At 45.9% G+C, this 264,646-nt stretch overlaps 1 protein-coding gene across 1 annotated transcript; it reads left to right on the top strand.

Annotated features, from left to right (window-relative positions):
* Positions 1-70,198: 70,198 nt before the first annotated feature.
* Positions 70,199-231,481, top strand: NECAP1 (NECAP endocytosis associated 1). The gene is made up of 8 exons (XM_086932943.1): positions 70,199-70,365; positions 135,844-135,944; positions 170,337-170,441; positions 171,001-171,082; positions 172,130-172,238; positions 190,986-191,166; positions 210,183-210,285; positions 228,839-231,481. Exons 1-8 carry the CDS (start codon positions 70,199-70,201, stop codon positions 228,885-228,887), a joined length of 897 nt encoding a protein of 298 aa, XP_086789069.1. The 3' UTR covers positions 228,888-231,481.
* Positions 231,482-264,646: the final 33,165 nt, after the last annotated feature.

Genomic DNA, 264,646 nt, shown 5'->3' on the forward strand with positions numbered 1-264,646 from the left:
TGTATTGTTAATGTTATTGCTGTTGTGTGTGTGTGTGTATATATATATATATATACACACACAAATATATATATATATATATATATATATATATATATATATATATATATATATATTATACACGGACCACTAGGATAATTACAGGTTTTCTTTATTGCATTTCTCAGCTGGGTTTGAAGGGCAAGACACGTTTCGGGCTGGAACAGCCCTTGTTCACATGCAATAGACCCGATGTAATTTTTACTTTTTATAATGCTAGTGATCCTCGTGTGACCCGCCTACTAAACTGGTCATGTGACAATAAAGATAGAAAACATACTACCTAATGTGCAAAATTCGCCAATACTCACACTGCATGAAAACTTCACAAGTGTTGACATTTTAGTAAGAGACATAATTTAAATAAATCATGACAATTAAAATAACAGGATAAATCCTTACTTTTCTAATAAAGTTGACAGGGCGTTATATTATTGTATAATACACCAGAGATGTTCCTAAATTGTATCCACAGTACCAGATAATACTTGGGCAGGACGAGGAAACTTATAGTGCTACTACCAGTGACACGTGGTCAAATGCCTAAAGTGCAAGAAGCTATATTACATGTGCAAAACAAAGCGGGATAAAGTGCTAAAGTGCATGATAGGATCAACCTGTAATTGTAATGCATAAATGCCTTCTCACAATTGTTTTTTTTTTAACAGAACCTCATTTTGTTAATTAAAATTGGGTTTAAAACATTACAAAAAATTGTTAAATAATTAATCATGATAAAAGTGAATAAAAGTCTGATGTGCAAAACAGTTATAGTCAAAAGTTAATAAAAGGCAGAATAATGGATATATATACACACATAACTATGTACACTAGAGGAAACTGTAAAAACTGTTGGAAACGATCTAATGACTGACAGAGAACCTGACTAATTAATAAAAATAAATACAAAAATATCAGCAAAAAACATCATGGGAACAGTTTTGGCCAACAGTTCCCCTCAGGCAACAGGGAACCTGACTACCTGAAGGTTAAGGGTACAGGCTAGGAAATTTGAGACACAAGTAAGTTCGTGAATAGAGTCCGGACAATGTAGATTACAAGAAATTATGGAGGTCCTCAGTATTATTAAGACCATTCGGCCATTTACTGTCATATTCGAGAATCATGCTGGACTCTAGTTGTCTCAATTTCAATTCTCTGTTACCGCCCCTTAGAGTTTTCGGTACTGCAGCCACTACATAATAGGTGAGGCAGTTTACATCCTTATTATGTTTACTTTGAAAGTGGCGGGCCACGGGATAGGCAGGATCGCTATGTAGGATCGCTCGGAGATGCTGGAGGATCCTGACGTGCACCTGTTGTTTGGTACTGCCTATATAATTTAGGGCAAAGGTGCACGTCATGTCGTAAACCGCAAACTCCGTTTTGCAGGTGTAATTGCCTTCAATGGGGATTTCAGTACTGTTAAAGGCGGGTACGGTAATGGGTTTTATTTACGCCAAACTTGCAGGCTCGATAGCTGGAGCATTTGTGAAATCCGGCTGCGGGTTGCAGCCAGTTCGCCTTATGTTTTAATTCCGGACTGCTCGTGTTTAAAACAGCTCCCATGCTGCGAGCTCTGCGGAAGGTTACCACTGGTTTGTTGGGAAGCATGTGCCCTAATATGTTGTCTGTTAGAATGATAGACCAGTTATTATTTATGATCTGTCTGATCTTGGATTCTTGGTCACTGAAGGCCGTTATAAACCTGGGACAATCGTTTTGTGAATTAACCACATCAATGCTGAGGGAATTTGCCCCCGGTGCTCATTTTTTTGAAATCCCATTGTTCATGACGAGCTCAGCTTGTCATGAGCACACGACCAGTGTACTGCATGACGAGCAGCGAAGGGGTTAACAGTAACAGGGGTAGATGTAATTACCTCTCTGTTAGGAGTGTCAGATGGAAAAAGACTGGCCCTCGTTCTAAGATTAGCATTATTCAAAGCTTGCTCAAACATTATGTCCGAGTAGCCTCGGTTTTTTAACCTGGCACGCAATTCTTTAACACATCTGTCAAAATCATCAATAGAGCTGCAAATTCTTTTGAGTCGTAAGATCTCACCTAGAGGGATACTATGGATGGTGTGTTTTGGGTGCAGACTCGAGGCGTGCAAAGTGGTGTTACCTGCAGTGGGCTCTCTATGTAGGGTGGTCTGTACTCTATTGGACTCGTCAATGTAAATTTTGACGTCAAGAAACTCAATCTGTTTGGCACTAATGTGGGATGTAAATTTCAAATTGAGTGAGTTGTTATTAAGATCCTCAATGAAAGCAGATGCTTCTTGTGCATCGCCCTGCCACACTATAAAGATATCGTCTATATAGCGGAGGTATTTGATGATCTTCTCCTTCACCCACACTTGGTGTGTTACGTTGAGAACCAGCTCCTCCCACCAGCCCACGCGTAGCTGGGGGAGAAGCAGGCTCCCATCGCAACACCCCTCAATTGTCTCCACAACTGTTTATCAAATACAAAATAGTTGTTGCACAAACACCATTTCATCAGACTCAATAATGCCTTGTTGTGTTTGTAAAATTCTGCTGGTCTAAGAACAAGAAAATGTCCTGCTGCTGAGCGACCTTGATTATGTTCTATACAAGTGTAAAGGGACTCAACGTCCAAAGTTATGATCAGCATATCATCCTGCCACTCGAGATCTTCTATTTTTTTCAAAAAGTCACTTGTATCACGTACAAAGCTGGGCAGGTTGCTTACCAGATCTTGAAGAAAGAAGTCGATGTATTGCCCAATGTTTTCACCCATGCTATTTATCGCTGATATAATCGGTCTTCCCGGTATGGGCGAAACTCCTTTATGGACCTTAGGTATTAGATAAAAGGCTGGCAGGACTGGGAATTCGTTATACATATATTTGCATTCGTCTGATGAAATGAGGCCCTCTTTGCGCAATCTTGATAAAAGTTTTTTCAAATCGTCGTTAGCCTTTAGATATTCTTTATTGCTTGATTTGATGTAACAAGCATTATCATGCAATTGTCTGTGAGCTTCGGTAATGTAGTCTTTTTTGGGCCATATAATGATGTTGCCGCCTTTGTCTGCCATTTTGACCACAATATCCGGATTGTTACTGAGCTTCTTCATTAGTGCATGGTAGTTGGCCTGCTTTTGATTATATTGCTGTCTCTTACGATTGTTGGTCTTTTTGTATAGCTCTTTGATTTCCATCGTGATGCAATCATGGAAGGTGTCCACAGTGTCCTTAACCAAGAGTGGGACAAATTTGGATGTGCCTTTGAAGGGAGTTATGCCCGCTCCTGTTTGTGTCATATTTATTTTTAGCAATCTTCTCTGGGTACTTAGGTCGGAATCAGGTCCCATGGGTTGTGAATTGGTTGCCTGATTAAGGTCATGCATCTCCAAGAGAATAGGAATGTCCGCCGCCAACGGTTGTGGATCTTCATTAGCCGTGTCAGGACTGGAAGCAGCACTTTTGTCGTCGCTAGTTTTCAGTTTTTGTAAAGCGAAGAATTTTTTCAATTTAAGTTTACGAATAAAACAATATACATCCACTCGTGTGGAGGCATATTTGAAGGATTGCCCAGGGCAAAAATTCAGACCGAGAGTTAGGAGTTGCTGTTCAGCTTTTGGATAATACGACATCAGAGAGATTTATAATAGATTTTTCGTTTTTTACTTCCTCTTCTGCCATTGTTGGTTCGTCTTCTTTTTTTCTGTATATTTTTGTTTTTGTTTTCTCCTTCTTTCTCGTCTTTTTTTGTTCCTTCGTTTGTTGCCGCATTCCTTTGTCGTGGTCTTAGAGTTGACAGTCTTTCCGTGACTAAAAAATCAAGTTCCTCCCCAAGATTTAGAATAGTTGTAGGTTGTTCATGGCTTATCGATTCATAACTTGATTCGCTGGTAAGTGACACAGAGCTTAAGCTCAATGTTTCATCATCTTTATTGCCAATATGTCTCACTGCCGCTTGGGGGGGCTTTTGTTTATTTCCTTTATCACTATATTGTTGGCGTTTGGTGTCATTGTATTTTCTAGCAAAAGTAAAAATCTGGCCGTTTGTGTAATCGGCTTGGTGCGTGAGAATTTACTCACTTTTCTGGTTTTAATTTTTTCCTCATGTTTTTTAAGCCTTTCCAGCATAGATTCCTTTAGTTTTTTACTGATATCCGTTTCTTTTATTTTGTCAATTTCCTCCTGTATTTTATCAACTATTTTCAATATATATATATCTATACTACTATTATAAAGAGAGAACACAAACCTTTGAGCCAGGTAAACTACAAAAGTAATGCACCAATCACTACACCCAATACACCATTTCAAAGGGGAGATGTAGCAGAAGGACATAGGCTATAGATGTCTACACCATATACATTACAAAAACAAAAACGCCAAAAGTAGTAAAGTAGTCCCTTGGGGGCGTGGTCGACTGTAAGAACGTGGCCGTGGCCGTAGGCGTCACAAAGAACAAATGTGGCCGTGGTCGAATGAAACAACGTGGCAGAGGGCGTCTCAAAGAACAAATGTGGGCCGTCCAAGCAACTTCCCAACACACTAACATATGCACACAAAGATCGGAAATGCACTTGCACGTAATTTAGATGCATTTCCAAAACCCACCACATACAGCCTAAATAATCTTTCAATTCCAAAACCCACCACATACAGCCTAAATGACCTTTCAATAAAATTATAATACAGCGCGTAAAACACCAGAGGTGTGCGAGCGCGGGATGAAAAATAAATATGGTAAAACACCAGAGGTGCTACAGTTACCCTGACAACATTGACGCCTGCGTTAAAAAGCGTCCGTGCCTTCATTCGACGATGAATCGCAAATGACGTCACACAGGGGCAGGGTAAAACAGACAGTACACCAATCAAAACGCAAATTTTAAAAAAAGGGCGTGGTCCAGTGAAACAACGTGGCAGAGGGCGTCTCAAAGAACAAATGTGGGCCGTCCAAGCAACTTCCCAACACACTAACATATGCACACAAAGATCGGAAATGTACTTGCACGTAATTTATATGCACACAAATATCGGAAATGCACTTGCACGTAATTTACAAAGCACAATATAATAAGCACCCAAAGATGGGAAATGAACTTGCACGTAATTTACAAACCACATTATGCACACATAGAGCCTAAATGCGCCAGAGGTGCGCAAACACGGTAGGAAAAATAAATATGGTAGGGGGGCGGAGCTTGCCGGCATCGATGGCGGCCGCTTGAAAGCGCAGCTCCGCCAAGTCGCCTCAATAATCCTTCATTTATACTTTCCCCCACAGCGCTGGACGTCTGGCGGGATCGCCGCTTCACCCCCGCCTGCCGCTGACACCCCCGGCGCCAACGTGGGAGTCCGGGCGAGGCCGCAGAGCACTGGAGATTACAAGTGGAGAAGCCGAGGCGGAGGGCCGCGGAGCCGCGGCCTCGAGTAGTCCTGCCCCCCGAGCTGCGTGACAGGACGTGCGGCGCGGGCACTGTCAGCGGCCCAGGTGACGTCACAAGCCCGCTTCCAGGCCCTGGGGTAATCGGCTGGTGAAGCCGGGTAAGGCTGTACACTGCATAAAGGAGCGCCGGGGGGCCGCGGAAGGCCTCCATTGACCCCCCCCCTGCACTGCGGATTGCTTTGGCCTCGGAGGGGGCAGTGAACTGAATCTCTGCACACGTGGCTGGGCCCAGAGCTGGGCAGGCCCCAGGCCACTTCCCATCGTACCTGCCTGCTCGCATCAGCCGGGGTGCGCTATCTGCCCCCCCCCCCCACGGGCCAACGGCAGGATACTTTCCTACGCCCGGTGGTGATATACGCCTGGCCTGAGGAGGTGCCCACGACGGCGGCAACACTGCAGAGGCTGCGCCCCGGGACAAGAGGGGGCCGCAGGGGGGGACGCACTGTTGCCCTGGACCATTTTTGCCCCAGCCGGGGTAGTGGGAAGCTTCGAGACAGGCGCCCCGCGGCGCGGACCTGGTCAACAGCCCGGTTTACACTTCAGACCCCCCCCTTGTCGGTGGATAGGCAGGGGGCGCGGGGACGGTGACGGTCCCGAAGAGCCAAGAAGGGTTCGACTAGCGGCTTCCCCCCCTTCCCGGCGGGGGTTGCGAACACGTGGAGAGTCAAGCTGGGGAGTCCTGGAGATCCCCCCACAAAGAGGGAGTTGCGGCCACCGCGAAAGACACCTCCCCCCGGGGCCGGCAGGGCAAGAGGAGGCCCGAAGGAGCAGCTGAGAGGCAAGATGGGGAAAGGGGACGCAAAGCAGTGTCGCACCAGGCCTGTGGACTCGGGAGAAGCAGACAGTGGGCAGGCCTCTGCGGCGCAGGAGGGCTCTATCTACGCCGGCATAAAGGACCTGCTGGTCACCATGGAAAAGGGCCTACAGGAGAGTATGGCATCGATAGGGACCAAGATTGACGCCCTCACCTTCCGCATGGACAGGATGTCGGAAAGTGTCGACAAACACGCAGAACGCCTCGACATGTCCGAAAGACGGCTCACGGAAGTGGAAGAAGGGCAAATGGAACTTGATAAGGACCGCAAACACATGGCGAAGTTGCTGCAGGTCATACAGGACAAGTCCGAGGATTTGGAAGCGCGCTCCAGGAGGTCCAACATACGAATCACGGGGGTGCCGGAGACGACCCAAACGGGGAAAATGGAGCTATTTGTGGAGAAGTTGCTGACCAGCCTGCTGGGGGAAGGTGTATTCTCCAACATGTTCATAGTGGAGAGGGCACACCGCTCTTTGGGACCGCGTCCACCACCGGGAGCCTCCCCCAGGCCCATAATAGCTAAACTCCTAAATTACCTCGACAGGGACTCAGCTCTGAGAGTCGCATTGGAGAAAGGCCAGCTACAATTTGAGGGATCCAACATATCCCTATACCCTGACTTCACTGCTCGAGTACAGGAGGATCGGAGACGTTTTGCCCCTTACAAACAACAGATGAGAGACCTTGGGCTGGACTATGCAATGCTGTATCCGGCGAAGCTGCGGATAAATCAGGGTGGTCACTCCCATTTCTTCACTGACCCGAAGGAGCTTCAAAAGGCGCTGAAATCCTGGGCAAAAGAGCGGCGCAACAGCCCGAGGGATAGACCAGACGACCCGGCCCCCTCCAGTGGACTGGAGGATCAAGAATAACGGCTCGGCCTCTTGGGACTCGTCCAGTTGGTATCAGGCCGGCGCTCCGCCACTGAGAGGTAACGAGCATCCAGTTTTGCTCGGGGGTCCTCACAACGAGACGAACTGTGCAGACGGGTTGAGCTGTCGAAACATTGGGAGTGAGCATGGACTTCGTCACATGGTGAGATTGTTCCTATATATGGGGGCCTGTTTGAACTTGGTGCCACTTGAGTACACTACTCGCTCACTCTGACTTACTAGCTTACAGGAGCTGGCAGTTTTTTCCCCCTGGTCTGCATTGATTTTTCAATGAGTGGGGTGTTGGGGCGGCGGGGGCGGTACATTTTGACTGACGGGGACACTGGTTGTGATTACTGATTCTGTTATAGAATGCTGTGGTAGGATTACTGATAGAGGTGATGTGGCGGGGAGCCTGATGGCGCACGTTGGTTTCGGTTAAATGCTTTCTACAGTTCTCTTGGTGACCTCTGCCCTAGAGCTGATCGAACACAGGGTTCCGGCTGGGCCCTATGGTTTTGGTTTGGGGGAAACAGGGAGGGGGAGGTCTATCGTATCATGCTAGGCCAAGTTGGGGTTGGTCGGCTGTGGGTGGAGGGGGGGGAAGACATGGTTGCCATTACGAGACAATGGGAGAGTTACAATTGTTATGTTCTGTTTCAATGTGCCTTGCCTCAAAGAAATCAATGCATCTGCTGCGACTGTCTGATTGCCTGCTTGTTAGTCTGCTCGAGACACTTGCCTACGATGATACTCCCCGGGTGGCTCCCTGATGGCTGAGGGGGAGATTGGAAGGGTGGATGAGCGCCCTGGGTTGGTACACGCTTTGACATGGAATGTGAGGGGGCTGAACGATCACAGGAAACTTAGAAGGTGCTCTGCTATCTTAGACGCCACAATATTGATATCGCACTACTACAAGAAACGCATCTACCGCTCACCAGTAGCGGTTGCGGGGTTCACCACTCACACGCGGGGCGTCCTCACCTGGATAAACCCGAAATCTGGATTTCAACTGCAGACCATTCGGGTCGACCCAGAGGGGAGGTATGTCCTGGCGTCCTGCACAGGGAGGGGGATGGAATTGCTAGTGGTCAACACCTATGGCCCCAACTTTGACTCTCCTGTATTTTTTGACTCCCTGGCTACTGAGATCTCCAGCCATAAAAACTCACACGTATTATGGGGTGGGGACTTTAACTTGACGTTAAATCCTGACTTAGATAGGTCCTCGGGTCCCCCCCGGCGGCCCTCCGCAGCCGCGCAGTCACTCTCCGCGAAGCTGGTGATGTTGGACATGATAGATGTGTGGCGGAGCAGGAACGACGGGAAGAGTGGTTTTACCCATTACTCAGCGTTTCACGACATACATACAAGGATAGATTACTGGTTTGCTACCGCGAGTACCGACCGCTTGATTAAGCGCTGCAAGGTTCTCCCCCGCACCCTCTCGGACCACTCCCCCATTCTGTTAACCCTGGAGACCCCAGTGAAGGGTTACGCTCCGTTTACCTGGCGCTTCCCGCCGTATTCCTTGCTGGATCCGATGTTCCGCGGAGAATTGGCGGAGGCGATCGAGGTGTTCTTTGAGACAAACGTGGGCTCGGTTGAAGACTTCCAAACGGTGTGGGAGGCATTCAAAGTCTATATTAGAGGGATAGCAATGTCCAAGCACTCTAGTGTCTTGAAGACTACCAGAGCCACTCTGGCTGACCTTGAGCGGCAATTGCACGCTCTCGAAAAAAGACTTCACTCCCACCCGGACGACTCCGTGGAGAATGAAACTAAGCGGCTACTGAGGGAATACCACGAGGCGGCCGACAGAGAGGTACTACACCTGGGCAAATATGCCACGGCACGCACTTACGGAGAGGGAGAGAGACCGGGCGCAGTCCTAGCTAACATTGTCAAAGGCCAGAGGAGAAAGGCACATATTCCTGATTTAAAGAACGCAAGCGGGATAGGGTGTCGGATGAGGCGGAGATGGCGGCGGTCTTTCGGGACTACTATGCGGAGCTCTATTCCTCCAAAAGCGGAGATCTGACGGATGAAATATGTGATTATTTAGAACATATACAGCTCCCATTTCTCCCTCACTCAGACAGGGAATTCCTGATGTGCCCCATCCAGCTGGACGAAATTAGAGAAGCACTAGCCTCCATGAGATCGGGTAGTGCGCCGGGCATGGATGGCCTCTCTGTCGATTTCTACAAAGCGTTCCAGGAACAGCTACTGCCGCACATCCACGCCCTTCTAGACGACATAGGGGTTCAGGGTACCATGCCTAGCTCTATGAGGGAGGCAATGCTAGTTACCATTCTTAAGCCGGGTAAGCCACATGTCGACTGTAGCTCATATCGCCCGATCTCGCTGCTAAACGTTGACACCAAACTATACGCGAAAGTACTTGCGAACAGACTGGCACTCCTAGCCCCGGATTTAGTAGCCCCAGAACAGGCGGGATTCATCCCATTCAGAAATTTGACTTATAATATCAGAACTGTCTTGGGTGCCATCCAACACGTGAAGCAGGACACGCCAGCGGTAGCGCTTTTTTTTAGACATGGAGAAGGCGTTCGACTCCGTAGAGTGGCCATTCCTTCTACAGGTATTACGGAGAATGGGCCTGGGCGAACCCTTTATCCAAATGATTGGTGCGCTCTATGATGGCTCGGCGGCTAGGGTCCGGGTAGGCAATGCGGTATCCCCCCCCTTGTTCATAGGGAGAGGCTCCCGCCAGGGATGCCCTCTGTCCCCTTTGCTATACGCGCTAGCTGCTGAACCCCTCGCCTGTGCCCAAAGAGAGTATCATAGTCACAAGGGAGTTAGGTTCCCCACATACAAGCTGGTCGTATCTATGTACGCGGACGACACCTTGCTATACGCCCACGATCCGGCTGTCTCACTTCCCCCACTCTTGAGAGAGGTGGTCTGATTCGGCGCGCTATCGGGGCTCAAGGTTAATTGGGCGAAATCTGTGGTGCTACCCCTGACTCCTGTGACGACTCGGGTGGAGACGGAGTTCCCCGTACAATGGACGGAGGAACCGATTAGATATCTGGGGATCCAGATAGATACGGACCCGGACCTGCTCCTGGGGCAGAAATACGGACGAGCGGTCAGTAGGCTCGAGGACGAGATAGAAATATGGTGTAAACTGCCTCTAACGCTGATGGGCCGCATAGCCCTGATGAAGATGGTAGTGCTACCACGGTTTCTATTCCTGTTTAACGCTCTACCGATTGTGCTCTCTAAATCCTTCTTCCATCGTCTAACTAGTCTGCTGATCAAATTGGCGTGAGCAGGCAAACAGCCGCGAGTCAAATGGACTACGCTCACCCTCCCATATAAATTGGGGGGGCTGGCGGCGCCGGATCTGGAATTGTACTACAGGGCTGCCCAGGCATCTCATCTACATACCTGGACACATGGCGATCCGCTAATACCGCATGTCCGACTCGAACGATTATTCGCGCACCCTATACCGCTCCCGGCCATGATCTGCCAACCGCAGGATCGCCGGACGGGGATATTGGATTCCATATCTTCCACCAATCACGCGTGGCACTCACTCCTATTTCACCAGGGAGAAGCATTGCTGTATTCACCGGAGATGCCGATTGAGTGGATGCGCTGGCTCCCTCCCATGGCGGACAAAGCGACCACATGGGAACTTGCTAAATTGGGATTGAGCAAGGCGGGAGACCTCTTCCTCGACGGCACGGCCAAAACCTGGGACCAGGCGCGGGGGAACGGAGTTGACCCTCCGCTACTCCAGAGGTTCCACTTCCACAGAACTCGGAGCGCCCTCGCCGAACTCCTGGGTCCGGATATGTCGGAGCCTCCGGACATGCCGGAACTAACTTATGTGATCACACATAAAGACCCCAAGAAACTTTTGACGAACCTTTACGAGATAGCGAGATCCCAGGGGGAACACCAACCTATGAAAGCTCGCTTGGAGTGGCAGAGGGACCTAGGCACCTCGCTAGATGACTTGACGTGGAGCTACTGCTGCGAAAGCACGAAGCGTATTTCCCTAAATGGAAAACACCGACTCATACACTTTAAATTCCTTCAAAGAGTGTACTACACCCCAGCACGGCTTCATAGATACGGGCTGCGCCCGGAGGCGCACTGTGAGCGTTGCAGAGTGGCAGACGCTTACTTCTTGTATTTGGCGTGGGGTTGCCCGGGGATAGATAGATTTTGGCGGGACATTTTTTCCGAGATGAGCAGGATTCTGGAAGTCGACTTGGACATGGACCCGGGGTTAGCACTAATAGGCAACTCAAAAAGACTTCCGGGGGCGATACGCAGACTCACGGACATGGGGATGCTGATGGCGAGAAGAGTGGTAGCTCAGTGCTGGATGCGGGGCCCTCTTCCTACCAAGGCTAGATGGGCGCGAGACATGCTATACTGCTCCACACAGACGGAGCAATACAGTGAGCTGCTACCCCCGAAATCCCGCCCGAAGAACTTCTGGGCCCTTTATAGGACTTACTTGCAGGGTCAGCAGACAGAGAGCGAGGACACCGCAGACAGCACCCACTCGGGGGAAGCCGTAGATCCCACACACGATCTAGACTAGGATACTGACACCAGGAGGGGAGGATACCGGGGGAGTATGAGGCTCAAGGGGGGAGGACAGGGGGAGTAGGGGTTCCATGAGGGGGGTGAAATTTACAGGGTAGACCACACACTGCCCGATTTCTTCACTAGCAGGGGTATAACGCGCGTGGTTCAAGATCAAACCCCCCCATTCAAGGCCCCTTTGCTATCAATGGGTTGGTCACGTTTGGAGGGAGGAACGGGGAACGAACACAGTCATTGCAGAGCTGGCTACGCTAGAAGGAGCGAGGTACTTGGGTAAAGGCTATAGGCAAGATTAGAGGGGGGGGTTGTTCTGAGGAGGTTCAGGGGTTGGTGTGAAGGGCGAAAATTGAAGAACGCAGAGAAAGACGGGCAGCCGCCCACTTGTAAGATCTGTACTACATTATGGAATTCAGATGCACCTATGCGCCGCCGGACCCCCGGGTTGTCGGCCCTGAGGCTGTGTACTACCTGTAAAGCGCTTAAGGCCACTGACTGTGCCGCGGCCGGCCCCGGAGGGGTTGTGGGCCAGAAGCTGTGTAAAATGTATTTCCTTACTCTGTGCAAAAAAAAAATATATGGTAAAACACCAGAGGTGCGAAAAACAACAAATATACAGTTACCCTGACAACAGTGACACCTTCCATCAAAAGCGGCCAAGCCTTCATTCAATGATGACTCGAAAATGATGTCACACAGGGGGCAGGGTTAAACAGACAGTTCACCAATCAAAACGCCCCAAAAAAAACCACACAAATTCAGGAACAAAAAAAAAAACAACTCTTTTACCATTGGCCAACAACGTCACAGGGAGATAAACAGGAAGAAACAAAGCCATTTGTTCCCGGAAAAACGCGATTGAGTACACAATCTCCAGACTTTCCTCCAGGCTGGAAAAAAAACTACGAATAATACAAAAAAAAAACTACCCCTAATCACACGAACAGGGACACGACTTGCACACAGAATAGAGAAAAGTTAACGGAAAAATCATTAAAGGAAAACAAGGAAAGAGCCTTACAATCATTAAACAAGTCACACAACACTTTCCTCGCATCTTGCAGACAAAATAAAACGAGCAAAAAAATACATAAGAATTGCACAAATAACTCAACTGACCATAATCAATTCAACAGTGCCAGGGCTTGCACACACAATTGTGAAAAGGAAACGGACACTTTATTGAAGGCATAAAACATAAAAACAAGAAACAGCCTTCCCGAGCCTTAAAAAAAAAACGGTTTTCATTACACAGGTCACATTTTGAGATTTTTCGCCTCAGTCACTACTTCCAGCCATCCTAAAATCAATAACAAACATTATTAAAGGGATAAAAAAACAACAAAAAATATATACACTTTCAGCAATATAGCAATTCAAGTCTGCCTTACCACTACAACACAGACAGTAGTTACAAGCACAATAACAACAAAAAGGCAAACAAAAATTATTTAAAGGGAAACAAAAATTAAGAACAGGAACTACCCTTACACAAAGGAACACTCAAGAACTACACCTTAAATTAATTATGTGTGGCACAATCTATATCTATATACTACTATTATAAAGAGAGAACACAAACCTTTGAGCCAGGTAAACTCGGAAACCACAACGCCAATCCACACACCCGATACATCGTTGAAAATGTCAGGGTGTGCAGATGGACATAGGCTATATAAAATAAAAATTAAACGTAAATTTAAAAATTTAACCTAAAAAAAAAGTAGTCCCCTGGAAGTAGCGCCGGCCGCGACGTAGCGCTGGCTGCGACGTAGCGCTGGCCGCGAGGGGAAGCGGCGGACATGAGCGGCGGACAGGCGGGGAGGAGCGGTGATGAGCGGCGAGGAGTGGCGGTGAAGTCAGGAGCACCGGCTCAGGTAAGGCAAAGGGACACGTAAAATATCAGGCCGGGAGGGGGCCGGGGGACTGGGAGGTGGCTCCGGGACACGGACAATGTCGAGGCGGGCGGGGGCCGGGGAGGGCGGGGCCCTGGGTGGGCGGTTGGCCCTGAAGCCTCATTGCCCCCGGACAACGTCGGGGCGGGCTGCTAGTATATATATATATATATATATATATATATATATATATACATACACACAAAACAACATTAACAATATATATGTCTTGCACGTCCGTTCTGGGTGTATTCTGAATACTAAATCGCCTCTTGGATGCCCATCCTTTCTGAGTCTTAGCCATCTTGTTCACTTGTGCGGGCCTCCCCTTTTCTCCTCTGACTTGCTGTGTTATCCTGGGCAGCGCAGTACTCTGTTTTCTGCTTACGTTTTCTACCAAGTCGCCTGTCCTTGCCCAAGTCCCTGACTGAGTTCCAGACATATCCCGGGCAGTCCATGACATTGTCATACTATTCTCCATTCTCTGCCTTTCTCGCTTTCTCTCACTGGGTCAAAGTCCTCTAAACAGAATGCTGGTTGAGCAACATACTACTCAATCGGTCTATTCCTTGTCTTAAGTATAGAAAGGAGGCTTGAATGAACAAGAAGAGGGTTCAGTCAGGTAGGACAGCATAAAATGTGTGGAAGAAAATGCTTGACAATTTACTGACCATTACAATGGGCGAGTTACAGCCATTTCTCTTAACTTATCTGTATTATTTTGTAAAAGGAACAAACCACTACTAATCAGTGTTGCTCAAACCTCTAAAGCAGCAGTCCACAAACAACTGCAAAGCTGAGGCCCTCTCTCCAGGAACATTAGTAACCATGAACAAATGTTGACCTTGTTTAGCCTCAGCATTGAGGTGCTGCATCCTGTTACTCTTCAGGTGGAGACTGTTTGGAGAAAAAGACTGCTCCAGTTCTGGCCCAATGGAAACAGTGGAGCTTAACAATACATTTGGCAATACAACTTTAAAGGTATCCTGCCGACAACATCATAAACTTTCCAGAAGGGGCACTCGTGATATATTCTAATATATTATTGGTGTGCTGATTCAGTGTGACCCACTTGAGCAGTGGTTCTTAACCTCTGGTCTTCTGTGGACCCTCGTTGAATCACTTCTGGAAACTGTAGACCCCCACCCAAGCAAGTTCTAAGATTTTACCCTCAAAACAATACAGAAAACTACATGTATATATCAAACAAAGACACAAATTCTGAAATATTGTATCTAATTCACAAACAAAAAATATTTTAAAAAACAAAATGTTTATGAGAAAATGTGTTTTCGTTTCTCAAGAATAAGTTATTTACCTTTGGTAACAATGCATCTGTAAGAGACATATGTTAGTTGTAGATTCCTTACCTTTGAATCTCCCCCAGGTGTCAGTCTGTATCTGGAGATTTTTCTTTAGCAGTACCCCTGTGCATCGGTAGGCAGCGCTGGTCGACTCCCCATCTGTCAGCGGCACCATGGTCACCGGGGCGCCTAATTAGACACCGCCCCTGCGCACTGACGTCAGTTCTGGCACGACTTTCCATGCCAGAAGTGCAGAGCCACGCAACACACTGACCACTGGTGCGCCACAACCAGGGCCCTATATGGGAGTCCTTATCTCTAGAAATCAATTTAAAGAGTCGGGAGGATGAGTGGAGCGGTAAGGTATCTACAACTAACATATGTCTCTTATAGACACATCATTACCAAAGGTAAGTAACATGTTCATCTGAAATAGACAGTTGTAGATTCCTTACCTTAGAATAGATACCCCAGCAATACTATCCCCGGAGGAGGGTCTGTGAACCAAGTTCAGACGAGAAAGTCCTGAAGGACCGAACGAGCAAAATAGCCGTCCCTCTGGACTTGTGTGTTCAGTAGTAATGTCTGGTAAACGAGTGCAGCGATGCCCACATTGCCGCCAGGCAGATATCAAGAAGTGGAACTCCATGTGCAAATGCAGTGGTTGCTGCTGTAGCCTTAGGGGAATGAACACGCAACCCCACTGGAGGATCCTTCTTACCCAAAGCATAGCAGATCTTTATACAAAGGACAACCCAACGAGAGATGGTGAATTTTTGAACAGGCCGGCCTTTCTTGGTACCTACATATCCAATAAAGAGTTGATCATCCAGCCAGAAATCCTTGGTGCGGTCAAGGTAGAATGACATCACACGTTTAGTATCCAGACGGTGGAGCCTCTCCTCCTCCTTGGAAGGGTGAGGAGGTGGGAAAAAGGAGGGCAACGTAATGGATTGACCTACATGAAATGGAGTAACTACTTTAGGAAGAAACAGAGGCCTCGTTCTTAGCACCACTTTGCCTGGATGCACAGAGAAGAAAGAAAGCTTGAAAGACAGAGCTTGAAGCTCACTTTTCCTGCGAGCTGAGGTGATGGCCACAAGGAAAGCAGTTTTAAGAGTGAGGAGCCTGAGAGGACAGTTATGAAGAGGCTCGAAGGTAACACACATAAGGTATGCAAGAACAAGATTCAAGTCCCACTGTGGCATTATGAAAGGAGATGGAGGAAACAGATGAGCAATGCCCTTAAAGAACCTAGTAACAATAGGAGACTTGAATAAGGATGGCTGATCTGACAGCCGGAGAAAAGCAGACATAGCTGCAAGAAAACCTTTGAGAGTGCCCAGAGCAGAGCCCTGCTGGGCCAAAGAAAGTATATACAAAGGACCTCTGAAAGAGGGGCAGAAAGGGGATCCACAGCCTTTACTGGGCACCATGCCACAACTTGTTCCATCTACATCCATATACCGATTTAGTGGAGGGATGCCCGGCTACCAAGATGACATTACGGACTTCGGGCAGAAGTTCAAAAGCTGTCAACTGTTGCTGCTCAATCTCCACGCAAGGTGGAAACAATGTTTACATGGCATGCCATTACAACGCTGTCCCATCCTGGCCTTCCAGGATTTTGCCACCCGTCTCTTGGCCAAGGCCATGGTTAAGTCCTCAAATGTATTTCCCCCTTTCTGTTTTGGTGGGCGGGGAATAAGCCCAACAGGTACACCTCCACAGATCCCTTCATCTCTCTCCCCAGGGTCTCCCCGGTCAGTCTCACTATCTCATCCCAGAAATGGGTCAGCTTCAAGCAGTTCCAGACCATGTGGATAAAGTCTACACCTAGCTTGCCACATCTCGGGCACTCGTGCATCTCCCCTCCATGTATTACCTGGAGTCTGTTTGGGGTCAGGTAAGTCATGTATATGTAATTTAATTGTATGTATTTCAGCCTTGTGTTTCGAGAGTCTGTCCTAGGGGAGGCCAGGACTCTTCCCCAGTCCCGATCCATGAGCTGCCTACCCAAAGCGCACTCCCAGCGGTCTCTAATCTTGGGTAGCTATACCAATTATGTCTCCACCAGGGCCATGTAAAACTATTTCACCTGGTGTTGAGCATCTCCCAGGGAAGTAATGCATGTAGCAGGGGGCTTGTATCTGGTTCTTCCCTACCCTCTCCCCACAGGTCTCCAAGTGTATGGATCAGGGCTTTATATTTCAACTGACCCGCTGGTAAGCCATATTGTTTCACTAGTTCCTCAAAGGGGATCAGTGTCTTATCATGGTAGCAGTCCCCCATAGTCTTTAAACCCGTCTCTGACCATTCCGTCAGCTGCTCCGAGGTGAATATCTAGTGTGCGATTCCATGCAGAAGGCCTACTAGGGGTAGGCGTGGTGTATAATTGGAGCTTTCTGGTATCCTGGACACACTCCTCTTCCAGCACTGCAGTGCTGTAGTTTCCAATATCGATCTATATGAGGGGTCCAGGATCTTAGCCAACAGTAGTGCGGAATGACCACCCAGCTCTCCCATAAATGTTTCCTCTACATTAGCCCTCTCCAGCCACTGCACCGGCCATTGTCTCTAGGAGGCCAGATAGCAGAATTCAAAATGTGGTACTCCCAATTCTCCACTCATCATCGGGTGCCGCAATATCGCCTGTGAAACTCTCCTACGACCCTCCCCCCAAATCAACTCCTGCACTAGCGAGTTCAGGGGGGCAAACTAGCCACCGGGTAAAATTAACGGGAGGTTCACAAAATGATACAGTAATCTAGGCAACATAACCATTTTTGTCAATGATACCCATGCCATTAGGGGTAGCTTCAGTGAGCTCCAGAATGCCACACAGGATTTAAGCAATCGGAGTGTAATATCCAGGTTGCCCTCATCCATATTAACTACGGAATGATAGATATGTATACCCAGGTACTTAAATGTGGCTTAAGCCCAGTTAATATTGTCAGGGAGTGTCTGCAGTCTCATCAATGGTCCCGGGATAGGAAAGAGGTAGGTCTTGGCCTTATTAACCCGCAGTCCTGTCAATGTGGCAAATCTGTCTAAAAAGTTCCAGTCCACCGCAGATCCGGCTACTGCCTCCTGCAGATAAACTAAAAGATCATCAGCATATAGGGAGATAATATGATGCCTCCCATCGAGTGTCAACCCCATCCTGACCCCCCTGCCGCAAAACAGCACCACAAGTGGGTCTATCGCCAAGGCAACCAGCAAAGGCAACAATGGGCACCCCTGCTGCGTACCGTGGAGAATCCCATATTGGGATGAGACTGTCCCGCTCACTTTAACTCTCGCAGTTGGATGTGTGTCTAATAATTTTACCCATTTAATCCAGCCCTCTCCTAAGCCCATCCTCTCCATGCATTCAAATAATGCCAGCTAACCGTATTGAAGGCCTTTTAGAGGTCTATTGATAGTATTGTGGCTTGCTTGTGTGTTTTAGCCTTAGGATGGTACAATACCAAGTAAAGCCTCCTCAGGGTATATGAGGTGTTTCTTGCAGGAATGAACCCATTTTGGTCTGTGTGAATTAGAGTTGACATATGCAGGAGCAGTCTCAAACCCAGCACCTTACTTAAGATTTTAAAATCCATGTTTAACATTGATAAAAGTCTATAATACTCCACAAGGGTCCCTGAGGTTGTAGACTTAGGGAGCGGGATCACTATGGCACATTGTGTGGAGTTTGGGAGTCGTCCCAGTCGTAACGATGTGGCATACAGTGTCTCTAGGTGGGAGCCAATCTGGAGGCAACATTGGAATAGAATTCAGCAGGGAGCCCATTTGGTTCCGGTGTTTTCCCTGTGGCAATTAGAGCTAAGGCTTGCCGTATCTCCAGCATAGTCACTGGTCCTCTAAATGATTCCCGGTACTGTCTGTTTAGGGTTACTTGTTGTAGGGGAGCCAAAAATTCCCTAACTTAGACCGGAGGGGCTGGTGTAAAGTTTTTCATAATATTTTTGGAATCGGACGTTAACCTCTTCTGGCTCATGCATGATCGCGCCACTAGTATTGCTAATCTGCGTGATTTGGAACCCCGTATTTCCGGTTTAATTAAGTGTGCTAATAGTCAACCTGATTTACCTTCTCCATCATGCACTCTTGCGAGGTAGCCTTAGCAGTCAAACCTACGTAGGCGTTCCAGCGCCTCATTGTGTAAGGTTCTAACATCTAAAATAGCCACTGATGCGGACGCGTCTGTTCCCCGAGTATTGTCAAGGTTGTGTATGCGGTTTTCGAGCATGTCCAGTTCCCTGCACAGGGTTCTCCGCAACCCCACAGACTGACTCAGGCAGTGCCCTCGTATTACTACTTTAAACGCTTCCTATTCCACCAATTCCGTGAAGGCAGAGCCTGCATTCGTGGTGGAATAGGTTTCGATACAGGAGTCTCTAGCAACTCTGGCCTAAATTTCTACAAAGGTATCAGGGATTTAGCTCCCAAGGGTCTGTAGGACAGTAGCAGCAGACTATGATCCGAGCAGGTGCGTCCCAAATACTCAGGGTGCGTGACAGTCTCATTTATATCTGCGGAACAGAGGAATGTGTCTACCCTAGTATGCAACTGATGGATGGGGGAAAGAACGAATACTCCCTATCCATGACATGCTGTACCCTCCAAGTATCCACCAATCCCCAGTGTCTGCTCCACTCCTGAAACCCATTGACATACGGTGTGGCTGCGTTCTAGGGAGGGTGCGAGCGATCCAACGCTACGTCCGTCACACAGCTGAAATCTCCCCCTATTATTGTGGCTCCCAGCATCTGGCTGCCCGCTAGTTGGGATGATAATACTCGCAGGAAAGCCACCTGATCGAAATTCGGGGCATATATGTTGCCAATGGTAATGTCCCGACGACACAGCTTCCCTGTAAGCAGCACATACTTTCCTTCTTTGTCAATCTTAGTGCTAGTAACTTCTAAGGGTACCCCTGGCCGTACCCACATAAGTACACCCCAAGCAAAGGCCGAATAACTTGTTGCGAACAACTGCCCTCTCCCCGCCAATGTAATTCCGTACCTTTGCTCTGTATGAGGTGAAAGGAATTTACTTCTTGATACACATAGTTCCTGATCCTTGGAATAATGAAGAGGACGTGGAAGAAAGTTGTGTAAAAGAGCATTGTAAAGCAATATAGAATAACCTTGAATGGTATGTAGTATCCACAGATCTGTTGTGCTGAGTTCTGCCAAGCTGGAAGGAAAGACTCAAGTGACCCCTTCTGGAAGATGGGCAGAATTGAAAAGGCTTACCTGTAATATGATTTCTTTTTTGGCACCTGACACAATTTCTGACACTTCTGCCTCTTTAAGAGAAGAACTGGGGATTGAGGCCTTGATGGTAGAAATGAAACCTCTGTACTGGGCAACTTCTCTTGACAGAAAAGTACCATCAAACTACCATAAGATCTTCTACACTGCAAGGCTCATGGAATGCCTCCCAAGTGCAGAGAAAGGTGGTGCAGCGATTTGGATGCGTTTGGCGAACTCAAAGTTTATGAGGCCACTCACATGCCACATAGGATGGCTTTGCGGGCTTCATAAATCTGATTCAGAAACCTACATCATGTATGTACCACTGTACGTGGTGAAAAAGTGAAGCATGTCTCTAATAAATAACCCACTAGTGTGTGTATAGTGGCATGTAAACCGCACTAGTGTGTGTGAGTGTATGCATACTGTATAAGTGTGTGCTTGTGAGCAATGAGGTATGCTGTCCAAATGTGTTTGTGTGCCAAGGCACGACTGCTCTCTGGTTTGCATATGTCTGTGGGCATCCGTGCTGCACTAGCCTTCAGTGTAGCTTGTGTATAGAGCTTACACTCCCCTGATTTTCTTATTTAACGGCAACTTAATGTGTTATCGTATTCAAATCCCTGAGTGCATGACAGATTCAGATGGCCTTTTAGAATGTCTCTGAACTGTGGCGTTTGCTTTGATCTCGATTTGTTCAGCTGACACCAGGATTTTTTATATATATATATAACGATGAATTGAACTTTATGTTTATGTTCTGTTAGTTTGCCTGACTTGATTATGGCGCCCATCAATCCTGCTAGTCACCTGATACTATACGTGTATAACAGGAAGACCGTTTGCGGCGGCCACCTAACACTGACGAAGGCGTACCGCTGAAACGCGTTTGTTCTTTACTTTTGTGCCAAATAAATCCAGAGCAAGGATTTACCCCTCGCGAGTGCTGACTGTATTTGAAGTAGCTTGGAGGTTTTACGCGACTCTGCTGTCGCGTTCTCAGCGCTCGCTACAGAGTGCGCAAGCATTTCGGAAGAGACTGGGAGCGTCTATATATCATAACCAAGGATAGTTCAACAGCCCTGCTAACCAGCGATATCTTGGCGGTGCGGTTTCCGACGGCAGGACCACGCCGTGATTTATGCACCAAACTCCCGGAGACCAGGAAAAGAAGGGTCGCACTCACCAAAGGATTACGTTTCATCAAGGTTGCTTTTAATTCTTAATTTTGCATTTCGGTTCACTCGGCAAGACAAACAAAAAGCCGACGCGTTTCGCAGCAGCCGCTGCTTGATCACAGTAACTTACAAACAAACAGTTTCTACTGGTTTTCATACGTTTGAAAAGGTCATTACATCATTTCCTGTAGCATGTTGGTCAGTACACGCCCATAAGCTTTATGGGACATGTAGTTTATACATTTTAACCGATCTCAATGACGTGCAAATTTACAAAACCATCTCGGGTAATCTTTCAGTTAAAGTTTTTCATTTTGATAAAATGTAGTGCTATTAACCCCGTTTGTTATTCGTCTGATATCAGATATAAGAACATTAATGCTCTTTTATGTGCACACATTATTTGAACATTTTGAACATTTCTATTTGCCGTTGCATAATAGTCCTAATCATAATTTACTAGAGGTGCACACAAAGTTCCTCTGACTGGTTTAAACTACAAGGGGTCATTGTCCTGAATTTTATAATATGTCGAGATTCCTTCTGACGAAGCAATTTTTCCAAATTTCCTCCACGTTTATTGTCTATGACTTTATCAATGCCATAAAATTTCAAAGTTTTCCAATCCTCATTGTGGACCAATTCCATGTGTCTGGCTATGGCATTGTTTTTGTCCTTATGTGTGGTGGCATGAGTGTGTTCCAAAATTCTCTTTTTTAACTCACATGTCGTGCTGCCTATGTATTTTAATCTGCATGGGCACTCTACAATATACACCACATATCTGCTTTTGCAACTGATTAGATTTGGAATTTTCCACATCTTTTTGTTAGCCATTTGGATTTCCACAGTTGGTTTGGCTATTGTACAGACCTTGCAATTGTAGCATTTAATAAAACCTTTGGTTTGTAGCCAGTCCTTGCTTTTGTTTTGAGTGTCAAGATGACTATGCACTAGGTATATATATATATATCTATCAGATTTAAGATTGAAGCGTTACTCATCGAACTTTGTGGTCCTCAGCAGCTCATCTGCTCTTAATCTTGACTACACCTAAAACAATAAAGGAAAGTCAGGGGTTATATTGACAATTTGCTGAGTCATGTTAACAATGTAAAATGAAGGGAACTCGTCTATATCGTTTGTTTTTCTTTTTAGGGGCCAGACTGTTTTAGACAGGAGTCGGAGACGATAATGCCGCCTTTGCTCAATGTCATGGCTTCGATGAGACTTATTTCGGTAGACACTTGCAGGCTGTAGGCTGATTTCCATGTTTTACAGCACAGGGGTTACCTGAAATGGCCGAGCAAAAAACTGTCCCAGTTTATTTATAGCTAAACAATTTGTGTAGTTCTTAGCGTATTTACGTGACCCCAAGGTCTGGGACATGCTTTTTTGGCTCACGATCGGAGAGTTTTACTCACTTTTGTTTCAGTATGTTCATGTTATCCTATATTTTGGGTGTTTTGAGTAAGTAAAATTGCTCATCAGGTGGATGTATTCACCGAAAAGATCAAAAGAGGATGCAATCTTGCATCAATCTTTTTAATCGTCTTGTTATCAAGCTCCGCCCCCACCATCCTCCCATCCAATTACCTTTTCTTAGCACAAATAAGAATCATATTTCCCTGATATAGATAAAAACTATCAAATGTTTCAATAGCTGCCCTAAAAACACGACTGCCAGGAAGTACCCACACTGCTGTATTTAAATTAAATGCAATTACTATTTTTTCTTTTTTTTTTAAATGTTGAATTGTGTATGATCGCCATGTTTAGGTAGAGGCATGTTTTCCTTCTTTTTATTTTTGTGGCAGATGATCCCATAAAAAAACCAAGAAGGAAACCATAACAGCACAGCGGGGCACGGATAAAGTACCAGAGTATGTGTATCGGCACCACAGGTTGTACGACTTGTCATGAAAAAGATGACTACAATGGTTGACCACACTCGACAGATCCAACCATTCCTGGGGCCCATGCATATCCTATCTCTCACAAGAGTTCAAGGACCTTCCCTGCCAAGCATACATATGGGTGCTGAGACTCATTGCCCCCAGAGGCCCCAGGGTGGCCAGTCTGCCCCCCCCAACCAAATGTGGAGTAGTGCCGGCTTGTCTGGGGAGAGGAAGCGGACTTTAACCGAAAACCAGAGACATCGGAAACGTAAAACCTACTCCTGAGTTTATTCATCCCCCATTCCTCTCCTTCCTTCCTTCCTGTTCCTCAACCCCCCCCCCCCATAGGAGTCCTCTCACCCACTAGGTCACTTTACACACAAGCCTGCGGTTGTAGGTGGGTGTATCATGTACAGGACAGTCCAGGACTGTCCCCATTGTATTATTTTTCCCTTTTTAGTTCTAGAAAAGAAATCCACTGGTATGTTCAACAGCCATTTAGATTTTACTTCTGCCCGTCACAGCTCATAGCTCGGAGCAGAGGGTCTGCCCAGTTCAGCCATTGGCTCATTTGAGTAAGCAAAGGAAGTGCCATCTCCCTGAAGCGAGAAGGTGATGCGTTCCATCCCAATTATGTGCCAAATCCTGTGTAGCCACCCCTGAAACTTGGTAATTCTCTCTGTGGTCCAGTGAGACAAAATATTATGCAAGGCTGCGCCTAACGCAATACCCATCTGCCTGCCTCTGCGAGACCGGAGGGTAAAAGTAAGTGCTTTAGGCAGGCCCAGGAGAACAAACGCAGGGAAGAGCGGTATTTGTGTATTAAAGTGTTTATCTCGTCAAGGATCTGTTCCCAGTATAGCATGAGTTTTGCTTCTGTGCATGTGTTCAACCATCTAAAATAAAAAGTAGTCCACTTCAGTGCCAAAGCTGGTTGACTGCTCTGTACTTTCATTTGCTGGTTGGGTACCTTTTATTTAGTTGTTTTTTTTGCATAAATATACATGCCACCTTCAGAAGCCACCATTTTCATCTTTATATTACGCTGAACTTTTAACGTCTAGGACACGTTTGCCAAAACTAAATTAAATAAATGAAATATCTTGTTTAGGCTAGGTTTACTGTTTTTGTCAATGCTTGTTCGCCTTTCATCTTGCAAACCTAATACAAAGGACTATATACTGCTGACTCATATTGCAAAATATTGTTACACAGTATGTTTCATATTTCTGCAGGGCACACAGTACCTACAGAGCTCTCAAGTTACCCAGTTCCACGTGTAAGTAGTTCAGCCAGTTCAAGGGTTTTTCATTGTAGGATGGGATTTGTAATCCTGTTTAAAAGATTATAAAACCAGGACTGCAAGTTCTGGACTACAGTACTAAAACCAGGACTATAACTCAAAGACATTTTCTGGACTGGCTGAGTTACTCTTCATGGAACTGGCGGCCAGATTTAAGACACACTTAAACGGTCTGGGCTGTTTGTGACTGGTAAAATGCTTTTTTAAATGTACCAATCCTATTTTGCGAGTCAGTAACCTTTTACCGACTCGCAAAATAGGGTTTGTGAGTCGGTATTAGGAAGGGGCATACCAAGGGCTTCCCTTCCTAATAATGAGTCGCACTGGTATGTATGAATGTTTTGCTACTGTGAATGCTGTAGCAAAACATTTGCAGTTTACCACCAATTTCAAAGTGGTGGTAAGTCAATTGCAAACGGGAAGAGGTCTCCAAGGGACCCCCTCCCCTTTGTGAATACTCCATCAAACTTCATGACTGTATGGTCATCCTGAGCAACTGGATGGGTAGGGACTGCTTGAAGTTGAACTCAGGAAAACTGAGGTGGTGCTATTTGGAAACCTTTCTCCTCAGGGGTCGCCAGTCTGGTGGCCAGGCACACTGGGCCCTACTCCTCTACCAGTAGCCAAGGCAAAGAATTTGGGGGTCAACATAGATGAAAAACTCAATATGAAGTCCCAAGTTTCTAAGGTGGTGTCCTCCTCCTTCCTTACTAACATCAGAATTGTAAGTACAATTCTGCCTTTTATCCCTATAAACATCAGAAAAACAGTACTGACCTCCCTTGTCTTATCCATATTGGATTACTGTAACGGAGTGTATCTTAACTTACAATCCAATTTACTTAGAAGGTTGCAGGCAGTACAAAAGGCTGCGGCTATACTGGTTTTGGATGTTCCTAAATACTAGTCTATCAGAGTAGGAATTCAGGAATTGCATTGGCTACCAGTTGGTGAGCGGATCAAATTTAAGGCTCTCTGCATTGCGCATAAGGCATTGCATAGAGAAGGACCACAATTTCTTTGTGACCGCTTTAGCTGGTATTCTCCCAACAGATCGCTTCGTTCAGCTAATGCCTACTGATGTCCACCCCTAGAATCAAAAGGACTAATTGAGGGGGAAGGAGTTTCAGCTACAACACTCTAAAAGAATGGAACGCCCATCCACTCTCCCTTAGGAGGACTCCATCCCAGCTTGAATTCATGAAACTGCTCAAGACATGGCTCTTTAGAAATTAGCTTTTCCTGACACATCATGGCAGACCGTGAGCACCTAGACACCTCCGGGTAGTAGTACGCACAATAAATTGTTATAACAGAACATAATAATAGGGAGCCCACATTTTTTCAGAGCAGGCAGTGATCTCACAGACCACTGCACACTGAAAAAATAAAATGAAAACTTTTCATTTTTGAAAAGTATCCCATTTTCCTTTCCTTTAACAGGCTGCAAATATACTGCTTTATTTAAAAAGCAGTCACAGACAAGGTGGTCTGCTGTCCCCAGCAGGCCACCATCACTGTGAGTGCAGGCCATTCCCACTGGGTCGCAAATTGCAGCTAGCCTCATGAATATTAATGAGGCAGGTCCCTTGCGACCCATTTGAGAATTGTAAACAGTGTTTCAGACACTGATGTACATCAGGTTTAGTGACTCGCAAATTGCAAGTCACTAAAAATCGCAATTTGCGAGTTACAAACCCTGATGGTCATACATCTGGTCCCGAGAAACTTGTGAGCTCTGTACTCACAATATGACTCCCTCTCTGTCTCATAAGCAGTCCCTTCTACTTTCCTGCCCCATCCTTCTACAAATCTCCCTCACCCTCGCCACACACCCTCAACCCCCATTATCCCCACCGCCGCATTCTTCTTCATCCCCTCTGTTTCCCCGCCTACCTCCCTTTCTCCACAGCAAGTCTTGCACCTTTCACCCCTACAACCACGTGAACTAGTGGTGCAGCATCCCCAGATAAACTGCAAAGGTTTTATCAGGAAAACGGGCTGTATCCGGGCCCTTGGAGCTTTCTTTTTCTGAAGCATTTGAAAGACAGTCAAACGTTGAAAGCAATTCAGCAGAGAACAGCTAGTCACAAGTTAATGTGAATGCATTGACCATGCAGGGGGTCTATGTTTACAATTGTTTGCCATTAAGTTGAGGGCTTTTTGATATAACTGAGTCATTAGCCTCATAGATGCGGCACAAATATCCCTCCCCAGTGCTGCGCTGTCCATTGGAACTAGTGCTGAATGGACGTCCAATGGTCGTGCGCAGCACTGGGGAGGTAGTCCTGCCGTCGGCCAACGCCCCGACGCAGCACTTAAGAGGTTACAGTGCTTCGAGGAATGACTATATTTTTATTGGTATTTGGCTTTCTTATACTGCACAATGTCCATTGAGAAGTGCATTGTAGCGCTTTATGATCATGCAATACAATAAGTGAAAATGACTTACACTTTAGTGAACCCCATGTTGAGGCCAGGAGGAGGTAGAAAAATTGGCCAGTGTCGAACAATAGTAAACCTCCAATTGAAAAACATAAAGAGCAAGTTTCCTTTGTAATGATTACTAAGGAAACACCACCGACAGAAGCACAAATCAGACTTACTGTTTTTTAATGCTTAAGTGTGAGAAGGGCTTATATTTTTATTAGGGTCTAAAAACAAATAGGGGGCAAAAAGGAGCTGGAGACACTAATACATTCTGATGCCCTCAAGGATAAGGACTTCGTGAAGTATTATTGTTAAAGTAGCAGAACACCATGTAAAGAAGATTTTCACTGCAAGAGCATCTCCAGCACAATGTGATGTTCATGTGTGTTTTCTGGTTGAAACGAGATTATTTAAACCTGTAAGTCAAATTGAGGGGCCATGTCAATACGTTATTGTGACAGGGTCACAATACAGCACTTTTATCTTTGTATTGCACATATTTAAACATGTATCCCACATATATTTACAATTATGAGCAGATAGAGATTATTTAAACACCAAAACTGAGATTAGAAGCGCTTTCTAAGATGAAAGGTAATCGACTCAGCCACTATCTCCTTAGTTATGTTTTCCATTTAGGCCATGCTGTTAAGCCAGTGGCATGGCTTAGTAATACTCCAATCACTATACTAGCATGGAGGAGTCAAGCTTCCATCTTCGATCTATTATTTACGGTGCTTAGAAAAAGCAGGCATGTTTTATTCAGCACTATATAAAAACAGGTTATTATGATTTTCCAGTTTAATTTATTCTGTTCATATAGTCTTTCGCTCTGAGCTTTTGGTATGTCGATTTAGCAGGCACACAAATTCACTGAACTACTAAAATATAGTATAACCTAAGCTGTTGGTTAAGAGTTTACTAACAGTCCTGCCCCTGCTTGCATCATCTCATACCTCTTTTACTATTCACATCTCCCAAACAAGCCTTTCTAAACCCTTCCTTCTGACTCTACCACCTCCACCTTCCCTTTACTCAACACAAAACCCCTCCTACTGATATGAACACCCCTCTCCAAAAAAACTTCCTAGACCCTTCCGTCTTCCATCCCCCCCACTATTCCTTTTCAATCCAAATAACAGATTAACATGTCCACAGCTCTAATTAATTACATATTTCCCTATACTACATCCCCGCGAATCCTGTTTGGGTTCCGGAGTAGCATGCTACTCGCCGAAAAGTGCTTCAACACCTCAATCAGGGGTAGCAAGCGCTATATAAATCCACGCCCTTCCCTATTCCATCCCTCCACTATACTTTCAAGCCAAATAACAGACTAACATGTCCATCGGTCAAATGTATTTCATATTTCCCAGGACTAATTCAACACTAATCCTGTTTGGGTTCCGGAGTAGCGTGCTGCCTGCCAAAAAGCGCTTCAACACCTCATCAGGGATAGCAAGCGCTATATAAATGCAAACCTTTCCCTCTTCTATCCTACCACGATCCGTCTCAATCCAAATAACAGACTAACATATCCACTGCTCAAATTATTTCATATTTCACTGTACTAATTCACCACTAATCCTTTTGGGTCCTGGAGTAGCGCGCTACTCGCCAAAAAAGTGCTTCAACGCCTTGTCAGGGGTAGAAAGTGCTATATAAATACAATTACAATACAATAGTCCTCCCAGAATCACTGACAGCATATGGAATACGGAACTAACTGCCAATATAATATCTCTTTGATGTCCAGAGTTCATAAAAGGAAGAAGCTACATAACTGCATGTACCACACTAAACTCACTTTTAGGAACTACAAATCTGAAACCAAATATTGCGTACCAACAAGTTATATATTGCATATAAATTACAAATAACATAAGCTTTACTTCCAAGTTTTTAATGTATATGGTTAGCAGACACACAAACCTACTGAACAACTAAGCCATTAGAATAGACTAAGCCAGGGTTTCTTACTCAGAGTGTCCACAGCGGTTTAGAATCTTAACTAATATTAGCAGATCATATATATGTGTATATATATATATATATATATATATATATATATATATATATATATATACACACATATATATGATCTGCTAATATTAGTTAAGATTCTAAACCGCTGTGGACACTCTGAGTAATATATAGCTAGGTTTACTGTTTTTGTCAATGCTTGTTCGCCTTTCATCTTGCAAACCTAATACAAAGGACTATATACTGCTGACTATATATATATATATATATATATATATATATATATATATATATATATATATATATATATATATATATATATATATATATATATATATATATATATATATATATATTTTATTGGCCAAATACATTCTAAGATGTGGCTAAAATGAAGAGACTAGCCCACTTGGGAAAAATTGTGGCTATGAGCAGTACTGTAATATTATATGATTATGGTTGGTTCAAAAAACGAATTGTGAGTGATCATGACAAAATTGTGAGAAAATTATATTGGACTTGATGAATTTAGCCAAACCCATTATAGTCATTTAACTATTGTCTCCTTTGCAAAAGGACTCTGTTATATACCAAGTTAAAAAGAACAATGAGTATGTTTTCTATGTGTATTATTTGCATGTAACATATGTGGGTGTTTCTTTAAAAGAAATGGAAGGAAGCTTACAGACCTAACCAGTGAGCAAGGAGCTGCCCCCGCGGCAATGTTAAAAATGCAGGTGTTGCATTTGTATGCAGAAAGAGGCAGGCACCGTGCGGTGCCTACCGCTTTCCGCATACAAATGCAGGAGGGTACCATAGGTACCCCCCATGTTCACCCCCCCTTCACCTAGGGGGCCCGCAACGGGCCCCCGCAGTGAAGTTACACATGCTTTTCCACAGCGGATAACCCGCCGCGGAAAAGCATCTGAAACAGGCCATCCTAATATGGGAGACGGTGTCTGACAGACACCGTCACCATATTAGAGCTTTTCCACCGCGGTTGTAAGCCAGCCGCGGCGGAAAAGCTGCGGACGGAAACCAGGACCCACCAGCCATTTTAATGTGGCGGTGGGTCTTTGGTGGGTCCGCTGCGGTTTTTCCGCATCCTCCGGGCCGGCGGTGACTTCCGCCGGCCCAGAGGATGCGGAAAATCCGCAATCCTAATAATCCCCAAAATGTCCATGTTGTTCCGCAGAGAAGGAAGGAATAGCTGCCAACACTTATACTTTTAATGCTTCACAGCCAGTGAACATTAAGCTTCGTAAGGTCCCACTTGGAACACGTTACCCGATGAAATGTCCCTAATACTCCGCGAAGAGGGAAGGAATCGCTAACAACACTTTCACTTTCAACAGTTTACAGCCAATCAACATTAAGCTTGGGAAAGTTCTCCTTGGAACAAGTCATCAAATCAGATGTTCCTCCTACTCTGCAGAGTGGAAATGAATGGCTGACAACACTTCTACTTTCAATAGTTCACAACTAACGAACATTAAGCTCAGGAAAGTCCTCCTTACAACATGTAAAGCCAATTAGATGTCCTTGCTACCCTCTGGAGCAGAAGTGAATTACAGAAAATACTTCTTTTTTTTAAGTTCAAAGAGTATTTTATTAGTCAAAAGCAAAGTATCAATACATAGCGCATGAACAATGCAGGAGTAACAGAGGGAGAAAGGGAAAAGAAAAAGAAAGTAAAAACAATCAAGACATACATTGCAATAAAGTCATTAACAATATTCACAATATTCATCATGGGTAAGAAAATCAAATGTGGAAAGTACAGTAACTACAAGACATGGTCGAAAAATAAAGTATACATAGCAGATAGTAATGTAGGAAAAGGGAAATGTAAAGGGCATTCAGGGTGGTTTAGAAACCTCCTGTTGAGCAGGGTGGGGGTGCGTTAATCTAGAGGCACATTTATCCAAATACAACGCAATGGGAAGCCATAAGTCAGCGCGCTTCGCTGCCATCTGAATGGGGAAAACAAAAGCAGTATCTAACCTATGGTTATGACAAACATTATACCACCTTGCCTTAAGGGAGATATTAGATGAGGCTTTCCAGTTGGTAGTAATTTGCTGGAACGCAATAGCAAGCAGTAAATCAACAATACGAACGTCAGTCTCCACTTCCTTCCAACACGGAGAAAGGCTGCCAAGGAAAATGTGAGTAAGGGAGAAAGGAATGCAGGTAAGGAAGATGACATTAACTTGTGCCCACACCTGTATCCAGAAATCATGTACATATTGACAAAGGAACAACATATGAAACAAATTGGGATGTGGAGAAGAGCAGGACCAGCAAACATCTGAGACAGTGGTAAATCGCTTGTTTAGGGTAAGGGGCGTGTGAAGCAACCTATTATAAATGAAAAACATAGTTTGCGTAAGAGACGCCGCTCTAGATGACTTGCAAACTTTGGTCCATATCTTATCCCATACTGATATGGGCCATGATGTAGCAAAGTCGTGTTCCCATTGCTCTTCCACCTTGGACTTAGGACTAATGGAATCGTTGGCGTGGAGAAATTGGTAGATCTTAGAGGCTTTGGTCGTGGTGTGCAGGAAGGACTTAAGTCGTGAAGCTGGGGTAGGGGAGGGGGTTAAGTCGTGAAGCTGGGGTAGGGGAGGGGGTTAACTCGTGAAGCTGGGGTAGGCGAGGGGAACAGAAATACCTCTACTTTCAATAGTTCGCACCCAAATGAACATTAAGCTTGTTGTTGGAACACCGTAGCCAATTAAATGTGAAATTTGTTCCACGCACACATACAGAACACACCGTCCTACATATTAATAAATTTCCTGTAACAAAGTGACTGTATCCTTAACAAAAGTGAACAATGCCTAAGCCCCGGGACTGTGGGGACCCCAGCGAACCCCTGCTATTATTTTTATTATATTTTCCACTGACTTCTTCTATGACTAACAGTTCCTATGGAAAAAAATGTAAACTCCAGCACAGTAACTGTTTCGATTAGCAACATAGTGTGGTGAATTTCTAACCTCTGTGCTCACTTAAGTGTTCCATGAACTGTTACTATGGTAACAGACAGTAAGCTGTTTGGGGGTAGGTTGAAAGGTACTGGCTGAACAGAAACGGTTATATTTACCCAGGATCCTCTACATGACAGAAAGGAAAGCAAAGTATAACAGAACACTGTATCCCAGATTTACAACCCCCTTGCGCCACTTTTGCACCCAAGCACACCCCCCCTTGCAAAATTAGAAGTGTGGGGCCTCAACTACCCTCCTCAAGCCCCGGGAACGACCACCCTGGGGATTTCTGTATTGTGTGAGGCAGACTGCGTGGCCCTCCGCCTGGAGCCCTCGAGGGCCCTGGGGACCTCCACCCCCAAGGCCTGGCTCCTGCAGTGTCCCGGGGTGCCTACCCCCGGGACACTGCTGTTTGCTATGAAAAGGCAAGAGTCTTGCGGCTCCCGCCCTCCCATAGCAAACTTAGTTTGGATTTTGAAAGACACAGCAGTGAAATCTATTCACACTTTCAAAATCCAAACCAGATTGCTTTTCCACATACAAGTTAGCATCTCCCCATGCGGAAAAGCTATGCCAGCTCCCGAATAATATGGGAAGCCGGCGGGACCGTGGGACATTGTGGATCCTCCCACGTTCCTCAACATTTTTTATAAGACCCGGGGGATAGAGTCCCCGGGAATGTTAGAAATTACTGATGAGGGCTATTTCTTTACGATAAAATTAAAAGTCATGCACCCAGCGCAGCACTCAGTGCAGCCCACTGATGTACATGCGCTGGATACACGACTCATAATCTGTAGGGTGCACTACTCCAGCGCCTTTGGTGCACAACTTCTACGCGTTTGGGAGCCGGCATTGCTTTTCCACATAGGGAGCTACTAACATGCAGCTCCTCATGTGAGAAAGCAATCTGATTTAGATTTTGAAAGAGAGAACAGATTTTTTTGCTATGAGAGAGCGGGATGGGCACCCTGGGACACTGCAAAAGCCGGCCCATCCACAATACATAAAGCCGCGGGGAGTGGTGGTCCCTGGGGCTTTGGAGACCTTACAGCCGCCCCCTCCCCAGCCATGATTTTTTTGTAGCCCCGGGGGTAAGGGGCCCTCAAGTGCTCCAGGAGGGGGGCCACATAGTCCCCCTCCCACAATACATAAACCCCTGAGGGGTGATGGTCCCCGTGGCTTTGAGTACCTCCCACCCCTCCCCCCACCATTTTTTTCCTTTTTAGCCCCGGGGGCGATGATCCCCAAGGCTGGGGGGGCCCCTCTGGGACATAAAATTTAATAATTTTGCCCCTGGTATTTAACCCCCCGGAGACAAATTATTTAAATAACTCAGTTTTATTTTATTTATTTTACGGCACAGTCCACGCACCCGCCGTTTTTTTTTAATGTGGGACCCCCTTAGTAGGTCTAGAGGGTAAAATTATTCCTACCCTGCCCCCTTTCTCCGTTTTGCACACATATTCCCCTGACTACCTCATCCTCACTTCTACTGAGGCACAAAAAGGCTGCCAACAGTTCCTGGTTTCAAATATTGACAACCACTTGACAGCCAATTAGCATTCAGCGCGTGATTGGAAGGATGAGCTTATGGTACGATGACACTCCTCGCACACTCCGCGAATCCACCGCGCCAATAGATATATAAATGACTTTAACCTTAATTTTCTCAGGAACTACTGAACAGATTAACACCATTTAAGCACAAGGCACACGTCTGAACTGAGGACTACCTCTTTGCCAAATTTGGTGTAATTCCGTTCAGCAGTTCGGGCTGTATCGTTGGCTAAGGGTCCTATGGGAAATTACATGGGGAAAACACGTTTTGGGACCCCCTTTTTTCTCGGCCCCCGCTTGACGAATGTGTGTTTTTGTGTATGCATGTGTATGTATATATATATGTTTGCATATATATATATATATCCATACGCATATATGTGTTTATGTATGTGAGGAAGTCCATGTGAAGGCAAAACGCATTATGGTGGATATGAGAAAAGGAAATAAATTTGCACAAATGAAACTGGAGTCTCTATGCCCAGATCTAATTTTAGCGGTTTCCACAGGATTTTGTGTTTTATATATATTGAAAATTAGGAAAATCATCTGTAAAATGTGAAGGAATTTGAAAATTTCAGGTACAAATTAAGTTGCTGTCCTTATCGTGATTCGTGAGAGCTGTGGACACTCAGCAAACAAGAATTTTATTTGTTTTTATGGGGAGTGAATCAAGGCACCTCACTTGAGGAATACAAAACATGACCACAAATATCAGAAGGCTGAGTTGATAGCCACGCCCACTGGGGCGGATATAAGAACTTTAACTGTGGTTTACAACCATCCTGCCTCACTTCGTAAAATGGCCATGAAGAAGGGGGAGAAACCCGAAACGCGTTGGATGTGAAAGAGATGTCAGGTTCCCGCCAACGACGATGCAGCTTTCATTAAAATGACACAAAATAATCTACTTGTGTGGGCTCTTCTAAATATATATATATAGTACAAAGCTAAATTAAAAATTATAAAATCAACTGTAAAATGGGAAGGAATTTGAAAATTTCAGGTACAAATTAAGTTGCTGTCCTTATCGTGATTCGTGGGAGCTGTGCAAACACGGCAAACAGAATCTAGTATAGATGGTTGGTGGCCTAAATTGAAACAGAGGTATGCACTGTCAAAACAAGTACATGCACAGAGTAATATGTTAGAGTCTAACATATTGCTTTGTCTTTCAAGAAAAAAAAACAAATTATCAAAATCTCCAACCTTCTGATTAAAATTAAATTTTCATTTCTTGCGTATTTTTTGTTTGTCAATAAAATAAAATATTTCACAGTGTGTGTGTTTGTTTGGGTTTAACTTTTTTGTGTATTGTTTTGAAGTGCAAATAGAAAAAGTGCTTTGGGTGGGGAGTCTACATTAGTCAACAGGTTAAGACCCACGGGACTAAGCTGCTGGTCAAGAGTCTACTTCTGGTCCTGTCATCCTCACTGATAGACTATGTGAAACGGTACTCACTGCCAATATATCTCTTTCATATGAGGAAGATGCAAGGCGTAGTGGAATCAGTATAGTACTGGTAACGAAAGCAAGCATTGTGTGCCAACAAGTTACACATTTCATTATAAAGAACAACTGAACGAGTAGGCATCTCAGGCACAATTGCATAAGGTAACTGTTGCAAATGTATCACAACACACATAGGTTTGATGGAGCAGAGAAAGTGAGAACAGAAATACGCGCTGCCACCATTGACTAAAGGGCCCCTTTCAAGACAGCTGCTTGATGGGGGCCGCAATGGCTTTGTCTACAACTGAATCAATTTGGAAGCAAATTTGGCAAAGGGATAAAAACTTTTTGCCGTTGAGCCTGAACTCAGTGTGCCAACAGAGGGTAACAGCGACACAGCCTCAGGCCCTGCTTGTTGAGAGATAGTGGGACTGATTCAAAAACATTTTCTAGTGTGTGGCTTACTCCTGTGGAGCTCATGGTTTACTCCTGGAACACAGGAGTAATTTGGGACCACCACAAGAGCAACTTTTGGCAAAATCCTTGGGGATCTGATCTAGAGTCTTATGATGAAACGTTATGCTAGTGCGCTATTGGATATTGTCCTACCATTCTCCAGTTTCTGCCTTTCTCGCTTTCTCTCTCTGGGTCAAAGTCCCTCAAAAGGAATGCTTGTTGAGCGCCACATGCAACACACTATTCAATCGGTCTATGCCTTGTCTTAAGTATAGAAAGGAGGCTTGAATGAACAAGGAGCGAGTTCAGTCAGGTGGGACAGCACAAAATGTATGGAAGAAAACGCTTGATAATTCAAAGTACTGATCTTCACACTGGGCGAATTGCGACCCTTTTTCTTAACTTATCTGTATTCGTTTGTAAAAGGAATAAACCATTGTTGATCAGTGTTGCCACACCCCTAAAGCAGCAGTCCACAAACTACTGCAAAGCTGAGGCCCTCTCTTCAGGAACACTAGTACCCATGAACAAATGTTGACCTTGTTCAGCTTCAGCATTGAGGTGCTGCATACTGTTACCCTTCAGCTGAAGACTGGAGAAAAAGACTGCTCCAGATCTATGGAAGTAGGCCCTGGGAATTGCCGCCAAGTAGTTCAAAGTCACAATCGACTCGTTCAGACACGCCAGCTTAGGATCCAAAAGGACTGTGCATGCTGATACCTGCAAGGATAAAACCTAAAATGCAACGTGCTGAGGTATCCCACATGCCATGGGGTCGCTTGTCGGATATGCCTGGGTTGTGAGATTTCATGTGCTCAAAGAATGCGGTATAAAGTCTGTAGGCATCGTTGATGCTTTTAGCCCTCAGCTATCACAGAAACAGACAACGACTTGCCATCACCAGGCAAGCAGCTAGTGGTGCCTTTGAGTGTGGCAGTACAGGGAACAGGATGGACCCTAAGCTGACGCCCATGATTTATGCAGCAGCTGGCGCTGCTGCAGAGCTCCAGCAGACGCTGATGCAGTCGTACAGTCCCCCAGGTGATGGCAAAGGGGCATCCAGATGAGTAGCCCAGCACCGCAATGCAGGAAGTCACAAACCAGACAGAGATTTCCGCTCCTTCACTAAACAGCTGATTGCTGACTTGCCCAAAGGCCACACAAAGAGCATAAAAAACCAACAAGACTAGCATCATCTTGGCCACACGGCGATGCACAGCCGTACGTGCTCCACCCCCCATGCGGCGGGAGTGTTGGCAGAGAGAAACGATCAGCAGAATGCTGCAGATGGTCAGCACAGCCAGAGGCACCAGGTAGGCAAGGATGGTAAAGGTCAAGCAATAGACTCTGAAGGCCTCAGACAACTCATAGTAATCCCCGCAGTGCAAGTCTGTGCCGTTGGCTACTTTCAGTTTGATAAACATGATGGTTGGCATGCTGATGATACTGCAGGCCAATACCAGGAACAGCAGGATCCACGGTATGGAAATGGATGCCTTCAGCCTGAGACTGGTGAGCCAGGGTGGGCGGAAGCTGGAGATCTTGAAGGTGTAGAAGGCAGAGAGGCAGGCTGTGAAATAAAAGCTGCTGCTGGTCGCAATCATGCACCCAGGGTCCAGAACTTTGTACACCCACCCTCCAGTGCGCTGGCAAAGACCCAGGAGGTACACCACCAGCCACAGGAAGGTAAAGATGCCATTGAGAACGTTGCTCATGGCCAAACTGCCGATGATCAGCTCATTGGTCGGAAGCGCCCGGATGGAGGCTGGACTCCGGCGTGGGACTATGGCCTCTAGAATGAAGAGGTTACCAATGAGACAGGTGCAGAGCAGCACGCTGGAGGCCGTTAGGAGGCCGACTGCAGTACCTTGTGATGTCATGGCTGACTGGATGTGTCCATCAGAAGATACACTGAGGCTCAGGGGGCAGACTGAGGATCTGTCCTTGGTGCTGGCAGAGGACGGTTCCTGTTTCGAGGCAGATTGCTGGCGGTGAGCTGCAGTCCCTGTGAGCTCGACAATTAACTGTAAACTTGGTATGATTAGGGAAATGCTGTTGCAAAGCAGATCACGGTGTTGGGAACAAAGGATCCATGTCATAGAGAAAGCATAGAGAGGTATTTCCTCATACCATCGTCACTATAGCCATCCACTAGCATGGTGTACCAGAACAACCAAACAGTAGAATAACACCAGTTCTAGACTGGGGTCCTCCACGCCCTTTGTGGAAGAAATTTAAAGTCCACTTGGATAATACATGTTCTTGGATCTCCAGTTAAGCATGAGGTTTGTTCAAATGAGCAGTGGTCACTGGGAGAAAGCGGCAATAAGCGAGCCGAGATCTGCATCTGACAGATAAATCATGTCTTTACACATTATCAGCGTACTTCATGTGATCATTACACAGCCAATCAGAGGGGATAAGCATTAGTACAGTGGTCAGTAAAATAAGGCAAACTTTGTTATCGGCATTGGCAACCGTGCATTTTACTATGTTTGCTGCGACGTCCCAAGGCAACTTTACATTATGGACGAGCTATCATCATGTTTGCTAAATTCCAGGAAGCCTATCTGAACTTTTGTCATAGCTCATAGAATTTGTTTTTCTGAAGAAGTGTTACTCTATTAAAATCACAACCACGGCTACCTCTTGAGTTCCTTCAATTTTAGATGAGAGTGTGTTTTTTGCTCCACTCTCGTCTCTTATCTTATCTGCACAGCTGTAATTTGCGTAGAATCCAAACCTCTTTTTGCATATCATCTTTCCCTTAGTTTCCTTTTCTCTCTGCGCTGCACGTACACCTAACCCTCTGTTCTGTTCAAAATGTAACCATGCATTCTATCTCTCGCCGGCTTTAACCACAGAGACACAAATCAGGAATGCAAATCGATTCAGAACTAAAATACATAACGAAAGCAGCTGCAACCATAACAAAACAAGCATTTGCAATGCAACAGGTCTTGCATTTGCGAGAGTTAAAGCTATTGGCAATGTAAATGACAATGACTTATTTATCTGTTTTGCTAATTAACTCATAAATAAAAGGCACTGTCATTTACATTGCCAATAGCTTTAACTCTCGCAAATGCAAGACCTGTTGCATTGCAAATGCTCGTTTCAATGTGTAGTTTGTAAACAATTGGACGCATCTCTTCTTTTTTCAACATCCAAGGAATGCGATCCACAAATAGACCCAATACGTCCAGACCACAAATCTTTTTCTGGTTTTACAGCTCTCACATCAACGAGGCTGCACTTTGGAATAGTAAAATGTGAGAAAAAGAGGGCATTCCCATCAAAAGTGGTTTTTTTTCTATTTGGGATCCTTTTAACAGGGAGGCAAATAAATGAAAGAAGGAAAGAGAGGTTGTGAACCGTTTCTTCAAGTCACGGTTTTCAGTAAGTAAAGAGGGGCTGCTAGACAGAAAGAAGTGGATATTGTCAGTGTCTTCTCTGGGCAGGAATGAGACAGAGTCCGTTTCCTGAGACTGACAGTCTCACCCGTCCCCGAACGGCCAGGAAAGCAGAGCCTTATCTGAAGGCCTTGTCTATTTCTGCTGTCCTGGGACACAGTTTTGAAAAGAAAAAGTAGGGGAACGGAATCTTTTCAATAAAAGAAGTAGGTGTACGCCATGCCCTTCTGATCCTGCCCCCTTCGACAACTAGTTGAGTATAATGTAAATGTAATATAATGTATTACTTGTAAAGCGCACTGTTGCCAGCCGGCGTCCTGGCACTGTATACCGCTGGGGAAGCCGTCCTGGCTTTCCCTGTGGGATGGTCCCTGCTGGGAATCCCCAAGATGAAGCCAGGCATCCCCGGCGTTGATGGGGCCATTGTGGAGATTAGGCAAGCTAATGCCCAGAGTTGCCGAGTGGGACCCCTGGTTAGAGTAGGCACAGAGGCGAGAATTATCGAGTCCGCTGACCCTGGTCTACGACCCTACCGCGTCGGGAATTGAACCCTGGTCCCGGGCCAACTTCTGCTCCCGGGTCTGCCGCTGCTCCCGGGTCTGCCGCCTCTAACCAGTGAGCCACACCAACATAGCACCAACCCGAAATTATCTTAAGTGTTTTTAAAGATGCTATCCACATATACCTGCATGAAGAGGTGCGATTACGTACCACTACTACGAACCTTACTGAAATTCACTATTTGGCTTTTTCTGAACAGCTTGATACAGATTCAAAGCGCACTCCATGGTTGATTGTTAATGTGAACTATATTACCTGTAACGTGTATGCTATAGGGCCAATATTGTAAATAATGCTTGCTTTCAACACCTAAGCGAGTTGTTTTCTGTCTTGGTAGTAATGATGTCTGATCTTCTCCTGACCTATTTTGTACTTACTGTCAGACCTATAATGACATGGTAATTTATACAGCAATATGTGGGAAAATGAAGCTTGAATGATTTTATCAGTGATGTCTTTAGCGGCGTAATCAATGATGTAATTTGAGATATAACGAACATGTCATAAGTGATGTCATACGAGGTCATAAGCACTGAATGGAGGGGGCGCAAGTTATGGTTAGCTGGGGAATTTCTGTGCTTTTTTTAGTCCAAACATTAATGTTGTCACTGACAAATTCACTTTACTATAATATTACTTTAACCTTTGTTTTTTAATATACATATACACATTTACAAGGCAACACAGAAAAAAAGGTACAGGCCAGATATAGAAGACTAAAGGCTTTAGTTCTACTTTTATGTCTGACCTATCCCAGTTTTTGCTTAAAAAAATAGGGTCACCCTAATGATGATGCCACCGCTGCCTTGTGTATGCTTAACTGTGATGTATGCTTTGTAATTAATAAGCATGGGCGGAAAATCCGTTTCGCTCGCGGATTTTGCGGATTTTCGGTAAATTCGCAATCCGCGAGATTCGCGAATCTCCCGCAAAATCCGCAAATCCGCGAGCAGCGGATTTCATGGCTTGCTCGCACTGTTCGCGTGAGTTCGCGGCTTCCCAGTACAACTTCGTGCCCCGCGAATAAGCGCAAAATTGCAGAAATACGATCTTAGCAAAACTGAAACTACTTACCAGGTTCAAAAGTTCAGGCTCATCATTAGTAGCCATTTCCTGTAGTGCTTCCTGAGGGGCCCCTCCAGAGTTCAGTTGCCAGTTGCAACTATAATGTGACCCTGCTCTGAACCTCAGAATAGTTACACATATGCCACAAAGGTCCTGAATTACAGCTAAGGGAGACAAGCAGGAGCCAGGCTGGAGGTTCAAATCCATTAATCAGCCCCTAATTCATTATTGTCAGTTGGGGCAGGGCAGGTGTTGTAACTAATTTTGCAACAATGAAAGCACTTAGCAAGTGCAAAAGATCACTAATCAGGAAGCACTAAGGAAGCAGGTGCCAGCTAAAAAAATATTCTGTGACACATTAATCAGCCCCAAATTAATTCAGGTCACTTGAGGCAGGGAAGGTGTGCTTGCGTTGCCACAATAATGTACACTGACTGGACAACCAGAGGGTGCTGTGATGAAACAGAGGGTGGCATGGGTGGGCCAGAGGGTGGCATGAGTAGTCAGAGAGTGGCAGTGGTGACAGAGAGTGGCAGTGATGAAGAAGAGTGTCCCAAACAGGCTGGACACGTAGAAACAACAAGTTCGCGAAACTTGCGACCCGACAGGTAAGTTCGCGTTATGCGAAATTGTACAAAACCCTCGCGAACTGGCAGAAACCCGCGCGAACACAAAAAAAAAAAATCCGCGAGAATTCGCGGATTTTGCGGATTGCGAGTTCGCAAATCCGCAAAATTCGCGAACGCGAGATTCGCAAAATTCGCCCATGCTTAGTAATTAAGAGTCAGTGCAATATACATGTTTGTGTCAATGTATTTGCTTTTTCCCGCTCAAATTGTTGAAATCAATGCCTCTACATGCTGGAGAGGGGGAGGGGAGATGGAGGGGATCGCATTGCCTCTAGTAGTCGGAAGATGTGGGCTCATTTGCCCGCTCCCACATCTTTGCGAGTGATAACAGAATTCCGGTGCACGGCAGATGTAGGATAGAATATCCTGTTGATATATTGTATTACAATGAGCAGTCTCCAGAATTTCACGTTGGGAAAAAGAACCTAAGATATGGCTACAGCAGGATATTAAACGAAGAGGTGTGATTTAAGATGTCATTAAAGCAAGTTGCTGCCAAACTGTGACAAATGGCCAGCATTCTTGCCGTTCAATAAGTGAAGTTGTTTACTCCCTATAATTAAAATCAGAAATTAAAAATAGAAGAGTTTTTCCCCAAAAACTTTGAATTAGAAACTAAAAAAAAGTGACGTTCCAATGCAACCGACAATGAATACAGATACGTCTAATGTAAAAAATGAAAAAAAAGGGTCATGTTTACTGTTCAGAGTGTCATAATTTGAGCACGGGCGAGTTCCTGTCTGTTCAAAGAGCAGCGCACCAACAAATCTCGCGGTACATGTTTGAACAGGTAAGCCAGGCACCTGAGCCGGGTACATCACGCACACCTCGTTTAAATAGCCCCTCGCTGCAAGGAAGTGATCCGCAGCCCGCGCTCCTCCAGGCACGATTTTGCCTGCTCCAGAAACGTGACAACAGAGGCTTGTGGGACCCCTGCCTGTGGCTTTGGCACGCAGGGACTCGTCCCCTGACCCCCCAGACCCGCCCCAGCCATGCCAGGAATGCAGCGCGCGGGGGTCAGGTGACCAGCTGGCTGCACCGGTGTCACGGCCCTACATGCTGGTCCGCGAACTAAAGGTTAGTGAGTAGCTCGCCTGCCCCACAGCCACCTGTGTGAAACAAAGCTGCGTGCGTGCTCTTTCAAACCCTTTCAGCAGGGAGTGAATTAAGGAGACGAAGGCATGAAGGACAGGGGGGTGCGGTGAACGGACTGCAGCCGGAGCCGTGGAGCTGGCTGTGCTTGAGGAGGGTTGACTTACTTATCCACCTGGGAAGAGCTGGACAGGTACCCCGCTGCCCTCACACACGCATGGTTGTAGACGAGCAGCCTCTGCTTGGTCATTAAATAAAGGCAGCTGTGTGTACAGCGCTGCGAATTGCACCTTTTGTTCATGAGAATTGTTCTGTGGAGTTGCACAGTTTGATCGACTTTAGGAGGTGAACAGCTGCATTTGGAATGAGTTTTCTCTAGAGTGCAGGTCGGTACTGCAGGTGTAAATGAGGACTGAGGACTGCGCACTGCGTTTGAACAGCAGAGAGAGTGGGGTGGGGGTAGATTAGCGAGGGGAGGGAGGAAACAGAAGACGCGTGTGAGGGTCCATCAGATAAGAGAAAAGGGAAGTGCTCAGGACAGGCGCCCTTGGAATCCCTGTGTGCCACGGCTCGTCTGCTTCGTGAACACTTTTCTTATCTGCTTGCAGAGAGGAGATGCCATGCGCGTGCACATCGGATGTCCGTGTGCGCACATGGTTTGTCTCCCTTCGCTAGCAGAAGCCACAACACTAGACTCGCCAAGGCGAGGCAGCGCATGCACTGCATTCGCTTGGCAAGACCTAAAAGAAAAGAAGTAACTTTTCCCTAGACTACAAACCGCATGCAACTAATCAGTATAACAGATCCTAATAATGTTGCAAAATATATAATTAACTGTAACTTGTCCAACTAAATCTGGGCTCAAAGAGGTGCCATGCACCCGGCCTGCCAGGCACTTTAAACACTTCAGCACGGATAGCAAGTGCTACATAAATCCAAAACTAAACATAATACTAGGCAGTTTCTAGCACTCCCCAAAGAGATTGCCACACAGAATCGAGAGGCTGCCATTATCACTGACTAGAAGGGACCCCCTTGAAACCGAACTGAGAGATTGCAGTTGTCACCAGCTGCCCAAGCATACACATTTTGTCAATGAATGTGGCGAGATTCTGAACTGAGGAAAGGGTGAAAAGTGGGAGGAAACTCTGTGCAACTCAAAAGGGATAATGTTGGCACACACAGAGGGGTCAAACACAATGAGCCTGATTACAAATTTGATGGTGCAGCACCGCCAAACCCTTGTGCCCACGGCTGCCAAGCAACTTGGTAGTTGCATATTTAATAATGAAACCTTTAGCTTTTGTTGCAAACCTTAATGAAGTTGCTCATAAATAATGTAATGCATAGATTTAAACGTGCACTATGTTGCAGTTGCACATGAATGTGACTAACTGAGATCTAATGCGTAAAATATTATAGGTTGCTCATTATGATTTAGTACTAATGAGCCTATACAACGTGATAGTGGAAATGCATATATAAATGTTTGCTCATGTGTAATTCGTAAGCTCTGCGTGCCTTATTCTTATGTTGGACGATTTTGGTAGGCCTGAAATGCATTTTTCTCTGATGGCTCTAGCAGAAGGGGTAGATTGAAATTCATGTGCATGTTGGATTTGTTCTTTATCACGTTTCTGTTGCAGGTGGAGAAAGTCATCTTTGTTAATTAGAATAACACCTTTTGTTTTAGGAGTTAGGGCTGGGGAAGAGAGGATACTTTTATTCAAGAATGCTGATAATTGGGAGACGGTGTTCTTTCACACTGGAGGAGGCCTGGGAATCAAGGTCACCGAGCCAGGAGCTGGGAGTATTGAAACTCAATGGAAAATCACCTATGAGAAATGTCCAGGAGGATGAGGTGATCCTGATGTAACAGTGGGTGTGTTCTGTGTTTTTGCATTTTGAATCAGGGACAGTGCACCGAGGGTGGAGACAAGAGTTGAGGTGAGGAGATCAAAGGAGAGGGAAGGAGCATCTTAGCTCTGTGGCGTTGGCTACTTGATCCATACAATGTAAGTGTGCTTCTTAGGAAGTCTTCACGCGCCAACACCTTTTCCTGATCTTGCCTGAGGATTGCTAAGTAGAGATGTCATGATAGTGTTAGTGTAGGGATATACTAATGCGTTTCTCTTATCAACCGCAGATGAAGACGGATCTCGATGTAGGGGCAATCATTGCCTGTGTTCTGGAATTTGTTGTTCTTTTCCTGCTTCAAAGATTTAACCTTACACGTATATTTGTATTTGTATTAGTTCCCCTGTACTTCTACAACCTAGTCCTGAGGTGTTTGTAAGTCCAGTTATTTTCGGCTTTGTAATAAACCCACTAACTTGAACATCAGAGTCAGTGATTCTTCAGAGTTGTGTCTCAACCTGAAGTTAATTAGATTGTATAAATGAGTGGTTTCTCCCTTCTACACTTCTCAAATGGAAACAAAGCTTCATCGACCTAGGGTTCTAGAGTAAGTTGGTAGTGTGGAACCCGGCCTTATCACCTGCTACAATTAACTAGGAGCTGGGAGAAGTGACAGAGGCACAAAGAGCAGCCCTGGGCTTTCAAACCCGGCATCCACTGGCTCCAGCCCACTGGGAGAAATGTCCTCTAGAATAAAAGGCCTATATGGACCTGGCCCAATTGAAACAGCAGGGCTCAATGGTACATTTGGCAATACAACTTTAAAGTTATCCCGCCTAAAACATCAGAAACCTTTCCAGAAGGGGCACTCATGATATATTCAAATGTTTTATTGGTGTGCTAATTCAGTGTGATCCACTGAAGCAGAGTTAACCTTTTGACTTCTGTGGACCCAAATGAATCACTTCTGAAAGCCAGGGACCCCCCACCCAAGCAATTTCTAAGATTTGAACATCAAAACAATACACAAGACTACAGAAACACATGTATATCAAACAAATACACAAATTCTGAAATATTTTATCTAATTCACAAACAAAAAATATACAAAAAACAAAATTTTAATGGGAAGGTTTAAGTTTTTCGAAATGTGTTTTTATTCCTAAAAGGTGAAGCGATATGCTAGAGTCTAACAAATCACTGTCTTTTTTTTAGCGCTTAATGCATTCTTTCTTTTTGACCACGCATACCAGTGCTCCAGTTGAGGCCACCAATTGACCATACTAAATTCTGTTTACTGTACTTGTACTGCGACAAAAAATCATGCTAAGGATAGTTACCTAATTATTACCTCAATTTTCAAAATCCTTCACATTTATAGAATGGTTTAAAATTTCTGACTTTACATTTTTTTTATATATGTACTTTATTAATCTTCTAGTATTACCTTTTGGAAGCACTTCCTTAGTAGGCTTAGCGGATCCCCAGGGGTCCATGAACAGAGGTTAAGATATACTGCTCTTAAAAAAAATTGCATTTACATTCTCGAAGGCGAAGGGGTCCTTTGGGACTCTTGCCCCTTTGAAAATGGGTTACCATCAGTTTGGAAGTGGTGATAAAGTATTACTGTTTTGAGAATGGAATTAAGTCGCAAAACAGTAATATATACCATAACAATTTGGTATTTGGAAGAGAATCCCTAAACACTCCCCTTCCAAATACCGAATCAAAATTGTAAAATGCTATTTGGTATACATTTTGTATATTTTAAAAAGCATTTTTCCAGTTGTAAATGGCTTTATGCTGCAAATCCGGCCATTTACGGCTAGGAAAATGCTTTGTACACATGGCCCCAATTTCCTTGGAAATGTCTATAAGAATAGCTCACTGAGGTGAAAAACTTCAAAGAAAATTGTGGCCACCAGAAGTAGGAAGATGATTGGATGACTACAATCGATCCTGGTCGGTAAGCCCTTAAAAGCCATAGCTCCTCTAACAGAATGAACAACTGAGATGAGCAAAAAGGCTTAGGGATATAATGGAGAGCTTCACAAATTGTAGAATCTCCCCTTTTATTAAATCCACCTTGCACTGAGGTAGATGTAAAATGGATTTGTATTAGGTAATAAGGAAACCTAAAAAGTCAATCTACTGTGAAGGGATCAGAGAAGAGTTTTCTTGACTTATTAAATATCCTAGATTCAGAATCAGTTGAGTGCTGGTCAACAACTGTTGAAGTATAATGTTCCTGTTTTGTTCTAAAAGGAGGAAGTTGTCTAAAGAGATGGTCCATCAGATTCCCTGAGCTCGTAAGTGATCACTGGTTTCATGACTTTGGTAAATCATCATGGTGCTGAAGAAAGTCCTAATGGAATTGATGTGAAGCTGTAAAACCTGTCCTTCCATTGATATCTTCAAGTGATAGCAGACCACAAAGCTTTTGAATGACTTGAGATTTATCACAGTACAGAACTTCAGTTTTTTATTTAGTATCAAACGGATTATGCAAGGGAAACCTGAAGTGTCGAAAGGAACACCTATATATATAGCTTTTTGTGTAGAAACAAATTTACTTCTTGATACACATGTACCTGATCTTTGGAAAAATGAAGAGGAATTGGAAGGAAGTTGTGAAAAAGAGCATTGTAAAACAATATAGAATAATCTGTAATGGTATATAGTACCCACGGATCTGTTGTGCTGTGATCTGCTAGGATGGAAGGGAAAAATCAAAGTGACTCCCTACTGGAAGATGGACAGAATTGAAAAGGCTTACCTGTGATTTGATTTCTTCTATGGCACCTGACACAATTTCTGACACCTCTGCCTCTTTGAAGGAAGAACTGTGACTTGAGGTCTTGATGGTAGAAATAAAACCTCTGTACTGGGCAACTCCTCTTGACAGAAAACTACTATGAAAACGTGTCCTTTCTTTGCCAGCCCTGTCAGAAACCTGTGAACCGAATATCTTCTGTAAGGAGAACTGGACCTTATCAAGAGATGCAAAGGTAGAAACAAAGATACTTAACTCCTTGAAAAAGGAGTCGCAAACAGAAGGCTTTTGGCGTTCAGTTCAAATTCTTTTGATGTCAGATTCCCAAAACTTTCATCTATTTTTAGTAAAACACTCTTACTCTTCTCATGCACCTGTAGGAGGGACGAACACTTACCAAACACCCTTGAGCTTACTTGCTTCTGTAAGATGACCAGGACGCCATGGCACCTGGAAAAGAACAAAGCAAAAGTGAGAAAAGGGAAAAAGAAAAACAGAAAAGGGACAAAGACAAACGGAGACAGAGAAGAGGATAAAATAGATGACAGACTATCTTACGCCATCTTTCAGGAATCTGAAACAGTGCTTGAGTGAGAAGACCATGTCAGAGCGAAAAAGGAGAAAGAAGCGAGGAGGTAAAAGAGAGACCCAGCTCTGAAGAGGACGAGGTGGCCTAAAAGCAGAGAGATGTGACACAGGGAGTGGCCCGAGAAGGTGCCCTAGCACCACAACAGTCAGTATTACCACAAATAAGTTGTGAGAAGTGAACACCTGCCACGAAGTGCCTCACAGGTCACAAAGGGAATTGACCTACACTTAGCACCCACCGCATTGCTTGAGAAACACTGCTTACCCAGTTGGGTTCAAGAATGCAATGCTAGTCGTGCAGCATAGCACTGGGTCACACAAAAGAAGGAGAGGAAGACTGTAGAAGAAACGCACACTAAACAGGAAAAAGCTGAAGCCATTCAATCCACTACCTTTCTCATGTTTGTATTTCAACATTTGGAACTCGTACGAGATCCACACGCCAGAAAAAATACAAGCATCACCTATAAAAATGAAATCGCAGCAATAACACCAATATAAGAGATATATGAATGAAAAATTAGAGAGCGCATTCGCTTCATTTCATTAGATAGTGCATAAAATCAGAACATTAACAGATACATTTACCATTTTATTCAGTACAAATATAGAAAGCATTTTTAAAAAAGTAAAACTTGTATATCTTTTCTTTTCTTTCTGTGGGAAAAACAATACGTTAAAGGCTTCCGCTGCAGTTCAAACATGAAATTTTAAAAACAAGTGTCTCAAAAATTTACAACAATAAAAAAAACAGTGCAGGGCAAAAAATAATAAATGTTTTAAATTCTGAACACCTTCATTACAAAAATTACATACACTTTCCTTGTTTGCCAAATGAGACCAAATGGCATCTAGCATCTAAGGCTTTTAAGGGCAGAATATTAAAGTGTAAGAGAGACCAGCAACGTCTAGCACCATGATCAATGTTCCATGTTAAATATTGATGCAGCTTTCTCGGAATAGAAGAATTCCTTATCACCTTCAATTTACCTTTTTTCCCGCAGTATTCAGAGTCTAAGCGAAAGTGTAGCTTGCATGAGGCATGCTTGATAAAAAGTTTTAAGCTGTTCTGACCACGAGCATAAGCATTCCTGGCTTAACTCAAACTTGCTTAATGCATAAATAAATTCTCTATACGTATGAAATTTCGTAATAAATTCACATTTCTTCTCAGAAGTCAATAACAACATTGCTGCGAGGTCTTACACAAATGCACTCTTTAACCCAAATTTCAATCTAATTGCAGAAATAGCAGCATGAGTATTAAAATCACAAACTTTCCTCAAAATTAGCATTTCTATCTTATCTAAACAATTCCCATTTAATCACATCAATTAGTTCAATTGCGTACAGTAGAGTGGGAGATATTTTCACCCTATAAACAGAAAGTAGATGAGTGAAGTGCCTTCTACTCAAAACATTATAAAAAGGCCCTAAACCATAAGCCTGTGATTTAGCCCTACAATTGTTGTGAGAAATATGATTATAGTCATTCAAGCTGTCTGACATAATTTTCCCCAGAATGCGGTATGACTTAACTACCTCTAATTCTCTTTCACTGAGGTACGAACTATAATTAGGATGTTTCCAAAATGTTGTACCCTTAAATATCAAGATTTTACTTTTGGATACATTAATTCTCAGAGCATGTGCATCCGCAAATTTCTGAAGTAACATCAGGTGACTGTTCAAGCCCTTAGGTGTAAAGTCCAAGATAACAATGCTGTCTGTGTATAGCAAGCAGGGTACTGGGCGGCTCCCAATTTTCGGCAGAATGCCAGAACTATTGTCTAGATGGAAAGGCAGATTAGAAATTTAAAGAGAAAAAACAATGGGGATAGGAAACAGCCTTTTCAGGCCGTTTTTTGTGGGGATGACAGACGAAAACCTCTTGCCACGCCCCATCAACACTTGCTACTAGGTGTCTGAGTGTCAAGTAATGATTAAACGTAGCAGCATGCCAGGCATACTGAGACCAGGCAGTTTTCCCCAAAGCGTGGGGTGGTCAACTTTGTTAATCTTTGTGGAGAAATCAATTAAAGATGCATATGTCAGACAGCCTCTGGTTTTCACATATTTAGCTGTAAAAAGTTGAAGAGCAGAAATATTATCTGTTGTGCAATGATTTTTCCTCTATCGCTATAATGGAATAATCATTTCCACATCCACCCAGGAGTGTAAATGTTACAAAATACTTTTCGCAAAACTTTTGCCTGCCACATCTAGTAGGGCAATTTGCTTATCGTTGTTTGGCAAATTACGGGATACCTTTTTGTGAATGGAACTGTAACACTCCCTAACCAGAATGGAGGGACAATTGTTGGATAATAACAATGTTCAAAAAATTGTAGCCAAAAAATTATCACAGAGTTGGGTTTCTCTTTTTATAACAGTGATTGGGTCCTCATCCATACCCATTGCACCTGAATTTCTCATTGACTAAATGAAGTCCTCAATCTGTTCCACTGAGATGGGAGGCCATAATCCTTGATCTGTTCCACTGAGATAAGTTACTAACTCTAGATTCAAACTGGGATCAAGATATTCTATATGCGGATCCTTCTCATTAGCCGCATTTAATTCAGAAATATAACTTCTCCAGTGCTCTTCCTTAATCAGGATGGGGCGTGACCTCGCGTAATCACACAGCATTCGGAAATAATCCCCCAATATTTCCTCATGTCCTCACGGACGGTGCCACTCTAAGTTCAATCCATTTGTAGTCACACTCATCTTTTTTCAGCCTCTCCTTTAGTTATCTTCTCCTCTTTATAAGAGTTATTGTTTTCTGTCTTTCATCCAAGAAAGAGATACATTGGGTTCTAATTAACCTATTATTTCTTATTCAGGTCTGAGAGTGGTTGTTTCGAGAATTTATAGATTGAGTTTCTCTATTTGTTTGTTTTTTTTTCCCAGTTATAGTCTTTATTGCGTGATTTAAAAAACCATTGCAAATACAAAACATTTAGAAAGGTTTCAAAATTACATTTAAAATATCATGTTCGTAAAAAAATCAATATGGGTAGCAATAGCAGGTAAAGCTTTCATATAAAATGTCATATTCATTAAAAGCCAAAAGGGCTGGAAATAACAAGTGAAACTTAACAACGTTATTCCAATGGGGAGTCACAAACTGTGGGCACCTCACTAAGTTTTTTTGCAGCGCGCTCCATAAATCTTACTAGGACACAATTTAATTTAGTGTTCCTAGGATCAAAACAGGCCAAAACTGCTGCTCTACAGCTTCTAATCATGTTCCTATTCCAATGGTGCTTAAGTAGGCCCCGTCTCTCTGTCAGTAGTTTTGGACACAGACAGGTGATATGTATGATGTCTTCTTTGTGGGTCCCGCAGAGTCGGCATAGGTCTCTTCCATGTTCTCTTTTCCATTTTGGCCAATGAATCAACAGGTTAATAACTCCCAGTCTCAATTTTAAAAAACTTAGTTTCGTTCGAGCACTAAAAGGTATAGTAAGATACGGCTGTGGAGTTAACAAGGCATAGGATTGAAGGGTCATCCACCCATGGCTTCTTTTTGCAAGGGTGGCTTTATCCTCCACTATTGACAGTTTTTTGGTACTGATTTTCGCTAGCCTTTTGAATTCCTTTTGACTAGCGTGTAAGTTCCAGAGGTCATTTAGGCATAGGGTTGTTAAACCTTTTGACCAATAGTCATGTCCTGCTCGCCATGAGTTGTTGTCAATACTGGCCCACAAATGGTGCCCTAGGCTTCCCTCCTTTGATAACCTCAGTTTGTGACAGCACACAAGAAAATACATGGCTCTGGCCAATGGTTGTTTGCAGATGCCCAGTTCCAATCTAATTTGTGCCGGTGATGTATGGTTTGGTAACTTGAACACTGACCTGTAGATCTTGGTGAGTTTCTCTATTTGACAATCCCTACTCACAAACTATTTCATAGACTGAGTGTATTGAAGAAGTATATGTGAATTCCCAAATTCTGTATAGCTAATAATCTTTTTTAACAACCCTTTTAACTGGCCTCCAGTAGGTTTCACCTGATGAAATCTAAAAACTTGTTCTGTTCCCATTAAGCATCCATGGACTCACCATCGAGGAGGAAAACTCTATCAAAAACGATAGAGCTTTATGATCACTAAGGGAGTTGTCAATAACATTAATTTCCAGACTAGTATTACAAATTGAATAAAAGGCTATGAGATAGTCAATTATAGAGTACCTGGTAGTAGTCATAAGTAAAATGAGCCATCAATTCTGCTATTCACTATTGTGCACTCATTCATTTTGTCTAAGTAAACCCAGGAGTAATAGTCCTCTTTTAGCTGTTTTTATTTTGCTAGAAAACAGGCCAGAGCAATGTTTAAAGCATCTTCCCTCTCTAAATCAACGTATAAACTAATTGTGTGGTTAGATATATTCACCAACTAATAAAACCTGGCTTTCATCCGCTTGATCTACCAATTAATTTATGAAAGAAAACAGAGTAGGTAGAAGAGCATTGTAAGAGGGATCATGACGAATGTATGCATTTACCAAAAAAACAGTTTCAACCATGACGTTATGGAGAGATTTTTACTGCTTGAAATAGATTTGAGGATCAGAGAAGATATTACAGATCCACCTGAAATTATTACTTTAAAGAATGGCTTTTTCACCCCGTGTGTGAACCCTCCTAGAAGGGCTAGCTCTGCAACTGAGTACAAATTACCCATCTAGTTCAAAGTCTTTCGAACTTCAGGTTTCCAGGATGTAAATCATGTTAGCTCCTAACCTGTGTTAAAAAAAAATCGATTTTATCAGGGTAGTTCAACAAACTAGCAGCATTACAGGAAACCACTTTTAAGCTATTATTAACTATACTTATTAATCATTGGCCCCGGTGCACAATTACTTTTGAGAGTGCCTGGCATCCAGTTCTATTTTCTAAGTTCATCTTCTATTATAGGATGGTACTCTTCCTGCTCTGCCTCTAACAGAGAGACCTGTCTCATTACTTTCCAGAGGTTACTAATAGATGTTCAAAGTTTTTCTCGCACAACGCTTTCCCCACCAAAGAGCAGCCGCCTGCTAAGGAGAAATGCCCAACCTCACAGGAAAACCTACTCCCACTGCTCTCCAAAAATACTGAAATGACATCAGTCCCCCTACAGTGAAATTAATCACTATTTTGAACAATCAAATTTGACACCACTCTAGACTGGAATGACACTCTTGATTTATTAACCATGATATTCACTTGGAAAATGGCACTGCTTTGCACCACCCTAAATTCTTCTTTATACACAAAGCAAGATAATAACAAGCAATGGCATAGCCAATAGGTCTCGCTTTTGGGACCTTATAAGTATTTAGTCATGCAGCACAATATCCTTGGTGAAACAACATTAACTGTTGCATGGTTAAACACTTATAAGGCCCCAAAGGCGAGACCTATTGGCTATGCCAATGCTTTTTTTTTTAAAGGACAAGCAGTGCTATCAGGCCCCGGCTGCCACTTAGAGGTAGAGACAGAGAAGTGTGTAGAGAGAGAGAGTGAGGCGTGTAGAGAGAGCGAGAGAGGTGTGTAGAGAGAGAGGGGTGTGTAGAGAGAGAGAAAGAAGTGGGTAGAGAGAGGTGGGTAGAGATAGGTGGGTAGAGGGAGGGGTAGAGAGAGGTGTAGAGAGAGTGGTAGGGAGCGGGGTGTAGAGAGAGGGGTGTGGAGAGAGAGGTAGAGAGATAGGTGTAGAGAGGAAGGTGTGGAAAGAGGTGGGCAGAGAGAGAGAGGTGTGTAGAGAGATTGAGAGGTGGGTAGAGAGAGAGAGCGAGAGGTGTGTGTAGAGAGAAAGAGAGAGGTGTGTAGAGAGAGGTGGGTAGAGAGAGGGGTAGAGAGAGAGGGGTAAAGAGAAAGAGGGGTGTAGAGAGAGAGGGGTGTAGAGAGATAGAGAGGTGGGTAGAGAGAGAGAGCGAGAGGTGTGTGTAGAGAGAGATAGGTGTGTAGAGAGAGAGACAGAGAGGTGTGTAGAGAGAGGTGAGTAGAGAGAGGGGTAGAGAGAGAAGGGTAGAGAGAAAGAGGGGTGTAGAGAGAGAGGGGTGTAGAGAGAGAGGTGTAGGGAGAGAGGTAGAGAGAGAGGGGGTAGAGAGAGAGGGGTAGAGAAAGGGGAAGAGAGAGGGGTGTAGAGAGAGATATGTAGAGAGGTGGGTAGGGAGAGAGGTAGAGAGAGAGAGGTAGAGAGAGAGGTAAAACAAACACATAAAACCTGGAGCCCAAATTGTAAACCACAAAGTCAGTTTCCATAGGGACTTACGTAAACATGTTTTGAATTTGTTAACAGTAATTTAGAAACTTCAAATGTTTGAGATTCTTTTTACACTAAACGTTTTAAATGTATTCTATATAGAACCTATTTCAGCAGGAGAAACAAAAGGCTAGAGAGCTTGCAAGGTTTTGGGTGAAGAGTGTTCATGTGACCATTGTAGTAAGGAATAAGTCTCTATGAGCTTCCTGGTTTTATCTGATTTATGAGATTTGTAAAGCGCTCAAATACCCGTGGGTGACTCGGCGCTAAGGACAGCGGGCTTAGACCAGATGGCAAAGGGATTTATTGATTAAACAACTAGGTTTTCCTCATTTTTCTAAAAGCTAGTAAGGACTGGCTGGATCTGATCTTAATATTAATTAGACAATCTGAGGCCATTAAAAGCACTTTACAAAATCCCAAAATAAAATAAAACATTAAATAAAATTTAGAAACTGGAACTTAATCTTCCTCCCTCTACCAGGTTATGAAACTCCTTTGTTATTTAGGAAGTACTTATTATTATTGCACCTGATACTGTTTTTGCTGATTTGTTTTTAATGATACAGTCAGAACATCACCTGTTTCTCTGTATGTATTTATTTTTAAATAGTGGAAAGAAATTGAAAATCAGCCTTCTTTTGGGGGGTTTTTCAATGCGGTAAGTCATCACTGCGAGACCAAAGGCTGTGTCCACTGTCAGAGAAGGGACTTAAAAAGTGTTTCTAGTGAAGCTTTACACAGCTGCAGACATACATATGTTTACACTACAATGCTAATTTTTGTATACCAGTGATGCACCGTGTACGGCTTCTTATAACACTAAAGCCCAAAGGATACCCTCGGGCAAAGGTGCCATCGTGAGTTAATAGAAGTGGAAATATACTAACTGCAGCTTCACCTTTTTAGAAAACATAAAATAACTATGGATAAATGCACATAAAACATTTGACAATAGATAAATGCAGACGGAAAAGTTTAAAGAGTAAATTCCTTAAAACCGCGAATCCTATTAATAATGTACGATGGGGTGTTTTGTTTTATTTTATAGCTGTAAACAACTTCTTATAATGGTGAAAAGAAATGAATACGCAGAGCCCTTCGTGTAGTGTTCATTGCTTTAAAGATACTCAGTAGACAACCAGAAATTGTTAATCAGAGATGAAATCGCTCAAGATTTAAGAAGATATTAGGAGGGGCTCTGGCGGGAAAAAAACGAAGGAGGCCAGCAGCAGGACTGCTTCCTCCCTGGATCGCGAGAGAAGCTGCAATCACTTTCAATATGTTTGACAAATCCTGCGCCGTTCTCGTTCTTTGCCATGTACCTGCCAGTTGCTGATTTTTGTTTGTTCTCGGGACAGTGGCAAACAGGAATAACTTCTGTTTAAGTCGTATCTTGCTTCTGCAAAGCTATCCAGAATCAAACAATGGCAGATGCTGGTTCTGACATGAGGGGAGAAAGCCGGGTGCTGCCTTTTGTTCAGTGCAGCCTGCATGAATTTCTTTTATGCACGCGGACACTGCTGCCACTGTCCTGCGAGTCTGAACAAATGTCAAGAGATAAAGAGATAAGAAAGGCAGAAAGCAGATGGCGACTGCGCATGTGCACACGAGCGTTCACGCAAGCTTCAGTCCAGGAAAAGCTTGTGGGTAGCACTTTGAAAACCATCTTAGTAAAAGTCGAGCAAGTAGCGCATGCGCTGCTCTAAGCTTGACCTAAAAAGGACCTGTACAAAATCATATCAAGATGAAACATGGCAACAAAATCAAGGTGCCCATTAGGATGGCGGGCGGATTGCCCCCACCAGGCTGGCGGTAGCCCCCGCTGGCCTGGCGGGGGCAATCCCCCCGCCATCCGCACCTACATTCCCCCCCACCATATTAGGATGGTGGGGGGACCGTGGCGGACAGAAAGCCCGTCCACCGCTTTTCCGCCCCGGCCGCAAGGCGACCGGGGCGGAAAAGGATTAATATGGTGGCGGTGTCTATTAGTCACCACAAGCCATATTACAATGGGCTCAGTTGGATGCCGCCACGGAAAGGCATGCGGTCTTCCCTCTGGGGGCCCCCTGCGGGCCCCCAGAGTGAAGGACAGGTGGGGGGTGCACACAGGGTACCTGTGGTACCCCCCAGCATTTGCATACACAAAGCAGCAGGCACCGCGCGGTGCTTGCCGCTTTGTGTATGCAAATGCATGCATTGTTAGCATTGTGGCAGGCGGTGCAGAGAGCACCGCCCGCCACAATGTTAAAAATGAGGGATGAGCCCCCCACTATGGCGGGCACATCCTAATACTCACCACGGGACCCCCGCCCTTATGGTGGGCGGTCCCATTCCCCGTGAGGATGGCGGGCGGGCAATGTCCGCCCACCATCCTAATGACCTCCCAAGTGTGGTAGTTGCTTTTCACACATACAAGGGTGTCACCTTTCCCTCTGGCAACTTCCCAGAACACTGCCTATCCCTGCTGACGAGGGTTGAAAACCCGAAACATGTGTCCAGGGATGGGGAAGATAGCGAAGATAGCAAGATCGAAAGATGATGCATCGCGAACACTCTACTACAATGACCAGAGTTCTTAGGGGCAACTTCCGCCGGTGTGTGAGTAGTGTGCGACCCCACCCCTTTTTGTAACTTCCCATTAAAGACAGGCTAGGAGAAAGCTTTAGCACAGGGATTGAGGCCAATCAAGGGACCATTGTGGGGGATATACTCAAAAAAGAGGAAAACCAAGTTTTTCACTCCAGTCCGGTGCACAGCCTACTTCACCATTTACCATATATTAGTTTATAATCCGAATTTGAAGAAATGATGATTCCAAAATACTCCAAATAAATTTCATGAATTGATTTTATTCTCCATGTATAATCACACGCCAGATGCAGTGGCATTTAAAAAGCTTCTCACGCTTCAGATATGCCTATCCGCTTTTCTGAGCACGCAGAAAATACAAAGTACATCCCAAACTCAAAGCTTCTGTTACCCAATGCATTTCGGGCCGTAATAGGCCCTTCCTCAGGAGTTCACTGCGAGTAAAAGAACATTAGTATTAAAATCGTGATTTTTTTGTGCCAGTAACATGACCAAAAGAAACAGGAAACCTAGAAAAAACCACTGAAACGAGTGAAAACTTTAAAAAACGAAACCAAGAAAAGGAAGGAAGTCAGTACCTCATATGCCAACGTGAGTCTATTGCTGGCCTTCGAGTCAATCGTGAGTCTATTACTGGTCTTTGCGTGTCCTTTCATGCATGCGCCACATTGAGAAACAAGAGACCGGATAGACAGGAGCACGTCGTAAAAACAAAACGAAGAAAGTATTTAAGAAAATCCATTGGAGGCACTCCTGACGTTACTCTTCAAAACCGTGAGTCAGTTACCGAGTGCTCGTGCCATATTTTAATACTCAAACTATTGCTAAGTAACAGTGTCACGTGCTTCCTTTTGCACGCGATAGCTCTGTTTGTTTAAAATGTTGCCAAGCATTAGCGTAATACGCTTCCTTGCGCCACTGCCGCATGCTCCGAACGCTGCCAAGAAGCGGCATTACTATGGAGCAGCGTCTCGACGCAGTGTAAGGCCGCCATCTTAAGTGTAATGTTTTTTCACTTCATCGCTATCATTCCTTGCGGCTGGATTTTGTTGGCAGTTACGGAGTCACACACTTGGCGTGCAAAATATGGTGTCTTGTACACTGGGGACACATATTCTCTAAACCAAAGGTAAATGCAGAAAATTGCAGACACGTTTTTAAAGTGTTTTATCTGTGGAAAGGTACGGACAGTTAAAGTTGCAGTTCCCGTTCCAAGCACCGGGGCTGAGGTAAAGATATAGTAGGTTGATTGCAAGCAAGTGAAAAGAAATAACACCAATGTTGGTAGCCAGCAGTTTAGGACAAGACACAGGAACAGTCACCCAAGGTGAACCTTATTAAACGGGGGAGTAAATAAATAACTTGCCACAGACATCTTCATATATCTGCGCGTCATTTGCAACAGATAAGAATGACTCCCAGATTTGGGTCAAGGAGCCGAAAACCAGGGACAGAGACAGAGAGCCCAGGACTGGCACAGGGTATCAGGGACAGAGAGTCTCGTACCTGGTTTAAGAGCCCAAGACTTGCACAGTGAATCACAACAGAGGACATATAATTGGGACAAAGGTCCCACAACTAGAACCGGGTTGGAGAGCCACAGAACTTAGACGGATCACTGACAGAATATAGAATGCCAAAATATCGACCTACCAAAATATAGTGGACAAAATATAGAATGCAAAAATATCGAATTCCTATCTGCAAACAGGTAAGTACAAAAATAACAAATCAAAAATATAGTTGTAAAAAATATAGTTAGTCAAAATATCGAAATGTATTAAATGTCTTAAAAGTAATTTAAAATTAATGAAATAATAAATCTAATTAACTAAAACATACTTAAAAATACTTACATAACCTTAAAATTAATAATTAATTAATGTAAGTTAAAAAAATAAACATACATTTTTATTTTTTAATACATATATATATTAATGTAATATTAATAAAAAATATACAATATTTTTACCGTAGGATAGCGGGAGGATAACATTTACTATTACCACTCCAGTGAGTGCAACAGTAGGGAAAGCGTTGGATAGCGTAGGGGTAAAAATTACTACTCCAACTCCAGCGAGTGCAACAGTAGGGAAAGCGTTGGATAGCGTAGAGTAAAAAATACTATTCCCACTCCAGAGAGTGCAACAGTAGAGAAAGCGTTGGATAGCTTAGAGGTAAAAATTACTATTCCCACTCCAGAGAGTTCAACAGCAGGGAAAGTGTTGGATACCGCAGGGGTAAAAATTACTATTCCCACTCCAGAGAGTGACACAGTAGGGAAAGCGTTGGATAGCGAAGTGGTAAAAATTACTATTCCTACTCCAGAGAGTGCAATAGTAGGGAAAGCGTTGGATAGCACAGGGGTAAAAATTACTATTCCGACTCCAGTGAGTGCAACAGTAGGGAAAGCGTTGGATAGCGGGAGGGTAAAAATGACTATTCCCACTCCAGAGAGGGCAACAATAGGGAAAGCGTTGGATAGCGTAGGGGTAAAAATTACTATTCCCACTCAGTGAGTTTAAGAGTAGGAAAAGTAATGATGTAATATTTAATATGTTAATAAAAACAAATTAAATATCAATACCAATAAAAAATTTATTACAATTAATTACCACTGTAATATCATGTAATAATTAATCAATTAGAAATACAATTAAATATTAGTTATTAAACAACTAATTAATTTTCAATAACAAAAACGAATTAATAATAAAAATGAATGCCAATTAATCATTAATTAACAGTAAATGAATTATCAATACACAAAAAGTATTTTAAATATGTAATTCATTACAATTAAATTACTTCCCACCCTATTCCGCTATAAACCCACAATCAGCTACGGAAAATAAATTAATACAATTATCATAATTATCAATTAATCAATTAATATAAATTAATTACCAATTAATGAAAAATAATTCCCAGTTAAAAATTAACAATAAATTAAAAATCAATACCAATAAATATTTTATTTTTTTACTTAATTACAATTAAATTACCTATCACCCTATTCTCCCATAAACCCACAACCCGCTATGGAAAAAATATTAATACAATTAACATAATTATCAATTAATCAATTAATCAAAATGTATTACCAATTAAAATGTTATTAACAATAAATTCAAAATGAATACCAATAAATAAATAAAAATATTTAAATAGTTACAATTAAATTACTTCCCACCCTATTCCCCTATAAACCCAGTACCCGCTACAGAACTAAAAAGCAAAATTAAATTAAAAATAATTAATAATTTCTAAAAATGAATATTTAATTTAATATAATTAATTACTTCCCACCCTATTCCCCTAGAAACCCATAACCCGCTACAAATTAAATTACGCAAAAATTAAATAACATAAAATTCATTACTTAAAATAAATTAAACATACATTACAAAAATAATATACACTTTTCACACATATACTGACATACAAAACACTTTTAAAAACTTCGATGTTATAAAAAATTCGATACATTTTAATGCCTATATTATATACTTCTATATTTTGACTTCTGTATTTTGGCAATCGATATTACTTACCTTCAATTCTATATTTTTAACTACTATATTGTGTTCATTCGATATTTTGTCTATTCTATATTTTTAGGTCGATATTATGTCCATTCTATATTTTTTTTCGATATTATAACTAGTTACCAACTTAGACAAAGAGCCCAAATCTCGGGTCATAGATTCCAAGGTACCTGATCAGGGACACAGATCTTGGTCACTACGGGGACAAAGGTCCCAGAAAGTGAACCAAAGGAGCCAGAAACTCGACTGGGAGCTCGTAAGCGGGACAAAGGCCCCAGACTAGGAATGAGAGTTACAACGGGGACAAAGGTCCGAAAGGAACCAGAACCGGTCCTGAGAACCTAAAACTAGGACAAATGTCCCAGTACCAGAAAAAAAGGAGGGGACAAAGGTCCCAGAACCAGTACCAAGAGGGTGCAAAAGTCCTAGAACCCCGATGGAGAGCTGGTACAGAGAGTCTACAATGGGGACAAAGGTCCCACATTGAGAAAAAAGGAGGGGACAAAGGTCCCAGAACCACTACCAAGACGGGACAAAAGTGCACACAGAGAGTCCATAACAGGGAAAAAGGTCCCAGAACCACAAAAAGGAGGGGATAAAAGTCCCAGAACCTTTACCAAGACGGGACAAAGGTCTCACAATCAGTACCAGGAGGGGGCAAAGGTCTCAGATTCTCGATGGAGAAACACGACAGAGAGCCCACAACGTCAACAAAGATCCTAGGACCAGAACTGGGACAGATAGTTCAAAACTAGAACAGAGAGTCTGAAACTCTGAGATAGAAAACCAAAGCCTGGACAGAGAACCCAGAATGGGGACAAAGGTCCCGCAACTAGAACTGTGTCATTGAGACAACGCAACTAAGATATAGAGTCCAAAAGAAAAACAAGGAGAAAATGGGCCACAGAGTTCACAGCCAACGGAAAAAAAAGGCCCAGAACCAGAGAAAGAGGTGTGTAACCGGAGAAAGAAGTCCAGAACCGGAGAAAGAGGATCAGAACCGTAACTGCTAGTCCAAAACAAAGACCGAGAAAGAACTGGCTTCAATAATTTTATCCAGGAACATTAAATCCACATATTGGTAATCTGAAGCATGGAGGTATCTGATGAAATGTTCATCTTCAACTTGGAGCGTAAAGCGATGGTGGGCGGAAACAGATTGAAGAAAGTGAATTATCTCTTCCTGTTTTTGCTGAATAAGGACAGATTGGAGAAAGTAGGCTGTCTTTTCCTGTTTGTGTAAGTCTAAGGGGAGTAGGTTGTGGTGTCAATTTGTGGTGTCAATTTAGTGTGTGGTGAACGTTTTTCCTTGCAGGAGGATGTTTGGATGAAAGAAATGAGTAAAGATTTGGAATTGTGCAATGTCAAGAAGTATCTTGTACATGGTTGGCCGGAACAGAGGAAATTATCTGGAGATATGATGGTTTTTTTTAAGGTTCAGGAAGAACTTGCTGTGGAGAGTGATTTGATCCTTCGGGGAGACAAGATTGTCCCACCTTTTTCTATTAGGAATACTCTTCTTGAGATTGCCCATGAGGGACATTTGGGGATATCCTTCACCAGAAGACGGTTGAAGGAGTCTTTCTGGTGGCCAGGAATTGACTCTTGTGTGGACCATTTTGTGCGTTCATGTTCTTATTGTTCTAACAGTGACAAAACAGCTGTTGCTTTACGTCCAGAACCCTGTCCTATTGACTTACCTTCTGGTCCTTGGCGGAAACTGGGGTTAGACATTATTGGCCCGTTTGGTTGTTTACCCAAACAGGAAGCTTTTGGCATTGTTCTTATTGATTACTATTCCAAATGGCCGGAGGTCAAGATGGTTAAAGAGGTTACATCTCATCAGGTAATAGAGTTTTTGGATGAGATTTTTTGCAGAGAGGGTATTCCTCAGGAAGTCGTAACTGACAATGGCCCACAGTTTGTGAGCAAGGAAATGGAACAGTTTTTTGGTAAATGTGGTATCATTCATAGAAGAATTGCGGTTTTCCATCCTGAAGCAAATGGCCAGGTTGAACGGTTCAACCGTGTGATCAAAGAAGCTATTCAACTTTCTATCAAGGGTGATTTGAATTGGAGAGTTGCGTTACAATCTATGCTGTTAGCTTACAGGACTTCTCCTAACTCTGTAACATTGGTCACTCCCTTTGAGCTCTTAAGAGGACGGAAGCCTAGTACAAAGTTAGTTCCCTGGTGGTTAAAAAAAAAAAATCGCTGGTTTTGAGAATTGTCTGAAAGTGGATTTTGAAGCTGTTCGACACAGGGTTCAGTTATACAAGGATAAGATGAAACATGATATGGTTAAGAGGATTGGTTCTACATCCAGTCGTTCTATTAATGTGGGTGATTTTGTTCGCATCAAAAAGAAAGAGGATGTGAGTAAAGGTTTTCCTGTGTGGTCAAGTCCTAGGAAAGTGATTGAAGTTTTTAGGAATGCGGTCAGGGTTGATGGTGGTTCTGTGTGGAATTTGAGCAGAGTTTCTGTGTTTAATGGGTTTAGTCAGTCGGTGGATGACTATGACAGCAATGTTTTTTTGGATGTTGGGGAACAGAGTGATAAAGGGGAATGTGTTCATGCTGAATGTAACTCGGGGAACACTAGAGTTACACGTTCTCACCGTATACCAGTTAGGTTTAATGATTTTGTGATGAACTAGTGTTTTTTAGTTTTTTTTTTTTTGTTGTTGTTTTGTTTTCATTTTAAGGGGGGAAGGAGTGTTGGGTATGTACATATGTTTTATGTGAGCTGTCACGAGCGCTCAGGTGTTTGATAGCTCGTGACAAGCTTGTGCATCTGGGGGAATGTTGGGATACTATGTTGTGAATTGAATACCTGGAATGTGATGAGTAAGGGGCTGAGAACCGTTGTAATCATTATAAGCCTGTTACTCAAGACGAAAGCTTCTTAATAAACTTCGTCCATCCTTAACTCTTCTCCTGCGTGATTACTCTGCTACCAGACTTCCCTACAGATACCTGTTACATTCTTCTACTATATTGTACACTACTGCTCCTTTAATACTAGTGGAATGTTGGCTTCTGCCTCTGTAGATGCATTAGAATGTAGAAAACAGTTGGAGCTGGGTTATTCACCTAGTGATATCAAGGGTCTGTTACTCTACAAATAAACTACAAATTTACTCCAGTTTCCTGAGTTTCATCTTTACAAAAGTGGCGACGAGGGAGGAAACAACCCATCTCGACCCTTGGATATCTTCACGCAAATTTAAAAAAAAAAAGAAACCATAAAGAAGATTCTGCGTTCATCACAACAAATTCAATCTTCATGCTATAAATCCCGTTTACCAGTGAAATAATCCAGAAGAAATCGTTTTTTTTTGGTTAAGATATTTCAAGCAAGTATGATACAACAAAGAAAGAACTGAATTCATCAACCAACAACACTGTTTTTTTTTTAAACCACGGTGAGTTCAAGAGATCCTTATTAATTACTGACATCTTAATTCCATTTGTTTTGCTTAAAAATAGAGAAAACAACGTTATTTAAGGAACTCTGACATTTTAATTCCAATCGTTTTGCTTAAAAATAGAGAAAACAACGATATTTAAGGAACTCTTCCCTTGTTTTTAAATAATTCAGCGGACCATTGTTATGTTGCTGATTTATCTACACTTTGTTGAAAATCGCGTTGCAATCTGAATCAAAGGAAAGAAATGTAAACAAAACATCGAGCATTTTTCTGCGTCTTTTAAAAGAAGCGTCTTTTGAATTTTGCACGAGAGAAATAACACGAGCCTACCTCCTTTAGAACTCTTCATGTGTCCGATCGAAACTTCAACGTCACACACGAAGAGAAGGTAATTGAAACAGCGTCAAGTGGAAGTGATGTAGTGACGCTACGCAACGTGGCGGCCATTTTATATTTACTTTCTTGTTACTTAGCAACCAGTCCAACAACGCGTGTATATTGCGCATTGAGTAAACGATATAAAAGGAAGCAATGTCGAACAAAATGCATTCACAGAAACAACAAACTATGCTTTAAGATAAACGCATATTAAAACGGATTGACATTTTCTCAAGCCAGCGCTTATGTATCTGCATGATTAACACAGCGGACTCACCAGCCTTTGTTCGTCGTTTATTTTCTATCCCCATTCGCGCAATGCATTCTGGGTAACTTGCAAAGCATTCTGGTGTGTGTTTCTAAAAAAAAAAGAAGAGCTTTATTAAGTTCCTCACAACAGACAAACAGTACTGTGCTTTTACAACTGTATTTCTTCTTGTGTTCAACGCAGACGACGGTGACTACCTTTTATTTGTTAGTTTATTTTTTTTAGGTTATTTCACATTATATTACTGCACTAATTATTTTTTTTCTTCTTCTTCTGTGTGTTTCTTGTACATTAGTCATTATAAACTATTAAGCATGGAAACCAATAATATTTTAGCCCCACCAAAATTCTTACAAGATCTTGGTGTGCCTCCTATGAATTGGGAGGATTGGCGCGAATCTTTTGAAACTTACCTTGAAGCCATTGGTGGAGAAGTGTTTCTTGCTTCACGAAAATTAGCGTTGCTTAAACATAGTCTTGGTGTTGAAGGTAGAAAAGTATTAAAAACACTTCCAAGTGTACCTAGTGTTACTTCCAAAGTATGTGTGGGTGGAGATGAAGATCTCAGTGAGGAAGAGGTTGTATTTGATTGTTCAAAGCTTGATTCGTGTTCATCTGATGAATATTTTGATGCACTGAATGCTTTGGAGGAGAATTTTGGTAAGAAAACCAGTATTGTGGTGGAAAGACATAAATTATTTTCAAGAACACAATTGGCCGGTGAGACGGTAGAACAGTATGTTACTGCTTTAAGAAGATTAGCGGTTACCTGTAAATTTAAAGATGTACACGAAGAAATCATAAGAGATCAATTCATTAACAGAACTAACAATGTAAAAATTCAAGAGAAGTTATTAGATTTAAAAGACCCATCTTTACATAAAACTATTTCTGTTGCTAGGAGAGTTGAGAACAATTCTCGTTATGTTAAGGAATTAAACAGTATACATAATTCTGATCGCAAATCTTTTGATAGTAAAGACTCCAGTGATGTATGTACTGTATCTAATAAGCCAAGAACTTTTGATAGTAAATATTATGTCAAACGTGATATTAAGGTTAAACCTCGTTTTTCTTCCAGTAATAACAAAAGCACCTTGTCATACAACAAACCATCTTCTAGCAAAACATTTACTTCTAACAAACAGTTTTGTTTTAGATGCGGTAATACTAAGCATACTACTGAAAATTCGTGGTGTCCTGCTTCAAATGTTACTTGCTTCAAATGTAATAAGTCTGGTCATTTTGCAAAAATGTGTAGATCGGGCAATCCTAATGCTTGGAAAAGTTCTGTCAATTTTATTGATGAACCTAATTGTTCCAATGGTGACAGTGATATTGAAGTTATGGCAATTTGGAATGACGAAGTTAACCATATTTCTGAGGAAATTCATCCTCCTAAATGTGAAGTCACTATCAATAACCACAAGTTATTTCTCTGGGCTGATTCTTGTTCATTATACACTATCATTGATAAGATCATGTGGGAAACTTGTGGTAAACCAGTTCTGGTTTGTTCACAAAGAACTCCTGTGGGTTATTTAGGCTTTAAGTTACCTGTAATCGGATGTTTCACATCTGAAATCATCTTTAAAGATAGGAACACCCTTGGAACTATCTACGTTGTAGAAAAAGGCAGAGCCTTGCTAGGATGGAAAGAACTATGGAATTTAGGGATGACCCTTGATCCTAATCATCCAGATCAAGTTTTATTATCTCCCAATTGGCATAAAAAACACTCTGATGAAGTCTTAGTAACCCAAGATGATGAAGCAGCGTTAGAATGGCATAAAACATTTCCAGACCTATTTAATTCTAAATTAGGATGTCTCAAAAAATTTGAACATCGGATAATCCTTAAACCCGATTGTGTACCTATTGTCCATAAGGTACGCAACGTTCCTTTGGTGTTGAGATCTCAACTCAAGGTAGAACTTGATCGTCTTTGTCAGCAAAATATTATTGAACCAATCGAAGCATCTGATTGGCTTAGTCCAGTAGTTTTGGCACGAAAACCTAATGGAAAATTGCGCATGTGTGTCGATTTGAGAGATTTGAACAAAAATATTTGGGTAGATCGCTACCCTTTACCCAAAATCAATGAAATGGTTGCTTCTGTTAAAGATGCCAAATACTTCTCGTCAATTGATTTATCTAATGCCTACCATCAGATAAAATTACATCCTGAGTCTCGGCATCTGACATCCTTCATCACTCCTGAGGGGGCATTTCAGTTTTTAAGAATGCCTTTTGGTTTATCTTCTGCTTCAGCTGTTTTTCAGAGAGTCATGTGCAAAGTTCTTGATGGTAAACCCAACATGTTAGTGTTTCAAGATGATGTACTTGTTTGGGGAGGGGATAAAATTGAACATGACATGATTTTGCATAATGTGTTACGCAAACTTCAAAAGGCTGGTTTAACTGTTGCTGCTGAGAAATGTAAATTTGCTACTAATGAAATTGAATATCTTGGACACACCTTATCTGCCGAAGGTGTAAAACCAAAAAAAAATCTACTAGATGCCATCAAGAATGCCCCGTCACCATGTGATAAAGATCAGCTTCGTTCATTTTTAGGACTCGCTGAGTACTATTCCAAATTTGTGCCAAACTTTGCATCTAAGGTTTTTTGTTTAAGATTGTTAAAGAAAAAGGGTGCAAAATTCTTGTGGAGTACTGAATGTCAATCAGTTTTTGATGATGTAAAAAAAGAGATTGCAAATGCAGTTGCACTTAAACCTTTTGATCCCAACAAAAAGTCGATCATTGTGGTAGATGCTAGTGCATATGGGCTAGGAGCTGTTTTAATGCAAGTCAAAGGCAAGTTCGAATGGGTTGTAGCTTTTGCTTCGCGTACATTGAAGGGTGCAGAACCTTCGTACTCTGTAATAGAGAAAGAAGCTCTAGCTTGTTTTTGGGGTGTGAATTATTTCAGGAATTACGTCTGGGGCACCAATTTTGAGTTGAGAACCGACCATAAACCCCTTGTTGATATTTTTTCTACTAAGGGTGCAGGGAAGGCTACTCCTAGAATTGCTAAATGGATTTATAAGTTACAAGAATACGATTTTTCAATGGAGTATGTACCTGGTATCAAAAATGTTAATGCGGATTGTCTATCTCGTCTTCCAGTTGGCAATGATGACAATGTGGTGGATCATGATGAAGACTGGTCAATTGCTACTGTTGATGAAGCTTGTAAGGGTGCTATTAGTTTAGAAGTGTGGAAACAAGCTGTTCAGGATGATGTTGTGCTGAAGGAAGTAATTGCACGTTTAACATCACTGTGCAACAATTTTTCTTGGAGTGATTCTGATTTGTCTGAGTATAAAACAGTTTGGGCTGAACTCTCTTACGATCTTGTTGTTGGTGTAGTTAGAAGAGCCGATAAACTTGTAGTACCGTCTTCTTTGCGCAATAAATTACTGGACCTTATGCATGAGGGACATTCAGGCATGTCCGGCATGAAAAGAAGATGTAGGTGTGATTTCTGGTGGCCAGGCATGGATAAGGATGTTGAAAGGTGTGTGAGGAATTGTGCTGCATGCACATGTAGCAACAAATCTCATGTTTCCCAATAAACTACTATTAGTTCTGTTCTGTTTCCAGACAAACCGTGGCAGAAATTGGCTATGGATATCTGTGGTCCGTTTAGCATTGGCAGCATTGCTGGGAAGTTTGCCGTTGTCCTAATGGATTATTACAGTAAATGGCCAGAAGTTGCATTTGTCAAAGAGGTTAAGGCTTCTAATGTTGTAAGTTTTTGTGAAGAGGTTTTCCATAGAGAAGGTTTCCCTGAAAGCATTACTACTGATAATGGCCCACAGTTTATTGCTTCAGAGTTTCAAAGTTACTTGCGTTTATGTGGAATAAAACACATTACCACTGCTGTTTATTGCCCTAGGGAGAACGGTATGGTAGAGAGATTCAATTGTGTTTTGAAAGAATGTATTCAATTAGCTGTGATAGATGGAGATGATTGCAAGGTCGCTGTCAAAAATATGGTTTGGAGCTATAGGAATACTCCACATTCAGCTACCTTGGTGTCTCCATTCCATCTTCTAAAGGGGCGTTCGGCTGGTAATAAAGTAACTCCTGCATGGATGCTTAAGATTTCTGCTAGTCACAACTACAAAGAAAATCTTAGCAGTAGGATGAATACATACCAACAAAAATATGTTGATAGACACAATGATAAGATTAAGAAATGTGTGAGTAAGGTCCAGGTCGGTGATTGGGTAAGATCTTCACGTTTTGGGTTATCAAAAGACGGTTCTTCCAAATGGTCTCATCCCAAGAAAGTGTTAGAAGTGATGGGTAACTGTGTACTATTAGATGATGGGCGTAAATGGAATTTGAGCAATATTGTCCTTTGCAATGATTTGGAACGTGATCTATGGTTAAATAGGTTGCGTGACATTCCTGTGTTGAAACCAGGTCCAAATACTGTTTTTCTTGTTTCAGTCAAACCCATGTCAACGGAACTTCCTAAAGAAGATGTTCCTATGCCAAGGAGATTGTCAGGACGCATTATTGTGAAACCTGTTAAGCTTAAGGATTATATGTTGTAACAATGTTGTAAACAGTTGATGGTTATATATTCAATTTTGTTGTATATAGTTTTTTTTTTTTTTATTTAGGAAAGAAGATGTGTTACATTATTCTACTATATTGTACACTACTGCTCCTTTAATACTAGTGGAATGTTGGCTTCTGCCTCTGTAGATGCATTAGAATGTAGAAAACAGTTGGAGCTGGGTTATTCACCTAGTGATATCAAGGGTCTGTTACTCTACAAATAAACTACAAATTTACTCCAGTTTCCTGAGTTTCATCTTTACAAAAATACCTATTAGTTGTTTTGGGTGATGTGCCTCAGCTCACACTTCACTCTAAACACTCTTTGCCCTAAACGCCTGTTTGACTTCATGAACTAAAAATAGTTCAAGAAGTCTTAGACTTTCTATCTGTCTTAATCATTATTGTTGTTGTCTACCATACATTAAGCTTAATTTTTATGATTTGTTTATATATTTCATTTTTCAGTAAAGGAGGAAGATGTGTTGTAAATTAGTTCTTCATGTAAAATGGCTGATACTGGTCGTTAGCCCTTCCTTTGTGTTCATACCTCCTTAGCCTCACAGAATACCTATGTGTGTTCTAACTTGACTGGAGTGTTCCACTCTTGTCTGTTGATGGTCTGGTCAGCTGGCGAGGTGTGCCCTCAGCTGTGTCCTACAATAAATCTACATGTAACCAACTTCAAGTGTCCTGAGATTTATCTACAACACCTTAATTACAGACATTTCTCAATGCTGAGCCACTTTGCATTTAATCAACCATATACATATCCTCATGGTTAAAGTCTTATTTCTTTCTTGAATTTGTTTATGGGGGTCATTGTTGCTATACCCTCACGTAAATGTTTATATTATCTGTAACTATACAACAAGCCTGATTCAGGTGAGAGGCTCCCAATTTTTTAAGCACAAGACTGCACTATTATTTTAACTGTCTCCTACCTAAAATTCCCTCTGCTTCGTCAACGGGCAGAATACATTTCGCCGCTGTTCTTTTCCAAAGGTCTTTCCTGTTCTAATATGATGGCATGCATGGGTTACATCCTAAAACTGTTATTTTGTAAACTGCTTAAATGCAGCATTAAATGCTCTGTATAAAGCGCCCAGACACCCGTTTGGGCATTGGTGTTTCTATATATAATTGCAAAATACCAACGCGAGTAAATTACCAATAGGGTTACTTGGGCACAGCGCATTCTTTAACAGTCCACTCTATTGACTCCCAACGTGACAACTGTACTTCAGTTTCGAACATCGTTTAATAAGTAAAACCAAGCCAAAACGCACTTACTTCTATGAAATGCCTCGCCGTAACCATTTTAGATGGTAATAATAAAATGGTCTCTATTATTCAATAACACGTATTTAGCCTCACGCATTTACAAACATCATATCAAATGATTAATGATACTACACGGGATTTTTCACAAAACAAAAATGAAAAAAAAAATCGCCGCAAATAACGGTCAACTAAACTGTCCTGACGCCAGCCCGTTCGCACGTCTACTTCTACTTGTTACGTATACGTGACGTCCGCCTCCGAAACGGTAGCTATGACGTCACATCGTCCGTTTTCGAATTGGTGACGCGCCGATCCATCATTGCCTCACGTCAAATCAGCCCCATACTAAGATGGCTACCTCTGCCTACCTTGCTCAGCCAATAGGCTGTGGTGGTGGGATTCCCCATGACAACAGCGTATGTCCCGCCCTCCCTGACTGCAGCTGGTAAGGAGAGGATGGGAGAAGCCAAGATGGCAGCGGCTGTGGAGGCGGAGTATGAGTCCGTACTATGTGTAAAGCCCGAGGTGAACGTTTACCGCATCCCTCCGCGGGCTTCCAATCGGGGCTACAGGTGAGTGCGAGGTCCCTGGGTTCACAGCACAGATAGGTCCAATGCTCAGAGGTCGGTCCAGGAGTTGTATACTCGTACCGTTATGTAGTAGAATCCATTATAAGCTCTCAGCTTGTAATCGTGACCACGAGGCTTGCAGGTGTTGGTAAATTTAATAATTCTTGCTAAACATATATGGTTAGAGATTTAAGACTTATTGTACATAATGTCACTTCCAAGCCAGTTTATTTGAAAACAAATCTTTACATAAAGATGAGTGTGTGGTGCATGTGGTGTGAGAACTAACACAACGATTTGACTGGTTGTTATATATTCATTTAATATTTCATCCCCGATGATTCTAGAGTACAACCAGTGCCAAAGATGTGAGTTATGTATTGGAATATTTATCTGCATGACCTACTGTTAAGAGGTGCTGATGCTGGAGTACAGCTTAAGCCAGACACCTGCAACCAAGCAGAGGTGGCTTCTCTGTTCCATGTTCTTCTCTTTAGATACATCAATGCGCTCACTCATGTTGCCCTCTACAAGCCAGGTGGTGTCTGCTCTTAAGGGAAGGGAAGAGCTCAGGTTGAAGTGCAGCCTACATTGCCAGTTTCTGAGGTGTTCTTCCTTCTCTTAAGCCACAAAGCTCTTACCCAGCTCCACTTCAGCATATCATTTGTTTTCCACCGACTTCTGTTTACCACTAGTGTCCCCAGAAGAGATGGGTATTCTCAACCCACATTTTCTTCAACTGGTATGCTGACTGCATAAGTTTGTCACTTCTTCCAGAGCGCAGACTATCAAGTAAGACCAAACACTAAATGACTATTACAAGGCAAAAACAAATCGGACTGTGCTTCACCCGACATGAAGTACACGCACCACTGAGGTGTTTCAGATTTTCTGCTGCCCCAGCCCAAAACGTGGGTATATACATTTAGCCCCCCTCCCTTTTTAGTTAAATAATGATCTCAAACTGTCGGTTTTACTGTGCTCATGAAGTTATGTAAAGATCAAAGCCTCTATTAGACCTGGCATCTTTTGGCATGGTTTCCTCTGTGTTTTTTTGTTGTTGTTGCGTCTGACCTCCTGTTTTCGATGTGTGCTGGACTCCGTTTTTGCTGGTTTTTGGAGTCTAGGCACTTTACCACTGCTGATAAGTGCAAGTGCTCTATGTCTAAAGTATGGTGGTAATTGGTTTCATCATGATTGATATTTGATGTACTAGTAAGTCCTTATTATAGTGTGCCATGTTTGCCTAGTAGTGGGCCCACAGTGCTGATTGTGCCTCCCACATAAGCAGCCCTTCAAACAGGTCTCGGGCTTGCCACTGCTGAGCCTCTTTGTGCAGTTTTAAACTGCCTTGTCATCCTGGCCAGTGCACCCTCTTGCCTGGCTAACCTTGCCTTTGTTATATGTTCGTGGACCAGGGTCAGCGGACTCAATAATTCTCGCCTCGGTGCCTACTCTAACCAGGGATCACACTCGGCAACTCTGGGCATTAGCTTGTCTCATCTCCACAACGGCCCACCACATACGCCGGGGATGCCTGGTTTCACCTTGGAGATACCCAGTAGGGACCATCTCACAGGGAAAGCCAGGACGAGTTCCCCAGCGGTCTACAGCGCGGATACACCCCATGTGGGGTGATTCAGGCGCTTTACAAGACATCATTACATTACATTACTTTACATTACATTATATGTAAGACCCTCCTAAGGTAGGCCCTGGGCAGCCCCAAGGGCAGGGTGCAGTGTATTTAAAAGGTGAAACATGTATTTTGATGTTTCACATATCCGGATAGTGAAAAACTGCTAAAGATTTTTTTCACTATACCAAGGCCCATCTCTCTCATAAGTTAGCATTGGAGCTGCCTTGTAACATTTTACAAGTGTCTTCCAATTGGGAGCTAATAGAAAATTGGAGTTTCGTGTCTCTGGACTCCCAGTTTAAAAAACACATCTTCTAGTAAAGTTGGTTTTAAATTGCAAGTCTGAAAATGCCACTTTTAGAAAGTTGTGCCTCTTCCTGTCCCTCGAATACTCCTCTGGGTTGGATGACTGTGAAAGTTGGGTTTTGTGACTTTACTCTAGACAGTCGCACACAAAGGGAGCTGAGGTGTGCCCTGCATATCCTGATGGGTCTTCCTGAGTTAGAGTGGTTAGAGGAGTTCCCACTGACACCTAAATAGTGCTGTTCCTGTCACCACCCAAAGCAGTCTCCACCTCCATGTAGTGCCTGGGGCCAGGGCCAGGAAGGACATGGTCTTGTGCACTACAAAGAACTTTCTTTGAAGTCTCCCTACTTCAAAGGCCACATAGGCTATAAGCACTGGACATCTGGCACCGTATACTGGGAACAATTCTGGATTGAGGACATTCTTCCAGGAATAAGAACTGTCTTGCAGCCATGAGTGACTGCCACTTTGCTGCTTGCTTTGTTGTGTTAGCCTGCTGCTTTATTGTGCTGGACTCGAAGTGAGAGCACTGGACTTTGCTCTCTACATTCTGCATTCTAAGTTTCTCTCAGGGCTTTTGTTGAGTTTTCGTCCTGTTGGAATTCTCAGGGCCATCATAGACTTCACCGGCAGCACCAGGACTTCTCTGCTAAATGGTGGCAAATCCAGTCCTGGGCCCTTGAAAGTGAGTTTCTGTGCTAAAAGAAGAATTCAGCCCATCAACACCAAGCATCACCGGCACATCTCTGCAAAACTCTATTTGTCGCTGCTGCCTGCATCAAAGCTGTCGTACCTCCTTGATGCAATGACTGCGACTTACACCTGAAGACCTGACTTTTCCATAGTACCTACAGAGAACTGCTACTGCATGCATCCCCAGGACTGCTTCACTGAAGTCTGTGATGCATCATTCCAACTATGACCCAGCTCTTGTATCCTCTCATCGTGGCTTGAGTTTTGACACTTCATCAACGCAGCACCGCCATCGAAACAGCCACTTTACAGAAAGCGACGCATCCCTTCCTGTGCACAACACATCACCACCTGTGCGCAATGCATCATCCCTGGGCTCAGACTTCTTCATCAACACCGCGTTAAGGAATCGAGGTATATCGCCTGCAATCAACACACCACCTCTCTTGCGCCTCGCATCAACCGTGGGCGTTAGAAACCCTGCACCGCCTCCAGGAACCGAGCATCACTTACTACAAGCGATGCATCACCTCCCTTGTGCAATGCACTGACACTGAGCAGCAAGGACCTGCAAAGCAGTAAGGAACCGATCCATCACCTGCTTTAACAAAGTCTCCCCTCCCCTTTGCCACGCATAGTCTTTGATTTTTGACTCATCCAAGGTGGTGTTGTACCGGAATCTGCATGATTCCTGTAGCCGGCCCCACTCAATTGTGGTCTGACTGAACTAGTGGATTTTGTCCCGATCAAGTACGACCTGATAGCCCCAGTAGGAGCTATTGTTTTCTTAGCGCTATAACTTTATTTAATCATTGAAAGGATATGGATATATATATGGGTACCGAGGGATCGGCTAACTCCGATGATCGCCAGAGGACATTGTTTCACGTTGGGGAAAAAGTTGTATTTACTTCAAAGGGCGACCAGTCCGCATTGACTGCCCGGTCCCAGCTGCTGATTCGTGTCATACTGGCTGTGGCGGATATAAGGGGACCCAGGACGACGGCCGTCGACTTTCCTCCTTCAGGAGCATGGAACCTGTTACCACCTACCTGTTTCCAGCGGGACCTAGTGTCTGCTACACTCCCTCACGCCATCTACCCAGTCATGCCGATACAGTGCATGCTGGTAGTTGAAGTCTGACATTAAAACGGACTTTCACCGGATGGGCCAATTGCATGAGGGGGAGGAGCGTTATGTGCTGGGATGGACATTTAAGCAGGAAGGAACATTGGGTAACATGACATGCTGCAGTGTCAGGCGCTGAGGAAGGCCGTTGTCGCCGAAATGCATTCGCCGCCATTGCTGTGATGAGGAAATAAACGAGCTGCTTGTCCTGTACTCCCCTTGACCTCTGCGTTCTTCCTTTGGATGGATGGTTGTCTTCATATTTTCTGTGCCTGCCAGAGACACAGTACGGAAGGTCCCGCCACATCAAGAATCTCGGAGTTCAAACTGGCAATTAGCTGCGTGCAGCTTCGTGGGTACCGAGGGATCGGCTAACTCCGATGATCGCCAGAGGACATTGTTTCACGTTGGGGAAAAAGTTGTATTTACTTCAAAGGGCGACCAGTCCGCATTGACTGCCCGGTCCCAGCTGCTGATTCGTGTCATACTGGCTGTGGCGGATATAAGGGGACCCAGGACGACGGCCGTCGACTTTCCTCCTTCAGGAGCATGGAACCTGTTACCACCTACCTGTTTCCAGCGGGACCTACAGTCTGCTACACTCCCTCACGCCATCTACCCAGTCATGCCGATACAGTGCATGCTGGTAGTTGAAGTCTGACATTAAAACGGACTTTCACCGGATGGGCCAATTGCATGAGGGGGAGGAGCGTTATGTGCTGGGATGGACATTTAAGCAGGAAGGAACATTGGGTAACATGACATGCTGCAGTGTCAGGCGCTGAGGAAGGCCGTTGTCGCCGAAATGCATTCGCCGCCATTGCTGTGATGAGGAAATAAACGAGCTGCTTGTCCTGTACTCCCCTTGACCTCTGCGTTCTTCCTTTGGATGGATGGTTGTCTTCATATTTTCTGTGCCTGCCAGAGACACAGTACGGAAGGTCCCGCCACATCAAGAATCTCGGAGTTCAAACTGGCAATTAGCTGCGTGCAGCTTCGTGGGTACCGAGGGATCGGCTAACTCCGATGATCGCCAGAGGACATTGTTTCACGTTGGGGAAAAAGTTGTATTTACTTCAAAGGGCGACCAGTCCGCATTGACTGCCCGGTCCCAGCTGCTGATTCGTGTCATACTGGCTGTGGCGGATATAAGGGGACCCAGGACGACGGCCGTCGACTTTCCTCCTTCAGGAGCATGGAACCTGTTACCACCTACCTGTTTCCAGCGGGACCTACAGTCTGCTACACTCCCTCACGCCATCTACCCAGTCATGCCGATACAGTGCATGCTGGTAGTTGAAGTCTGACATTAAAACGGACTTTCACCGGATGGGCCAATTGCATGAGGGGGAGGAGCGTTATGTGCTGGGATGGACATTTAAGCAGGAAGGAACATTGGGTAACATGACATGCTGCAGTGTCAGGCGCTGAGGAAGGCCGTTGTCGCCGAAATGCATTCGCCGCCATTGCTGTGATGAGGAAATAAACGAGCTGCTTGTCCTGTACTCCCCTTGACCTCTGCGTTCTTCCTTTGGATGGATGGTTGTCTTCATATTTTCTGTGCCTGCCAGAGACACAGTACGGAAGGTCCCGCCACATCAAGAATCTCGGAGTTCAAACTGGCAATTAGCTGCGTGCAGCTTCGTGGGTACCGAGGGATCGGCTAACTCCGATGATCGCCAGAGGACATTGTTTCACGTTGGGGAAAAAGTTGTATTTACTTCAAAGGGCGACCAGTCCGCATTGACTGCCCGGTCCCAGCTGCTGATTCGTGTCATACTGGCTGTGGCGGATATAAGGGGACCCAGGACGACGGCCGTCGACTTTCCTCCTTCAGGAGCATGGAACCTGTTACCACCTACCTGTTTCCAGCGGGACCTACAGTCTGCTACACTCCCTCACGCCATCTACCCAGTCATGCCGATACAGTGCATGCTGGTAGTTGAAGTCTGACATTAAAACGGACTTTCACCGGATGGGCCAATTGCATGAGGGGGAGGAGCGTTATGTGCTGGGATGGACATTTAAGCAGGAAGGAACATTGGGTAACATGACATGCTGCAGTGTCAGGCGCTGAGGAAGGCCGTTGTCGCCGAAATGCATTCGCCGCCATTGCTGTGATGAGGAAATAAACGAGCTGCTTGTCCTGTACTCCCCTTGACCTCTGCGTTCTTCCTTTGGATGGATGGTTGTCTTCATATTTTCTGTGCCTGCCAGAGACACAGTACGGAAGGTCCCGCCACATCAAGAATCTCGGAGTTCAAACTGGCAATTAGCTGCGTGCAGCTTCGTGGGTACCGAGGGATCGGCTAACTCCGATGATCGCCAGAGGACATTGTTTCACGTTGGGGAAAAAGTTGTATTTACTTCAAAGGGCGACCAGTCCGCATTGACTGCCCGGTCCCAGCTGCTGATTCGTGTCATACTGGCTGTGGCGGATATAAGGGGACCCAGGACGACGGCCGTCGACTTTCCTCCTTCAGGAGCATGGAACCTGTTACCACCTACCTGTTTCCAGCGGGACCTACAGTCTGCTACACTCCCTCACGCCATCTACCCAGTCATGCCGATACAGTGCATGCTGGTAGTTGAAGTCTGACATTAAAACGGACTTTCACCGGATGGGCCAATTGCATGAGGGGGAGGAGCGTTATGTGCTGGGATGGACATTTAAGCAGGAAGGAACATTGGGTAACATGACATGCTGCAGTGTCAGGCGCTGAGGAAGGCCGTTGTCGCCGAAATGCATTCGCCGCCATTGCTGTGATGAGGAAATAAACGAGCTGCTTGTCCTGTACTCCCCTTGACCTCTGCGTTCTTCCTTTGGATGGATGGTTGTCTTCACATATATATATATATATATATATATATATATATATATATATATATATATATATATATATATATATATATATATATTCTATCCAAGACAATCCACTCCAAAAGGAACAGAGAGAGGCCACACAGGGGATTCGTTGGAAAACCTTTACTGAATGCCAGCGTGTGCATAATGCATTTCGGCCCGACGGCCTTCCTCAGATGCTGCTGGTTGGGCTGCGTGTGACTCCACCCGCACATTTCAACTGTCCAGAAGCCCTGCCCTCTGCAGCTCTCTCACAACTGCAGCACCCAGAATATATATATATATATATATATATATATATATATATATATATATATATATATATATATATATACTACTATTATAAAGAGAGAACACAAACCTTTTGGCAAGGTAAACTCTGGAACCACAGCGCCACTCCACACACCCAATACATTGTTGTAATCCTCAGGGTGTGCAGATGGACATAGGCTATAGAAAATTTTTAAAAAACGTAAATTTAAAAATCTAACTTAAAAAAAAAAAGTAGTGCCCTGAAAGTAGTGCCGGCCGCGACGTAGCGACGTAGCGCTGGCCGCAACGTACATGACGAGAAGGAGCGGCGGTGAAGTGAAGAGCGCGGGGACGAGCGGTAGCTCAAATGCATCATGACGAGGAGAAGCGGCGGTGAAGTGAGGAGCGGCGGCTCAGGTAAGGCTCTGGGACACGGGAAATGTCAGGGAGGGAGGGAGCCGGTGCGGGAGGTTGGCCCTCAACAAATGTGGCTGAGGTAAGGCTCAGGCTCTGGGGGCAGCATTTCAAGCTTGCGTGCACTCCCACCACGACATTGTCCGGGACACAGACAATGTCGTGGCGGGCGGTGGCCGGGGCGGGAGTGCACGCAAGCCTGAAATGCTGCCCCCAGCCCCTTTCTACCCCGGGCAACGCTGGGGCGGGCTGCTAGTATATGTGTGTGTGTGTGTGTATATATATATATATATATATATATATATATATATATATATATATATATATATTCTCTCCTCCAGTGCCGGTTTGCGCACCTTGGGCTGTCGCGGAACGGTCCCGGATAGGCCACCGACAGGCCTTAAATTTTTTACCCCAATTACCTCCTTTTCAGAAGTAAGCCAGGACGCCCGGAGTTTGTTTGCAGAATTTATTCAGCAGAGTGAAAAAGTGCGACGCGTTTCGCCGATAAGGCTTGCTCACGCTCGTCTTGATTACATTGACAGCCATTTTTAAAGTGCTCAAAACACCCCCCCAAGTGTATACATAGCACCACCATGGTAATGCGGGCTGCCATATTGTAAGGATACTTATACAATACATTTCACTACTTCATTATATGTACATTGTGCTGATATCATAATTAATCACTGTGCCATATGTTATATCGTTAATATAACGTAATCATGTTGAATCAAAATATAAACAAAATTTAGTAATTGTAGGACATGTTCGTAAATGTCACTAATATTTAAACCAAGCAACATTAAAGCCTGTAAATTGGTTAAATAGTCCCATATTGTGCCATATGCAACCAGAGTTCTCACGACACTCGACAAATACTGTATTTCGTAAGTCGCAATCACGTGTTATGCATCTACACGTAACCCAGGTTCTCATTGGGTATTCAGCAGCAGGCCTGTGTTAAGCCTGATGCGATTGGTTCAAGCTGCTATATACGAGATGTAAATAACATTCGATAGCAACAACAGGCAAAGTATTAACAAATAGCTCAAAGGTACAGCCCAAGTGGGCGAGTGCAGCATGTTTCGAACCAAATGAATTGTTATCGCGTGTGATGCAAGCTTTCAAAGTCCTTGCCCCAGTGGGCTAATATTGTACGTTTGTATTGCCAGGTTTAGTAGGCACATAGTTCAATAAGAGAGCCATTATTGGTTGCTGATATTTCCAAAATCATGGAACAAGTCCTCGCCCCAGTGGGCAAATCATGCACATTACGCTACTACGAGAAGGATCTTCTACCTGCTCTGCCTCTGTGGATGCGCCGGGTTTCAGCCAGTGCGAGGTTGGAAGATCTGAGGTTCCTTTTGGGTTTGTGGAAGTTGATTCTGTTAAGATATTCGGGTCCGCTGTTGTGCAGGCATTTGTAGGTATGGGTGAGGATTGTAAAGGTGATTCTTTTCTCCACGGGGAGCCAGTGGAGTCTTCATAGGTGATGGCGGATGTGTTCGTGCCGGGGGATGCCGAGGACGAGTCTAGCGGCGGTGTTCTGTATCGTCTGGAGTTTGCGGAGTAGGGGCTTGTCTGGAGTTTGCGGAGTAGGGGCTTGCATAGAGCGCGTTTCCATAGTCCAGTCTGCTGGTAATGAGTGTGTGGGTGACGGTCTTTCTTGACTCAGGAGGGATCCACTTGAAAGTCTTTCGGAGGATGTTGAAGTAGCTGGAGGTGACGGCGTTGACCTGTCTGTTCATGGTGAGGGATGAGTTGAATACGATGCCAAGGTTTTTCGCGTGGTCTGAGGGGGTCGGTGGGCTTCCAAGGGCGGTCGGCCACAGGGTGTTGTCCCATTCTGTGGGGGTGGTTCCTGGTACGAGGACTTCTTTTTTCTCAGCGTTGAGTTTTAGGCAGCTGTTGGTCATCCAGAGTGCAACGTCCTGCATCCCTTTCTGGAATTTGAGCCTGGCGGTGGTGGGGTCTTTGGTGAGGGAAAGGATGAGTTGGGTGTCGTCAGCGTATGATAAGATATTGAGGCCGTGTTGTCGGACGATGGCAGTGAGGGGGGGCCATATAGACGTTGAAGAGGGTCAGGCTCAGTGAAGACCCCTGTGGGACCCCGCAGGTGATATCTTTGGGATCGGAGAGGAAGGGTGGCAGTCTGATTCTTTGGCTTCGTCTGGTGAGGGTTGATCAGATCCAGTCTAGGGCTGTTCCTTGTATGCCAGTGTTGAGTAGTTTGGCAGCGGGTGGGAGACTGTGTCGAAGGCTGCTGATAGGTCGAGTAGGATGAGGGCTGGGGAGTGGCCTATTTCTCTTTTTACAGAGTTTTATATAGCGCAAACTTTACCCAAATCTGGTATCAGAGCGCTTTACATAGCACCAGTTGCATTGCATGAGGACATATTCATTTTTATTAGGCACAGGGAGTTTAAGTGATTTTCCCAGAATCACAGGATGTTCAGCTGTTATTGCCGAGACTCGAACCCAGTTCCCCAGATTCGAGGGCGACAGCCCTAGCCGATAGGTCAACTCTTCTTCCCAGGAGGGTGCGGATGTCGTCTGTGGCGGCGAGCGGGGCGGTCTCAGTTCTGTGGTTGCTTTAAAATTCAGATTGGGACGGGTTGAGGACTGCGGCGTCTTAGATGAATCATGTAAGTTCCCTGTTGACTCTTTTCTCTGCGACTTTGGCCGCGAAGGGGAGGAGCTAGATGGGCCAGTAGTTTTTGAGGTCGTTCGGGCAGCTGTGGGCTTCTTGAGCAGGGGCTGACTTCTGCACGTTTCCAGTCTGAGGAGGTACCTGTTTCGAATGTGGTGTTGGTGTGTTGTAGTTCGAGTGCGATGGTGGTGGAGGCTCTGTGGTAAATGTGTGAGGGGCAGTGGTCTGTGGGGGCCCCTGAGTGGATGCCTTTCATGGTCGAGGTGGTGTCTTCGGCCATGATTGGTATCCAGGTGGAGATGGTGGGCTGGCTGGTGTATCTGGGGGTGGGCCGGGATGTGGCATCTGGTGCATAGTCGACTAAGTTGTTGTAGAGGTTTTTGATCTTGAGGTGATCTTGTGGAAGTAGGTTCCAAGCTTGTTGCAGAGGTCTTGGGATGGGGCAATGTCTGCGGCTTTACTGATGGGGTTGGTGAATTCTTGAATGACAGTGAAGAGTTCCTTGGAGTTGGCGCGGATTTTGTTGTGGATGAAGGTCCTTTTGGTGGTTCTGATTTGGTTGTGGTGTCTGTCATGGCATCTTTGTAGGTGGTGTAGTTTTCAGGTGTCTTGGTGTTTTTCCAGTTTTTCTCCTGTCGTCTGCAGGTGCGTTAGGCTTCTTGGAGATCGGTGGTGGACCAGGCGGATTTCCTTGGGTGTTGTTTGTCGGTGTTGCGTAGCGAGGTGGGCTAGTCTGCGCAGTTGGAGATCCAAGTGTGGAGTTCTCTGGCTGCGACATTGGTGTCGGATGCCGAGGTGTGGATGCCTTGAGTGAGGGGGGAGTTGAGTTGCTAGTCAGTGACCTTGCTCCAGTCCCTTCGTGGTGGGCATGGGGCTGGTTTGGGTTTGTCGACGGTAAAGTGTAAGCAGTGGTGGTCGGCTCATAGGGGTCCCGTTGTTTGGCTTAAGTGGATGCTGTTGTCTGCTGCGAAGATGGGGTTGAGGGTGTGACCTGCTCTGTTGGTCGGTGTGGTGACGAGTTGTTTGAGTCCGATGTTGGCGAGGCGAATCAGTGGCCTTATCTTTCCAGGGGGCACACTGCATCTTAACAATACTGCCAGTTCACATAACATTATGTAACCCTGTTTTTTAGCTAGAGTTTCATTCAGTTGACATTTTTAACCTGAACATGGCATCAAACTTATTTTGAAGTGGTGAAGAAATGATTCATGAAATTTACCAATTTTAGGGTGTACTGTGCCTTAAATACGCTATCATATATTTGAAATGTTGCTTTGCACAAAATAAATCAAAACTTTCATCGTCTATAACGACAATACACGTGTCAAAGTAAAATACACAGTTTGACTACTCAAATTTAAGTATAACATCAAAATTGAAGACCAGTGCCCATTTGATCGATGAATCGTATTTCACATCCAACAACGAATTTTCTTTTTTTGCCCGGCTAGTGTCTTATGGTGTCATTTGCAGTTCTAAACTCCTGGAGGCAAGCCATCTTAACAATGATTCAGTTTAGGTTTCATCATCTATTCAGCAACACTTTAAATACTTACGGATTACAATAATTATCTCACCATAGATATTAAAGACAGGAATGGAAATCTTCATCATAGTTAAGCCCACTCTACTGTCGAGTGTGAGACTGTATCTTGTTTCAAGCTCACGTAATGTTCTTACACGATCACCACCCCTGTTATTTGTCGGAACTGCGTCTATCACAAAGTATTTAACTTGTGTAGAATCTTTCTGACCCTCTGTAGCAGGGTGCGCAGTAAAGGGCAACAAACGGGTTTTTGTACGTGCAGGCTTTATTTGATGAAACAGGATAGCTGTACAGGTTTTCCTCGTATGTGGTTGCCTCGGGGACCGGCTTCTCTCCGGGCGCTGCTTCCGGCGGGTAGCCTCTGCCTTCTTCCTGATCGGGCTCCGTCGCGTTTCCACTGGATCCGTCTCCGTGGTTATGCCTTAATCCGCCTCGGAGGAAGGGACAAGAGAGTGCGTCTCAGTACTTGGTTATCACACACTCGTGAGGGGAAAAGGAGTGAGGAATCCCCAGGTGCTTATATACAACCGGTCCGTGAAGGGCGGGGCGGGGGGAATGCTGGAAGGGTTCCGGGGGAAATGGAAGGGATAGGGATTAAATTACACTCGGTTCCCTCTCCTCTTCACCCAACTCGAGATACGATCACGTACCTCTGTAAGCCAGAACGCCTCCAGGTCGCGTGCGGCTGGGCGGCTTGTGATGCCGTTGGCCTCCTGGCTCCCGCACCGTCAACGGGTCTCGCAACTCCTCCTCTGCCTCGATAGATGGTATTCCGGGTCTTTCCTCTTCCATCACGTCTTCTTTCCGTTCTCTCCACCACTCTCCTCTCCGCGTCCTCCACTCCAACTCCCACGCCGGTGAACAAGCACACCCGGCTCTCCTCCACTGCCGTATTTACTTCCTGTCTAGTCTCCTCCTCCGTCTTGGGTCTTTGCCAGTTAAAGGGCCAGTCCATGCTGTCCTCCTCATCGCAGCTATACCATTCGGCCGGTCCGGCCGTGACCTGTGGCTGGGATGGCTGAAAAGATAGGAGGGGGGGGTCACAAGATGAAAACCCACTGGGGAGGCACCAGCCTTCGAGTCGCCTGCTGGAACACTGACCCTGTCACACCCTCATATGTTGCAGGATTCTTTTATGAACCTGCAATGTTGTGCTCCCCACATACTGCAAATTGCACATGCAGGTTAGAACGTAGACCGCAAATTCAGACTTGCAATTGTAGGCCCCCGATTATCTTCACCTTCCTACCACCAAAGAAAGTTGAGTAAACTGTGGTGTTCTGACCTATACTGCTTGCTCTGCACCTGATACACTTCTTAAAGCCAGGTGAGGTTCCTACATTCCATTTCTAGGCTTATTTTAACAATAGCATCTTTCAATGATGGAACTCTATGATACGTTAGAGGGGGATGTCCAGGCAGTATCTTCCCAATCACTGGATCTGTTTTAAGAATATGAAACTATTTATTGACCAGATCCCTACATTCTTTGTTTTGGGTATTGTAGGTAGTGAGAAATTGCATCTGAGCTTTTATTTTCTCCTTTCTAGGGACTTTCTTGGAAAATAGAATCACCTCACGTTTCTTCCTATTTGCTGCGTGTCTTGCTTCCTCATCCATTGCTTCCCTATAACCCCTCTCATGAAATCTGTCTTATCTCATTCTGACACTTGATTAATTCACTAGGTGTGCTACAATTTCCATTTGCTCGCAGCATTTCACCATATGGAATGCTATGTTTTATGCGGGCTGGATGAAAGCTTGATGCATGCAGGGTTGTATTTACTGCTGTTTTCTTCCTGTAAATTGTCTCCAGTTTCCCCACCTCAACATAACCTCTTCATCTAGAAATGTTACATTGCTCTTACTGGTGATATGTGTAAATTTTAAATTTAAATAATTATTTAGACAATTAACAAACTGTTCTGCCGAGTTAGTGGTTCCTCTCCAGATCACAAATAAATCTAGCCCACAATACTATGTTGTTCTCACACACCTATGCATGTTCTCTGCCGAGCACCTGTTCCTCCCATCAGCCTACATGCAAGCATGCATAACTGGGGGCGAAACAGGTGCTTATGGCAGTGCCCTGCTTTTACTGATAAAGAACACTCTCAAAAAGAAGTTTTCTTCCAGGCACTTCTTTGCCATTGCCAGCAACATTTGGGTGTGTTTCCATAAGCTTACTGGTCTGTCACTTAGGAAATATTGCCTGGCTCTTAAACCATTGTTGTGGGCTATTGCCATTGACACAAAATCATGTTCCATAGGTATGTTGTATATCATTTTCAAAAAGTCACTTCTCTCCCTTACGTACGATGGTAACTTTGCTATGTATGATGTCAAAAAGAAATCAATGTACTTGCATGTGTTTTCCATCATACTTCCATTGGCCAATGATACTGGTCGTCCTGGGGGAGTAACTGGTGTTTTTATGCACCATTGGAATTAAGTACAGCACTGGAATCCTGGGAGTGTCATTCCTCAGATATCTTAATTCATCGTGTGAGAGTAAACCCTCCTTCATCCATTGCTCTAGTTCCAGAATATATTCAGTTTGAGCTTTGAGCATTGTTTCCTGTTTACACTTTTTATAGCAGTTCCTCTGACTAAGTTGTGTGCGGGCTTCCTTTAAGTACGTATTCATCGGCCATAGGACAACATTGCCCCCTTTTTATCAGAGTTCCGTATAACCACTTGCTTGTTCTTATAAATTTTTGTGCCACCAAGTCATGTATATATTATTTCGTAGTTTTACATAGCACAAACTTGACCCGAAGGTATCGTAGCACTTTACATGAGCACCCGTTGCGTTGCATAAGTATACATTCCTTTTAGTTAGGCACAGGGAGATTAACTGATTTGCTGAGATCGCAGGATGTTGAGCGTTGTTGCTGAGATTTGCAACCGGTTCCCCAGATTTGAGGTCAACCGACCTAGCCGTTAGGCCACATCATTTCCCCAAATCTTGACTTATGTATGCTGGATTGATTGTCATTTTGGTCTTGTTTTATTCAAATAAATATTGGCTATGTTTCTAAACTGGTGTGGAGTACTTTTATGGTGTTTTCAGTGTGTGTATACAAATACTTAACACATTACTTCTAGGGATAAGCCTGACTGCTATGTGCAAAGCTACCAAGGGGGTGAGCAGGGGTTATTCTTTGTGTGCAACTTACTTACCCTGACTAGCATGAGGGTCACTACTTGGACCAGGTGCTTACCACTGCCCACTATAGACCCCATTTCTAACATTTGTGATCAGCGGTCAGGATAGGACTTGTATTTCTGCATTACATACAGTGATTGGTGTACACTACTTCCATATCACAGACCACTATGTACCAGCATACTATTTTTCTTTTTTTAATGTTTTTGTTTACAATTCTTTGAGTTTCTACAATCCTGTTTCAGCTCGGAGAGCCATCAGCAGCACTTGCAGACTTGGTGTTTGAGCAGGAGAGGTTGGAGACCTATACATTGCCTCAGTTAAAAAAGTTCTACAGGGAGCTCAGATGTTCTGTTAAGGGCCTCACAACTAATGAAGAGCCGTAAAAGGTGCTGAGGGCCTAGTTGCAGCCAGGTAGGCTGGTGAGCTCACAGGGGATGGGAATGATATTGTCGATGATATGGAGTAACAAAGTCTGCATGGTGATTTGGATAACCAGGATCTGCTTGGGGGAAGGTGCCCTCCAGGGCAGGGAGAAGTGTTTCCTTTAAAGAACTGTCTACAACTGAGTTGAAGGACAGGCTGGAAGGAAAATAAGCTCCAGCTTGAGCTAGCAAAACTCAATCTGGTTGTATTTTTAAAAAAAATGGAGAGGGAGAAAGTAAGGCTAGCCATGGAAAAGGGTAGGCTGGCCATAGAGGAGAGAGAGATTCTTCTAGTTCAGGAGCCAAGCTTGAAGAAGCTGGCTTTGAAGGACAAGTCCAGCACAGATGGTGGCAGCAATTCTGTAGTGAACTCTGAAGGAATGGTATGCACACCCTAGGATGCAGTGTCTGATTTTAATTTTAACCCGTTTGGTGCATTGGATGGCCCCCTGCCGTCCGACGTCAGTGGCCGGGGGCCATCCGAAAGAGGCCCACTCATTAAATCACCTGCACCGTTGTGGAATTCGCGCCATGGTCAACGGGTTACAAATTATTATATTTTAAACAAAACCATTTCAAAATCAGGTACAGTCATGCGGTGTCGTACATTAGTTAACCATACATCAGACAGAACATCTTTATTGCCATGTTCGGCGTTTGTTTGAGAAGTCGTCTTTAGAAAGCCTATATAATTGTATTGTATTTCCTAGGGTTCCCCTCCCTCTGGTGCTAGGGGCCTTTTGTGAGAGATTGAGCCTGAGAGAAACATCCCTCTGGGATCCAGCTAGTCATCCCCACTGTGACATCTGAACGGATGCGAATAGTGTCGAGGTGCTACTCACCGCTATTAGTGCCCGGCTGCTGTCACTCCCTTTGGGCGCCGAATCGGTTGCTCATTACTCCTTCTGGGCGCCGAACCTGCTGTTGGCCATTCGATTATCAGTCCGGGGGACTGCAACGTTACTACTTGCATTTCGGGACTACAATTCCCAGAGTTCCCAGGCGTGGGCTTACCGCGTCACTACCTGTGACTGGAGGTGCTTAAGAACACCTGGGCCCTCCTGCAGCGCCAGATGCGCGCGGGCGGCCAGCCCCCTTTCTTTATTATTAGTTTGTTGCTGATAGTCCATCAACTCACTGGAGTCAGGAGGAAATCGTGTGGAGGCCTGGTACCAGTGTGGGTCGCAGGGACACAGACTCAATTTTAGAATTGTTCAGGAGGCAGTAATTTGGAGGGCGTGAAGAACTGTGTTGCAACGCACTACATCCCAAGGTACTGATTCTTGTTCCCATTTAACAAAGAATTATTTGTGATTAACTGCGATACCTACCGGAGATAGTCGTAACCCTACGGGACATGAGTACCCGGAAACAGACAAGTAGAGTGGTGGGGGCGGTGTAAGGGGGACCCTGGACGCTTTTATAGTGAGGGCGGAGTCTCTTTTAAATCTTGAAATTCAGCTAACTAAAAAAGGCTCTCACTGGATAAGCTTATCGAACAAAAGAGATCGTCCATGGGCCCCATCGCCAGTTGTCAATCACCCCTCACAAGGCTAGCTCCGGGGCAAAGCACAAGGGGAAACAGCGTCACTACTTAGGTTACAATACACCCCGCCCCACCAATAGTAGGGGTGGCCCAATCATCACAAACCATTGAGCTAGATGACAACAACCACGACCATTCACATACTTCCTCACGAGGGGGGGACATATTAGATCGCATCTTCTTGACATCTGACCTCTTAGGGCGAAGGGATGTGGAGGAGGAAACACCTACCCAGGAGATGGTGGAAAAAAGTATCCCTGAGCCCAGAGGGGAGGTGGTCACGCGCTCAAAAGTATTTGCAGGCAAAGGGCATCCCTACCAATATTAACAACCTAAGAGAAGCCAAAGCCCCAGCTAGGAGCACAAGGATAGGGGGACTATATGCCCCGAAAAAGTTGGGACAGGAAGGAGGAGCGAGAGGGAAGGGGGCCATGGAAGAAGGGGCACCGACAACTCCCACACGGTGTCCGAATTGTATTGAGGCAGCAGTGCTGGAGGGTTGTAATAAAGACTTGATCACTAAGCTGGAATCCCTATTAACAGCTTATTTGGGACCCCTGCATGAGAGGCTAAATGTGATAGAAGGGCAACTCTCGCAGCTAATTACAAAAGCTAGGACGGAGGCCGTATTAGAGGAGGGGCCACGGCCGACGGGGAGGGGAGATCCTGAGACTAACACACACCCCAAGCCAGGACTACTCAATGACTGCACTAGTGGTGCGAATAACAATGTAATGGACCCGGCCAAACAGAGACAAGAGGCGTTAAGGAAGAACCAACGAGTGGGAGGTACTAGCAGCGAGGCCCTAGGCCACTTAAGTATAAGGGAAGAGAATGGGCAGTTAAGGGGGGAGAGGCCAGCAGTTCGATTAATTAGCGACACTACATCTCGTTCACAGGGGGGTGGAATTGTCAAACCCACTGAACTGGTACCACGACCACCAGTGGATATTGCAACTAACACCCAGGAACTGCCAGTACTAGATTTAACCCCAGATGCAAGTCCTTACACAGCGGTTTTGACAGGGATCCATGCATGTACAGTGGGCCGGGAAGAAACCACACGTTCCTTGATTAACAAAGCAGCTCACTGGTTGGCCACTAATGCAGGCTTTAGTATTAGCAACCATAGACACATTTTAATGGCCAGAAGAGTATAATGGATTGGAAAAGGCAGGAAGGGATTCTCGGGAGACTGTGTAATATTACATTTTAGATATCCAGAGTTGGTAAGAGTCCTATTGCATTACCAAAAGAAGGGGACCTACCAGGAAGACAGTGATTCCAGGGTTAGATTGCTCCCACTAGGCTTCTTCTATAGAGATTTATTTCAAGCCCAGAATAGGGAAGACTCGAGGCAAATAAGGGAAAGGTTAACTGGGGGGGAAGCATTTAGTACAGTTTTTTTAACCAATACGCCCCCTACAAAGCTTTTCTTCCCTAAGCGACTTAGATTGACTACCCGAGGGGCCAATTACAGATCAAGGGGGTGCCCCGGAGGAAGTGCATTATGCTAAGGTTACTGGAGGATCAGGTGGGGAACCGATCGCTACGTCAACACAGCCCCCAGTACAGATAGTTCATAGCAAGACTGATACTGAGTCTAGTCCCCCTAGAGGGCTGGCACCTTATAAGGGGCATATTGTCCTAGGGTCCAATTCTTCACCAGTAGGAGGACAGGGAACCTTTAACATAATCACCTGGAACATAGCGATCCTGTCTAGCTAATAAAAAAAATCAGGATTGGCTAGAACACATAGGGAGATTTAACATTATCTGCCTGCAGGAAAGATGGGAGGTAGATTCCTCCAACTTAGCTATGGAAGGGTATAAAATGTACTTTGTTCCTGCACGTAGATCTTCGGCAGGGCGAGCCAAGGGAGGGCTGATCACTTATGTAGATTTGAGGCTAAGGGGAAAATGGGAGAACTTAGCTTGGGACTCTGTTTGCACCCAGGGTATACAGCTCACAACTAGGGGATTGAAATTGATTTTTATTAATTTTTACAATGCCATTAAGGGTGGACAGACACTGGCCAGTTTGGCAGAGCTGGACCACAGGTTGGCAGGAATATAATCAAATGGGGCGAGTGGAGCGCAGCTGGTGGTGATGGGTGACTTTAATTGCCACCTGTGCAATCATTTATTTAATAGTAGGGGGATTGGGCTTCATGCCCAAGGGAAGCGGGATTACATATGGAACACACTAGGGAGGGATTGGAGCTAAGTAAGGTGCTGGGCACCCACGCTCTAACACACACATTGGACTTGATAAGAGTAGTCGGGGACGCTGGCATCCCCCCAACCTTCAAAGACCAAGGAAGGGGCTCTATTATTGATTTTATTTTTGTACCTACCTCTTTCATTTGTTGGATTCTGAGTTTTAATGTTGAAGCAAGCACCTTTAGTTATCTCAATCCGCTGGTCCTGATTCTACAGGATCCTGACCCAGCCAAGCATCCCCCCTGCAAACATATTGGAGGCTCTTTTAAAGCCACGGACCAGGGAAGGAGATTAAGATGGGCAAACATTAATTGTGACAAATTCTATAAGGCACTACTGACCGAGGAAAATAACCAGATATGGAAGTGCCTAGACCCCGCTATTGTGGGGACGTGCTTAATCACTGCATTTGAGGGGGTTGCCTATTGTATAGATGGGCTGCTCAGAAGTAGAATCAGAAAAGAAGTAGAAGACACCCCCAGGTGGTTCAACCAGCAATGCTCCAGTGCCCTGAGAGACCTGAAAGGAGCATTAAAGTCTGTACCCAAAGACAACACTTGTGTGTCTATGTGCAGGGGGAGGTACAAACAGGCCCTGAAACAACGTAAAACCTCACTGCAAAATGAGGCATGGGAAAATCTGAGGGAAGCAGCCGAAGCTAGGGACATGACCGCTTTTTCGAACATTGTGAACGAACCACTGTTTCAAGATAGGAATAAACCTAAACCCGTCTGCCATATCCTACCAGAGGCCTGGGTGGAGCACTTTAAAAGGCTTTATAACCACGATTGCTCAAGCATTGTACTCTCACCCGTAGGAGCAGGAAATCGAACAGCTCTCGAACTCCCTTTTGCCTTAGGTGAGATAAAAGCGGGAATCGAAGGATTAACCCATAATAAGGCCCCAAGACCGGACGGGATTCCCCCGGATCTCCTGCTTTCTCAGGTAGACTTGTGGGCTCCTATCTTAGTAAGGGTGATTAACACAGCAGTGGAGGCAGGTATGCCTCTTTCATGGTCCACTGCGACAATTGTTCGAATCTTCAAAAAGGGTAATAAAGATAACCCACAATGCTATAGGCCCATCTCACTTATTGATGGCTCAGTGAAAGTCATGGGGAGAGCAATCCTCAACCGCCTTATGGAATGGGCGGACGAGCATGACATCATTTCGGACATTCAGTATGGTTTCAGGCCGGGCCGCTCAACAACTGACCCAATGTCTTAATCTCTATCTCCTTGTTGCCAAGTACACTGTCGCTAGTAAAGAGACAGTGTACCTGGCTTTCATGGATCTGACAGCGGCTTTTGATTGGGTCAATCGCATGAAACTGTGGGAGCTATTGGGGGCCATGGGCGTGGATCCAGGACTGGTTAACATCTTATGTTACACCAGTTCACCTCACTCCGGGCCCGATACAATGATGAGGGTGACACTTCGGACTCCTTTTCCTGTACAGGGTTGTGTTCTGGCACCTTTTCTATTCACATTATATATTAATGGTTTAGACAAGGCTCTGGGGGTATTCGGGGCGGATAACCCGAGGATAGGAAATAGAGAAATACCGGTCCTGCTGAACGCGGATGACGCAGTGCTTCTGTCACGCACCGCACGGGGCCTCCAGCACCTGATTGATGGTTTTTTCAGTTTTATGGAGAACCTGGAGTTGTTAGCTAATCTCTCCAACTCTTACATCATGGAGGTGGGAAAAAGACCAGGCAGGAAATTCACCTTTAGGATTGGCCCCCACCCTTTAGAAAAAGTGCAGGCATTTTCATATTTTGGAATTGCTTGATACCCGTACTAGGTTTAATAAATTGATAGATGAGAAATGTAGATCTCTCTCTAGCTCTTCTGGGGCAATTATGAAATTTGCACACAGGCTGGGATGCTGGGCCCCAGAACAAATCGTGAATTTGTATAGGGTCATTTGTAAGGCAAAAATGCTATATGGTAGTGAGGTATGGGGATTCGCTGACCCTTCAAGGATACAGGTTGAAGAAAAGAAATTCCTCTGAAGGTTACTTGGAGTCCCACAGAGTACCCCATCCTATTCTATCCACGAAGAGCTAGGTCTCTCCTATATAAGAGACGAGATTCAACTAAAACCTCTTTCTTGCTGGTTAAAAACATGGATCAACCCTGAACCGATCTTAGGCTGGCAGATTATAACTGACTGCATTAATAGGGAGTATGGGCATAACATTCCCTGGTTGAAATATGTTAAGGAAACTCTGTCTGGATTGGGTCTTGCCGACTTATTACAACAACCCGAAATCGCTGGCAGCACAGGATAAGGAGATTGTTAAGTTGGCATTCTTAAAGCAGAAGGCCACCGCCATGGAAGATACTGAGATGATCAATTCAACTGTGAGAGCCCACCTACTTGCCAATTCTAGTCCTGGACTGGAACCATACCTGGCGTATCTTTATAATACCCAGGATAGATTCCTGATGACGAGATTCAGTCCACGGAGCGGCACAAGAGTAGGAACGAGACATTGTACTCATGCTGTAAATTTTACCGAGTGGAACACCCTTCGCCTGCCAGCTCATGGGGCATGCAACATTTGTCGAACTAAGACCGCAATAGGTCAATATTTTTGACTACCAATTGAAAATCAATCACGTTTTCAATAGGGCCAGCTCATGCCCTGTAGCCCAAACTAGCAGCCGATTTTTGCTGCCAGTTTGTAGGACTGTAGGCTTACCACTTTACAAACCGAGCACTCCGTAGTAGGGACCATTAGAAGGTCCTGATGAGTAAGCAGTAGGGGACTGCTTACGAAACATGTTGACCAGGTAGCAAGCTAATTGCTCTACCACCAAACCCCCTTCTTAATGTTCGCAGCCAGAGAAGTGAATAAAATGTATTTTTTCTACTAGCCAGGGAATTTTTAATTTTTCTTTTTATTACTCACTAGTTAGGTCCCTACACTTCACTGATATCACTTACACTGCACCATCACATAGCCTTTGTCACAACAACCAGTGCTCCCACGTAGCTCGTAGGTCGTAGCACGCCCCGCCCCGTAGAGGGACGGGAAGACCCCTATGATGAAGCATGACACTAAAGGATTTTTTTAGTGTGTGAGGGGTATTTTAAAAAGCACACAGTGCTCTCATCTTTTCATTCTTAAGAGAGAGTTTAGTATTACACTGCATACATCAAAAATAAAAAATATCACCATCACACATTGATAGAATCTTTTAGTTTGTATGAGATTCAGGATGAACCATCTTCATCACACACTGGGGAGCCCATTGGGGTTTTTATCATCGATTGATTTAAGGGGCCCCTGCGGCTGTGACTATAAGTCTCCGCAGGACACGCTCCACTTCGTTTTATTGTGCCCTTTTTATGCCCACCCCAGGACGTTGTATTTTAAAGTTTGCTAGGTTCAAACATGCAAGGGTGGCGCTGTTATTTTTGAAATTGTCTGAGGAGGCCCTCACACTTTATTGCACTGAATTTTTTAAGGATGGCTGCAAGATTAAGAAAAACAATAGACTCCGGTTGTTGACTTAGGTTGTGAAATCTTTCTCCCGCCCCCTGGGCCGTCTTGCATGACATGTTATACTGATTTCTTAATCTACCTTCTCGTTTTCTAATGCGCCACGGTGCACTACTTATTACAATTGTCGGCCTATTCTACTAGTATTTGTATGATGTCTTGTACTCACATATGTTATACACTCTCATCAATTATTTAAGCAACTTGTAGAATGTTTTATTTTCTGTGTCCCTAATTACCTATTTTGTCCAGGTTTTACCTTCTCTCTGATATGAACTGCGTTTGAAGATATATTTCTGTATCTGTAATAACAAAACTATACTTAACTCTACTTATATACAACTATTATTGTATATTGTCAATTTCCTTAACCACTAAAGTACCTCTTCAATACACAGCTCCGTAGTTGTCTAACGTCCTAGTCCTAATTTTGAAACTAATAGCGTCTTAGTTTCTAACTGAAAATAATATTGCTGACAAGTTGAGTCTCTGGTATCAATTACTTAAACAAGAAGCTTGTCGATAGCTGTCTAATTTGGTGTGTACACCTCTCACCACAGCTGCGCAGGAACTAAATACAATGTTGCCTTAACAGGACTGCAGTCTTGATTCTTTACTTGATCCGGAGATGCGGCGTTGAAATCCCACGTTGCGCATGCGTTCTCTGAAAAAGCTTACTACGGGAACTGTAGCAGTATGGGAAATAACGCGACAAGAGTCAGCGCTTCGGTTCCTATACCAAATCTAAACACTAACTTCAGAATAATTCAACCAAAAGCCAAAAACAGAGACACCTTACTCCGGTGCGCTGACAGTTGAAGTGCGCAGTCTTTTTTCAAATCGAGCATAATAAGCACCTGGATGTGCGTGAGCTAAAAAGACTAGAACGGTAATTTCTGCCTGTGAGGATGCCAGTCTCTGCCATGTTGGATTTCTGTAGAATTAAAATGCACTGTTTTAAAAAGAGTCTAGTCACTTTTAATTTGTTTCTCTTGTGCAAAGCTTTCCTATTAGATTTCAAACTTATTTTTCTATATTGTGCTTGCTTCTGGACTGGGACTGTTAGACAGATTGTGACAGTACCTCCCTCCAAAGGAAGTTCCCCAATCTTTGGTTTTGATGGGAAGATCTTATGGAAGTCCTTTACTAACCTTGGAGCATGCACATTAACTGCTGGCTCCCAAATCGTTCCTCAGAACCAAAACCCTTCCAATCAACCAAATAATACAACCTTCCTCTGGTTAATCTCGAATCTAGTATCTTGCTGACCTCAAATTCCTCTCTGAATCAACTTGTAATGGTCTAGGGTTTTGTTTTAGCCTCGCTTGGGGTGGTTTCTTTTTAAAAAGAGATGTGGAAGGCAGGAGGAATTTTTAACTGTTTCTGGAGCTGTAGTTTCACTACCGTTGGATTCATTTTCTTGACTACTTTAAAAGGACCTATAAACTTTGGTTGAAACTTTCTGTTCCCTATAAGCCTCAAATGTTTAGTAGACCGCAAGACTCGATCTCCTATTTCATAAGTTGGACCCACTCTTTTTTTTTTTTTGTCAGCTAGTTTTTTTGTACCTAGTCTTAGACTTCAGTCAATTCTCCTGAGCCTGTTTATGACCGCATTCTGATTGTATTAACATGTCTTGAACAACTGGAACTGTGTCATCTTTTTTCCCTGTCATTAAACTTGGATGTCTGCCGGAATTCAAATAAAATGGTGTATACCCTGTTAAATCGAGCACCGCATTATTATATGCAAACTTAGCTGTCCAAAGTAATTCTGACCAGTTTCCCCCCGTTCCAACATATAGAGTCTCAAATACTGTTCCAGCTCTTGGTTGACTCTTTCTGTCTGACCGTCAGTCTTGGGATGACAACTGGTAGAATATCGCATGTCCACTCCCAACCCCAGCATGTATTTTTTCCTGACTTGGACACAAATTGAGTTCCTCTGTCTGATATAAGAATCTGGGGAATTCCATGAGCCCGAATGATATGCTGGTTGAATAACTGAATTAATTGGAGGGCAGTTGGAACAGCTTTCAACGGAATGAAGTGACTCATTTTTGAAAATGTGTCTACAAAGACCAATATTGTGGTGAACCCTTGACTAGGCGGAAGGTCAACTATCAAATCTAGGGTCACTGTGTGCCATGTGTGTGGGGCAGTAGGTAGAGATTGTAATAAGTCCTGGGGTGCTTGTCTGCTAGATTTTCCTTTAATACAAAGTTCACAAGTGGATACATACTGTGCTACATGAGCCGCCATGCAGGGCCACCAAAAATGTATTTTTAGTAAAGCCAGAGTCTTCTTGGTATCCTTATGACCTGCCAATGGATCCTCGTGACAAGCTATCAAAGCCTCATCTTGTAACTCTTTGGTCAGTAGATACAAGGCTTCATCATAATATGGAACGCCATCTTTGAGCGTCTTTCTTTCATCGTCTTCAACCCGTTTAGTTAACTCAGGAAGTGAACAATGATGGGTAACTTCTTCAGCAAGTTCTTTTAGATGAATCGCTCCGGCAGTTTTACTCAAAGGAATGATCAGGTCTTCGGAAGGAGTTTTCACCTCTTCTGACATATTCATGCACGACAAAGCATCGGCTTTTCCATTCTTCGCTCCAGGCTTGCACGTAATTACAAAGTTAAACTCTGAGAAGTATAGAGACCATCTCAGTTGCCGTGGTGTTAAAGTTTTAGCCGATTTTTAAAAACTGTAAAGTGCGATGATCAGTAAACACTGTTACACAATGTTTGGCTCTTAAAAGGTAATGACGCCAATCCTGAAAGACTTCTTTGACGGCTAATAATTCCTTATCAACTATTGAACAATTGATCTCTGGTTCAGACCGTTTTTTGGATCGATAAGCCATTGGATGAAGTTGGCTCGTCTGCCTATTCCTCTGAGACCAGATTCCTCCTGTAGCGAAGTCTGAGGCGTCGGTTTCTACAAAAAAAGCTTGTTCCGGATCTGGATAGGCCAAAATTAATGCTGTAGTGAATGCCCTTATCAGGAATTGAAAGGCTGTTTCTGCGTCTTCCGACCATTCAAATTTTCTTCCCTTCTTTAACAGCTGAGTGATTGGAGAGACTCTAGCAGAAAAATTGGAAATAAACCTTCGATTAAAATTGGCAAAGCCAAGGAAACTTTGGGTATCCCCAAGGAATGTGAAAGAGATTCAATCTTGTATAACCTGGACCTCGGTGGGATCCATTGCCACCCCTTCAGCCGACAACACAAATCCCAAAAACTCTACTTGCTCCACATGGAATGAACACTTCTCCAGCTTCACAAAAAGTTGGTTCTCTAGAAGTTTTTCCAAAGTGGCTCGCACGTGTTTTACATGATCTACCATGCAATCTGAGAAGATTAAGAAGTCATCAATGTAAACCACTGCCACTCTGTCCAAAAATGCACGTAACATGTTGTTAACAAAATGATGAAAGGCGGCTGGTGCATTGCTCAGTCCATAAGGAATCACCTGGTACTCGAAAAGACCATACTTAGTGCGAAAAGCCGTTTTCCACTCATCACCTTCCGCCACTCTCACCAGGTGATAAGCCCCACGAAGATAGAGTTTAGTATACACCTTAGCCCCCTTGACCTGGTCTAGAAGCTGTGAAATCAATGGCAGAGGGTATCTATTTTTTTACGGTCACCAAATTCAGGGCCCTATAGTCAATGCACGTGCGGAGGGTTCCATCCTTCTTAGGCCGAAAAAATAATGGTGACGAAAATGGAGACTGTAATGGTCTGATAAACCCAATTCTCTGATACTCCTCCTAGATATTCTTTTAAATACAAGTTTTCTGCTTCTGTCAGGGCATATATACGACTGCAGGGCAAGTTTGCTCCTGGCTCCAATTCAATTTTGCAGTCGTATTCGAGATGTGGGGGAAGACGCTTTGCATTTATTTTGTCAAACGCTTGCCAAGTCTTGATATTCTTTTGGAACTTCCTTCAAGTCTAGTACGCACAACTGATTAGTTCTCTGAGCTAATTTTGTGGCGGCCGAATTCACATGTCTTTCTCTGACACGAGCGAAACAATTGGCCTTGCAAAATTCTGATGTCATTTCCACTGTTCTTTTTTCCCCAATCTATTCTTGGGTTGTGTTCGGACAACCCCAAGATTAATTGGAACTGTGGTGCGTCTATGAGATTGAACCTCATGTACTCACATAGGCCCTGCAAACCGATCAATTCTAAAGTTTCAGTTTCCTCCACAATAGGGCCTGAAGTGAGATCAGAACCATCCACTGCCTTTACTATTTCAAATTGTTTCTTTTCATCTCTCCATGACCAGACAAGTCAACGCCGTCTCCTCGTCATGCTTCAATATCCTGCGCATGCTACGTAATATCTTCCGGTGGATCCCCACCGAGACCAGGAAGACGGTCACCCAGGCCCTCGTCACCAGCTGTCTGGACTACGGCAACACCCTCTACGCCGGAACCACCGCCAAACTCCAGAAGAGACTCCAGCGGATCCAGAACGCCTCAGCACGACTCATCCTGGACATCCCCCGTCGCAGCCACATCTCCGGACACCTGAGAGATCTGCATTGGCTCCCGGTCAACAAGAGAATCACCTTCGGTCTCCTCACCCACGCACACAAAGCCCTACACAGCCAAGGCCCAGGATACCTCAACAGCCGCCTCAACTTCTACGCTCCCAAACGCCAGCTCCGTTCGATCAGCCACGCCCTCGCCGCCGTCCCCCGCATCCGCAGAGCCACCACAGGGGGACGGTCCTTCTCCTACCTCGCCGCCAAGACATGGAACTCCCTCCCCACCCACCTCCGCCTGACCCAGGACCACCTCTCCTTCAGGAAGCAACTCAAGACCTGGTTGTTCGAGCAGTAGCGGACCCCTCCCCCCCCCCCCCCCCCCCCCCCCCCAAGCGCCTTGAGACCCTCTGGGTAAGTAGTGCGCTATATAAATAGGATGATTGATTGATTGATTTCTTTTTGATAGCACGCATTCCAATTTTCTTAGCGTATTGCTGATTACAAAAATTGCCAGTGGCTCTTGAATCTAGCATTACTGACACCGCCTTCACTTCTGTGGACCTTAACTTGACCGTAAAAGACACTATTAAATGTGGAGCAGCTGGTTGCAAAGTGTTAACTAATTGTAGAGACTCTTGAGTTGACTCTTTAACCTTTCCCATCAGGGTAACTCCCTCTACTGATGGGATCTGTCTTTTAACCTTTGGTTAGTTTTGGGTTTATTCGGACAGTCTCTTACAAAATGTCCCGAAGCTCCGCAATACATACAGAGATTTTTTGACCGTCTTATTTCCTTTTCATCTTTAGTGAGAGGACCTCGAACAGATCCAATCTGCATAGGTTCTTCACCAGGGGAAGTTTCAGGTTTACTGTTTTCGGTTTTAGCTCGGTCAAAACGGGGAACAAAACTGCGATTTTTTTATTTTATTTTTTATTTAAATTTTTTTTTTTCTCTTCTCGGATTTCCTCTCAAAAAGACGATGTTCTAATTGAAGCACCAGATCAATTAATTCAGATATTTCTTGTGGCCTCATAGGGATTTGAGCCAGGGCGTCTTTCAACTCGTCTTTTAGACCACGATAAAATATCGCTGACCGTTTACTGTCGGGCCAGTCTGTTTAACAATTAACTTGTTAAACTAAGCAATGTAGGCCACCAAGTGTTGATTACCTTGTTTTAAATCGAACCACTCGTTGTCGGTGGCCTGATTGGCAGTCCTCCTATCTAAGATTCTCAGAAATTCTTTGTTAAACCAATCAAAAATAGGTGGGTCATTGCGCGCTATCATGGGCATTGACCAGGCGGCGGCATCGCCACTCATATAGGACAGCATAAAGGCAACTTTAGTTTGGTCCTCTCAGATCTACATGAAAAATGAAGAGCATTGGGTGAGGAAGACTTGTGCCTTATGTGGATCACCACTGAATCTTTCTGGGGTAGCCAGTGGACCTATTGCCGCTACTGAATGTATGACTTGAGTTGCTACCTCAGAAGCTGATCTCCTATCCGTCCCTAATCTGGGTGAGGTGGACGTTTCTGAGATTAATTCTTCCATCCTTAATCTAATTTGTTGAGTTTCCTGTTGTGACCTCTTTACCTCTTCCCTGAGATTCCTAATTTCTTCAGCCGACTGCGTCAACTGATTTTGCAACCCGTCTAGAATGCCAGCTGAAGCCTTAAGGTCAAACCCCTCAGCCATATCGACTCAGGTGGTAGCCGTGGCACTTCAATCTGTCACGAACCAAGACCAGACCACTGGAGTCGATGCTGTACCCAACTCCCACCCACCAGTGTACCACCCGAAGGACTAAACACTTTAGGGCAGCACACCAGCAGGGGGAAAGGGGAAGTGGAGAACAAAGAGAGACAGCCTGGCGTAGTAGTTGATGTTGAGCACACAATGGAACAGCTAAGCCGTGTGTAGTGCCTGCCCCTTTTAATCATACATGTAAACTTGCATTACATTAGTATTTCAAATGAAATTCCTACACCCTAATTACCTATTTGGTCCAGGCTTTAGCTTCTCTCTGATATGAACTGCGTTTGAAGATATATTTCCTTATCTGTAATAACAAAACTATACTTAACTCTACTTATTTACAACTATTATTGTATATTGTCAATTTCCTTAACCACTAAAGTACCTCTTCAATACACAGCTCTGTAGTTGTCTAACGTCCTAGTCCTAATTTTGAAACTAATAGCGTCTTAGTTTCTAACTGAAAATAATATTGCTGACCAGTTGTCTCTAGTATCAATTACATAAACAAGAAGCTTGTCGATAGCGGTCTAATTTGATGTGTACACCTCTCAGCACAGCTGCGCAGGAACTAAATATAATGTTGCCTTAACAGGACTGCAGTCTTAGTTCTTTACTTGATCCGGAGATGCAGCGTTGAAATCCCACGTTGCGCATGCGTTCTCTTAAAAAGCTTACTACGGGAACTGTAGCAGTACGGGAAATGATAACGCGACAAGAGTCAGCGCTTTGGTTCCTATACCAAATCTAAACACGAACTTCAAAATAATTCAACCAAAAGCGCAAAAACAGACACCTCACTCCGGTGCGCTGACAGTTGAAGTGCGCAGTCTTTTTTCAAATCGAGCATAATAGGCACCTGGATGTGCGCAAGCTAAAAAGACTAGAACGCTAATTTCTGCCTGTGAGGATGCCAGTCTCTACCATGTTGGATTTCTGTAGAATTAAAATGCACGGTTTTAAAAAGAGTCTAGTCACTTTTAATATGTTTCTCTTGTGCAAAGCTTTCCTTTTAGGTTTCAAAATAGTTTTTAGGTTTTGACTAGCCAATGCTTACGAAGTAAGCATTCGCTAGAAAAAACCTAATGAGAATAGTATATGGAGCTTGGAATCCGCCCCGTCTTCGATTGGCTAGCTCCATAAATGGAGGCTAGCCATTGGAAGACACGTCTGTCTGTCAATGCAGGACCAGATTCGGGGGCGTTCCCGAGAATTTTTGGCTTTTGGCGATGTCAGCCGAAAGCCAGTTCTCGGGAACGCCCCGAGTCTGTTCCGGCATTGACGGCACCCGCCCCCGTCCCTTGCCGATTTTTTTTGAGCCCCCTGGCAGGTGCCCACCCTGCCAGGGACATTGCCGCCTTTGAGCGAGTGCCACTTCGCTTTATATTTTAATTTAATTGAAGCCGGTGCCCACCCGGCATTGTCCCGTGTTTACACCGCCGCTGTCCGGCCTCCCGACCCCAGGGCCGCGCTGCGATTGGCCGCGACCCGGAAGTCAGGCAGGCCGGGGGCGGGACAAGCGGAAGTGCCGGAGAAGAAGAGCTCCAGCGCAAGGAGAAGCTGCTGCCTGCCGTGTCCTTCCCTGGGCTCCCAAGTGAAGGGGGAGCCCCGGAGTTCTTGCCAGTCTCGAGGGAGGAGCGGGAGTCCTCCAGCCCCTGGCCGCCCTGTGTTGCGTAGGTCCCGCCCCCCCAGCGCGGACAAGGAGAAGCAGCTGCACCCACCAGCAGGGCTCCATGGTCGAAGAGGAGCCCCGCCGCCGCCCGTGAGAGCACCCGGCCCCAAGAAGCGGGACCGGGTGTTGTGGTGTTGCCTCCCACGGGGCTCTGGGTCACACGCCCTTCCATGTGACCAGGTAAGCTTGCTGGCAGGAAATCCAATGTGCGTATGTGACGGCCTGACCCATCTGGTCCCACGTATTAGTTGCGCAAAGTCAAAACAATAAAGGACTACTATACTTCTGTGTGTACATACTTATGTGTGTATGTACTATGTGTATGCGCCTGTGTGTTTGTGCGGGTTTCTTCATGTGTGTACGTCTGTCTGCGCATTGTGTGGCTGAGTGAGTGTGCCTGTGCGTCTCAGCTCGTCCGTCTGCATGTCTCTCAGTCTCTGCATATGTGTCTACGTGTTGAGTATCAGTGTGAGAGTGTGTATTGTGTGTGTGTGTGTCCGCCTGAGTGTGAAAAAATGTGCGTGCAGTGGGGCGGGCACGTGACGCCGTCGTGCCCCGAGAGGAGTGCACTATCCCAGGACACATTTTGTGTGTGTGTATAAGTTGCTGGCGATGCCATTGCAGATTAGATGAATGAGGGTGAAAACCCTTTGAAACTGTTCACAATTGCCCGGTACGTCTGAGAAGAAATGGTGGTTGTCCTTTGCTTAAAAAAATTCAAAGACTCTCAGTGTATAATGGCTAACATCATAGTCCCAGCCTGCCCTCTCGCAGCCTGCCCTCTCGCAGCCTGCCCTCTCGCAGCCTGCCCTCTCGCAGCCTGCCCTCTCGCAGCCTGCCCTCTCGCAGCCTGCCCTCTCGCAGCCTGCCCACTCCCAGCCCTTTCCCAGCCTGTCCTCTTCCAGCCTGTCCACTTCCAGCCTGCCCTCTCCCAGCCTGTCCACTTCCAGCCTGCCCTCTCCCAGCCTGTCCCCTCCATGACCTTTCCCAGCCTGTCCTCTCCCAGCTTGTCCACTTCCAGCCTGCCCTCTCCCAGCCTGTCCCCTCCCTTCCCTCTCCCAGCCTGTCCTCTCCCTGCCTGTTGTCGTGTCCCGGCGGCAGCAGGCAACAGGCAAGAGCGTGCACTGTGTCCCCGAAGTAACAGCCCTAAAGCAAGCAAGAAGTACGCCCCCCTCCCACCAATCCCTGTTAGGTAGTGGAAACTGTCCAAACTGGGGTGCAGACAGCCCCTCTCACCTTTCGGCCTGGTACTACTGCACCAGCCGCACTACTTCCCTACTGACCGTTCTCCACTTCAGCTCCGTCTAAATTACAATTCCTGCTTGTGACCCTTTTGCCTGCTTGTGCTTGTTTTCGTGGCCCTGTTGCCTGCGCCTCCGTGTGCCCCTGTTGCCTGCTTGTGCCTCCGTGTGCCCCTGTTGCCTGCTTGCGCCTCCTTTTTCGTGCCCCTGTCGCCTGCTTGTGCCTCAGTTTTCGTGCCCCTGTCGCCTGCTTGTGCCTCTGTGTGCCCCTGTCGCCTGCTTGTGCCTCTGTGTGCCCCTGTCGCCTGCTTGTGCCTCCGTGTGCCCCTGTCGCCTGCTTGTGCCTCCGTGTGCCCCTGTCGCCTGCTTGTGCCTCCGTGTGCCCCTGTCGCCTGCTTGTGCCTCCGTGTGCCCCTGTCGCCTGCTTGTGCCTCCGTGTGCCCCTGTCGCCTGCTTGTGCCTCCGTGTGCCCCTGTCGCCTGCTTGTGCCTCCGTGTGCCCCTGTCGCCTGCTTGTGCCTCCGTGTGCCCCTGTCGCCTGCTTGTGCCTCCGTGTGCCCCTGTCGCCTGCTTGTGCCTCCGTGTGCCCCTGTCGCCTGCTTGTGCCTCCGTGTGCCCCTGTCGCCTGCTTGTGCCTCCGTGTGCCCCTGTCGCCTGCTTGTGCCTCCGTGTGCCCCTGTCGCCTGCTTGTGCCTCCGTGTGCCCCTGTCGCCTGCTTGTGCCTCAGTGTGCCCCTGTCGCCTGCTTGTGCCTCAGTGTGCCCCTGTTGCCTGCTTGTGCCTCAGTGTGCCCCTGTTGCCTGCTTGTGCCTCAGTGTGCCCCTGTTGCCTGCTTGTGCTGTGTGGGTGTGTGTGGAAGGCTCTGTGTGGTTGTGTGTGTGGGGGGCTTTGTGTGGCTGTGTGTGTGGGGGGCTTTGTGTGGCTGTGTGTGTGGGGGGCTTTGTGTGGCTGTGTGTGTGGGGGGCTCTGTGTGGCTGTGTGTGAGGGGGCTCTGTGTGTCTGGGGGGCTCTGTGTGGGGGGCTCTGTGTGTGTTTGTGTGTGTCATTTGCGAGAGATACAGCTAGTGGCATTGTAAATGACAATGCCATTTATTTATGTTAAAAAAAAACATAAATAAAAATGTCAAGAGCAATGCCGATAGCTCTAACTTTAACAAAAGAAAAACCATTGCATTGTAAATGCTTGTTCTATATTGTGCTTGTTTCTGGACTGGGACTTTTTGACAGATTGTGACACCGGTGCATTATTGTTAAGAGTCCGATATGTAAGTTATACAGCCTTGGTGAGAATATGTTCCTGGAGCAGCCTCCCCTCCAATGGTACATGGTCCGGCAGTGGGAAATCGTTTACGTTGTCTGCTTGCTATGCGTCTCTAATTTGTGCGTATTTGAAGAACTGGGAAGCTGTAATGCCTGCGTATGATCTCCTGTACGGTCGATGGGTGTGTGCATCACATCATTGAAATCCCCTCCGATAATGTTTATCGAATCCTGCGTCTCTAGTACTGTTTCTGTCACTTTGTGTAGTGTCCTAGTTTGTAGTTTTGTCGGGGCATTAACTGAGAGGATGGTAAAATTCGGTCTGCCCCGTTTCCCCGTCACTCCAACGAATGGGCCCTGAGGATCTAACCATGTACACGTCACACAGAAGAGGTCGATTTTATAAATCGGGATTCCCTCTCCTCTAGAGCCAGAGGTGTATCCCGCATGGGCCAGGACGGTATACTCAGCCCTCGCTGTGAATCCACATTTTGTGCCCTTGAGTTGGGCTTCCTGCAGCATCACCATGTCCAGATGAATACGTTTTTATAAAAGTTGTCACTAACCCACTTTTAATTTTATCCCCACGGCCATTGACTTTCCAGGTCAAGGCAGTGAAGGATTCTCTCTCTGGACTCATCATGGTTGACTATAGTATATCTGTGTCGTACGTGTGTGCAGGGAAGAGGGCAGAACCCTGTTGTAAGAATATATGTAGTGATGTGATTCCGGTTTACACCATGGTTGAGCCAGAACTGAAACTTAAACAACAACAACCTTGTTTCACATCCGCACCCTGAGAAGTGATTAAGGGCAGTAGAGGTCTGTCGCCCTCCCCAACCCAAAACTTACTTTACAAGTCCAAACTCTTGCAGCGCATTGAATGATCAAAGACAAATAGAAGGAAAAAGCCTGTCCAGAGAATAAAAACGAGGGAATGTAGAGCGGAGAAAAGAAAGGAGTGAAGAAAAAAGACAGTGGGAGAAAAGAAGTAAGAGAGAGTAGGAAAACAACTATCAAAGTCTTAGGCCTCTTCTGGCCTATCGCCTGCTCTTGATCGCAACGCTTCCGTCACTGTGCAGGTCTAGGAGGTGTTGTTGGGGGGGGTGGCAGTGATAGAGCTCTACCTTATCAATCTGATTCACTGGCAAGTCTGAGGCCCTTATTTAGGAGTTGGAGTTGGGAGCTTCTCCCTGCGTATCCGGTTTCTCGGTCTCCACATCTTGTTCCATTGCTTCTATTTCAGTGTAAAGGGGATGTTGCAGTGTGCCGACTTTTTCTTCGGATGTTGTCTCTCTAGTGTCCGTCCCTGTGTAGGGTTCATGCCATCCATGTGGTTTCTCAGACCGGCGTGAGTCCAGCTACGGTGTACCTCTCCTCCTTAAGTGAGCACTCCCCCTTAAGTGAGCACTCCCTCTTGTGACATACGGCATAGGCCCTTGTAGAGGTGCTCGCCGATGGCCCTGGGATTTCTATGGTTTCTGGAAGTCGATTACTGGTTCTAAAATAGTCAGTGTGTATTATCCAGTACTCTTGATGACTCGCTTATTTTCAAGTACATCTATTTTCTATCTGCCCCCTTTACACACCTATCAGGGCACGTACAGTATGGGTCACCCATTTGTTGCACCCTCCCCTTCATTTACTTGGCACCTAGAAGTGGCAGTAATTCCGTCACAGTGCCTGGCTCCTACCCCGGATATCGCATCTTGCTAGCGGTGAATGTGGTGGTTCTAGAGGGCTCAAAGACAGGTTAGTCAGGCACATGGGATGGCAACTGGAACTCCAGAGGAAGTAAACTGACGACGGGGTGGAAGTAGCACCAATATTGTTCTGGCTTCAGGGCTTGGCTAAGGCAAGCAGGGACCAGGTGTGCTCTTCTTGCTAAGCTTTAATGCGCTATGGCATGCAGGCATAAACCGCCTGTGCTGTATTTCTGTGTGACCTGTGTCTCTGTGCCTCCTATAACTACACCTTGTTTTTATTTCCCACGCTTATACTGAATGTAAAGAAAACGCGCAACTTAATAATAGTCTAACCTAATCCTGTCTTATTTTCTGCTATGGTGTGAAATGTATCCTGCGCTGAATATCTTTTCCTACTGTCTTCCGTGAGCACACACTGTTTCCCCGATCTATGAGCATGGCTCCTCTTTTAAAATGTCTGCAATTATCATCCCCTTCTGCAAGACAAAACCTGTATCTGTTTATACAGTTATACTGAATAAAAAAGCGTGTGATCAGACTACGAGCCTCCCAAGTTATTTGTGAGAGTAAGGCATGAGAATTGTACATTTCAAAGAGACAGTGCTATTAATGAGAATGATTTTTTTCAAAATGCCCATTACATATTGCTGAACACCCCACTAAAACGATTCATAAAACCGATCCAAGCATAATAAAAACACAAGTCTACAAGCTTTCATAGCATAAGGAAACTATAACTAAAACCCATGCTATCTTACCCCTACTAGGGATGGAAACCAAAGTCCCTAGGTTGCGTGTCCAGGGTGTAAAATGAAGCCCTGCAACAACTGTACACAATTCCTACACACTTAGTCACTGCTTTTTAGGTCTGACTATAGACTGCTGTAACGGATTTAGCTTTCCATTGTCAAAAGAGCTAATGGGGACAAAACCAATACATACAGTGAGCTTTTTTGCGGCCTGTTGTACATCACTGGTGGACTTTCTTGCCAGTCTCATTTGTTTGCTTATTTGATGGCATTAATTCCTCTTATGTAGCGTCTCTTCACTGGAGCACAGCTTTACAATCGTGAGCGCATTTTTTTTAGGTCGAGCATTCAAGTCCTCTGCTATATTCTTTAGTATATACTTATGTGTATGTACTTTGTGGCTCTGGAGATCAGCCCTAGGGCTTGTCTGCTTCCGCTTAAAGACTTTTTTCTGTTCAACTGCCTCTATTTAACTGTCTTAATAACAAGCATTTACAATGCAACGGTTTCGCCTTTGGAAAAGTTAGAGCTATTGGCATTGTAAATGACAATTTGTATTTATGTGTTGGTTTTGAAAACGGATAAATAAATGGCATTGCCATTTACATTGCCAATAGCTTAATCTCTCGCAAATGTGAGACCTATTGTACCCTATGGACGAGCTCAGCAGACAGCAATTACTACCACACACACACCCAGAGCCAGCCACACACACCCACTAGGCTGTTAACACTTTCGAATGTGCTGGTGGCGCGGTGGGCAGCCTTTACAAATCACATAACCGAAGTCTTCTGGATCCCCAAATCTATTGTTTACAGTTTACAATGCATCAGCAGTGTTGGGGATAGAGCTTACTAACGGTATATGCCTGAGCCTCCTGGATCCCTGGCTACATAGTTTACACTTTACAATTCACCGTCAGCGTTGAGGTTCGAGTTTAAGTCGGAGATAGCATATGTATACAAGTCAGGTCCCGGGCCGGCAGCCAATCACAGCGCGGCCCGGGGAATGACGTCAAAGGGGTGTCCCGGGCCAGCAGCCAATCACAGCGCGGCCTGGGGAATTACGTCATGAGGGTGTCCTGGGCCGGCAGCCAATCACAGCGCGGCCCGGGGAAGGACCTCAGGGGGTTGTCCCGGACCAACTGCATCGTTCAACCCCCCTTCAACACCCGAAAAGAAAGCAATGAGTAATTCTGTTATCAGAGCAGTGCCCGGGAAACAAAGCCGTACCCTGCCTCGCTCCTCCGCACACTCAGGGGTGCATTAGGGGGGAAGCAAGGACCCCGCCCGCTGCTTAACACACGCAAAGACTTAACCAATAAACATGCCGCCGGATACATTCCATTGACGGGAAACAGAGACCACAGCAACAAGAGACGGAAAGAAGTAAAACAAACATGGAGATGGAGAGGACATGAGACGGGGTTAAAACAAAATTACGAGCCGTAAAACAAACCTGGAGGAAACATAAGACGGGGTTAAAAGAAAATTACAAGACGGGGCTAAAAGAAAATTTGCTTACCTGATCACAAATACACCGTACTTCCTGGCAACTTAAATCTCGCCGACCACTCCAGTTAAAGGCACTTCCAAAAAGACGAAACACGGTAAAAAAAAACCCCGCCCACCGCCGCAATGACGTGCTAAAAGGGGCTGGATGAGAAAAAAATCGCCGGAACGCAGAGTCGCCTCGCAGAATGACTGACGCCTCTCTTCCAATGGCTAGCCTCCATTTATGGAGCTAGCCAATGGAAGACCGAGGCGGGACAAAGCCCATATACTGTAAAACAAAAGATTTGGCCTGCGCGAAACGCTGCTGCGCAGCTTTCGACAGGTGAAACCTAAAAAAGGACCAGTAGAGGTCAGTAAAATACCAGAATTGCTTTCTGCTGAGGGACTTAGTTTTTAATTTTTCTGGCAACTGCCTCTATATCACTTTTTTGATAGAAAACGACAAGCAGAGATCAGTAAAATACCAGAATCAATTTAGCATACCCTAGATTCCAGTCCATAGAAATTGTCTTCCACGAGCACCCGTAGACAGTAATATTTTTTCAAATCTCGTATTTTCAGTGATATGACCACCGAGGGCCCTGATTTCATATTCACAAGCATTTGCAATGCAACTGGTCTCGCATTTGCAAGAGTTTAAGCTTTTGGCATTGTAAATGACAATGCCTTTTATTTACCTATTTTGAAAAACAGATAAATAAAAGGCATTGTCATTTACAATGCCAATAGCTCAAACTCTCGCAAATGCGAGGCCAATTGCATTGAAAATGCTTGTTTAAGTGGGTGACCCAATAGCATGTTCTCTTGGTGATAGGAGAGGTCTGTGCACTAAATCTGCAGGTTACAGGTTTGAATTCATCGCTCTGCAACCTTGAACAAAATCCCTGCGAATTTGGGAAACTGAGTACCATTGAGGCGGGATCGTTAAATTAACCAGGTGCCTCTGACATCAGACCTGCAATGTCCCCCTCCCGGGATTTCCTTTAACAGCCTCGGGGTTCTAGTCCTTGTTCATTGTTATAGACAACAGCAGATAAGTATCTTTTTAGAATGAAAAAAAGAAACTGTATGTGCTGCCTTCGTCATGGCCATCTGCTAATCATCTGCCTTGAGTGCTGTGAAATGCAAACAAAACTGATGTGAAAACACAATATTATTTGAATCACAGCTTCCTTACAACTTTTAAATGACTGCTCCTAGACTCATAGGGGTGGATACCAGTCGGCACATTAACCTGCCCCGCTGAAAATTGACATTGGAGTATAAAAAAAAGTATTGTATAATTAGAAAGTAGTTGAACACGCTAATAGGCACTAGAAATAGATTACCAGGCACATCTATGCACGAGTAAGCGATCAGTGTTCATGTCTGTTGCAGTGACCGCCCTGTGATGCATTTGCAACATTAATACAAAATATCACTTCTACGGCATGGTGTGTATGTATTGATCCTGAAGTGAGCGGTGCGATAAGCAAGCTGTTCTTGCAAGAGTAGACTGGTCCCAGCACAGCAGCAGACAAGCACGTGACTCAGCAAAACCCACCCTTTGTCAGCTGTGCAGCCTGAACCGAATCCCTTCAGATAACAGATTACATTATCTCAGCACGGGCTCCCGTTGTCTCTGCACAGAGGGGCAATGCTTATATAGAGCGGGGCAGAAATAACAAGGCTTATAGCAACCTCTAGAGTTAAATTCAGTGGTACTCATTGAGGGGGCAGCAGGAAGAAAGGGAGGGGCCTTCGATAGCTCGAGTGTGAGAGGGGCAGGGAATAGAGGGTGAGGGGCTTTTCGCTGATACAGAAGGAATCTTCACACTACTTCACATATGGTTAGCAGTCAAGCGGAGCCACAACTTTTACACCACAAATTATGCAGTTACCTGAGTCCCTTTGCCGGCTCCGGGCAAACTCAGTATTACGGCTCAAATGCCTTCCCGCACAGAATCATGAAGCCTCTCCATGGGGGACGTGTTGGGAGCCATAGCCTCCCTGAGCATGTAAAGTGTGTACACGGAGAGCGTGTTCTCCAGGGTTACATTCTTTCGCATGAAAAAAAGCATGCAATGCGCACGCTGTGCCACCTGTTTCTCTGCCGAAAGGAGACAGGAGGTGGCACGCGCTGACAGGAGATGTGCATGCGGAGTGCACAGCTCCTGTCCACGCGTGCCACCTCCTGCCTCCCTTCGCTAAGGAAAGCGACGACTATAGAGTCTCGCTGGCGAAGCAGCTGCGTTGCATTCGCACGTGAGACCAGAAAACAGAGCTTTAGATTGTACCATTTCCTGCTGAAAGGCAATATTTCTCTCCATGTGTTCCCATACCTGGAATGGCGCGTAGTTTGGTGCTTACTTTCCACCATGTTAAAGAACAGAAGATGTTTCAGCACCCAGGCTAATGTGCTACATAGCTAAATACATATAAGGTCCCAAAGGTGAGACCAGTTGCATTGCAAGTGCTTGTTTTTTTGTTTTATTTTTGCTGTTTCCCCTGTGGGCTGCGTCTACCTCCACCCAACCCGCTCTTCATGCCCACCAGCTTGCCTATTGCTTACTCCACCTCTGTTCCTGTCTCACCCTATTGCTCTCTCCCTCCTGCTCAGGCACCACCAGTTGAAATCTGAAAGAAATTAGATTATTATTGGGAGTGGGTCACTACCCAACTAAATGAACCATCACAACCCATGTCCGTGCAAACCCTCAAAATCATTAACCTGAACTCAATCCCCTAGTAGCTATGACACTGAGCAGACTGGCTTAACTTGGAGGCATTCAGTACAGTATTTATGCAGTACCAAAGCAGTAATCAAATTAAAATACAAAACAATAAAAATCCCAGGCAGAATTAGAAAAATTGAGTACAATTTGGTAAACAAAATTACACTAAAATGACAAAAAGCCAAGCCGTAAAACACTGGTCTGCTAGATTATTTCAGGAATGGGCTTCTTTTAGCCTGCATCCTTGTAGCTTGAACAGGAGGTCAGTCTTATGATGCTCATGGCCCATTTCTTTGTCCGGGGTTCAAGACTAAGTCCAGTCCTTCAGTGCCCCTCTCAGGTCACAGACTGGAGGTCTAATTTTCTGTTCTTTTGCAGCTCCAGTAAATGTTCAGAAGTGGGTTCCCCCTTTTTAGGTCTCGGCTAGTAACGCGTTCTCGCAAGAGAACTATAGCTGGCGTCTCTGCCGACAACGAGCTGGAATGTGGCTACAAGACCTGGCCGCGCGCGCAGCGTTGTCCCATAGGATAACGTTGTGCGCGGCCAGTTCTTCTCTCTACAGCATAGACCGGATTGCGTTGCGCGCCTCTCTGGAATGCAGGGGGGAGTCTACAGAGAAGCGCGCGGCGCTGCTAAAGAGGCTGACGTCGGAGACTGAGTGCGGCGGAGGCAGAGGAGGGCTGGAGCCGGCAGGCTTCATTCGGGAAATGTTTTTAAACCAGCGTGCAAAACGGGCGCATCTTATACAAATGTAACCTTAAGTTCGCAAGGCAGTCTGAGCAAGAAATGTGTAAACATGGATTTGACAATGAAATTACCCTAAAACCAACCCACTGCCGATTATGAAAAAAGAAACAAAGTGCAATCGCAAACATCCGCCCCGCGTGCTTAAAGTGCTCTCTTTTATTGCTTTTTAAAGTCTTTGATGGGAGTCTAAACGGAGCACTTGCACACAACATCTCTTCAAAGTGATGCGCTTCCTGAAAACAGGACGGCGTCTGCCCTTCCAGACAGACACCGCCGTGCGTGCCTACATCTCCGCGCACGAAGGTTTGCCAGGAAACTCTGTTCTTTGCACACACGGACACCACCAGTGCCATGCACACACGGACACCACCAGTGCCATGCACACACGGACACCACCAGTGCCATGCACACACGGACACCACCAGTGCCATGCACACACGGACACCACCAGTGCCATGCACACACGGACACCACCAGTGCCGTACACACACGGATACCACCTCATTATGCAGGAACTGCGCCTCTCTCCCCGTTATGATGTCTCGGGGCGTAAAAGAAAAATTTTATTACATCGCAACACCTCGCAAGTTGTGTTTTTTAAATTATTTTTTATCCTCTTTACGGTTTGTGGCATATTGAATTTTACATTGTCCACACACGGACAACACTACTGCCATACACACACGGACACCACCACTGCCATACACACACGGACACCACCACTGCCATACACACACGGACACCACCACTGCCATACACACACGGACACCACCACTGCCATGCACACACGGACACGCCATCACTGCCATGCACACACGGACACGCCATCACTGCCATGCCCACATGGACACCACCACTGCCATGCCCACATGGACACCACCACTGCCATGCCCACACGGACACCACCACTGCCATGCCCACACGGACACCGCCACTGCCATGCCCACACGGACACCGCCACTGCCATGCCCACACGGACACCGCCACTGCCATGCCCACACGGACACCGCCACTGCCATGCCCACACGGACACCGCCACTGCCATGCCCACACGGACACCGCCACTGCCATGCCCACACGGACACCGCCACTGCCGTGCCCACACGGACACCGCCACTGCCGTGCCCACACGGACACCACCACTGCCGTGCACACACAGACACCACCTCAGTTAAACACTTGTGGTCATTGACTATGTCTGCTGACTTCCATTACAAAGGCGTAGCGAACAAGGCCTATATTTATTCAGCACAGCAAAACTAGCACTCTATATTACTGGCAACTTTGCTTGGCATAAGCAACAGCTAACCATTCACAAACAATGTTTATATACCAATTGCAAATAAAAAAAAAAAGTTAATGCAAAGCATTGTCATTTACAATTCCCTATTGCATTGCAAATGCTTGTTGTTATGCTTTGCATTAGCTAATGAGTAGGAATGCCTCCTGGGCAAACCCTAAACAATGGAATAAAAGTTCACAGGCCTACTCTAACCACTGGACATTTTCAAAATGGCAAAAATCTTTAGCTATTCTAAACGTGGACTCTGAGGACTGGGAATGTAGCTGTGTGTGGAAAGTGTGCTTTGTTAATTCTAGTGTCCGTCCACATTTAACATTAAAATTCAGTTTGAAGCTGCCACTTTATCCACATTAAAACCAGTGACCGAAGTCTGGTAAAGCAGAGTTCTTCTCCAACCAGACAGTGGATCTACAAGAACTGGCCTGGCCTCCTTTTCTCTCTCCTTTCAAGTGTGCCCCAAGTGTTCTATGCAAGCCCAGCAGGCCTGTCAAGCAGGGTTTGACACTCTAGGGTTCAAAAAGATGCTCACGGCCCCCAACCTGTGTATTCTGTGGGGGACAGAGGTGTCCTCTCAAGTCAGCCTCTTATTTGCACCTGGGAGGTATTTCACACGCATTCAAGTCTAATTCCTATCTGGGGAAAGTTAGAGAACCAATGCATATGACCTCCTAAGAACTTTAGGCATGGAAAATACCTTTCTAACAGTTACTTTTCCTTATTATTAATTAAAAATCTGTCTTCACCATTGAATTGGATTTTTTAATATCTATTACATGTAATTGTTTAGCTTTCTATCTTGCCCCATTCCCAAGATACAGTATTAGTATTTTAATCTGTACTCCAGTTTTTTTTTGCATAGGGCAGCTAGGCCTGCCACAGTAAAAAATAGCTTTTGGGTGCTAGTTATTGTAAGGACAATTAACATAAACTTTCTACATGTCCGCATTTGAATTCCATGCACATTGCCTTGTGAGTTACAAGGCCTGCATAGGGGTGACTTGTTAATATCTAAAGTTAAGGTTTTGACCCATCAAAAGGGTTTATTTTGATAGGTCATATTGCAGATTTAGCACTGCTAGAGTCAGGCTAAAGTGATATGCCCGAAGTATGTTTGCAGTGCCACTGTAGTGGATAGCAAAGTGGGTGCTGCAGTCCACTAGTGACATTTAATTTCTAGGCCACCTTGTACTAAATACTAAATACTAAGGACTTAAGTTAAGTATGCCAATTAGTTTTGCTGGTTCAAACCTGTTTAAAAGAGGAATGTAGTCAGTTTATTACTGGTTTGCAGGGGCAAAGTGCTGGGAGTACTACAACCAGCAAAAATATAGGGTCCAGAAAAAGGTGAAAAGTATGGGGAGACCACAGAGAAAAGGTAGATTTCCAACAGACGTGTTAACGTGACCCGTGCACCCCCTTTTTTAATTTTTTTAATTTATTTTTTTAGGACAACCTGCTGCAGGTTGCTACTTGCAAATCTTCTTTTTATGCAAATGCACTTTCACGCTCATTCTATTTATTTATTCATTTATTTTAAAGTTACTACTACTACTACTTTTAGACAGGTGTCCCTATCTTGGAAAATCAGTAACGCTACTTTAAGCTCCACCGATCACCAAACCCTTATTTATGGCAAAGCTCTTGTAATACTATGTAACCTTCCCTGAAATGCCATGTGCTTCATGGACAGCCAGCTTTTCAAAATGGATATTTTTTTCACTGTAATAAACTTCCCAGTCACACTCTGGCAATCTCATTATACATACGTGATGGCCAGCTTGACTTTTTTTTTTTTAACAACTCTTTTTATTGACCGATCGCACATAAGATGTAGCACTCCGCACCCCGGAGGAGCTGCAAACAAGCATGTCACAGCTAACATAGCGATCTAAACAGTATCTGAAAACAAAACACGCAGCCCTCCCGTCTACCCCACCCCCTCTACCACAGTCTCTCTACAATACGCCCTATGCAGGTATTTGAATTGGATAAAGCGTTATCGCATGGCTATAGCCGCTCCTCTCTGGGCTTCTCGCCAATCCTCTTCCTCGAGCTCCCCTACATCCCCCTCCCATGATTCCCGCAGGTTCTGTAGTGAGGAGGAGCAATGTATAACCAGGGTCTGGTAGATGCAAGATATTTTCTTGTCTTCCAAGTCTCCCATGAAGACTTTTGCCTCTATCGGACTAAATTCTGGCAAGGAGTCTAATCCCTCCAGGGCCGGTGTAATGGCGTGGCGGAATTGCAAGTACTTAAAGAACTGCGTACGAGGCATACAAAACTCCTTGCTGAGCTCCTGAAAGGATTTAAGCGACGTACCCTTCAGGACGTGTCCCAGTGTGGAAATCCCTATGGAATCCCAACCTCGAAAGCCCTGTAGTGACGCCAACGCCGGTAGCTGACCATTTTGCCAGAGCGGGATCTCCTCAGTGAGCTTTCCCCACCATCCCTTGCGACGTAGCGCCTGCCGCCAGACCTGGAAAACCACTTGGGTGACTCTGGGAAGCCTCTTCCTCAGTCACGCTGAATATAAGACAGTGTGCAGCGTGGCAGGTTCCATAAGGTACCTCTCTAGGGCATATGCCTGGTCTCCCCTATCCCCATACCACCATTCGTTCAGAATGAGGATGTGGGACGCCTGATAGTAAGACTGAATGTCCGATGTTGCCAGCCCTCCGCAGTATGTCGACAAAAAGCAGGTACGCGGTGCCACTCGCTCCGCACCCCCCCACCCACAGGAATTTACCCAGGGCCGAATTCACCTGCCGAAACCACTGCGGCGAGACAGTGTACGGGTGGTTCTGCAACTGGTACAGCAAGCGTGGAAGGGCAACCATTTTAAAGATAGCTGATCTGCCGTAGATATTAAGGGGCATACAGGACTATGTTTTCATCTCGGTCCGAACCCAATCCCAGACCGGCACTACGTTGCGTTCCCAAGAAATCTCGGGTGAAAACGTCAAAAAAACACCTAAGTATTTAAGGACCCCTGCCGCTACTTGCAGCGCCGATGCCCATGCTCCAAGCCCCTTACGATCACCTAGCACCAAAAGGGTAGATTTAATCTGGTTCCGGTATAACCCCGAAACCTCGCCAAACACGCATGCACATATGGTGCGATTCTGTACGACGGTCCTGCATCCCACTCAAAGCCTCGTCGTTGTGCGTCAATACGGACCCATGCAGCTCGTGGCTCCATAGCAAGAGCAAACAGATACAGCAAGAGGGGGGGCACCCCTGACTGGTGCCCCACCCTATGGAGAAGGCTGCCGACGTAGCGCCTGCCACCCTCACCGAGGCCGTCAAATACGTATACAGCAACTGCAGGTATGACATAAAATGGGGCCCAAGGTTAAGACGTGCAGGAGTGCAAAGAGGTAGACCCAACTCAAGGAGTCAAAGGCCCTGTCTGTCCGCCAACAAAAGCGCCGCCTGGACCCCAGTCCCCCCAATTGCCTCTACCACTACATGTGCACGTCTGATGTTGTGCCTGGTTGCCCTACGGGGCATAAACCCAGCTTAATCCAGATGGATCAGCTCCGTTCTATGTGGGAGGAGCCGGTTCGCGAGCGCCTTGGCCAGTATCTTGGCCTCAATGTTTAGGAGGGAAATCGGTCGGTATGACTCGTGTCTATATTTGGATCTTCCGGGTTTGCAGAACACCACAATTTCTGCATGCCTCCAGTCTGCCGGCAGGCTACCACGCTCTCTCGCCGCCTCCAATGCTCTCTTGTAATGTGAACCCAATTGCAGGTGATATTTTCTGAAGAACTCGCTCCAACCCATTGGGTCCCGGGGCTTTACCGGTGTTAAGCTCCCCGAGAGCCGTGCCCAGCTCCTCAGCCGACAACGGCAGTTCGAGGCGCTCCCGTATATCGTCCGAGAGCGTGCATGGCGAAAGATCTGCTATAATTGTATCAATTTCCGGCGCAGGAAGACACTCCTGCCGGGCATACTGGGCAGCATAATACCGAGCGAAGCTGTCAGCCAGCATCTTTGGGGCCGAGATCGAGGCCTCAGCCTCATCTCTGAGACCGGCAGAGCCTGCGCCTGAAATGTGTTCTGGCACAGTCTGTGGAGCATCGTACTTCATTTGTCACCCCATTGATAAATTCTGCTCCGTGTCTCCAGCCACACTTGCCTGGCTTCGTTTAGCAGCAGAGATGCATACGACTGTTGTGCCAATAGCAACTGCCCCACCTCACTACCGTCCCGAGCCACTCCGCATTGGTTCTCTAACGCCTCCACCTGCGCAGCTGCCTTCACTAAGTCCTCCTTACATTTCCTACGGGCCGCCGAGCACCAGGCGATATCTACTCCACGAAGCGTGGGCTTTTGGGCTTCCCAGAGTGTCACAACATCGGGCACAGAGCCAACATTAGCCTCCCAATAGTGAGCTATGGCCTCCCCCATGTGGTTCTGATAGTCTTCCTGTTGCAAGTTCCACACCGATAAACGCCATCGAAATGGGTGTCTCCCTTTATTGAGCAGAAGAACCACTGCGACCGGAGAGTGATCGGACAGTACCCGTGGTAATATGGACGCAGAGTCTACCCTCCCTATCACTGCACTGGGGACGAAAATATAATCCAGTCTAGAAAATGATTTATGGACCGCCGAGACATACGTATACTCCTGAGTATGTGTGTGCAGATAACGCCACGCGTCAACCCATCCCATTCCCTGCACCATATTTTGCAGTGTAGTGGGCGTGTCTGCAACCTGTCCATCCCCCCCCCCCCCCAGGTCTGCAACGATCCAGTCGGCAATGCATCACATCATTCCAATCGCCCCCAATCACAGCTAGTCCCTCTGGAATCTCCGCCCACATCGTAAACAACTTCTCAACTAGTGACCATTCTAGTGGGGGCGGGGCATATCCATATCGACTACCAGGGATTCCGCACCAACCATCCCTTTAATAAACTCATACCGGCCCTGTGGATCAATCCACTGCGTCGAGTGGACATAGGACAACCTACGGTGTACCAAAATGCCCACCCCCCGGGATCCCCTCACAAACCCAGCATGGTTCACTTGGTCGTAGCCGTATCGCTTCAGTCTCAGCGTTTTGTTACCCAGCATATGTGTCTCCTGTAGCAATAGAATGTCCGCTTTCTCCCTTTTCCCGAACCTCAGAACTCCACCTGTTTTAATCTTGTCAAGCATCCCCCGCACATTCCAGCTCAAACCCCGTATAGAGGCCCTAGGGATTGTCGACCTGGGACCCTCAACCGCCATCCAAGCGCAGGCTAATAACTGTGCCAGGCAGCGGGCCTAACATACATGCACACATCGAATACCAGGATTTCAACGAAATTGTGCATTGCAACCCAACCCCCGCCCTGACCCCCTCCCCCCGAAGCCCTGCCGCCCTCCCCCCACCCCCTCTCTTCCCCACCCAGGCCCCCCCCCCCCAAAGCCCTGCCGCCCTCCCCCCACCCCCATATCTCAAAAACACGGAAGTACCTGTTGCGGCCTGGACAACCCCTGATCCCGAACGTGGGACCCAAGAGCGTCATGCCAATGGATCCCCAACAACCCGCCCATTCAACCACCCCCCCCCTGCCTTCCTCTCAAAAAGGGAACTTTAAACAAGGGGGAAATCGTCTGCCCCTAGTACATCCCTTCCCCCACCCCTTGCCGCCACCCCAAACTATCAAATTCACCCTAAGACAGCAATCTCAATAAATCAGTTCAGCAAGCCCCTGGACTTCGGCCCGAATTTCCATCCTACCAGACATCGCAGCAGATTGACTGTTTTGTTTTTGCACCTGTAGTTGATGCACTGTTATGCATTGTTTTGATAGTTGGGGCTGAATGTAAAAGATACTTTCTGGAGAAGTGCGTGGTTCTTTGCAGTTCTTGAGTATTTTCTTCTTTGAAGTCCCAGTGCCTTTTTAGGTTTTGCCCTAGCCAATGCGTACGAAGTACGCATGTGCTAGGAAAAAACCTAATGAGATATAGTATATGGGGCTTGGGATCCGCCCGTCTTCCATTGGCTAGCTCCATAAATGGAGGCTAGCCATTGGAAGACTGGCCTGTCCGTCAATGCCGGACCAGATTCGGGGGCGTTCCCGAGAATTTTTGGCTTTTGGCGACGTCAGCCGAAAGCCTGTTCTCGGGAACGCCCCCGAATCTGGTCCGGCATTGACGGCACCCGCCCTCATTGCAGCCGCCGTCATTTCTGGGATCCTGTTGGTGTTTAGAGCCGACCCTACGTGAACAGACCTGTGACCGAGTGGAACGGAGATGCCACCTCTACCTATTAATACGAAGTGCACGATCCCCCGTGTTCCCGCCCCCCCCGTCCCGCTGTCCGTGTTCTCGCCCCCCCTCCCGCTAAGCTATGTTTTGCATTGCCGTAGAAACCGGCTTTCCCTTTACGACGCAGCTATGTCAGTCATGCTGCTGCCACAGGAAGACGACCAGCGTGACTGCAGGCAGTCCCCAATCACCCTGAGTAATCCTGCAAGTCCCAGCCGTGCACTGCCTGAAGACAGAGGGAGCCCTCAGTGCCGAGCACAGACCCATTACGAAGGGTTTGTGCCTCTTAGATGGGACTTGCGACGTCTGCTGTGATCGCTCAATACCACTCTTCAGCTCCGTCGTCAACTGCATGTCTTAACATTCTTAACATTCTGCATTGTGCTTTGACTGCCTATTGGACCAGAGAGCCCACAACGTCTTCTTGGTTGGGAGAGCTGGCGCCTGCATGGTACAGGGATCGCACCGGTCGGGATCCCCAGTAAACCACCTTGTTTTTTTTTGGGGGGGTTGGGGGGGGGGGGGGGGGGTTTATCGCGGTTGTGAACGGTTGTGTGTGACGTATGTGGTAAAACGGGACAATATGATGTTAGTCGCAACCCGCACTCGATGGACAATAATAAAAACAGGCCGTATACATTATTCGTTAACATGTGTATTTTGTTGCAAACAGCGGTTTTTTTGGGGGGGGGGGTATGATCTTGACAGTAGGCATTAAATACAATATATTACTTAAAATCATAAAAAATGATCCGCACCCCCGTACTGAGAGCGCTGATACTATTATGATCGTATTTTTTTATGCTTCGTTAAAACTTGCATCGGACCTGCTTCGTGTAAATTGCACGTGTTTATAATAAGTTAAAGTGAACTGAATGTATCACGTAAGACGGGGGTGGGGGAGGGTCACAACACGGGTTCAGGGGTCCCTCAACCTCGGGCACTTGCTTCTGTCAGACTTCGGGAGGGTGTATGACAGGGGTGAGTGGGGGGGGTCAGAGGTGGTCTATTTACCATCTCGCAGACGTGCTTGGTTGTTATAGCCTCAGAGGTTTTGAACATCTGATTGCACATCAGGCCGGGTAATGTGCAAGGCTTGGAAATCTATGTGGAATCAGGCCCTGCGCGCTGACTCCGACTTTCATCCTCCTGGAGTCGATGCAAATGAGTTAGTGGCATTTGAGGAGGATGATACTGATGCACCTGTTTTAAATGTAGTCAGGCAGTTTCCGGTCTAACTGGGTAAAAGTGTATATTGCAAGTTCAGAATTCTTCACCTGAGGAAATAAAAGCGTGAGTACGTATGTACATATGCGTGTGTGTGTGTGTGTCTGTGTGTCTAAGAAGAATCTCTAATACACCGACAAATGCATAACTATCTCCAAACCTAATGTACCGGTACTGAATATATAGTTTGTTTTGGGTTCCAAAACAAGCGAACTGTGATCCCGGCTACCTCTCTTGACCAAACTGTGTGACACTTGGCAAACCGTGGTGGCAGTTACTTGCAATTGTAATAAAATGTCTCTGCGACTCTCTTTGAGTAAGACAATTCCTTGTAAGAGCAACAGAGCTCAGTGGTTCGCATTTAATTTATCTGCATTTAAGTAGGACGGGAGTATAACACACAGAAGGCGAGAAATAAGAGAATGCAAGTTGTTTTTTTTAATGAATTCTACACGTGATCTTAATACGTCAAGTGTATGTTTCATATCAGCAAACTGACTCGCTGTAACATTGGCGCGCATTTGGATAAACTCGTGCTAATAACTCGGCCTGAAGCAAATATAGCGCCTTTATTATTAATGGAGGATGTGGTGTAAGGGCCAGAGTTGCTGACTAGCTGACTTTGGTGTTGGGGAAACCAGGTTCGAGTGTGACATACGCCCAATTTCATCCTGTGATTCTGGGCAAATCACTTAATCTCTCAGAGCCTAACAAAAATGAATGTGTCCTTGTGTAAGCAACTGGTACTTGTGTAAAGTGCTCCGATACATTCGGGTCGATTTCACGCTAAGGCAATCCCCCCCCCCCCAAAAAAAATGTGCATATACACCGCTTGCTTACACGGCCTTGCTTCTTTTAAGCGCTGTGGTAGCAGCAGATGCGGCTATTAACACAAATCATTTTGGACGGTGGAGTGGGAAAGGTTGAGCCCGAGGCCTGTACTAGAAGCGTACAGTAATGCAGCATATGCACGAACTCTCTGAAGGTCCTTACTCCATGTCAGTATGGGAGGGAGGGGGCATGTAAAAAAAATCTGTTCAAATCGTGTTCCGTCCTCGCTGGGAGAGAACGGCGCACCCTCAATACGGTTTTAACAATGGGAAATATTAACAGAAAACTAGAACACAGCTTGCACAAGAATTATTTTGTTAGAATGATTTATTATTAAGTCTCGGCTGTCCAGCCAAACACGTAAAGAACAGCACGAGCAGAGCTGGTGTTGGGTCAGCGCTGCCCACGCGCCCCTCCGGCGCAGCGTGGCCCTGCAGCTGGGAGAGGGGCGACAGCGCCGTGGTGTCAGGGCGCGAGCGCCCGCACGTGGCTTCAGGTGGTGTCAGGGAGCGAGCACGTGCCTTCGGGTGGTGCTTTCAGCCAGTAAACCAACATGGCTTCTTCCCCAGGAGGAGGCGGCGCCCTCCAGGTGAGCCCGGCCCCTCCTCCTGCCCGTGCGGCCCGCATGGCACCAGTGCCCTCTGTCCCCAGAGTGACAGGAGCCCCAGGCTAGACACGCAGCTTTGCCAACAAGGCGTAGTTTTCAAACTCAGCTGTAATGTCTCAGACAGTCTGAAACTTACAACCCGTCATTACTCATAAGTGTCTTGTTCCTAAGAATGTCTCGCAACTGTCCATTCAGTTGCCTCCACATTTCTACTTGTGGCCCTGCAGTTCTGTTGTTTACCTATTTTAGCTAGGTGACCTATTCACTTATATGTTTGATCCCATGTTGTTTCACTTTTGATCTGGGCTTTATCAGATATCATGAAGAATGGCAAGCCTGCACCAAAATACCGGATACAACTTTGTTTTGTTTTTTCTTGCCTTCTGCCTTTTGATTGTGCCTCTGCCCGTTCCCGCCCCCCCTCCCGCTGTCCGTGTGCCCGTTCCTGCCCCCCCTCCCGCTGCCCGTGTCTCCGGCCCCACTTGTAAATGCTTGTTTTATTTTTGCAGTATATTTCCTTGGGAAAGCATATGTCTGTAGTTGCATTTGGGGAATGAATCTCTGAAACTGAGATCTGTTTTGAATTTGGGAAGTGCTTCTCTTAGAGACAGCAGCATAGTGTGGGTTGGTCAAGGGAGGCACTTCAATGACTTGATTCATATTGGATATTAAGAACATTTCTTGGCTGTGGATCTCTTTCTGATTCGATAAGGGTGAGCATATCTTTTTGGGGTGCAGAGGTGTCTCTGGATGTGTTTAGGAAACCATTCTCTGAGATTTAGACCTGAGAATGGTTTTGTTCAGGAGCCCAGTCTCAAAGTCTGCTTCTTGCTTTCAGAGCTTCGAGATTTCATGAAGAATGGCAAGCCTGCACCAAAATACCAGATACAACCTTTTTTTGCTTTTTCTTGCCTTCTGCCTTTTGATTGTGCCCGTTCCCGCCCCCCCCCCCTCCCGCTGTCCCTGTGCCCGTTCCCGCCCCCCCTCCCGCTGTCCGTGTCTCCGGCCCCACTTGTAAATGCTTGTTTTGTTTTTGCAGTATATTTCCTTCGGAAAGCACATGTCTGTAGTTGCATTTGGGGAATGAATCTCTGAAACTGAGATCTGTTTTGAATTTTGAATTGTGGGCTGTCTCTCCCCGGCCCCGTTCCCGCCCCCCTACCGCTGCCTCGCTCCTCGTGTCTCCCCGGCTTCGTTCCCGCCCCTACCGCTGCCTCGGCTCCCGTTCCCGCCCCCCTACCGCTGCCTCGCTCTCTGTGTCTCCCCGGCCCCGTTCCCGCCCCCCTACCGCTGCCTCGCTCTGTGTCTCCCCGGCCCCGTTGCCGCCCCCCTACCGCTGCCTCTGCTCCCGTTCCCGCCCCCCTACCGCTGCCTCGGCTGCCGGAGTTGCAGGAGAGCCCCACTGGCTGAAAGAAGATGCAAGGTTTAGCTTTTTTTTTCTCGTGTCTTTTCTTTTATTGAGCCATGGGGAGGGTTAGGGGGTAGGTGGAGAGGGTAAAGGAATAAGCCCTTTCAGTGCAATGCAGTTCTCTCCAGTCATCCATCATATCTACGCTATCCATCAAGTCAGCCAACTACATTCGAAAATATGTGCTCTGTCCCTGTTCATTGAGGATATCCATTTTACCCGTCATTACACAGTTACCATTGCTTGTCCGTTTCATAGGGCTCTTGCTTATGAAACATCTTAGAGACAGCAGCATAGTGTGGACTGTGAGCTGTGTGGACTGTGAGCTGTGTGGACTGTGAGCTGTGTGGACTGTGAGCTGTGTGGACTGTGAGCTGTGTGGGCTGTGTGGGCTGTGTGGGCTGTGTGGGCTGTGTGGGCTGTGTGGGCTGTGTGGGCTGTGTCTCCCCGGCCCCGTTCCCGCCCCCCTACCGCTGCCTCGCTCCTCGTGTCTCCCCGGCTTCGTTCCCGCCCCCCTACCGCTGCCTCGCTCCTCGTGTCTCCCCGGCTTCGTTCCCGCCCCCTACCGCTGCCTCGGCTCCCGTTCCCGCCCCCCTACCGCTGCCTCGCTCTCTGTGTCTCCCCGGCCCCGTTCCCGCCCCCCTACCGCTGCCTCGCTCTCTGTGTCTCCCCGGCCCCGTTGCCGCCCCCCTACCGCTGCCTCTGCTCCCGTTCCCGCCCCCCTACCGCTGCCTCGGCTGCCGGAGTTGCAGGAGAGCCCCACTGGCTGAAAGAAGATGCAAGGTTTCGCTTTTTTTTTCTCGTGTCTTTTCTTTTATTGAGCCATGGGGAGGGTTAGGGGGTAGGTGGAGAGGGTAAAGGAATAAGCCCTTTCAGTGCAATGCAGTTCTCTCCAGTCATCCATCATATCTACGCTATCCATCAAGTCAGCCAACTACATTCGAAAATATGTGCTCTGTCCCTGTTCATTGAGGATATCCATTTTACCCGTCATTACACAGTTACCATTGCTTGTCCGTTTCATAGGGCTCTTGCTTATGAAACATCTTAGAGACAGCAGCATAGTGTGGACTGTGAGCTGTGTGGACTGTGAGCTGTGTGGACTGTGAGCTGTGTGGACTGTGAGCGCTGTGTGGGCTGTGTGGGCTGTGTGGGCTGTGTGGGCTGTGTGGGCTGTGTCTCCCCGGCCCCGTTCCCGCCCCCCTACCGCTGCCTCGCTCCTCGTGTCTCCCCGGCTTCGTTCCCGCCCCCTACCGCTGCCTCGGCTCCCGTTCCCGCCCCCCTACCGCTGCCTTGCTCTCTGTGTCTCCCCGGCCCCGTTCCCGCCCCCCTACCGCTGCCTCGCTCTCTGTGTCTCCCCGGCCCCGTTGCCGCCCCCCTACCGCTGCCTCTGCTCCCGTTCCCGCCCCCCTACCGCTGCCTCGGCTGCCGGAGTTGCAGGAGAGCCCCACTGGCTGAAAGAAGATGCAAGGTTTAGCTTTTTTTTTCTCGTGTCTTTTCTTTTATTGAGCCATGGGGAGGGTTAGGGGGTAGGTGGAGAGGGTAAAGGAATAAGCCCTTTCAGTGCAATGCAGTTCTCTCCAGTCATCCATCATATCTACGCTATCCATCAAGTCAGCCAACTACATTCGAAAATATGTGCTCTGTCCCTGTTCATTGAGGATATCCATTTTACCCGTCATTACAGTTACCATTGCTTGTCCGTTTCATAGGGCTCTTGCTTATGAAACATCTTAGAGACAGCAGCATAGTGTGGACTGTGAGCTGTGTGGACTGTGAGCTGTGTGGACTGTGTGCTGTGTGTGCTGTGTGGGCTGTGTGGGCTGTCTCTCCCCGGCCCCGTCCCCGCCCCCCTACCGCTGCCTCGCTCCTCGTGTCTCCCCGGCTTCGTTCCCGCCCCCTACCGCTGCCTCGGCTCCCGTTCCCGCCCCCCTACCGCTGCCTCGCTCTCTGTGTCTCCCCGGCCCCGTTCCCGCCCCCCTACCGCTGCCTCGCTCTCTGTGTCTCCCCGGCCCCGTTGCCGCCCCCCTACCGCTGCCTCTGCTCCCGTTCCCGCCCCCCTACCGCTGCCTCGGCTGCCGGAGTTGCAGGAGAGCCCCACTGGCTGAAAGAAGATGCAAGGTTTAGCTTTTTTTTTCTCGTGTCTTTTCTTTTATTGAGCCATGGGGAGGGTTAGGGGGTAGGTGGAGAGGGTAAAGGAATAAGCCCTTTCAGTGCAATGCAGTTCTCTCCAGTCATCCATCATATCTACGCTATCCATCAAGTCAGCCAACTACATTCGAAAATATGTGCTCTGTCCCTGTTCATTGAGGATATCCATTTTACCCGTCATTACACAGTTACCATTGCTTGTCCGTTTCATAGGGCTCTTGCTTATGAAACATCTATCAGAAGTAATCTTCCTGGTCCATGTTTATCACTTCTAGAACAAATAGATAGCCACCCCTCTGTTGACGGTAGAAGACACAGAATAATATCACTGTCCACCCCATTTCTCTGCTAGCTTGGAATACTCCATGTGCATTTTAATATGTTTCCTGCAGGAACTCGATTCCCACCCTGTTCTGTTTAAGGAAAGCAAAACAAGTGATGGGTCGACTTCATGAAATAATGTCAGCCACCAGTAATCGTGTGCTCCTGTTGCCTGCGTGTGCCTCCGTGTGCCCCTGTTGCCTGCTTGTACCTCCGTGTGCCCCTGTTGCCTGCTTGTACCTCCGTGTGCCCCTGTTGCCTGCTTGTGCCTCCGTTGCCTGCTTGTGCCTCCTGTGCCCCTGTTGCCTGCTTGTGCCTCTGTTTGCCCCTGTTGCCTGCTTGTGCCTCTGTTTGCCCCTGTTGCCTGCTTGTGCCTCTGTGTGCCCCTGTTGCCTGCTTGTGTCTCCGTGTGCCCCTGTTGCTTGCTTGTGCCTCCGTTTTCGTGCCCCTGTTGCCTGCTTGTGCCCCTGTTGCCTGCTTGTGCCCCTGTTGCCTGCTTGTGCCCCTGTTGCCTGCTTGTGCCCCTGTTGCCTGCTTGTGCCCCTGTTGCCTGCTTGTGCCTCCGTGTGCCCCCGTTGCCTGCTTGTGCCCCTGTTGCCTGCTTGTGCCTCCGTGTGCCCCTGTTGCCTGCTTGTACCTCCGTGTGCCCCTGTTGCCTGCGTGTGCCTCCGTGTGCCCCTGTTGCCTGCTTGTACCTCCGTGTGCCCCTGTTGCCTGCTTGTACATCTGTGTGCCCCTGTTGCCTGCTTGTGCCTCTGTGTGCCCCTGTTGCCTGCTTGTGCCTCTGTGTGCCCCTGTTGCCTGCTTGTGCCTCTGTGTGCCCCTGTTGCCTGCTTGTGCCTCTGTGTGCCCCTGTTGCCTGCTTGTGCCTCTGTGTGCCCCTGTTGCCTGCTTGTGCCTCTGTGTGCCCCTGTTGCCTGCTTGTGCCTCTGTGTGCCCCTGTTGCCTGCTTGTGCCTCTGTGTGCCCCTGTTGCCTGCTTGTGGCTCCGTGTGCCCCTGTTGCCTGCTTGTGGCTCCGTGTGCCCCTGTTGCCTGCTTGTGCCTCCGTGTGCCCCTGTTGCCTGCTTGTGCCTCCGTGTGCCCCTGTTGCCTGCTTGTGCCTCCGTGTGCCCCTGTTGCCTGCTTGTGCCTCTGTGTGCCCCTGTTGCCTGCTTGTGCCTCTGTGTGCCCCTGTTGCCTGCTTGTGCTGTGTGGGTGTGTGTGGAGGGCTCTGTGTGGCTGTGTGTGTGGGAAGCTTTGTGTGGCTGTGTGTGGGGGGGCTTTGTGTGGCTGTGTGTGTGGGGGGCTCTGTGTGGCTGTGTGTGGGGGGCTCTGTGTGGCTGTGTGTGTGGGGGGCTCTGTGTGGCTCTGTGTGTGGGGGGCTCTGTGTGTGGGGGGCTCTGTGTGTGTGTGGGGGGGGGCTCTGTGTGGCTGTGTGTGTGGGGGGCTCTGTGTGTGTGTGTGGGGGGCTCTGTGTGTTTGTGTGTGTCATTTGCGAGAGATAAAGCTAGTGGCATTGTAAATGACAATGCCATTTATTTATGTTAAAAAAACATAAATAAAAATAATGTCAAGAGCAATGCCAATAGCTCTAACTTTAACAAAGGCAAAACCATTGCATTGCTGTGCTGCTGGAAGGCATACATCTCAATTAGGACCTTCATTTTCCATTAATTAGTAAAGTGGTCTAGCAGTCATAGCTTAATTTAGAAGGTGATGAGAGCTTGGCACAACAATGCTGCATGGCACGAGCTAATAATAATCTAAAAATCGCTGTCCAGTCTGATCTGCATCTTTAAAAGATTTTACATCTACGACGGCAGGATGTAGAACAGTTGAAAGTAAGATACACCTCGAACAAACAATGTCCTATCACGGTCTTGTTTGTGCTTGTTTTTCTGCAGCCCTTGTTCAAAGAAGATGCTTAATGAGGCAATACTGAAGCATTTATACCAACCCAATAAAAATGCAACCTGAAAGTGAAGAAGGGTTACCTACCCAGACTTTAATTGGTGTGCTAACTTGGCTAGATGGCATTTCGAAGTTGCTTGGGTGTCCAGTCAGTCAAGCAGTCAGAAAGCTTTATTTCGGCTAATATAGCCATAAAAGCACATATAAAATAGCATTATCCATAACACCTGGTTCATAAAATAACATGTTTAATTAGAGATTAAAAAAACAGTTGTTGTTAGGACCCTTGAGAGTCAAAAAGTATCAACATATAGAGGGTCCCAACCCCTGAAATCAATTGTCACGGGTGGGGCAATAAACAAGGGCAAATACTATAACAAGGACATCTTTTTTTTTTTTTTTTTTTTTTTCTGTGTGACAATTATGGCTTCAATTTCTCTTGCTTAAGTACAAAATACCACAGAACCAAATGAAATATGCAACTTGCATCCACTTTTCCAAAAGTTGTATTTTGTGATCGACTGGTGGCAATAGCTATTTTTGATTCTGAAAAATTAATAAACACTCAAAATCGGAGACATCCTAGATGATGATGCCACCTGACGTAAACCTTAACGGAGGAATTATGTTGTAGAAAAGTTTGTTTCGGTGTGACTTAAAATACCTAATTGAGCAGGCCACCGATGCCTAGGGTGAAACGCAAGGTTCCTCTTCGCTCAAGTTGGTAAAAAAACATGTGGGCCACATAGTTGGGGGGGGCTCTGCAAATTTCACTAGGGCACAGGCTCCTCCGTTGATTTCTGGAGGGCTGGGAGGTGGGTGCAAGTGGGAGTAGTATTGAAATCTTGCAGCGGGTTTGAGGATCAGGTCAGGAGGTCCGTGCAGTTTTCTCAGTCCGTGCACCAGTTTCTGCAGTCCGTGCACCATTTCTCCTGAAGCGGAAAGCCGGAAGTAGGCTAAGCTTGTGATTAATTTTAAAATGTATGTATTTTATCTGCAAACCTACCTGATTCTTTACTTTGCTTCACTTGGGGTTACACGCTCCTGCCCTTCACCGTGCTGCGGATCTAGCACTGACACGGGATTCTGTGCAGAAACAAACACCCCGCCGACGCTGACTGCGAGCACCGTTAGACACCATTTCTCCTGAGGCGGAAAGCCGGGAGTAGGCTAAGCTTGTGATTTTAAAATGTATGTATTTTATCTGCAAACCTACCTGATTCTTTACTTTGCTTCCCTTGGGGTTACACGCTCCTGCCCTTCACCGTGCAGCGGATCTAGCGCTGACATGGGACTCTGTGCAGAAACAAACACCCCGCCGCCATCACCGGCGAGACCGCTGGCCACGCCCTTTTTGAGGCCACGCCCCCTCTAGTCGCCCTCCTGCACATATAAAAATGTGTAACTTCAGGAAGCGCAGCGGACTAGCGCAGCGGGCACGCCGTTTGCGTGCCTAAGGCAAGCCCGTCTGTGCCCGTCCGCGATGGGCCGGGACCAGGGGCCACAACCCCTATCTCTCCCATTAAAAATATCAGAAGATACACATCCACAGAATTATGAGATATTAATTCACAGGTAAATTTGTCCTGCGCACATAAGTACTCGACCCCCCCCCCCCCCCCCCCCCCCCTGGACCTACCTACTCAGTGCAAGCAGTGTAATACACATCTCATTCCAAAGCCCCACACACACAAACAACAACTATTTAGAATGTTCCTCTTAAACTGCAGGTCATTGCCAAGACACTGCACAGAACTATCATTGCTACTTTATGAGAGAAAACCTGACTTACTTTTTCTCACCGAGACATGGCTGACTCCGCATTCTGACCCTGAGTTGGTTCAAACTTTGGGGCAGGGGTACCAAATTGTGAGACGGGACCGCGTAAATGAAAGGGGGGGTGGCTTAGCAATCATTTTCAGAGACTGTTTCACTTGTCGCTGTACCCCTAACCCCTTCACGGACTGGGAAAGCCTGTCTTTCTCCCTGGAATTTTCCCCCAATACAAGCTTCTCAGGAGCACTTGTATATCGCCCACCGGGCCCAGCCAAACAGTTTCACGAGTCTCTGCCCCCGCTGGTCGCTAACCTTGCTTTTTCGCCCTCCAACTTTACGTTATTAGGCGATCTTAACATCCATTTCGATGAATCTAATGATTCTATCGCCAATAAATTAATTGGAGTTTTCTCTGCTCTACAGCTGCCCCAGCTGGTTTCATCCCCCACGCACACCAAAGGTCATTTGTTGGATCCGGTGTTTAGCAACTGCCCTAATTTGAAGGCATGCCCCCCTATAGCACTCCCCTGGACAGACCATGCATTAATTCAGTTAGTATGGAAAACTGATAAGCTGTCGTCCTTCACACCGACAGTGCGAGAATCTCGCAATTGGTCTAAAATCCCGTTGGTTCAGTGGACTCATGAGTTACAAAACTCAGTTCCCTCAGTTGGTCAGACTCCATCACTGGCCAATGAAATGTTTAATGAATGGATAAAGAACTCTCTAAATGCCACGCTCCCCATGAAGAAAACTGTCTTAAAAAGATCTAGGATCTCCGCTCCCTGGTACTCGAATGAGCTACGGGTGAAAAAGTGCTACTGCAAGAGATTGGAACGTAAATGGCGACTAGGATATGCCGGATCAGATAAAATTATTTATAGAGAGGCCATCGGAGCATATAAAAAAGACATAAAGAGCGCGCAATCCCTATATTATTCACATAAAATTGCAGAGGCCAGCTCCAGCTCCAAGGAGATTTACAAAATTGTAAAAAGTCTCATTAACCTCCCAACGCCTCCACTTATTGACGAAAATCCTCGGCTCCGCTGTGAAGATCTGGCTGATTTCTTCTTCCAAAAAATCAATCTCATCTACTCCTCCTTTCCATCCTCAAAGCAGACTAGATCGAAGGACACACCTTTTATGTCCCCCACAAGAAAACAAATCCAACTGCCCCCCTGTGCTGGCGGAATTTCCCCTGATGGATGCAGACCAACTCACCTCCCTCATGCGTCAGGTGAAATCAGGCTCCCAGCACCTCCACATATCTTAGTCTCTGCTATACAGACCATCCTCCCTACACTGCTAGTAGTACTTAACACCTCGATCTCTACTAGCACAGTCCCAGTGGCTTGGAAACAGGCCATGGTGAGGGCCCTTGTTAAAAAAAAAAAAAAAACTTGGACACTAAGAATCCTAACAACTTTCGCCCGATCTCCCTGCTGCCCTGGGCAGCTAACATTTTGGAGAAATACATAAATGGTCTATTAACAACCTTTCTTGAACAAAACCAGTTGCTCGATCCCTCCCAGACAGGTTTCCGGCCCAAGCATGGGACCGAGACTGCATTACTGGCTGTCACAGAGGAGTCCAGGAGGATCTTAGATCGGGGAGGATCGGTGGCAGTCATCCTCCTCGATCTGAGCGCTGCATTTGATACCGTTAACCACGACATCCCTTTGCAGCGTCTCCTGGATACCGGAATATCTGACACAGCCCTGGAGTGGTTCAGGTCTGATCTGAATGATAGATCCTTTCAGGTATATGAGGGCAATGCCACCTCCACCAGTAAGCCTCTGGGATGTGGAGTCCCGCAGGGATCATCATTGAGCCTGACGTTATTTAACGTCTACATGAGGCCACTGGCTGAGATCGTCCGTCCGTATGAGTTTGAGTTTGAGTTTAAAAGCACTTTTAAAGCGCACGTATACCGGCGGTTTCTTGGCGCTGTAGCTAGTGGGGGCTGAGGTTTAGGGGCAGGGAGAGAGGAAGGAGCATTTATTCGAAGGACTTTGTGAATAAGTAGGTTTTAAGACTTTTGCGGAATTGGGGATATAGGGTGATAGAACGAAGATGAAAGGGAAGGGAATTCCAGAGGGTGGGTGCCAGAAAGGCAAATTTGGAGCCGCCCCACTTCTTTCTCCGGAAGCGAGGGATGGTGAGGAGGGACTGGGAAGACGAACGTAGGTCCCTGGAGGGGACATAAGGAACAATCTCAGAGGAAATGAAGGCGGGTGCCTGGTCCAATCTGGCCAGGAAGGTGATGGATGCGAGCTTAAATTGAATTCTAGCCCGCACGGGAAGCCAGTGAAGAGATTTCAGAAGTGGGGTAGAGTGGTGGAATTTGGGAAGGTTGAAAGCCAGGCGGGCCGCCTGGTTTTGGATCTGCTGTAGGCGACGCAAGCTGTATGCAGGAATGCCGGCATACAGAGCGTTCCCATAGTCCAGGCGGGACACCACCATGGCCAGAATGATCAGCTTGAGGGCAGAAAAAGTAAAGAAACGGGACACCTTGCGTATAGTACGCAGTGAGAGGAAAGAAGAAGATACCACAGAGCTGACCTGGGAGTGGAGGGTGAGTTGGGAGTTAAGTTTAATGCCTAGTGTTTTGACTGAGGAGGAGGGAACAGGAGGAGAGCCAAGAGAGGGGGGCCAGAAGAGGGGGGACCAGGGGCTGGATGAGCCACCCGTCAACACCAACTCGGTTTTGTCCGGATTGAGTTTGAGGTGATTGTGGCTCATCCAGTCCCTGATGTGAAACATGACGGTTTGGAAGTTAAGGACAGCAGAGGGAATGCGTATGGCATTAAGATCATTACCTACGCGGACGATACTCAGCTGGTGGTCTCTCTGGCGCAGGAAGTGGGCTCCTTAGCGGGCGTGGATCTTGCAGGCTGTCTGGAGATAGTCAAGAGCTGGATGACCAAGTCTTGTCTCAAACTCAACGGAGACAAGACTGAGCTTATTCTCCTGGGTCGGCTCGCACCATCTTCCATCAATACTCTTTGGCCACCCTGCTTAGGACCTGCCCCCGCACCCAAAGATACCATTAAGAGCCTTGGTATCTGACTGGATAGGTCCCTGTCATTTGACCAGCAGGCAATAAAACTATCTGCCATTTGTTTCGGCATCCTCAGAGTCATCAGAAAGATCCTCCCTCTACTCCCCTTCGAAGCAAGAAAGACCGTGGTTCTGGGCCTGATCCAATCTCGGTTGGATTTCGGGAATGCTTTATACCTGGAAGCCCCTGACTTCACTCTGCGCAAATTGCAATTGATACAAAATTGCACCGCACGGACTCTTTTACAAATCCCTCGCAGATCATCAGTAAAGTCCGGCCTAAGGAGACTGCACTGGCTCCCCGTTAGGGAAAGAGTCAACTTTAAATCCCTCTGTATTGCACATCAGGCCTTTTGGTCTTTAGGCCCAGTAATCAATCTCCCTCTCATTACTCCCTATCATCCTGCCAGACAGCTGCGCGCAACCGATGCCAACTTGGCCATTGTTCCTAAAATAAAGAAATCAAGATCAGGAGGCCGCTCTTTTTCCTATAATGTGGCCAAGTTGTGGAATGCTCTTCCCCAGCATCTAAGGGCCAACCCCGATCTCATCTCATTTTGCAAACAGCTGAAAACGCTCCTGTTCATTAATCAGTAGTCTGGTAGATATCCTTCCCTCAAGCAACCTAAGCCTCAATGGTAATCTTAGCGCTTGGACGCAGCTATGTGCGCTCTATAAAACCCATTTCATTCATTAGCAGACAATCATTCAGTGTCTTCAACATATATTTTTGTCGACCCTCTTGTGATACAATGGTACGGATGCTTTAGATTTGATCTAGACCAGTTGAGCTGCAGATTCTCTAGGGCTCCAGGGCTAGCCCCATATCCGCATTGTGTATCCTAACCGGTCTCTGTACCTGGACCTCACCTCATGAATTCACTATCAAGAAGAAGCCCTTCTCCACTTTACCTCCAAACAGGGGTACATCTTCAGCCTGCTCCATCTAAGAGGACCAGTTTGTATCGAAAACAGGGGCCACTGGCTGGAATTCTGATACCAATATTTCAGTTGCAATCTTTAGGTTTCATAATCTCCTACCAGCAAAGGGAGCATTTTAGCAGGTATTTCTGCTCAAATCTGAGGAGCAATTGCTGCGGGTTTGAAAGTCTGTGTCAGACATTCGAGGTGGGTTCAAGTCGTTGCTGGGAAATTCTGGTGGGAAGCAGCCAAGCAAGTTTTAGCCAGTTCTGTGTTCCCGCATCCGTTCATTACCTGAATAAGTCTAGAAACCAGATATTTAAGATGACCATTGCGTTTGAGTCGCAAGCCTCTGGGGGTGCTGCTAGCAAAAATACGTTTTTAACTATAGTGCAGGGAGCCAACATATTGCTGGATGTTCAATGTGTAGTTAAAAAGGGCACCATTTGTATTGTACACAATCTCCATGCATACAGTAGGTAAGCAGATCACAAGTGCATAGGGGAGAAGTATTAAGGAAGAATCCGACTTTTTTGCAGGCTACATAGATTTTAAGAGAACAGCTGGACTCCTCTTCCAAGGGTACAGATGAAAGATGTGGCCCTGCTCTGGGGTCTCTCAATGGATCTGATGCCTCCACCCATCAATTTCCTCACAGCCCTCTGAAGTCCTTGTTCATTAAGGGTTGTTGGTGCACTTTGATTGTGCCCAGTGTCAGTGATTACGAGGGGCGTCTCTTCAGTGCTGCTAATTGGCCACAAGGCCTAATCCTGGGAATAGTTTACACAAGTCTTGAGAGGCGTTTGTGGCTGGCATGGTTTATTTTATCTTCATAAATACATTCATTATAAAGTTTTCTGGAAAGCCATTATTTGTTAATAAACCACTTTCTAGACACTACCATTAAAGTCAAACCAAGAACAAAGATCCCAATGCACAGAAAAGAAGATCCCAAGAACTTCAAAGCGTATTCACTGACCATTAACCGTTGAATACTGAGCTAAAAAGATAGTTTTAAGCAAGCAGCTCTTCAGCAGCCGTACCCTGTTCCTACCGTACCATTTCCTAAGGTCTCCTTATGACGATGCAAAGCACAATAGCTAGGGACGCCAGATCTTCTGATGCTTCTATTGCCTGCACCTGTCTTCCTTTATTTCTTTAAATACCGTACTGTTTTCCCTTCCCTGTAACGAAGCATCTGTATATGTGCCTTCCACCCCCTCCAATCATGAGCTATAATTTTGCCACAATTAAACCCAAGTTCACCAGAGCATTCCAGTAACTATTCAGTACAGATCCTGAAAATTACACGGAAGAGCTAACTTAGAAGTCCGTGCTGCTCACCATCCTAGGACCAAAGTGACCATTTTGGACACCTTTCTCTACTCAAAACCTTTGTATCACAGGGTATTTCCAAACTGCAGAAAAGTCCCTCCTTCACTCTTACTCTAGGTAAAACACCACAGGCACATCTGTGAGAAGTTTCCATGTAGGCGCACACTCTAATATAGTAAAGACGATGCAGATATTTAAATGAAATCACTTGAAAACAAGCATAAATTATGACTTTCCAGGGGCCATCATTGCCTAACTCCCATCTATCTTTGGCAAGGTGCCCAAGTCCACCTTACAGCCTTGGAAATATCACTTTGGGTATTCTTCTGTACATACACAAAATGTTAGTCACCAAATGCTCTCATTGAGAGCTTGACCTCCCGCCTTCTGACAGAATGCTGTTTGACATGTGGATGATTGTAAATCACTTCTCAACTGCAGACACCAATAGATTTGACTCCTGTACTTACTAAGTCAGCCAACAAGAGAATGCAAATGCAGTTCTGGCCCATCACACCCCAACTTTAGAGAGCTTTATCCCACTGTACCCTATTATGTGGAGCTTTGCAGTGCTGCAGCAAAGGACTCAAGTCAACCAATCCAGCCATACAACTCCCCTAAGAGAGTCATGCCTGAACCTGAAGGCTGTATGGGTGAGCTTGGTAGGTTTCCCACTATGAAGACGGCGGAGAGAACTAATCCCACCAAAAGATCTGCTGTATATGCTGCATGACTAAGAAGATACCAGTTGTATATCACAATTAGATGAGCTAAGGCGATCTAATGCGACCTAACGCATTACCTGATACGGCCACTATTAAGGGTGGATTTACATCAATTTACTAAGGCGACCCTGTGGGCCCCATTACTCCACAAAAGGGCTTAGAGCCTGATAGAAAGTCTGCTCATTTAGTGTGGGATTTTGTAGTGTGCTCAACAGTTTAAGAAGCTGCTTTGTTTTTAGTATAACCGTTCTTCCCTTAATAAATTTGTGTGGGGGCTGTCCTAATGTGAAAATTCATTATTTTACCAGAGTATCTAGCTCACTAATCATTGGCCGCTGATGTCCATCCAGTCCGCCCCCTTCTATCTGCTGAAATGCCTCGAATCTACTACTTCTCCAAATTGTAGTGACAGGCATGTTGAACTTTGTTTTCTTACAATTTTATATTAAAGTAGCTATAATAAAACCATACCAAATTGACAATACCTTAGAGTAAATGTCCGTAATAGCTCACATGATAATTCTCAGAATATTACTTGTTGTAGGTTCTTTTTCTCCAACTAAAACACAGGGCTTTGTACTATTGTTATGAGAGCTTCTCTCTCTCTCCCTCTCGCACATATCACTATTGATCACGCTGGGACTCTTGATTTTCCTATATTTGCATTTTTGATTTACTCCAAGAGTCAATCTTCTAACATCTGGCATGAGTAGCCCTTCAACAATTTCAGAATCTGCTTCTTTGCAATTCAATCTCTCAATAGAAACAATTTTAGTTTTTTCCCAGAATTCTGTTTTTTCAGTTTTTTATACACACCCATTAACAGTAGCGTTGTTTCCAAAAAGTGCTTTATGCTCTCGACCCAAATGCAGCTTTGTGCTTCAAAAGTTTTTTTGGTTGTGCTCCATGTATTGTGGTGCTGTGCAAAATACATCTTGTAGTAGGAACAGTTTTCTTTCTTACTCTAAACTTGCAGTTCACAAAAATACTGCCATGACCTGAAATGCAGTTTCTCATACTGGATTGCTTTCTTTTTGGAATACAATTTTGGGTTTTTCCAAAAATCTGATGATGTATTGGAGGGTTCCTGCATTACTTATGTTTCTAAAAGTTAGTTAACTGGATTCTTTTCATGTTGTATGGACTTCCATATTAAAAATAGCTGTGGTGTTCAGAGCACTGTATCCTTCATTGTATGTTCTTCAGGGAACGTTTCTTCTTGGTCTGTAGTTGCTGAGCTGCCATGGTCTGTTAAGCAGGAGGAGCAGTTTGATTGACTTGCAGTGCAAAAGTCTTACTGTGATTGTGCTAATGCACTTCTTTCACGTTTGTCAATTACTGATGATTATTTGCCCTGCCATGTAAGCATTGATACTCTTCCCAGTGTAACTCAGTCATACTCTGTTTTTCTTGGACAGGGCCTCAGATTGGAAGCTGGATGCACCAGACTGGACAGGTCGTCTTCGCGTCACCTCCAAGGGGAAGATGGCCTTTATCAAGCTGGATGACAAGGTGTCCGGTAGGTAGAGATTTAGATGCTGAAAGGGAAGCAGTGTGGGTAGGGATCAGAAAAAAATGGTTTATGGGATTATTAAGTGGTAGGTGATAGTGGTGTAAGATTGATCAAGGGCTTCATTGGTTTTATAGCATGCTTGAGTTTGGAGGTAGGAAGAGTAATTGACTTAACGGGTACATAAGATGATGATATGAAGGGCACAGAAGTTATATTCCATGAGCTGTAATCTTGAAGGATCAGAATGCACCCCAGTACTCGACAATTTACCAGGTTCGAGTTGTCGTGCTTAAAATTGTTTTGTAAACTGGGAAAAAATGTTTTACTGTTTGGCAAAGTATTGAGGTGTCCTAGCAAGAGCTATAGTCAGTGGAATTTTAGGATGTCAATGGACTGATCTGAAGTCTGTTTTGAATATCTCTCTCGCTCCCTCTTTAGGTCTTGCCTGAGCCCGCTGCTCTGGCAAGACATTTAGTGAGTGGGCTTTTAAAAGTCCAACCACAGCTTTTTTGGTGGCATGGAGCGTGCGGTTACGCGCACAGGCACGAGCGGAGGCGCCATCTGGCTTTCCTCTCTCGCGCACAATCACTTTTGCCGCCGCCTCGTGCACGACTCGTGTGCTTTTTTTATTTCTTTTTTACGCGCTCGGACAAAACTCCTGGTCTGGCTGCTACAGCTTTTCCGTTAACTTTCACCTACAACCTTCCTTGCACTGACTGGCACAAACTGGCCGCGCGTCTTGTTTTATGTAAGTGGGCTTTTCTTTTCGCTATATGTTTACTTTTACTCATGCGCGTCTTGTCTTATATAAGTGGGAAGGTACATTTGTATGTTTTCTTCTTGTTGAACCTTTGAGGTTTCAGTAGTAGGTGTTCCGCACTCCTTGAGCTGGGTGCATTTTGATGTAAGGCTTTATGCGTCATGCACGCTATTTTTAGATGAATTCTGGCTTCAAGAGGTAGCCAGTTCAGGGATTTTAAGTCTGGCGATATGTGGGAACTTCTTTTTGAGCCGGTGATGAGTCTTGCTGCAGCATTTATTGAGGCTCTTAGGGTAGCTGTTGTAGCTTTTGGAAGGCCACACAGAGGGACACTTCCGTACTCCACCCGAGGAATAACTAGAGCTTGTACTGCCAGCTTGAAGTCATTGGCTGGCAGGAAGGGTTTCAGCTTCCTCAGTGTGTTTATCTGGAAGTTTGCTCCCTTTGTGGCATTGCGAATGTGTTTCTGCCTCGTGAGGTTGCTGTCAAGATTTATTCTCAGCGATTTCGCTGAGTCCTCAATGATTCGTTGAACGTTGAGTGCAGTAAGATGATTGATCAAGTCTTGCATTATGGGGACTTTGGTGGGTGGTGCTATAAGGAGGAATTCGTTTTTTAGGGCGTTTAGTTTGAGATAGTTTTCTGCTGCCACCCAGGTCTGGGTGTTTCTGAGCGTTGAGTTAAGCAATTTAATGTCTTTTAGGGTGTTGATCTTAAGATAAAGTTGTGTATTGTCCGCGTACATATGATATTGCACGTTAGACAAATGTAGAATATCCGTGAGTGGTTCCATGAAAAGGTTAAACCGTGTCGGGGATAATGAGGACCCTTGCGAACTCCCAGCGTTACTGGTGCAGGTTTGGAAAGCGTGTTGTTGACCTTGAATTTTTGTGTTCGGTTATGGAGAAAAGAGGTAAACCAGTTTAACACTGACCCTGATAGAGCCATTTTATGTTTCAGAAGATCTATCAGATTCTCGTGTTTGACCGTATCAAAGGCTGAGGATAGGTCTAGTAGGATGAGTAGACATGATCCGTTCTGGTCAAGGATTTGTAGCGCAATAACGTGTCATGGCTAATTCAGTGCTGTGACCAGCTCTAAAGCCTGATTGGTCCTTGTTAATAAGGTCAAAGGGGTCAATATGTTTAGTCAGTTGGTGGTGTACACATTTCTCAAGTAATTTGGCCACGGTAGGAATATTGGATATAGGACGATAGTTGTTCAGGTCCGTAGGGTCAGCTGTTGGTTTCTTTAGGATGGGTGAAACCTGTCGGACTTTGAGTGAGTCTGGGATGCAGCCTTGTTGAAGTGAACTGGTAATGATTTTAGTCCAGCCGATAGGTCTCGCCTTTGGGACCTTATAAGTGTTTAGCCATGCAACGGTTGATGTTGTTTCACCAAGGATATTGTGCTGCATAACTAAATACTTATAAGGTCCCAAAAGCGAGACCTATCGACTATGCCAATGCTTGTTTTCCTTTTCCCTTCCGACACCCTCCTAATCATGGGTGCATGCTGTTGGGGAGAAATAAACCTTGTAAACACATTCTTTCAGTATCGTTTAAGAAAGGACACAAACAAGCAATGGGTGGAATGCTTGAATTAATATCTGCCACTGGTAATTACTCTGGCCGCATTTCAATCCATTGTTATTATGCTCACCATGCCACCTTAGTTTGGACCCAGCAATGTGCAAACTGTCTTGACCCAGCTGCAATGGGAACAGTCCAGCCTGACCTGCCAAGCTTGGTCCTCCCTAAACTGGAACACCAGCAATCCAGGACCAGTTTCACCCTTGTGTTCTCATCAGTCGGATATAGCGTGTGTTGGACCCGGCCCTTTTGGCAAGTTCACCCCAAGACTTTTTGCTTTTTCCTAGCCTGTTTCTGGAACCTGGTGGTGATGATTTTAGGCCTCTGCGCACTTTTTCACTGTGGTACAGTGTAAAGTGCGTGAGCTCTCTGTGTATGTGTGATGAGTGACCTGCCCTCCCATAGGAAAAAATGGGGAATATGTATGCCCATGGTAGTTCCTGATATGTGGGGGGTGCAGGGTCGAGTTTGGTATGTGCAAACTCGTGAGATTGAATGCTTCTCAATGGTATATGCGGCATGATTGTCTCTAGTGTAGAAGTGCCACTTCTAGAAGTTGGCATATTTGTGTAATTTGTGTCTGGCGTGTGATTGGCTGAGGGTGGCTGGTGAGCCTGCCTCCAAGAGTCTGGGAGGGTCTGCCCCGGTGGTGAATGGAGTGTTTAGCATGCTGATGTGAGGGGAGGAGTGAGCCTGGGCATGCTTGTGGATTGACCGTCTGGTTTGAGGGTCCTGAATGAGGCTGGGTTTTCCCCACACAATGCTGGCTCCACCCCCCTGGGGTGCGTCTGATGTCCCTAGCCTGGCGAATGAAAGGAATTTACTATAACCAGTTCTAGCTGGTTCTCACATTTCCTGCACCCTGCTAGACCAAGGAATTCACTGTATAAAAAGGGGCTGTGTCCCCTTCCAAAATGTTATTGTTTTTGACTACTCGAATCTGCCAGGGGCGTGCTGCTGCTGGGGCCCAGGGGAAGGCTTGCCTCCTTAGGCCCTGCCCAGCCCTTGGCTGCCCCTGGAGGCTTGATGGATTCCCTGCAACCTTTGGGGGGGCTTTGTGTCCTTCTTTGGGGACTTTTATGCGCTGCCCCTTTCCCTGGAACCCTGTGTGCTGTGCATCTGAAATGATGGGCTGGTAAGCGCTGGATTTTTCATGGAGGCGCTTTATTTTTCAGCTTTGCAGCGCTGGGCTGCATCGTGTGCCTGGAGGGTGCCACCCCTCTTATTTAACTACCCGGGGGTGCAGGTGCCCACCCTGCGTCTTGCCACATTTATTTCCCTGTGCGGGGATGCCACCTCGCTGTTTATTTTTATGTAAGGAGGGAGCCTTTCCCCCTCTTTGATGCCTGCCGAGATATGCCGCTGCCGGAAGCCAGGCCAGCTTGCCTGTGACGGGGGTGGGGCCGCGGCTGGACCGGAAGCAGGAAGCGGTCGTGGAGAGCCTCTCAGGCTACATTGTTCAAAGTCCCGGTCCCGAGATGGGGGACCGGGTGAAGCCGGGCATTTTTGCAAGGGCGGGGCTCTTGTGAGGAGAGAGCCCTGCGGTGGCGGCAGAGAGCCCCGGGTCCCAGGAAGCGGCCCGGGTGAATCCAGAATGCCGGCTGAGACGCCAGAAGAGAGGAGGCGAGGCGTTGCGGAGCTCCCGTGTCCTGGAGGGAGACCCGGCAGAGAAGTCCAGCGGCGGTGGCTCGACAAGTCCCCCGAAGCCTGGTGAGTTGGGGCCGGGATGCATTCCCGTGCTCCTCGTGGGAGCAGGGTATGTGTTCGGCAGCCGTGGAGGGTGCTGAGTCAGGGCGGCCCTGGATGGCAGTGGGCCGCCCCACCAATTTTGCAGAGCGAGAGCCCCGTGGCTCCTACGATGGGAGCATCTGTTGATTACTTAAAGAGCCAGTGAGCTCCGGGGCATAGGTGAATTCAGAGCCGGAGAGCTCCAGTTTTGGGGACACATTTATTTGTCTCGAGAGCCTGTGTGGCTCTGAAAGGGCCATATTTGTTGAAAGGGCCCAGTGGGGGGGGTCCATGATACCCCAGGTTGCGCACAATTAGTTTAGGAGCAGAGTTATTTTCTTCAGAGCCTGTGCGGCTCCACCCCCTGCGGCACAGCTTGGTGCTAGGGTCAGTGAGGGCCCTGTCGCAGTTTTGTTGTTTCCCAGCTGCCCAGCAATTAGTGGGCAGCTGCACCCTTTAGGTCTTGTGATTGTTCCCAGGTGCCCAGCAAGTAGTGGGCACCTGCAACGTTTAGGTTTTGCGCCGGTGGCGCACCCCTGACTGGTGCTGCATTGGCAGCGCGCCCTGACATTCTGGATACAGGGCTCTTTAGTCCCTTTATTAGATGGGGCTGGTATGTTATTTTATTTAGGCGCATTGTGATTATCTATGTGATGGTAATTGCCTAATGTGAGTTTTGCGCAATGTGATGTGGTGCTAGGAAATGTAATGCATTTAATATGATTACGCACCTTGATCTTACACCTCTGAATGTTTTTGGGCATCATGTGTTTTTGCACTATTGAGTTATTTTCTGGCACCTCTGAATGTTTTTAGGCATCCTGTGTCTTCCTCGATTTTACACCTCTGATTGTGTTGGTTTATGCATCAGGTGTTTTCCTTTCCTGCACCTCTGAATGTGTTTTTGATGCATCATGTGCCTTGTTGTTACACAGCTGAATGTATGTTTTATGCACCTTGTGTTTTCCTTCCCTACACCTCTGAATGTTGTGATGCATCATGTGTAATGTGTTCTTGCTTATACCCCTAATTGTATTGTGATACTTAGGTGGTTGTTCTTCTAGTACAGGTGGTCCTAGTGAGGTCCTGGTTCCCTGCGTGACATTCTCCTAAGGTGGTTAGGGTTGCGTAGGTGGTACTTACCTGTTACCAGTGGTTACTGGTTGTGTGCTATATTTGCTAATTTGTGCTACAGTGATTTTATATCCTATATTCTAATTTCTACTAAGTGCTGATTCTGACAGTGGCCCATGTGGCCCTGTCCTGGTGTAAATAATCCCTTGTGAATATTGCCCGTGCCAGTTGGCACAATGTACATGTGTGATTTCTATCTGATGTGTTTTGACAATACAGAAGTTATTTTTATATAACCTTGTGTGGAGTTCCTTTTGTGGTGTGCCTAGGATGTTGTTGCTGGTGTGTGCTTGCGCAAATGCTTTACACATTGCCTCCGGGATAAGCCTGTCTGCTCGTGCCAAGGTACCAAGGGGGTGAGCAGGGGTTATCTTGGCGTGTGACTCCCCTGCCCTGATTAGAAGGGTGGTTTCTGCCTAGCTTTGGCGTCAGCCTTAGCCAACCAGGAATAGCCAGTTCTAACAGCGTGGCTCCAGGGACAATGTGCACAGGAGAAGTCTAGGCATACCCATCCCACTTAGGGGACACAATAAGTATACAAATCATTCCATCCATCTTTTTGTAAACTTTAATTTGTCGCCCTGGATTGGCAGTTCGGGCTGGACCGTTCCGAATGGAGCAAGGTCAAGACTGATTTGCATATAGCTAGGTTCAAACTGAGGTGACTTGGTGTGCAAAATAACTGTGGATTGTGATGCCGCGCGAGTCATTGCTAGTGGCTGAGGGAGTTTAATTCAAGCATTCCATCTATCACTTCTTTGTATAATATAATAAAGGACAGCACAAATACACCTGGGTCGGGTAAAAATCTATCAATACAGATTTCCTTCAACCTCTTCTCCACACCTCAACTGGTATGGTATCACTACTGTGCATGAAGATGTTGCACTCCTGCTGTGTGGACTGAGGCAGCAGATAGTTCTTGCTATCCTATTTCTTTCTGCAGCAGATAGAAGGTTGGACTTCTCCCTACTTTGAGCATGGGATCAGTTATAGCCTAACTTTTCAGTTGTCATTGCAAAAGGCGATGCCTGCGTACTACCAGGCATGCCTGCAGAGGATTTGAGGCTGCTTTCCTGTGTCATGCAAATGTTTAACTCCACATTGGAGGAAGCCTGGCTGTGATTGATGGCGGAGGATATTTCAAAAGTACAGAAAGAAGATATAATTCCTTCCTCGGTTTCTACAGTTGGCATAGCTATCTCGCTCACATTGAGACCTCTCCCCGACAGGAGAGTGAATAATGTTATAGCAATGGCAGATCTATAATGGTGACAAAAGGAATGGCCTACCCTTTACTTAGGTTGTTTCTCAGATGAGGATGAGATCATGGATTCTCATAGTAAGAAATCAAGTGATCTAGGAAAATATTTTGTTACTGGAAAGGTTCCAGACCTATGGGTCTGGATCCATTTAAATTGAAGTCCTTGTCAATTTAGTGGGTCTGTCCATTATTGGAGGCACTGTAAGAGCTATTCAGAATTACCATTATTTGAAAATTAAGCTGTTTTGTCTGTGAGAATGGAAACATGCAGCCGGGGTACGGTATATTAAACATTCTGATGGCTACATCTGTCTGTGGATTCCTCACCTTTTGAATATCCCCTGAACCAGCATTCTGAGTAAACTTTTTTTTCCTAGCTCTCCTCACCGACACGGTCGTCACAATGCCACGGCTCCGTTCGCAACTCCCCATGACGTCACTAGAGCCATAAGAGGGCCTGGTCGGCATGTCAGTTCCCTTTTTTCCGCGCGTAGACTCGTAATGGATTTCTGGGACTCTCCATTCTGGTTTCGAGTTACTTAGTAATTTCTCCAGGTTTAACTGTAGCTGCACGATAGTGACATCGAGAAGTCAGGATTCAAGCCCTGTAGATTGCGGGGTCATATGTCAATCACTGACCCCCATGAGGACTTTTTGTGGTGTTTGTCATCAGACCACAATGTAGAGGGCTGCTCATGCTGTCGCAAGATGAACCCGTAGGCCTTGAAAGAGCGTGAGGCCAAGCTCTTCATGGCAAAAGTAAGGAAGGAGAAGAGGGGTCGGAAAAGGTCCAAGTCGAAGTCTTCGACCTTGCACGCTTCAAAGTCGAGGAAGCATAAAAAGAAGAGGAGGCATGGCTCTCTGCGTCGTTCGTCGAAGGGAAAGGCTACGAGGTCACCTTGTCCGGCACCTCGACGTCGTGAAAAGGACTTTGTGTCTCAATTGCCTTCGTCATCTCCTCAGGCAACTCAGGTTCATTCTCCTTCACCTTTAAGGTACCCAGGAATGGTCGCCGACGCAGAGGGGCTCTCCAGCTCGGAAGACGTACCGGTTCAGGACCAACCTTCTCCTGTGCATGAGATTGTGCATGTGGCTACGCCTGTAGATCCGGCTGTTCCGGTACCGGCTGTTCCTCGTGTGGATCCTGACTTGGCTCCGTATCCTCCGATTCCTGGACCAGGGTCGGATCCCTTACAATTCGTCAATGCTATGTGTGGCGTGTTTCTCAAGGCGGCCTTCCCCTCCGGAGCACCTTCAGGTCCCGTGGGTCCGCTTGACTTCAATTTGGGCTTTCCTAAACCGTATGCCCAGGCACCCTTCGTGCCTTTTTTTGCAGACGGTGCCGTTTTGGCAGTTTTTGACGCCATATACTCAGTCCCTGGCGCCATCTGGTGGCCCTTCCTCTTGACTTCGTGCGGCAGCGATTCCTGCATCGGACCCTTTTTCGTCGGCTGCTTTGAAGCTATCTGTGCCGCCGACACTGTAACCGAAGTTGCGTTCAAGAAGAGATACACAGAGGCTGTTGGAGGAAGAACAGTTTCGAAGAGAGGAGGTTGAAGAAGGCGAAATCGAGGAGTCTGTTGACGAATTTGAGGGTTTTCAAGAGGTTAGTGGCCTGGATACCACCCAAGATTGGGACTTCCTCAAGAACCTCACCATCTCAAGAGGTGGCTCCCTATCATACAGTCATTAGAAAGGCAGCGGAGCTTTTAGACTTGAAGTTGCCTATAGCAGAGTACAAACCAAATTTACTCGGAGGTTTTACATTCCCCATCTTCTATAATTGAACCGCTGTTGCCGTTTAATGAGGCTTTAACTTAGCCTATTCTTGAGTGTGGCGTAAACCTCTATCTGCTCCTGCTGTTTTGAGGTTGGTGGCAAGGAGATACAGATCTGCTCCAGGAGACCCTGCCTTCCTTTCAGCTCATCCGTCCCCTGAAAGCTTAGTGGTGTAGTCGTCCTGTTCTAACCAGTCTATAGGCGCATTTCCTCAGGTTCCTGCCGACAGGGACTCTAAAGTTGGAGCAATCGGCCAAGAAAGTATTTTCTTCCTCTTGCATGGCATTAAAGTCTACCAATGCTACCTGTTTGCTGGGGAGATATATACACGCCCTGATGAATTCTGCTAAACAATTAGCACCCATGCTTCCTGAGGAGGAACGTGGTAATTTTACGAAGGTTCTGACAGACGCACAGGCTGCAGCTCGTTAAGTTATTCAGTCTGGTCTGGACACAGCTGATTCGGTGGCTAGGGTAATGAGCTCCTCCTTCGTTACCAGGAGACCGGCTTGGCTCAGTTCTTCTGGGTTTTCTCCAGATGTGCAGCTACCCTCCTCGATCTTCTGTTTGATGGATCAAAGCTGTTCGGAGAGAAGGCTGATTCTGCACTTCAGAGATTCAAGGACAGCAAGGCCACGGCAAAGCCCTTAGGGTTGCAAATTCAGTCAAGGGGGTTTGGTTATAGAAGCTATCAAGGATTTGGAAGGTCTTCCTTTCGTAGCCTGTGACAGCCTCCGCAACAACAGCAACAAAACCCTCTTTACAAATCCTACAGAGGGAAAAACAGGGGTCACCCGAGAGGGTCAACCCGTCACTTCCCCTCCTCTACCTCTCCTACTCCCCCTAGTAACGCAGGAAAGCAGCCCTAGATCCCCATCCTGGAGCATGCGGGTCCTGTGGGGGGTCGGCTGTCCCATTTTCTACAGGATTGGAAATCGGTCACTACGGACCTTTGGGTTTAGAATCTTGTAGATAATGGGTACGCCCTTCCCTTCCGGGAATTCCCTTCTCCTTACCCACCTTGCCAAGGATTCTGTTCGGAGGATCATTTACTCCTTCTCCAGAAGGAGGTCCTTTCCTTAATGCAAAAGGGTGAGCTAGAGGTAGTCCCGGAGCAGGAAAGGGGCCAGGGATGCTACTCCCGGTATTTCCTGATCCCCAAAAGGATGGCAGGTTACAACCAATCCTGGACCTCAGGGTCTTGAATTTTTACCTCAAACTGGAGAAATTAAAGATGCTGACCCTTGCTCAGGTTCTTTAGGCGCTGCAGCAAGAGGACTGGATGGTGTTGATTGGTTTGCAGGATGCGTATTTTCACATCCCCATCCTGAAGTCGCACAGGAAGTATCTCCGTTTCACGGTAGGGTCACAGCACTACCAGTTTGCGGTCCTCACGTTTGGTCTTACTACTGCACCTCAAGTCTTCACAAAGGTGATGGCAGTGGTGGCAGCTCATCTCAGGAGGTCAGGATTCCAGTTTTCCCCAATCTGGACAACTGGCTGCTCAAAGCTGAGTTGCAGGAGATGGTGCTTCATCATCTGCGAGTAACGGCTCAGCTGTTCAACTTAGGTTTTTCAATAAATGTGCCCAAATCTCACCTTGTGCCGTCCCAGCGCAACCTGTTAATTAAGGCGGTACTGGATACTACTGTGTGTCGAGCTTTTCCACCTCCACAAAGGATTCTCGACATTCAGGAAATGATCCCTTTGTTTCACAATGGAGCTGTGGTTCCAGTCTTGAAGGTCCTTTGTCTATGCGGTCTGTTCGCTTCCTGCATTCTGTTGGTCAACCATGCACGCTGGTACATGTGGGCACTACTGTGGTACCTCCGTAGGCAGTGGTTTCACCACAACAGCGATCTCAGGGAGACGGTCAGGATCTCCAGAGACACTGCAGCGGGCCTAACTTGGTGGAGCGTTGAAGGGAACCTGTCACTAGGAAAGCCATTTCATCTTCCTCCATTGGTGGCCACGGTGATAACAGATGCCTCCACCCTATGCTGGGGTGCTCATCTGGGGGACCTGGAGATCAAGGGTCTTTGGTCTCCAGAGGAAAGATTGCTTCATATCGATCTTTTCGAATTGCAGGCAGCACTCAAGGCCTTTCTTCCCTCCCTCCCTTTGCAGTCAGTCTGTTCAGGTCCTGACGGACAACACTACCGCAATGTGGTACATCAACTAGCAGGGAGTAGTAGGGTCGTATTGTCTCTGCAGAGAGGCTCTACGACTCTGGTCCTGGGCCCAGGACCACCAGATTTGTGTGATAGCGAATCATCTGGCTTGGGTGCATGAACGTCCGCCTTAGTGAACGGTTTTCGGCTGATCACGAGTGGAGGCTTCATCCAGAGGTTGTTCATCGCATCTTCCAGATGTGGGGAACTTCTCGGGTGGACCTATTTGCCACTCTTGAACGCGCACTGCCTGTCATTCTGTAGTCTCCAGTTTCCGATGCAGGGAGCAATGGGGGATGTTTTTCAGTTAGATTGGGGCTCAGAGCTTCTGTATGAGTTCTCCCCCCTCTCAATACCCTTGATTCCTCAGCTTCTCAGGAAGATTTGGCCGGGCCCAAGTTATATTGATCGCCCCAGATTGGCCAAGAAATTCACCTTTCATTGAACCCTCCACTCAGTCTCCCTCTGAGGGTAGACCTCCTCTCGCAGTCGCAGGGGCAGGTTTTACACCCCCCTCTGCCCTCCCCCCGCCCCCCCCCCCCCCCCCCCTTCCAACCTCCAGAGCCTGCACCTTCATGCCTGGAGATGGAACGGGGCAACCTGAATTCTTTCTCTCTCCCGCAGGATGTGGAAGATGTTATTTTATCGTCCAGGTGACACTCCACCAAGTCTGTTTACTCCTCCAGGAGGTCTAGATTCATCAAATGGTGTGAAGAGAAGTCCATTGATCCATTAAAGGCCCACTTGCCATATATTCTTCAGTTTTCACTGTTCTTGACCCAGCAGGGTTGTCCTGTGGTTGCGCTGTGGCCACTGTAAAGGGTTATTTGTCTGCTTTATCAGCGTTTTTGTTTGCCGGATCAGCCGTCTGTTTAAATCTCCTATTGTTTTAAGATTTATTAAGGGCCTTACCAATAGGTTTCCACCTACTCCCTTTATTATGCCTTAATGGGGTTTAAATCTTGTTTTGACCTTCTAGATAGGTTCTCTGTTTGAACCTTTACATAGTTGTCCTTTGAGACTCCTGTCTTTCAAAACGGTCTTTCTACCTTAGCCAGGAGGGTAAGTGAGCTTGAGGATAGTCCTCAGGACCAGGGCCGCTTTTCTACCCAAGGTGGTTATTCCCTTCCATCTAGGGCAGTCCATTACCCTTCCGGCATCTTATCTTCCCCCCCCCCCTCACCCTTCCAAGGAGGAGGAGAGACTACACCACCTGGATCCTAAAAGAGCGGTTAGGTTTTATTGGGATAGGGCTAAAGGCTTGCGATAGGACGATCCGCTCTTTGTGGGCTATGTTGGACGCATGAAGGGCAAGGCTGTGCACAAGCGCACTCTATCCAGATAGATCATCATGTGCATCAAGATCTGCTACGCCCTGGCTGGTAAGGAGCCGCCTGAAGGTATTCGAGCTCAGTCCACCGGAGCCAAGTCATTCACTTCTGCTTTGGCCAGAGGTGTTTCTGTAGTGGATATTTCTAAGGCTGCAACTTTGACCTACCTCCACACTTTCGTAAAGCATTATTTCTTGGATTCCAAAGGGAGGAGGGATGGCCACTTGGCACGCGCTGTCCTGCGGGAGTTTTTGGTATAGAAGGGTGGACACCCTCCTCCAGGAGTGGGACTGCTTTGGGATTCTATTCAAAAGGTGAGGAATCCACAGGTGGATGTATCCATCAGAAGAACAAGTTACTTACCTTCAGTAACGTTTTTTCTGGTGAACACAGTATCTGCCTGTGGATTCGTCACATACCCACCCTCCTCCCCGATGTCCACCCTTGTATACCTTAAAAGTGGCATTGTTTAACATGTTTGTTTTGCATTCTCTTCTATCTGCCTTTGCATGGGTTTATAGGAAATGCTTTTATTCTTTGTCTTTCCGTTTTAATTTTACACTGTGTGTATTTGTATGAATAGTGTGTTCTGTGTATACTTTGAATCTGTTGTCGGTCCACCCGTTCGCCTCGAAGGCACGGAAAAAAAGGGTGGAACTGACGTCATCATGCCGACGAGGCCCTCTTATGGCTCAGGTGACGTCATGCGGAGTCGCGAGCAGAGCCGTGGCATTGTGACGACCTCGTCGGCGAGGAGAGCTAGGAAAAAAGTTTCCGCCAAATGCTGGCCCAGGGGATATTCAAAAGGTGAGGAATCCACAGGAGATACTGTAATTACCAGAAAAAGCGTTACAGAAGGTAAGTAACTTGTTCTTCTGTGTGCCTCCATTCGGTGTTAAATGGGCCATTCGGTGAATTTCAATATACTGCTAAAAACCCAAATAGACTGCATCAAACAAAGCTACATTCTAGATCGCATATAGTTGGTGATTAGTAGAGGTGCGCGGCTGGGTAAAGAGAACTACTTTTCTTCTTTACACTGGATGGTCCTTTAAATTAAGCTGTGGCTAAATGGCCATTAGGCTTGAATAAGAGTCAGTAATGTAACAGATTTGCTTCTGATGGCTGGCAGGCTGATTTAGTAAGTGACTGAAAGATTAGTGCTGCTAGGTACATTCAGTTGTATGTTTAGGTCCTCTCTGAAAGGTGGCCTGAAGCAGAATTAGTTTTATCTGTCTCGCATCAAAAACTTCATTAGAGCTGAGGTAGAGTCCATCCTTTCCAGTGTAATCTGATAATGGCTGACTGGCATTGCCCCAGTACTACATTTATTTCAGTTTCAGTAGACCTGTCCCTCCCATGTTTAGTCTGTCTTTAAACTCGTAAATGTGTTTTAAGTTTAATTAATTTTTTACATTTAATTTCTTTCTCTACTCGAGAGGTAGGCTAATAAGTTGTAGAAGTAAAATGTTTTAATAAGTCTTTCTTTATTAGAGTATTGTTTTCTTGTGAGGAATTGTGTAGTGTCAGCTTAACACCATGTTTTTCTCCTTTCTATACATTTATGCAATTTAGCGCAATTGCCTTCAGCCACTCGTTAACCAAAATTATAGCTTTTCCAACTCACATGTTTTTTTTTTGCTCTAGAAACACAAGTTCCACCAATTTGTTCACCTTCTGCCTCCAAGCTACAACCTTCACACACTTAGTTACTTGCTTATATTCACCCACATCCATGAAGTGTTCCCACTCGCATTCACATTCTAATCCACATTCGCTGAACTGCTTATTCATCCACCCACATTTACTCGTATACTCTCACCTGTTTCCTCACACACACACACACATATATATATATATATATATTTCTGATTTCGCCTCTAGCACACAGGATTCGAATCCCAAGAGACGATGCAGACCCAATATCGTGCTGAATATTCTTTATTGTCATTACTCGCCCAACACCACCGCCGTGACGCGTTTCGGTCCCTCTCGGACCTTGATCACATGACACATCACATGGGCAGAACAACACTTTTTAAAGTGACAGTTCAATTACCAATGTGCTAAACATGGATGAAAGACTCAGTCCCTGCTTCAATGCAGTTATAGCTGTATAATACATTATTAATTGGCTTTAGCCTATTAAGCTACCCTCCAGTGCAAATATTGCTGTAAAATACAATAAAGATAAAGTGCAAGACGTGCCAGAATCATGTGCAAATTCGCAATTAGAGTAAACATTTACAATAAATATTTGCTACATCGAATAAAAAACATCAATAAATAATTAAATTAATTATTTCAGATAAAACCAACCCATTATTGAAAAACCACCATAATGAAAGGAACTTTCTAAAATAAAATCTATGCTACAAAAGTCCTCCACGGCTGCTACTAATAATGGGTCTAGTTCACTCGAACACATGAGTCACGTCCGTAACTGGCACTTGAGGAGGGTTGTATTTAGCCACTGCCCCTGCAGGAACATGAGTGATTTCTCTTGAATAAAGCCCCAGTGGGCATATTTCTAATCATCCACCCACTCAAAATCTATCAAAACAGTGTATTCACCACCCAAACCCAAGAAATTTAAACATAAATAAGAAATATAAAATACTTAAAATACATTTTGCATGCGGAATATTGACTTATTCATTATGGAAGGACACTAGAATATATACACAGCTTTTAAACTACCTTAAGCTTCAGATATAGATTTATAAAAACGTATAAAAATCTTCAGTTGAATTTAACCCATTAGGGCTCTTAGTGTCCATCTCAAGAATGTATTTTGTTTCCAATCTTCTTAATTTAGCATTTCTGTCTCCACCACGCCTCAGGGGTAGGATGCAATCAACAATATAGTATTTCAGCAGATCAGAATCTTTTGCATGAATTGCTGAAAAATGACAAGCCACGGGGTATGATTCATCCCCATTTTTAATAGCCCGTAAATGCTGAAGGACTCTCTTGTGACACTGAGGTCTGGTGCTCCCTACATATTTTAATCCGCAGGGGCACTCTAATACATAAATTGCATATTCCGTTTCGCATGTAAGTTTTTTATCTATTTTCCTAGGTGTACTATGGAATGGGCTATAGTATTCAGTCTTATTGATGCCCTGCTTACATGCTTTGCACATAGCACATTTAATAAAGCCCTTACTTTTCGTCAGCCAGTCTGTAGAAGATTTAATTTCAGGACTACTGCAAACCAAGGTGTTACTCATGGAGTTGGCTTTTCTGAAAGTTAAATTGGGGGAACGTGAAAGTTTCTCCCCCAAAATTGGATCGTTCTTAATCAGAGGCCAATTCCTGGTAATAATTCTCCGAATAGCCTGGTGCTGATCGCTAAAAGTTAGAATGAGTCTCAAGGGCTGTTCGTCAATGGGAATGTCTCTGATTTTTTCTCTGGTTACCAATGCCTGAGCTCTGCTTTGCGCATTGGCCCTTCTGGTCACGCTATCAATGATCTTGGGGCTGTACCCTCTTTCGATAAATCTTGTCCTACATTCCTGCTGTGCTTTAAGGCAATCTGTTTCTATACTACAGATTCTCCTAATCCGCAACATCTCCTCATAGGGGATGCTGCAGATCAGGTGGGCAGGATGGTTATTGTCTGCATGTAGCACTGAATTGCCCGCCGTGCTTTTCCTATGCAATCTAGTGTTCAGAGAGTTCTCGCACACAAATATCTCAACATCAAGGAACATGACCGAGGAGTTGCCGATGTAACTGGTAAACTGTAAATTCATGTCATTGGTATTAAGTGAGTTAACAAAATCTAGTGCTTCATTTTCAGTTCCCCGCCAAATGAACAATAGGTCGTCTATGTATCTAAACATGTGTGCTACATGATTGTAATATATATATATATATATATATATATATATATATATATATATATATATATATATATATATATATATATATATATATATATATATATTCTGGAAAAAACAAAGGTTACAGGGACTTCATTACACACTGTATCCGCAGGGTTCCTATCAAAACAAGCAGGAAATGGGATAAGGGAGGGGTGGCAAATGGTGAGCAATTTCGCGGCCGCTTTGATGTTCAGTGGCTGCATGGCTCACTGAGAACATCAAAGAGGCCGCGAAATTGCTCCCAAAGCTGCAGCCGGAGAAATAGTGTGCGCGCCCGGCGCGTATGCACTGTACCCGATCCGCCTGCAGACCTTGGGAGCATTTTTAAAAGTCCCTTAATAAACTCTCGCAGATCAACGCATGCGCGTTAGATCAGCGAGACCTAGAAAGGGCTCTCTCTGGCCTAGCTTTCTGCCAAATTTGGTGTAAATCCATTAGGTGGTTCGGCCTGTAACTGTTTAAAAATTGGGAAATCCCAATTTGCATTGCATGGAGAGAAATTCGTTTTGACCCAGGCTTTTTCTCGGACCCCGGCCTGCCCAATCACCTCCATGCGGAACTAGGTAAATTATGGCAATTTTTGGGAACATTTCGTGAAGTTTCGTCAAATGGCACCAACGTGGTGTGTGTGTGTGTGTGTGTTTTTGAATAAAGACTTCTACTGATGCACTGCAACGTGGTCCGTGCTCCGTTACTAATATTGGTAGCAAGAAAGTGCGAGCGGAGTCTTCTTGAGATATATATCTATATATATCTCTATCAGAGGTTGCTTTTGTTCACTCCAGCTAAGGTTGGATGGTATTTTACCAATCCAAAGCTGTAATACTGTGCTTGGAGTGGTAAAAGGCTTTTATCATTTTACAGCTCGACCTGGATGGCACTAGCTGCTTAAAGACTTTGCTTTATAAATAGCACAAGACTTTGTTCTCTTCTAGCTCGGTATGGATGGGCCTGTGCTAATCCTATGCTTAAAAACTTTGCTACAAAAACAGATATTTGAGGACAACACATTAAGAGAGTTCCTGCGTTTATAGGTGCTCTTCTATACATAATCTTTAAAACACCCAGAATTCTGTGCTTCTTGTTTGCTTAATTTAAGCAGCACTTTAAGTCTGAAAGGGTATTGTGTGTGTGTGTGTGTGTGTGTGTGTGTGTGTGTGTGTGTGGTGTGTGTGTGTGTGTGTATTCACATTCTGCTACAGATGCTAAGCAGCCACTATGGGAGTGGTGTCTGTTGCGGCCCTGGCCTTTTCAAATCCAAGGTTATCCTCTTACAAAGCGACACCATGCAGTGATTACACACACTCAAAATAAAGTTCTTGAGTGTGCATGTATGTCTCTTTGTAAGAGGCTAACCTTGGAGATCTTTTTTCCAGCAAATATATATCAGTTTTTTATAATAAAAAAAGAAACATACTAGCCAGTTCACTGACAAAAAAAACAAAGGTTAAAGTAACTTTATAGTTAGGTGAATGTCAACGATCACATTAACGTTTTGAATTAAAACAAACAGTTATAACTAGCACCACTGCCATGCCCTGCTTATGACCTTTACATTATTTAATATTACTCATGGTATGTTCTATGATCTCATTTGACATCACTGATGACCTCATCCAAATGAGTGTTAGTTTGTTTAATAGTTTACTTAGTTGCGAGAAACGAATACATTACTTTTCTACCTATTTTTGTGCAGCCTGTGTCCAGCTAATCGGTACAAGTGTTAACAAATTAACAAAACACATCTGTTCCTAATGCACCATAGGTTTGTAGAGGTATTGAACACATTGCAAATCTTTGTATTGAAGAGTAACTATGTGTGCAGGTGACAGTTGACGATTTGTATTCATTATGTTCCACACACGTTTTTTAGTTCTACAGGGCATAGTCCGCTCTTCCGCAATAGCAGAGGAGCGTCGCCCTCACCCGCTATGGCGGAGGAGCATCGCCCCCATCCGCTATGGCGGAGGAGCGTCGGCCACCCACCCCTGCCAGCCTCAACATTTGAAAAATATAACCATATTAAAACATGTTAACGCCTTAACCGCTGCGGCAATTCCGCCACAGTGCGGGTGTTCTAAAGAGTGGGCGGGGCTGCGACGGCCGTTGGCAGCACCAGGGAGGGAGTGCTTCCGTCGGCCAAGCACGGAACGGGTTAATTATCATTTGATTTTTCTTCCATTTAATGCGTCTTGGGGGTTGGCCATCACGGGGGCAGTCAGGAGAGGGAGTGGTGGGCAGCACTGCTATCAGTGCGCATCTGGGTTTGGCTTGCCATCTCAGGACTGCCAAACCCACATGCGCACTGAAGTGGCCTCTGCGATGGAGACAGCATTTTCGGGGGGGGGGGGGGGGCTTCAAGATGTGGGGGGAGAGAGCTTCCCCAACCTCCCGCGGCCCTTTTCTTATTTTCAATGTATTGACGATTGCGCTCATGGTCCACTGTTGTCATTACATTGAAAACGAAGCTGGAACTTAGTTTGTTTCAATGTTTTGGTGCTCCTGGCGGTCTATCTCAGTCCCAGAGCGCTGAAACACTTGGGGGAAGTATCGTTGGAAAGGGGAGACTCACCCTAGTGGATCCCTGCATTTTCAGAAATGTATCCATTTCGTAGGAATCCCTAGATTGCCGCCAAGCCCGGGACCAAAAACACAGATCCCCCTTTGTATCCGAAAATGACCTGGTTTTGCAAGGGATGGGTTTTGTCAAGTACCCGCGACAGGCAAGGGCCCAAAACTCATTGGGGAGACATCCAAATTACCTAATACAAAACAACCTTATCCATTTCGCTTGCAAAACATGAGTGCTAAATCCTCTTGGCTTAATTCCAAGACTAGGAATTCTGGTTAGGTATAAAATTCCTCCTCCACTTGCACTGGAGCAGCTAAAGTAAAGTAGGACTAAGTCCTTCTAGCTGGAATTTGCTTTCCTTTGTCAACATTTTCACCAACATAACTGAAAATTCATGGGCAAAACCACCTTTGCCTATTATGGCAGGTGGGAAAACGCTCCACATCTTTGACCCCATAACCTCTTGAGTGATTGGATATCCACTGTACAAGACAACCATATTCTGGAAAAGGGCGCCATGTTTTGCTGATATAGTAGGGGATGACCAGAGACCAGTGTGTGGGCAGATAGTTCAATCAGGGCATTTCCTCCATTTCTATGGGAAGTCACCTCCTTCACTCTCTTGCCCATGCAGTACTGTTGCAGGGTATCTCTGAAACTCATAGTTACCCTTACTTGGGAGAAATGGCTTTTCTAGTAATTTTAGTTGAAAATTTAAGTTTTACTGACATACTCAGGAGCTCATTCACCCAGTCAGATGCTTTCAACAGTTCGAATTGGACCAACAATTCGATGTTGGAGACGCTCATTACAGCTGGTAGATTGCGAGCTGTGTATCTACCCCGCCCCACCCCCGCACTACCAGTGCAATACTCCAGGTACTTTCCTGATTGTACAGAATTTAAAAATACTGCAGAACACAATACCTTAAGTACACAGGGTCACAGAGTGGAAAATACTGTATGGGCAAGACATTGCATTGATCTGTCATTTTAGACTGTGGAGCATAATGGGGGTGCATAAGAGCCCAGTATACCACATTACGATATCCCTGCACATCGTGTGTCACACAATTCAAAACTTGTGCAGTACAGCTCCCTAAGCAGGATATATTATCAATACAAAACTCATTTGGTTTTTTGTTGTTGCAACAGTACAAAAATGTTCTCCAATTCAACAAGCTGTATCAACATTTGTCAATCAATCAGGGGTTTGTATAGCGCAGCTACTCACCCGTTAGTCTCAAGGCGCTAGGGAGGGAGCTGCTCCATTGGGTTCTGCGGTCATCTGAAGAGCCAGTTCTTGAGGTCTTTCCTGAACTGGAGCAATGTAGGGCTTTGCCGAAGGTGGAGGGGCGGTTGTTCCTTGGTCTTGGCTGCAAAGTAAGCGAAGGACTTTCCACCCTTTCTGATCATGTAGATGTGTGGCATGGTGGCCAGAGTTGTCGGCTGATCGTAGGTTTCTCTTGGGTGCGTGGAAGGAGAGGCGGTAGTTTAGGTTTGCTGGTCCGATGTTGGAGAGGGCCTTGTATGCATGCGTGAGGAGCTTGAAGGTTATTCTTCTTTTGATGGATGCCACTGGAGATTGCACAGGTGTTTGGTGATGTGGTTGTGACGGGGGATGTCTCGGATCAGTCTGACTGCGGCGTTCTGGGCGGTTCTGAACATTTGTAAAAGTAAAATAATTAAAAGCAGGGTAAGAGCTAATTATTGTGTTCAATTAGAAGGTGCACAGCACGAAACATAAGCTCATTACAAATTGCTTGAGGCCTAACACTTGATGTATTTCTTGTTTTATTGATCTTTATTGATTTTCTGGGAATATACCACAGAGTATATACAACTTTGTTCGCATTGGTTATTACCAAGCAGTAAAGGTATGGCCAGCCAGGAGGGTAGACTCGACATTGTTATAATAGTGTATAAAACCTTAAAGTAGTCTGACTTCCATTCTATAATCCAGCAGTTGGTGAAGATCCCAAGCAGTGGTACGTATATTATATTTTGGATGCATCTTCCTCCAAGCCTATATCATCATATTATTCCATGCATGGGGTCCATATCTCACGTAACTTTCTCTGGCACCCTTGCACCTTGTATGCGACTTTTTCTGATACCATTAGAGATCCATTGCCTTTATCCATTCCTCAAGGGTTCGGCAACTCCTGCGCCCCCCACTTCTTAGCCACATCCCTCTTGGCTACTGTCAATCCTAAATTGGCGAAGAGGTGTTTGGTCCTGGGGAGGTCTACTTCAGTCGGTACACCCTAGAGTACATATTTGGGATCTGTGGCATAGTATTTTCCCGAGCTCCCCTAGTATGTCCCTCCAATATTCCTGTATCCTTGAACACTCCAACAATGTTAAATATTGGGCCTTGTTCACAGAGTGGGCTGCTCCTGTGGGAGCAAGTATATAGTCCAGAGTAGAGAATGCTTTATGGGTGCCCAAAAATTAAGACTGTTCTCTCACTGCCTGATGTGTTTGACGAGAGCGGTCAGCCAGCCCTGGAGTGTTCACAAATATAGCCAGACATGTCTCCTTCACCGCCACCCTAGCAGGGCCAGAGCAGTCCTTAGAGGGGTCAATGACACCATTGAGATCTCCTCCCATAACATGTAGGGATGCAGGGATGTGGAATTCCTATAGCCCAAGTTTTCAAGTGTATTTTGTCCTTGGGACAAGTAGGCCCAACCCCCTACAGCACAAACCCTTTGGCTGCCAGTTTACAGTATCACTATGGATCAGGAAAGGGCAATGTCTGCAGTTAAGGTAATATTTGTGTCCATGTGTTAATGCTGTTCAAGCTTGTATTTATGGTTCAATAATGCAAAGCCTTTATTATTAGGGTGAGCACTAAAAGTAAACACTGTAAACTCTGCCTGCACTACTGACGGTGGTTTCAGTATAAATCTGTATACACGTTTTCAAAGTTTAGTAATATGAGGCTAAGTATAACGCTCCCAGAATGCTCTCTGATTATATGCAAATATTTGCTGAAGCTTCAAAGCAAGAGTGATGATTCTTTGCTTTCAAAATAAAATGTTTAAAAAAAATGCAAGTAGGAAAAAAAACATTTTGCTACTGTAAGATTTTAGGTACCATATCTTTGTAGCATCATTTAGCAACATGTTGATGTATGCTTGTATTTCCCAAAAAGTATTCATAATGGAAAATCAGTGTAACCAGTTTAAATACGATTATCGGAAACAAAAATAAACAAGCATTGGCAAAGCCAGTAGATCTGAAATTGGTGGTCAGCCTTTTGGTTTTGTCAATGCGTGACTTGTTCAGGCATGGTTTTTGTAAAACCGTATCCGTGTGGGAGCTGCTGGGCCCTCACCATTCTAACAAGCATTGGCAAAAGCAAAATTTGTTTTTGGTCTCAAAAAGCACACATTGCCACAGCAGTTCCGGGCACTGAACAAAACTACTTTGTGTGCCAATATGCTCCTTGTCAAAGAGCAGAATACTGTCACTGTCAGTGAAGCCGGAGAGAAAAAGAGAGCGAGAGAGACAGAATTTTATTAAACACAATAGTTCATGGTTAACGCCAGGCCTAATTAGAAGCCCAATTATTAACGAAAGTCTCAAAAGTGCATCCATGGTAAATATCCTTGCATTAAGTGCATATATAGTTTTCATGAATTCACAAAAATTGACAGAAGTAGGCCAAGAAATAGTACTCCTAGAAATTATTTGTGAACTGCATTTTAGCATGAGCACGTGCATGTGTAGATTGTCTCATGTGAAAATCTTAATGTTTCAAGTTCACTATTCCTCTAACCACTTTTTTCCCAACCCTGGAAGAAGTTTTACGTCTGCGACTGTCAAGAGTACATTTCCAACCTTTTTCAGTACAAGAAAATATTAGAAAAGAGTTGGTGCAACCCAACACGCATGTTAGTAGGTTTGCACAGACTCAAAAGGGCATTCCAACCCTTGAACTATTTCTTACCAATACCTTCAGCCCAGTATGCGGACCTGCAGAAACGTGGCAGCATAAGGGAATTGCTAGTATGCAATCCTACTATGGTACGAGCCCTGGCATAATTAGAGAGGTTATATCATAACTCTTATAAAATGAGATTGCTGCCGTAATTTGGCGCCGCATTACATGGCACAAAAGGGACATGTGGATTTTGTTACAGGGCAAGTAATTTATGAAGCAACCTGCCCCATGGACAAGTAGATATTTTATTAAATTCCACACCCCTGAGGGATGACGTTACCTTCAGGAGTTTACCTGCCTCTTTGTCCATGGTATTTTTGGGGGAGTCTAGGGGGAGAGTGTATACTGTAATAAGAGTGATACTTCTACGTACCCATTGGCCCTGCACTGCGGCATACATTCCGTTTGGATCTAAGCATGTTTTTTCTATACGGAAAGGCTGTGTTCGTCTAGCTGGTATGGCTATCCCTTGGCGCCTGAAGTAAAACCTACATGTGCCAGTAACATAGGGTCCCCTACCCAGGAAGGAGCAGTAAGTGTCACTTAGGTGTGTTTCCTGCTGGAACACCACATCTGGTTTCTATCTCCTAATGTAAGCAGAAACTAGCCCTCGTTTGATTTTGCTACCCAGCCCGTTAACGTTCCCGGTCCGAACAGAATAGGAAGAGTCATCCTGGTCTTCAGGCCCAAAAATCAGAAAAGCATTCACCTTGAAATGCCCTAAGCACTATGGCGTATTAAGAGTGATATCATATTCTTACTGCACCAGCGTGCAGCATGCCTAATAAAACTGTTTGAAAGACATCCACGGTGCAATGACCCATGCAAGATAGTTTTACAACTCACTGTTCAAGTAAGTACTGCATCAGGCCTCAAATGACCCTCACCTGAAGAGTGTGACGGTCATTTTATCAATTTTTAAGTGTATTTGAAAGTCATGAATATTTGCACAGTGCAGTACATTAACTAGAGGACGATGTGCTTTATATGGAGAGAGAGAGATAGGTGAATGAATGATGAGCAGATGGATGGCTGGAGCATGAGATGAGTCAAATGATGCAAGCCATTTAAGAAGAGAAAAAGTGAGAGATGCACAATGGAAATCTAGGATTGCAGGCAGTAATATCAGCAATGAGGTCGACAGAATACCTATACTTGAAAAATTCTATGTCAGGACCGGAGGCTTCAGATTATGCTATATCTTCCTTCGCTTTATTAACATAAAGACTCCACAGCAGCTTAGGAAAAGATATAATAAGAACAAAAAATGCTTTAAACATAAAGCATTGACGTAATGTTCAACAAATCAACAACTCCCAAGAGCCTCTTTGCATAACAATAGTCCATAGTCCTTCTACTCTGTCCATCACTATATAACTGGACTTCTCATCATCTTCCTCCTCTTTCTTCGCTGCTCCCGCAGCCAGATAAGTGCTTTTCCTATTTTTCCCTTTTTTCAATGTGATTGATTGTATTGTGTACGATCGTTGGGGGACTCATTGCATGGTTTATTCCCTTACAGAGTCCCCGGTTGCGGGAACGTTCTTCGTTCCTACGCGACTTTATTTCCCACTTGTGTGCGGTGTGTACATAGACCGCCAGGGGGCGGCCTGTCGTCTCGCCGACCCTTCGGCGCGCCTCCGCAGTGCCAGGAGCCGCGCCGTGAAGTCTGCTTGCGCAGGTGCCAGCCCTCGCGTACCCCTCTGACACCTGGTGACCCGGGTCTGTATTTTCCTACTCTTGACGCCCCGTTGGGGTCGGTATAGCGGCTCAGACCGCGTGAATCACCTTCGGGTGTCCTTTGTGCACCTCTTTATCCGAAGTGTGGCCTAGCGCGCTTGAGGGGTGCGACGACCCGGTCCCGGCGAGGAGGGTCTGCGCGCTTGGGGGTTGGTGCAGCCCACCTGCCACGTCAGTTGGCCCAAAACGTGATCGCAGCCGCTTGGCCTGCCCACATTCGAGATCTTTCTCGGTTGCCGCCCTCTTGGGTGCCCCGCATTTGCCCTTGGTTCCGAGATGGAAGGGGAATACGAGGAGGAACCCTGCCCCTATCTGCAGGACGACGAGTTCTACCAGGCGGTAGACAATTCCATCTACCGCTGCGTGACGGAGGTGGTAGGCCCCATGGAAGACCGCCTTTCCGCCCGCATCGTGGAGGAGTGCGCGAAGCTGGCAGCGGCGCAGGTGCCTCCGTCCCCGAACTCCCGGGGACGTCCGGCGGGTTGCCACCCGCCCCAAAGAGGCCTTGTAAGGAGGGGCCGTCATCGGAGGCCTAAGGTGTGGACAGGGGCGCTTTTGAGCGTCTTCGAGACGCCTTCCTGGCTAAGGCGACAGCGGTGCCCCCTGCGCCCTTGGTGGACCCTAGTGCTTCGGGGGACGTGTCTACGGCCCCCGCCTCCCCAATCTACGACTCTCCGGACTCGGATGACGACGGGGAGTCAACCCGATCTTGGCTTCCGGCGCCCTCTGCCAAGGAGATGCCCCGGGATGAATCGGGCATGCTGGACCCGGACGAGATAGTCCACCCCCGCTCCGCGGCCTGGGCGCCGGGGGAGACGGTGGCGAAGTTTGTCGCGGGCAGACTGCGCAAGCCCCTGGAGAAGGAAGCGAGGGGTTGCCTACGTGGGGAGTGTCCTCGGCCAACTTTGGAAGGGAAAGTGGCCATGACCCCGGAATTGGATCCCAAGATGGCCACCTTCTTGGCGAAATTTATGAAGGACCACAGGAAAGGGATTGACCGGTCCTGGCGGGCCTGCCAGGACAAATTGTTGGATGCGGTCGGGCCCGCCACGAAGATCCTCGACATGGCGGAGGAGGCTAGAGCGAATGGCACCGCCATTTCACCGGAGGTGCTCTCGAATTGGGCCCAGAGGGTGATTGTGTTCTTGGGCAACGCCAACTGTGCCCTGTCCACTGAGAGGCGGCGTTCGCTCCTAATCAAGCTGGACCCAAAGTTGGGGGACCTGGCCTCGTCGGAGGCGGGTGCTGTGGCCCAGGGAGGCCTCTTCGGCGAGCCCTTCATCAGGGAGCTGGGCAAGTTTGTGAATACGTTCACGTCGCTGGATAAGGCCCAGTCTAGCATCAAGAGAGTGTTCCACCAGCGTTTCTCTGGAGGGGCCGGTCGCGGTAGGGGCCGCGCGATCGGCCGTGGTCAGCAGACCAACAACAGAGGACAAGGCTCCGGAAAAGGTCAATACCAGACCTCTGCCAACTATACAAACTTCTACCCCACCAGGGGACAGCGCTTCGGTGGCAGAGGGTTCAAGAAGAACTCCGGACAAGGCAATGCCCCCGGTAAGTGTACTTTGTTTGGATCAGGTTCCAATTGGGGGGCGGCTGGCAAGCTTTTACGAGGAGTGGGAATTGCTCACTGCCGACGCTTGGGTTTTGCAAACTGTACGAGGTTTCCATATCGAGTTTTATGACCAACCCACTCAAGCGAGGCCCCCGCGCCCGATGAGTTTTTCAGAGTCAGACGCGCGATTGATAGACGGGGAGATCTCGGACTTGCTGCGCAAGGGAGCCATCCGTCTATCAACGCGCCACCCGCATGGGTTCCTCAGCAACGTCTTTTTAGTGGACAAGACGGATGGGGGCAAAAGACCTGTGATCAATCTCAAAGAGTTCAATGGGTGGTTGGTCTACCGGCACTTCAAGATGGAGGGTATCCACCTCCTTCGAGACGTGCTCCTCCCTCGGGATTGGATGGTGAGACTAGATCTCAAGGACGCCTACCTGGTCGTCCCCATCCACCCCCCTCATCGTCGTTTCCTACAATTCCTGTGGGACGACAGGGTGTTCGAATTCACCGCTCTGCCGTTCGGTCTTTCTTCGGCCCCGTGGTGCTTCACGAAAGTCCTCCACCCGGTAGTGGAGTTTCTCAGAAGTCAAGGGGTCCGTATGCTAGTGTACTTGGACGATATCCTCCTCATGGGGCAGTGCCCAGAGGTGCTGGCGGGCCAGCTGCGTCAAGCTGTCGGCCTGCTCCAGAGACTGGGGTTCGTGATCAACGGCTCCAAGTCGGTTTTGGTTCCCACTCAGCAGATCACCTTTTTAGGTTTCGTGGTGGACTCGGTACAGGCGGTCTTGAGCCTGCCGGGTCGGAAGGTCGCAAAGATACGACACCTGCTTCGGCAGACGATCGCGAGAGATCGCACGTCCCTGCGACATATCGCCAAGGTGGTGGGTCTTCTCTCGTCCTCCATCCAGGCGATTTTCCCAGGCCCGCTGCACTACAGGGCTCTCCAGCGCCTGAAGGCGCAGCATCTGCGCCGTGGGATGAGTTACGACCAGTGGGTTCCCCTCACGGACGAAGTGAAGGAGGAAATGTCATGGTGGCTGTCTCACATGGAGGCATGGAATGGTCGGGCGATCTTCGGTTCGGCCCCGGACCTGATCATAGAGTCCGACGCCAGCAGGTCCGGCTGGGGCGCCCGGTGCGGGGATTTTTCCACCGGCGGCGCCTGGTCTTCGGAAGAACAACAATTGCATATCAATTGTTTGGAGCTCCTTGCGGGCTCCTTCGCGGTTCGTTGTTGGACCAAAGATTCGGTCAAAGCTTGTGTCCTGTTACGGATGGACAATATTTCGGCGGTCCGTTATGTGAACCATCTAGGAGGTCCTCGGTCCCGCGCCTTGGCGGACTTGGCGAAGGACTTCTGGGATTATTGCCTGTCCCGTCACATTGCGGTGACGGCGGAGTATCTGCCGGGTCAGTGCAATCAAGTGGCGGATTGGCATTCCAGACATCTCAGGGACGCCAGCCAGTGGAAGCTGGATTCGGAGGTTTTCCGGTGGCTGCACACCCTCTGGGGTCCCTTCTCGGTGGACCTCTTTGCGTCCCGTCTCGACCACCAGCTGCCGCGTTTCTTCAGCTGGAGGCCGGACCCTCTAGCGGAGGCCACGGACGCGTTCTTGCAGGACTGGAGTCGGGAACAACCGTTCGCGTTTCCCCCGTTCTCCATGATAATGCGAACGGCGGCCCAAATACGCCGCCAGGGAGCGGAGCTGGTGTTGGTTACACCACTCTGGAGGTCTCAAGTGTGGTTTCCGGTTCTTCTGGAACTTTCTTGGGATTTTCCAATCCTACTCCCCCTGTTTCCTCTGCTCCTGACGGATCCGGATCAGGAACCGCATCCCCTCGTCATGCAGAACTCTCTCCGCCTCGTGGCGTGGAGGCTCTCAGGAGACGCTGGTCGCTCCCGGGCCTTTCGGGGTCGGCTGAGCACTTGCTCTCCAAAAGCATGGGCCGATAGTACGGCGAAGCGTTACAGATCCGCTTGGCTTAAGTGGATGCGTTGGTGTTTACGAAGGGATCTGGATCCCTTGGTCGCAGGCCTCGTTCCCGTGCTGAATTTCCTGGCGCATTTGGCCGACAAGGGCCTAGCGTATAGGACGATCAATGCTATTCGATCGGCGATTTCGGCTGGCCATGACAACATCGATGGCCATCCAGTAGGGGAACATCCTTTTGTGTGCCGGCTTCTGCGGGCTATCCGCCTCGCGCTGCCTCCGGAACCCAGGTACTCCGTCCTTTGGGACGTCAATTTGGTTCTGAATTTGTTCCTGTCGTGGCCGGCCAATTCCTATCTGTCTCTTAAAGAGCTGTCGGCGAAGTTAGCCATGTTGTTATGTCTGGTTTCTTGTAGACGCGTCTTTGACGTGCGCGCGCTGGATGTCTCTGCACGCATCTTTTCCCCGGATGGGGTTACTTTTACAGTAGGCCGACGCACGAAAACGTCGTCGCGTTCTATTTCATATCCAGCTTTTCTTGACACTCCTAAGTTGTGTGTCGTGCAATGCCTCAAAGATATGAGGACCTGACCTTGGATCTGCGCCCTCCGGGCGAGCGTCAGTTGTTGATTGCCCTGCGGAAGCCACACAAAGCTGTCTCCTCCCCCACTATTGCTCGGTGGGTGCGGTGGGTCATGCAGGAAGCGGGCATCAATACTTCTCTCTTTGGAGCACACTCCGCCAGGGGGGCCATGGCCTCTAAGGCATTCTCGGTGGGTGCTCGTCTGGAGGACCTAATGCGAGCGGCGGATTGGTCCTCGGATTCCACCTTCAAGAGGTTTTATTTTAAGCCGGTGGTGGATTTGGCCCAGTTGGTGGTAAGTAAGCTTTAAACTAGCATAATCTGAAGCCTCCGGTCCTGACATAGAATCGAAATTTGCCTAACTTACGTAACGGTAAGTTTCAATTCTATTAAGGACACGGAGGCGAGGATTATCCCACCCAGGCTACAGTGGTGTCTCTACCCACCCGTATGGCAGTAAGTAAAGCGTTTTACTTTACGTTGTCGGTACTGTGTTAATCACTGAATGCTCCTCGCCTTGTCGCATTCCTGACCACCTCGCTGATGCTGTTCCTTTTTCGACAGGCAACGACGGTGCTAAACAGGACCAATGAGGCTCAAGCGTGATCTGCGCGAAGAAAGAGGAGGAAGATGATGAGAAGTCCGGTTATATAGTGATGATGGACAGAGTAGAAGGACTATGGACTATTGTTATGCAAAGAGGCTCTTGGGAGTTGTTGATTTGTTGAACATTACGTCAATGCTTTATGTTTAAAGCATTTTTTGTTCTTATTATATCTTTTCCTAAGCTGCTGTGGAGTCTTTATGTTAATAAAGCGAAGGAAGATATAGCATAATCCTCGCCTCCGTGTCCTTAATAGAATTTGAAACTTACCGTTACGTAAGTTAGGCAAATTTCGATTCCTCATTGCAGTCCTTGTGTCTGACATGTAAGTAGAAAGGTAAACAGGCAGCGTGCTCTTTTTATGTCTCGGCTAGACAGAACATGCGCTGTCTTGAAGAGACATGTTCTCAATCTGTGGGCTTCAGCCCGCCCAGAGACTTCTCATTTGCTCACTCCATCATCACTTTCAAATCCTTTGTCCCTGTTTGTCCATGGCATGGATGCGTAATGACTCTTCCCTCCCCGAGCATGGGCCAAGTACTTGTGTCCATTCACTGCTCCCATTTTGGTAGTTATTTTTAAGTGTGGGTACCACCTTTTTCGTCCACACCCAGAAGTATCACTACAGGCGTCCCTCAGGGCTCAACACTGAGCCCTTTACTTTTTAATGTTTTTGTGACTCCACTGATACATTTGGCGGAGGGGCTGGGTGCCAAATTTGTAGCTTATGCAGATGACACCCAGTTGCTTTTTACCTGAAAAAATGATGACACATCCGTGGAATCAGCCAGAAACTGTCTGACGGAAGTTTTAAATTGGTTGGCGCGGACCCAACTTAAATGTACTGAGGAGAAGTCTGAGGTCCTCCTCTACGGGACCTTCCACCGAATTTTCGGGATGACCTGTGGCCCAAGGGCTTTCCCGTGCCAAAAACCATGGGTAGTCCAGCTAAAAACCTGGGGGTATGGTTCAGCGAGGACCTCCGATTCCAAACTTAGAATAATAAGTTGGCAGGAGTGTGCTTAAGCACACTGAAACTCCTCAAGATATTACTGCCGCTTCTGCCAAAAGTAGCTAAAGAAATGGTGACCCGCGCTCTCATCCTGTCGCAGTTTGATTATGTCAATTCTCTCTATATTGGCCTTTCATGTTACCAGATTATAAAGCTGCAAACTATTCGGAACGCAGCAGCTAAAATGCTACTAGTTATTCCGCGAAGCTTCAGAATCAAGCAGTATCTGCGCAACTTACATTGGTTACCTGTTCACCAGCGCATTCTGTTTAAGGCACTAATCATCGCCCATGGTGCCCTCTACAAGTCCAGACCCCCATACCTCAGGAGGCGTTTTAATTTCTATGCGCCTTCTAGGCATCTCCGCTCTGCGGAGCAATGCTTTGCCGCCATCCCACGATACTGCCTTACCAGATTATGAGAGAGCTCCCTCTCTGTAAGGGCGGCCAGGGCCTGGAACAGCATGGCCTTTGAGCTCAGGAACAACCACTATATTGGGATGTTCAAGAAGCAACTGAAAACCCTACTTTTTGATTGTTGTTGAGCTACTTTCTCCACTTCTGCTTACCTCTGCACAGGCTTTTCGCACCGGGACACTTCTGAGTATTTGTGCACGTTACAAATGACCAATAACATAAGTGATTTGCACAGAATGTTGAGCTGACGCAGAGACTCTTACCCAGTTCCACAGCTCCATGTTCGGCAGCTCTGGCCGTAACGCCACTGTTTATTTGTACCTAAGGGCCGCCCCTTCCTGTCAGTGGGAGCAGCTGCGAGCCTTAGGAACGGCAGGTGACCGTGATCCCTGTCACCCTCACTTCTCCTCCCTCTTTGGCGTTCCTGGCTGTTACTAGGTCTATCTCCACATTACTGCCGCTTTTGAGCCTCGTAGGATCATATCCCCGTGGTTGCTGTTCCGCTCTTTGTGTTGTGCTAATCGTGTAACCTTTCTAACTTACTATCATTTGCCCTGTGATGGTAGTTTGAGCGCGCGAATAAAGTCAAGTGCATTCTCCTTAATTTATCTGTGCCTGTCAAAGTAGCTGTTCCTGAGCAAATTATTAAATGGCGATTTTCATTATCCTGTAGGGGGTCGCTAAGCAGAAGTTCAGGTTAAAAGAAAAATAAGGTATATATGCCAAGTGAGCAGCTGCATGCGACTGGATGGACCACTGTGCTTTCTCTGTTGCTCACAGCACTGTAAAGTGCTACAAGACTCAGGCAGTCAATAGTTGTTGTGGAGTTTGCCCTATGGGTTCCAATCGCCTTATGCAGTCATTGAGAGTTGATGTTCGCGGTTCATGCTTGTTTGACCACCCTCTGTCTTAACATTGCTACAGCGGCAATGGCGAGTTAGCTAACTCAATCATGCGTTGCTGTATGTGCCCTTTTTTCCCCCTTGTTTTACTTTTGCCTTTCACGCGGACTGCTACATTTTCTTATACGATTGCAACATTTTGCAATTATTTAATAAACTGGTGCTTGCTGCTCAAAGTGAGATCACTCCCGAGAGTGGGCGTGGAGGAAAAGTATTCGGTTTGAAACTTGTACAGTTCTGCAGCTGAAACTCTGAAAACAAGGAAAAATCACTGCTTTCCTCAAATTGTATGCTCTTGGGCTACATGGCTAAAAGATTAACATTAACAAAGCCAATATATCTCCTATCGCTGAGATCTTTTGGCTTTGCTAATGCTTATTTCATATAACTGCTACATGCTATGTTATGTATAAAGAAAAACGAGGTGGCATGGTGTGCAAAATGATGCTCCGTGATTCGATTCTAAGTTCTTACCAGTGCTTGAGATTAATTCAATTATTCTATCCATCACTTTTTTGTATGCTTCACTGCGACTCCCTAAGTGGGAAGGGTATGCCCAGATTTGGGTCCCGTGCTCACTGTGCACTGGAATCAAGCTATACTGCCCCAGTAATGTTTGAAACTGTCTTGGGTTGCTTGGGTTCCAGTTCAGAGAGGGTCTGGCCTGGAAGTTCAAGGGCTAGACTGTTACTATTAGAGCAGGGTCAAGACGGATTTGCATATGCTGGATCCAAATTGAAGGTGCATAGTGTGCAAAATTTTCTGGGAAGCAGCCCGAGTAATTAAAAGTGGCTGTAATAAATTCAAGGGATGTATGACGTTACAACGCATACTTTTACCACGCATACCTTTACAACGCGGTTTTTACAACGCATACCATTACAACGCATAGCGCTTTGGGCTGCTGGATAGTGAATAGTTTAATTTACTATTCCAACTCCAGTCCCCGTGGACACTAGGGAAGGTGTTGGATAGTAAATTAAACGTATTCCCTATCCTATTGCGCCCCCCAGCGCAATGCGTTGTAATGCTTTGCGTTGTAATGGCTGCGTTGTAATGGTAGTGCGTGGTAAAAGATTCGATGTAAAGGTTGTATACCAAATTCAAGCATTGGATCCATTACTATTTTGTCTACTACAGTGCAAGCGTGTTGGACATTCTACCTCTTAGGAAAGGGGGCAGATCTTCCACTGTTTACGTGACCTATTTTAGCATGCCGACCCCTGTTTCTAAAGCAGAAAATATAAAGTGGACAGAATGTAGCAAGTTCATTTCTTTCTCAGCAAGACAATACAACACCAGCTAATGTGGAGTCACCTGCACCCAGGAGCTGCTGAACTTTAGAGAAACCTACGTTACTCATGAGCTCAGGAATTTGAACTGCCAAAAGTATCTATGGTTCTTTCAAAGCTGTTTGTGTTCTGTCAGAGTTGCTTTGATCTCTTAAGGCAGTGGTCTAAAGGGCCATGTCTGGGGTCTCAAAGGGAAAACCAGGGCTTCCAATTATGACCTCTGACAATCCTTAAATGATGTCCGCGGATGGAACCAATTTCATGCATACCTTTTCGCCACACAACTAGTCTCTGTGGTGGTTGGATCATCTGAACGTTTTTGGGTGGGATTATAACCCTCTCCCTTGAGTGGGATTAAGTGACCATTGAGACAGATATCTTTTTCAAGATTGTAGAACTACTCAAGGGCCTCATTCCAAAAGTGGCTTTGCGAGGGTGAAGAAATCTCATCTCTGTATTCATTTTTTACAATTGTGGAGTATTGGCCTGGCACCAACAGTGTTCTTTTCCTTGGGGCAGCCACCAGAATCAAATGTGACAGACATGATGGAAAGGATTGTATGAAGATGTGATAAGGTGGTGAGGCTTAGGACTTGGTAATGCGTTTCTTGGCTCGGGAAATGGGTATGTTCAGAGGACATTATGAGCAGGCACAGTCAGTAGGTTGATGTCTTCCAACGATGATTAGCAACCTAGGATGTGGTCTCAGGGATTTTTCTTCACTGGTGGCATGCCATCAGTGGATGTTTTTATCGCCAACATGAATCAACAATGCAATTTTTTTTGTCCTCTCTTAAATGTTCACAGAAGTTCCCTAGAAGAGGTCTTTAGGCAGGACCGCACCCATGCAATGTGCCTTTTCTCCACTTTCCATCATGTACGAGGTGTAGAGGAGCTATGACTGCTCTCTTGAGTATGGAATGGTTTTTCCTGTACATCAAACCGTAACTATGTTGTAGTTTCCTAGTTGTAGCAAGCATTCCTGTCAAGATTATGTTGAGGAGGAAAGCTCATATGCGTTCATCACGTCCTTCTCTTTTCTTAGACATTGCTTTGGCGACCTTTCCAGGTAGAGGTATTTCTTTTTTTTTTAAAGTATTTTTTTTGGGTAATTTACAATTGCAGATACAGACAAAGAGAAAAACAATGTTAAAAAAGGAATTCAGTAAATTTAATAGACAGTCTAAATAAGCTGGTAACTTATCTTGAATGAAGCAGTAATACTAAGGATATAGCAGAAAAGGAAGCTATGACAGTTTTGTCCTGATTACACTCATTTATCCAAAATCACTATTGTCATTTTTCCAATTTTCAATTGGTTTCCAGATCTCAATACCACGTGCTCTCGACTTTGTTCCTTTACAGGCAAAAATCGCCTTCTCTTGGTTGTACATACCTAACAGCCGGGAGAGCCAAATCTGAAAGTTAGGGGGATCGGCATCCTTCCAGCGGGCTGTTAATGTTATTCTATACACTGCTGTACCCAAGAAGAGGGATACTTCTTCCGCCTTAGTATGACTCAGAGTGTTATCGTAACCCAAAATATAAAGGGTGGGAGATTCGGCTACTGGATGCCCGAACACTTCCTGCCAGAACCCAGCAATCATTGTTCTCAGTACTAGTAGTTTGTCACATTCATAGAGCATAAGTAATAGATTTGCCGCTGTTTTACCACACCTTGGATACTCTGAAGTAGACTTTTTTAGGTAGAGGTATTTCTAGGTAACAGTTCTGTAGGAAGAAGTAGGACTTGGAAGTTATCAGTTCTCGATAAAACTTATTCAGAGGGAGAATGGTTCATCCCCTGGCTATCTGTTTTATGCAGACTTATTTGGTAAGCCTTTTTCTAGCTAAAGACTGCTGGCCCAAAGCAGTTGCCAGTGGCTGAAATCATTCTAGGCGTTCCTTCCATCGTTTCCTATTGGGCAGGGAAATTAGACATAACTGAAGTAGCAAGCATATTCAGTGCTTTGAGACTGTAATCTCACGAGGGGTAGTGCCAACACTGTGGATCTGTGACTGTACTTCTTTAATTCCATCTCCCTCCCTGGATGGGTGAATGGCTGAAATGAAAGTTTTCTAGATATAGTGTGACACCTAGAGAAACTTCTTGATAAGGAAGTTCTGTGCTCAGTAAAAATAATATAATAAGTATGTAACTTGTCTTTTTTCATATCTTTTCCAGGAGAGCTGTTTGCCCAAGCCCCTGTTGACCAATTTCCTGGCCTCACTGTGGAGACTGTGACAGACTCAAGTCGATATTTTGTAATCCGTATTCAAGACGGAAATGGTAAGTAAGGGCTTTAAAAAATGTAAGTGCCAAAAAAGAACCGGTTATAGGGAGGTGCCTACTTATACTAGCAGAGAAAGTGATTTAGGCGCTAGACTCAGGAGATTGCGGTGGAGAGGGGTGATGCCAAGATGTCTGTGAGGTAGCAGAGAAGAGATTTATAAAGTATGTGTTTCTTTCTTTATTAAGAAGACCAGTAAGTTAAAAAAATTAGAGGAAAATTGTAGTGGGTGGTTGGTGCAGGAGAAGACTAATCCGCCTAGAATTGTCGGTCTAGTTTAGCATAACTAATCTATCAAAAACACTTTGAATTCCCCTGTCCACAAAGTATTACAAGGATGCGTAGCAACATGGTTGCCTAGCTAACTAAGAGATTGTAGCACATCCGGTTGAAAAATGGAACACCGGAATCGGAAAAGAGCTTGATGCCGAATTAACACTCATACCCTCTTCAACGCAGTTTGCTAGGATGTTTGGCAGATAGCCGTATGAGTGAGTAAAGTGAGAGATGGGCAGTTTGAGATTGCAGAAAGTGCTTACTCATTCCCTTGTTTTCTAGGGCGAAGCGCATTCATCGGCATTGGCTTCTCGGATCGTGGTGACGCCTTTGACTTCAATGTGGCACTTCAGGACCACTTCAAGTAAGTATTACACAGGTTGTTATCCAGCTGTTGTAGGACGGTGGATGGCTTGTCTTTTATTCAGAAACCACAAAAGGACGGGCAGGCACAATATTCACAACCTATATCTTGGCAAGACTGGTACTGAGTAGATCAGGTTTGAATCTATATTTATTTTGAACTGTGCCACTATTTTTAAATCTGCTTGAACTATTGAACCTGTAGAAGGACATTCCTGAAATTGTTTGGAAGTATTTTCAAATGAAGCTGGGAGAATATTGTATGATCTGGGTACTGGCAGGGCTGCATTATCCTTAGCAGTACTGAATATTGTTTAATCTATTTAACTAGTAATTTGTTTGTGCTTTGAATACATTGGGTAAGTGTCAGTTTGTATCATAATTGTGTATAGTTTGGACTTACTGTGGTGAGCAGACAGTTGATTTTCCCCAATTTACTGGACATTGTTTCTGCATCCTGTCCATCAGAATTGTATTGAGGAACTCCACTTGTAGTGATTGACATACTCTTACTCTTGACATACTCTTATGATATGTAGTGATTCCTTAGTGATTCCGAAGTGTTAAGTGAACACCAAGAGAAACTCGGTGGAGTGTAAAATCCATGCATTTGCTGCTTCTTTGAGATTATAACAATGGAGTCCGTTGAACTCATTGGGCAGTGCTTTATGGCCAGACTGGCGCCAAGCTCTAAACATTACAAACTCTCATCTCATGGAGTACTTTTAAATGAAAAAGCCAGTGTTTTTTTTTTTTTATGTTGATTTTCCTGTTAATAACCACTTTCAATCTAAACCGATAGGAGGGAGCTCTGGTGATATTGTGATTTGCTCTGGGTAACAGTTTCCTCATGTGAGGAAACTGGAACTAGAACTCCTATAATCTGGCTTCAAGCTCCACTGCATTCCAGATATACCACAACATCAGTGTAGGCTTGTGGTTTCATGTTGTTGTATGCTATCTTAAGGTCCTTCCCTTCCTCTCCAGCCTTCACCGTGAACATTGTTCCCTGCTGTACATGTTGGTTGACTCCCCTTTCTCTGTGCAGGTGGGTGAAGCAGGAATCCGATCTCACGAAAGAGTCCCAGACACCTGACACTCGACCAAAACTTGATCTGGGCTTCAAGGAAGGTCAGACTATCAAACTCAGCATTGGGGTGAGTGTACAGCAACCACAGACAGACTTGAAGAATGATCTGTTTGCTAGTAAAGAGTGGCTGTTTAGGAAGAATAGGTGGATGCTGGAGGTGCTAATGAGGTGGCTGCAAAAAAACACTCTGACATGCCTCCTTTACACTCATACTCTCGGTCAATGACTGTGACCAACGATCAGACATCTGTTGGTTCATTTTTATCCTATGCAAACAGTGCAATAATGGTTGTTAGATTAATTTACACCGAACGATGAACCGCAGCAATTTGGAAGGGCCCTGCTCCGTAGCAATCATTTTGAGAAACATGTTCATCTAACAAGTGGAGAAATGATTGAAAATACTTTAAGTTTACATTTTTTCGCTTTACATATGTTTTGCCATTCTAGGTCAGTGTACAAACATAAATCACACATAATGTAAAAGAGTAGATGGAGGTGTAGTTTCCATGAAGGTAGACTGTGGGCATTCCCACCATTCTCTGGTTTTCCTCTATTGGTATTTTTTGGGTAATCATTTTGGTCAAGGAAGGGCTCAGAAAGTGAATGATCGGAGTCAGTGGGGGCAAGTAGAGAAGGGAAAAGGGTTTGTCTAAAATTCGGAGATCTTTAGGTAAGGTGTGAAAAGCTTAGAGGGTGTGTAGAAGGCATCAACCTCAAATTGTTATTTAAATAGGTATGTTGGAGGATTAGACTTAATAAAGTAATCAATGTGGAAAAACTATATAAATCCTCTACAAAATGACCTAAGAAAAGCGTACAGGTGGTGATTTGACATTACTGTTGAGGATAACGAGGCCCAAGTAGTGAATGCTGGTGAGTGAGGTTGATGTGTTAACGCACATTGGGCCTGTAGCAAAGATGGCAGCGCTTCTCTTTAAGAGATGCATGTGGGCTGTGCTGCTGGATATGACAATAGAGAGTATGGCCTGTGGTGCTGCTGTCTTGGAGCATAATCAATCAACACAGGACACCAAACTGGTGAAGGTGGCAGAGTGTACACTACAGAGGAACCCCTGCAACATCACAAGAAATTTACTTCTGAGGCTTGGGAGAAGCTCTTCAACCACCAGACACCATAGTCCAGACTGGCACCATAGAGAAAAATATACGCTTCTTGTAGTCCCATCACACAACCCCCCTGATTTTTTAATGAATGGGGATACAGGGTCTTCCTCATTGCAGAACTATCTGTCGGTCCTGCATGAAGTGCTAAAGATAAGTAAACCACAGCGGGAGTCCTAAATGGGTTTGTGGCCTTGCATCCTAATTAGTGAACAGTACTACTGTAGGGGAGCATCTTCTTATGCGGTTACCATTAAGTAGCCCCATCTACTCCATCTAAGAGCAAGAGGCTCCTGACAACCTCAGTGGAAAAGGTTTGCACCAAATTAGATGCCATTGGGGAAAAAATTGAAACATTTAAGAAAAAACTGAATATGGTGGAATTGAAGCTGATTGGACCAGAGAAGAAAGTGGTATCTACAAATAAAAGAGCAGTGGCCACGGAAACTGCACAGTATTAAAAAATGTCAATATTCCAAAACTGTGCCCTACTCATAATTGTTAGGCTGGAGAATTTTGTGGATAATCTGTGCAGCTCCACATCCGATGCACCCCTGGGTTGGAACCTATGGCTGTAAATTCTGATCTGGTAACTGAACTTTGGCCTTCTATGGCTGCAAGGTCAGTCCATATTCCGAGACTAGCCTTACTCATCTGAGAAAAGCAGCCCTTCCATTGTGATGTTGAAAAGGTTCTGGGGCTGCAGTCATCGCAGAATTTCAAGAAGGAGACCTTTGTTAACTCCCGAGGTCAGCAGCAAAAGATTGATTTATTCTATTGTGAACACAGAAATCTCTTGTTCCCTGCGCTAAGTGCCATGGCAACCACAAGATGAGTACATGATTTTAGGAGAGTAGTGATGAGATGAGACTCCCAAGGCTCTGTTTTGTTTAGGGCTATTTAAAGATTGTCTTGGGAGAAAGTGTCATTATTCATTGTCTCCGATTCAGTTGGGGCCGAGACTGAAACTTGTGAAAGATTCAGACAAAGATGGCAACATGACCACCTAGGTATCAAGAGTATCACTGGCATGAATGTTCGCTCTGCAATATAGCGATGTGAACGACTACAATGGCCTAGGAGTACTCATTTATTGTAACTCAAACAGTAAGACCTGTGTTTTGTTGGGTAGTGAACCCCCGGAGTGTGCTACGATCGCCAATGAATCAGTCCAGGCAAAACCCAACATTGATCCGTTTCCTGCAAGAGTTAAAATAGTACACACGCTTATTCCCTCCCGGTACTGTTTCTTGTCTTCTTTGGCAAGAGTTGCGCAATAAATGAAACCTGTAATAATAAGTTATCTACACCATGCACTTCATTTATGAGCCAGATAAGATAGCTGATCAAATAATCAACTGGTTCTTGTTAGGCCAGTAAGTAGGAGGTCTCACTTGCCTCTGAAATGGTTGATCAAATCTGATCAAATAATCAACTGGTTCTTGTTAGGCCAGTAAGTAGGATGTCTCACTTGCCTCTGAAATGGTTGATCAAATCGAAGCAGCACTGACTGAAGTGAGGTGTGGAACTTAAGATTGGAAATCCTAGACTGAGAGTGGCTTGCCTTTAGTACTTTTCACCCATTGATTCCTCCGTTTTGATGCCAACTGCCTTAAAAGCATTAGTTTCTTATTTCTTTTGTTTTCTCCTCTGGTGGGGGATAGGATTTACAAGTGAAGTTTTACCAGGCACCTTTTACTCAACCCACCTCCCCAAACAGATAATCTTGCTTTCTCTTTCCTTTTTAATTAATTTCTTTCTCAACCTCCTGGTTGAGCCTAGGTCTGGAATCCTGCATAGGTCATGCCCCACCTCCAAACAAATACCTGTATCTTCAGAAGCCCAGGTACTCTAATCCAATAACCCAAACATCCGGATCCTGTGCATCGCAGCACCCACTTAAGTTTATGCTGATTTATTGTGTGCCCTGCAGTGCTTCTCATAACTGATTGCATCACACTTATCCTTAACACCAGCTTCATCCCTCTTCTAGCTCTTGACTGTCCGTACATGTATGTGTAAGGAAACGGGCAACTTAATGCAGGTTACCCCAGTATTGGAACTTTCATAGATTCCCATGCTTTGCATCATTCCCCGTCGTTTGAATGGGAGCCTCGGTAAATAAAAAATATCATTACCATAGAAACAAAAGAGAAAATAGGCTTAGGCCTCATCTCATTTTGTATCCTATCACCCTCTTTGTGTAAAAGAGACAAAACTTCCGTCAGGACCAATCAGAACAGCCTCACCCCATAGAACCTTCCTGAGAGAGCTCAGAGCCTCCGATTTTTCTACCGCACGTTGTGCTAGGGAGTCTCCACTGAGCTCTGCTCAGTTTTTCATTCTATTCAGCTTATTACTTCAACTTTTCAACTTAAATCAACAATGTCTGACAAGGAAAAGAAGGCTTTATGCAGGTCCTGTGCATCCTGTGGAAAAAAGAGGCTTTTTGTCGAAGATAAGCATGACAGCTGTATTTATTGCTTATATCCTGACCACAAGGCCACAGATTGCAAAATATGTAGAACTTTTTCTACAAAGACTTTGCGAGACAGAGAGGGCCGGCTGTTGACCTGGCTTCAGAAGATGAAGACTTGGAAGGAGGTGCTCTCGTCTGATGAGGAGGATTCTACATCTGCCTCGACCTCCAGGAGATCCAAGAAGAGGGGTAGGTCTTCTCCCTCTACTTCTAATGAACCTCCTGTTAAGGCCTCTCATAAGATCTCTGATAGGTCTGAGATGGCTCGTCCCATTAAATCTCCTCACCAAGGTGAAAAGGAGAGGCTGGGACAGGCTGCTGGGATGGACTCAGCCAAAAAGGACAACAAGGAAGTTGCTATCACTTCTCAAAAGTCCCAAAAGGAGAAAGACCGCAAGAAACTCTCACTCCAGAGACAAAATCTGACAGAAAACGGCGTCCGTCGATGACGAAAATGGCTGGTACGTCGACGAGGATTGCTTCTACTAAAGCATCAAGTGCTCCATTGGCTCCGTCGACTGGACCGTCGACGGTGGTGACGACGACGCCTTTGACTCCGTTGACGTTTAAGGTACCTTCATTTTTGTCGACGATAAGTTTCTGCCTCGTCGTCGCTAGTGATGTCATCGAAGGTACTGTCGACGGCTGCTTCGACTAGCATGCTGGTGACGATGAGTTTGTCGACGAGGCAGTCGACTATTATTCCTTCGACGATGATGACTTCGCCGACGAGGTCCGGTGGGCCGTCGATGATTCCTTCGACGATTGCTTCGTCGACGATGACTCCATCGACGATTGCTCCGACGACTAGGTCGTCGACGAATCAAAAAATGCTGTTTCAAATACAGAAACTTCGAATAACATCAGAGAGGACGTCTCCGAGACGGGTTACACCCTTGCCTCCAACAATCCTGCTGGATAATGAGTCGGAGGAAGAGGAGGACGGGGGTCAATATGGGGATGCCTACAGTCCTTCAGATTTAAGTGTCAAGAGACTGACACTGAAGAATACTATGAACATCAGGATGACCCAGGGGTACAACTTTATGATTCTCAGCAGCAACATCCCTCTGGCTTGGGTCAAGAGATGGTGGCCATGCCGGCCTCTCTAGTTTCAGATCTACAATTGATGCTGCAGGACTAAAGGAACAGGTTTCCACCACAGTCTACAGTGCAGCTAGAACGACCTGTTCCGGTGGTACCTCGGACGCCACCAGCTGTCATACCAGTGGTGGTCCCACGGCCAATAGAACCTGAACCTAGGAGAGAGATCCCTGAGGATGTACGGGATGTGGATGATGATGATGATGATGATGTTCAGGGTGATCCATTAACTGATCCTTTGCAAGACCCAGATTTGGATCTCGACAAAAGTTGGTTGCAAGATCCGGATGTCGTGGGACACGACACGGCTGTGTCTCCTCCGACTGATATTGGGGGGTTCCATAACCTCATGGAAAGGACATCGAAGAGGTTTAGACTGCCAATGACAACGGAACAGTCTGACTGTTTCCTTTATGACTTCAAGGAAGAATACAGGAAGTCAGTTAGGTCCATTCCCATAACTGAGCATATGTGGGATGAAGGAATCAAGGTCATGCAAAACCCGGCCACGGTCATCCCTGTTCTTCCCCGGCTGGAGAAGAAATATAATGCCCCGGATGGCAGTCCAGCGTGTCTTCTTGGACAGCCTAAGCCTGATTCTGTGATCTCGCAGGCAGCACAGAGCAAATCCAAAAGCCCATTGACGCCTCTAACTACACCTCCAGACAAGGAAGGGAGGCGCTTAGATAACGTGGGTAAAATATTTTCCTCCATGGCCAGCCTTCTTGTCTGAGCAGCGAATGCTCTAGCCATTCTAGGCCGGTACGATCGCCAGATGTGGTGCGACTTGGAGCCATTTGTGGAAGAACTGCCAGACTCCGCGAAGGAGGAGGCCAGGAGAGTTCTGATGGAGGGAGAAAGATCATCCTCGGAAGGGATTGATTGTGCGATGGACATAGCTTCCACTGCTGTTCGAGCTTTGGCAGGTTCGGCGGTATTGCGCCGTCAGGGCTGGTTGCGAGCTACCTGGTTTCGTCAAGAGGTCCATAATAAGATCCTGGACCTCCCATTTGATGGTGAAATGCTGTTCGGCAAGCATGTGGATGACGCCCTACAGAATATCAAAAAGGACACTGACACGGCAAAGTCCTTGGCGTCGTTGAATTATCGAAAGGTCCTTTTCAAAGGAGCGAGAGGCAGGGGTTTCTCTACTTATAGAGGCAACAACCACCAAAGATATTCAACGCAGACTTCAGTCTTACAAGACTCAATATTCAAATCAACGCCAAGGCCAATCGGTGTCTTACTGTCAACAAAATCAGAGAGGGCGTCCGAATCGCCAGGGTCGCGACAATGCCAAGAGACAATAGCGGCCTCCTGGCTCTTTCTACTGTTCCTCCCCTGACAGTAACATCAGTAGGGGGCAGGATATCTTTTTGTCTGGACAGCTGGGGAAAGATATCAGACCAGATGGTCCTGAATATTGTTCAGAGTGGCCGTACGTTGGAGTTCCAAGATCTTCCTCCAACCAGAGCTCCAGGCACCAATCAATCAAGACATCTGGGTCTGCTACGCCTCGAAGCCCACCAGCTTTTCATCAAGGGGGCAATAGAGCCTGTATCTCTCTCTCAGAGGGGCAGAGGTTTTTATTCCAGGTTCTTCCTGGTTCGAAAGACGGCAGATACTTGGCGCCCCATTTTAGATCTACGAGAGCTCAACACTTGTCTCATCAAACTGTCTTTCAGGATGGTCCCTCTCCAGGATATACTTCGTCTACTGAACCCATGAGACTATATGGCGTCTCTGGATTTAGAAGAAGCGTACTTCCACGTACCGATCCACCCAGCTCACAGGCAATATTTACGCTTCACAGTAGGCAAGAGCCATTTCCAATTCAAAGTTCTTCCGTTTGGCCTTTGGTCTTCTCCACGGATTTTCACACAGGTACTGGCACCAGTGGAGGCTTTCCTGAGGAAGCAATCCCTGTAAGTTTTCCCCTACTTGGACGACTGGCTAGTCAAAGCTCCATCTTTCCAAGAAACTTCCAAGGCCATTTCAACTTGCATCCAATTGTTCAATCACCTGGGCCTTCAGCTCAACGAGAAGAAGTCAGTTCTTCGACCTTCCAGGTCCGCAAGATTCCTAGGGGCCATTTGAGACACGGAACAGTGCAAAGCTCGTCCTTCAGACGAACGTCAGCAAAAACTGATGCTCTCAGCTCGCCAGGTGCAGAAAAAGAAATCCCTTTCAGTTTGGTGCTACAAGTCCCTGCTCTGATCGATTGCATCTTGCATACCATTAGTACCGCATTGCAGACTGCGGATGCTTCCTCTGCAGGAGGAACTAGACTAACAATGGTGCCAGGCAGAGCGCTCGTTCATTGAAAAAATTTTGGTTACACTGCAGATGAAAAAGGCATGCGAGTGGTGGTTGGTGAAAGAGAACATCGCAAAAGGACTAACATTCAGAATTCCACCAGCTCCTATGGTTCGAACAACGGTTGCCTCATTAGACGGCTGGGGGGCAGTTCTCCAAGAACTTCAAATCAGTGGACACTGGAGTCCAGAGCAGCACCAGTGCCACATCAATTTTTTGGAACTGGCAGCCGTTTGGTTAGCTTTGCAAGCTTTCCTCCAGAGAGTTCGAAATCGCACAGTGCTGGTCCAGACGGACAATACGACGGCCATGCACTATATCAACAAGCAAGGGGGGGAAGAGATCACAAACTCTGTCCAAGGAAGCCTAAGGACTTTGGGATTGGGCTATTCTTCACAAAGTCACTGTGCAAGCGGAACACCTGCCAGGCTCTCTCAATATTACAGCAGATGCACTGAGTCACCAGAAACAGGCGAATCACGAATGGGAATTGAATCAGTCAGTTCTGGAGGAAGTGTTCTCAGTCTGGGGAACACCCACCCTAGACCTCTTTGCATCTCCGGAGAACGCCAAATGCCGGTTCTACGCAAGCAAGGAACACCATCAGGGATCCTTTGGGAATGCGCTTTCAATGGCTTGGTTCGGCACATTCTTTTATGCTTTTCCACCAATCCCTCTTAATCCACGAGTGCTCCGGAAAATCAAAGCGGAGCCATGCAGGATGATTCTCATTGCTCCAGCGTGGCCCCGGCAGTTCTGGTACACAGAACTTCTTCTACTCTCTCAGGATCGTCCAATTCGCCTGCAACTAGTTCCGTCTCTGTTATCAAGGGATCAGGGTCAGGTGCTCCATCCGGATCCGGGGTCGCTGCATTTAACAGCGTGGCTCCTAAATACAGAGAATTCAGACATCTGAATCTCACCAAGGAGTGTAGAGGGGTTTTGTCCCAGGCTCGAGCGCAAAATATTAAAAAGCAAAATGGGAGAGTTTCTGCCTGTGGTGTCAGAGAAAACGTCTCCATCCTTACATGTCACTTCCTCATCAAATTTTGCCATATATACTATCGTTGTCTAAGTCTGGTTTGGCTCACTCTACAGTCAAGGTGCATCTGGCAGCCATCTCAAGGTTCAGGCAAACTTCAGGGTCTTCCAGAATTATTAAACGGTTCTTGCAAGGCCTGTTTCGGATGTATCCTCCAGTTCGTCCACCTCCTCCAATTTGGCAGCTCAACCTGGTGTTGGCTCAACTAATGAAGGCTCCGTTTGAGCTTATTCACAAGGCGGACTTCAAATTCGTATCTTGGAAACTAGCCCTCCTCTTAGCTCTAACATCGACTAGGAGGGTTAGTGAGCTTCAGGCGCTGTCCAGAGTGGAACCTTTCCTTCAATTCAAAAAAGATGTTCTTATCCTTAGAACTAATCCGAAGTTCATCCCGAAGGTTCCTTCCGAGTTCCATTTGAATGAACCCTTGATTCTAAAATCATTTTTTCCACGGCCTTCTACTCCTGTGGAACGAACATTACATTCTTTGGATGTTCAAAGATGCTTGAAATTCTATTTGGAGCGCACAAAGTCCTTTAGAAAGTCATTGCAGTTGTTTGTCGCCTATAGCGCACCACGGAAGGGATGTGCTTTAACAAAGACCAGCATTTCCCGCTGGATCTCCAGTGCGATTCAATTCTGCCATCAGGAAGCAGGCAAACCTTTGGGCAGAAAGGGTTGTGCGCATTCCACAAGAACGGTGGCATCTTCGGTGGCTCTATTTTCAGGAGTCACGATCAAGGGCATATGCAGGGCAGCAACGTGGAGCAGTACTCATACCTTCACGAAGCATTACTGCCTAGAGTCTACAGGACAGGACGACGCTGCTGTTGGTCAAGCAGTCCTCAGGAATCTGTTTCAGTGAGAGGTGAGCTTTCCCTACAATCCCTCCTTCCTGTATTGCACATTTTGTTTCAGTGATGATTTCGTTTCTTATGCTAACAATTTATCAATGTTCACTGTAAACATCGCTAGGTGGGCATGTAATGCTATATAAATATTAACAAAATGTGCTTTGGTGATTTACTGCTGGCTATTCTGATACAAATCATGGGAATCTATGAAAGTTCCAATACTGGGGTAAGAAAACAAGTTACTTAGCTGTAACTTTGGTTCCCCAGTATTGATAACTTTCATAGATTCCCATGCGCCCACCCTCCTCCCCTGGGAAAGCTCATTTTTTTAACCGAGATAGTGGCGGTTTGCACAACGGCTACGAAAATCTGAGGCTCTGAGCTCTCTCGGGTAGGTGCTATGGGGTGAGGCTGTTCTGATTGGTCCTGACGGAAGTTTGGTCTCTTTTACACAAAGAGGGTGATAGGATACAAAATGAGATGAGGCCTAAGCCTGTTTTCTCTTTTGTTTCTATGGTTGATATTTTTTATTTACCGAGGCTCTCATTCCGGCGACGGGGAATGATACAAAGCATGGGAATCTATGAAAGTTACCAATACTGGGGAACCGAAGTTACAGGTAAGTAACTTGTTTTCTTTCCCTCTACCTTTTGCCCCATTTGTACTATTAGCTGCTGGTTTTTCGATTATGAGCCATACCCCAGTACTAGTGTTCTGACAGATTACAAAAGGTAGGTCGAATTGAATGCCCCATTTTGCAAGTACGGACTTACTTATAGATCCATAGTATATGGTACCAAGGGCATGTAAGGCACAGTGAGGTGTGACCCTCCTCTCCCAGAAAGGCCACTCTGGGTGTTAGCAGAGAAGGCGAGCTTCAAAGTGAAAACCACCTTTGAAGGGCCCCCTGTGGCAGCATACTCGAGCAGGATTGCTTTTGTTCCTGAAGACAAGCTAGAATCATGGACAGATGGAAGACCCGCCCCCAAACCGGTTTTCCCGTGGGCATGTAATCCTTAGGTAGCCACACCTTTGGGGTTGGCTACCAAGCTCCTGACAGTCCAGGGAAGGGTCAGACATTTTGAGAGTTGCAAGAATATTGCACTTTATGATTGCCAAATGCCATACATCACCGGAACTTTGTCCCCAAATAGGAGGGAAACTGCATTGTTCCCTCTTGCACTTTCCCAGAATAAAATGTCCACCCGAACCTCACAACTGCCCCTTATACAGCATCAAGACGCCTGTTATCCAAGTTTTGATTGCCCTGAGCATCTCGTCTGACTCATTTGATAGAGACCTCCGAAAGAACGAGCATGGAAGTTATTGTCCTTCATTTTTATTTCAATCCATATAACACATTCCGTCTTATCCTGATGAGCGTATCCTCATCGAACTACACCTCTGAAACCTATGAAGTTGCCCAAGGATCCTTTCTGTCTCCATTAACCTTCAATATTAACATTTCAGTCTTCAACTCTCATTTATCTATTTGCTGAATTGACAGTTGCAAAAATGATACAAACACCTAGGCATGGTATCAGAACATTACAGTGATGGAGTAATGCCCCAAAGCATATTTTATCAGTCGACATAAAGGTGTACTAACTGATGTTAACAATGGGTACCACAGAGCTCTTAGCCAACTACGTTCATGCAATTATGAGAAATTATGCTAACCACTTTTGATGCTGCTGTCCATACATACTCCAGGAATATGAGATGGGCTTCTCTCACAATTGTAACTCCGTCAGCATTGACTTCATCCACTTGTGTCTGGTTCAACTCTTTGTATGTGCACAATCAAACTCCACACTATCTCAGAGTCTCAGTTTTTGCTTCCAACCATAGTCCCGGTGTGATCTCCGCTGTAAAGTCTCTTGATGCATATGTAAATATATGTATTTCTTTAGTGCCACAATCATGCGCAATAACTATCTTTACAAACACCTAGTAGATTTTATTTCAAAGTATCTCTGTGCCAATTCTCATGACCAAGACACATTTTCCATCATCCTTCTGTGACCCAGAGCAAGGCAGAAAAAAGATAGTAAGAGAGAGATGGGGAAACCGTCACTAAGGAAGAAATCAGGGATGACAATTACTTGAAAGAGGGAGGTAAAGAGGCAAGAAGTGTAGTTTTGTTGAAGAGGCATGAAATCAAAACGAAGTAAGCTTTGAATGAATTTTGAATGAATGAATTTGGGTTTTATATAGCGCATGGCTGCCCGGAAGCGTCCCAGCGCTGAGATTGCAAGAAACAACTGAGGGTGAAAGTGGGGGAATAAGGAGGTAGGCTATTGAGGGAAAAGGTAAGTCTTGAGAAGTTTCCGGAATTTCATGTGATTCGGTTCGGAACGAAGTTGGATTGGCAGAGTATTCCAGATGGTAGCGGCCATGACCGAAAATCGACGTCCTCCAGTCCGGGCTTTTTTAGTTCGATGTACCGTGGCCAAGTTGCCTTGGGCTGATCGTAGGGATCTATTGGGTTTGTATAGGGAGAGCATGGTTTTAAGCATTGGGGGTCCTAGATTTTGCAGGGCCTTGTGAGTGGAGCATAGAGCTTTAAATTTGACCCTTTCACGGATCGGCAGCCAATGTAGTGCTTTAAGGGCAGGTTTGGCTGATTCTCTGCGAGAGGTCCCCGTGAGAATCCTTGCTGCGGCATTTTGTGTTCTCTGCAGAACATTAACCGTAGCTTCCGGGGCAGCCAGGAAAAGGGCGTTGCAGTAGTCTAATCTTGACAGTATTAGACCTTGAATGAGCGTTTTTTTATATGATGCTGGGAGTAGAGGGAGAATTTTTCTGGTTGACCGAAGTAGACCCACACATGTACCGGCTGTTTTTTTTGCCTGTGTTATCATGGAGAGGTTCTGTTCCATCCAAAAGCCCAGACTTTTAATCTCAGTTTTGAGTTCTGGGATGGGTCCTAGGCATGGTGGCCACATGGTAGGGGGAAGGGATGGTACTTGATGTCCCAGCAGCATAAGCTCGGTCTTTGAGCCATTTAGCTTCAGCCTTGAGTTGGACATCCAGCCATGAATGCCTTCTAGGCAGTCATGGAGGTTTTTCAGTTTGTCTTCTTCAAGCGAGAATTAAACAACCATTTGGGTGTCGTCAGCTTATGTGACGGCTTTTATCCCAAAAGGGGTGACCACATCCTCCAGGGGGGCCATGTAGGTGTTAAAAAGTGTAGGGCTCAATGACGAGCCCTGGGGAACCCCACACTGGAGGGGAAGGATGTCAGATCGTATGTTCCCTTCGCAAACCTGAAAGGTGCGGTTTTCTAAGAAAGATGAGAGCCAACGGAGTGCCGTGCCCCTCACTCCCAGCCCGGATAATCGCTGGATTAAAATCTCGTGGTCAACCGTGTCAAATGCAGCGCTTAGATCCAGGAGGATCAGTAGAACCGATCCCCCTGAATCCAAGATGCATCTGGTCTCCTCGACCACTTTCAGAAGAGCAGTCTCGGTCCCCTGCCCTGGACGGAAGCCTGTCTGCGAGGGGCGAAGGAGATTGTTAGATTCGAGGAAGGTTGACACTTGCTGATTGACTGCCCTCTCTGCAATCTTGCTCAGGCCTGGTAAAAGAGAAATTGGGCGAAGGTTGGACAGATCTGAGGGGTCGTGGCCTGGTTTCTTCTGAGGTCCCACCCTGAAACCCCCTTTGCAGACACCTACTTCTCACCGGTCAATGGTGCCGTAAACATTGATATCATCTTCCACACCACACGAAGAGCTCAATGGAGAAAAACGTTCCTCTCCCTACTCACCGTCTCCAATGCTAGGAAATCCGCTCATGGCCGAACACTCACCATCACACCTTCCCAACTCTTCCCGGGCAGAACCACCATCACTATTTATAACAACGGGATTGTCCTTATCCAATCCACAGACAGGAACCTGGAACTACTAGACAACCTGTTCCCCACTTTCATACAGCACCTCTCCAAACCACGGACCCCCACTCACAGCACACACAGCACTCTCAGTCCTATCACCCGTGATTTCACAGCCCCTAATCACAACCATTCTCTCCTAGCTCAGCCCCTAAACGACACGCACCTCTCCTCTACCCCCGTCACCACAGTCATTCCTCCACTTACTGTAGCCACACCACATTCCTCACTCACAGACTCAGACCTTTCCCCCTCGCACACCAGCCACACCCCCCCCCCACCAACATCGTGACCCCCACTCATACCACAACCATTCCGCTCACCCCTGACACCACTTCCCATACCAACAACGCCGCTAATCTAGCGCAGCCCCAAAACGACACGCACCTCTCCTATACCACCGGCACCTTAGCCATGCTCCCATCCACTGCTGCTACCCCACACCCCTCAATCACTGACATTGATCTTGGCCCCACATACACCAGCCGTACCCCCTCCCCCCATATTCCATCCCACATTCCCATTCTTGTCACCCAGGACATCACAGCCCCCACCCACATCCCGCCTAATCAAGCTAAGCATCTGATCGACAAGCTCACAGTTAAACCCCACCCTTTGTCCCCCCCCATTCTCAGCCCTCACCCCCACTCATTAACCAACCACGCAGAACACGCTACCCCTAACTCTTCAACTACGACTCCTCAACAAAGAACCACATACAACCCCACCTCCCCCCCCATTCTCACCCCGCACTACCGTACATGCGCCCCCTCCACCACTAATAAACGCCCATCCTCCACCCTGCACTCTCCGCCTACCACCAATACTCTCAACCACACCTCCAACATCTCCCCGTTGTCACCCACGCCCGAACCTCCCATCCTCACCCCCACCACAACGACCGACCCTCCCATCCCCACCTCCAACACATCTCTCACACTGGACTGCACTACGACCTCCCTCCTCCAGCTCAAAGAAGACATGCACATCATCAAACAACATCTACTCTGCCTATCACAATCCAGTCACCCCTCACCCAACACCCTCCACCAGATCAAACAAGACATTCACATCATCAAACAACTACTCAGCACTCATCCCAGACAGCCCGCACGCGCCTCCACCATCACCTCCCCTCCCAACTGGTCCTCCACCCGGGTGGCGAACTCTCGCACTCGACTCCCACCGCACTGGACCACAATCCCTGTTCACAACTGCGAAAACCGCCCCCATCGCTCCTGTAATCCTCTCTCGGACCTAGACACAATCGCCCTCCTCCGCTCCTACGACCCAGATCCCCATAGCAATACACCCGACACTCTCACTGCCATTCCCACGATTCACTCCAATCCCCTTAGACCCCCCACACTGAACAACAGAATAGCTATCCATAGTAACCTGAGTAAAGTCCCTCTCGCTCTAGAACCCCCTTCCTCCCTCGACACACCCCGTCTCAAATGCACTCTCCTCAACTGCAGATCAGCCGCAAAACACTCCTTCGCTATCGCTGATCTCATCCTAAAACTGGATCTTGACTTAATCATCATGACTGAAACATGGCTAACAGAATCTTCTACACCTATAATGGACATTCTGGTTCCCCCCAACTACCACATCACCAGACTTGACAGGACTGGCAATAAAAAAGGTGGCGGAATCGCATGTATACACAGGCGCAACCTCTCTGTCCTGAAAGTAACTTCCCCCTCCCTACCCTCCCCAACCTCCTGTGAATACATCTGCCTCAATATTATCAGTGAGGGCAAACCGATTTGCACTCTTCACGGCGTGTATCACCCACCCGGCGACAACCTTACCTTCTCCCAGCAAATCATGGATATGATCTCAACCAACTCCGGGCGACAACTCACACAAATATACCTTGGTGACTTCAACCTCCACTGGAACGATCACAATGATGCGGTGGTAAAAGGTCTGAAGAATTTCCTTAACGCCCTTGACCTCACTCAAATCTGCAATAGTCCAACTCACAAGAAAGGCTCTATCCTCGACCTTATCATCTCCAAAGAAGCCTCTATCCAACTCGAATCTATCCAACCCTGTGACTGGTCAGACCATCATATTATCACATTCTTCATCAATGTAAAAGTTAAATTTAACCCTGTTCAATCCGCCAGGCCCAAAATCTGGAAAAGAGACATGAAAAAACTAAACTCAAACCCTCTGCCCCCCAACAGCTGCAATTCACTACTTCCTCCCACTGGCGTTAAGGACGTCCAATCCTTGACTGATCACTATCTTAACACTATGTCCTCAATAATTAATGAAGTCGCACCCTTGCAGCTAAAAAAAGCCTCCGCAAAAATCTCCAATCCCTGGTACGACGGGAGTCTCAATGACGACAGACGCGCCATGCGAATGGCAGAGCGCACCTGGAGATCAGCTCCCTCTGCACTGAACCTAAAAACCCTGAAGAAAAAGAGAAATGCCTACTTCAGGAAAATAAAACGCTCAAAATCAGTCTTCTTCAGCCGTCAGCTTGACCTAGCCAAAAATCGTCCGAGAAAGCTGTTTGAGCTTATCCGAACGCAATCCAAAGAACACCCCCAACCTCTCAACACTATGGGTGAAGCTCCCTCCTGTGAAGACTTCGCCTCTTTCTTTATCCAAAAAACTGACAACATAAAGAATGACCTTCTCATGGATGCAAGCCGCTACCCCAAACCCCTCTACATAGCACCAACTAAACCAAAAAACAATGCCATCTGGTCAACCTTTGTCACCTACACGGAAGAAGAAATTGGCAAACTGCTCAGCACACTGAAACCTTCCAACCACCTCACGGACCCCCTTCCTGCTAACGCTGTCAAAGCCCTTACCCCGTCGCTCCTTCCACTCTGGACTAAAATCATTAACAGCTCACTTCAACAAGGGTCCATTCCCGACTCCCTCAAAGTGGGACAAGTCACGCCCTTGCTAAAGAAACCTACAGCCGACCCCTCAGACCTCAACAACTACCGCCCCATCACCAACATTCCGACTCTTGCCAAACTGCTGGAAAAATGCGTACAAATACAATTGTCTAAACACATTACTCAGTTTGATCTTCTCAACTCTCATCAATCAGGCTTCAGAGCAAATCACAGTACTGAAACTGCTATGACTCACATAATCGATGACGCCCTCCAAATCCTAGATAACAACGATACCTGCCTCCTAATCCTCCTTGATCTCTCCTCCGCATTTGACACCGTCAAACATGAGAATCTACTCGACCTATTAAACACAAGAATGGGCCTATCTGGAAATGTGCTCAAATGGTTCACGTCCTTTCTGCATAACAGGTCGCAGAAATTCAAGAGCAACAACTTGATGTCCGCGCCAAGACCTGTATCGCTAGGCGTACCACAAGGATCCTCCCTATCCCCAACTCTGTTCAACCTAGTTATGGAACCTCTCACCACCTTGCTACAAGAATCCAATGTGCACTTCCACATGTATGCTGATGACACCCAACTTTATCTCAAACTTCAATCACCCAATGACATCACGCTCTTGAATTCAACGATCAGTAGCACCCAATCCTGGTTGGCCGCTAATCATCTCAAACTTAATGCCCTCAAAACAGAGTTCCTTTTGATCTCACCTCCCGCGAAGATCACTACCGCACAAATATGGCTTAAACACCTAACGGCACTCAATGTTCAACCCACCATCGTGGACTCAGCAAAATCCTTGGGCATAACACTTGACACCAATCTCAGCATGCAGGAACACATCAACAAAGCAACTAAGGGAGCCAATTTCCAAATCAACACCCTTAGGAAACTTAAACCCTTCCTTCCAGCCAAAGACTTCCAAACTGCGGTACAATCACTTGTCATTCCTCGAATAGAATACGGCAGCACCGCCCTCTGCGGTCTCCCCCAAGCTACTACGGCACCCATAAGAGCCTCTTTAAACGCCGCAGCGAGACTTATCACTGGATCAAAAAAACACTCACACATCTCCCCTGACTTCAAATCCCTGAACTGGCTGCCTTTTGAAGCCAGGATACACCTGAAAATCGCTTGTCTGACACACAAGGCTGTCCACCTTAGCTCACCTAGATACCTCGCTCAGAAGCTGACGATTTCTGGAGGATCCAGAAACACTAGAGGCACAAACAATCTTTTGCTAAAGCCTAAAAGATTCCGCAAAGAAAAAACCTACAAACGCTCTTTCTCAGGAATGGCTCCCAGGATTTGGAACTCACTCCCCCCTGAAATCAGACTCATCCCATCTACCATTCTTTTCAAGAAAGAAGTAAAAGCGATCCTCATGGCTAAATGCACCTGAAACACTACTGGGGATCAACTTCAAAGACTCAGTGCTCATCTGTACTACTTGTTCGAACCCTTTGCTTTTCTGTATGACTTTGAAATTGACTACTTGATTGTTTATGATATCATTTCACTGTACTTTTAACACTATAGATGTTTCTGTGTATATTCTGCTATTCACCTATGTAAAGCGCTCTGATATCTGCGAAGATCTTGTTCGCGCTATATAAAACTTTCTAAATAAAATAAATTGCATGTTTCCAATTGGGGGGGACTACACCTTGGCTAAGGGAGGCGTTAATAAGGTTAGTGGCCAGGTAAGCGATAGTGGGTCCGATTTGTTTAAGGATACGGATGGGGGCGGGATCGTTGGGGGAACCACTTTTTAGGTCTGAGAGGGCTTTTAAAAAGTCCTCATTGGACATCAGATTAAAGCTATCCAGTGTTGGACTGGTGGTGGGGGATGTAGAGGCCACCAGGGGACTGTAATCCGTTTTGGGTGGGAGTGATTGCTGAATATTGGTGATTTTGTTTTGAAAAAAACCTGCTATTTGGTTGCATCTAGCGACCGTGGGTTGATGGTTAGGAGGGGGATTAGGTATTTTAAGGAGCTCTTTGACTATTGTATAAGTCTCACGGGTTGAATTAGATGCTTCTTTAATTTTCTTTTCAAAAAAAGAGGATTGGGCTGCTTTACGCGCTACTTTATAGGACCTCATTGCTGTTTTGTATTCTGCCTTGATGAGAGGATCCCAGTTTTTCCTCCATTTCCTCTCGTGGATTTTGCAAATTTTCCTTAGGTTCCTAAGTTCTTGTGAATACCATGGAGATTTGAATTTCTTGCTTTTTTTCTTTACGTCTCTCTTAGGGGCGATTATATCCAGGGAAGAGGTAAGCCAGCTAGTAAAGTTGTTGTCTGCTGTTGCAGGGTCTGGGTCTGCCAGAGGAGCGGAGCGTGTTAGCTCCTGGGTCCAGTGCTCAAAGGAGAGTCTGGACCATATTCTGTCGTGTTCTTTGGGGATAGGTATGTGAGAGGTTTTTAAGGGAGTTTGCCAGGTGAATGGGATGAGAAAATGATCTGACCAGGGAAGGGGAAGTGAGGATTGAACTTCAATTTTTGGCAGATTAGTGAAAAGGGGCTCTCCTTAATCAAACTCTGCAGCTTTTTCTCTCACCTGTTGACTAATCCTAATGACTAGTTTTTCACATTGAAATTATCTTCAGAATTTGCATCATGAGAAACATGTGAGCTGCCTGAAAACAATCTTTAACTTGACAAATGATGTCTTTCTCCCTGATGACAGAACAGCTGTACAAAACTTCACCCTGTCTGATTGCTTTATTAACTAGATTAGTGTTCTGTAAATACATTTGTGACATTTTTGGAACTTAGGTGGAGAGCAGATCAAAAGACAGCAGGTGTATGCACTAATTGAGGGTTCAAAGCGGGAAGGAAGGGAAAATAGAAACATTTTGTACGTGGACATACTAGAAAAAGTGAGATCAGATACGGCAGAAGTGTGGTTTGTATGTAGTGCTGCAACTTCTATGGGGAGACAGCCAAGATGATAGTACTAGTATTGCTATTTCTGTATTTCTTTTTGCTCACACTAAAGTTTACCCATTGTTTTTCAATGTGGGCCGAGCACCACAAATTGCGTTACAGTTGTTAACCACTCACCCTTCCACCTCTGCCACCTTCTCTTCTTCCAGAACATAAAGAAGAAAGAAGGGTCTTCCAAGGCACGTCCTTCTGGGATTGGGGCAGTTGGTTTGCTCCCGCCACCTCCAGGAGGCAAGATTGGCCCCCCTCCACCATCACAGCCATCCACAGCAATTGCCAACCATGTGACCCCACCACCCCTGCAGACATCGACCGATGATGGAGATGCAGGTAACCACATTGTGTCCTGAGCCATATTATGCTAGGAAGCAAGCAGTACCCAGACATGAGCAACCCTCTTATGATTCCATCATTCCTTCTCTGTTCCCAGCAGCCTCAAAACATAGTCCTCCCTGGACCCACAGCAGCAATTTGGAATATCCATTGTTTTTCCTGTGCTCGCATCAAGGCTCTGTGCCCACTCGGGCATACCAAAAAATATACTGACCACACTCCAGCTTCCCCCTACACACTCCCAAAAGCTCCAGTACACTTGTGATATTCTGGAATCGATATTGCCATTCTGTCAGAGTCCCACTCAGTCTCCTTCTTGTTCCCCCTACACTCAAAGGTTTCTCTTGCACTCTCATCTGCTTTCCGACAAAAGATCCAAACTGTATTTTATGTACCCTGTTATGAGAAGGAATATTCAGCAACCCCTTTTACAACCACAGAATCAATTTCTGACTCCCAACAGCCTTGCTACTCTTTACTACAAGAACAAGTACTACACCAGTCCCCCTCTAACATTCCTCGCAGCCCCTTGTGACAGTCCATCGTACAGTTCCTGCCACCGCTTTGACAACCTAAGGTTCTTCCCATGCGGTCAACATCCACCACATCGCTTTGTCCTTTCTAGACTCCCGACAGTCCTTCCTGCTCTTTGATCTCTCCCACACCTCAGTAAGAGTTATGACCATCCATGCTCCCTAATGAACTCGCAGCAGCCTTTGTCATGCTCTGGGTGTCTGTCCCTAAGCTGAAGGGAGGCAGTACAAAGATTCCTTGATGCCTGAGATGCTAAGCATTCGAACAAATAGCAGGTATGCCAACCTCCAAAGCACTTTGTGTTGAATAGCTAAGGATAGTTTTTCATTGTGCCTGTCTTCCTTTCTCAATCACTCACAAAATGGGTAGCCAGCAGGGAATAGAGATGAGTTTAAAAGTAAACAAAACAAAGTGAAGTAAAAGGTGAAATTTCATTGAAAAAAAGACTAATAAAGTGGTTTGGGTGTAACTTCCTGTTTGGTTCATGTGGGCTGCTGACATTCATATCTGTGCATAGATCGCCGCCTAGTGTTGGGTCTGGATGATTGCACTTTGTTGTCTTGGAAGAGTCTTCGAAGTATCACAAGATAGGTGACTCCTCCCTTGGACTACAGTGCGCATGGGCATCTTCTCCATCCTCAGATTGTTTTTTTTTTCTGCCATTGGGTTCGGATGCTAACTCCTATACTCCAACTTCGGAATCAAAAACAAAACTTTCTAAAGGACTTCGACTGTATTGTTCTCGTTCAGTACCTCTCTACTCGATCCAGCTTTCCATCTTGACTCGGTCGTCGACGCGGGCCGTTGGGCCTTTTCGACGCCATGTGAGCCTACCGTCGTTTAAAAGGTGCCCACAATGCCACTCCAAGTTCCCACATACTGATAAACACTAAGTATGCAACAAGTGCCTTTCCCCAGACCATAGGGAAGAAACCTGCCCAGCCTGCGCCCAGTTTCGGTCGAAGAAAACAATACGGATCCGACTGGCCGCTCGGCAAGACATGCAGCGACAGGCACCGGAACCGGACAACATCTTCGATGATGACCAGGAACTACCGGAAGCTCCACACTCGGACCTAGAGATGGTCACCGTTGAGGACTACTCGGACTCCGATGACGACATCCCACCGGGGCAAATCGTGAGTACCCTGCCCCCAACACCAGTTAGTCCGTTACCAAAGGCTCCGGTCGAGGCATCGCCAAAAGGCCTTAGCCAAGATCAGAAAAAAGTTTCGCCATCCGGCTCGGCTCTGAAACCGAAACCTTCAGAAACTCCAGGGCCCAGTACCATCGTCCCGAAGAAGGTTCTAGAGCCAAAAAAGGTCGTCGACCCGAAGGGCGTCGAACCGAAAAAAGCCGTACAGCCACAAAGCGTCGAGCCAAAGAAGACTGTCAACCACAAAAAGGCCGCTCAGCCAAAAACGGTCGACCCCAAAAAGGTTGTCGAACCGAACAAGGGCACGCAGCCAAAGGGCGCAGAACCAAAGAAAGTCACCGACCCGAACAAGCCTATTGTTCCAAAATCCGTTGACCCAGCAAAGGGCGCCGACAAAAAGGGTACCATACCGAAGCCCGTAGCACGACCGGAAAAACCTGTCGACCCAAAGATAAGTGCTCCAAAGACACCAGTCGATCCAAAAAAGAACATCGACTCGGAAAAGGACACTCACCCCAAAAAGTCTACAGAGCACAAAAAACGTATCGAACCGAAAGTTCTGGTCGACCCCATATCACTTGTCGACACAAAAAAAGGGCCCGAACCAAAGAAAACCTACAAAACACCAAAGTCGTCGAAAAAGAGGGTGTCAGCGACCCAAAAGAGTCTAACACTGAACCTAGGACTGTAGAGGAAGAACTCTTCCACCCAGATCCATCAGACGACCAGGCAAAAATATATATTAATCCAGAGACTGGTAAAGTTACCATCCTGCACAGGAAGAAGAGGCCCTTGGACTTTGGCTCTCATTCCCCTATTCCATTAAAGAAAAAGGACTTTGGGACTTCTCCCTCTAGACCCTTCATACCTTTTCAGCCTATCATGCCTACTACACCTTTTGCTCCTTACTCTCCTTCTCACCACGGGGACAATGAGGGTAACATGGGGGATGAGCCACAGCCTCAATATGATTTCCCACAAGATCCTCAACCACAAGAGCAACCATGGGAGGAGCCAACAGACCCTTACAACACCCATCCCATCCCTGATGTACCCTCTTATCCTACTAAGCCGGCACCTACTGATGACGCCATAGTCTTCAATCAACTCACAGACAGGGCAGCACAATACCACAATGTGGACATCCATAATGACTGTCGAAGAAGACTTCTTATTTGACACCTTCCCTATTTCAGAAAAAAGTGTCCGAACACTTCCCATGTTAAAGGGAGTTCTAAAACATGCACCTGACATATTTAAGGATACAGCCAGGGCACGGGTAATCAATCCCGGAATATAAAAAAAGTATAGGGCAGCTCCTACAGACCCTACTTACATCAGAGGGCAGTTACCACTAGACTCACTGGTAGTGGCTAATGCACGTAAAAGGGCCAACTCCCAAACAACGGGGGAAGCACCTCCCCCTGATAAAGAATCAAAAATACTGGAGGTATCAGGCAAAAGGGTAGCAGCACAAGCCTCCAACTCATGGAGGATTGCTAATACACAAGCCCTACTGGCTCGTTACGACAGGGCACATTATGATCAGCTCGAAAGCCTAATGCAACACCTACTTGAGCCGTTTAAAGCACAAGCTGATGACCTCATACAGGAGGGAAAATTCATAACAAACTCCTCCATCAAATGTGCGCCTGACGCAGCAGACACCGCGGCTAGATCAATTAACACTAGCGTCTTACTACGCAGACCTGCATGGCTGCGTATTTTCGGTTTTAAGAATATGGTGCAGTCCACCATTCTTAATCAACCTGTCAATCAGGATTTTCTATTTGGGCCTGCTGTCGACACCATTTTGGATAAAATGAAAAAAGACACTGAAACCGCAAAATCAATGGGGGCATTACAATTTCAGCAACATAGAGGCTCCTTTCAACGCTCCTCATACAGAGCAACTACACGAGGAAATACCTCGCAAACGTCTGCCTCATACAAAAGTAACACACAAGGTTCCTTCAACAAAAACACAAACCAAGGAGGTTACAGGGGCAACAATAACAAGGGAAGAGGGCTTGGAGGCAATAACACCAGCGCCTCCACTGCCACAAAACAGTGACTTCATCACGCTACCTCCAGACCACCTAACACCGGTCGGAGGCAGACTCCAACAGTTCCTACCTGTCTGGCACGCAATTACCACGGACAGGTGGGTGAGAGAAATGATCCAGTTTGGTTATTGCCTATAACTGACTTCTACACCACCAAACATACCACCCAGACATCGTCCTATGTCCACAGAACACATCACCCTGCTCCAACAAGTGGTGAAATGCATGCTGGAAAAGGGGGCCATAGAGCAAGTTCCTTTCCACCAGCAGGGGACAGGAGTATACTCCCTATACTTCCTTATTCCCAAGAAGGACTGTTCCCTCAGACCAATGTTGGACCTCAGACCCCTAAATCAATATATACTATCAGAGCTCTTCCGTATGATCACACTACAGCAAGTGCTTCCGTTGCTAAGACAAGCAGATTTCCTAGCAACACTGGACCTCAAAGATGCGTATTTTCACATACCCATCCATCCAGCCCACAATAGTAGGTCAACACTACCAATTCAAGGTTTTGCCCTTCGGGGTTACCACGGCTCCAAGAGTGTTTACAAAATGCTTCGCGACAGTGGCAACAAATCTCAGAAGACAACACATCCATGTGTACCTTTATCTGGACGATTGGCTAATACAAGCAAAATCGTACCAACAGTGTGCAACACACACGTCTCAAACACTTCAGTTGTTACACAGCCTAGGGTTTTCAATCAACTACCCAAAATCGCATCTGCAACCATCCCACACACAACAATACCTGGGAGCCACTATAAACACCTCAGTGGCAAAGGCATATCCAAACTCAGCAAGGATAGCCAGCATGCAGATACTCATTCGCAAATTCCTGCCACAACACTCTCTGCCAGCTCGAGTCTTTATGCAGCTCATAGGCATGATGGCCTCCTGCATATTCATTGTCCCCATGCCAGACTTCAAATGCGTCCATTACAAGAATGCCTAGCACGGCAATGGAAACAGGCTCGAGGACAACTAAAAGGCCTAGTGTCGGTAGACAGTCGTGCTCACGACTCTCTGCAGTGGTGGAACCCACAAAACCTTTCCAAGGGGCGACTGTTCCAAGAGCCGGTTCCACAACTAGTACTAACAGCAGACGCATCACTGACAGGCTGGGGAGCCCATCTCCTTCAATACACAGTACAAGGGCTCTGGACAACCAAACAGAAGAAACTGCATATCAATCAACTAGAATTGCTAGCGATATTCCCAGCTCTGAAAGCATTTCAGAAATACTTGTACAACAAGACGATGTTGATCCGGACGGACAACATGACCGCAATGTACTATATCCAGAAACGGGGAGGAACGCGCACTCCACAGCTGTCCCATTTGGCACAAAGCATATGGAAATGGGCGATTCCAAAAAACATTTTTCTCCTGGCAGAACACCTTCCAGGGATAGACAATCAGATAGCCGACCTGCTCAGCAGGCACAGCCAACAACTACACGAATGGGAGATTCACCCCCAAGTTCTCCAGCCATTCTTCCAAGAGTGGAGTCACCCAGACATAGACCTGTTTGCCACAAACGAAAACTCCAAATGCCAGTACTTTGCCGCCAGATTCCCACATCCGTCGTCACAGGGCAATGCGATATGGATGAACTGGTCAGGCATATTTGCGTACGCTTTTCCCCCAGCACAGCTGATCCCACTGGTGGCACGCAAACTGCGGCAACACTCAGTCACGCTAATCCTAGTTGCTCCCACATGGGCGAAACAACCATGGTACACAACGTTCCTAGAACTTTCAGTAGTTCCTAGAACTTTCAGTAGTTCCTCATCAACGACTGTGCCTTGCACCCCATCTTCTAACTCAGAACCATGGAGAAATCAAACACCCAGATCCCAATCAGATGAACCTAGCGATCTGGCTCCTGACGTCTTGGAGTTTGGATACCTTAACTTGCCCCCAGATTGCATGAACATCATTAGGGAGGCACGACTACCAACCACACGAGCGTGCTATGCAGCTAAATGGAAAAGATTTGTTAATTACTGCAACAATAACCAAATCCACCAATTAGACGCTTCCATACAAAACCGTATATGTTACCTACTACATCTACAAAGATGTAACTTAGCATACTCTTCCATACGACTACACCTCGCTGCTATAGCAGCATACCTTCAAAACAGGCAACACCTTTCACTGTTTAGAGTACCAGCAATCAAAGCCTTCATGGAGGGTTTGAAAAGGGTGATCCCTCCAAGACACCCCTCTTCCCCAGTCTGGAATCTAAATATAGTGCTTACCAGACTTATGGGACCTCCTTTCGAACCTCTACACTCATGCGAACTACAATTCTTAAAGTGGAAAGTTGCATTCTTGGTTGCCATTACCTCACTCAGAAGAGTGAGCGAATCACAAGCACTAACAATTCAAGAACCTTTCATGCAGGTACCTGCCAACAGGGTGGTTCTTAGAACAAACCCTAAATTCATGCCTACGGTCATATCCAATTTCCAAATCAATCAATCAATAGAACTGCCAGTATTCTTTCAAAATCCACAGTCAGTAGCTGAGAGCCCTACACACATTAGCTGTAAAAGAGCTCTACTTTATTAAGTGTACAGAAGTAAATCATTTAGAAAAAAAACATTTATTTGTTGCTTTTGCACCACAACACAAGGGAAATCCTATTTTAAACTCTGGAATAGCCAGATGGATAGTTAAATGCATTCAAATATGTTATCAAAAAGCAAAACACACTTTAACTGTCCCCCCAAGAGCACACTCTACAAGGAAAATGGGGGCATCCATGGCTTTCCTAGGAAATATTCCTCTTGAAGACATCTAAGGCAGCCACATGGACCACCATACACACTTTCACAAAACACTACTGTGTAGACAGGCAAGCAAAACAGCAAGCTGCTGTAGGCCAGGCTGTCCTCAAAACTCTTTTTCAAACTGCTGCAGCTGGCACAGGTAGCCACCGCTAGAGGAGATACTGCTATACAGTCTATGCACATATATGAATTCAGCAGCCCACATGCCTTGAACGGATTATGCTACTGTACCGACCAGATTCTCGGACCAGATGGAATCAGCTCCTAGGAGCCCCTCTAACCCAGTCGGAACGTACTCACCTTCCTCCTTAGGATGTATTTACAATGGATATGGATATATGTATGTACATCTCGTACCTAAGGATGGGAAAAATAGCAATAAACACGCATTGGTTTTCTACAATATCCTATTCACACCTATTGGTCTCGCGGCCACGTAGGCCCAGACTGGTCTACCCTAGGGCAGGTCTGATAATGTACCATTACATACTGATCATCAGTGCTCACTCGACGCACAATCCGGCGCGCCTACACACATGGGCCTGCAGTCCCAGTGCTCACATTAATATCCGGTCTGCAATCCGGCAGACCTACACACCTCTCTACCTTAGGTGCTCTCACTTACACACGGCCCACAATCCGGCGGGCCTCCACACCGTCTCCCTCCGGTGCTCTCACTTACACACGGTCTGCAATCCGGCAGACTTACACACCATCTTAGGTGCTCTCACTAACGCCGTATACCAACGACAATCACTTTCCTATGAATGTTTAAGGATGAAGTCTTTGATTACCTACTCTGGATAAAACTACGATACTCGAAATTAATATGGCTTTCCAAATTATAATATGTACCTTCTGCTCCTGACATCAAAGGTTCCCACTCTCCCTATTTGCTCAGTCACTCCTTACCTGATCGGGATTCGCATCCGTTCATGCAAACAATGTCTAACTAGAAAATCAGGTTACCCTGATTGAACAAGAATACAAGGCACATGTCGGTTCACTAAGAACTGGGGTGATTTATTACAACAAAAATAAACACAATACTACACAATGCATATGCTGTAAAGAAAAGTAAAGGTTAGAATGCGCGCTTAACAAGGAAAGGGCAGAGATCACCTTATTAATGTGAAGTCGGGGCTCGGCAGTCATCTAGGTTCCCTTCTCGTCTCGGTGTCTTGGCTCGTCTTGGAATCGCACCTCAGCAGTCACGGGTACACGTCTGCACCGCTATGCTTAATCTCCTCTGCTTCCCTCCAAGTCACTGGAACCTTGCTTGCTATTAGCTACTGTCTCTCTCTCTCTCTGTCTCTGTGCGCTCCGCGCTAATTCTCCTTCAGTCTTTCTCAGAGAGTCTCGGTTTCAGAATCTTTCTCGGACTTCAAAATGGCGATTGTCTGCTCTGGAAATAATTAATGGCATAGATGCTAACGGCTAGCTACCGCCTACAGACTGACTGACTCATTGCCTAACACTTTCGCTAATATCAAAACCTGCCCCTTCATGGAAAGTTACGGCCAGTAACCTGCCGCCCACCAAATTCTTGTACCTCCCCGTACCAAGGGCACGTTCCCAGCCGGCCGGCCTGGAGTTGTGTCTTCGGAGTGGAGAAAAATACAGTCTTTCGATAAGGGCCAGCCTGAACCGGTTCTCTCCAAGCGAACAACACCTCGAAACTAAAACATTACACTTGACCTAGAAAGCCTCTCAAGCTACCAGGCAGAGAGCAAGATGGAGTCTGTCCCGTTTAAGGCCTACAAGGCCCAAAATACGCATAACTCCACAGAAGATATACTAACACTCTTGCAAAAGGATGGATCATCACTAATACTTATATATCTATCCCCTAGCTTAAGTTTATAAGCCCTGATCTAAAGAAAAGGGTACGAAAATGCACTACTGTGCCTCATGGATAGGTCCTACTTATAGTCCTAATCCCTATACTGCAAGGGTAATAGGCTGGAGTCATCTTCCATCATCTCCCCTCTCAAAGAGGGTCGAAAAAGTCAGTTATCACACTTCACCCTTGACTCCAGTCTATTAGCCACATCTTATATCGAACTAACATCAGTGAAAGAGTAATAAGAAACAAAATTAACTGACCTATTTCTCCTACTAAATCTACAAAATTGTAATAGAGAAGGAATGCACTGAATAAAGCAACAAATAGCTACCAAAACACAAATAAAAATAATGACACCCCCTAAAATCTGTCGTAATGAATGCAAGTCAGGCAACCAGTTAAAGAGCTAGTCGAACCAGCCCTGGTCGATATGCTTTCTAACTTCTGCAGTCAAGTCATGAAGTTTGTCAATATGGGCCTGAATTGATTTAGAATGGTCTGAAAGATTAAAGCAACAAAGACCCTCAAAGTCAGAACAGTCATGGCCATGTTTTAACAGGAGGTAATCAATCGCTGCGCGGTTTTGCAGAATAGCCCTACGTTCACCCTGGGCATCTAATAACAGGTCAGATAATACAGTAGAAGTTTGATTAATGGATTTAACCATCCAGCAGGCCATCTTGCCAATCGTTTTAGCATTATAAACGGCTAGCGCCGGGACACCAATAATAGAAATAGCCAGACTTAGATATTCGGATTTAGAGTAAAGGTGCACGGAAGAATCACAGTCTTCATGTAATGACATAGTCTCGTACTACACGGGAATGGGAACCAGGGTGCGATGAAAACATTAACAAGCTCAATCTAGTAATAGCACATGGACCTCCAGAAATATTAGCGGGAATATAGGGCCAGGAAGAATTCCCACATGAAAATAGCCAACCAGAAGGCAGTAACATTGCACGGTAATAACTGGGAGCAACCAATAGACGTTTACATGTCATATTGTTCTTAACGGAAATACACGAACTTGGAAGTCTTTGTAAACACATTAATCGTTGATGAGCTGAAAAAGAAGTGGCAGCCTGCAATTTTAACTTTATACATTCAGTAATTGCCTTGGCATCACATGTCAAAATAAAGCATAAATCACCCTGTGAAATATTATAGGTGGTGATTTGGGAATGAATTGGGGGAATAGGGTCAGATATGACCGTACACAAAGGGCAGAATTCATGAGCCGAAAAATCGCCCAGAATTATATTAGGTCGGGCAATAGAAATATTGAAAATGTGCCGCAAAGTTTCAGTGGAGCAGGGACAGCAACCAAATAGGTCGCTAGAATATCAGTCACAGACCTCATGGGAGTGAGGCAAAAATGCAGAGAGTTAGTCACTCTTTTAGCAAAGGTAATCCAGAAATTTGACGAGGTATCCCACGCAGTGAAGGAACGAGGAACTCGGGTTCTCCAATCAACCGAAGTCGGTGGGTTCTCTCCTCCCCCGGCGTAGCAGACCAAAAGGAGTCCAACGCCGGCACATCCTGCAGCAGCAGTCCAGAGAATGATCTGAAAGAATACAAATACAGGCCTTAATCATTCTCGTAAGTAACATTTGTCAGCTGGGACAGCTTCCCAGCTATCTTTCCCTGGCTTCATCACCAAAATGGTGTTGTCATGACCGGTCGCAATAACTTCAGCCTGTTCAGGGGGATGTTTAGGCGATTGCACCCATATTTTGGCATCAGGATTATCGGTGGAACCGAATCCTTTTTGACCTCGTGTTGTTAGCAAAGTTGGGGCAGAGCCTCACTTAATCTCACCACTGAAGACAGGCATAATGAGCAACTGAGCAACACGGTCAGATTTTTTTGATCGATAAATCAATTTCACTGCTATTAAGCAGAAGAACCTTAATCTCTCCCTGATAATCGCTGTCAATTACTCCTCCGAGAACTTGAATACCTTTCATGGCAAGGCCCGATCTAGGGGCAATAAGTCCAAAACTACCGGCTGGAATACAGACACCAATGCCGGTTTCAATAATAATTGGGTCTCTGCCTTTCAGAATCGCATCATTCATAGCATGCAGGTCCAAACCTGCAGAACCTGGGGTCGCTCTGCACGGAGCTAAAGCTCCGGGGGTAATTTCCCAATACATAACAGAATTGGTCATGGAGTTAGGTTTTGCATCAACAGTTGGAGGAAACAAACGCATTAAAGGAGATTCAGCATGTAACAAAGGGCGATTATTCAAAATCAGTAATGCCTGGAGCAAAAAATCTCTCCAGTTTTTGTAATTTACATCAGTCAATTTACGCAATTGTTCTTTCAACAAACCATTCATACGCTCAATGAGGCCCGAGGCCTGCGGATAATATGGAATATGAAAAATCCATTCAATGTTATTTTCCACACAGAATTCCTGCACCAATCTTCCACGAAAATGGGATGCGTTATCAGATTGAATTTGGAATGGAACACCATAATACAAAATAAGCAATTCCAGGGTTTTAATGGTATTCACTTGGGTGACTTGTTTGCAAGGGAAAGCGACCAATAGGCCACTAAAAGTATCAACAGCTGTGCAAATATACTGACAATTTTTGCTCATAGGGAGCGGGCCAATATAATCAATTTGCCAAATTTGGGCGGGCATTTTACCTCGATGTAAATGGCCTTTAACAATATGAGGCACTGTTCTTTTTCTAGAATGTTGACAGATAGGACAATGCAGAATAACATCTTTAATCAAATTGAAGGGAATATGAATTCCTCGATCGGAAGCCCACCTGCTAGTGGCTCTTTCTCCAAAATGTCCTGCTTTTTGGTGGGCCCATTTCGCCAATCCTGCCAAATCAGAATCCTGCATGTCCACCACTGCCTCAGAAATTTTAGACTTCATCTGCAATGTTATGAAAAAACTTGTCAAGGGAGTCAATCGGGGTATGAGCATCCACATGAAAGATTGTAACAGTACTCTGTGGAAGTAATTCCCAAATTTCTTGCCATAATTCTTTACCCCACAGTTCTTTTGAATGCAATTCCCAATTATGAGAATGCCAGGTTGGTAACCAAACCGCCAGTCCATTAGCAGTGGACCAGGAATCAGTGAAAATATGACATGTGCCAGGTAGTTCCTGCTTCAAAACTTGGTAAACTGCATACAATTCAGCATATTGACTACTCCTCCCATCACCAGTGGTACTCAATAATTTTTGCGTGATCGGGTTGTATGACACTGCTTTCCAATGTCGTTTCTCACCAATGAATTTCGCTGAACCATCCGTAAACCACACATGTTGTCTGTTCTCCGCGGACAAATCATCAAATGGCTTACCCCACCTGACGGGAGATTCCTGAACTACAGGCGCAGAACAATCATTCGTAGTCTCATTCGATGGCGCCTGCGCCACCCGTTCATGCAACACAGCCACACCTTTCGGACCCACACGCGCTCTGTCCTGAATGTACCATTTCCACTTAATCACGCTCGCCTCTTGAGCATGTCCAATTCGATGGGATTTCGGCGAACTCAAAACCCACTGCATGATAGGAATTTCAGGTCTCAAAATCACAGCATGACCCAACGTCAATTGCTCGGTATCCACCAGAGCCCAATAACAAGCAAGTAACTGTTTTTCAAAAGGGGAATAACGCTCACCGGCCTCAGGTAACTTTTTGGTCCAAAAACCCAATGGCACTTTTTGTCTGCCTTGCTTTTGCCACAGACTCCAATTGGCATACAGACCATCCACAGAAACATTCAAATCCACATCACCTTCGCCCACGGGCCACAAATCCAAGGCATACAGAATTGCTTCTTTCGCCAAATTAAAAGCATTTTGTTGTGGTTCACCCCATTCAAACGCATTCTTTTTACGGGTGACTCGGTACAAAGGAGCTAAAATCTGACTCAAATGGGGAATATGCTGACGCCAAAAACCAAACAGGCCAATGAAGCATTGAGCCTCCTTTCTGTTCCTCGGAACAGCAAAATCCAAAATTTTACGCCTCACCTGCGGGATCACTTCTCTGTGACCTTCATGCCAATTAATTCCTAAAAATTTAACATTCTGGGAAGGGCCCTGCAATTTATCGGCATTAATTTCCCAACCTTTTGCACGTAAACAGTCAAGAATCAGATCTAAATGGGATTGGACTTGGTCTTGCGTCTCACCTTGAATCAAAACGTCATCAATATAGTGACACACCTGAATGTGGGGATGTACGGGCACTTCAGATAAATGTTCCGCCACCAGCCGGTGACAGATCGTAGGACTATGTATATAACCTTGAGGAAGACTCCTAAACGTCATTTGACGGCCATGCCAGGTAAAACTGAATTGCTCCTGACACTCGGGGGCAATTGGAATCGAAAAGAAAGCATTAGCAATATCAATGGACGCATACCATGTACCTGGATGCTTCTGAATTCTCTGAATCAAAGTAACCATGTCAGGCACAGCAACAGCTAAACGCGGGGTGTGTTTGTTCAACTCTCGATAATCAACCGTCATGCGCCAAGTATTATCACTCTTGCGCACAGGCCACACGGGATTATTCCAAGCAGAAGTGATTGGAGTTATAACCCCTGCATCAATCAGATCCTGAATTGTGGCACTAATTTCATCATGACCACCAGGAATTCGATATTGTTTCTGAGAAACAACTTTCGTAGCTTGGGGAATCTTAATGGGGGGCATCCGCAAACGACCAACCCGTACGGGTCTGGACGAAATGTAATGCTTCGTTCCAAATTGATAGCAACCATCATCAAGATGCAAAGTCATTCCTTTCAAAATGTCAATTCCAATTATATATTCCAGGAGAGGCACAACTAACACAGAATATTCTTTACGGGGAATTCTACCAATTTTCATGTCAAGCGCAGTTTGCACTGCGGGGGTTTCCTTACCACCTAAACCAGTAATTGTAAAAAACTGTCCTTTGAATTTTTTCGATTTACCATGAATTAAAGTGGCCTCCGCCCCAGTATCTACCAATGCTCGGGCCCTTTGGATATTACGATGTTTCCAAAGAATTTCAATATCTACATAGGGTCTATTGTCTTTGTGAGCCCACATGCATACCGGAGCTTGACCAATTTCCTAGTCATTTTTACCATGGTCAGCCAACCAAGACAAATCAGGATAGATGTTTTCAACTTTTTTCGGAATCAGAATATCCTGCTCATATCCATCTCTATTACGAAACGGATTAGTGTCATGTTCAAAGAATTGAGAATTACGGTCAGAAAGCTTGTGACGATCCTCCCGGCGTCTAACATCAGGGGAATAACTTCTCTCATCTCTGCGTCTATTAGAGACACGCTCATCTCTTCCCCTGTCTCTCTCTCCCCCTTACGCTCTCACGGCGGGGGGAAACATCACGGTCATAGCGTCGGTCATCACGGCGATCAGCATCCACTCGGCGCCTCTCATCACCACTGTCATCAGACCCTCGGTCACAATCATTCTTTCGTACACGACGGGCGCACCCTCCTTCCGATCTAAACCACGTTTACGAAACATGTCCCACAAGCGATTATTAGGTTCACCATCAATGTCCTCCCTTTTCACACCATCAGCCAAAAGTGCAAGAAACATATCACGCCTAGAAAATTTATAATCCCCAGCGGTACGACCTTCAGGTCGAGATTGCCTCTCAGGTTTAAACCATTCACCCAACTCACCAAGCTGACGAACAGATTCAAGCACCATAGATAAAGGATTGCCAGTTTAATTGATCAACAAAGTCATCATAACCTGCTTATAAGCAACAGGCGAAGAACGGATAATGCGATTACGCACAGAAGATGTTAAAAGACCATCCAACAATCTGTCAGACGTACTGAGAAAAATGGCAGTTTTCATTACCTCCTCCTTCAAACGTTGCGACGCATCGCGCAAAGTGTACCATGGCTTGTCATTGACAGGCCAATCAGATTCAGTAGGGTATTTATGGTTACAACCATCATTCGCAAGCTGGAGCAAACTAATTTGGCCAGCACCATTATAATTCCGAAAATGGTCTTGTACAGTAGAATCGGAACTCAAAGAGCAAAAACGTAAACAATCACCAGCATCAAGCATAATACCGGCAGCACCTAGTTAATAAAGGCGCACCATCCAGGTAAGCAAAGTTTCACCGGGTCGTTGTCGAAATCGTTGTAAAATGTCACTAACCTCCTGTTGAGTAAAATCTTCAATACTATCCAAATGAATACCATTCGGCATACCAGGAGCCTGTTGTAATTTGCGTCGAAACACAGGGTGAGCAGAAACCTGCGGAAGAGCCTCTGAGGAAGCCCGGTCCTTAGATTTAGAAGAACAATCAGAGCGGAATATGTCATCAGAACTGGTAGAGCGACCACGATCGACAGAAACGTCGTCTTTATCACAAGAAGCAGATTTACAATCACGTCCGGAGCGAGAAGACTCGTGCTTGTCACCCTCCTCAGCCGAGGAGCCAGATTTGTTCGAGTCCCAGATATTACCATCCCACTCATCGGGATTCCAATCCAGCCCGGCTTTCGCCACGACCAGACGCACTTTCCGTGTAGACACACGACCACGGCGGTGTCTGTATTTATATTTCGCAATGCGCACCGCAGCCCTTTCGGCTATAGTTTGATAAGTCTCAAGTTTGTCGGCAAGCAACTTATTCTGACATCGCAAAAGAGTATGCGCATTCTGCACTTCAACAAACTTCTCTTCCATATCAACAAACCGCTTCTGCAATTTCACAAACTTCTCATGAAGCATTCTATAAGCAGTTAGTACAATCCAACCTCTGTGTCCTAAAACAGGAAGCTCATCACCCTTCACTACTGGCGCTTTTTGCAAGCAAGAAACCACATCAGCGGGCTCCGCCTGCTCCAAACAAGAAATCCAATTCTCACTCAAACCAGTAGAATCGGCCCACTCACGGGCCAAAGCCTCATAAGGCGTTGATTCCCAGCCGGGAATTTTAACAGGCAATTTGAAAGTAGATTTTGATTTCTTCGAAAACATTAGCACACAAAAAAATATATACACAATTATAAACAAAGAAAAATACGTACGAGCCGAGCGCAAACCAACAAGATGAAAACGATACAGCGCACACATGCTTCGTAAACAGTTCGTGACGCCAGATGTACCGACCAGATTCTCGGACCAGATGGAATCAGCTCCTAGGAGCCCCTCTAACCCAGTCGGAACGTACTCACCTTCCTCCTTAGGATGTATTTACAATGGATATGGATATATGTATGTACATCTCGTACCTAAGGATGGGAAAAATAGCAATAAACACGCATTGGTTTTCTACAATATCCTATTCACACCTATTGGTCTCGCGGCCACGTAGGCCCAGACTGGTCTACCCTAGGGCAGGTCTGATAATGTACCATTACATACTGATCATCAGTGCTCACTCGACGCACAATCCGGCGCGCCTACACACATGGGCCTGCAGTCCCAGTGCTCACATTAATATCCGGTCTGCAATCCGGCAGACCTACACACCTCTCTACCTTAGGTGCTCTCACTTACACACGGCCCACAATCCGGCGGGCCTCCACACCGTCTCCCTCCGGTGCTCTCACTTACACACGGTCTGCAATCCGGCAGACTTACACACCATCTTAGGTGCTCTCACTAACGCCGTATACCAACGACGATCACTTTCCTATGAATGTTTAAGGATGAAGTCTTTGATTACCTACTCTGGATAAAACTACGATACTCGAAATTAATATGGCTTTCCAAATTATAATATGTACCTTCTGCTCCTGACATCAAAGGTTCCCTCTCTCCCTATTTGCTCAGTCACTCCTTACCTGATCGGGATTCGCATCCGTTCATGCAAACAATGTCTAACTAGAAAATCAGGTTACCCTGATTGAACAAGAATACAAGGCACATGTCGGTTCACTAAGAACTGGGGTGATTTATTACAACAAAAATAAACACAATACTACACAATGCATATGCTGTAAAGAAAAGTAAAGGTTAGAATGCGCGCTTAACAAGGAAAGGGCAGAGATCACCTTATTAATGTGAAGTCGGGGCTCGGCAGTCATCTAGGTTCCCTTCTCGTCTCGGTGTCTTGGCTCGTCTTGGAATCACACCTCAGCAGTCACGGGTACACGTCTGCACTGCTATGCTTAATCTCCTCTGCTTCCCTCCAAGTCACTGGAACCTTGCTTGCTATTAGCTACTGTCTGTCTCTCTCTGTCTCTGTGCGCTCCGCGCTAATTCTCCTTCAGTCTTTCTCAGAGAGTCTCGGTTTCAGAATCTTTCTCAGACTTCAAAATGGCGATTGTCTGCTCTGGAAATAATTAATGGCATAGATGCTAACAGCTAGCTGCCGCCTACAGACTGACTGACTCATTGCCTAACACTTTCGCTAATATCAAAACCTGCCCCTTCATGGAAAGTTACGGCCAGTAACCTGCCGCCCACCAAATTCTTGTACCTCCCCGTACCAAGGGCACGTTCCCAGCCGGCCGGCCTGGAGTTGTGTCTTCGGAGTGGAGAAAAATACAGTCTTTCGATAAGGGCCAGCCTGAACCGGTTCTCTCCAAGCGAACAACACCTCGAAACTAAAACATTACACTTGACCTAGAAAGCCTCTCAAGCTACCAGGCAGAGAGCAAGATGGAGTCTGTCCCGTTTAAGGCCTACAAGGCCCAAAATACGCATAACTCCACAGAAGATATACTAACACTCTTGCAAAAGGATGGATCATCACTAATACTTATATATCTATCCCCTAGCTTAAGTTTATAAGCCCTGATCTAAAGAAAAGGGTACGAAAATGCACTACTGTGCCTCATGGATAGGTCCTACTTATAGTCCTAATCCCTATACTGCAAGGGTAATAGGCTGGAGTCCTCTTCCATCATCTCCCCTCTCAAAGAGGGTCGAAAAAGTCGGTTATCACAGCTACTTACCAGTATGCATCTGTTCTTGGCATGTAGGGCTGCTGACATTCATATCGCCCGCCCTCCTCCCTGGTGCCTGTCGCAGCTGCAGCATTATCTCAGACATGGCCATCTCTTACTTTACTATCTCCATCTCTGCCACAATGGCGAAAAACAATCTGAGGATGGAGAAGATGTCCATGCGCACTGTAGTCCAAGGGAGGAGTCTCCTATCTCGTGATACTTCGAAGACTCTTCCAAGATAACAAAGTGCAATCATCCAGACCCAACACTAGGCGGCGATCTATGCACAGATATGAATGTCAGCAGCCCTACATGCCCAGAACAGATGCATACTGGTAAGTAGCATATTCCTTAAGAAATAGAGGGCATTAGTAGTTCCTATGTATTTGTCAAGCTGGAGATTGTGCAAGTGTGTAAGTCTGTACCTCTGAGTAAGCATGTCAGGTTGTCTAAAGGGTATTAGAATAGTGGATGGAGCAGTACACCTAGTGATTCGACATAGTGGGAATTGAGCCTTCGCATGATCATCAGGACATTGCATTTAAAAGAAAAGACCATGTAGGTTTTGGCAGGGACTGGGGTGGGCAAAATGGACTACAAACCTACTTCAGGAAAATCTTTCATTTAATTACTGCTGTTGTATTTAATATCATATATAGCTTCAAAGGTAGGCTACCAACGCAATCTCTTAGATAGATTTGTATTTTATTGTGGAAAGCCAGAAGGCCTGACATTTTTCATATCCAAGTTTGAAGTAAGTTCCATGACTTCTGTCCCTTTTGAATATTCCTATGTAGACGCATGGAAGGGGCAGGTGGATTCTAGTGAATTTTTCAGAATTCAATTGAGGGCTTTAGTGAAAATCTTGACAGATGTCATAATAACATGAATTTTATTAGGCAACTGGTATCAAATATAGGGCTGCCAAGACAGGATTTGGAAATCGTCCCCATAGTAACACCAAAAGAGAATTTTGTGTGTCGCTGTGTGTTTAGATGTGTGTGTGTGTAGGGGTGTGTGTGTGTCCCAGTGAAAATTTTAGCAGAGTCTTGGGGTTTCAGTTGAAAAGAAGGCTATATTTTGGAGTGTGCCGGAAAAGAGGGAGAAGTAAGCTGAGCAGCTTTGTTGAACTTCAGCTGCCTTGAAGTGGGAGCGAAGATGTTGCCATCCACGCTTTTGAGCGCAGTTTGTAAGTCCAGGGAGATGAGACACCCCAGCTCCTTTGTTATTTTCAAGTATACATAGATCATAAAGGGCAAAATTAACTAGGTTAGTTATTTTCTGGGGCCAGAAGATTTTGTTTCAAAGAAAGATTAGAGTTTTGTGTTAAGATGCACTCTAAGAGTTTTGTAGGCTATGGGAGGTTGAAGATTGGGTGATAGTTTTTTGAGTCTGAAGAGTTTAGGTTTTTTCAATAAATATTGCGCCTAAGGTATGTAGGAACAATTCCAGAACTGAAGGAGGCATTGTTGAGTAGTCTTATGTAGCTAGACTAGAGAGCAGTTAGATCTGTGAAGATGGCAAGTGGGTATGGATTGAAAGGAAATCCTTAGTTGTACTGTGGGCACAAACACAAATTCTAGAGTGAAAGTGAGGACCGTATATAAAATCTACTAGTGTCAGTTTGTTTTTTGTATCCTGTATCATTCTTTTCATACTCCATCTTGCCAGGTATCCTATTGGACCTTGAGGCACCCTTACCAGCATTTACGGCGCCAGCAGCGGCGCCTGCACCTTCAGACCTCTGGGGAGACTTCAGTGCGGCAGCGGGCAGGTAATTTGTGGCTCATGCATTGGGAGGTGGCTACATTGTCCACTTTGAAACTGGAGTTATGGTTCTCCAACATGAGATGTTCATTGACCTTTATGCTGAATGAAGCAATCTCTTCTATAAAAAAAATTGTATTATATGTCTAGATCTTTAGATCTGCCTACCTGCAGGCTTATTAACGGAAAGTCGTTTTCGTTTGGAAAAAATAGCCAATTACAATGAAAAATCTATTTGGGGTGTGATTAAGTCGCTGGAAATGAGATAGTTTTAAAAATGAAAGTCTGAATAGAATAAGCATAAATGATCCATTTGGATAGGAGAGATTCTAAAGACACTGCTAGAGGAAGGCCTGTCCTACCTCAGCCAAGTCTGGCCACTCATTCAACTCGTATACAGGGGAGATATGAAAAATAGAGCGAAAATGGGATCCCGCTTTATGGAGTTGTTTCCAAAGCACTTGATTTCTGGGTGTGTATCGTGGACTACAGGTTTGCCATTGAAGAGCAGCAACATTGACATTCTCTAAAACAAGATCCGTAATTTACACAGATTCCACTTAATCCCGAACCTTCCATGCACCTTCTCAAAAATTGTAACTTTGAAAAACCTTCTTGCTCACCGGATAACTCCTTGGGCTCTTCAGCAAGCCTTTTAATAGACTTATCTCATAGAGGCTTCTAGCCGCAGATTCCTTACCATTGAATATTCCCCAGACGTCAGACTGGATCAAGAAACCTTTGATAAGCAGTACCCCTGCGTGTCATTAGGTGGTGCAGTTCAGCTCAGAGTGCCGCCCCCGCCCCAGAATTAACGTGCATGGTTCCTTTATAGACACCAACCCTATGCGCTGACATCAGTACTTTTCTTTCTGAGCCAGTCAACACAGATCTGAAGAGAGCTACCCCCACATCACTTTGAATGACCTTTTTTTGATATTTTGTCGAATACTTTTTGAGTCTTTGTCTCCTTGTGTGTAGGATGTCCACCGAAAAGCCAGGGTTTAAACTATGCAGTGGCTGTCACCAGCAAATGTTGGTGACGGACGTCCTTTGGTTTGCCTCTGGTGTCTTGAGTGCGACAACAGTGCCAAGACATGCAAAGATTGTGGTGCCTTGCATCCGAAGACTGAGATAGTGTTCCCTCAAGCTCCTCACTGCCCAACACTGAACAACTCTGCGACACTCCATATCTCAGTCACAATGAAGGTCCAGAGATAGTTTGCGAATTTAAACCTGGCGATTGTCGTTCCTCTCCAAGTCGTCCAGTAAGTCCTACAAGAAATGAAGTAGTCAAAGAGGTCTTTGACTTCACCGTGCACAGTGGTGGAGCCTGCACCTGGAGTGTCTCTGCGCCTTCCTGAATTTCCGGGAGCCGGAGTGACGCCTGTCCAACTAAAAGAATTCTGTGAGTCCATGCACCTCATCTTAAAGCGGCCCAACCCCTCTGGAGCGCCCTCAGACCCCACAGGTGGGGGGGGGGGGCACTGATCTCCTGCCGGCAGGTTCGCCCTCTGCGACAGTCCGACCCCAAAGATTCATAATGGAGCCAGCGCCTTATTTCTACGACAGGCTGTGATTGGGTGATGAGGGGGAGGGGTCTCTAGACCCTTATAGTTACTTGATAGGCCATTCTAAGGACATCTGGTATAAGGATCTGACGGATGCCAGTGCCTGGGCACCTCCCCAGACACTGGCCTAGTCTCCTCCTACTTTGATTATGGAGGAGGGTGCCTCATTTGCCATGGTGGTTCGGAGGGAGGCTGAGGCATAGAACGATTGCCTGCCACCTTCGCCTCACCCCAGTGGACTCACAACACCCCACCCTGGAAAGCTTGGTGCCCCCATGACAAAAATTAATGCTGGTGCATTCCCTACTGGATAGCGAATCCAAAAGCCTGGCTACCTTCTGGAAGAGAATGTTCTCTTCTGCCAGCCTGGCATTGCGATCGGTGAATACAGTATGCATATTGGGCTGATATTCCCATATATGATCTGGGACTCTGTTGCACAGGTGCTGCCCATGGTCTCTGAGGAGGCCTGAGCTGTTCTTTCTCAGACAATTGCCGATGGGAGGGATACAGCTAAGTTTACCATAAGATGAGGGCCAGGTATGACTGACTCACTGGGCAGAGCGATTTCCTCATCAGTGACCGTTTGTTGCCACGCCTGGCTGAGAATCACAGGCTTCTTTTTGGGGGGGATGTGTAAGCTTTGCTCATGGACATGTCCTTTGATGGCTCCTGTCTGTTCAGTGATAAGGTGGACTCCGTGCTGGAGCGCTTTAAGCGAGCTCCCGCTGGGTACCTGGGCATTTCTATGGCCCTCTCCAAACCCAATCCACCTCTGTCCTTTTCATGGCCACAGAAACGGCAACCCTACACTCAGCCACCACAGCTAGCATGGTTTACAATCCTTTTGCGGCTGAGGATGCAGTTCCCACAGCCCACATGTGACCGGTAGCCAAAAGTTGAGCCAGTCCCCCACCCCTCCGGTAACTGCAGCCTCCAAACTCTTTGAATTTGCCTTCTGGCCATCATGGGCATCCAGTGGGAGCTGTATACGACATCACCAGGTCCACTGGATGTCAATAACATCAGACCATTGGGTTTTGCAGCTAATCCGAAGGAGCTACTTCTCCCCCTTATGACCATCCCCTCTCCCATGCCACCCACTTATGACAAGTTGACGAAGGACCAACTCTCCTTACTCAATCAGGATTTGTTTGCTCTCTTGGCCAAGGGAGCTATATAGCAATGGTGATTGCATCAGAAGTAGGTTGTGGTTGCTATTCCCGCTACTTTCTGGTGCCCAAGAAGGACTGAAGCCTTCGTCCTATCCTAGACCTGCTCCATCTCAACCTCTTTCTGAAAAAGAAGAAATTAAAGATGCTCTCACAAGTCCTGTTTGCCTTCGATCCAGGAGACTGGGTGGTAGCATTGAACTTGCAGGACACCTTTTTCACAACCCCGTCCTGCCTGCCCACAGATGTTGCCTGCAGTTCATTGTGGGCCAAGAGCACTTTGTTTGCTGTGCTGCCTTTCTGCCATATCATAGCCCCTCTGGTGTTCACTAAAGTGATGGTGGTGATTGCAGCTCATCTGTGGAGGTTGGGAGTTTAAGTCTTTCCCTACCTTGACAATTGGCTGTTGAGAACACTCGCCCCAGACAGTGTCTCCCACCTCCAGACAATGGAAAACCTTCACTTACTGAGGTTCACTATTAACGTGCCAAAGTCACCCCGACTCACTCGCAGTTGCTCCTTTTCATCAGAGCTGTTCTGGAAACAGTGCTGTTTTGGGCTTATCCTCCAGAGAAATCAAGGATATTCAGGCTCTGATATTAATGTTTCAGCCTCTAGCCTGGATTTTGGTGAGGTCATTGGGCTTCCTGACTTCTTGTATCCTGCTTGTTGCTCATGACCACTGACCTACACGACTCTGCAGTGGGACCTGAAGTCCAAGTAGGCACAGTATTAGGGGAATCTCTCCAACATGGTTCAGATCTCGGAGGGAACAGCAAAAGATCTGCAGTGGTGGCTTATGAACCGCCATTGTCCGTGTCCGACCCCTCTTCCTTCCCCAATGTAGTGACAGATGCGTCACTCCTGCGCTGGGGCAGCCATCTGGGAGTGGTGGAGATCAAAGTACTCTAGTCTCCGGCAGAGTTCGGACTCCACATCATTTGGTTAGAGCTTCGGACGATTTGTTTGGCATTGAAAGCCTTTCTTCCTTCAATCAGAGGAAGGTTAGTACAGGTGTTCACAGACAACACCACTGCCATGTGTTACTGCAACAAACAGGGTGGGTGCAGTCGTGGACCCTGTGTCAAGAGGCCTTGTTCCCTAGAGGTTCAACACTTGGCTGGCTCTCTGAACGCCAGAGCAGACAACCTTTGCCATAGGTGCTTAGCGGATCTCAAATGGCATCTCTACCTGGAGGGAATGCCATGTCTCTTTCACGAGTGGGGAGAATCTTGGCTAGATGCCTTTGCCTCTGCATTGAACGCACGTCAGCCGTTTTGCATGTTGGAGTTTTCAAGGTTCCTCTCACTCGGAGACGCTTTTGGTCTTTAGTAGGACTCTGGCCTCCTGTATACCTTTCCGCCAATATGACTTGTGCCCAGAGTTCTCAAGAATACAAGGAACGCCTAGGCTCAAGGCATTCTTGTGGCTCTGGATTTGGCATGGAGATTATTGTATCCAGAGCTGTTGAGTATGATCATTGGTCCTCTATCAGGTTGCCTCTTCGGTCAGATCTCCTGTCGCAGAAACAGGGCAGGGTCCTGCACCCAAACCTGAAAATGCTTTTCCTTCATGCATGGAGATTGAGCAATGACAGTTGACCGCTTCCGACCTTCTGCCCATAGTCGGCAATGTTATTCTGGCAGCCAGATGTCCCTCAACCAAGACTGTATACGCCTGCCGTTGGAATAAGTTTGTGGCATGGTGTCCAGATGAGCATTTTGACCTTTCATCCGCACACTTTCTCAGGATCTCTTATTCTTTCCTTGCTCTGGGCATGGTAAAAGGTCACTGTTCTGCAATTTCTGCACTTGCCAAATCAGCCATCCTGAACAGTTCAGCAAAAACATGTCTTAATTGTGATAAATGAACTAAATGTGATGCTAGTGGGTCACTAGCTTCATCCCTTTAGGCACACATTCCTGTCTTTTTACTAGAAAGAGGCTTCCACACTTGTTTTACCAATTTAGTTCATTGTAATGTTTTTATTCATTTATATTTTCTTTCCTCTTATTTTTAAAAAATAATTTTTGATTTTGTACACATATTTCACTTCAGGCGATGTCTTCTAGATAAATCCAATGCATTTCGGGCATTAGTTGGTGCCCTTCGTCAGGGAACAGACACTACAAAAATGTGTGTAAACAGAACATTAGAATACTTTTTCGTTTTTGCCATGTGAATAAAGTGCATAAAAAAATGGTTGCATGGATCACTGAGATTGTGAAATGACATTGTTGTGACACCTTATGTAACCCATAGACCCGTGAGGTTCATAGAAAAACATGATTAGGTTTAAAGCGGAGTGTCACTTACAGGCCTGTTATCGTGCGTTGTTGTGGTCTGAGAACGAATCTGCAAAACGAACGGGGAGAGTCAATGTGAGACTGTCTGTAAGTTAAGTCTCCTAGTTTTTCGCGCTAAGGTTTTGGGAAGTGGATTGTTAACTAACCTTGGTGTAGAATCGAAGCGTTTTCAGGTACGCTGGCTCCCTTGTGAACGCCGGCATAGAACGAGTCTAGCCGCGTTTTGGGGATTTAAACGGAGTTGCGATCACGTGACCATAGAGTTGGACAACAGACTGTGTTGGGTGATGAAATCAGTGGCTGAACCCATTGCCGCGTATCTATAAATCGGTAGCAAGTCTTTATTGTAGATGCAAAAGCATCCTGCCACGAAAAAATTAAAAGTGGTGAAATTAGGAAGTGAAATATGAAGGGAGGTGAGTTGACGGCAACGTGCAATATAAGGATACGAACTCGTGAGTCGGGTATAATCCTGCATCCGCTCGTAACGACTGAGCTACGGGGCTGCTTGGAGATCGAGGGGATATTAATGTTTATGAACTGGTGGTTTAAACAGGGTTGGCTTAAATGCATATTAACATTTGGTGAATATAAACAAACGGTGTCATATTATAGTGGGTCTGTGCGAGCAGTCACAGTAATTACAATATAGTCCATAGAGCATTCCTATAGATAGCATGACAGTTCAATCCTATCATTTAGGCCAAAAGGCTTCTGGGTAGAAAGTCTTTGTATCCAACAGTTTACTTTACTTTAATTGTGATAAATGCATAAATAAAGGTAGATATGAATAACTCCTCACTGTACTCATCCTAAACTATTGACCCTACACAAGTTTCCAAAACTCCATTCTCTCCCATCATCCAGCTTCGCAATTACCCCTTCACTTATATCACCATCTGCGATTGGAGAAACTTGCTCTCGCCTTTCCTCACAAAACCAGTCTTCCTTACTACCACCCAAGCTCCACTTTTCACATCCAGATTCTTCACGCCCTCTGGATCTACAGACAAACCATTTACTATGGTAATCCACGAAAACAACCACAAAGTGATCACCTCTTCCAAGTTTTCTTATAGTCTCCAAAAATCCACAGCCAGTTTTTCCCTTGGCCGAGCTGAGAGTTCCATACACCCCAAAGGTGGTTGCCTAACCACTTTCACTTTATCACTATTGCTACAGGCATAGCAATCTCGTACCACATCCTACACGGTTACATCTATCAGCCACAGAAAAACTGCCTTAACCTCCTTTTGGTTGGGTTCCTCCCCAAATGCCTCTCATGCACAATCCTATTCAACCTTGCTCTCAACACATAGGGCGGAATGATACGATCTCTCCTCAATATCTTATCTCCCTGAATACTAAGCTCGTCCTTCATAAGGCTTTACACTTTGGCAGAATTTTGATCAATTAAATTAATCACATACTATAGGTTTAGTCAATTCCTCATACTCTGTCATTCTCAATAGCCTCTCTTCATAAATCCTGTCCGCATACAAATTCACCTTCAACACAAACCACTTGACCTTCCATTTCTTGCGTACAGGAAGTATCCTCCACAGGCACTCCTGACAAACAATCAGCAATAACATTTGTTTTGCCTCGCACATATTCAACAACAAAATTGTAGTCCATCACAGACACCATCTCGAAATACGAGGCGTCACATTTCCTTCTAAACTCCGCCTGTACTTGAAAATGTGTACGAGATGTTTATGATCAATTTTGAGTTCAAACAGCAAACCCCACAAATTCACCAACAGGCTAAGGCCTCTTTCTCAATGGGGAATAAGATTGTTCTGCACCTTCTAATCGTCGGGACGCAAATCCAATAATCCTTTCCCCTTCGTCACCCACTTAGGTCAAAACTGCTCCAAGACCAACATTACTAGCATCAGTTGTTACAATAGTTTTCCTACTAGTGTCAAAGTGACCCAATGTCGGTGCATGAGCAAGAGATTGTTTTACCATAGTAGACGCATCTTCACATTCCGGAACCCATTCAAACACATTTCCTTTTTTAGCAGTACCCTCATAGGTTCTACCACTTCTGCAAAATTTGATGCAAATTTTGAACAATATTGAGCAAGTCCCAAGAAAGATTTCAACTGTGCTTTGTTAATGGGCAGAGGAGCGTCCTTGAAAGCTTTCATGATGTTTTTTTCGGTCTTTTTCCTTTCGCATGCCCAAATAATTTACTTGTTCTAACCTCAATTGGCACTTCTCCCTTTTTATGTTCTCCTAACTTACAAGGCCACAAGGTATCCTGTCATTTTATAAAATCAACAAAAAAATCCATGATTTCCCTCTCTCGCCTGTCAAATATTTAACAACATTCAAGAAGACAATACTCCGCTGCCAGAGGCAAACAGCTTAACAATTGCTGTGGTTCTTAAATGTTAGAAAGACCCACATAGCTGTGCAAGCTTTAGACCAATATATCCCCGATCTATGTGGATCTTAACCCCTTCGGTGCTGATGACGGCTCCCGGTCGTCATGCGTCACGGTGGGCGTGTGCTGATGACGGCCGGGAGCCGTCATGACCACGCCTGCGATCGGAATGTCCAGCACCGGCGCGGAATTCCGGCCGCAGCCAAGGTGTTAAAATACTCATGAAAGTTCTCTGTAATAGGTTGGAAGTCCATTTACAGACTCTGAAAACCCAGGTCAGATTGGTTTGTGCTGCGTTGTTCTTCAGACGCACATCTTGGGTCATGTGCTCATATTCTAGGACATGTGATCAATGTTAGTGACTAAAAGGTTGTGGTATCAGTTGATGCAGAAAAAGCATTTGACCGGGTGGAGTGGGGCTACATGTTTAGAACTTTGGACTGCATAGTTTTAGGTCAAAGCTTTATGTCCAAAGTAAAATGACAATTTACAAACCCCACAGCAGTGGGGATTTGTAGTGGCCACACTTCATCCCCTTTCCTAATGAGCAGGGGCCCAAGACCAGGGTGATTGCCAATAGGCAAAACAAGGATATCCTCGGGGTCTCCCACCCAGCTGTACAATCTAAAGCATTTTTCTATGCTAATGACCTTGTAACTACGTCCAGACTTGAAGCCTCTCTCGCACACCTCACAGATTTAATTTGGAGGTTCTCCCACTTTCTCTGGATATCTTATGAATTGGGGAAAATGTGAAGCAATGTCCTTGACATGATCGTCAACAGTAGCCATTTTTACCTTATCCCTGAATTGGGGAAAATGTGAAGCAATGTCCTTGACATGATCGTCGACAGTAGCCATTTTTACCTTATCCCTTTCACTGTAAACAATCTAAGCCCGGGCATGGAGAGCTTAGTGGAAGACCATTTGAATCTCATATTGTTTAAACTGAAACTAGACGATGAGTGGACTGTTCATAATTTGTCACTCTGGCGCAAAACTCAAGCTATTAAAATGAATGTGGTACCTAGGGTCAATTATGTTTTTAAAATACTGCCTCCATGTGTAACTAAAGAAATGCTGTTGGAACAAACCTGTTTAGTGAAATAGTTTGTGCGAGGAGGAAAAAATCTCATGTTAAGAATAGACAAACTACATGCCGGCATGTATAGCGAAGGCCTTCTATTACCACATATGGAATGCATTGGGATATCATTCCATTTTACTCCTCTATTTTATCCCTGTCACCTTTGACAAGCCAAGATGGGTGTATGTATATAGAAGATTAAACGGCATGGGTGAGCTTAGCCCATTTACTATTAAGATAAGCACAATATTATGCAAGCCGATCCAGTCTTGCGAGCCATTTCTTATGCATGGTGGCGAGCACACCGGTTACTAAAGGCTGATGGTGAAGTACATGTAGGCACTCCTTTATGGGATAAAAGCCAATTCTGGATTGTGGTACAGAACCATACTGGCATGCATTCATAACAAAAGGCATATGCACGTAAGATCAGCTATTAAAGGATGGTAGGTTGCTGACTTTTGCTGAAACACAATCTGTCTTTGGTCGTCACCAGATCCATTTGTAGAAATATAGGTAACTATCTCATTCTTTCCACAGTCCTAGGTCCTAAATGTGTATGCCTGTCAGTTTCCCCTTTTCTTACCTACCTGCAAGTGTGGGAACATATGAAGGAACAGAGTCTGGATTGTTACAAGATCCTTATAGACATTGTTTTCTAACACCCAATAATGTCACAACTTAGACTGGTGCTCTAACAGACAATAGTAGGACAATACAGATGAGTAATAGGCTGAACCTTATCTTGAAAATGGTAATGATGCGCAGGAGGCCAGGCTGAAGTTAGGATACAATAAACTGCTACACAGATGGCATTGGTCAACGCTAAGGTTAGCAAACACCATCTTTCTCTCCACTTATGTCGCGGTATATCTCACCAGCCTGTTAGTTACATTGCCCACATAGTCTGTGAATGCACCTTGTTGTGCTCCTACTGAGAGAATATTTAGAAAGAGATGCGAACCGTCTATGACCTACAGAGATATTTAACGGTGTAGGCGGACTCATTACAAAATACATTGCAATACCCAGTGATCACTCCACAGTCAAGTAGATAGCTTGCCACAGCTTTGGCTGTTGTCAACCTTCGGTGTGCTGCACTTCTAAGAAAATGACAAGTTCGAACTGCTGAAACCTGGCTACCAGAAATGTACCTGGAGCCGAATCACAGTAAGTGCCCCAGGAGCACAACAGTCGTTTGAGCTCGCTTTCTGCACCCCAGGGGCACTTTGGTATTACAGAAGGGTGGTGCAGACGCTTGTGCATCTCCTTTAGTAATACCAATATTGTGGCGCAGTTAAGGCACCCGCGCTACCTTCAGGGGGCGTTCCTTTGCATCTGCGCGTGCACCATATTACAGACGTGGGCACAGAGGCCAAGAAGCTCTATGTGGTGCATTCTCAGTTCACCACCTTGTAGGTGGCAAACTGTGTGAGCCCCCTGAGACCAGCCCTTTAGAGGGGGAAGGGGGTCCTATGAAACCCCCAGTCATCTCGTTGCAGGAGGGTGCAGTCACTGACTGCACCTACGTGCAAGGTGATCTCTAATCACCTTAAAAAGTGCAGACTGATTGCTGCCTGCACTGTGAAAACATGGAGGGGCTGCAAGCAGCCACTCCATATTTTCACAGGCATGCGCTGCCCCGTGGCAAGGCAAGTTCGCGGCTCCCCAGAAGCAGCACTTTAATCTTACTAGGGCGTATTTTCATTGTTTGCTCCCGGCACCACTTTTAAAAGGTACGCCCGGCGCATATAATGCAGATGCATAATACGGCCCCTGTTGGCAAACTATGATCAAATAATTTATAAACGAAAATAAGTTTACCTGTTTTTGACAAGATCTGGGGAGGATTTTTTTCGGACGTGAAATTGAAGTGGGGCGCGCAGTGTAAAGCTAATGATTAGGAACGTAGAGAAAAAGCTTATGCACGTGTAATGACAGCTGAGAGTGAGAAACAGTGCTGTGTTAAATTTGATGCAACTGCTATACATGTATTGATGATGTTATTGTATACCTTGGGATGAGTGTACATGTTGCATTATTAAGCTTTACTACCTTGATTGTTGTTTAGGGTGAGAAAATAGGATGGGAGCGAAGTGGGTGGCAGGAAGGTCTGGATTAAATGTATGCTAATTCAAGAACGATATCTGGATCAAGACCTCTTTGGGGAGAACACCTTGATTACCGATCAGATACCTCAGAGACAAAAATGTGATCTCTTTTTTTTATTTTTATTTTTTACTTCTCTTTGCTGTCCAAGTGACACAAGAAAAGTTCTTTGACACCTAATGTAATGGTGAGCATTGCTGTATATGGCTCGGATGGTTAGTCAATGCAGGCAACCAGATTGCAGATATAATGTGGTGGTCATGTTTTTTTCAACATGCTTTTCAATAAAAATCTGAACACAAAGAACCTATTTAAACAATCTTAATGTTCTTGAGAACTTGTGACCGACCCTGGAACAAATGTAAACAGTTACTGGAAAGGTAGATTGGTATGGCTTTAATGTTGTGTAAGGCACATGCATATGCAATCATGTCAAGATGCAATTTGGTGGATTTACCAAATTCAGCCCGGTTGGATTTGCCAATGCTAATTTGTAATAGATTTCTTCTTTTGATTTGTAAGGTAGCAACTTGGATGTCTGTACACACGTTTTGTGCTTGTTGTTGCTTAGATTTAGACACTAGGACGGAGGCACAAGTTCTGGAAGCTTTTTTGCCGAATTGAATCATCCAGTACTCTCGTCTGAGTCTGGCACTATGAATTAGATTCAAAGGTTTTGAATCAGTGGTAAATTACTTGTGAGAATTATCATTTACTCACCTGTAACAATTGATGTCCAGGGTGGGATCCGCCCATGACTTCTCCAGAAAAGCACATGCCTTTCTGAAGGCAAATCTCTGCCTCGATATTGTCACTGTAGTAGGAAGTTATGACAGAATATGTACTCCTGAGAGCATTTGTTCCGATGTGCTTTTTCGGTGGTTCTCACTTGCATTTTGGCAAAGAGCAGAGGTAGCAAAAAAACAAATATTTTTGAATTTAAAAAAAATTGCTGTTTTGAGGTTGTCAGCAGTTTGGTATGATTCTAGGTTAAGGTTATGAATCTGAGATCGATCACAGGAGACGTACTCTCAGGTAAGTAAGTGTTCGAGGCATGTGTGCTGAAGACTTGCATACTCCTGCCATCTAGTGTTGGGTCTGGATGTTTGCAAGGTGTTTTTCTTCGAAGAAGTCTTTCCAGTCACGAGGTAAGGTGACTCCTCCTTTCGGTAATAGTGCGCATGGGCATTGACTCCAATGTTAAAGTTTTTTTTTCCGCCATTGAGTTCGGACTTGTTTTGCTGCACTCCTGTTTAAAACCGTTCTTCGAGTTCCCCTTGGTGCGCCATCCACTCTTCGCTCAACTGTATTGTTCTTTCACGCGTTTCCCTGTTCTCCAGGTATTGAATCGCTCAGGAAACACTATCTTCAGTCAGAAACATCGGGGGTGGCCCTCGGGTCCATGGAACAAACTCCATTCCAATTGTGTCCTCTGAACCGTGCCATTTACCCTCGCACAGACCTACATCAAGTTTGTAACTTGTGCCTTTCACCGGAGCACAAGGAAGAAGACTGTGACGCCTGTGGGTCGTTTCGGGCGAAAAAAACTTGATATGATCGCTGGGCTCGACGGCAAAAAAATGCAACGTCCAAGCATTCAACACACTCAGGATATCTTCCGCAAAGAATCAGAGCATGAAGAGGTTGAGGCGTTGGCGGCAGAGGAAGAAGCCTTTTCAGTCCCAGAATCTGATTCTAAACTTGAGATAGATTTGGAGTCCGAAGATGTGCCTCCGCAACAGGGTGTCGTGAGTACTGAAGACCCCTTGCCCCCTAACACCTTTCCCAAAAAACATAAGGCTACGGCATCACCTCTGCCTTCTGGCCAAGGTCGGCACCGAGACCATGTTTCTAACGCCCCGCCTTCTGGCTCTGCACCAAAACAAATCATCAAGCCTTCTGGCTCGGTTTCAAATCGGCCAAAATCAAGTTCAGGGAAACCCTCCAGTTCCGAGGACAAATCTGGTTCGGAGCCGAAACCCTCCGCTCCAAAACAAAAATACCCTTTGGAGCTGAAACCTCCTGCTCCGAAAAGCAAACCTATTTCGGCGCCAAAATCAAAGGACAGCCTCTCTGAGCCTCCTGAATTGTAGACGTTCTCACAGCTAAATTGGATCCTAAACAGAAAAAGATTTATATCCATCCTGATACAGGACATATTTCTGCCAAAACACCAAACATAAACTTCCTTCAGAGGACCCTGCAGATAAATTCCCTATGAAGAAGAAAAAGGACGTGGCTTGCAGTCCTCCGTATCCTGTCCTGCAATCCCCTACACCTCCACTATCTTCTCCACATTTACCAATTAAAAATCCGTTACACATAACACCTCCGGGATCGCCACATACACAGCCTGAAGGGGAGGATATTGATGAAGAAGTTCTCCTTTACCTGTAGACCCATGGAATGATTATACTATCGACCCTCAAGAGAATACTAACCCAGACCTTAACCCCACAAAGCCATCACCACCAGATGATCAAGAACGTATTGCTAAAGCAGCAGAGTATCATGGGGTGGCCTTACATAAAGAGTCCTTAGGGTTCCACGCACAGGTCACGTCAAACACTCCCTATGCTAAAGGGCATGATGAGGCATACAGATGGCATCTTCAAAGACCCTGTGTGAGCACATATTTTAACTCCCAGTCGATAAAAAGTATTACACTTCTCCATTTGATTCTATGTTTATCAAAGGACAATTACCTCTTGACTCCCTAGTAGTGTCCAATGCTCGAAAAAGAGCTAATTCACAAACCTCTGGTGATGCACCTCCCACAGACAAAGAATCTAAACTTGTAGATGCCTTTGGGAAGCGAGTGGCCACTCAAGCCACTAACTACTGGCGCATCGCAAACACACAGGGCCTACTAGCTAGGCACAACAGGGCACACTGGGATGAGATGGAGCAATTCGTCCAATATTTCCCGAGCGAACACAAAAATTAAGCACAAGAGTTGGTTCAGGAGGGCAAACTCATTCCTAACTCTTCTATCAGATGTGCTCTAGATGCTGCTGACACTGTGGCTAGGGAGATAAATACCAGCATTTTACCTCAGAAGGCTTGCATGGCTTAGAATTCGGGTTTAAACCTGAGGCTCCGCAGTCCATTTTGAACACACCTTTTGATAAACAACACTTGTTTGGTCCTGAAGTCAATCAGGCTTTGGAAAAAATGAAAAGGACACAGAAGTGGCAAAGTCCAAGGGAGCGCTCCAATCCCCATCAAAAACAGGTTCTTTTGCTGCTCCTTTTACAGAGGCGGGTCCAAGGCCACATCCTCAGACCTGAATGCTTCCTCTCATAAAAGCAACAACCAATCCTCTCCCTCTGGAGGTTTTTCTAGCGGTGGTGTAGAGAGGGCAATTCCAAAGGTATGGGTAGAGGTTCCTCAGTGCGTAACTCCCCTTCTCCCAACAAACAGTGACTTGCCCACATCTCCCCCGATTATTTTACACCTGAAGGGGGAAGACTTTAACAATTTCTCCTCCTTTGGCAATCCATAATATCCAACAAATGGGTGATAGATCTTATCCGACTTGGTTATTGCCTGGAGCTTACCACCAATCCTCCAAATATTCCACCTCACAAACTGTCATTAGACCCATTACAGTTACTCGAACAAGAGGTGCAATATCTCTTGGAAAAAGGAGCCATAGAACCATTTCCATTACAGTACCAAGGTTCAGGGGTTTACTCTCTCTATTTTCTAATCCCCAAAAAGAACGGCTCCTTGAGACCAATTTTGGATCTCAGACAGTAAAACCAGCGCATACGGCCAGAAAATTTCCATATGGTAACGCTTCAACAGGTGCTTCCACTTCTGCAGCAATGCGATTTTATATCCCCTCTTGATTTAAGATGCATACTTCCATATTACAATCCATCCAGCTCATCAGAAATATCTCAGGTTTCTGATATCTGGCAAACCATATCAGTTCAAAGTACTCCCATTCAAAGTAACTACTGCTCCCAGAGTTTTTACCAAATGTCTAGCAGTAGTGGCAGCTCATCTCAGAAGACAACAAATTCATGTGTTCCCGTACTTAGACGACTGACTCATCAAAGCCAGCACACACCAAAAGTGCTTAAAACACACTCAAACCATGCTAAATCTACTGCTCTAATTGGGCTTTTCCGTCGACACGCTTAAGTCTCATCTACAGCGTTTACAAATACAATCTTATCTGGGAGTGACTCAACACTCGCACTGCTCTAGCCTCTCCAAGTACAGCCAGAATTCACAATATTCAAACTGTTATTACAGTTTTAAGCCGATCAAACCTTGCCAGCCAAAACCTTAATGCAACTGCTAGAAATGATGGCCTCCGGCATTGCCATAGTGCCTCAGACAAGACTACACGTGTCCTCTACCAGAAGGCTTTGCATACCAGTGGAATCAGTCACAAGTTCAATTAACAGATCTAGTGTTTGTAGACAGCCGCACCCATCACGCTCTGCAGTGGGGGAACTCACAAAACTTATCAAAAGGGCGGCCTTTCATCGGCCTTGTTCCACAGATCGTGCTAACCGCAGACATCTCTCACAGGTTGGGGTGCCCATCTCCTCCACAATTCAAGGTCTCTGGGATAACAAGCTCAAACATCTCCACATCAACGATCTAGAGCTTCTAGCAGTATTTCTAGCACTCAAAACTTTTCAGTCTCATCTCATCGACAAAGTTGTACTAATCCTCACGGACATGACCGCCATGTTCTATGACCAAGAACAAGGGGGAACACACACTCTCCTGCGGGCACGCCTCTCTCAGACCATCTGGAGATGGTCAATTCATCACAAAATCAATCTACAGACAGAACACCCTCCAGGGGTTAACAATCAAATTGCCTATCACCTCAGCAGAAGGAGACTGCAAATACACGAGTGTGAACTTCATCCCCAAGTTCTCCTTCCATACTTTCAGAAATGGGGATTCCCACAAAGGGATCAGTTTGCTACAGTGGATTAAGCAAAATGCCCTAATTTTCCCTCCAGGTTCCCACACCCTCGCTCCAAAGGCAATGCCCTATGGATCAATTGGTCAGATATTTTCCTATGCTTTTCAGCATCTGATTCTTTCTGTTTCTGGTTTGCAAGCTGAGGAAAACCTTGCTAACACTGATTTTGATAGCTCCCACATGGGCCCGTCAACCATGGTACACCACACTTCTGGAACTCTCAGTAGTTCCATATCAAAGGCTACACCTTAGTTCCAGTCTTCTCACTCCGAACCATGGAGAAATCAGACACCCAAACCTCAAGTAGGTCAACTATGGATTTAGCTCCTGTGGTCATAGGGTTTGGATACTTAAATTTGCCAACAAACTGTATGACTATTCTAAAAGAAGCAAGAAAGCCCACAACCATAGCTTGTTATGCAGCAAATTAATTTATTTGTTGTAAACACAAGATTAATGCTCTGGATACATCTGCTCAAAACATAGTTTGTTACCTTCTGCACCTACAGCAATCTAATTTAGCTTACACATCTATTCCATTGCACCTTGCAGCAGTGGCTGCATATCTGCAAAACAGACAGCACTGATGTTTGTTTATACTCCCTGTGATTAAAGCTTTTATGGAAGGCTTAAGAAGAGTAATACCACCCAGAATACCTCCAACACCAGTATGGAATCTCAACATTGTACTTAAGACTCATGGATCCTCCTTTTGAACTATTACACAATTGGCCTTTAAAGTTCCTTCATTGCAATTACTTCATTAAGGAGAGTTGTTGAGCTTCAGGCATTAACCTTAGAAGAACCCTTCTTTCAGCTTCATAATGATAGGGTAGATCTTCGCACCAACCCAAAATGCATCCCCAAAGTAGTTTCTGCTTTTCATCTTCACCAATCGGTTGAGTTACCCGTGTACTTCCTTCAACCTTATTCTGTAGCAGAACATGCTCTTCACACACTTGATGTCAGAAGAACTTTATTGGATTATATCAAAAGGACAAATGATTTTCGTGAAACAAAGCAGCTGTTTGTCGCATTTCCACTACCTCACAAGGGCAATCCTATCTCTAAATCTGGCATTTCAAGATTGTTAAATGTATTCAAACTTGCTATTCAAAAGCTAAAAGAACTTTATCTATAACCCCTAGAGTGCATTCTACTTGCAAAATAGGGGCATCTGTGGCCTTTTTAAATAACAATCCTATAGCTTACATATGTAAGGCAGCAACATGCTCTACCCCACACACATTTAACAAACATTATTGTGTGGATGTATTAGCACGCCAACAAGCCAATGTAGTGCAAGCAGTGCTAAAGACACTGTTTCAGACAACTGCAACATCTACTGGTTAATCACCACTTTGAGAGAATGCTATAAATGCTATATAGTCTATGCAAAGCATGTGTATCTACAACACACATGCCTCGAACAGATTATGTTACCTACCCCATAAGCATCAGTTCTTTGCATGTACAGCAGAAGATTCACATGCGCCATCCCACCTTCCTGCTCACCTGTAGTTGTTGCAGTTCTCCTTATTTACATTATATACGCATGGACATCTCTTTACTACACTCACTTACTTCATTCTTACCCTCTTGTGGGAAAACAATCTAACAATGGAGTTGGTGCCCTTGCGCACGATCACCACAAGGAGGAGTCCCCTTACTTTGTGACTGGAAATACGTATTCGAAGAAAAACAACTTGCAAACATCCAGACCCAACACTAGATGGCAGGAGCATGCAAAGCTTGTGAATCTACAGCTCTATATGCCAAGAACAGATGCTTACTGGGTAAGTAACATTATCCTCTCCTTTGTTTACCTTGTTTTTTTTCTCTGTAAGTGTAATGAGCCCAATGTCCAGCTGCTTTTTGGGACAAGGGTATTTAGTACAGATTTTGCAGTAAGAATGTCCCCAACTGCTCTGTTTAGCAACCGGGATAATGTAATTTATTTCCTCCTGTCTAATTTGTATAATCCATTTTCCGTTATCCTGTCTGTTGTACATATGTATCTCACTTTGTTTCACTCCAGGAAACACGCTATCCCAAATAAAGTTAAAACATTAGTTAAGATACAGTATTTAAGATAAAATTGGTAGTGGGTAAGCTTTGTGCACGTTTTAAAAATAGATCATGAAAGACCAAGATTACATGAGAGGCAAGAAGTTTCAACACTTTGGGGCCAACCGAGCAGAAGAGAGGGGGAAGGAAAACATGATCGGAAGGAGGCCTTTGAGCAATTTTTCTGGCCAGTGTAAGTTGCTATAAGCAAGTTTAGATGAGTGATGCCATAATCATAGCAAGGCTGAAATACCCATATTCTAGTCTGCAAATTATTTAAATGATACAATAATTCAGGTCCTAAATAGAGAGGTGTAAGACAGCTGAAAAAGAATCTGGACCATGTGGAAGAAATGCTTTAACAGTTGATGGACAGGATGCAGAACAATGTCATACATTCACCCCAGGACAGAGATCTGGGCCTAAATCCATAATTTGTTTGCACTCCACACCACCCCAGTTCAGACATGGCCATATGCAAATCAGCCTTGACCCTGTGCCTCATGGGAACAGTCCAGCCCGAACTGCCAAGCCATGTCTTTCCTGGACCGGTAGAAATGCTTTTAACATAGAAAGAAATCAGGCAAAGGAGGAACAAAAATGAAAAAAGTTTGTGTCAAGCACTGAAGCTCTACCCAAACTGTAAGGAAGAAATAAATCGTACATTCTGGGCAGCAAGAGATAGAAAGGGACGGAAAAAGGATGGGAAACCAAGGAAGTGGAGGAGGCAATTGTAGTAGGTTGTATAGTGTAATCTGTATATCACCTCTTTCCCAACTAGACTTGAGTTTTAAAATGAACTGTCCTCTCTCTTGAATCAAACAGGAAAGTAAGGCTTTTCAACAGTTATCTTCAGGTTTACTTATCAGATGTGCCTGTGCTTTGCTTCTTTCACAGCGGCATCATCGGCCAAGGTCCGCAGGCATCCAGCTGGGTTCAGTTCTGAGCTGGGGAGGGAGCTGATGATGAAGCCATGCTGGACCCTTTGGGAATACCACACTGTGGAGCGGTGAAAACCCCAGAAGAATTCAGAGTGCTTCATTCCCAGATGTTTCTACTCTTCCATATTTTTAAAGTGTAATTCTGGTCTCTCATGAGAAGGATGTCTGCTTCCAGGTTACTGCTTGCCAGAAGCGCCAAAGGGAGTTGCATTGAGATCAGCTGCAAGTGTAAACGTATACTGGAAAAGAACACTAATTGCATTAGGAGAATGGAAAATTCCACTCTGGAACTGACAATGGCTAGCGGGGCCAATTTCTTTTTGACATGGACTTTTGAGAGACGGAAAAGTGACTTGAGAGTTTTGGGACTGGGGTGCAATGGGAGGGAAGGGTGTTTGCTCTCCGCTTCCCTTTTTAGCATAGTTCCTCCATCTCCTTTCCAAAATGTGATTTATTGATCACGCCCACCTGACTGGCCTGTTCAAAGGTCAGCTGGGATGTGCCCGTGAAGGTCTGGTTGCCCGCTTGTTTCTGCTTGGCGACATTGCTGTTTTGTAGGTAGTGTTATTTGAGTGTAAAAGTGCATGCCCATTTGTCAGCTGATCGCTATGAAAATGCTCCCTAGCCAATCATTTTACTCCCCCCTGCATTCCACTAGGTAACGTAGTGCCATCCATCCAAAGGAAAGATTTACTGCACTTTGTCTGCCACACCTCTTCAGAAGGCTACAGAGGTCTCATTCCTGCTAACTGTCACATATAGGAAGGCCATAACTAATCCCAAAGTTTTCATCCATTTAATATTTGTTGCCCCCCCAGGATCACTGTTTCTCCATCCTCACAAGGATACCTCCAGGTTCACTTGTATTATTCTTTGACATTGTTTCAAGTTTCCAGCAATCAACTTTCGTGTTCCTTTCTTTAGCTTTCCCTGTAGCCGCCTACCATTTTCATCAGTTGGCAAGTTCAGTCATGTCAGCCTCTCCTATGCTGCCATTGTGAATGTAAAGCTGTAAGTGGTAGAACTGGACACTTTACATAAAACTCGCATAGCTGTTAACTTGGTTGAGTTTTTGCACCGCCAAATCCTTTTCAAGAGCCAGGCAGATATATATAGTTGATTGATCACTTGGCACTAAAGCTATGAACAAGTTGTCCTTCTTATGGCCAACTCGACCTTGGCATTATTTTGCTCTCTAGAACACTAGCTGTTAGCGACTGAATGATAACTGAGCAGAACCTGTTGCCAGTGTTGCTTCAGTTTCAGAATACAAGCTGTGAAAGAGTCGCCATCACTGGATCCCTCACAAGCACACAGACTGTGATTGCGACATCAGTTGGAAATATCACTGGTCACAGAGCAACTTGATTCCTGCACTGAGCAGCGCAAGCTGTCATTGGCCTCCCATGTTTGCACCTCCCTCCTTCCAAGCAATCAATGACTGACTCCTGTTCCACCACACTTTTACTACAGCAGACACCAATTCAGATCCTAATTTGTTTTTTAGTTTTCCCTTCCATGTGCAAGTTGTCTTGGAACTACCCGTAACTTTTAGATAATTCATGAGAAGTAAACATCTCACTTTCTAGACTTCTCATTTCGAGCGCAAACTCCCATATGAGTGCAAAAGCGGAGTCTCTATTGGGTCATTCAAAGCCCTTGGTCTCACAATAGCTCATGAGCTGGCAGTTGGTTATCCCTGGCCCATCTCTGTGTGTTTTCAGCATGTATTCCCTCGGATCTGAAATAGGTCCCTCTTTGATTGCAGCCCATTTCCTTCACCTTTGCCATATTGCAATACATGAGCAGAGTACAAGTAGCCCCAATTAGATCAGTCTTTATGCACTGTTTGCACCTGGTGAATGAATCACTCCTGGGTTCAATGCCTTTTGTACAGAGGACAATTGACACATGAGCAGTGTAAAAGTCAAACATTCTATAAGTTGACAAAACTCTAAAGCAGTTGACTAGCCACTTCCTTTCCACAACTTCCATTAGTGCGAAAGATGTTCAGAGTAATTGATGTGCAAAATTGTCACATTTCATTGTGCTTTAAGTTTCACCTGTTGTACAATTTAGACTTTATGTGGGTGTTCCTTCCAAACATGGCAGTGTTAACACCTCTACAATTCTCCTTGTGTGGTTATCTGATCACTTTTATCTGATTGCAGGTGTTTCAATCAGTATTTGAGTTCTAGAAAGCATCATCCGAGGTAAGAAAAAGTAATTCAGGTACAGTTAAGGAGTGAAATAAAGAAGCCATTCCTCCATTATAGAATTTGTAGAGACATAAAAGAGAACTATAGAAGACAAAGGATGCGTTAGTGGCAGTACTTGGCACCCTCATATATATATATATATAACAAATTATTCCTGGAATCTGAACTGCTCTGGTAGAAATTAGGGCCAAAACCCCTTATCTTGATCCCTACTCTTAAAATCTCATATAAATGTATACATGAAGTAATATATATTGTGTGTTTGAGCAAACTATGAAGCAGAAAGAGCTAGAAAATGTAATTATTATGTATATAAAGTAAATGGCTGTATCTGTGCAATATCGACAAAGAAAATAGCGATAAAAAAATACAATACTCAAGTTTGTGTTGTGTATTCTGTGATAAGTGTTAGTGGTTAGAGAATTACACCGAACTAGACAGGCTGTAGGGCAGCAGAGGAGATTCAAAAGTATGGAGAGTTCAAAATCCCTAGGTATATACGCAAAAGCCTAGCAGGTAGCAGGACCTCTGAAGTGGAACGACCTGGTTTAGGACAGACCTTTCTATAAGACGCGGTGGCTCAGGCCGCATACAGGTGGAATAAGCCAGCAGAATGTCAGAACCTGGGATAACCCATCCAACTGAGAACAACTCACCAGCATGTAGAGAAAGGCAGCTGGACTTCTCAGCTCTCACCAGAAGTCTTGAATGGGATTCCCTGGTGTTAGAACTGGGGGTCTCCAGTGGCTGAGGTAGGTACCTTAGCCCAAAAAGGGACCCTTGCTTTTAAGTCAGGGAAAGGAAGGACACCTCAGATAGCCCCTGCTCACCCCCTCTGTAGCTTGGCTCGAGCAGCCAGTCGTATCTCCAAGGCAAGTGTGTAAAGTATTTGCAACCACAATCTCAGTAACCTACTGATAACATCACAAATGGACTTTACACGAGTTTCATAAAAACAATTACATTTTTATTAAAAAAGTAACAATCCGGAAGTTCGTAATGCTAAAATAATGCAATCTATAATGCAACTATCGGGCACTTCGTAATGCAAAAATGATGCAATTCGTAATGCAATAATCAAGCAGTTTGTAATGCCAAAATAATACACTCCGACACCGATCACGGTGCTCTGGAAGGTCCCCATGCCACTCTTACTGACTCGCGGTCAGCTAATGCCAAAATATGCCGTCAACACTGTTATGATGGAAAACAACGTGCAGCTCCACACTCCGGCACTGCCACTCCTCTGCAAGTACGGGCTGCGATATGGGCTTGAGCGGAGGCTCGCGCTGCAAAGATGTGAAAGGCCGAGAGCGTGTCTCGTAGCCTGCACCCCGCCCCAGGCAGCGACACGCGCTCACTGAGCGTTACCTGGGGGTACGTTCTCACTCCTCTCCTCGCTGCTTGGGCCTCCGATGCGACTTTGTTGATCTTGGGCAGTGAAACTCGGACACCTGACGGTAATGGTTCGAGGTCTCTCTTTGGCAAAGGCAGGTGGCGGTGAATTCCCACAGCTCCTCAGGGGATGCCGGTCTGTGCCGATGGCAATTACGATCGCAGCACTTCTGGTCACAATGTCGATCGAAGCAGAGAACAAGACTGCTCTGGGACACACATTCACAGGGCAAGTTCTCACAAAGATCTCAGGCTGCCACAGGGCACATGCACACAGTGTCGTTGAGACACACTTGGAAACTTTTATGTTCCTTAGTTTCCACAACAGGGAGCCAGCTCTCCTCGGGCCCTTGGGGACAAGTTACTTCAGGACACAGCACACAGCAAAGTCCCTTAGACTCTCCCTGGTTAAATCAACAAACTGCAGTCCAGCCCCAGATCACTGCAAGGGTCATTCCTTCTCTTCAGCTATTCCTCTTGACCTTGAAGTAGTTTTTAATCCTATTCAGTCTTGATCAGTCCAACGTTCAGGGGGTCAACTCTCATAGTTATACCCCTAAAGGTCTTAGCCTTTGTGTTCAGGGGGGCACTGAACCCCTGTTCAAACCAGTTCTGGGTGTCTTCCTGCCAGTGACACCTTCTTCCTTTCATTAGTGGGGATCTGGATCCTGAATCACTCAGCAGGAGATGGAGCCATTGTTTTATGGCAGCAGCCCAGGCCTCTTCACCTCCAGGGGCCTCCACCCCTACGCTCTAGATGCAGGTAAGCCTGTTGCTGTCTCACCTCCTACCCTGGGTCAAGATATTTCCCAGATCCTATTACATTCAAATCCAGACAGTAAATCCATAACCAGGTAGAGACACAGAGAATTGTTAAAACAAAGAAACCAACCACTTCTAAAAGTGTGGTTCCTAAACACACAATTCAAAAACCACCTTCACAAAAAGATGTTATTAAATGGTGAGTTCAGGCACACTAAACTTCACCTCTCCAACTTATGCATATGGGAAGATAGGCTGGAAGCATATTACACAGCCTCCCCCATTTCGTCGTATGGGCAAGATGGCCTTGCAACAGTGAAAAACGAATTTGGCAGTTTTTTCCCCTGTCAGTACATGGTACACACCTTAGTACATGTCCTACTTTTCACATACACTGCACCGTGGCCAAGGGGGGGGGGGGGGGGGGGGGGGGGGGGGGGGGGGGGGTGTACCTTGGGCCTACCATAGGGGTTTCTGATGTGCATAAAAAGGGATGGGTACGGGCTGGCAAATGGGTGCACTTGTCAGGACAACAAGGCAGTTTAACAAACTGCGTGCAGACACTGCAGTGGCAGGCATGAATTCTCTCTTTAGGGCTACTTGTGTGGGTGGCACAATTAATGCTGCAGGCCCTTTAGTAGCATTTGCAATACCAGCCCTGGCACACATAGTGCACTTTACTTGGGACTTTACCAGTAAGGCAAACATTCCAATCATGGACAACCAATTACCATTATACTTTACCCAGGGAGCACATGCACTTTGACACTGATCAGCAGTGACAAAGTGCCCAAAGCATCTGAGTTGCCAACACCATGTCAGAGCAAGCATTGGCATAGCCAATGGGTCTCGCCTTTGGGACCTTATAAGTGTTTAGTTATCCAGCACATTATCCTTGGTGCAACATCATCAACTGTTGCATGGCTAAACACTTATAAGGTCCCAAAGGCGAGGTCTATTGGCTATGCCAATGCTTGTTTATTTTTGCAGTGGCCTCCAGAGGAACATGATGCACAGCCGTGAATATCATGCTTACTGTTCCGTTCTATGGAGAGGTGCACCTTTAAATGGGTGCACGAGGCACAGACTAGGATAATGTGACTATTACCACAAATGCCCTTTTACCAATACAGACGCGTGCCTGCACTGGGAACAGTACATTAGTGAAAGACGGTAATCTGTTTGAAGCCCCTGGCACATTTTGTGGCTTGACAGCTAGAGCAGCTCACTTTAAAGCTGGGGAACCATGTTCAAGTCTGGTGGTAGGCTCCAACATCCTGTGATTCTGGGCAAATCATTCAATCTACCTGTGCCTAAAAAAATGTATGTGTCCATCTGTAATGCAACTGGTGCTCATGTAAAGCCCTCTAATACCTTCAGTTTCCGTTATATAAAACTGCAACAACAACAAAAAGGCAGCAATCCAGCTTCCATTTCGATGGGGGACAGAGATCCTCATGTATGCAGGAAAGAGTACCAGCTGCAGAGGGGATACCTGTTTGAATCAGGATACCACTTTGCTCTCTACTACGTGTGCCCTCAGGGAGCCTATGCACCAAGCATAAAGGCAAAGGGTTCTCTAATTTGCATGGTGCCACACCACCCTGCAAATGGCACACTCCTTAGGAGTCATAATGAAATCAGTCGAGAGTCATATTACAGCAGGGGCTGCACACGCATCTGAAACCTCTTCTGTAATACCACTGTGCCCCCAGGGATGCAAAAACTGAAGCATGCTAGGGTACAGCAGAGAGGAGTAAACGAGTAATGGTACATTCTCAAATTAAACAATCTAAGAATGACCAATGGGGCACTCGGTAGTGGATCTGATGGGCACAGCCCCGAGTGGAGCATTGCTAAATTTGGTGGTACAGCCTTCGTGAAGGGCTACAGAACATTTCAGTAACTCTCCAAGATTGACTTTTTCACATTAGCATACTAATCGAGAATTATTCGACAATTGGGGGTTCATATTATGGTTATTTACAGCCAATGAATTGGTAGTGCATAAGATATACATAAACAGTAAAAAAGGTTACTGTTGGGGAAGTGGGCCCTTCTAACACATGGCCCCTGGTGCCACTGCTACTGCTTCACTCGTTCTCACACACACGCACTGCACTTCTCCTTCACGGAATTTGCACGGGCCTCTGAGAAAGGTGCTCTGGGCGGCACAAGCAATGCACGTGAACTGTGGGAGAAGCTGTACAAAATAGGATTAATTGTAGAAGAGGATAAGGACAGGGACTGCTGGCATTCTAGCCCTGAAGAGAGCTTACAAATAAACGCTGTTCCGCCTGTATTGGTCAAAGAAGTCCGCTTTCACCTCGTGGAGTAATATAATAACACAGCTCAGAATACCACCGATATTTGAACGAAAGGGGCCTTTGCTTTTCCCAGCCTCCTTTGACCACTGAGAAATGCCATACGCATACAGGTGAATGTGTAGATGGCGCCTGGGCTGGAGTAATCTTTTTAGTGTCGTCGTCTCCCAGCTGCTGGTTTGAAATATTCCAGTTGCTGTCAAACCGAATATTCTCAGTGATAGCTGAACATCCCTAAGTTATACCTGCTGCTACGCCTACCAATGTGAACACATGTATACTTACACATTGATTCCAATAATAACTATTTACTGAGTGAACACCACAAACGGAAATGCCTCTAGATGCTAGGAAAATAGGCATTCTCACCCAGCTACCTCAGTGGCAGACAGTTTATCAACCATGGAATGGTGAATGGCTGGACTGGAAAGCATGTGGTGAAGTGCCGAACAGTTTAACGAGATTTGTGTGAAATTGCTGTACATGGATTGATGTGGGGTCCCAAACGATGTTTTACCTAGGTGACGTAACTTTGTAAGCCCTTAATAAAAAAGTCTCTGTAAAATAGATTGTTTGGGGCGATGCGAGGACTTAGGAGCTTGTCACCCGTTGTTTGCTGAAAAGAATCTTCCTGAGACAAGGTGCTTGAACCAGATTTGGGTCTGTGGAATTTCACGTCAGGAATGCAGCTGTCTTCACGAAAGGACAGGACATATTTCAACACAACTTTCTTGGAAGACCAGATTAGATGCTCTGTGCGACCACCGGGTATGGTGTGGCCTGTTTGTCTCTGCTCCGTGTCCTGTGCCCGGGCAGCACGGGCCTCCGCGTGTTGCAATCATTGGGTGCGCTGTGGCTTCTGAATGGACTCTGGAAAGATCAGGTCTGTGCACACGGGCAAACTGGGATTAATGATCGCACATGCTCGCTGGCACTTGAAACACAGAGAACAAGCAAAGCCCATGAAAAGGGTGAATTGAGTCGGCTTTAACAATTCTAAACAAGCGCACGTGCCTTGTGAAGAAAAAGAAAACGAGCAATGGCCGCGCGCGCACTCAAAGTTAAATAAAGCAAGCCCGGGAGTTGTGTGCACGCGCAGGTGCTAAAAGACCATTTTAACTAGGCTTTATTTGCATGTGGCTCCTTCTACCATCCAGTGTTGTTTATATTTGACAGGTGTGAGGCTTTGGTTGGGTCGTCCAAGCGCTCCATAAATGAGAAATAGCGGTGTGACTGCAAAGAGAGAAGAGATAGCTGCCGAATGTGGGTTATACTCTTCGTCGGTGAGACCCAGGAAGTGGTAGTGATTGGTAAGGGGATGTTTTTAAGACTATCTCACTGATGCATTTACCTTCAACTGCCAACTTTTTGGCTCACAATGCCTCGATTAGTGTTGTTTAGTGGCATAAACATCTGCTCTGTGTTCCACTTCCTGATACATACTTGTGGGCTGCAGCTCTGCTTTTGTTTGCACGAGCCGTTTGTTACCTGGCTTGGCACGTGCTGCGCTTCTGCCTTCCTCTTTGCACGCTTGACTGCCAGCTGCCTCTCATAAAGGGTCCGTGTGCGAACACTGTACCTCCGCTTCGAGCCGCACACAGCCTGTTGAATATAATAAGCGTGTAGCACGGGCAGGTACATCTCTCAAGGGGCCGGGGCACTAGGGTGTTAGATCAAGGTTACGCAGGCAACCCCCACCCATTTGTGAAATGTTTATCACAATTTTACGCTCCCGGTATTTGGACCTCCTTGCTGGAACAGAATCTGGGCAAAAATCCAGCATTTACTACTCTGTCCTTCTGGGATTGGCAAATAGATCCCTTGCCTCTCTGAAAGCTGAACCAAAACAAGCAACAAATACGAGCGCCTCGTGCGGCAGGGGCGGTTGCGATTCACTTTCGGGAGCGATAATTGCGACAAGATGGGCTGCGCGCTCCTGCGAGTGGATCTCCTGTGCTTGCTTGGCTGAAAAGCCTAAGCGCTCGGAAGAGGTCGTTTTCCTTTGCAGCGCATGCGCTGCGAAGGCTCAACCTAAAAAAGTTCTAGGGGGAAGGCAAAAAGTTTAGGGAACTTTAGCCAAAAAGGGTAAAGTCCAACAACTGGCAACATTCTTCGCTGGTTCTCCTCCTACCTATTTTGTATGCAAAGACCCTAGGCAACTTATAATTCACTACAGAAATGAGAGGTGCCTGTAAATATGCAAGCCAAGCAACACTAAAATATAAAAAGAGAAATAAATTTTTAGTATCAAATATAGAATTAAAAACCATAAATAAATCTATTGACAATGTGCTATCCTAGGAGTAATACATAACAGTATGTTCCTCAATCAATTTGTTTAATCATTAATACATAACAATGTCATGATGCTTATTTCACTTATGTACAAAACAATTTGTATTCTTCTTTGTATCCCTGAACATTAGTGGCTTAGATCTTGGTCGATTCTTGGTAGGATCGAGTCTACGCGGGTTTCGGTGAGCCATGCGCCTTAATCATACAAGCCATATGTGAAACCAGATGGTACCGTTGAGAGAAAGCAACTTGCAGGTTGAATGAATCTGTAACATAAATTGTTCATAAAGGAGCGACCTCCAAGGTGAGTAAAGATTGGTAGCAAGAGACACTTCGGTCAGCTGCTTAATTTATTCTTTCTTCAGAAGTGTTTAGATGTACAAATGGTTTGTGTTCAAAAATGATAACGATGGTTGAACAAAGCGTGATCTGTCTGATATCCAAAGGATTCCAGGAAGATGCTACAACTTATATGGGTCCTTGGTGTTGATAGTATTTCAGAAAAAGATTTATGTATTGTGTGTGACCTGGCAAAAGATAGCAGACTGATAACGTGGATGACACTGCGGGAGGGCGTTCTTCCTAGCGTCTGGTAGGACTCCTCCTAACTATCCAATGGACACTATTTTGTTCACATACAGTCTTTCGGGTCCCAGAAGATGCCTTGAGCAGGGTTCTACATTATCCCTCATCATCTTTAACCTCGATCAATTGCCCTCAGGCACTCACTGATCACTGCATCACCAGTATGCCAAAACACAACTTTACTTGAAGGTTTCAACAGCTCCAGATATCAAGTACCTCAAACACTGCCTGCACCTCATTAAGCCTTAAACGTCAAGCACCAACCTGAAGCTGACCTCACCAAGACCGAATTATCTTGGTTCGTCAGAAACCAGCAACAGCTAGTCAAAAAGTGGCTTACTGACATGAAAATGCAGACATTCAAACCTCAACTTTCATTAAATGCCAAGTTCCTCTGATTCATCTTGGATGCAAAACTGACCATCAAAGAGCACGTTACGAAGAAATGCAAGACATCCTGTTACCAGCCATCTGTACTGGAGAAAGTGAAGCAATACCTGCCAGTAAGTGCCTTTAAAACTGATGTTCAAGCCCTGTTACACTCACATCTGGATGGTGGAAACAGCTCCACAGCCTACAAGGCTAAACATTTACCCCCTTATGGGCATCTATATATGCCTAATGATGGGCCAGAAGAAATGTTCTCACATCCTTCCAAGCCTGATTAAACCACACTGGCTCTTCTTGCAAGCCTGCACCTTCTACAAAGCCATCATAAATAGCAGCCTCACAAAGCTTACCCCCTCCAGTGGCTTTCTGCACACTAGCAACCAGGAGAACCAGAATTCAATAGTCCTTCTCCCTTTATGCACACTGGGGCTCTTAAACAGCATCTCTTTATCCATCAGGACCTCAGCAAACTTGCTACTGTTTAGGAAAGAGCTAGAGGCACCCCTCCTGTGATTAACACATAAGTAACAGTATAGTTTGGAGGAATACTTCTGCTTGCATATTCTTAACCACCTGAGTCTCCTCCAAGTGCCAGACTAGACCTGTAAAAGATTGCAATAGCTGTTCCGCACAATAGGAAGCGAAATGGGTCAAGGTCTTCCCTTGCGCATCCCTGGATATGAAATGATAGAGCCATATATGGCACCATCTGGTGCTCTAATGTTGGTTTCTTTTTTTCTGTGCTGTTCACATGGATCTGATGCACTCTTCTAAAGTTATATTCTGTTTTGGAGTGGTGTTGCTCCTGTTGTTGTGCTTCATGTGATCACTCAAGCTCTGGTTTCTTCCTCTACACAAGTCTGCTTTCAGAGCCATCATGAAGCCAGTTTTTTTCAGCCCTTTGTCTCTGGCCCACCCTCAGGAGATATCAGGCCATATATTGGTGGCTAGACTCCAGCCCCTTCAACTTCTATGGTCCACACTCAGATTTCAGGCCATTGGCCCACCCAGTTACCATTTGTGTCCTTACTGCCATGGGCTTCCTTTGTGCAGCTAGTTTACACGATTCTGTCATAAATGTGCGCCATTTTGCCACTGGAGGAGTGTCCTTTTTTTTTTTTTTTCTTTCTATTGGTGCTGATTGCGTTACGGCTGTTGTCGGCAGTAGGCCCACATTTGGTCTTTCATGCTCAGTCTTTCAGAGTCTACCCCACTTTTAGAACTGATTCTGGCACTCTCTAGATCTCTTCATTAGAGTCCCTACCTGCTCCATTATGACGTTTGGGGAGGTGTATGAGAATATTCATACATGGCATTTGGCACCTATTCTTCATCAAAGTCTCAAGTTGTTTTTTTCATGCCTTTGACGACAGTGGATGGACGTCTCAGGCTGATCTTGATTTGACCCCTGGTCTTCCTTCTGAGGACATTTGATCTCAGCATGGCTGAAGAGGTGTTGGATTTCCCACTACCCAGGGCAGAGATTAAAACTGATGGAAATACTGTAGTGTAGCACATCCTCCTCAGAGCCTTTGCTGCCCTTTAGTGAGGTGCCGATGGAATCCATTAGGTAAATTTAGAATAGGCTGCCTCATGCTTCGTCAATCACTGGTTGGGTCGCATAACATCTCCTGGCAATCCTGGGTTTTGGCACCTAACCTTGAGTAACTGTCCTAAGTGGTTTGTGCCATAAATTGCAGGTTTGTCAGTAGCATCACTTTGTCTCATCCATTCCATTTGCTGTGGATGCAATGGAGAATAATGGTTTCTCTTCTGATAGTATGGCCCTCTGTTCTTTTAATGATATACGACTGTTGGCCTAATCCCACACTCTTTAATGAACCGCACCGATGGTGGTACCACTCTTCCCAGATAATGTACTTGCTAAATTGCTGGGTGTTTCGTGACAGATTTGGAGCTGCCAGACGTCTCCTTGAGTCTGGCGTTGGCTCAGTGGATAGATCGATGAGCTAGTCAGTATCAGTATATCTTCGGCTCAGTTTAGTATCTCTGGTATGCCAGGGCTTTCCATGGTTACTTGTTGAACTTGTCTTTTGAAGGATCCCATCTTTTTAGAGCAGGAGCTGAGCAGGTCTTGGATATGCACAGATGAGGGAACACTTTATCCCATTCTAGCTTGGGTCTTCTTTTCATATGCGGCAGAGGCTGCACATGCAGGTCTTCGGTTTTGTTTTTTAGGGTTTGGCCGTCTAGGAGACGCTCATGTGGTCAAAACTTTATAAAGCATGCATCCATTCTCTGGTGCTGAAAGTGAAGTGCTAGAGCTTCAGGGGCTTCTGATGCAGCTTTTTTTTTTAACCTTTATTTGTAGTATATGCAGGTACAGGTATGGGCCTACAACCTTCCCGGCCAGCCGCTAGACATAGCAGGATTAAAGCAAGCACTATATGTGATTACAGCAGTTCGAGACCCTGGATAGGAAAATAACGATGCAGAGCTTGTAATCACACAGAACAGTTGAAAATCAGGATTCGAGAGGTTCATTTTTCAAATATGAAACAAAGAAGTGTTGAACAATCGTACTCAGTCCCACATTAATATACAAAACAGGATATCTGCAAACAATAGCGATATGAAGGAGTCATCGGGGGCAAGATATACGAAGCAGGAAAAAGGTAGGCACAGCCCCATCAGGTAGCAAGTCTAACCCCCGCCCCTCAATACCAAACAGTTCGCAAAGAGCTTGAGTGACGACGACACTGAAAAGGAAAAAAAAGACTAATGGGCCATAGAAACAAAGATCGATCAAAACCCCACCCCACCACCCTGCACACCCGCAGAAGGCCATGGCCTACCCCCCCCAGCAGCATGCCTGTCGCCCTAATAGAGACCCGAAATGTAGAAAGACCGAGATAGAAAACAAGAAAGTAAGCGGAGGAGGGCCCTCATCACGCCGCCCGGCCCCGCCCTGCACCCCTACTCAGCAGAAATCTCAGGATGGAAGTAATTCTGTACTGGAGAATAACAAACCCCGGGCATAAGCACGAGGAAATACTGATCGATCCTAGCCGCTACACCGTCCGTCCATAATATTACCAATAGACCATTAACACATCATCCCTGACCCTGTCTGGCAGTGGCCTCACCAGAAGTCTTCTCGTTAAGCAAGTTAGAGCACAATCTCGAGGGTCCAGATAGTATGAGCAAGTCTGGTTGGGGCACGGCCTTAGAAAAGTACAACAATCCAAGCCCGTCAAAATATAGACAGCAAAGATCCGACGATATCAACGCCAGTCCCGGGAGCCTCCCGAAGCTCATACACAACCACGCCATCAGGGAGAGGAAAGTCACAAGGTCCAGCCGCTGCTGCGACACGACTAGGCCGGTCCAAGAGGAGAAACAGCACTCCACCCCCAGCCACCAGCTGGAGAAGGGTCCCAAGGAGACATCCAGACGAGTGATCATGTCGGTCCACACGGGAACGGGAGCCCGATCCCCAATCGGCGCCCGGTGCCCCCGCGGAGCCAAAACTTCCTCCATGGGCTCAGCAGCAAGGTCTCCGGCAGTCCCGTGGAATCGGGGCGTGGCCGCCAAAGACGACGAAACAACAATGGCGTCCATTCTTCCGCCCAAGTCTCGAGCATGGCAAAGCATAGTCTCGCGTAAAACTGTTAAGGCAGCTATCATGTCCCGGGAAATGAACTCCTGTGTTTGTTGCGAGCCTCCCGGCCCCATCCATACATCAGCCGTCCGACTTGGACTCAGGTCGTAAAGGAGGGCACCAGCCGCCATCTTGATCCAGCAGGCCCCGTCTCTCTTCCACACTCGGGGACAGGCCCCACCACGGGGGCGCCACGGGATGTGTCTCCGGGGCAAACAGACTGTGGGGCAGGCCCCAGAAATGAAAGCCACCAAAAGGCTAAAGTCCCGGCCGGGCCCCGGGAGTCGCCCGCTAATATCGGGTGTAAACCTTGGTTATGCCCGGGCAACAAAGTTTGGAGAGGGGGGGCAGGGATCAAGCGCCCCCTCCAATACAGTGTCACCCCACTGCTCCTCAAGGGTCGCAAACAAGCGTACCGGGCCTTCGCCGTCAGAGGCGGTCTTTTATGTCAATGGCACCCACCGTCAGGCCCTTTATCGTCCGTGACGGCCGTTGATGCTAGTGCCGTGGCCGGAGGCCCGCCGAGGCAACGCCCCGGTCCCATCACCACGTAGGCCGCGGAGCAGAGGGGGACAGTCCTCAGGATCTGCTGCACTCCGGAGCTCCGGAAACAAACGGTGAGTGTTCGGTTTCCTTCTCCTAGAAAAAGATGCCTTCGCGGCTCAGGATAGACGTCAGGATAGACGTGTGGGGCGAAAGGGCTTGCGGAGCCGAGCGGCTATGTGGCCATTTCGAATGCCTGCTTGGCTCCTCTCTGATGCAGCTTTTGAGGGCCTTCTGCTGAGTTTTGCATTCTTTGTAGTAGTCTAGTGCATTTGTACTTTGAATGGGAGGCATATACCTTCTGGTATTAACGTTTATGTTCTTGTGAATTTATTCGCAATGTTCTTGAGAACAATGTCCTGCTTCTGGTTTAGCCCAGTTGCAGGTCAATCATGCTGAAATGGTCGAAAGGTAGTGTTTGAGCGCTTCCTTCAATTGTCGTACCCAGGCATTCCCGCGGTTGGTGGTGTTCTGCATTGTAAATTTAGTCATTCTTTGTGGGATAGCCCTCTTGTTGGTCCTATATTGAGTTGATGCCTGCAATCTTAAATCCTGTTGCATCCAGAGGCTTTTCTACCTACTTGTGGAGATATGGTGCGTTGGAACAGGGAAGCATTGATTCCTGAAAGCCTGAGTAGTTGATGCGCCTTCTGGCTCATGATGGGCATACATGGTGCCAGATATGAGTGTATGTTCCCTGGTTTCTCTGCTGTCTGGTTGCTGTTGCCCTCTGCTCTGGTATGGGAGCAGAGTTTGGTCCACGTTTAGCTATTTGAGCACTATTGTATACATGCTGTTGGTTTGGACAAGATGCATTCCTCCTAGACAGCCACACACAATAGAGCTTAGGTGTGCCTGTGCCATCGCTGGCAAGATGGGAGGGCCGAGCTGAGCACAGCCCTATTTACGGTTCAATAGGCTGTATGCTGCATACCCTGTGGTTAGTCTGGAGCCAGGTCAGGGAAGGCACGATGCATGGGAACTTCAAAGGGGTACCTCTGGAAACTTCTCCCCCCAGCAAAGGCACAATTGGGTATAAATACTGGACCTCAGACCAACTCTTCAGTACACTATTGGACCGGTGGATACGCTGCCAGGAAGGACTGCTGAAAGGATTGCCACTATGCTGGACTTCTGCCCGGAAGGACTACTGCCCTCTTTTCTGGGTGAGAATGACTGGGACCTGCATCCGTAGAACCCAGGGTTAGTTGGCTGGCCTCCTGACCAGAGCATCAGGGACAGAGGCTCCAACCACCTTGAACCCAGCAACTACTCTGCCAAGTAGTGCCACCCCAATCCTGGACCTTTGGAAGTGGGCCTTAGGTGCTCTGCCAGCCTCAATCAATCAGGAGTCTTGTAAAGCACGACTACTCGCCCGTCAGTGTCTCAAGGCACGGGGAGAGCTGCTGGTCTGTCGAAGGTGCTGTGGTTCAGTTGAAGAGCCAGGTCTTGAGGTCCTTTAATTGAGGCAGTGACCGTGATTGCCTGAGGTGGAGAGGCGGGTGTTCCAGGTCTTTACTGCAAGGTAGAAGTATTTTTCTCCGGCTGGGGTCTTGTGGATAGGTGAGATGGTAGCCAGGGCCAGTTGGGAGGAGTGGAGGTCTCTTCTGGGTGCGTAGAATGTAAGATGGTGGTTGCGGTACACAGGCCCTGCGTCATTTAGGGCTTTGTAGGTGTGTGTGAAGAGATTGAAAGCGATTATTTAGTTGACTGGGAGCAAGTGGAGGTCTCTCAGGTGGCTGCGGCAGAGGATGTTGAGGATAAATCTAGCAGAGGCGTCCTGAATGTTGTGCAGTTTCATAGACTCCCATGCTTTGTATCATTCCCCGTCGTCGGAATGGGAGCCTTGGTAAATAAAAAAAATACCATAGTAGTAAGCACAAAGTGAAAAAATAAGCCTAGGCCTCATCTCACTTTGTAGCATATCCAACTCTTTTTGTAAAAGAGACCAAATTTTTGCAACAGCCAATCAGAGCAGCCTCACCCCACAGAACCTTCCTGAGAGAGCCTCAGAGCCTGAGATTTTCTACTGCACGTTGTGCAAGGGAGTCTCCATTGAGCTCTGCTCATTTTTTTCTTCACTTCAGAGTATATTTCTTCAACTTTTCGCCTGTTTTTCGTCATGTCTGACAAAGAGAAGAAAGCACTTTTTAGAGCCTGTGCTACTTGCTCAAAAAGAGGTTGTTTGTTGATGACAAGCATGAAGACTGCATATACTCGGACCACAAGGCCACGGACTGCAAGATTTGCAGAACCTTCTCCACCAAGACCTTGAGGGACAGAGAAGGCCGCCTGCTGACCTGGTAGAAAAAAATGAAGGATCGCAAGGAAGTTCTGTCTTCGGACAGTGAGGGCTCGTCTTCTGCTGTATCATCAAGAAGATCAAAGAAGGGGGGTAGGTCTCCCCTTTCAACATCTAATGAGCCCCATGTGAAGGCCTTACCTGGGACCGCTGATAGGTCTGATAGGCCTGCTTCCCTTAAATCTCCTCACCACGGTGAAAAGAAGAGGCAGGGACAGCCTGAGGAGTTGCAACCTTCAAAAAAGGCTAGGCAAGTCATCTCTGTAACTTCACCACCTTCAGAGAAAGAAAAAGGGGTGAAAAAGCCTTCATCTACGCCTCAGGACATACCTTCTGACAAGAAACAGCGTTCGTCGACGATGAAAACCACAGGTACGTCGACGATTCCTGTCAAAAAGGACTTGTCTTTAAAATTGGCCTCGTCGATGGATACGAGGACGGCATCCTCACTGTCGACGATGTTTAACATGCCTGATTCCTGTTCGTCGTCGACGAAACTGACCTTTTCAACGTCTACGACGATGACGTTGAGGGTAGCGTAAACGGCGATGACGACGACGAGAACTAAATCGTGGACGACGACGTCGACTACGCCAGCTACCATGATTCTGACGACGAGCTCGTCGTCGACTCCTTCGACGATTCAGCCATCGTCGACGAAACCCATCTTACCGTCGACGACTCATTCGACGACGAGCACAGTCTCTTCATTGGCGCTTCCGTCGACGAAACAGTTGACAAAGATTCAACAGTCGACGACGATTCAACCGTCGACGACTATCCTGTCGACGACTGGGAAAATCTGCATTTCTCAAAGGAAGAGATGTATAACACCAGAAATGACATCTCCACAGTGCGTTACGCTGTTGCCTCCTACCTTATTGCTTGATGATGACTCTGAGGAGGAAGATGATAGCAATTATGGGCCAGCTTATAGCCCATCTGATTTTCAGGTCAAATTACAGGAGGTCAGTTCTGAGGAAGGCAAGGCGTAGCAACACCACTATTCTCCGCAAGACTGTTATGACCAGCAAGAGAGACCTTGCATGCAGGGTCATTCACAGAGATCTCCACGTTGGTCTCAACAAGAGATGGTAGCGATGCCGTCCTCTCTCATTTCTGACCTGCAATTAATGTTGCAGGACAATCGGAGGCGTTTTCCTATGCAACAAGAGGTTCAACAGCAACGTCCTCCCACACCTCTGCCTCAAGTATCACAACCAGTGGCGGACGCCTCTTTTACTTTAAGGGTGCATGACCCAGAGCCCGTAAAACATCCTCAGGAGGTAGTTGCCTTTCGGGATGATGATGCCTCATCTGATGCGGATCAGCAGAGGGATCCTGACCAAGATCAGAATATGGACTGGAATCAAGCTGGCCTTCAAGATCCGGATGTTACAGGGCCTGATACCGCAACCTCTCCTCCAGCAGATATTAGAGGTTTTCACAACCTAATGGAACGAGTGTCCAAAAGATTTGGTCTTCCAGTTCACACAGTTCAATCTGACTGTTTTTTGTACGACTTCAAAGAACCATTCCGGAAGTCGGTTTGTTCAATCCCCATCATTGAACATGTTTGGTCTGAAGGGATAAAGGCTATGCAAAATCCAGCCACGGTCCTCCCAGTGCTTCCCAGACTGGAGAAAAAGTATAGGGCGCAAGAGGGTAGCCCTGCATGTCTTACTGGCCAACCAAGACCGGACTCTGTTATCTCCCAGCTCGCACAGTCTAAATCAAAGAATCCATCCACGCCTCTAACGACACCACCTTATAAAGAGGGCAGGCGTCTGGACAATGTTAGAAAAAGATTCTCAACAATGGCCAGCCTCCTCGTTAGGGCAGCTAATGCTCTGGCGATTCTGGGGAGATATGATCGCCAGATGTGGTGTGACCTCTCTCCATTTGTGGAAGAACTTCAGGATGGGTCTAAGGAGGAGGTCAGGAAAATCTTGATGGAAGGGGAGCGCGCCTCTTCGGAGGTAATCGGCTGCGCTATGGATATAGCTATTACTGCCTTCTGAGCGCTAGCAGGCTCGGCTGTTTTAAGGCGCCAGGGTTGGCTGCGAGCCACGTGGTTTAGACAGGAAGTACAGAACAAGATTCTGGATCTACCTTACGACGCAGAGATGTTGTTTGGTAAACACGTGGATGATGCCCGACAAGGAATAAAGAAAGATACTGATACGGCTAAGTCCTTGGGAACATTACAATACTGCAAAGTTTCTTTTAGGGGGGCAAGAGGAAGAGGTTTCTCATCCTACAGAGGCAGCAATCAACAACGCCACTCTTCCTACTCCCAACCTGGCCAGTCATCCAAACCCCAATATTCACAGAGGGGTCAGTCGGGAAGCCGAGAGGACGTCAAGGACAACAGAAGAGAGACAATACTAAGAGACAATAGCGGCCATGTGGCTCTTTCTACTGTTCCTGTACCCTCGTTAACACCAGTGGGGGGCAGGATTGCCCATTGCCTAAACAGCTGGAAGGTCATAACATCAGACCAGTGGGTCCTGAACATCATCAACAGAAGACACACGTTGGAGTTTCAAAATCTTCCTCCAACGAGAGCTCCAGACGCCAGTACACCCAAACATCTAGGACTTCTTTGTCTCTAAGCCCACCAACACTTCATCAAGGGGGCAATAGAGCCTGTACCTCATTCCCAGAAGGGGAAGGGGTTCTATTCCAGGTTCTTCCTTGTTCGGAAAACGAAGGAGAAGTGGCGTCCGATTTTAGATCTACGGAAGCTCAACACTTATCTCATCAAGTTGTTCTTCAGGATGGTCACCCTCCAGGACATTCTCAGTCTTCTCAATCCAGGGGACTACATGGCAACCCTGGATTTAGAGGATGCATATTTCCAAGTGCCCATTCATCCAGCTCACAGGCAATATCTTCGATTCACAGTAGGCAAGAGATATTTCCAATTCAGAGTACTGCTTTTTGGTCTTCGGTCCGCACCAAGGATCTTTACAAAGGTACTGGCTTCTGTGGCAGCTTTTCTCAGGAAGCAGTCTTTCGAAGTCTTCCCATATCTGGACGACTGGCTGGTAAAAGCTCCTTCATTCCAAGAAGCATCCAGGGCAGTCACGAGCTGCAGTCAACTATTCGAGCAGCTGGGCCTTCGGCTCAACAAGGAGAAATCGATTTTGCACCCCTCCAAGACAGCAAGTCTTTTGGGTGCGATCCTAGACACGGATTGCTGCATGGCTTTCCCTTCGGAAGAGCGCCAAACCAAACAGATTCTCTCCGCTCGCCTCCTGCACACAAGAAAGTTTCTGTCAGTTCGCCAATACAAATCGCTTCTCGGATCGATATCATCCTGCATACCATTGATACCACAAAGCAGGCTTCGAATGCGTCTATTGCAAGAACAATTGGACAGGCAATGGCATCAGATAACAGGTTCCTTCGACGACAAGATCGTGATCACACTGGGAATGCGAAAAGCAAGCAGCTGGTGGTTACTAAAGGTAAATCTTTCAGTGGGTTTGCCATTTCAACTTCCACCATCCCCCATGGTGCTGACAACAGATGCTTCCATGGAGGGATGGGGAGCGGTCCTCCAAGAACTGAAAGTCCGTGGTCATTGGAGCGCAGTCCAGAGCAAGTTCCACATCAATCTACTGGAACTTATGGCCATCCGTCTAGCCGTACAGGCTTTCCTTCCAAGGATCCGCAACCGTTCAGTGCTGGTTCGTACAGACAACACCACGGCCATGCACTACATTAACAAGCAGGGAGGGACGAGATCCTGCACTCTTTCAAAGGAAGCACAGAGACTGTGGAATTGGGTGATCCAACACAATATCACTCTTTCAGCGGAACATCTGGCAGGCACACTCAATGCCACAGCAGACGCTTTGAGTCGCCAAAAGACCATCAGCCACGAATGGGAATTGGATCAGACCATTCTGGAGGAACTGTTTTCACGTTGGGGGACCCCAACCATCGATCTGTTTGCGACTCCTCAGAACGCCAAATGCCAGTGCTACGCAAGCAGGGATCACCATCAGGGATCCCTGGGGAATGCGCTTTTGATAGCCTGGTACGGCGCATTTGTTTACGCCTTTCCACCTATTCCGCTGATCCCGAGACTAATCCGCAAGCTCAAGGCTGAGCCGTGCAGAATGATTCTGATTGCACCAGCATGGCCCAGGCAGTTTTGGTACACAGAACTCCTTCTTCTCTCCCAAGATCAACTGATTCTCCTTCGGCCTGTTCCGTCACTGTTAACAATGGCTCAGGGTCAGGTTCTGCATCCAGACCTGAGGTCCCTTCAATTGACAGCGTGGCTCCTGAGATCAGAGAATTCCAGGGTTTGAATCTTTCAGGAGAATGTAGAGACATTTTAGCCCAGGCCCGAGCGCCTAGTACTAATAAGACCTATCGGGCGGAGTGGAAGAGGTTCTGCCTTTGGTGTCAGAGACAAAGTCTACATCCATATACTTCTGCACTGCACCAACTCTTGCCATATATTCTGTCTCTTGCAAAATCTTAATTAGCTCACTCTTCTATAAAGGTACATCTGGCGGCCATTTCTAGATTTCGACGATCTTCATCGGGTCCTTCCCTTTGATCTGCGAGGATCGTTAAACAGTTCCTTAAAGGTTTGTTCAGGGCTTTTCCTCCAGTCAGGCCTCCACCACCAGCCTGGCATCTGAATTTGGTCCTGTCACATCTGATGAAGGCCCCGTTTGAGCCTATTCACAGGGCCGACATGAAGTTTGGGTCTTGGAAACTGGCTCTTCTCTTAGCCCTGACACCGGCTTTAAGAGTAAGTGAGCTCCAGGCTTTCACAATTAAGGAACCCTTTCTACAATTTAAGAATGATGTTCTCATCCTGCGGACAAATCCTAAATTTATTCCAAAGGTCCCCTCAGACTTTCATCTTAATGAGCCGGTGATCTTAAACTCCTTCTTCCCGCGCCCCTCCACGCCAGCGGAAAGGGCGCTACATTCTTTGGACATTCATAGATGTCTCAAGTTCCACTTAGAGTGGACAAAACTGTTCAGGAAGTCTTCCCAGCTTTTTGTTTCATACAGTGCTCCGAGAAAGGGTTGTCCAGTTTCTAAATCCTGCATTTCCCGCTGGATATCAGGTGCCATCCAGTTTTGCCATCAAAAAGCGGGAAAGCCACTTCAGCGAGCAGTTCGTGCTCATTCTACAAGGTCAATGGCTTCATCGGTGGCTCTATTCTCAGGTGTCCCGATCAAGGACACAGAGCAGTGTCCACACCTTCACTCGCCACTACTGCTTGGATTCTTCTGTGAAGGAGGATGCGGCAGTGGGCCAAGCGGTTTTGAGGAACATTTTTCAATAAGCCGGTGAGCTTTCCTTTCTATCCCGCCTTCCTGCATTGCGTATTTTGTATTACTTGTGGTTGTTCTGCTTTGTGATGCCAATGTATATTTGTTTTTCTTATCAGGATTATGTATGACATTTACAGATGACAAAATATGCATTTCTCTTTACTGCTAGCTATTCTGATACAAAGCATGGGAATCTATGAAAGTTCCAATACTGGGGCAAGAAAACAAGTTACTTACCTGTAACTTTGGTTCCCCAGTATTGGTAACTTTCATAGATTCCCATGCGCCCACCCTCCTCTCCTGGGAAAGCTCAGCCTTATTGTACAATGATGTTGCTGTTTACAACGGCTACGAAAATCTGAGGCTCTCTCAGGAAGGTTCTATGGGGTGAGGCTGCTCTGATTGGCTGTTGCAAAAATGTGGTCTCTTTTACAAAAAGAGGTGGATAAGCTACAAAATGAGATGAGGCATAGGCCTATTTTTTCACTTTGTGCTTACTACTATGGTATTTTTTTTATTTACCGAGGCTCCCATTCCGACAACGGGGAATGATACAAAGCATGGGAATCTATGAAAGTTACCAATACTGGGGAACCAAAGTTACAGGCAAGTAACTTGTTTTCTTCTTGAGGAGCTTCTGGGTGTTGCTGGCATAGAGTGCTTTGCCATAGTCGATTCTGCTGCAGACGAGTACGTGGGTGACCATCTTTCTGTACTCTGTGGCAATCCATTTGAAGAACTTTCGGAGCCGGCATAAAGTGCTGAAGCAGGATGATGCCATTGATCTGGCGGTCCTTGGTGAGGAAGGAGTCCAGAATGATGCTGATTTCGTACGTGGTAAGTGGGAGTGGTGGGGTTCCAAGTGCTGTGGGCCACCAGGAGTGGTTCCCAGGTGGAGCCCATGATGAGGACTTCTGGTCTTCTCTGTCTTGAGCTTGAAGCTCAACTCTGAGAAGCTTGGGCCTGTGTGGATCCAGCGGAACCTTCTTCTCCTCTGCTGCACGATGAAACCCAAGCAGAACCAATGCATCACCACTGCTGCCTGGATCGGAACCATTGCAAAGACCCACACTGCAGCCCAGTGCTACATTGGAACTGCCATTGTGTGATGCATCCTCATCGCAGGCACTCGCATCCCTAACTGATGGCAGCCTCAACGATAACGCCAGACTCTCACAGTGCCTCAGAACAAACACATCACCCCGACAATGTGACACAGCCTTGACGCCAGACTTTGCATCTAAAGCCCTTGACGGGATACTCGACGACGCATCTAAGAACTGACACTTCACGTTGCACATGCATCTTCATGGATCCTAACAACACTCTGTAAACCAGGATTTAAGGTACTTTGTTCCATAGGCCTATCTGGGTCCCTTTAGCTGGCCTGTGCTTGATTGTGGTGATATGAAGATAAGTCAGTAACACTGAAACAGCTTTCCGTCACTAGGCTGAGCATCTTGTTAATCCTCAGGAGCGAGTGGTGTTCCACTCATATGTTGGAATTGAGATAACGTACACCTACACGTAACCAGAAATCCTTGTACCCTACCTTGGAAGCTGGAAACAGTGGGTGGCCACCATTTTGAAGACTCAGTTTGTTTGATTACCTTGAAACCTTGAGTGACTCTAATTGTGCCCAACTATGTATTCTACTGGTTTGGCATCCAATTTCAACCCAATATGGTGCTAGTAACTGACCAGAACCCTATCTGAGAAAATCCAGAGAATTTTTTTCTTAACATAACATCCTCCCCAGTTAGTATTCTACCTACCAAAAGGACATTCACAACTTGGTTGGGGTCCAGTCCAAAAAATGTAAACTAAGTTTGGCTATATAAACCTTGCAGATAGTCATTCTACCTTTAAAGGAAGTTCTCTCCTTCACCATCAAGAGGACTACAGGCCTTTGTACAAAAAACTTATAAACGCTCCTTCTCAGGAATGGCACCCAGGATTTGGAACTCACTCCCTCCTGAAACCAGGCTCATCTCCTCCACTACACTTTTTAAGAAAGAAGTAAAGGCTATCCTCATGGCTAAATACACTTGAACTATTAATGTGGGTTTGTTAAAGACTCTGCACCGACCTGTACTATCCGCTCGATCCCTGTGATTGTTTTATTACTTGTACTATTGTTTTACCTGACTGTCTTTGCTCCCACTTATTTGTACTATTAGCATTATTGATGTATCTGTTTTACTATGCTCCCCCATGTACCTACCCCACCCATTACCTACAACCACGCTATGCCCAATGGACTGTTATATACTCTCCTGTTTGTATCCATGCTCTGTAAAGCGCTCTGATATCTGCAAAGATCTTGTTTGCGCTATATAAAACTTTCAAAATAAATAAATTCAAAGAAGAATTACATTCAAGGAACAAGATCCAAGTTCACGAGGTAAGTTTATTTGTACATCACCAGATCTTGTCAGAAACGCCCCCCTCTTGCTCTAAACTGACAGGTCTTGAATTTCACAGAAATGCGGGGAATACATAGGAGGGCCCCAGTGGAATAATTAATAGAAGAAGAAAAAAAAGAGGCAGGTTTGACCTTTAACCAAGACCATATACTCCATCCATTGAGACTAAACCCTTGATCAAGTTTGATATCAGGGATGTGGTCAATCTGGTCATGTATATGAAATTAAACATTTAAGGGCCTATTTACGAGGAGGTTTTCGTTAAGTTTGCACCACGCAACATGGTACATGCATGGCGCAAACCTTAAGTAAGATTTAAGAAGCCTTGCAAAGCCACTTTGCGTGGCCCTGAGTGGCTTCATAAAGCTGAGGCAATGCAGCACAGATAGTTTCGTTGCATTCCTGGCCTCTCCCGGTCACGCAGCTCAGTGCAGTAAGCAAGGTGGCTTGCGGGGCTGCACTGCGCAACTTTTTCATAAATAGGCCTTTTAGTGTAAATCAGCAACATCCAGATCCTATAATGGCACAAACATCTCCCTTGGCAGCCAGGACAAAAACATCTAAAATCTTAGCCACAGTTTGGGTTTCATGGCTGGTTAGTCGTATCGCATACATTGGGAAGAGGATACTAAAGAAAATGGCAGTCGCGGATATTCCTTTGGATTTATTTCTGGTGCCATGCCATAGCAGAAGCATGCTATAGGGCGAGGATGATGTAAGTGGGATAGCAGGCTCCAGGCTAATCCTTGAGATTTGAGGTACAGGCATGGTTGCCGCAACGTTAGTAGCAGGTTGCTGTTGTGAGTGACTGCGGGAATTAAGATCGCTGGAGAAAAGTTCAAATTGACGAGGATCGAGCTAATGAATCTTATTGGGCTGCAAGAAACAAATTACAATCTCTAGAAGGTGACAGCTCCTCCATCATTATCAGTGTGGAAAAGGGGAATGGACCACTGCATGGGCATGGAGATCTTTGTGCCTAAAGCTGACTTTCCCACCCGAAACACTCAAAAATATGGAAGCGGTGGGTGGAAGACAGAGGAGTCGAATTGGCGCCAGTCCATTGGATTTATCGACTTGTCGATGAAGAGGTCAGGACATTCCATGGCCAAAAAGGCCTTGCACTGAACTGCAGGACATCATGGGCTATGCAGTTAGAGAAAGAACTTTGGGGCATATTATCTAGAACAGCGTTAAAAATTATCACCGGTTTAGCGGCAGAAAACTGCCACAAAAACAGTGATAATGGGCTTGATAATATGCCCTTGAGAATTCCAATAGACATCCATGTTCTGGTGTGAACATGGGCTTCTATTGGAATTCTCCAGGGTATATTATCAAGCCCATTATCGCCGCTTTACCGGCGATAATTTTAACGCCGTTCTTGATAATATGCCCTTAATATTCTTATCTTTTCTCTCAATGTAATCATGTATAGGGGAATTTGGCAGGGCTGTTCTATTTTGTTTGTATGCAATATACATCAATAAAATATGTTCCAGAGGAGGAGCCTAGCCTGCAACCATGATGGCCGCCTAAACCCTCGGCTCCGCCGACCCTCTCGTTTTCCTCCCAAATAGCTATTGATCCTGCAAGTTATCCTGTGATCGCGTCGATGTGTCAGAACCGGGAGATGATCCTGACTCCAACGGTGCGCTCCCCGGCGTGCTCCTTGCGGCAGAAGCGACAGGGCGTCCTTGCTTCCTTTCTGGCGCGGAATGGCGGTGACCGGGTCTTTGTTCCTCGGAGACGACCGGCCCTGATTACAACAACAGCGGCCACTGAAGACGGTGCGGGGTCGGCCGGCGGAGAGCGGCTGCCGCACTGATTTTCTCGCTGCAGCGAGCCATTCTGGCCTGTTAACCTCCACGCTCGCACGATGTTGCCGCTGCCAGTGATACATTGTATCCTTTCTCCAGCCTGTAGACGGCTTTGAGAGCCTCTTCGTCTTCCAGCGCTGTGGTGGGTGCCATTTTGAACCGAGCGCTCGGCACTTGAAACTGACGACCCCAGGCTGCTATTGAGGGTGTTTACAACGGCCGACGCTGCATTGCAACCGAGTGCGGTGTCGGAACGGAGTGTGCTGCTCCTGTGCCCCCGACGTGGCTGTGTTCTGCGGTGGGATGACCGGCTACTAACAATGGATGTCGGCGGACAGTTTCGAGGACTGGCATATGTTTGTGAGCCCCATGTGCAGGGAGCTGCAGCTCCCACTTCTCCTGAGGCGTCTTTGAAGATTGGTGATATTCTGGGCGCTCTGGGTACTTTGCGAGCTGCCCTATATGACAATGCCCGGGACCTGGGGGGCCGACTAGATGCCATTCTGCCCGCAGTGCCCTCGACTGGCCGTGCTGGTTTTCGTGTGCTGAGCACTTCGCCACACCCTGTGCTCGACTACCGTGAACTGCCTACCCAGATGTACATGGAGGCGTTGGAGGTACAAGATCTTGATACCGCCGCGGTATTGCCTGTTAAGGTTGTGATGCAGTGTGGGGTTTCTGGACCTGTGCAATGGCTGGGGAATCGCCTCTGGACGCCATGTCAGGCAACTCCTTCGTGGTCTACTGGCGTGTTTTTCTGTCTTATCCTGGATTTGCTACTATTGCTTTGGCCGGTCGACTTTCGAGGATTGCTGCTGTGTGATGCCCTTTTTAGTACAGCCGTGGACCACATGACTTTGAGGTGGACAGACCTTGGTGGACAGTGCCCTGTACTGTTGTGGTCATTTCGTCTGCTTATTCCATCCAAGATGGCTGCTATACAACTGGACCTCGTCGTCACGCTAGATCGGAAGGGACAAGGTTGAAGATGTTTTTCCTTTTTTGCTTCCTGTTGCTTGTATTGTTTGGACTGTGATGGACGGACGGGGGAGTTAGACGTTGGTTATGCATCGGTTCGGGGGTCCGGGGAGGGGCGGCCGAGAATACACATGTTGGTTGTTTTGTTCACAAACGTTTGGCCCTCCTCCGGTCTTATGTGATTCTTCTTTTCCTTCTTTCTACTTCTGTATTTCGGGTACTCTTTTTGGGCGACAGGCACACTGCTAGGGGGGGGTAGGCCATAGCCTCTGCATGCGTGTAGGGTGGGGGGGGGAGGGGTTTTATTTTGTCCGTTTCAGTTTCTATGGGCCTTATTTTCTCTTTATTCTTACATTCTTTTCTTCTCTTGCTTTTTCCTTGGGTCATGGGGTGGATCGATATGAGGTGGGTAGCGACCGGCATGCAACATAATGTGGGATTGTTCATCCTTTTGTGTTATCCATATGCCGCCATTTTGATTAGGATTTACTGCTTGCTGGATTTCTTCTGGTGGAAGTCGCCCGCTTATGTCTTAGACGGATTGTATGGACTCTGATCCTTCTCAGCTCCTACTATTTTAAATATACTTTACAAAAAACTTTAAAAAATAAACCTTCACTTCTCCTACTTCTCGGTAGTGCAAATACCTCCAGTGTAATTCAGGTTGATTGTACTTTGTTCCGATATACTACCGAGTCGCCATATAGCTTGCTACTTTGCTTCAAAAGATGTCGAGGCCGGCCGGATGTAGGCCCGTATTTGTTTGCTTATACTGCGCAATAAAGGTTTTCAAAAAAAAATTTGAAAAAATAAATAAATAAAATATGTTCCAAACATTTTTTTTTATACAATTTCTGCAGAAGAAGCGGGGTTGTTCGTTGGAGCATGGAAGCAGTCCCTAGAGGGCACTTGGCTCCCAGTCACAGAGGCAGCACCATGGCCTGAGGTTTTGGGCTCAGTGATTCTCCTGCAGCAGCTGGCATGCACCCCGGCTGCTATTCTCTGGCACCTTCAGCAATGTTCTTGGCGAGCAGGGCTTGGAAAGGAACACGGTACATGGGCTGGAGGGTGGTAGGTAAGTACAGCTAAAGTGTTGCTTGGTCTCTAAAGCCCTGCACTGCAGTAGTAAAAAAAACAGTGGCAGCTGGTAATTTTACCAGGGAGGGGGGGGGCAGGGACGTACATACACCTCATTGACACCCACATAAGCCTATTCATTCACACACGCACCAATTCACAACACTCACTAACAAATACACATACAATCATATTTACACGCATGCACCAAAGGGAAATAAACACATAAAAAGTACCTCAACAGCAGCACTCCGATAGGGAAGCCTCTGAGGTGTTAGGAGGGTTGGGACTGCTGCCTTCCCTTTATTGCTTACCTCAGGTCAGCCCAGGTAGGGTGAAGACTGCTGACTTCCCCTTACTCTGTGACAAGTGTCACTGATTGACTCTGGGCCTTGGGCACTTCAGGGCTTAAAACTGAAGAGCTCAGGTCCAGGGCAATGGGTGAACCTCCCCTTCGTCACAAGGGGGAGGGCCTTGAGGCATTAGTGCCAGGCTGAGGTCACACTCATTGGGCTGTGAAATCCTCCGCTCAGGCACCTGCGCATTTAGTGCACGTCTAGCTCCTGGCGGCCTGATCTGAACCAGAAGTGTGTCTGCCAGACAGACACTCTCCTTGCAGCCTGTACAGATGGGCCACTGCTGACAAAATGTGTACCCTTTTCACTCTCTATCTGAAGGGCGGAGGGATCCTCAAACCGTCCCCTCAAACCTAGGAATGAGTGGCCATATTTATTTAATAAAAGTCCGGCAATGCAGCAAGCCATCATGCTGTGCTGCGTGAAAGTGCAGATATGTGCCGTATTTACCATTATATGGTGCCTTCCTGTCCTTTCCTAGTGCTGGAGCATGTTTGGCTGCCTTGCGCCGATGCAAACACACTTGCGTTATGTTGCAAGGGTGCTTGCCTTGCAAGCAGGATTGTTTTGAGGCGTTTCCAAGTGTGCTCCAGTGTGCAGGTTCCTGAGTTGCCACGTTTATGTAACTTTTGATAAGCAAGAAACCCAATTGTTGTTGTTAAAATCTGCATATTATGCAGCAGATGATGGATTAAGTGGCAAATGCAACAAATCCATAATTATGCGGAAATTGCCGCAGAATCACATAATTTCAGTGGCATGGGTTTAGGACAGGACATCAGACTAGGATAATGTGAGAAGTGCACACCAAAAGCATTTCTTGCCAGGATAGTCTTACCAAGGGCTCAGGCCAGTGGTGACACCAGAAGCAGTGAAGAACTTGTCATAAGAAACAGCAAATACAAACCGAGAACAACAAAAACCAAAGAAAATAGCCTTTGGCTAGAACACTGCAGATAACCCTGCCAGGTCTCCCAAGAAGGGAAATTTCACAAACCATTGTGTAGCTTGGGAAAAGTTTAACCAAAGGCAGATAGGCCCCCGGCAAGAAATACCCTTATGTCTGACGTCAAATAAGATTCCCATAATGTAGAACCAAGGGTACATCTGCATCATGTTGCCTTACCTGATTTCTCACATCATTAGTTCACTGTCTCTCATCTACCAGGGAGAATGCAGGCTTCAAGACAAGCATTGTGTTCGTTTTTAAGATTACTGGCATTTAGAAAAGCTTCGACCTTCCTATTTAAATGATAATTCAGATTTTTTTCGAGATTTGTTTGCAAATTAAATAAAATATTTCAGCATTTGTTGGATGAATGCTTGTTTCCATGTCTTTATCGATTGTTTTGATGTCATAATTAGCGAAATTGATTTTGTGAGGTTCACTTAAGTCAAAAGGTTAAGAACCACTGTCCTGTAGTGCTTGAATTGGCTCACTTGAGAAGAGCTGGGGCATATGTAACACAGTTCCTTTTGACACACATCATCTGGAGAGTCCCTATGTAGGCCCAAGTATTCAAGCATCTAGACATGCAGCCCTCGACTGCACTGCCCTCCCACAAGCATGGCCAGACCTCCATTACTGCTAAAAACAATTAAGAGCTGAGCAGAAGGGGTCTTGCAGTTTCCCCAACTAGGCACAGCCAGGTGCTTCTTGGCGCTCTGCTTTGGGCTGGGAGCAGAGCAAACAGAAATCTGTCTCCAGAGACTGTCTCCTCCCTCGCTGCTTGTGCTGTGCCCTTTACCTGTGGAGGAAATCCTCCATTTTAAAAGAAATAAAACACGGTGCTCCGGTCGAGTGGACTACAGGCACTGTAGAAATGTCAAGGACGCTGCTATGCCGTGGAATGAGCCGGTGTCAGCACAAGAGCGCCCTCTGCCGGAAAAAAATATTTTCCATTGTCGCCGATACCTTATTTTCCCAAGTTCGACAATTAAATTGGTACAGAAGTAAAGGGGGTGAGCCAGGAAATCAAGGCCATACTTAGCCAGAAATTGTAAATATCTCTCATGTGAACCATAACTCTAATCACACCGAGCATGTGAAACAAGGAAACCCAACCCTACTTAGGGGCGTTCCCTTCAACCTTTCGTTTATCTCTCTCCATCCACCAGCTAGCTATGAATCACCCCCTCACCCCTATCTGTTAATCCATTCATCCGCCCTTTCAATCAATAAATCCATGTAACCATCTTTCCATCCTTTCACCCTTCTATCTGTTCATTCTTTCACCCTCCTACCCTACCTTTCACCCTTCCTTCGGTACTTGCACCTTTTATTTCTTCCTTTCACCCGCCTCTCTTCTCCCATTTTCCTTTCCTCTTTCTCTGTCCCCGTGTTTTGACCCCGCAGCGTTACTGTTCCTTACTTAACTTTCACTCCGCCTGACTTCCTATTTGTTCCGCTCTCTGTTTTACCCTATTTTTTTTCTCCATTTCCGTATCCCCCGCTTCCCTTTCCGTGTATGCCAGCCCATCTGCCACCGCCCTTGGGGTCGGTCCAAATCACAAAGCATCTGCACACCCCTTAGAAAGTAAATACCCCCCCCCCCCCCATCCCCCCCACCGAGGACACCAGAAGGGCGGAGTGTGGGGTTTGTGGGCGTTCAGTGCACTTGAGGCCAAGGAAGCAGTTGGCCGGGTGTCGCATTCCAGAACGCAGGGCGCACCCATGAAGGATTTGGGCAGTGACACCTTTAACAAGTTGCCTGTAGTTTGTTTGTTGACTGGTGTGACAGAATCCCCAGCCCTGTCTGGCATTAGACCGGTCACCCTCCTTTGCAGGACCCCACCAGCATCTATACTGAGGTTGAGTGATGTGACCCACTGGGCCAGAAGCATCCAATGTGAGGGGACGATGGGGCTTCAGTCCCACCACCAAAGAGGAGAATGAACGAAAACAGGGGGTCTCGATATTCCCATTCCCTGCTGGTCCCTGGTCTGTGGTTCTGGGACTGCTGTGTCTGCAGGTGCACGCCTAGCTTGATCGGGTTACTCTTCATTACAGGTCCCTTTAGGAGTCTTTTGATGTACCTGTGTATGGTAGCTCCATGATACAAATCTAGCTTGACGGATCCAGGGATGTTGTTCCAGATCCAGGGCGCACAGGGAAAGGCCAGCGGTCTTTCTTTCTTTTTTAGGGTTCTTCCTCTGCAGTCTGATGGTGTCTTAGCAGCAGGGGTGCAGAGAACCAATGGAGATGCTGAGCTTGTCCGCAAGATCAGCGGGGTGCTGGTTGTGAGGACTTTGTAAATGAGGCAGCTGGTTTTGAAGATTGTGGGGGCCGCAAGGGGAGGCAGTTGAGTTTCATGAGGATGAGGGTGACGTGATCATATTTCTTCAGGCTCTGGATGCCGCGCAGACTAGGATGCCCTTAAGGGATGCCAGAGTGGAATCTGGGAGGCCATGGAACAGTGTGTTACCACCTTCAAGGTGCAAGAGGATAAAGACTTGAACAGCGATTCTGGAGTTATTTTCTAGAAGAAACAGATTCACTGTCTTTAGAAAAGAGAGAGGTGGCACCAGGCATTGTTGGTAACATGCTCCTCGGAGCTGAATCCAACTGTCTTGGCATTTACTGAAGGTTGGGGTTTGAAGTCTTTAAGGATTATGTAATTTATCCCCTTTGGTTTTCCTTTGTTCGCCCTAAGTTGGCAGGGTATGCCCAGACGTGGGTCCCTTGCTCACTTTGCCACTGGATTCAAGCTAGCCTGGCTGAAGACGGCTGGAATGCCAGATACCGGTCCTCGGAAGCTTGTTTCCGGTCCAGGGAAGGCATGACTTGGCAGTTCGGGTTGGACTGTTCCCATGAGGCACAGGGTCAGACTGATTTGCATATAGCCATGTCTGAACTGGGGTGGCAGAGTGAGCTAAAGAACGGTGATGGATTAAACCCAGATCAGTTGACTGGGTGTGAGGGTTTACGATGTTCAACACTCCGTCCATCATCCCCTTTGGTTTTGTTATGTAAGTAGAGCACAGAGGCTCCATGCAGAGGTTGAAAATTAAAGGAGAGAGTATAATGGGTGAGGCGAGAGGCCATCGTAATCTGTGGTCAAGGGGGCATCGCCATGATATGTGAAGTATCAGTCTCCATGCAGCAGCGTTATCTGAAGCCAGAATGGTTGTTGTGCAGGAGTTGGTTAGGACAGAAGTGATCTTGGAGTTGGACATTACTGATGAATGGTAGGTGACTGATGGGCCGGTAGTTGGCGAGCTCATCGGGTTCTAGCGTAGGTTCTTCTGGAGCTGGAGAACTGGACTTGTCTTGAGAAAGTCTTGGAGGATCACTTTAGTGAGAGAGGCAATAGCAATGGTAAGTATGGGTACGGCGGCATACCCTGACAGAGCATTGATGTAAGACGGGGATAAGACATCATCTTCATAAGCAATAGCTTCAATGTAGTTGGAGTATTCTCAGCGTAATCTGCGAAGGAGAAGGGTTTGACGGCAGACAGGCCATTGTGGGATTGTAAGGGCGAGGGTGAGTTTAAGAGGTAAAGCAGGCTTGATGTTTCCGATCTTCTGGCAGGGGGTTGGCGCAGTGCTTGATTGTTTTGAAAAGCCTTCTGCTTTTGTTAGTGGTTTCATTAATGGTACAGTACGTTGCTTCGGCTGATGCGATGAGCTGTCTGCATGTCGAGTGAAGGGATTCAGTATTAAGAGGACGTAGGTCATTATGTTTTTCTTCCACTTTCTTTCCTGTCTACAGATTAATCATTTGTCTGCAAGGTCTTTAAAGTAGCAGGATCCTGAAGGCTTTGGATTGCATTTGTATGTTTTAATTATGGTGTGAATGCTCACCTAGTTTTCTAAGGAAATGTGTAAGCTGGTTAGAGGGGTATCGACGTTTGGTATGGAGTTGGTAGAGTCAGATGAATTCAATCTTGAGGTCGTCTATGGAAAAGACTTTGAAGAATCTGAAGGTTTGGCTTGCTCTTCTGAATAGATGTTGGTTTGTTAGCAGGATGCTTAAAAGAGAGAAAAGGATGGCAAAGCGGTCAGTTCCAGGGTATGGGTGCTTTGCATGGTAGGGTATGTCGCGACAACATGGTTGAGGATGGGGCATTGGAGTGTGTTGTTATCTGGGAGGTTGAAGTCACCCAAGAGGGTGGTGTAGGCATGTTGGATGAACAATGCGGTCAGGTGGTCTGAGAATTCCTCTATGAAGACCTCGTTCAGCCCAGGAGGCCTATAGAAGAGATGGAAGGGAACGGTCTGAGCTGCAGAGTGTGGAATGGAATTTCAACAGTGGTGCAGAACCAGTGAAGCCTCCCCCCGTTTTATTGATGAGGTCCACACAATGGATGCTGTAGCATCTGGGAAGGACATCTAGGAAGAGGGAGTAAACCATGTTTCTGTGATAAAGAGGGTGCCAAGCTTTTGATAGGTGCTGCGATGTTTGGTGTGTGTAGTGTACACCAAACATGACGTCTGCGATGTTTGATGTACAGAGCGAGGGTAAGTAGCATTAGTTGGAATGTAAGTACTGTAGTTTGGTGGTTTGTGGTGGTGGATGTGATCGAGTTTGAGTCTGTGTTGTAAGAGTGTAATGTCAGTCTTTGGGTCGTCTGTGTCTGGGGGTGATTGGCAGTATGAGGTGTTAGTTGAGGCACATGCTTATATGTCACTGTAAGTTTCAGTGGAACCGAGATTCTGGCTCAAACAGGCAAAGCCCTTGTCTGTGTCTTGTTGCTGGGGAACCTGGATGATGGGATGCCCTGAAGACTTGACTGACGTGGGGCGAAGCCATTAAGTGATGTTGCAGTCTATGCCGGTGATGGGAAATGCAGTCATGTCACTTGCTGTTCAGATGGATGATGGGAGATCATGTGATGTCACTGCCTGGCAGATGGATGATGGGAAATGAAGTCTTCTTGCTTTGTTTCTTATTTAAAGAACAGTTTTGCTGGGGAACCAGAGATATTACTTCCTGTGCAGATGGAAGTTTTGTGGTGGGTATTTGTCTGTTTCCTTCTCAGTAATGCAAATCGATCTGCTCTTCAGTGCCATGGCAATACGTGGTCCCAAATCTTTTAAGGCATCTTGAGAACCTCTTCAAAGGTAATTTTTCACTGATGTTTCAATCCTGCTGTCTGAATTACATGCCTCTGGATCATTTTCTGGATGCCAATCCCAATCCATACAGTAGTATATTTAAATAAAAATACATGTTTTGTAAGCAGTGGCCGACAATTAAATATATTTAAATAACAGTTTATTACTGATAATTAGACACGTCCTCATAAGCCTGCCAGTCACTGTCCTCCTGACTTCACCACCACATGCCAGAAACCAGCAAGAAATGTCTTAAAGAATATGGACAAGACTGCTGGAGATCATTACACCGTGCAGGGGTTTTCATGTTCGAAGGCGCTGAACAGGCTTTAGTGCTGGAGACCGGGGTTGCTGGTAATTTTGGTAGCCCTTATCTTAGGTCTTCTGATACTGATAGTTGGCCTTTATAGAAAAAATACTTTGACTATTTAGTTGAGAAGGGCCCTTTCGTGACGGACTCCCTTTGCAGTAGGACACTCCTTGGATATTGTTCTATCGAAGGACTTTTTGAGACTTAACCCAATAGGGGCTATTAGATTCACCGTGGTTTACATTTCATGATTCTTTGATGCCATTTCCACTAAAGTACCTCTCCAACTTTTGTGAGTTATTAAAACACATCACTGTCAGCGTCCTGCACCTCTTCCACTGAAAGAAAGGATCTCCAGCTTTGCAGTTGGAGCAGTCGCTGAGCAGGATCTCCACTCTCGACCCTGGTGACCAGATCCAACCCTTCTGTCTCTGGTCCTGAAGTGCTGGTTGCCAGAAAGTGCTTCAAATTTGAACTTCTCCTCAGGGTGATTCCTTAGTAGACCGCGGATACAATGTTTGTGGTTGCTTATACATGGGAACCTTCAGGCGCAAGTCCAAATCCTAAACTGCATGTTATCCATGGGAAAGAGCACTTGAGTCCTTGGAATCTAGAGTCAACAATAAAGGTGCACATTCTCCTGCAAACGCCTCCAATTGGTTGTCAGAATATAATTGGACTGGTGTCTTCTCCACTGGAGTGGTCATCTGTAGTTCAGGCTGGGAAAGCCATATTTTGCCTTCAGTAAGCATCTTGGCTTTAGGTCTACACTTGGAGCTTACGATTGAGAATCTAATGATGGAACCGAGTGGATATCAAGGTGGAGCTGCACATGAACTACAAGTCAGTTACATTCTGTTCCCCCTTCAATTCCCACTTTAGCCTAAACAAAATCTCATTAAAAGCAATAAATCCATATAAAAACCACAGTAGTAGTGTGGACAGAATATGAAGCTATAAAGAATTCATGCTGTAGAATTGAACTTA

Source organism: Lissotriton vulgaris, chromosome 7 (genome assembly GCF_964263255.1).
Source record: "Lissotriton vulgaris chromosome 7, aLisVul1.2, whole genome shotgun sequence".
Lineage (NCBI taxonomy): Eukaryota > Metazoa > Chordata > Amphibia > Caudata > Salamandridae > Lissotriton > Lissotriton vulgaris.

Excerpts from the sequence above, each read along its gene's own strand:
- NECAP1 (XM_086932943.1), top strand. The coding sequence starts at position 70,199 with ATGACAACAGCGTATGTCCCGCCCTCCCTGACTGCAGCTGGTAAGGAG. Across the intron at positions 135,945-170,336 it reads GCTGGATGACAAGGTGTCCG|GAGAGCTGTTTGCCCAAGCC; the intron begins GTAGGTAGAGAT and ends TATCTTTTCCAG. Across the intron at positions 210,286-228,838 it reads TTCAGTGCGGCAGCGGGCAG|CGGCATCATCGGCCAAGGTC; the intron begins GTAATTTGTGGC and ends CTTCTTTCACAG.